Source organism: Gorilla gorilla, chromosome 19 (genome assembly GCF_029281585.2).
Source record: "Gorilla gorilla gorilla isolate KB3781 chromosome 19, NHGRI_mGorGor1-v2.1_pri, whole genome shotgun sequence".
NCBI lineage: Eukaryota > Metazoa > Chordata > Mammalia > Primates > Hominidae > Gorilla > Gorilla gorilla.
Window position 1 is genome coordinate 40,523,240 of NC_073243.2, and position 264,687 is coordinate 40,787,926.

General features: G+C 42.1%; 7 protein-coding genes, 1 long non-coding RNA gene, 2 other non-coding genes and 1 pseudogene across 19 annotated transcripts; 6 read left to right on the plus strand and 5 right to left on the minus strand.

Annotated features, from left to right (window-relative positions):
- Positions 1–1,966: 1,966 nt before the first annotated feature.
- Positions 1,967–9,300, plus strand: LOC109023878 (small EDRK-rich factor 1). Its single transcript, XM_031003410.3, is given in 4 exon segments — positions 1,967–2,175; positions 3,132–3,240; positions 9,025–9,041; positions 9,044–9,300. Coding segments are annotated over 4 exon segments (186 nt in total). The 5' UTR covers positions 1,967–2,168; the 3' UTR covers positions 9,097–9,300.
- An 8,394-nt stretch (positions 9,301–17,694) lies between these two features.
- LOC109023796 (mitochondrial import receptor subunit TOM5 homolog) lies at positions 17,695–19,739 on the plus strand. Its single transcript, XM_063700453.1, has 2 exons — positions 17,695–17,727; positions 19,080–19,739. The coding sequence occupies exons 1-2, from the start codon at positions 17,695–17,697 to the stop codon at positions 19,299–19,301; spliced, it is 255 nt and encodes an 84-aa protein (XP_063556523.1). The 3' UTR covers positions 19,302–19,739.
- A 6,286-nt stretch (positions 19,740–26,025) lies between these two features.
- On the plus strand, positions 26,026–53,804 carry SMN2 (survival of motor neuron 2, centromeric). 2 transcript variants are annotated; one of them, XM_031003409.3, is made up of 9 exons: positions 26,026–26,270; positions 39,898–39,969; positions 42,460–42,579; positions 43,418–43,618; positions 43,781–43,933; positions 45,724–45,819; positions 47,132–47,242; positions 52,705–52,758; positions 53,228–53,804. In XM_031003409.3, the coding sequence occupies exons 1-8, from the start codon at positions 26,190–26,192 to the stop codon at positions 52,753–52,755; spliced, it is 885 nt and encodes a 294-aa protein (XP_030859269.1). In that variant the 5' UTR covers positions 26,026–26,189; the 3' UTR covers positions 52,756–52,758; positions 53,228–53,804. The 2 variants fall into 2 exon arrangements, with proteins under 2 accessions (XP_030859269.1, XP_018868864.1); XM_019013319.3 differs by lacking the exon at positions 45,724–45,819.
- Positions 53,805–68,860: 15,056 nt separating this feature from the next.
- On the minus strand, positions 68,861–118,191 carry NAIP (NLR family apoptosis inhibitory protein). Of its 2 annotated transcripts, XM_031003317.3 has the most exons (16): positions 116,915–117,532; positions 114,456–114,546; positions 106,140–106,710; positions 105,067–105,166; positions 97,597–97,678; positions 95,913–95,964; positions 95,521–95,640; positions 92,514–92,613; positions 88,687–88,768; positions 87,628–87,685; positions 84,652–86,763; positions 80,746–80,913; positions 77,817–77,969; positions 77,075–77,161; positions 75,050–75,214; positions 68,861–71,235 (listed from the first exon to the last, which is right to left on the minus strand). In XM_031003317.3, exons 3-16 carry the CDS (start codon positions 106,705–106,707, stop codon positions 70,871–70,873), a joined length of 4,212 nt encoding a protein of 1,403 aa, XP_030859177.3. In that variant the 5' UTR covers positions 106,708–106,710; positions 114,456–114,546; positions 116,915–117,532; the 3' UTR covers positions 68,861–70,870. The 2 variants fall into 2 exon arrangements, with proteins under 2 accessions (XP_030859177.3, XP_055223011.2); XM_055367036.2 differs by lacking the exons at positions 105,067–105,166; positions 106,140–106,710; positions 116,915–117,532 and adding an exon at positions 118,118–118,191 and having other exon boundaries at positions 114,456–114,581.
- LOC129527972 (uncharacterized) lies at positions 117,812–121,711 on the plus strand. The gene is made up of 3 exons (XR_008673084.2): positions 117,812–117,892; positions 118,410–118,467; positions 121,501–121,711. It is a non-coding gene; the product is annotated as an uncharacterized lncRNA (long non-coding RNA).
- A 7,445-nt stretch (positions 121,712–129,156) lies between these two features.
- Positions 129,157–167,853, minus strand: GTF2H2C (GTF2H2 family member C). Of its 5 annotated transcripts, none has more exons than XM_055367040.2 (17): positions 161,349–167,853; positions 158,816–158,913; positions 156,403–156,490; positions 155,384–155,461; positions 154,971–155,007; positions 154,543–154,629; positions 153,819–153,869; positions 153,394–153,448; positions 149,080–149,185; positions 142,846–142,936; positions 142,540–142,627; positions 141,784–141,891; positions 139,226–139,289; positions 135,970–136,073; positions 135,311–135,413; positions 131,321–131,360; positions 129,157–129,606 (listed from the first exon to the last, which is right to left on the minus strand). In XM_055367040.2, exons 3-17 carry the CDS (start codon positions 156,456–156,458, stop codon positions 129,487–129,489), a joined length of 1,188 nt encoding a protein of 395 aa, XP_055223015.1. In that variant the 5' UTR covers positions 156,459–156,490; positions 158,816–158,913; positions 161,349–167,853; the 3' UTR covers positions 129,157–129,486. The 5 variants fall into 5 exon arrangements, with proteins under 5 accessions (XP_055223015.1, XP_030859179.1, XP_055223016.1 ...); XM_031003319.3 differs by having other exon boundaries at positions 161,188–161,398; XM_055367041.2 differs by lacking the exon at positions 158,816–158,913.
- On the minus strand, positions 164,922–229,368 carry OCLN (occludin). Of its 4 annotated transcripts, none has more exons than XM_031003321.3 (9): positions 229,012–229,368; positions 217,647–217,764; positions 212,108–212,786; positions 207,815–207,976; positions 186,758–186,903; positions 176,487–176,702; positions 173,506–173,677; positions 170,012–170,053; positions 164,922–168,032 (listed from the first exon to the last, which is right to left on the minus strand). In XM_031003321.3, exons 2-9 carry the CDS (start codon positions 217,694–217,696, stop codon positions 167,931–167,933), a joined length of 1,569 nt encoding a protein of 522 aa, XP_030859181.1. In that variant the 5' UTR covers positions 217,697–217,764; positions 229,012–229,368; the 3' UTR covers positions 164,922–167,930. The 4 variants fall into 4 exon arrangements, with proteins under 4 accessions (XP_030859181.1, XP_030859180.1, XP_030859182.1 ...); XM_031003320.3 differs by having other exon boundaries at positions 228,771–229,215; XM_031003322.3 differs by lacking the exon at positions 229,012–229,368 and adding an exon at positions 228,831–228,906.
- Positions 182,354–182,457, plus strand: LOC115931351 (small nucleolar RNA U13). The gene has a single exon (XR_004067857.2). It is a non-coding gene; the product is annotated as a small nucleolar RNA U13 (small nucleolar RNA).
- On the plus strand, positions 190,811–190,913 carry LOC115931309 (U6 spliceosomal RNA). Its single transcript, XR_004067818.1, has one exon. It is a non-coding gene; the product is annotated as a U6 spliceosomal RNA (small nuclear RNA).
- On the minus strand, positions 193,891–195,589 carry LOC115931241 (septin-7-like). Its single transcript, XM_055367038.2, is given in 2 exon segments — positions 193,891–195,514; positions 195,516–195,589. Coding segments are annotated over 2 exon segments (1,308 nt in total). The 5' UTR covers positions 195,575–195,589; the 3' UTR covers positions 193,891–194,265.
- A 23,236-nt stretch (positions 229,369–252,604) lies between the features above and the next one.
- Positions 252,605–252,864, minus strand: LOC101128817 (small ribosomal subunit protein eS27-like; annotated as a pseudogene).
- Between the last annotated feature and the right edge of the window lie 11,823 nt (positions 252,865–264,687).

Here is a 264,687-nt window from a genome sequence, read left to right on the forward strand (position 1 = left end):
ATAGATAGATGTTTAGAGGAATGTAGATTTCTCTAAATATCTATGCAATTTTCATGAATATGAGGTGCAGGAACAATAACATTAAGAGTATCTAATATTATCTCAGCTCATACTGGCTGTGGTGTAGAATTCATAAAAGGAAGGCAGATTAAGTTCCCATTTCTTAGCTATTCTTAATATAAAGCAGTTTTAAAAACCCTGGTTGTAGGATCCTATGAGACAAGCCTTAAAGGTATCTGATTGATTTAGATATAAATGACATATGGGTTTTTTTCTTATTATCAAGATGTTTTTGTAAATCTCATATTTTTAAAGTGTCTCTTAATATACTTCTCTTTTTAACATTGGCTTCTAGAAAAAAATAATGAAGTAAGAAAAGAAAAGGGATTCTACATCTTGAGTGAGAAATTGCCTTATAAAAATGAACAAATAGAGGCTGGATGCAGTGGCTCACACCTGTAGTCCCAGCACTTTGGGAGGCCGAGGCAGGCAGATCACTTTAGGTCAGGAGTTCAAACCCAGCCTGGCCCACATGGTGAAAACCCATCTCTACTAAAAATGCAAAAATTAGCCAAGTGTGGTGGCACGCACCTGTAATTTCAGCTATTTGGGCGGCTGAAGAAGAAGAATTGCTTGAACCCAGGAGGCAGATGTTGCAGTGCACTGAGATCACGCCACTGCACTCCATCCAGCCTGGGTGACAGAGCAAGACTCCTCCGTCTCAAAAAGCAACAACAATAACAACAAAAACAAATAGAATAAGTGAAGAGATTTGATCTTATAATTGGTTGGAATATCCCATAACACTGCACTGTTTATGTTTGCACAATAATGAAAGTTCATTGAGTACATGTTCACTGACATATATGGATCCTCAGAAATATATATCTTAAACATATGATATATAAGTATATATAAATGTATACTCATACGCATAACTCAGATGTATGCAAAGACTTCATATATCTAGAATGTATATTGTGTATATTCTATATAATATGTAATGAAGGTTGATAGACATAACCTTTTCTTGATGGTGTAGGTTAGAAATAACTGGTTCATTTAGGGTAGGGCAGATTTCCCTTGCACTGATATGGACAAATCAGTGTTAATGACAGAATGCAATAGAGTCATCCTGCTATGTAAACAGAAGCATAGATAACAAATAATACAAAATATGATAAAAGTTTACCTCATTCATAACATCATTTATCTGACCCTTTCCCGCAATTTATCTGGCCTATCTGCCACCATTTAGTTAAAAAAATTACAGTGATTATATCATGACTGCTTTCAAATCTCACTGTACAACTCTAAAAACATACACTTATTTGATAGCCTTGAATTTCAGCAGAAAAGATAATACTTATAAGAGGTATAGACTTTAAAATATCTCATATTTGTGCAGAATAAGTTATAAATATGTATGCATAAGGCCTAGTTGATGTAACATTAGTATAGATGCTACAAATGCAAGTTCATTAAAGAATATTAAGATATTCTTCCCTGTAAATCTAAGGAAGCAAAACAATGGGAAATTTCTCAAAGATCTAAAGCAGGAGATGAAATAGGGACAAACTGAGTGTTTGCTCAACCATAATTGTGAAGCAATCAGTTTAATTTTCTCACAGTTGATTTTAATTAGGAGATGACATTAGCTAACTTTGCAGTTCTACATCGTTGCAAAAAGGAAAGAGGAGGTTTTGACATATTGTGCCTTTACTATTAAAGAAATATCATTCAGTGAGTTTTTTGTACACATTTCTATTTGTGTGGTTTTTTTCACTGAAAATAATGCTTTTAAATTTCAGAATACAACAGCTTAACTTATCACATAATAGAGATATACATATTGTACCAATCCCTTTTAAAATTAGTGCTAATGTAGCATGAGGGAAATGTAATTCAACAAGCTCGGAGCCCCGGCCGAACTTCGGAGCCCCGGCGCAGCCCCGGCCGCGCACGCGCAGTGACGCGCCGGCCATGCGGGCGGCTGTTGTCGGGCCTCCAGCGGGCGGGGCCGTTGGCGGAGAAGAGTGGAGGCGCAGCCGGGCGGAGGGCCCACGAGGGCTCAGCCTTCCCGGTCAACGGTGGTGACGGTATCCCAGAGTGCCAGAGAGCCGTTGCTTTTCCGAGTTGCTCTCTTCCAGGCTCCGTTGGTGGTCGGCATGGCCCGTGAGTGTGCAGACGGGGGTGGGAAGCGGCGGCGAGCGTCCGGCGTGGGAGCCTAGCGCCGAGGCGCGGCGGGCGGGGGAGGCGGAGTCCGGCTGGAGAATCCCCCTGGGTCTCGCAGTGCGGGGATCCCCGCTTCAGTCGGCAGAGAGAGAGCTCGCGGGTGGTTCCGGTCCGGCTTCTCAGGCCGGACGGGTGCCTACCCCTCAGGTGCGAGTTTGGGCGGTAAAGAACACACCCCGGAGATGTGGACACGGCCGCCCCAGGAGGGTCCTTGTTTGGAGGTACTTTATAGCTGATGCCTCAAGTCTTAAGGCCTAATGAGGACCGGGAACTCCAGTGAGTCGCCTCCCTAGTTCTTTTGTTTGGCGCTCGCAGGTAATAGCCGAATAAACAGGAGGCTTTAGAGCCGGTCCTAAATTTGATGTTCGTTTGTACCAGTCCTAGGTGTTAGGTCAGTCTGTTCTGCAAAATGAAAACAATGAAGCCTACCTTGCAGGGTTGTGGCTAGAATAAGGATGTAAAGGCCCACACTGCCTTTCGCAGACTTACCTTCAATCTGTTCAGTCTCCATCCACCCCTCTCCGCCTCTGCATGGGGATAAAGGTAACTCTCAAGTGATGGGCTGAGCTTGTGATGTCTGTATCTAGCTTTCTCTTCCACCCACTCCCCTCAAAAGCCAGAACTTATTTTGGGATACCGGCCCAAGATTCGAATATCTGTTTTAAAATATCTGGTATTTATAGCTAGTGACCACCTAGATTGGTATGATAATACTCTTAAGTCTTTAAGTGTTTAAGCCACTTCCTTATTGTCAGATCTAGGAGCACCATCAATCTGTTACTCTGCTAGTTTATCTATTAAAACACAAACTAAAGATGCATTTAAATAAGGCCTGTTTATTGGAATTATTAATAATTTTGGAGATGGGAAAAGAGCATGACTGTTTGACTTTGTAGGTGGAAATCAACGAGAACTTGCCTGCCAGAAAAACATGAAGAAAACCCAGGAAATTAGCAAGGGAAAGAGGAAAGAGGATAGCTTGACTGCCTCTCAGAGAAAGCAGAGGTACGTGGTACTAATTTAATTCTAAAGTCACTGACGTTGTGATTGAAGCAACATTTTGGGCTGGGTGTGTTGCCTCATGCCTGTAATCCCGGCAGTTTGGGAGAGTCGGGAGAACTGCTTGAAGCCAAGAGTTTGAGACCAACTTGGGCAACATAGCCAGCCCCTGTATCTACAAAATATTTTTTTAAATTGGCCAGGCATGGTGGCACATGGCTGTGGTCTCGGCTACTCTGGAGGCTGAGGCGGGAGAATCGCTTGAGCCCAGGAGGTTAAGGCCGCAGTAAGCTGCGATTGCACCACTGCACTGCAGCCTGGATGGCAGAGTTAGACCCTGTCTCAAAAAAAAAAAAAAAAAAAGAAGGCCTCATTTTGGGGAACAGAAAGCATTTTGTTAAGCCCTTGGTAGAACAGGGCCTAATGATTTGTGCCAGGCGAACTAAAACCACGTGGGGTAGACATCCCAACATATAGATAAAGAACGTAAAGCTCTGAAGCTATTATTTGTTTCACAGAGACTCATGCAGCTCCTCCACAACCATAAGAACTTTTTATAGGCTGGGCGCGGTGGCTCACGCCTGTAATCTCAGCACTTTGGAAGGCCAAGGTGGGTGGATCACCTGGGGTCAGGAGATCGAGATCAGCCTGACCAACATAGTGAAACCCTATCTCTACTAAAAATACAAAATTAGCTGGGTGTAGTGGCACATGCCTGTAATCCCAGTTACTTGGGAGGCTGAGGCAGGAGAATCGCTTGAAACCTGGAGGGGGAGGTTGCAGCGAGTGAAGATTGTGCCATTGCAATCCAGCCTGGGTACTAAGCGGGAAACTCTGTATCAAAAAAAAAAAAAAAACTTTATTCAGCAAAATAACATCTTCTATATGCAAAACACTGTGAGGTGCTAGAGTTACAACATTTTCAAAGTAGACAGCCTACCCAAACTACTCTGAATGACAAGGGACTCAATTATTAATATATAATGATAATAGTTCTCAAGAAGATACAAAAAAGTATATGCATAATAGCTAGCTGTGCTGATTTCTGAAGATCCATTGCATTGGAGAGAATTCATGTACATAGCCTTAATATATGACTATACGTGCCAATGTAAAACTGCTACAGAAATACTTTAGACTGCAGCTTAAGTAAAAAAAAGTACACTCATGTTTCTAAAAGAGCTAATCAAAGCTTAATTTTATTCTCAAATGATTTTGTCCATATGGAACTTGGAGGTTAAGCGAATAACTGACTGCATGTGCTTCAGTGTGGCTTGTTAGGGGTTCTCAAGCCTGGCTGCACATTAGAATCACCTGGGAAACCTTGACAGCTACTCAAGCCTTGCGTTATGCTCAGTTTTGATTTTTTGTTTTTTTAAAAAATTGAATTACAATAGTTGTACACATTTTGGGGGTACATGTGATATTTTAATACCTGTATGTGGGCTGGGTAGTCCCAACCACTTGGGAGGCTAAGGCAGGAGAATCACTTGAACCTGGGAGGCGGAGGTTGCAGTGAGCCGAGATCCTGCCATTGCATTCCAGCCTGGGTGACAGAGTGAGACCCTGTCTCAAAAAAACAACAACAAAAAGAAACTGGCTTGGCGTGGTGGCTCATACCTGTTATCCCAGCACTTTGGGAGGCTGAAGCGGGTGGATTACCTGAGGTTGGGAGCTCAAGACCATTCTGACCAACATGGAGAAACCCCTTCTCTACTAAAAATACAAAATTAGCCAAGTGTGTGGCCGGGCGCGGTGGTTCACGCCTGTAACCCCAGCACTTTGGGAGGCCCAGGCGGGCGGATCACGAGGTCAGGAGATCGAGACCATCCTGGCTAACACGGTGAAACCCCGTCTCTACTAATAATACAAAACTTAGCCGGGCGAGGTGGCAGGCGCCTGTAGTCCCAGCTACTTGGGAGGCTGAGGCAGGAGAATGGCGTGAACCCGGGAGGCGGAGCTTGCAGTTAGCCGAGATCGTACCACTGCCCTCCAGCCTGGGTGACAGAGCGAGACTCCGTCTCAAAAAAAAAAAAGCCAACTGTGGTGGCGAACACCTGTAATCCTAGCTACTCCGGAGGCTGAGACAGGAGAATCACTTGAACCTGGGAGGCGGAGGTTGCGGTGAGCTGAGATCTCGCCGTTGCACTCCAGCCTGGACAACAAGAGTGAAACTCCGGCCCGGCGCGGTGGCTCATGCCTGTAATCCCAGCACTTTGGGAGGCCAAGGCAGGAAGATCACGAGGTCAGGAGATCGAGACCACGGTGAATCCCTGTCCGTACTAAAAATACAAAAAATTAGTCCGGCGCAGTGGCGGGCGCCTGTAGTCCCAGCTACTCGGGAGGCTGAGGCAGGAGATTGGCGTGAACCCGGGAGGCGGAGCTTGCAGTGAGCTGAGATCGCGCCACCGCACTCCAGCCTGGGCGACAGAGCGAGACTCCGTCAAAAAAAAAAAAAAACCTTTATGTGTACAATGTGTAATGATCAAATCGGGGTAATTGGGATATCTCTATGCTCAAACATTTATCTTTCATCCAGTTCTGATTTAATTGGTCAGAGGTCGAGCATTAAAAAGCACCCTAGGTAAATTTTACTGTACTTAGGTTATGCCTTTTTTTTTTTTTTTAAAGGCAGTGTCTTACTCTGTTGCCCATGCTGGAGTGCAGTGGCGTGATCTCGGCTCACTGCAACCTCCACCTCCTGGGCTTAAGCGATTCTCCTGCGTCAGCAATCCAAGTAGCTGGAATTGCAGGCGCCCGCCACCATGCCCAGCTAATTTTTGTATTTTTAGTAGAGACTGGGTTTCACCGTGTTGGCCAGGCTGGTCTCAAGCTACTGACCTCAAGTGATCTACCCGCCTCGGCCTCCCAAAGTGCTGGGATTACAGGCGTGAGCCACCACGCTGGCCCCGTTATACCTTTTTTTTTTTTTTGAATTTTTTTTTTTATTATTACGCTTTAAGTTCTAGGGTATATATGCACAACGTGCAGGTTTGTTACATAGATATACATGTGCCATGTTGGTTTGCTGCACCCATCAACTCATCATTTACATTAGGTATTTCTCCTGATGCTATCCCTCCCCCAGCCTCCCACCACACCCAGTTATACCTTAAACTGAACTTAAAACAGCTCCCAGGTGATTCTAATGTGCAGCCACTATTAAGAGTCATTGATAAATGAGATTAAAGACCTTAATTTAAGGCAAAGGTCCTGACACCTTTTTTTTTTTTCCCCCGGATATGGCGTCTTACTCTGTGACCCAGACTGGAGTGCAGTGCCACAGTCTCGGTTCACTGCAAGCTCTGCCTCCCAGGCTCAAGTGACCCTCCCACCTCAGCCTTCTGAGTAGCTGGGACTACAAGGGCACACCACCAAGCCCAGATAGTTTTTATATTTTTTGTAGAAACGGGGTTTCATCATGTTGTCCAGGCAGGTCTTGAACTTCTGGGGTCAAGTGATTTGCCCACCTCAGTCCCCCAAAGTGCTGGAATTACAGGTGTGAGGCACTATGCCCGGCCCTAACATTTATTATTAAAGTGATAAGCTTTGTCTTCAATTTCTGTTTACTCACGTTAGAGTAAAAATGAACATGGTATGAATCAGTGACCCTGCAATAGTATTTTTATTGGAGAACCTAGTCTAGCTTGGTTCAGAAATTGTCATTGTTTACCAGATATGCACTCCTTATAAAATTCTATGCTAGACATTCTATATACATTATTCTTTATTCATCATAACCCTGAAAAATGGTATTAGCACTAATCTGTAGAATAGGAAACTGAGGCTCTGAATTTCAGTAACATTACTAAAGTTACACAGCAAGCACAAGAGAGCTTGGTTTCGAATAGAGAAGTAACTGTCATGGTTCTTTTTCCACTATACTTCATTTCTTTATAGCTATGTTTTTGTTTTTGTTTTAGTGAAAGCAAGTTTATTAGGAAAGTAAAGAAATAAATATTGGCTGCTTTATAGGCAGAACAGCCTGTAGCTGTGTTATTTTGCCTTTCTTCTTTATTTTTATTTGATTAATTTATTTTTTTTTTTGAGATGGAGTTTCACTCTTGTTGCCCAGGCGGAGTACAATGGCGCAATCTCAGCTCACCGCAACCTCCACCTCTCAGGTGCAAGTGATTCTCCTGCCTCAGCCTCCCAAGTAGCTGGGATTACAGGCATGCACCACCATGCCTGGCTAATTTTGTATTTTTAGTAGAGATAGGGTTTCTCCATGTTGCTCAGGCTGGTCTCAAACTCTCGACCTCAGGTGGTCCGCCTATCTCAGCCTCCCAAAGTGCTGGGGTTACAGGTGTGAGCCACTGGCCTATTTTGCCTTTCTTCTATTCCCTTGTTTTTGCTATTGGCTTTACAGAAATATCTTACCATCATGGCTGTGGAAATCAGTTTAGCATTTCCTCAAAAAGTTAAAACAGGCCAGGCTCAGTGGCTTACACTTGTAAATCCAGCACTTTGGGAGGCCGAGGCGAGCGGATCAACTTGAGGCCAGGAGTTCGAGACAAGCCTGGCCAACATGGTGAAACCCTGTCTCTACTAAAAATACAAAAATTAGGTGGGCGTGGTTGCACATGCCTGTAATCCCAGCTACTTGGGAAACTGAGGCAGGAGACTCGCTTGAACCAGGGAGGTGGAGGTTGCAGTGAGCAAAGATTGTGCCACTGCACTGCAGCCTGGGCAACAGAGCAAGACTCTGTCTCAAAAAAATAAATAAAAAATTAAAAAATTTGAAACATGAGGTTAATAAGTCAGAGTTGTGGGACTTTAACCAGAGCTGGTAGAGTGCTTGACACACAGTAGATGTTGAATGCATGGCCGTTTAGTCTATTTTTAAAATATGGGTCCCTGGACTCATGAATCACCTAACCCAGGTAGTCTGGTCATAGTTCACAGTTTATATGGCATGTGTCAGTTTGACTGGAGATGAGAAGGGTTAAGGGCCGGGCGCGGTGGCTCACACCTGTAATACCAGCGCTTTGGGAGACTGAGGCAGGCGGATCACAAGGTCAGGAGTTCGAGACCAGCCTGGCCAATATGGTGAAACCTCGTCTCTACTTATAATGCAAAAATTAGTCGGGTGTGGTGGCGCATGCCTGTAGTCCCAGCTACTCAGGAGGCTGAGGCAGAAGAACTGCAAGCAGGAAGTGGAGGTTGCAGTGAGCCAAGATCGTGCCACCGCACTCCAGCCTGGGCGAGAAAGCGAGACTCCGTCTCAAAAAAAAAAAAGGTACCCTGAACATCCAGCTTTTCTTTATTGTAATCCAGTTTTAGTGACTAGCTTTTGGGCTTTTTTGCTTGTAAGAAACTGAAATCCTTCATAATACCTATGTTCTAGTCGTAGATACCAGTTAGGATACCTAGGAGAGTTCTTAAATGCCTCTTCTTTCAAGGAAAAAAATTAGAATGAATTAACTAGTTAACAACCAAGAGTAATAGCTATTATTTCTACATGTAGCTGCCTAATGTCACCCACTTTTATATATTCATAGTGATTCCTTGTAACAACCTTGATACATATTGCCCGGATTTTGAAAGGGCTTTGAGGTTATTTGCCCAAGGTCATGATAACAGAGATGGTATTCAGAATAAGATCTGACTTCAAAGCCTTTCCAGTCTGTCTTTCCATTTTGTCTCCAGCCATGAAAATGGAAAGACAAAAAAGTTTATATCCTCTTTTAAATTGTCTTCTAATACACTGAATGGGTTATGTGTAGAAAACAAGTGAGAATATATAATTGGTTTTTCTGTAACAACTTATAGACTTTTCCCTCATTGTAGGGACACTGAGATCATGCAAGAAAGCAGAAGGCAGCTAATGAGAAGAAGTCTATGCAGACAAGAGAAAAGTGATGACTGGCTATTTGGAAAACCTGGGTGCTACTGCCAACTGGGTGTATCATAAGCTCTAAGATCAAGATTTTGTAGAGTGGACAGTCATTACATATGTTATAACTTATCCTTTAAAAACTATTTTAAACTTTATCCTTTCAGCTTTACTTAGTGCGATGTTTTAGAAGCAATCTTCAAAGAATAAAACACTAACCATGCATGTGACATATTGGTGAACATTATTTTTATTATTGAACATTCATATATAATTTATTAGGTAATATGATCAGATAATAGGATCTCTTATATAATAAAGAATCTTTGTCATCAGCTTTGTTAACATAGTTTTTTTTTCCTCACAGTTTCTAAGGATAAGGATAAAGTAGATCTTTGAAGTAAACTTAAATATATAATAGAAGTTAGGGTCCATTTGTATAATTTTGCTTTGAAATCAAGTTAAAGGGCCAGGTGCGGTGGCTTATGCCCATAATCCCAGCACTTTGGGAGGCCGAGGCGGGCGGATCACTTGAGGTCAGGAGTTTGAGACCAGCCTGACCAACATGATGAAACCTCATCTCTACTAAAAATACAAAAAAAAAAAAAAAACAAAAAAACTAGCCAGGTGTGTGGTGGCACATGCCTGTAATCTCAGCTACTCGGGAGGCTGAGGCAGGAAAATCGCTTGAACCCAAGGCAGAGGTTGCAGTCAGCAGATATTGCACCACTGCACTCCAGCCTGGGCAACAAAGCAAGACTCTGCCTCAAAAAAAAAAAATCAACTTACAAAGCTTGCTTGAACAATTTACAACAGATACTTCAAACCACTGGAATAGAAACTAAGTGGATGTAAACTGAGGTCTCAGTTCTACTTATAGCTTTAACATTTTTTGGAATGAGTACCATATTTTCTGTTCTCAGCCTCTTCTAAAACTTGAGTCTTGATGGTAGTTATAAATTTGGAAATATGTAACCTAGAGAAATTAAGGTTTGAGACCTTGCTGCACTCTGAAGTAAACACAAAACTACGTCAGAGAGAATAAAAATGCCATTGTAGTAGTAAATAGAATAACTTAAAGTATTCTACAAATACTTGATTTTTCACATAATGCAATTTAACAAATTTTTCTGATCACCCAATATGTCAACCACTATCTGAATGGACAGATCTTGAAGTTAGCCTAATATAATATCTTGTGATTTGTCTCTTACCAGTGGTACCACCCATAAATAGGCTAGAATTTTTTGTGTCTAATACTGAATTCGACAACCAGGAAGTTTTTTGGGTTTTTGTGGGGTGTTTTTTTTTTTTTTTGGAGACAGAGTCTTGCTCTGTCGCCCAGGCTAGAGCGCAGTAGTGCCATCTCGGTTCACTGCAACCTCCGCCACCTGAGTTCAAGCGATTCTCCTGCCTCAGCCTCCTGAGGAGCTGGGACTACAGGCGCCCGCCACCACGCCCGGCTAATTTTTGTGTTTTTAGAAGAGACGGGGTTTCACCATGTTGGCCAGGCTGGTCTCAAACTACTAACCTCAGGTGATCCACCCTTCTTGGCCTCCCATAGAGCTGGGATTACAGGCGTGAGCCATCCCACCCGGCTGAAGTTTTTTAGCCTGAGTTTCTATCTTCATATTAGCCTAGATTTTTCATTAAATTAAAACATTGTTCTGGATCTTTGGTTAACTTTAGTCTTCAGAATATTCTATGATGGTAGTCACAAAGGCAAAAATTAAGTAGCTTAAGTTACATTCTAATAAAAGAAATAATAAAGAAATCTGATTGTACCACAAAGATTCTTTGTGGGCCTGGTTTCTGTAATTCTGTCTCCAGAATTTCTACACAGACTAATAAGCCATAAGTACAAAAAAACTTTTCATGCTTTAAGCTCTTTTCTTTGCCTTTTTTTTAAAATGAATAATTTCTTTAGTTTATCCTGTGGAATGGAAGAACTTTAGACCTTTTAATTCTTATAAATCGAGGGAAAGCTACGTTTCCAAAATAAAATGGATATTAGAATAAGGAAGATCTCTAGGATGTAATCAATCATTAGTACTTTTTTTTTTTTTTTGAGGCAGGATCTCGCCTTGTCACCCCGGCTGAGTGCAGTGGCACGAACGTGGCTCACTGCAGCCTCAACCTCCTGGGCTCAAGTGATCCTCCTGCCTCAGTCTCGTCTCCCAAGCAGTTGGGACTACAGGCGCATGCCACCACGTCAGGCTGATTTTTATATTTTTGGTAGAGATAGGGGTTTTGCCATGTTGCCCAGGCTGGTCTCCAACTCCTGAGCTCAAGTGAGCCACCTTCCACCGCTGCCCAAAGTGCTGGGATTACAAGCGTGAGCCACCGTGCCTGGCCATTCTTGATTAATTTTTATGGCATTTAATTAAATAAATTTATTGTTAAGAGGTTTGATTTTTAACTGCAATATGACCAGATGTTTCCTCAAAGCAGGCGGAAAAATTATCGGAGAGGAAGAAAATTAAGTCTTATTGTTGGAGTATATTGACACCTATCATTATATTGTAATATATATATATATGCAATACATTGACACCAATCATGACACCACCATGTGGTATAGTTAAGGTAACTAAAAGTAGCTGAACTTATAAAGAGGGAAACAGGTCAATTATAGGATATTAAGGGAAAATACAGGTGAATAGCTTTTTTTTTTTTTTTTTTTTTTGAGACTGTGTCTTGCTCTGTTGCTGAGATTGTACAGTGGCACAATCTCGGCTCACTGCAACCTCTGCCTCCCGGGTTCAAGCAATTCTCCTGCCTCAGCCTCCCAAGTAGCTGGGATTACAGGCGTGCACTACCACACCCAGCTAGTTTTTTTGTATTTTTAGTAGAGACAGGGTTTCACCATATTAGCCAACCTGGTCTCAAAATCCTGATCTCAAATGATCTGCCTGCTTCGGCCTCCCAAAGTGCTGGGATTACAGATATGAGCAACCATGCCCATCCCTGGAGAATAATTTTAATTATTATTATTATTATTTTTTTTTTTTGAGACGGAGTTTCGCTCTTGTTGCCCAGACTGGAGTGCAGTGGTGTGATACTGGCTCACCGCAACCTCTGCCTCCTGGGTTCTCCCACCTCAGCCTCCCGAGTAGCTAGGATTACAGGCATGAGCCACCACGCCCGACTAATTTTGTGTTTTTAGTAGAGACGGGGTTTCTCCATGTTGGTCAGGCTGGTCTCGAACTTCTGACCTCAGGTGATCCGCCCACCTCGGCCTCCCAAAGTGCTGGGATTACAGGCATGAGCCACCATGCCCAGCCTTAGGAGAATAATTTTAAAAAGTAAATTCATGTAATGATTTTATTTAGTTTGGATATTCTTAGGGCTTGTTGCTAAAGAAAGATAAAATTATTAGGTGAGATAGTACCAGATTTAGAATATAATTTGGAAAATACCAAACTCCATGGAACCCTCCCTTTAAACATCAAAAATCGTATTTTGCATCATTCTTAAGAGGAGGTAGTGCGTTATCATTAGCAATTTTCATTAAGTCCTGCTGAAAATGAGAAGTAGCAGCCATTACTGCCCAAGATACACTGGTCAGTTTTATCAGTTACTTTTTTTTTTTTTAAACAGAGTCTCACTTTGTCATCCAGGCTGGAGTGCAATGGTGCGATCTCCGCTCACTGCAACCTCCACTTCCGTGCCTGGCAAATTTTTTGTAGTTTTAGTAGGGATGGGGTTTCACCATCTTGGCTAGGCTGGTCTCGAACTCCTGATCTCAAGTTATCCACTCGCCGGCCATCAGTCATTTATTTTTGAATGCCTCTTCTATTAGTAGCATGTGTAAGAAATTGCGATCCATTTATCAAACTAGCCAGTTTTTGAAAATAGGGCTAAAAGGAAACGTTGATTTCTGACATTTTCCAAAAACTTAAAAAATTTTTATATAGGCTGGGCACAGTAGCTCACGCCTGTAATCCCAGCATTTTGGGAGGCCGAGGCAGGTGGGTCATTTGAGCTCAGGAGTTTGGGACCAGCCTGGGCAACACAGAAAAACCTCATCTCTACCAAAAAAAAAAAAAAATTAGGTGGGTGTGGTGGTGCACGCCTGTAGTCCCAGCTACTTGGGAGGCTAAAGTGGGAGGATCACCTGAACCCAGAAGGTCAAGGCTGCAGTGAGCCGAGATTGCACCACTGCCCTCCACCCTGGGTGATAGGAGTGGGACCCTGTCTCAAAACATACACACACACACACACTCTCTCTCTCTCTCTCTCTCTCAACTTAAAAACACTTGGTCTGTTATTTTTACGAAATTGTCAGTCATAGTTATCTGTTAGACCAAAGCTGAGTGAGAACATTTATTACATTGCCTCCTACAACTTTATCAGCTAATGTATTTGCTATATAGCAATTACATATTGGAATATATTATCTTTAGAGATGGCCAAGTCATAAAACTGTCACTGAGAAAAGGAGAATGACAATGTGTATGCTCAAATGTACTTCCCTATAAATTTCCAAAAGATATGAAACTTACTACAGGTTTGTTTTTTTCACACCTTCTTAAAAACAAAAAAACTTTTACATAGCAGTAACTAATGCACATTAAAAGTTTATAAATAACCTGCTATTGGATCATTTGCTTGGAAAAGTTGAGATTTTCAAATTTGATTATAACATAACTTTTGTAGAAATACACGGCCAAGTGCAGTAGCTCACATTTGTAATCTCAGCACTTTGGGAGGCTGAGGTGGGAGGATCGCTTGAGGCCAGGAGTTTGAGACCAGCCTGGGCAACATGACAAAGCCCCATCTCCTCAAAAAGCACAAAAATTAGCCAGATGTGGTGGTGCACACCTGTAGTCCCAGCTACTTGGGGGACTGAGGTGGAAGGATGGTTTGAGTCTGGGAAGTTGAGGATGCAGTGAGCCAAGGTCATGCCACTGCACTCCAGCCTGGGTGACAAAGTGACACCCTGTCTCAAAATAATAATTTTAAAAAGGTGCCTGTAATCCTAGCACTTTGGGAGGCCAAGGCGGGCGGATCATGAGGTCGGGAGTTCAAGACCAGCCTGGCCAATGTGGTGAAACCCGTCTCTACTAAAAATACAAAAATTAGCCAGGTATGGTGGTGTGTGCCTGTAATACCAGCTACTTGGGAGGCTGAGGCAGGAGAATCGCTTGAACCCGGGAGGTGGAGATTTCAGTGAGCCGAGATTGCACCACTGCACTCCAGCCTGAGCAACAGAACAAGACTCTGTCTCAAAAAAAAAAACAACATACAAACCGAATTTCCATTCCACATACTACTCTTGCTGTTTTACCACTTGGACAAGACTGCTTGCTGGTACATAAGTTCCGGAACACTTCCTTGCAGCAGTCTGGCTGAGCCTTGGTATTTACAAGAAATTTACCTACCAGCCTGGCTGTAATTGACATAATCCTATTAAATACTTGCCTTTTATGAACATATATCACATGACATAAGTTTTTGTCAAATACTTTTTTTTTTTGGTCAAAGGCTGTAGCCTTATACCACTCAAGGGGGCTGTTAGGGTAGCTTATGAATGGATATTTCATACAGAGTTACGTATTTAACCCATTTCCTGTTTAGAAAAAAAAAAGTGGCCAGGCGCCGTGGCTCACGCCTGTAATCCTAGCACTTTGGGAGGCCGAGGTGGGTGGATCACGAGGTCAGGAGATCGAGACCGTCCTGGCTAACATGGTGAAACCCCGTCTCTACTAAAAATACAAAACATTAGCCGGGCATGGTGGCAGGTGCCTGTAGTCCCAGCTACTCAGGAGGCTGAGGCAGGAGAAAGGCATAGACCCGAGAGGCGGAGCTTGCAGTGAGCCGAGATCATGCCACTGCACTCCATGCACTCCAGCCTGGGCGACAGAGTGAGACTCCGTCTCAAAAAAAAAAAAAAAAAAAAGTGCAGCTGGCTGCCAGCGCTCATTTAATTTTACATAAACACACTCTGAGGTTGACGCAAATTAATTTTCAATGTGAAAATACACAAACTGTTCTTAGAGTTATTTCTAAACAGAACTTGTCTCTAATCCTAATATAATGGAAATGTATATAATGTTACATTAGGATTAGAGGCAAGAGTATTCTTGGGGCAAACGGGAAATGGGTTAGTATACACTTGAAGTAATATAACCACATCTAACCTGATTTCATGATATAGTGGAATTTTTGGTTGCAAGCAACAGGATCAGATTAATGAACTTACTGATAAAAATCTTATTTGAAAGAATGAGAGACTCCAGAGTCATGGAAAAGTTGAGGACTCAAGGCTTTGGAAAGGTCAAGAATTGTAACAGTTTCAGGCATCTTAAGAGTAGGTGTTACGAGGTGTTTGTTTTTTTTTCTTTTTTTCTTACAGTGCTGATATCAGGTTGAACTTCTGACATGTATATTTAGTTTTTATGTCACTTGGAGTGCCTCCAACTGAAGTTACATGGGTTAGGTACCCATCCCTCAGCAAGAGGAGGGCAAGTTGATGGTAAAACCAACTCTAGTAAGGAGTAGGTGGTCCCCTGTATTAGTCCGTTTTCATGCTGATAATAAAGACATACTCGAGACTGGATAATTTATAAAGGAAAGAGGTTTAATTGACTCACAGTTGTGTATGGCTGGGGAGGCCTCAGGAAGCTTACAATCATGGCAGAAGGGGAAGCAAATACATCCTTCTTCACATGATGGCAGGAAGGAGAAGTGCAAAGCAAAAGGGGAAAAGCCCCTTATGAAACCATCAGATCTCCTGAGAACTCACTCACTATCATGAGAACAGCATGAAGGTAACCACCCCCATGATTCAATTACCTCCCACCAGGTCCCTCCCATGACACATGGGAATTATAGGAGCTACAATTCAGGATGAGATTTGGGTTGGGGACACAGCCAAACTATATCATCCCCCAAAAAATTTAGGGTTCTTTGCCAAAAGGAAGGGAGAATGGATGCTGAGCAGACTAAAATAATATATTTTAATCCCTCTTATTGAAAAGCTAAGACTAAATTTTTAAAATTGTATGTTTTTGTTTTTTTGAGACGGAGTGTCGCTCTGTCGCCCGGCTGGAGTGCAGTGGCGCGATCTCAGCTCACTGCAACCTCCACCTCCCGAATTCAAACAATTCTCCCACCTCAGCCTCCCAAGTAGCTGGGACTACAGGAGCATACCACCATGCCCAGCTAATTTTTGTATTTTTAGTAGAGATGAGGTTTCACCATATTGGTCAGGCTGGTCTCGAACTGACTTCAGGCAATCTACCCACCTTGGCCTCCCAAAGTGCTGGGATTACAGACATGAGCCACCACGCCCAGCTAATTCTGTATTTTAAGTAGAGACGGGGTTTCACCATGTTGGTCAGGCTGGTCTCGAACTCCTGACCTCAGGTGACCCGCCAGCCTTGGCCTCCCAAAGTGCTGGGATTACAGGCGTGAGCCACCGAGCCTGGCTGTATTTTTAAATACAAAAATTTGCCAGGTATTGTGATGGGTGCCTGTAATCTCAGCTACTCGGGAGGCAGAGGCCAGAGAGTCACTTGAACCCAGGAGGTTGCAGTGAGCTGAGATCACACCACTGCACTGCAGCCTGGGTGACAGAATGAGACTCCATCTAAAAAAAGAAAAAAATGTATTTTTTAAAATACGTGATATGGCAAATCATAAAGGTGGTAAGCATCTGAAGTGTGAGAAATAATCATGCAGCTTATGCAGTTTTTGTCTCTACCAACCTTTCAAACCCTCAAACTGCAATGCTTGCTCATTATAGAAAATCTGGGAAAATACAGTAAGTTCTAAATTTCCATAAATTCTAAATAGCATCTCTTTGAAAACTAACTCCTTGGGCATTTATCCCAGTGAAATGATAATAAACAGCCAGCATTTGAAATGTATATTTCAATGACTCGTATATGAATACTATGTTCAGATCACAATAAAGGACATTTCCAGCACCCTGTTAGATAATGCCTCCCATCTGATTATCACCATAGATTAGTTTTGCCTGTTTTTGAATTTTTTGTAAATGGGATCACACGGTATGTGCTGTAGTGAGCCTAGCTTGATTTGCTCAACATTATGTCTAAAAGAATTCTCTATTTTGCTGCTATGCATCAGTTCAGCCTTTTTCACTGTTGTGTAGCATTCTGTTATATGAATATACCATAATTTAGTTACTCTACATTTCATGGACCTTTGAATTGCTCCCACTTTGGGGCTGTTATGAATAATGCTACCGTAACATTTTTATATATCTTATGATGGTCTTAAACACGCTATCTACTGAGTATACGCCAGGAATGGAATTGCTGGGTCATAGGGTGTGTGTCTATACACACACATACACACATTTTTTAGTAGGTACCATCAAACAATTGCATTTTTGTTGTTTTTGTTTTCGTTTGTTTTTAATGACCATACCATTTTACCACCAGCAATAAAGGAAGGTTCCATTGCTCCATACCAGCATTAGGTATTATCAGTCCTTTTATCTTTAACCATATTGGTGGGAGGTAGTGGTATCTCATTGTAGTCTTAATTTACTTCCATATACTTAATTTAAATACACTCAATTTATATACACACACGTATACTCTCTCAGCCTTCAGTAAGCCAGTCTCATTCCCCTGAACTGGTATGGAGCAATGGAACCTTCCTTTATTGCTGGTGGTAAAATGGTATGGTCATTAAAAACAAACTGAAACAAAAACAACAAAAATGCAATTGTTTGATGGTACCTACTAAAAAATGTGTATATGTGTGTGTATAGACACACACCCTATGACCCAGCAATTCCATTCCTGGCATATACTCAGTAGATATTAACCAATGTTAATAATGGTATACTTCTCTCAGTGCTCATGCAAACATGCATACACACACATACACATAAATAAGGGGTGTGGGAATGTATTTGATTCTGAGAGCTGCTGTAACAAATTACCACAAACTTAGTGGCTTAAAACAACAGAAATATTTCTGTTCACAGTTCTGGAGGCCAGAAATCTGAGAGCAAGGTGTCAGCTGGGCTACACCTCCCTCTGAAGGCTCCAAGGGAGAATCCTTGCTTTCCTCTTCCAGCTGCTGGTGGCTCCAGGTATTACTTGGCTTATGGCAGCATAACTCCTATCTCTGCCTTTGTCTTTGTGGTCTTCTTTTCTGTCTTCTTCCCTTCTTTTTATGAGGACTTTTGCTGTTGGATTTAGGTTCCATTCTAACCTAGGATGATCTCATTTGGAAATCCTTAATTTCATCTACAAAAACTGTTTTCCCAAATAGGTCACATTCATGCATATCAGATGGACAGATGTATCATTTTGGGGTCCACCATTCAACCCACTACAAGGAGTTTTTTAAACAAAAATAGGAAACTTAGATGTAACTTAGCACTTTTTTTTTTTTTTTTTTTGAGATGGAGTCTCACTCTGTCACCAGACTGGAGTGCAGTGGCGCCATCTCAGCTCCCTGCAACCTCTGCCTCCTGGGTTCAAGCAGTTCTCTTGCCTCAGCCTCCTGGGTAGCTGGGATTACAGGCACGCGCTGCCACACCCAGGTAATTTATTTATTTATTTTTTTTTAGACAGAGTCTCCCACTGTTGCCCAGGCTGGACTGCAGTGGCGTGATCTCTGCTCACTGCAACCTCCGCCTCCTGGGTTCAAGCGATTCTCCAGCCTCAGCTTCCTGAGTAGATGGGATTACAGGCGCCTGCCACCACGCCCAGCTAATTTTTTGTATTCTTAGTAGAGATGGGGTTTCACCATGTTGGCCAGGCTGGTCTCCATCTCCTGACCTCGTGATTCACCTGCCTTGGCCTCCCAAAGTGCTGGGATTACAGGCGTGAGTCACAGCTCCCGGCCATAATTTAGCACTTTAAAAAATAATAGCCATGTTGGGCCAGGCGTGGTGGCTCATGCCTGTAATCTGAGCACTTTGGGAGACCAAGGCGGGTAGATCCCTTGTGCCCAGGAGTTCAAGACCAGCCTGGGCAACATGGCGAAACCCCATTTCTACTAAAAATACAAAAATTAGCTGGGGCGAGGGGATAGGCCGAGTTCCGGGTGTGAGGGGGCCATTAGGGAGAGCAGAGCGAGGCAGCTGATCTTCCGGATTGGGGGCCTTGCCCGGAAGCTGGACCTCACGGAGATGAAACAGAAGATGCACGAGGATATGATCTCCATACAGAACTTTCTCATCTACGTGGCCCTGCTGCGAGTCACTCCATTTATCTTAAAGAAATTGGACAGCATATGAAGATTGGACATCATATGTGAATGCATGATAGGAAGAGCCTGGTTACAGTTTCTACTGTTCTCTGCAAGTAAATAGGCCCAGAAAGGTGTAAGAGACTCTTTGAATGGACATAAAAATTCTGCTTGTTAAGAACAAGTTTAGCTCTGGTAACTGATCTTAATAGCTAAAATATAAAAATATTTGGGAAGTCTGAAATGAGGTCTCCTGGCCCTGGTGTGCCCTTAATGCCTGTGACAGTTGGCCTCTGTGAATATTGGTATAATTGTAAATAATGTCAAACTCCATTTTCTAGCAAGTATTAATAATTAAGGGAAGTATGTCTGAAATGGCACTGTCTTGTCAGTCATTTCTGTTTACCCTTCTGTCTGGAGTGTATTTGTGAAGAGTCCCTTATAAGTTATGTTTTATGGACGTCAGCACATAACCACAATGACATTGAAGCACAGGATCATTAGTCTATATTTTATTTTATTATTTTATTTATTTATTTATTTATTTATTTACTTATTTATTTTTGAGATGGAGTCTTGCTCTGTCGCCCAGGCTGGAGTGCAGTGGCACAATCTCGGCTCACTGCAAGCTCTGCTTCCCAGGTTCACGCCATTCTCCTGCCTCAGCCTCCCGAGTAGCTGGGACTACAGGTGCCCACCACCACACCCGGCTAATTTTTTGTACTTTTAGTAGAGATGGGGTTTCACCATTTTAGCCAGGATGGTCTCGATCTCCTGACCTCATGATCCACCCGCCTTGGCCTCCCAAAGTGCTGGGATTATAGGTGTAAGTCACCATGCCCAGCCCATTAGTCTATATTTTTAAGTAAACATACCAATTAAGAAAGAAGCCAAAAACCAAAATTAGCCAGGTGTGGTGGCATGTGCCTGTAGTCCCAGCTACTTGGGAGGCTGAGGTGCGAGGATCACTTGAACTCAGGAGGCAGAGGTTGCAGTGACCCAAGATGGTGCCACTGCACTCCAGCCTGGGTGACAGAGTGAGACCCTGTTTCCACAAAAAGAAAAAAAAAAATAGCCGTGCCTGTACTTCAGTACTTACAAATTTAACTTTAGTATAGATGTACAGTAATTTATTCAATCATTTCCTTACTCATAGACAATTAGGATGTTGCAACTTTTGCCACTACAAACAATTCTGCGATGTGGATTATCGTACTTATTCCCATTTATTGGTGCTTTCATTTCTATAAGAATGGATTTTTAAAGATAGAATTCCTTGGGAATAGTTATGTCAAAGCCAAATATAATATAGAGACAAATCTCTAAAAACATTTTATTTGGTAAGCAAGAGCTGCAATTCAGGGCATACACACAGACCAGGCTGATCATTGGTATGATCAGGAGAATAAAGGGAAGGTTGCGGCCAGGTGTGATAGCTTATGCCTGTAATCCCAGCACTTTGGGAGGCCGAGGCGGGCAGATCACCTGAGGTCAGGAGTTTGAGACCAGCCTGACCAACATGGAGAAACTCCGTCTCTACTAAAAATACAAAATTAGTTGGGCATAGTGGCGCATGCCTGAATCCCAGCTACTCAGGAGGCTGACACAGGAGAAATGCTTGAACCCGGGAGGTGAAGGTTGCAGTGAGCCGAGATCGCGCCATTGCACTCCAGCCTGGGCAACAAGAGCAAAATTCCATCTCAAAAAAAAAAAGAGAAGGTTCTGGGTTTTATGAGAAAGAACAGTATTACATACTGTTTTGGAAGAAAGCTCATTCACACTAGAGCTTGTGGGAGCTAGCAAGCTCTGACTGGTGAGCGATGGTGGTAGGTAAAACCAGTCTTAGAGTCATGGCAGTTCATTTTAGCAGCTATTAGGTAAAACTGGTCTTAGGGATACAGAAGGCTGGTTCAGCAGTTGGACTTGTGGAAAATTTAATTCTTGAAGCAGATGCTGTGTGCCCCGAATGCTTCTTCCCCCTGGCCCTTCAACTCTGATTTAGTTGAGTATTTCAAGAATGACCCAATTTATGTAATCAACTTTCACAGGTATACATGTCTTAAACTTTAAACAGATGTTTTGGGTTTTGTTGTTGTTGTTTTTGAGACGGAGTCTCACTCTGTTGTCCAAGCTGGAGTGTAGTGGTGTGATCTCGGCTCACTGCAACCTCCGCCTCCAGGGTTCAAGTGATTCTCCAGCCTCAGCCTCCTGAATAGCTGGGATTACAGGCGCCCGCCACCATGCCCAGCTAATTTTTGTATTTTTAGTAGAGATGGGGTGGGGTTTCACCATGTTGGCCAGGCTGGTCTTGAACTCCTGACATCAAGTGTTCTGCTCACCTCAGCCTCTGAAAGTGCTGGGATTACAGGCGTGAGCCACTGCACCCGGCAGTCTTTCCTTCTTTTTTTTTTTTTTTTTGATGACATGGGGTCTTACTTTATTACTCAGACTGGTCTCAAACTTCTGACCTCAAGGGATCTTCCCACCTTGGCCTCCCAAATTGCTGGGATTACAGGCATAAGTCATCATGCCTGGCTACAAACAGATATTTTCAATAAGAGGATAAAAGTTCATTTCCCCATACTTTGCTAACATCAAATGTTATTAATTCCTAATAGTTTTGCCAAACTGAGAGGAAAATGGTATGTTAGTTTTTCTGGGTTTTCTTTCTTTTTAATTTTTTTTCTTTTTTATTCATCGCAACACTATTCACGATTTTTTTATTTTTTATTTTATTTATATATATATTTTTTTGAGACAAGGTCTCCCTATGTTGCCCAGACTGGTCTTGTACCCCTGGGCTCAAAGGATCCTCCTGCCTCAGCCTCCCAAAGTGCTAGGATTACAGGCATGAGTCACCACGCCTGGTTCACAATTTATTTTTGTTTTTACCAAAGGCAGGTATATTCCTGAAATGTTTTGTTTTTTTGTTTTTTTTTTGAGATGAAGTCTCACCCTGTCACTCAGACTGGAGTGCACTGGCACGATCTCAGCTCACTGCAACCTCCGCTTCCTAGGTTCAAGCGATTCTCCTGCCTCAGTCTTCAAAGTAGCTAGGATTATAGGCGCCGCAACCATGCTCAGCTAATTTTTGTATTTTTAGTAGAGACAGGATTTCACCATGTTGGCCAGGATGGTCTCAAATCCTGACCTCAAGTGATCCGCCTGCCTCAGCCTCCCAAAGTGCTGGGATTACTGGCATGAGCCACCGTGCCAGGCCCTGAAATGTTATCTTAGTTATTAATTTGCAATTCCTTGGCTCTAGAGGTCGGGCATCTTCTCAGATCTCTAGTGGACATTTGGATTTTCTTTTTGGTGAACTGTCCAGTTTTTCTCTCTGCTTTACAATCTTTATTATATGCAATCTTCACATGTAGGTACTACCATTTTTTTAGTTTGTTTTTGAAACAGCATATTGCTCTGTTGCCCAGGCTGGAGCACGGTGGCAAAAACATGGCTTACTGCAGCCTTTGACCTCCTTGGCTCAAGTACTCCTCCTGTCTCAGCCTCCTGAGTAGCTGGTACCACAAGCCCATACCACCATGCCCAGCTAATTTATTTTTGTAGAGATGGGGCCTGACCATGTTATTTGGGCTCAAATGATCCTCTCCCACTCAGCCTCCCAAAGTGCTAGGATTACAGGCATGAGCCACCATACTTGGCCCTTTTTTTTTTTTGAGACAGAGTCTTGCTCTGTCTCACAGGCTGGTGTGCAGTGGCACGATCTCAGCTCATTGCAACCTCCACCTCCCAGTTTCAAGTGATTTTTGTGCCTCAGCCTCCCTAGTAGCTGAGATTACAGGCATGCACCACCATGCCTGGCTGACTTTCATATCTTTAGTGTTGCCATGTTGGCTAGGCTGGTGTCAAACTCCTGACCTCATGTGATCCACCTGCCTCAGACTCCCACAGTGCTGGGATTACAGGTGTTAGCCACCACCCTGACATTATTTGAAACTTTTATTTTATCATGAGAGAGTTCCAGGAGTCAACTGAAGAGAGATTTTTGGTATGAAAATTACATATGCAAAAAGACTGATTCCAGTACATAAAATTAAATTCAGCGTTTACATTAAATGCCTTCAAATATGGTAAAATGGTTTCTTTTGGCAGTTTACCTCATTATGTTTTGAATGATTTGTCTATCATATGAAATAACTTTTATAAATATAGTAACTCAGGCCTGGGCACAGCGGCTCAAGTGGGAGGACTGCTTAAGCAACCGAGTTTGAGACCAGCCTGGACAACATGGGGAGACCCCTTCTCTCCCAAAAAATAGCTGAGCATGGCAGCGCACTGCTAAAGGAAACAGAGTTTCTTTGGTGGGTGATTAAAATGTTCTGGAGTTAGATAGTAGTGATGGTTGCACAACCTTGTGAATATATTAAGGTTTCCGCTCAATCTACCATTCAATTGTACTCTCTAAAATGATTAATTCTATAGTATATCAATTATATCTCTAAATAATAAAAACAAAAATGGCTGGGTGCGGTGGATCATGCCTGTAATCGCAGCACTTTGGGAGGCTGAGGCGGGCGGATCACAAGGTCAGGAGTTTGAGACCAACCTGACCAACATGGCAAAACCCCGTCTCTACTAAAAATACAAAAATTAGCTGGGCGTGGTGGCACACGCCTGTAATCCCAGGTACTCGGGAAGCTGAGACAGGAGAATCACTTGAACCCGGGAGGCAGAGGTTGCAGTGAGCCACTGCACTCCAGTCTGGGTGGCAGAGCGAGACTCCGTCTCAAAAAGAAAAAAATTAAAAAAAAGAAACCTGGTTCTATATTTTGTTTAAATTTATTTTTTTAACCATCATGTAATATGTCCACGTAATTTGTTTAAATTTTGACATCAAATGCAATTGTGAGAATTTTTATGATTCAGAAAAATCTAAGCAAGCTTTATAAAAACATACTTTTTTTTACTTTTTTTTTTTTTCTGAGACACAGCCTCACTCTGTCGCCCAGGCTGGAGTACAGGTTTTCATGTTTATCTGTGAGATGTACCTTTGGCACATTACTTTCCTGACATGAGATTTAAAATTTTTTTTTTATCTTGTGACAATTTAACTTTTTTGACACATAAAAATTGTACATATTTATTTGTTTGAGATGGAGTCGCACTCTGTCACTCAGGCTGGAGTGCAGTGGCGTGATCTTGGCTCACTGCAACCTCCGCCTCCCGGGTTCAAGAGATTCTCCTGCCTCAGCCTCCCAAGCAGCTGTCATTACAGGCCTGCACCACCACACCCGGCTAATTTTTGTATTTTTAGGAGAAACAAGGTTTCACCATGTTGGCCAGGCTGGTCTTGAACTCCTGACCTCAAGTGATCCACCCACCTTGGCCTCCCAAAGTGCTGGGATTATAGGCATGAGCCACCGTACCAGACCCCTAAAAATTGTATATATTTAAGGTGTACCATTTGATGTTTAGATCTACATTGTGAAATGATTACATTCCACATATTACCTCTACATAGTTACCATTTTTGTACACTTGGTCAACATCATCCCATTCTCCCCTTCCTCCACAGATATTTTTTGTATACTATATAGAAGCCAAGGGTATTTTGGGGGAAGAGCTCAAAGTTCCTTTCGTGGAGTTAAAAATATATATATATACTATGTACATGTAAGCCATTTCGCAACCCTAGATGCTTAATAAAGAATACTGGAGGCCGGGTGTGGTGGCTCACACCTGTAATCCCAGCACTTTGGGAGGCCGAGGCGGTCAGATTACGAGGTCAGGAGTTCAAGACCAGCCTGGCCAACATGGTGAAACCACATCTTTACTAAAAATACAAAAATTAGCCGGGTGTGGTGGTGGGCGCCTGTAATCCCAGCTACTCAGGGGGCTGAGGCAGGAGAATTGCTTGAACCTGGGAGGCAGAGGTTGCAGTGAGCTGAGATCACGCCACTGCATTCCAGCCTGGGTGACAGAGCAATACTCTGTCACAAAAAAAAAAAAAAAGAATACTGGAGGCTGGGCGAGGTGGCTCACACCTGTAATCCCAGCATTTTGGGATGCCAGAGGCGGGCGGAATATCTTGAGCTCAGGAGTTCGAGACCAGCCTACACAATATGCTCCAAACGCTGCCTCTACAAAACATACAGAAACTAGCCGGGTGTGGTGGCGTGCCCCTGTGGTCCTAGCTACTTGGGAGGTTGAGGCGGGAGGATCGCTTGAGCTTGGGAGGTCGAGGCTGCAATGAGCCGAGATGGTGCCACTGCACTCTGACGACAGAGCGAGACTCCGTCTCAAAACAAACAACAAATAAGGTTGGGGGATCAAATATCTTCTAGTGTTTAAGGATCTGCCTTCCTTCCTGCCCCCATGTTTGTCTTTCCTTGTTTGTCTTTATATAGATCAAGCAGGTTTTAAATTCCTAGTAGGAGCTTACATTTACTTTTCCAAGGGGGAGGGGGAATAAATATCTACACACACACACACAAACACACACACACACACACACACACACACACTGGAGTTCGAGACGAGGCCTAAGCAACATGCCGAAACCCCGTCTCTACTAAATACAAAAAATAGCTGAGCGTGGTGGCGCACGCCTATAGTCCTAGCTACTGGGGAGGCTGAGGTGGGAGGATCGCTTGACCCAAGAAGTCGAGGCTGCAGTGAGCCGAGATCGCGCCGCTGCACTCCAGCCTGAGCGACAGGGCGAGGCTCTGTCTCAAAACAAACAAACAAAAAAAAAAGGAAAGGAAATATAACACAGTGAAATGAAATGATTGAGAGAAATGAAAAATATACACGCCACAAATGTGGGAGGGCGATAACCACTCGTAGAAAGCGTGAGAAGTTACTACGAGCGGTCCTCCAGGCCACCGTACTGTTCCGCTCCCAGAAGCCCCGGGCGGCGGAAGTCGTCGCTCTTAAGAAGGGACGGGGCCCCACGCTGCGCACCCGCAGGTTTGCTATGGCGATGAGCAGCGGCGGCAGTGGTGGCGGCGTCCCGGAGCAGGAGGATTCCGTGCTGTTCCGGCGCGGCACAGGCCAGGTGAGGTCGCAGCCAGTGCAGTCTCCCTATTAGCGCTCTCAGCACCCTTCTTCCGGCCCAACTCTCCTTCCGCAGCCTCGGGACAGCATCAAGTCGATCCGCTTACTGGAGTTGTGGTCCGCGTTTTTCTACGTCTTTTCCCACTCCGTTCCCTGCGAACCACATGCGCAAGCTCCTTCCTCGAGCAGTTTGGGCTCCTTGATAGCGTTGAGTGGAGGCCCTGCCGCGACTTGGCAGTAGCTTATTTTGTTCACTCCTCTCTGGCTGGTGTAGGGGAGGTGAGGGCATTAGGCCAGGGTGAAGCAGGGGAACCACTTAGGAGTCTGTTGAGATGATCTGAACTTCAGAACAAGATGTTATTAACAGAGTGAAAGTATTTGGATTCTGGGTATATTTTGAAATCGGAGGCAACAGGTTTTTCAGATAGATTCGATAACGGAGGTTATCCTGAATAGTTGAAAAGATAAAGTTGCCTTTTGCTGAGGTGGGAAGGAGAAGATTGCCAGTAGAGCAGGTTTGTCAGGAGTTCAGTCTTGGGCATAGCATGGTAGGGGTGAATTTGGCTGGAGTGAGTTGGAGAGTAGGAGAAGAGAAATCCAAGGCAACATTTGACCAGCCTGGGCAACATAGTGTGACTCCGAGTCTGCAAAAATTAGACGGGTGTTGTGGTGCGCGTCTGTGGTCTCAGCTACCTGGAAGGTTCAGGCCTTGGAAGGCTCAGGGAGGTGGAGGCTGCAGTGATCTGTGATTGCGCCTCTGCACTCCAGCCTGGGCGACAGAGCCAGACCCTGTCTTAAAATAAACGGCCGGGCGCGGTGGCTCAAGCCTGTAATCCCAGCACTTTGGGAGGCCGAGGCGGCCGGATCACAAGGTCAGGAGATCGAGACCATCCTGGCTAACACGGTGAAACCCCGTCTCTACTACAAATACAAAAAATTAGCCGGGCGTGGTGACGGGCGCCTGTAGTCTCAGCTACTCGGGAGGCTGAGGCAGGAGAATGTCGTGAAGCCGGGAGGCGGAGCTTGCAGTGAGCCGAGATCGCGCCACTGCACTCCAGCCTGGGCGATAGAGCAAGACTCCGTCTCAAATAAATAAATAAATAAATAAATAATAAAAACATCGGTAGGCATATTTCAAGGAATTCTATTTAAAAAAAATTTTTTTAGAGACAAGTTCGCTCCCTGTGGCCCAGGCTGGAGGACAGTGGCGTGATCCTAGCTCATGGCAGCGTTGATCTCTTGGCCTCAAGCGACCCTCCTTTGGAGTCGCTGGGCCTAAAGGAGTGAGCCACCACGAAATTTTATTATAAATGGAGGGTAGAGAAATTGGGCAATAAATGGAGGGGGAAGTGAGTTAAGAGGAATTTTAATTGTGTGTGTGTGTGTGGTTTTAAGAGAGGGGGGTCTTGCTCTGTTGCCCAGGCTGCTGGGGTGCCAGTGGCGCAATCATGAATCACTACAGCCTTGGACTCCTGGCCTCAAGCTATCCTCCCACCTCTGCCTCCCAAAGTACTGGGATTACTAGTGTGAGCCACTGCACTAAGATAGGAGCAACATGTTTCAGCATGTTTGTGGGTTGATAGGAAAGATGAGAATGGGAAAGTTGATGTCGGAAAGAAGACAATGGCTAGAGCAGTGTCCTAGAGTAGGTAAGAAGGGATGGATTTGGCCTTTGTTGGAAACATTAGCGGTTCTTTTGGTGACAGCTATATAGTTACACATCTATGATACGTGAATGGGCAGATAGGATGGCAGGAGATTTTGAAAGTTCTCTTGATTCTTACTGTTCTCTTAGTGAAAGAAGCAAGGTTATCAGCTAGGAGCTGGGATGGGAGAGGAAAGAGAAGATGGGAAGTAGATAGTTCTTTAGAAGAGTGGGCAAGGGTTGGACTAGGGAAGTTTAGTGGAAATATTGCTAGGCAACATAAAGAGCCTACTTGAGATTCGTGGTCATGAGTTGAAGGAGACCAGACAGCAAGATTGTGTATGAGGGCACCCGCAGAGTAAATGGAGAGTTGAAATTAATGCAGTTGTGATTTTACCATGTGGATATGAAGAAGTGAGGGGGAGAAGTACAAAGGAGTTCTCTTAATGATTGACCATGGAATTTAAGCTGGCTAAGAAAGGAAGTGAGAAGCCGGGTGCGGTGGCTCACGCCTGTAATCCCAGCACTTTGGGAGACTGAGGTGGGTGGATTACCTGAGGTCAGGAGTTTGAGACCAACGTGGCCAATATGGCGAAACCCCATCTCTAATAAAAATACAGAAAAATTAGCCGGGAATGGTGGTAGGTGCCTGTAATCCCAGCTACTCAAGAGGCTGTGGCAGGAGTATCCCTTGGACCCAGGAGGTGGAGGTTGCAGTGAGCCGAGATCACGCCACTGTACTCCAGCCTGGACGATATAGTGAGACTTCACCTCAAAAAAAAAAAAAATAAGAAAGGAAGTGAGGATTTTAAGACCCTGAGAGACAGTTTAAAAAGTGGGAGGATCGGCCGGGCGCTGTGGCTGACACCTGTAATCCCAGCACTTTGGGAGGCCGAGTTGGGCAGATCACAAGGTCAGGAGTTCGAGACCAGCCTGGCCAATATGGTGAAACCTTGTCTCTACTAAAAATACAAAAATTAGCCGGGCATGGTGTCACGTGTCTATAATCCCAGCTACTCGGGAGGCTGAGGCAGAAAAATTGCTTGAACCTGGGAGGCAGAGGTTGCAGACAGCCGAGATCACGCCATTGCACTCCAGCCTGGGCAACAAGAGCAAAACTTTGTCTTTTAAAAAAAAAAAAAAAAGAATACAAAAATTAGCCGGGCGTGGTGGCGCGTGCCTATAATCCCAGCTACTTGGGAGGCTGAGGCAGGAGAATCAGTTGAACACGGGAGGCGAGGTTTGCAGTGAGCCGAGATTGCGCCACTGCACTCCAGCCTGGGCGACAGAGCAGGACTCCTCTTGGAAAAAAAAAATTAGCTGGGCATGGTGGCAGGTGCCTGTAGTCCCAGCTACTAGGGAGGCTGAGGCAGGAAAATCACTTGAACCCGGGATGTGGAGTTTGCCGTGACCCGAGATCGTGCCACTGTACTCCAGCCTGGGCGACAAAATGAGACTCTGTCTCAAAAAAAAAAAAAAGTGGGAGGATCAATGTACTGCCAGTCCTAATGAAGTGGAATGATTGTCCCCATCAAACCACTAGTAGGAGTAAGTTGCAGAGCCTAGAAGGTGATGGTTAAGAGAGTGGGATTCTTGAAACTGCATTTATGGAGAGGTTGTGGTTATTGGTTATAATAAATAAATACAGTTGAAGTGAGTGAGTAGCTGAGATTTGGGCATGTATCAGTTCATTCTTACACTGCTACAAAGACATACCTGAGACCAGGTATTTATAAAGATAAGAGGTTTAATCAGCTCACAGTTCTGCTGCCTGTACAGGCTTCTCTTGTGGAGGCCTAAGGAAACTTACAGTCATGGTGGAAGGTGAAGGGGAAACAAACACAGTCTTCACATGGCCGGCAGGAGAGAGAGAGAAGGGGGAAGTGCTACATACTTTAAAACAACCAGATCTTGTGAGAACGCTTATCAGGAAAGAGCACTTGGGGATGGTGCTAAATCATTAGAAATCACCCCCATGATCCAGTCGCCTCCTACCATGCCCACCTCCAACACTGGGGATCACAATTCAGCATGAGATTTGGGTAGGAACACAGAGCTGCACCACATCAGAAGATGTACAAGATTGTGGTGGAGAGGAGTTTAGAGACCTGCAAATATAGGGTAATTGAAGGGATCATCTACATGGATATTTAAATCAGCAAAAATGATGACAGGAGTAGTGTTGGAGAGAGAACTGCGATGTAAACATTAAGGAATGAGGAAGAGTGACTCGGTAGGCTGTAGGTGACTGCAATAGGAGACGATAATAGACTGTGAGTCTGGTGACAAGATTTTCCTTCTTTCTTCCCCCCCCCCCCCCCCCCCGAGACAGGGCCTCTTTTTGTTGCCCAGGTGGGAGTGCAGTGGCGCGATCACGGCTCACTACAACCTCCTCCCAAGCTCAAGGGATTCTCCCACTTTAGCCTCTCAAGTAGCTGGAACTACAGGTGCTGACCACCATGCCTGGCTACTTGTTGTCAGGATTTTCAAGGCTGGGAATTTTGAGAGGGGAATGGAGGAGAATAATCTGGAAGTGCAAGTAAGGAGCAGGGAAGATTTCTTTTTTCTTTTTTTTTTTTTGAGACGGAGTCTGGCTCAGTCGCCCAGGCTGGAGTGCAGTGGCGAGATCTCCGCTCACTGCAAGCTCCGCCTCCCGTGTTCACGCCATTCTCCTCCTTCAGCCTCCCGAGTAGCTGGGACTACAGGCGCCCGCCACCACGCCCGGCTAATTGTTTTTTGTATTTTTAGTAGAGACGGGGTTTCACCCTGTTAGCCAGGATGGTCTCAATCTCCTGACTTCGTGATCCGCCCACCCCGGCCTCCCAAAGCGCTTGGGATTACAGGCGTGAGCCACCGCGCCAGCCGGAGCAGGGAAGATTTCTTCCCCACATCTCCAGTAGGTACAGTGATATGAAGAGTGTGGAGGAGAAAAGAGGAAACATCTATCATTTGAGATGGTTGCGAAAGGAAAAGGCATCCTCAGGGAGCTAGATTTTACTTAGAGCAAGAAATGAAGGGATGATTCAGAGGTTAAAGAGTGGATTTTATTAATTACTCAAGGGAGCACAGTGGAAGTTTCAGGAAGTGGTAGGAGAAGGTAGAAGATGGCAGGGTGTTGGGAATAATTTGAGAAATCTGAGCTACTGGAAATGACTGAGAATCAGATATAAAGGCAGTCCTGGTGGTCTGTTCTGGCTGCCGTTGCTGTGTAACGAATCTGCCAAAACTTAGTGGCTTGAAACAACAACGAACATTTTATTATCTCTCATTGTTTCTGTGGGTTAGGAATTTGTGAGAGCCTTGCTGGGCAGTTTTCGTGCGGCTGTCTCGTGGTTGCACCTACATAGTTGCTAGAGCTACAGTAGCTGGGGACTGAGCAGCTAGGGATTGGCAGGCTATCTCTTTTTTTCATGTAGTCTCATGAAGATTTCTTTATGTGGTTTCAATGTGTGGGCTGGTTTGGATTTCCTTATAGCATGGTGGCCTCAGTTGGATTGCTGTTTTGTGATCCTTCTCATCCCTCCTTGTCCTGTCCCCAGACAACCACTGATCTACTTTCTGTCACCATAGATTAGCCTGCATTTTTAAGAATTTTTATAAACGTGGAATGATACAGTACCTTTTTTGTCACGTTTCTTTTACTTATCATAGCTATTTTGATTTTCATCCGTTTTATTGCTGAGTAGTATCCCATTGCATGTATATACTATACTGTATTCATTCGCTTGCTTGTGAACATTTGGGCTTTTTCCAGTTTGGGACTGTTAACAAGTAGAGCCACTATGAATATTAGTGTATAAGACTTCATATAGCCAAGGCTGGCAGATCGCTTAAGCCCAGGAGTTTGAGACCAGCCTGGGAAACGTGGTGAAACCTCTATTTTTATTTTAAAATCAAAAATTAAAACTTTTCTATAAAAAATTTTAAAAAAGACTTTGTATAGACATACGCTTTCATTTTTCTTGAGTGAATACTTAGGTCTCAGGGTAGATGTATTTTAAGTCTTTAAGGAGCTGTCAAACTCTTCCTCAAAGTGGTGATTGTACCATGTTACTTTTTAATATAACAGAGATTAATTGAGCAAAGAACAATTCAAAAGTTGGACAGCCCCCACAACTAAATAGGTTCAGAACAGCTCCCCCATTTTGCATTTTGGCCAGCAATGTATGAAAGTTCCATTTGCTCAGTGTCCCTGCAAACACCTGGTATGGTCAGTCTTTTTAATTTTAGGCGTTATAATAGATATAGTGGCTTCTTGTGATTTTAATTAGCATTTCCTAATGACCAGTGCTGCTGTTGATCATTTCATGAGTGTATTTGCCATCCGTATATCTTTTTTGGTGAAGTGTCTATTCAAATCATTTGGGTTTTTTTTTTTTTTTGGAGACAATGTCTCACTCTGTCACCCAGGCTGTTGTGCAGTGGTGCAATCACACAGCCTACTGCAGCCTCCACCTCCTGCGCTCAGTCTTCTTATCTCAGCCTTCTGAGTAGCTGAAATTATGAGCACACGCCACAATGCCTGGCTAATTTTTTAAAATTTTGTAGAAACAAGGTCTCACTATGTTGCCTGGGCTTGTCGTGAACTCCTGGGCTCAAGCAGTCTTCCTGCCTCAGCCTCCCAAAGATTGGGATTGCAAGTATGAGCCACTGCACCCGGCCAACTTACCCATCTTTTAATTGAATTTTTTTGTTGTTGAGGTTTGAGAGTTCTTCATGTTTGCTGGGTACAATATCTTTATCAGATAGGTAACTTGCATGTATTTTCTCCTGGTTTACACTTTGGTTTTTCATTTTGTTAACAACGTCTTTTTAAGAACAGAAAATCTTAATTTTGCTGAAATCTAATTTTTCAGTTTTTTCTTTGATGGTTTTGAGAGAGGAGGTAAAAAAAGACTAGGTAAGCCGATAGTTAGACAGAGTCCTCGGTAGAACTTCCCTTCTAACAAAAAGCAGCCCAAGAAATCACTTCTCTTCTAACAAGGAGCAGCCTGGAAGATCGGGCTGTAAACATGTATAAGGAAGCAGCTCTGGCACAGAGGGGGAGCTTCCTGGGTAATCAGCAAGCTTCACATACATAAGGTGGGTATGTGAAGTAAACACAGTATGTGAAGTAAACACAGTGGACCTTAGTACATACTCAGATAAGGAAGCTGGAAGCTTGCATGTTGTGAGTTGTTGGGGTTGCCTGCAGCTGCACGGAGAGAAAGGGGTACCTGGGGCCAGGCATGTCCACCATGGTGGCTCCACCTCCCCTTATTTAGCACATGCACAATAGGAAAGAGATAAGCAATGTGGAGTAGCTCAGGCCAAGGACCTGCCTGCATAATAAAAGGTTGGGGTGGGGGATGCCAGAGATTGACGCTCTGTGCAGATGGCAACATCCTAACTGGTTTTTTGCTCCCTATGTGTAGATAAGCTACCCCCTTCCCATTAGCTCATTTATAAAAATGCTTGCATTTCACTGTGGAATGGGAACTCTTCAGGACCTCTCTCTGCAGGAGAGAGCTATTCTCTTTCTTTTGCCTATTAAACTTCTGCTCTAGCCTCACACCCTTGGTGTGTCAGCGTCCTTGATTTCCTCGGCGTGAGACCAAGAACTTCGGGTGCCACCCCAGGCAACAAGGCCATTTCAGTTCTTTTGTTATAGGCAATCCATGATCACAGATTTTTCTCTTTTTTTTTTTTTTTTACACAGTTTAGAGTTTTAGTTTTACACTTAGGTCTGTAATCCATTTTGTATTAATTCTTATATGTGGCTCAATGTTGGTGGAAATTTGGTTTGTTTTTGCATAAGGATTTCCAATAGTTTTACCACCATTTCTTGAAATTACTATGCTTTCTCTATTAAACCACATTTGTAACTTTAGTTAAAATCAGTCACGTATATCACAGGGCTATTTCTAACTCTCAATTCTGTTACATTGTCTATTAGTCTATATTGATGTCAGTACTACACTTTTAATTACTATTGCTTCAGGGTATGTCTTGTAAACCAAAAATAAAATTATAGCCCCCCCCCCCCGCCCCTGCACAACCAACTGAATGGACCCATCCTCTCAGCCAAGGGCATTCCAAAATTAACCTGAAAAACTAGTTCAAGCCATGATGGGAAGGGGGAGTTGGACATGTCTCATCACACCCTACTCCCTTTTGGAATTACTGATAGAACAGACTCTTAAAGTCTGAAAAGAAACATTTACAACCTACCCTCTCTGAAGCCTGCTACCTGGGAGCTTCATCTGCATGATAAAACCTTGGTCTCCACAACCCCTTATGGTAACCCAAACATTCCTTTCTGTTGATAATAACTCTTTCAACTAGTTGCCAATTAGAAAATCTTTAAATCTTCCTATGGCCTAGAAGCCTCCCTACCCCCACTTTGAGTTGTCCTGCCTTTCCTGACAGAACTCATGTACATCTTACATATATTGATTGATGCCTCATGTCTCCCTAAAATGTATAAAACAAAGCTGTACCCCACCACCTTGGGGACATGTCATCAGGACCTCCTGTGGCTGTGTCATAGGAGCGTCTTTAACTTTGGCAAAATAAACTTTCTAAATTGATTGAAACCTGTCTTAGCTACTTCTGGTTTACAATCTTAAAGTTAGATAATGTAAATTGTCCAGCTTTGGTTTACTTTTGTCCTTAGTATTTCCATATAAATTTTAGAATCAGCTTTTCAATTTAATACACTACTTTCCTCTTAGATCCACAATTAAATATATTTGATGCTAACAATTCTGTTTTATGCTTTTCGTTTTTTTTTTTGAGACAAGAGTTTCGCTCTTGTTGCCCAGGCTAGAGTGCAGTGGCACGATCTTGGCTCACCACAACCTCCACCTCCCAGGTTCAAGCAATTCTTCTGCCTCAGCCTCCCGAGTAGCTGGGATTACAGGCATGCGCCACCACGCCCGGCTAATTTTGTATTTTTAGTAGAGACGGGGTTTCACCATGTTGATCAGGCTGGTCTCGAACTCCTGACCTCAGGTGATCCACCCACCTCGGCCTCCCAAAGTGTTGGGATTACAGGCGTGAACCACCATGCCTGGCCAGTTCTGTTATTTTTAAAACCCAAGTTTCCCTGGTCATATCTTGGTTGGATGAAGCTTATTTTCAATAGATTACCCTGGAAAGGCTAGTGAGTACGGTATTCTTCTACATTTTAAACTTTTCTTAGTCTTGCTACTTCAAGGACAGCTAGGCTGCATATAAAATTCTTGGCTCATACTTTTTCCCCATAAATTTCTATGAGAAAGTCTAATGATAACTGATTTTCTTTATTTTGTAACTTAGTCTTTTTGCTTAGAGGCTCTGAGGATGGGAGGGGGTTCTTCCTCCCATCCCTAGGAATTTTTCTTTTTTTTAAATTCCTAACCACTAGACCACCAGGAAGATTGTTTGTTTTGTTTTGTTTTTATTCTTCAGGGACCCCATTTATACATACGTTAAATAAATACTGTTTGCCAATGTATCAACCATTTTGCTTTTTATTTATTTTTGTTCCTTTGGTTCTTTTTCATGGCTTTGCTTTGGTGCTCCTTAGATTTTCAGTCAGATGTATTTGTCCTTGGGTACCTTGTAATCAGTATTACCTTTCCTTCTGTCGCTTTGTTTTCTGTTCGTTTTGAAATTACTTGTTTCCTGGTCTGGCAATAACAGTTGAGATATGAGGAATTTGAGCTGCCATCTGTCTATGTATCTTGCTTTAAGACTGCACTCTTCTATTGATATCACTGGCCTTGATTTTGTGATTTCTTTATTTCTTCAGGACCACCCTTCATTTTCTACTGTTTGCTTCCTTTTTTTTTGAGATGGAGTCTCACTCTGTCACTCAGGCTGGAGTGCAGTGGTGTGATCTTGGCTCATTGCAACCTCTGCCTCCCGGGTTCCAGCAATTCTCCTGCCTCAGCCTCCCAAGTATCTGGGACTACAGGTGTGCACCACCATGCCCGGCTAAGTTTTGTATTTTTAATAGAGACAGGGTTTTGCCACATTGGCAGGCTGGTCTCAAACTCCTCATGTCAAGTGATCCACCCACCCCACCCACCTCTGCATCCCAAAGTGCTGGGATTACAGGAATGAGCTGCCGTGCCCAGCCTCCCCCCACCCCCCTTTTTTTCTTTCGAGACAGAGGTTACAGGTGTGAGCCACTGGACCCAGCCTGTTTTTATTCCTTTTACCAAATCTCCAAGGAATATCTTCCCTTCCAAGTGCGAATGTAACCTTAAGTCAGTTAACCTCTTTGTGATTACTTTTCTTATCTGCAAAGTGACTTAATGATCTTAAGTACTTTTTTTTTTTTTTTGAGACAGGGTCTCACTCTGTCACCCTGGCTGGAGTGCAGTGGCACGATCTCTGATCTCCACTCACTGCAATCTCCTCTTCCCTGGTTCAAGCGGCCCTCCCACCTTAGCCTTCTGGGTAGCTGGGACTACAGATGTGAACCACCACGCCCAGCTAATTTTTGTACTTTTTGTAGAGATGAGGTTTTGCCATGTTGCCCAGGCTGGGATTATTAAGTACTTTTTATCATACAGCAAGATTGACATTTTATATTGGAATACATTTGTCTCTGTATAACGGAGATTAACAGGAAAATGACAAGGCTGGGTGCGGTGGCTCATGCCTGTAATCCCAGCACTTTGGGAGGCTGAGGTGGGAGGATCACTTGAGGTCAGGAGTTCGAGACCAGTTTTGCCAAGATGATGAAAGCCCATGTCTACTAAAAATACAAAAATTAGCCCAGCTTGATGGTGGGCGCCTATAATCCCAGCTACTTGAGAGACTGAGGCAGGAGAATCACTTGAACCTGGGCGGCAGAGGTTGCAGTGAGCCGAGATCGTGCCACTGCACTCCAGCCTGGGTGGCATAGCGAGACTCTTGTCTCAAGAGAAAACAAAACAAAAAAAAACAGGAAAATGACAAAAAGTAATATTACAACTCAGTGAATTTTATAACAAACTTTTTTGGAATTCATTGACTAATACTATACCAAATCCAAAATACTGTATAGTATACCAAATCCAACTCTACCCTATAGTATAAATTGGATTCTATTTGGACTTGTCTCACTAATCCTTCATACAGTGTGTTTTATTTTTTATTGAAGTAAAAAAATTTGTCATTTTAGCCATTTTTAAGTATATAGTTCAGTAATATTAAGTATGTTCATGTTGTTGCGCAATAGATCTTCGGAAGTTTTTCATCTTGCAACCTGAAACTCTACCCATTAGCAAATTCCCATTTCTCCTTACACTTAGCCCTTGGTAATCATCATTCTTTTTTTTTTTTTTTTTTTTTTTTTTGAGATGGAGTTTTGCTCTTGTTGCCCAGGCTGGAGTGCAATGGCGCAATCTCGACTCACCACAACCTCCGCCTCCCAGGTTCAAGCAATTCTACCTCAGCCTCCCGAGTAGCTGGGATTACAGTCGTGCACCACCACGCCCGGCTAATTTTGTATTTTTAGTAGAGAAGGGGTTTCTCCATGTTGAGGCTGGTCTCGAACTCCTGACCTCAGGTGATCCGCCCACCTCGGCCTCCCAAAGTGCTAGGATTACAGGCGTGAGCCACTGCGCCCGGCCCATTCTTTCTAATTCTGTAAATTTGACTACTTAGTTACCTTACATAAATACATTCTTATAGTTAGTGTTATTTTTGCTTCCATGCCTTTTTTGTTGTTGTTCATGCTCTTACTTGGAATGCGTTCTATTTTGTCTACCTATGCACATCCTATTGGGGTTTTTTTTTTTTTGGATTTTTGTTTTTTGTTTTTTTTCCCAGACAAGGTCTCAATTTGTTACCCAGGCTGGAGTGCGGCGGCGCCATCTCCACTCACTGCATCCTCAACTTCCTGGGCCCAAGTGATCCTCTCGCCTCAGCCCCTGCAGGTAGCTGGGACTATAGGCATGTGCCACCATGCCCAGCTAAATTTGGTTTTTTTGTTTGTTTGTTTTTGAGACAGAGTCTCACTCTGTCACCCAGGCTGGAGTGCAGTGGCACAATTTCAGCTCACTGCAATCTCTGCCGCCCGGGTTCAAGTGATTCTCCTGCCTCAGCCTCCCAAGCAGCTGGGATTACAGGTGACTGCCACCATGCCAGCTAAGTTTTGTAGTTTTAGTAGAGATGGGGTTTCACCTTGTTGGCCATGCTGGTCTCGAACTCCTGACCTCGTGATCTGCCTGCTTCTGCCTCCCAAAGTGCTGGAATTACAGGCATGAGCCACCACGCGCGGCCAAAATTTTTGTATTTTTAGTAGACACAAGGTTCTTACCCTGTTGCCTAGGCTGGTCTGGAAGTCCTGGACTCAAGCAATTCACCTGCCTTGGCCTCCCAAAATGCTGGGATTACAAGCCACCATGCCCGGCCTAAATCCTGTTGTTTTGTTTTGTTTTATTTTGTTTTGTTTTGTTTTGTTTTGTTTGTTTTTTGAGACAGAGTCTCGCTATGTCTCTCAGGCTGTAGTGCAGTGGCGCGATCTTGGCTCACTGCCACCTCTGCCTCCCAGGTTCAAGTGATTCTCCTGCCTCAGCCTCCCAAGTAGCTGGGATTACAGGCATGTGCTACTATGTCCGGCTAATTTTTGTATTTTTAGTAGAGACAGGGTTTCACCATGTTGGCCAGGCTGGTCTCGAACTCCTGACCTCGTGATCCACCCACCTCGGCCACCCAAAGTGCTGGGATTACAGGCGTGAGTGGTTTTTATTTCTTAGGCCGGTTTCCTCCATATGATCTTGCAGTATACATTAATTTCTTTCCTTTTTAATTAAAATACTGTTTGTATTTCACATTTTGATGTTTGTTAAGATTTGTTTTATATTGTTTTTTGTTTTGTCTTGTGTGATAGTCTTAAATCCCTAGTTAGATAATAACTGGAGAGTACCATGTTTCTATATATCTCTCAGTAACTTGCACAGTGCTAGCAGATAGTGCTAAAAAATTATTTATTATTATTATTATTATTTTGTTATTGTTGTTGTTGTTGTTAGACAGGGTCTTCCTCTGTCACCCAGGCTAGAGGGCAATGGGATGATCATAGCTTACTGCAGCCTCCAACAACTGGGCTCATGTAATTCTCCTGCCTCAGCTTCCCAAGTAGCTGGGATTACAGGCATGAGCCACCATGTCTGGACAAAAATATTTCCAGGTGCAGTGGCTCATGCCTGTAATTCCCACACTTGGGAGGCCGAGCGAGGCTGGAGGATCACTTGAGCCTAGGAGTTCAAGACCAGCTTGGCTAAGATGGCGAGACCCCATCCCTACAAAAAATTTTAAAAACTAGCCAGGCATGGTGGCATGCACCTATATTCCCAACTACTCAGTGGGCTGAGGTGGGATGGTCGTTTGAACACAGGAATTTGAGGGGAGAAAAAAAGAAGAGAGAAAGAGAAGTGAAGGAAGGAAGAAAGGAAGGAGGGAGGGAGAGAAGAAACAAACGAAAGAAAGGAAAAAAAAAAAGGAAGGAAAGAAAATTGGTACCAGGAAAGCAGGAAAGGGAAATGGAAGTAAAAAAATAATAATAATAATAAAATGAAAATTGGTTAGTCACTATTAACAATTTGTATCCTTATAATCTGGAAACATTATAATTTCAAAAGAAAAAATATTCTTTGGATCATAGGTTCTGAGGTCAGAACAGCATTCCCGTAGTCTAGATGAAGTCAAGTTTTATCTGATCTTAATTGAAATAAATATAGCTGGCCTTGAACAAATCTACTCATGGTATGTGGATAGGAATTAAATTGTAGGGGCATTCACTTGATGGCATTCATTCTTAGAACATTTACCTATGTCTAGCTTTTGGAGTAAAGTCACATAACCTCTAAGCAGGTAAGTTTCCTGTGGCTTTATTTAGGATTTTAAATACTCATTTTCAGTGTAATTTTGTTATGTGTGGATTAAGATGACTCTTGGTACTAACATACATTTTCTGATTAAACCTATCTGAACATGAGTTGTTTTTATTTCTTACCCTTTCCAGAGCGATGATTCTGACATTTGGGATGATACAGCATTGATAAAAGCATATGATAAAGCTGTGGCTTCATTTAAGGTATGAAATGCTTTCTTAGTCGTTTTCTTATTTTCTCGTTATTCATTTGGAAAGGAATTGATAACATACGATAAAGTGTTAAAGTACATGTTATTCAGTTTTCATTTTGAATATTAGATGTTAGTATGAGTTAGTTAAATCAGGTGATATCCTCCTTTAGAAGTTGATAGCCTATATATGTCATCCTTTGTGGAGGCAATTTAAATAAAATTTAAAACATTTATTCCTGGCTGGGTATGGTGGCTCACTCCTGTAATCCCAGCACTTTGAGAGGCTGAGGCGGGTGGATCACCTGAGGTCAGGAGTTTGAGACCAGCCTGGCCAACATGGTGAAACCCCGTCTTTACTAAAAATACAAAAATTAGCCAAGCATGGTGGCAAGTGCCTGTAATCCCAGCTGCTTGGGACACTGAGGCAGGAGAATTGCTTGAACCTGGGAGGCAGAGGTTGCAATGAGCCAAGATTGCACCACTGCACTCCAGCCTGGGTGATAGAGTGAGACTCCATCTCAGAAAACGAACAAACAATGTATTCCTTTTAGTATTTTTACATTGTATCAAACTATGGAAGTCCTCTAATTGAGATTAATAAGAAAAAGACAATCTGAATTATAATTTTAAACATTTAACAAGCATGTAGTAAAATAATGATGAAGATAAATAGCATTAGTACAGCAGTTAATATTTGTAGCATGCTGACAGTGCTCTGTGTGCTTTTCATATATTAAATTACTCTAATCATCCCAAATCCTGTAAGTTGGGTATCAATTCAAGTGTTCCTATTGGGTAGGAATATACAGTTCTTTTAGGAAATGTAGTATGGTTCTGTGTCTCAAACAGGACATTTATACAGTTGGCCAACATCATCACCTTCTCCATTCTCTGAGATGTTTAGTCTTACTGAGCACTAAATATGGGTCATCAATAGTCCAGACTACCTTGAGCAAACAATAGTCCAGACTACCTTGAGCAAACAGAGCGTATACTCATACAGTGTATAAAGAGCACCAAGCATACAGATTTCATGTCTTTCTCATAGTTACTCTTGTAACATGAGCTAAGGATCAGACCTCTATGTCACCTTTGTAACTGATTTCTAGATTTTTTTTTTTTTGAGATGGGGTCTTGCCCTGTCACCCAGGCTGGAGTGTAGTGGCGTGATCATGCCTCATTGGAGCCTTCAACTCATGAGCTCAAACAATCCTCCTACCTCTGCTTCCTGAGTAGTTGGGACCACAGGTGTGTGCCACCACACCCAGCTCATTTTTGTATTCTTTGTAGAGATGCAGTCTCACCCTGTTGCCCACGCTGGCCTGGAACTCCTGAGCTCAAAAGATCCCTCCGCCTTGACCTTCCAAAGTGCTGGGATTACAAGCATGAACCACTGCACCCGGCCTAGATTTTTAAATGTGCTTTCCAGTATACACTGAAACTAGAAGTCGACTAAAGAAGAATTACCAAGAGAATTCTATAAAATAGAGATTGAAATGGGGCTCGATGTGGGACGGGTTGGTGATATTGCAGGGAGAAGTAATCTGAGTAAAGGAGGAAAAGAACTGATTTGGGAAAACGATAGTTTTAGTAGTGAGTTTGAGTATGAATTAAGTTGAGATTGAATTTGAATTAAGTTGAGGTTGAATATGAATTAAGTTGAGGTTGAGTTTGAGGTATGAATTAAGATGTGAAATTGATCATTGGAAATGTTAGATTGAGGAAAGTCACAGCTGGATTAATAGCTTCAGAAGTGTGTTTGCAGACAGTTGCAACTAAAGTAATAAGAATAGATGGCCTTGGCCGGGCGCGGTGGCTCACGCCTGTAATCCCAGTACTTTGGGAGGCTGAGGCGAGCAAATCACGAGGTCAGGAGTTCAATACCAGCCTGGTCCACATGGTGAAACCCCGTCTTTATTAAAAATACAAAAATTAGCTGTGCACAGTGGTGCACGCCTGTAATCCCAGCTACTCGGGAGGCTGAGACAGGAGAATTGCTTGAACCTGGGAGGTGGAGGTTGCAGTGAGCTGAGATCAGTGTGACTGCACTCCAGCCCGGTGACAGAGTGAGACTCTGTGTAAAAAAATAAAATAAATAAAATAATAGATGGCTGTAAGCAAGTAAAGAAGGATGGCCAGCTCTTATTGGGAATGCCTAAATCTAAGGCTTGATCAGAAGTAATGAAACCGTTGGGGCCCTACATTGCTATGACATCCAAAGGGCCATGAATATCAGGAAGAAAGATAATTAACAGGGTCTAATGTTACAGAGAGGTTGAGAGCAAGGAGATTTGATTAAAAGGGTCTTTAGAGCTGATGTCAGGTGTATGATGCCTTTAAGAGCAGTTTTTATAGTGTAGGGGGTGGTCAAAAGAGAAAATAGGTGCTTTCTGAGGTGACGGAGCCTTGAGACTAGCTTATAGTAGTAACCGGGTTATGTCATGACTTTTATGCTGTGCACCACCGTGTAACATGTACATTTTTATTCCTGTTTTCGTAGCATGCTCTAAAGAATGGTGACATTTGTGAAACTTCAGGTAAACCAAAAACCACACCTAAAAGAAAACCTGCTAAGAAGAATAAAAGCCAAAAGAAGAATACTGCAGCTTCCTTACAACAGGTTATTTTAAAATGTTGAGATTTAACTTCAAAGGATGTCTCATTAGTCCTTATTTAATAGTGTAAAATGTCTTTAAGTGATTAGTACAGTGTTTCTATTGACATATACAACTTCAAAAACAACTATTAAATTTTCTGTTATTTAGGAACATGCATATTAGTCATGAAAGTGTAAAGAATTAGATGGGAATGATAAATGCTAAAATCAGGACATGTGTTCCATTTGTGAATGGAAGGCAGGGAGAAGGTGCCGTCTGGAAGGAGTACCCAAGAGCCGTAAGCTGAATTGGCAGTGTTTTACATCTTAAGCTGAGAGATAGATTTTTTTTCCCCTTTTTCTTTAAAAACTCTAAAACTATTAATTCCAAGGAACCCAGAAGTCTAGGTAGATTATTTCTGCTAGTTAAAAGCAGTAGTCCTGAAAGCTGAATATTTTGGTGTCTTTTGAGCCAACTTTAGTTTCATCATTACCAAGGGGGAAGAGACCTAACAGTTGATGAGCACTTGCTCTAGGCCAGTCCAGAGTGCTGGGCACCATATGCATTTTATCTCCCTCCCTGCTATTCACAACAAATATGGGAGGTAGTTTATATTATAGCCATCTAATAAGATGGGGAAACTAAGACTCAAAGAGATTCAGAAACTTGTCCATGATTATAAATGTGAGAGAGTTGGAATTCAGATTTATGTATTTAGACCCCAAGCCTTTCTCATTACATCATTTTGCCTTCCAAATCTCTACCCTCTATCCTTCACCTCCCCACTGATCAAAACAAGATGATAGTTTGCCCTCTTCAAAAGAAATGTGTGCATGTATATATCTTTGATTTCTTTTGTAGTGGAAAGTTGGGGACAAATGTTCTGCCATTTGGTCAGAAGACGGTTGCATTTACCCAGCTACCATTGCTTCAATTGATTTTAAGAGAGAAACCTGTGTTGTGGTTTACACTGGATATGGAAATAGAGAGGAGCAAAATCTGTCCGATCTACTTTCCCCAATCTGTGAAGTAGCTAATAATATAGAACAGAATGCTCAAGAGGTAAGGATACAAAAAAAAAAAAAAAATTCAATTTCTGGAAGCAGAGACTAGATGAGAAACTGTTAAACAGTATACACAGTTGTCAGTTTGATCCACCGAGGCATTAATTTTTTCTTAATCACACCCTTACAACAAAAACCTGCATATTTTTTCTTTTTAAAGAATGAAAATGAAAGCCAAGTTTCAACAGATGAAAGTGAGAACTCCAGGTCTCCTGGAAATAAATCAGATAACATCAAGCCCAAATCTGCTCCATGGAACTCTTTTCTCCCTCCACCACCCCCCATGCCAGGGCCAAGACTCGGACCAGGAAAGGTAAACCTTCTATGAAAGTTTTCCAGAAAATAGTTAATGTCGGGACATTTAACCTCTCTGTTAACTAATTTGTAGCTCTCCCATGAAATTTTTGTAGCTTAAATACACAAGAATTTTTTGAAAAGGAAATAAGATAATGATGCAAAATAGTTAATTTTTTAAAAAAATGTTAGACACTGCAGTGGATGCAACAAAATACTTTATATGAAAGATTTATCCAGTTAACTTTTGTGGAGTATTAGGTATTAGACTAATAATTAGCACACTTACTTAAGTTAGAAAGTATAATAATGCGCCGGACGCGGTAGCTCACGCCTGTAATCCCAGCACTTTGGGAGGCCAAGGTGGGCGGATCACAAGGTCAGGAGATCGAGACCATCCTGGCTAACACGATGAAACCCCATCTCTACTAAAAATACAAAAAAATTTGCCGGGCGTGATGGCGGGCACCTGTAGTCCCAGCTACTCGGGAGGCTGAGGCAGGAGGATGGTGTGAACCCGGGAGGCAGAGCGTGCAGTGAGTCAAGATCGTGCCACTGCACTCCAACCTGGGCGACAGAATGAGACTCCGTCTCAAACAAAAAAACAAAACAAAACAAAAAAAAAGTGTAATAATAATTTATCATTAGCTGGATGATCTGCTGTTGTTTCCCATGTCGCTTGTATAAGATATGTAAAATAAGAACACATTATTTACATCTAATATAGATAAAATCCTGAGGTGCTCTCAGATTGTTTTGTAGAGTTCAAATGTAAATATTGTTTTCATTTATGGTCCTTTTGGTTATAAGTAACAGAAATCAACTCTAAAAAGATTTTTATTATAGGTTAGATTATGTCATGGAACCTTAAGGCTTGTCCCTTTCTAGTTCTTTTGTGTAAAGCGGTGATTTCTTCCATGGAGGGAATGGTATTTAGGCAATTTTTTTTTTTTTTCGAGATGGAGTCTTGCTCTGTCGCTCAGGCTGGAGTGCAGTGGCACCATTTCAGCTCACTGCAACTTCCACCTCCTGGGTTCAAGTGATTCTCCTGCTTCAGCCTCCCAAGTAGCTGAGATCACAGGCACCCGCCACCACACCCAGCTTATTTTGTATTTTTAGTAGAGATGGGGTTTCACCATGTTGGCCAGGCTGGTCTTGAACTCCTGACCTCAAGTGATCTCCCCACCTTGGCCTTCCAAAGTGCTAGGATTACAGGCGCCTAGCCTAGGCAGTCATTTTCAAAAAACAAGCATGACTCACCAAAAGTTTTAAGATTTTCTGTGATAATGTTCTTATTGAGGCTTACATTATATTACAGTTTCTTGAATCTAAAATGATGTACCCTCTTAGGATATATACATCATGCTTCATTGGTCTCAGGGGGCTGATTTTTATAAGGTGAGAGATTTGCTAGTTTTCACAATATGTCCTCTAAGTTGGCATGTATAGCTAAACAGGCTTTCATAAAAATATACAATTTAGTTAATGAAATTTGGGATATAGTCTTTTATGATTGAAATAATTTTGCTAAATAGACTGTCTCTGATTTATTAGGTAATCACCACTCTTATTTTGTTTTACTTCCTTAATGTCTACATAGAAAGGAAATGAGAAAAATCCAGAGGTTGTCATTTGACTTATGAGTCTGTTTGACTTCAGGATTTGGTACATGAAATTTCACTTAATCTTTTTGATATGTGTAAAACAAATATTCTGGGTAATTATTTTTATCCTTTTGGTTTTGAGTCCTTTTTATTCCTATCATATTGAAATAGATAAGTTAATTTTCCTTTGAAATATTCCTTATAGCCAGGTCTAAAATTCAATGGCCCACCACCGCCACCGCCACCACCACCACCCCACTTACTATCATGCTGGCTGCCTCCATTTCCTTCTGGACCACCAGTAAGTAAAAAAGAGTATAGGTTAGATTTTGCTTTCACATACAATTTGATAATTAGCTGAATAGAGGATTGGAAAATGTCATTGTAGAACATCCCTTGGGCCAGATTCTAATGGGTAGAAATTTGAACTAAACCTCTGGGTTTTGTTTGTTTTTAATGCCTTTCTGTTACCCAGATGCAGTGCTCTTGTAGTCCCAAGTCTAAGCTCTAGGTTGCCTTCTTTCCTGGCAGAAGTTGGTATCTATGCCATAAGGAGGTAGTTCCTGTTAGAAGGGATTTAATTATACCTTATATAAGAAATTAGTGTTTGCCCTTCTAGGTATAGTTGGATGTTAGCTTCTGATGTAAACTGGATTTCTTTTTCTTTCTCTCTCTTTTTTTTTTTTTGGAGGCAGAGTTTTGCCCTTGTACCCCAGGCTGGAGTGCAGTGGTGTGATCTCAGCTCACAGCAACCTCCGCCTCCTGGGTTCAAGCAATTCTGCCTCGGCCTCCCGAGTAGCTGGGATTACAGGCGACTGCCACCACACCCGGCTGATTTTTGTTTTATTAGTAGAGATCGGGTTTCACCATGTTGGCCAGACTGATCTTGAACTCCTGACCTCAGGTGATCCACCCGCCTTGGCCTCCCAAAGCGCTGGGATTACAGGCGTGAGCTGCCGCACCCAGCTGTAAACTGGATTTCTAATGGTAGATTTTTAGGTATTAATAATAGATAAAAAGATACTTTTTGGCATACTGTGTATTGGGATGGGATTAGAACAGGTGTTCTACCCAAGACATTTACTTAAAATCGCCCTCAAAATGCTATGTGAGCTGTGTGTGTGTGTGTGTGTGTGTGTGTGTGTGTGTATTAAGGAAAAGCATGAAAGTATTTATGCTTGATTTTTTTTTTTACTCATAGCTTCATAGTGGAACAGATACATAGTCTAAATCAAAATGTTTAAACTTTTTATGTCACTTGCTGTCTTTTCGTCCTCGTTAAATTTAATTTTGTTGGTCTTTTGTTGTTATTGGTTGGTTTTCTCCAAATGCTAGCTATGTTAAGAAATTTAAGGCCAGGTACAGTGGCTCATGCCTGTAATCCCGGCATTTTAGAAGGCTGAGGCAGGAGGATCACTTGAGCTCAGGAGTTTGAGACCAGTCTGGGCAACATAGCAAGACCTCGTCTTTGTTTAGGGGAAAAAAAAGAAATTTAAGTAGGAGATGATATAAGCAAAAATACAATTAATTTCCAGCATTCACTATATAAGATAAATCTCCAGACTTTACTTTTTTGTTTACTGGATATAAACAATATCTTTTTCTGTCTCCAGATAATTCCCCCACCACCTCCCATATGTCCAGATTCTCTTGATGATGCTGATGCTTTGGGAAGTATGTTAATTTCATGGTACATGAGTGGCTATCATACTGGCTATTATATGGTAAGTAATCACTCAGCATCTTTTCCTGACAATTTTTTTGTAGTTATGTGACTTTGTTTTGTAAATTTATAAAATACTACTGGCTTCTCTCTTTATATTACTAAAAAATAAAAATAAAAAAATACAACTGTCTGAGGCTTAAATTACTCTTGCGTTGTCCCTAAGTATAATTTTAAAAAGCTTTCATGCTATTGTTAGATTATTTTGATTATACACTTTTGAATTGAAATTATACTTTTTCTAAATAATGTTTTAATCTCTGCTTTGATTTGAAATTGATTGTAGGGAATGGAAAAGATGGGATAATTTTTCATAAATGAAAAATGAAATTCTTTTTTTTTTTTTTTTTTTTTTTTGAGACAGAGTCTTGCTCTGTCGCCCAGGCTGGAGTGCAATGGCGTGATCTTGGCTCACAGCAAGCTCTGCCTCCTGGATTCATGCCATTCTCCTGCCTCAGCCTCAGAGGTAGCTGGGACTACAGGCGCCTGCCACCACGCCTGTCTAATTTTTTGTATTTTTTTGTAAAGACAGGGTTTCACTGTGTTAGCCAGGATGGTCTCAATCTCCTGACCCCGTGATCCACCCGCCTCAGCCTTCCAAGAGAAATGAAATTTTTTTAATGCACAAAGATCTGGGGTAATGTGTACCACATTGAACCTTGGGGAGTATGGCTTCAAACTTGTCACTTTATACGTTAGTCTCCTACGGATATGTTCTATTGTATTTTAGTCAGAACATTTAAAATTATTTTTAAAAGTAAGCTCTTGTGCCCTGCTAAAATTATGATGTGATATTGTAGGCGCTTGTATTTTTAGTAAATTAATATAGAAGAAACAACTGACTTAAAGGTGTATGTTTTTAAATGTATCATCTGTGTGTGCCCCCATTAATATTCTTATTTAAAAGTTAAGGCCAGACATGGTGGCTTACAACTGTAATCCCAACAGTTTGTGAGGCCGAGGCAGGCAGATCACTTGAGGTCAGGAGTTTGAGACCAGCCTGGCCAACATGATGAAACCTTGTCTCTACTAAAAATACCGAAAAAAATTTAGCCAGGCATGGTGGCACATGCCTGTAATCCGAGCTACTTGGGAGGCTGTGGCAGGAAAATTGCTTTAATCTGGGAGGCAGAGGTTGCAGTGAGTTGAGATTGTGCCACTGCACTCCACCCTTGGTGACAGAGTGAGACTCCATCTCAAAAAAAGAAAAAGGCCTGGCACGGTGGCTCACACCTATAATCCCAGTACTTTGGGAGGTAGAGGCAGGTGGATCACTTGAGGTTAGGAGTTCAGGACCAGCCTGGCCAACATGGTGACTACTCCATTTCTACTAAATACACAAAACTTAGCCCAGTGTGGTGGCGGGCAGTTGTAATCCCAGCTATTTGAGAGGTTGAGGCAGGAGAATCACTTGAACCTGGGAGGCAGAGGTTGCAGTGAGCCGAGATCACACCGCTGCACTCTAGCCTGGCCAACAGAGTGAGAATTTGCGGAGGGAAAAAAAAGTCACGCTTCAGTTGTTGTAGTATAACCTTGGTATATTGTATGTATCATGAATTCCTCATTTTAATGACCAAAAAGTAATAAATCAGCAGCTTGTAATTTGTTTTGAGATCAGTTATCTGACTGTAACACTGTAGGCTTTTGTGTTTTTTAAATTATGAAATATTTGAAAAAAATACATAATGTATATATAAAGTATTGGTATAATTTATGTTCTAAATAGCTTTCTTGAGAAATAATTCACATGGTGTGCAGTTTACCTTTGAAAGTATGCAAGTTGGCTGGGCACAATGGCTCACGCCTGTAATCCCAACACTTTGGGAGGCCAAGGCAGGTGGATCACGAGGTCAGGAGATCGAGACCATCCTGGCTAACATGGTGAAACCCTGTCTCTACTAAAAGTACAAAAACAAATTAGCCGGGCATGTTGGCGGGCACCTTTTGTCCCAGCTGCTCGGGAGGCTGAGGCAGGAGAGTGGCGTGAACGCAGGAGGTGGAGCTTGCAGTGAGCCGAGATTGTGCCAGTGCACTCCAGCCTGGGCGACAGAGCGAGACTCTGTCTCAAAAAATAAAATAAAAAAGAAAGTATACAAGTCAGTGGTTTTGGTTTTCAGTTATGCAACCATCACTACAATTTTAGAACATTTTCATCACCCCAAAAAGAAACCCTGTTACCTTCATTTTCCCCAGCCCTAGGCAGTCAGTACACTTTCTGTCTCTATGAATTTGTCTATTTTAGATATTATATATAAACGGAATTATACGATATGTGGTCTTTTGTGTCTGGTTTCTTTCACTTAGCATGCTATTTTCAAGATTCATCCATGCTGTAGAATGCACCAGTACTGCATTCCTTCTTATTGCTGAATATTCTGTTGTTTGATTATATCACATTTTATCCATTCATCAGTTCATGGACATTTAGGTTGTTTTTATTTTTGGGCTATAATGAATAATGTTGCTATGAACATTCGTTTGTGTTCTTTTTGTTTTTTTGGTTTTTTGGGTTTTTTTTGTTTTGTTTTTGTTTTTGAGACAGAGTCTTGCTCTGTCTCCTAAGCTGGAGTGCAGTGGCATGATCTTGGCTTACTGCAAGCTCTGCCTCCCGGGTTCACACCATTCTCCTGCCTCAGCCCGACAAGTAGCTGGGACTACAGGCGTGTGTGCCACCGTGCACGGCTAATTTTTTGTATTTTTAGTAGAGACGGGGTTTCACCGTGTCAGCCAGGATGGTCTCGATCTCCTGACCTCGTGATCTGCCTGCCTCGGCCTCCCAAAGTGCTGGGATTACAGGCGTGAGCCACTGCACCTGGCCTTAAGTGTTTTTAATACGTCATTGCCTTAAGCTAACAATTCTTAACCTTTGTTCTACTGAAGCCACGTGGTTGAGATAGGCTCTGAGTCTAGCTCTTAACCTCTATCTTTTTGTCTTAGAAATCTAAGCAGAATGCAAATGACTAAGAATAATGTTGTTGAAATAACATAAAATAGGTTATAACTTTGATACTCATTAGTAACAAATCTTTCAATACATCTTACGGTCTGTTAGGTGTAGATTAGTAATGAAGTGGGAAGCCACTGCAAGCTAGTATACATGTAGGGAAAGATAGAAAGCATTGAAGCCAGAAGACAGACAGAGGACATTTGGGCTAGATCTGACAAGAAAAACAAATGTTTTAGTATTAATTTTTGACTTAAAAATTTTTTTTTATTTAGTGAATACTGGTGTTTAATGGTCTCAGTTTAATAAGTATGACACAAGTAGTTTAAGGTCATATATTTTATTTGATGAAAATAAGGTATAGGCCGGGCACGGTGGCTCACACCTGTAATCCCAGCACTTTGGGAGGCCGAGGCAGGCGGATCACCTGAGGTCAGGAGTTAGAGACTAGCCTCAACATGGAGAAACCCCGTCTCTACTAAAAAAAATACAAAATTAGGCGGGCGTGGTGGTGCATGCCTATAATCCCAGCTACTCAGGAGGCTGAGGCAGGAGAATTGCTTGAACCTGGGAGGTGGAGGTTGCGGTGAGCCGAGATCACCTCATTGCACTCCAGCCTGGGCAACAAGAGCAAAACTCCATCTCAAAAAAAAAAAAAAAAGGTATAAGCGGGCTCAGGAACATCATTGGACATACTGAAAGAAGAAAAATTGGCTGGGCGCAGTGGCTCACGCCGGTAATCCCAACACTTTGGGAGGCCAAGGCGGGTGAATCACCTGACGTCGGGAGTTCGAGATCAGCCTGACCAACATGGAGAAACCCTGTCTCTACTAAAAATACAAAACTAGCCGGGCATGGTGGCGCATGCCTGTAATCCCAGCTACTTGGGAGGCTGAGGCAGGAGAATTGCTTGAACTGAGAAGGCGGAGGTTGCGGTGAGCCAAAATCGCACCATTGCACTCCAGCCTGGGCAACAAGAGTGAAACTCCGTCTCAAAAAAAAAAAGGAAGAAAAATATTTTTTTTTAATTAATTAGTTTATTTATTTTTTAAGATGGAGTTTTGCACTGTCGCCCAGGCTGGGGTGCAATGGTGCAATCTCGGCTCACTGCAACCTCCGCCTCCTGGGTTCAAGTGATTCTCCTGCCTCAGCCTCCCGAGTAGCTGTGATTACAGCCATATGCCACCACGCCCAGCCAGTTTTGTGTTTTGTTTTGTTTTTTGGTTTTTTTTTTGAGAGGGTGTCTTGCTCTGTCCCCCAAGCTGGAGTGCAGCGGCGCGATCTTGGCTCACTGCAAGCTCTGCCTCGCAGGTTCACACCATTCTCTTGCCTCAGCCTCCCGCGTAGCTGGGACTACAGGTGCCCGCCACCACACCCGGCTAATTTTTTTGTATTTTTAGTAGAGATGGGGTTTCACTGTGTTAGCCAGGATGGTCTCGATCTCCTGACCTTTTGATCCACCCGCCTCAGCCTCCCCAAGTGCTGGGATTACAGGCGTGAGCCACTGTGCCCGGCCTAGTCTTGTATTTTTAGTAGAGTCGGGGTTTCTCCATTGTTGGTCAGGCTGTTCTCCAAATCCGACCTCAGGTGATCCGCCCGCCTTGGCCTCCAAAAGTGCAGGCATTACAGGCATGAGCCACTGTGACCTGCAATGTTTTTAAATATTTTAAATTTAAATTTTATTTTTTAGAGACCAGGTCTCACTCTATTGCTCAGGCTGGAGTGCAAGGGCACATTCACAGCTCACTGCAGCCTTGACCTCCAGGGCTCAAGCAGTCCTCTCACCTCAGTTTCCCGAGTAGCTGGGACTACAGTGATAATGCCACTGCACCTGGCTAATTTTTATTTTTATTTATTTATTTTTTTTTTGAGACAGAGTCTTGCTCTGTCACCCAGGCTGGAGTGCAGTGGTGTAAATCTCAGCTCACTGCAGCCTCCGCCTCCTGGGTTCAAGTGATTCTCCTGCCTCAGCCTCCCAAGTAGCTGGGATTAGAGGTCCCCACCACCATGCCTGGCTAATTTTTTGTACTTTCAGTAGAAACGGGGTTTTGCCATGTTGGCCAGGCTGTTCTCGAACTCCTGAGCTCAGGTGATCCAACTGTCTCGGCCTCCCAAAGTGCTGGGATTACAGGCGTGAGCCACTGTGCCTAGCCTGAGCCACCGCGCCAGCCTAATTTTTAAATTTTTTGTAGAGACAGGGTCTCATTATGTTGCCCAGGGTGGTGTCAAGCTCCAGGTCTCATGTGATCCCCCTACCTCCGCCTCCCAAAGTTGTGGGATTGTAGGCATGAGCCACTGCAAGAAAACCTTAACTGCAGCCTAATAATTGTTTTCTTTGGGATAACTTTTAAAGTACATTAAAAGACTATCAACTTAATTTCTGATCATATTTTGTTGAATAAAATAAGTAAAATGTCTTGTGAAACAAAATGCTTTTTAACATCCATATAAAGCTATCTATATATAGCTATCTATATCTATATAGCTATTTTTTTTAACTTCCTTTATTTTCCTTACAGGGTTTCAGACAAAATCAAAAAGAAGGAAGGTGCTCACATTCCTTAAATTAAGGAGTAAGTCTGCCAGCATTATGAAAGTGAATCTTACTTTTGTAAAACTTTATGGTTTGTGGAAAACAAATGTTTTTGAACATTTAAAAAGTTCAGATGTTAAAAAGTTGAAAGGTTAATGTAAAACAATCAATATTAAAGAATTTTGATGCCAAAACTATTAGATAAAAGGTTAATCTACATCCCTACTAGAATTCTCATGTGTCAAAGTATCATTGCACCAAATACTTAACTGGTTGGTTGTGTGGAAGAAACATACTTTCACAATAAAGAGCTTTAGGATATGATGCCATTTTGTATCACTAGTAGGCAGACCAGCAGACTTTTTTTTATTGTGATATGGGATAACCTAGGCATACTGCACTGTACACTCTGACATATGAAGTGCTCCAGTCAAGTTTAACTGGTGTCCACAGAGGACATGGTTTAACTGGAATTCGTCAAGCCTCTGGTTCTAATTTCTCATTTGCAGGAAATGCTGGCATAGAGCAGCACTAAATGACACCACTAAAGAAACGATCAGACAGATCTGGAATGTGAAGCATTATAGAAGATAACTGGCCTCATTTCTTCAAAATATCAAGTGTTGGGAAAGAAAAAAGGAAGTGGAATGGGTAACTCTTCTTGATTAAAAGTTATGTAATAACCAAATGCAATGTGAAATATTTTATTGGACTCTATTTTGAAAAACCATCTGTAAAAGACTGGGGTGGGGGTGGGAGGCCAGCACGGTGGTGAGGCAGTTGAGAAAATTTGAATGTGGATTAGATTTTGAATGATATTGGATAATTATTGGTAATTTTATGAGCTGTGAGAAGGGTGTTGTAGTTTATAAAAGACTGTCTTAATTTGCATACTTAAGCATTTAGGAATGAAGTGTTAGAGTGTCTTAAAATGTTTCAAATGGTTTAACAATGTATGTGAGGCGTATGTGGCAAAATGTTACAGAATCTAACTGGTGGACATGGCTGTTCATTGTACTGTTTTTTTCTATCTTCTGTATGTTTAAAAGTATATAATAAAAATATTTAATTTTTTTTTTAATTAGCCATATGTCTGTGATTGTATTTCTTTTTTGCATATTATTTTGCCCTTTGGCCCATATTTTGATATGGATGCCACCATAGCATTTTGTGTATATGCATGTGTATTCCCACTTAATGTCACATTTTTCATGTCTTTACATATTCTTATTTTTGTTTGTTTTTGAGAGAGTCTCGCTCTGCTGCCCACGCTGGAGTGCAGTGGTGCAATCTCAGCTCACTGCAACCTCTGCTATCCGGGTTCAAGCGGTTCTCGTGCCTCAGCCACGTGAGTAGTTGGGATTACAGGCATGTGGCACCATGCCCCACTAATTTTTGTATTTTTAGTAGAGATGGAGTTTCCCCATGTTGGCCAGGCTGGTCTCAAACTCCTGCCCTCAAGTGATTCGACCACCCTGGCCTCCCAAAGTGCTGGGATTACAGCCGTGAGCCACTGCACCCGGCCTCTCTATTTATTTCTATACATAGCTTTTCACATTATATTATGTTTATATATTGTTTATATCTGTATTTCCTCTTTCATTAGAGAAAAGGTAGTACATCTTATTCTTCATGGTGTCTACAATATCTGGCAGTTTTTGGAAGTCAAGCGTGAGCTTAGAGCATAGACTGGTGGGATTGTCAAAGAAGAGGGCAACTGGAAGAGAACTGTCAGTTATTTTTGGATCAGTCTTTAATTCATCATGACGGGTTAGGCATTAGTTGTATTTCTTGCTAATTTTGAAGAAGACTTATTAACAAATCCTACATTAGGTAAATGGTTTTGAAAGTTGAGTTAATCATAATGGTGTTTGACCTAGGACTATTTTTAGGCCCTATTTATCTTAATATCGAATAATGAAGCAGCTTCCCCATTAGATATAGACAGAAAACATCAAAGCCACCACACTACCTGGCTGGATTTATCCTAGTAATAAAATCAAAACTGAGCTAGTTCTCTGGCTTTCATTGTAATAATTGTCCTTGTGGTTGTAAGGAATCTATATGAAAATTACGTGGTCTGTTCTACAGCCACAGCTGTACCTACATTCAGAAGACAGACAAAAGTTGCTGTGTTTGAAGAGATCCTTCATTAAGGGATCAGACAGAGATTACTTTGAGACATATTCTAAGTTTAACTTCTCTGCAGGGTTGCCATTAACAGAAATAAACTACAGAGTTAATTTCTTTTTGTTTTTGATACAGTCTAACTCTCACCCAAGCTGGAGTGCAGTGGCGCGATTTCAGCTCACTGCAACCTCTGCCTCCCAGGTTCAAGCAATTCTCCTGCCTCAGCCTCCCGAGCAGCTGGGACTACAGGCATGTGCCACTATGCCTGGCTAATTTTTGTATTTTTAGTAGTAGAGACGTGGTTTCGCCATGTTGGCCAGGCTGGTCTGGAACTCCTGACCCCAGGTAATCCACCCGCCTCAGCCTCCCAAAGTGCTGGGATTACAAGCTTGAGCCACTACGCCTGACCCAGAGTTAACTTTTTAAAAAAGTTTTTATGAACTTAAGTCTTGTGATGTTTGAAATAATGGATTCAATTTAGACATCAAATTCCAGAAGTTACTAAGAGCAGCTGGGCGTGGCAGCTCACACCTGTAATCCCAGCATTTTGGGAGGCCGAGGCGGGTGGATCACCTGAGATCAGGAGTTCCAGACCAGCCTGGCCAACATAGTAAAACCCTGTCTCTACTAAAAATACAAAAATTAGCCCGGCATGGTGGCACGCGCCTGTAGTCCCAGCTACTTGGGAGGCTGAGGCAAGAGAATTGCTTGAACCCGGGAGGTGGAGGTTGTGGTGAGCCGAGATTGCGCCACTGTACTCAAGCCTGGGCTAAAAAGCGAGACTCCGTCTCAAAAAAAAAAAAAACACGTTACTAAGAGCAACTCTGGGCCAGGCACGGTGGCTTACACCTGTAATCCCAGCATTTTGGGAGGCCGAGACGGGCAGATCACTTGAGCCCAGGAGTTCAAGACCAGCATAAGCAACAACGCAAAACCCCTGACTCTACAAAAAATGAAAGAATTAGCAAGGCATGGTGGTGCATGCCTGTAGTCCCAGCTACTGGAGAGGCTGAGGCAAAAGGATCACTTGAGTACAGGAGGATGAGGCTGTGTAATGAGCCGTGTTCACACCATTGCACTTCAGCCTGGGCAACAGACTGAGACCCTGTCTCAAAAAAAAAAAAAACCAAACCAAAGCAACAAACAAAAAACAAGAGCAACTCTGCTTCTGTACACTTTTTTTTTTTTTGGTAGTGACATGATCTATGTTGCCCAAGCTGGTCTCGAGTTCCTGGGTTCAAGCCATTCTCCCACCTCGGGCTCCCAAAGTGCTAGGATTACAGGCATGAATCACCATGCCCAGCCCTTCTGTACACTTTTCACAGTGTACCCTTTTGTGTTTTTTAAAATGTTTGTGTATACATTTATTGTGAATTTTTAAAAAACATGTAATTAAGGCCAGGCATGGTGGCTCATACCTGCAATCCTAGCACTTTGAGAGGCTGAGGTGGGTGGATCACCTGAGGTCGGTAGTTCGAGACCAGCCTGGCCCAACATGGTGAAACCCCACCTCTACTAAAAATACAAAAAAAAAAAGTTAGCTCGGCATGGTGGTGGGCGCCTGTAATCCCAGCTACTGGAGAGGCTGAAGCATGAGAATCACTTGAACCCAGGAGGTGGAGGTTGCAGTGAGCCAAGATCGCGCCACTACACTCCAGCCTGGGTGACTCAGTGACTGTCTCAAAAAAAAAAAAAAGAAAAAAAGTAATTAAATTCTGTCATGATATATCATCATTACCCTTTTTGAACTTTTAAATTTTTTTATCTTTAGAGGTAATTCATATAATGTTCTTCAATAGATAAGTGCTTTTCTGTCAATATATCTTGGAGAACACACCATATCAGTATTTAAAACTCTCATTCTTCCTATTTCTCCACATCCTCTCCAGCACCCGTTGTTTCCTGACTTTTTAATGATTGCCATTCTAACTGGTGTGAGATGGTATCTTATTGTGGTTTTGATTTGCATTTCTCTAATGGCCAGTGATAGCATTTTTTCATGTGTTTTTTGGCTGCATAAATGTCTTCTTTTGAGAAGTGTCTGTTCATGTCCTTCGCCCACTTTTTGATGGGGTTGTTTGTTTTTTTCTTGTAAATTTGTTTGAGTTCATTGTAGATTCTGGATATTAGCCCTTTGTCAGATGAGTAGGTTGCAAAAATTTTCTCCCATTTTGTAGGTTGCCTGTTCACTCTGATGGTAGTTTCTTTTGCTGTGCAGAAGCTCTTTAGTTTAATTAGATCCCATTTGTCAGTTTTGGCTTTTGTTGCTGTTGCTTTTGGTGTTTTAGACATGAAGTCCTTGCCCATGCCTATGTCCTGAATGGTAATGCCTAGGTTTTCTTCTAGGGTTTTTATGGTTTGAGGTCTAACATATAAGTCTTTAATCCATCTTGAATTAATTTTTGTATAAGGTGTAAGGAAGGGATCCAGTTTCAGCTTTCTACATATGGCTAGCCAGTTTCCCAGCACCATTTATTAAATAGGGAATCCTTTCCCCATTGCTTGTTTTTCTCAGGTTTGTCAAAGATCAGATAGTTGTAGATATGCGGCGTTATTTCTGAGGGCTCTGTTCTGTTCCATTGATCTATATCTCTGTTTTGGTACCAGTACCATGCTGTTTTGGTTACTGTAGCCTTGTAGTATAGTTTGAAGTCAGGTAGCGTGATACCTCCAGCTTTGTTCTTTTGGCTTAGGATTGACTTGGCGATGTGGGCTCTTTTTTGGTTCCATATGAACTTTAAAGTAGTTTTTTCCAATTCTGTGAAGAAAGTCATTGGTAGCTTGATGGGGATGGCATTGAATCTGTAAATTACCTTGGGCAGTATGGCCATTTTCACGATATTGATTCTTCCTACCCATGAGCATGGAATGTTCTTCCATTTGTTTGTATCCTCTTTTATTTCATTGAGCAGTGGTTTGTAGTTCTCCTTGAAGAGGTCCTTCACATCCCTTGTAAGTTGGATTCCTAGGTATTTTATTCTCTTTGAAGCAATTGTGAATGGGAGTTCACTCATGATTTGGCTCTCTGTTTGTCTGTTATTGCTGTATAAGAATGCTTGTGATTTTTGTACATTGATTTTGTATCCTGAGACTTTGCTGAAGTTGCTTATCAGCTTAAGGAGATTTTGGGCTGAGACAATGGGGTTTTCTAGATGTACAATCATGTAATCTGCAAACAGGGACAATTTGGCTTCCTCTTTTCCTAATTGAATACCCTTTATTTCCTTCTCCTGCCTAATCGCCCTGGCCAGAACTTCCAACACTATGTTGAATAGGAGTGGTGAGAGAGGGCATCCCTGTCTTGTGCCAGTTTTTAAAGGGAATGCTTCCAGTTTTTGCCCATTCAGTATGATATTGGCTGTGGGTTTGTCATAGATAGCTCTTATTATTTTGAGATACGTCCCATCAATACCTCATTTACTGAGAGTTTTTAGCATGAAGGATTGTTGAATTTTGTCAAAGGCCTTTTCTGCATCTATTGAGATAATCATGTGGTTTTTGTCTTTGGTTCTGTTTATATGCTGGATTACATTTATTGATTTGCGTATATTGAACCAGCCTTGCATCCCAGGGATGAAGCCCACTTGATCATGGTGGATAAGCTTTTTGATGTGCTGCTGGATTCGGTTTGCCCGTATTTTATTGATGATTTTTGCATCAATGTTCATCAAGGATATTAGTCTAAAATTCTCTTTTTTGGTTGTGTCTCTGCCTGGCTTTGGTATCAGGATGATGCTGGCCTCATAAAATGAGTTAGGGAGGATTCCCTCTTTTTCTATTGATTGGAATAATTTCAGAAGGAATGGTACCAGTTCCTCCTTGTACCTCTGGTAGAATTCGGCTGTGAATCCATCTGGTCCTGGACTCTTTTTGGTTGGTAAGCTATTGATTATTGCCACCATTTCAGAGCCTGTTATTGGTCTATTTAGAGATTCAACTTCTTCCTGGTTTAGTCTTGGGAGGGTGTATGTGTCGAGGAATTTATCCATTTCTTCTAGATTTTCTAGTTTATTTGCATAGAAGTGTTTATAGTATTCTCTGATGGTAGTTTGTATTTCTGTGGGATCGGTGGTGATATCCCCTTTATCATTTTTTATTGCGTCTATTTGATTCTTCTCTCTTCTTTATTAGTCTTGCTAGCGGTCTATCAATTTTGTTGATCTTTTCAAAAAACCAGCTCCTGGATTAATTTTTTGAAGGGTTTTTTGTGTCTCTATTTCCTTCAGCTCTGCTCTGATTTTAGTTATTTCTTGCCTTCTGCTAGCTTTTGAATGTGTTTGCTCTTGCTTTTCTAGTTCTTTTAATTGTGATGTTAGGGTGTCAATTTTGGATCTTTCCTGCTTTCTCTTGTGGGCATTTAGTGCTATAAATTTCCCTCTACACACTGCTTTGAATTTGTCCCAGAAATTCTGGTATGTTGTGTCTTTGTTCTCGTTGGTTTCAAAGAACATCTTTATTTCTGCCTTCATTTCGTTATGTACCCAGTAGTCATTCAGGAGCAGGTTGTTCAGTTTCCATGTAGTTGAGCGGTTTTGAGTGAGTTTCTTATTCCTAAGTTCTAGTTTGATTGCACTGTGGTCTGAGAGACAGTTTGTTATAATTTCTGTTCTTTTACGTTTGCTGAGGAGAGCTTTACTTCCAAGTATGTGGTCAATTTTGGAATAGGTGTGGTGTGGTGCTGAAAAAAATGTATATTCTGTTGATGTGGGGTGGAGAGTTGTGTAAACTGGTTCAACCATTGTGGAAGTCAGTGTGGCGATTCCTCAGGGATCTAGAATTAGAAATACCATTTGACCCAGCCATCCCATTACTGGGTATATACCCAAAGGACTATAAATCATGCTGCTGTGAAGACACATGCACACGTATGTTTATTGCGGCACTATTCACAATAGCAAAGACTTGGAACCAACCCAAATGTCCAACAATGATAGACTGGATTAAGAAAATATGGCACATATACACCATGGAATACTATGCAGCCGTAAGAAATGATGAGTTCATGTCCTTTGTAGGGACATGGATGAAATTGGAAATCATCATTCTCAGTAAACCATTGCAAGGACAAAAAACCAAACACCGCATGTTCTCACTCATAGGTGGGAATTGAACAATGAGAACACATGGACACAGGAAGGGGAACATCACACTCTGGGGACTGTTGTGGGGTGGGGGGAGTGGGGAGGGATAGCATTAGGAGATATACCTAATGCTAAATGATGAGTTAATGGGTGCAGCACACCAGCATGGCACATGTATACATATGTAACTAACCTGCACATTGTGCACATGTACCCTAAAACTTAAAGTATAATAATAAAAAAAGAAAAATGCAAAAATTAAAAATTAAAAAAAAAACTCTCATTCTTTTAAGCACTTACAGGATATTCGTATAGATGTGTACCACGCTTAATGAATTGAGCTCTTGTGGATGAGAGTTTAATTTGTTTCTAATCATTTGCTATTTAATAGTACAGTCAGCATCTTTAGGATTAAGTATCTAGAATTAGAACTACTGTGTTGAAGAGGCTATTGCATTTAAATTTTTTTTTTTTTTGATACAGAGTCTTGCTCTGTTGCCCAGGCTGGAGTGCAATGGCGTGATCTCAGCTCACCGCAACCTCCACCTCCCAGGTTCAAGCAGTGCTCCTGCCTCAGCCTCCTGAGTAGCTAGGATTACAGGCGCACGCCACCATGCCCGGCTAATTTTTGTATTTTTTTAGTAGAGACGGGGTTTCACCATGTTGGCCAGGCTGGTCTTGAACTCCTGACCTTGTGATCTGCTCGCCTTGGCCTCCCAAAGTGCTGGGATTACAGGCGTGAGCCACCGTGCCCGACCTACATTTAAATTTTAAATAAAAGTTTGCTAAATTTTTTTCAGTAGAGGTTATATTAATCTATATTTATACCAACATGGAGAGTTTGTTTCCCGCAAAATAGCCGATAATTTATCAAACCTTTGAATCTTTGTCAATTGAATAGTTAAAAATGATTATCTCATATTTGTACATTTTTATCTTATTGTGAAGTTCAGCACCTTTTCATGTGTTTAAGAACTTTTAATTTTCTGTTGTTTATATGGTCTTCCCATTACCATTTTAACTATTTGTTTTTATTTTCAGAGTTTTTGCTTATAAAATTTTATTTACAGTCAATTCTCTTTATTTGTAGAATCTGTATTTGTAAAGGCACCTACTTGGTAAAATTTATTTGTAACCTAACATCAATACTCATGGCAGTTTCATGGTTTTTCATGGACATACGCAGAGGTGAAAAATTTGAGAACCTTACCCAGATATTCCCAGCTGGGGTTGAACAGTGCTCAGTTTTTTGTGTAGCTTTCTTACTATAAACAAGTGTCCTTTTCGAAAGCAGTTTATATAGTTCTACATTTTTCACATTTTTGTGCCTTTTGTTTGTGATTTTACTGTTTAAAGTGATTCCCAAGCATTGTGCTGAAGTGCTATATAGTGGTATTCCAAGGTGCATGCGGGCTGTGAGGTGCCTTAGAGAATACATGTGTTAGATAACCTTTGTTTAGTCATGAGTTATAGTGCTGTTGAGTGGGAGTTAGATGATGATGAGTCATCACTATTTATTATTATATTTTTTGAGATGGAGTCTCACTCTGTCACCCAGGCTGGAGTGCAGTGGCATAATCTTGGCTCACTGCAACCTCCTCCTCCCGGGTTCAAACGATTCTCCTGCCTCAGTCTTCCCAGTAGCTGGGATTATAGGCACCCGCCACTGCACCCAGCGTAATTTTTGTATTTTTAGTAGAGGTGGGGTTTTACCATGTTGGGTAGGCCAGTCTTGAACTCCTGACCTCAAGTGATCCACCCACCTTGGCATCCCAGAGTGCTGGGATTACAGGTATGAGCCACCATGCCAGGTCTATATTTATTAAATAATGTGTCTTTAAACAGAAACAGATATAAAACAAGCTTATGTATTTATAAGTTGGTGAAAATGTGACCAAAGGCTTACAAGAACCTAACCCTGTATTTCTGTTAGGAGCAATGGCTCAGTATTCACTAATTTGCGTGTTTGTGGCAACTTCATAGAACATAACTACCTCAAGTAATGAGAATTGACTGCATTCTTTTTCAAGTCATTTTATAAACAATTTACAGAAGAATAAAGGGATGGTGAAAATTAACTTTGTTAGCAATTTTAATGAGAATCCAAATATAGGAGACCCACATTTTTTCCCATATTTTCCCAGTTTTGAATGTTTATGTGTACCTAAAAGGCATTATTACATCCTTTGAAAGCAGCTGTCATTATGCATGAATCTGGAACATACCTACCTTTAAATACGGATTTTGGATTTCAAATGCATCTCTACTATGTTCTACCTTATTATTTGTATTCTTCATGAACTCACTTTGTCAAAATGCAATACTTTTTGTTTTTTAATTTATTTTTATTTTTTGTAGAAATAGGGTCTCACTGTGTTGCCCAGGCTGGCCTTGAACACCTGGCCTCAAGTGATCTTCCTGCCTTCCAAAGTGCTGGGGACGGTAGGCATGAGCCACCACACCTGTCCAAACTGCAATACTTTTGAAAACTTTAGGGCTCATAGTTTTGTTGAAGTGATAGATGATGGCTATATTCTTTGTTACATAACAGCAAAACATTTTTGTTTTTACATTTATAAATACCAATTTCAATGACTTTCAGTGGATTGGTTTTCATTTTTCACATCATCTTTACCTTCCTGTTGCTTTGTGTACATATCTGTCTTTCATACTTGTCCACTTACAAACTTTTTCAAGTAAATTCTGGTGTTGCATAAAAGATGAAAGAACGTTGTCACATGGTCACTTGTCCTTTTAGCAATTATGCGATGATTCAACTGTTCTAGGTACAACTAGAGGGAGAGTATCCCAGGCAAGGGAGATAACAAATAGAAAGGCCCTAAGACACAAGTGTATTTAACATGTTTGGGGAACAACAAGGAGTTAATCGTGGCTGGAGTGGAAGTAAGGAGGAGAGATTAAGGAGATGGAGCTAAGAGAGGTAGTCAAGGGCCAGGCCATATGTCAGCGATAGTAAGGTCTTCAGCATTTACTTTTTTAAGCTGGGAGTCCATGGAAAGGTTTTGAACCCAAGGTATAGCATGATCTGACTTATAGAAAGAGACTTCTGATTGCTGTGTTGAAAATACACCATAGGTTTGAAGGGAGGAAACAGGCTGACTAGTTAGAGACAGTGTGGGTAGTGGTGGTTGGATCTGAGTATATTTTCCAAGTGGAGCCACCAGGATTTTTCAGTAGATTGATTACATGTGGTGTATGAAAGAGGAGTGTCAAGTATAACTCCAAGATTTTTGGCTTATGCAACTGGAAAAATAAAGTCAGAATTTAATGAGATGGCGGTCTGCATAAGGAGTACTTTTGTGGCAGGAAAGAAATTGGGTTTTGAACATGTGAAAATTGAGATGCCCATTAGTAGAAGTTGGATGTGAATAAAGAGTCCAGGCCAGGTGCAATGCCTCATACCTGTAATCTCAGCACTTTGGGAGGCCAAGGCAGGAGAATCATGTGAGCCCAGGAGTTCAAGACCAGACTGGGCAACAAAGCGAGACCCCGTCTATATTATAAAATAAAAAAATAGTTCAGAGGAGAAGTCTGGGCTAGAGATGGAAATGTAGAAGTTAGTAAATTTAAAGCTGTTGAACTAGAGGAGATAGCTGAGGAAGTGCATTCAAATAGAGAAGATGTCAGAGGAGAACTTTGGGGTTCTCTCAGTGGTTAGAGATAGGATATGAGGAAAAACAGTGCAGGAGACTAAGAAGGAGCTCTCATTGAGTTAGGAAAATCAAGAGGGATGCCCTGGAAGCCAAATGAAGGCAGTGTTTTGAGGAAGAGGGGTGATGGGCCATGTGAAAGCCAATAGGTCAAATGCTGCTAATGGGTCAACTAAAGTGAGGACTGAGAAGTATTCACCAATTTAGCAATGTGGAGCTCATTGGTGACCCTCATAAGAGCTGTTCTGGTGGAATGGAGGAGGTAAAATCCTGGAGGGAGAGAACATAAGAATGAGAGAACAGTTGACAGTGCATGTAAACAACTCTTTCACGGAACTTTGTATTTCTGAATTTTTGTTTATTTGGATATTAAAATCATATCTGATATAGCTTTATTTTAGTAAGGTTTGTTTTTGTGGGACTTCAGTTGTGTATACACATGTAATGTGTGTGTGTATGTATGTGCGTATGGTGTTTTGATGTAAAATTTATTATTGTGGGTCATGGTTAAAAAAAAAGCTTGAGAATGAGGAGTTAGATCAAGAAATAGAAGGAATGTTGACATAAGAAGTTGTGGATGTAGGAGATTCTACCATGTAGACACAGTGGAAGGATTTAGGGAGTTGGAGCAGGTTGGGATATGTGATCAGAAAGCGGGAGTTTAGCTCTCTCACTTGCCCCTGCTTTTACCATGTGATGTGTCTGCTACCCCTTCACCTTCCACCATGACTGTAAGCTTCCTGAGGTCTCCCTAGAAGCCAAGCAGATGCCAGCACCATGCTTCCTGTAAAGCCTGCAGAACCATGAGCCAATTAAACCTCTTTGTAAATTACCCAGTTTGAGGTATTTCTTTATAGCAGTGCAAGAATGCCCCAATACAGAAAATTGGTACCGAGAAGTTGGGCATTGCTATAAAGATACCTGAAAATGTGGAAACAGCTTTGGAACTGGGTAATGAGTAGTGGTTGGAAGAGTTTACAGGGCTCAGAAGAAGACAGGAAAATGAGGGTAAGTTTCGAACTTTTTTTTTTTTTTTTTGAGACGGTGTCTTGCTCTGTCGCCCAGGCTGGAGTGCAGTGGCGTGATCTTGGCTCACTGCAACCTCCGCCTCCCGGGTTCAAGTGATTCTTCTGCCTCAGCTTCCCAAGCAGCTGGGGTTACAGGCATGCACCACCATGCCTGGCTAATATTTTTGTATTTTTAGTAGGGATGGGGTTTCACCATGTTGGCCAGGCTGGTCTCGAACTCCTGACCTCAAGTGATTCACCCACCTCGACCTCCCAAAGTGCTAGGTTTACAGGCGTGAGCCACCGCTCCCGGCAAGTTTGGAACTTCTTAGAGACTAGATAAGTGGTTGTGACCAAAATGCTGATGGTGATAGGGACAGTGAAGTCCAGGTTGACAGGGTCTCAAAAGGAAATGAATTTATTGGGAACTGGAGCAAAAGTCACACGTTATGCCTTAGCAAATAACTTGGCTGCATTCTGCTTGTGTCCTAGGGATCTGTGGAAGTTTGAACTTAAAAACTATGACCTAGGGTATGTGGCAGAAGAAATTTCTAAGCAGCAAAGCATTCAAGATGTGGCCTTCTGCTACTAACAGCCTGTGCTCAGATGTGGGGGCAAATGAATGACTTAAATTTGGAACTTACATTTAAACAGGAAGCAGAGCCTAAAAGTTGGGAAGTTTTGCAGCCTAGCCAGGTGGTAAAAAAAAAAAAAAAAACAAAAAACAAAAAACATTTTCTCCAAGGAATTCAAGCAGGCTGTGGAGCAACCACTTGCTGATATTTGCATAACTGAAAGGGATCCAAGTGGTAATATCCAAGACAATGGGGAAAAGGCCTCAAAGGCATTTCAGAGACCTATGGGGCAGCCCCTCCTGTCATAGGCCCTGAAGCCAAGGAGGACTGAATATTTTCCTGGGCTGAGCCCAGGGCCCTGTTGCCCTGTGCAGCCTCAGAACAGTGCTCCCTGCATCCAGATGGCTCCAACTCCAGCAGGGGCTCAAAGGGGCCTAGGTACAGCTTGGGCTGTTACTTTGGAGGGCATAAGCCGTAGCCTTCACAGCTTCCATTAGGTGGTAAGCCTGCAGGCACACAGAATGCAAAAATGGTGAATTCTTGGTAGCCTCTGCCTGGATTTCAGAGGATGTATGGAAAAGCCTGGGTGTCCAAGCAGAACCCTGCTGCAGGGGCAGAGCCCTCACAGAGAGCCTCTACTAGGGCAGCGTGGAGGGGAAATGTGGGGTTAAAGGCCCCACGCAGAGTCCCTACTGGGGCACTGCCTAGTGGAGCTGTGAGAAGAGGGCTACTGTTCTCCAGAATGGTAGAGCCACTGGCAGCTTGTACCCTGCACTTGGAAAAGCCACAGGCACTCAACCCAGCCTGTGACAGCAGGCTGAACTCTGCAAAGCTATAGGAGCAGAGCTGCCCAAGGCCTTGGGAGCCCAACCCTCATATCAGTGTGCCACATGGAAACCAAGGAGATCATTGTGGAGTTTCATGATTTAATGACTGCCATGCTGGGTTTTGAACTTGCGTGGGGCCTATAGCCCCCTTTTTTGGCAGATTTTTCCCTAATGGGAATATTTCCCCAACCCCTGAACCCTGATTGTATGTTGGAAGTAAATAATTTGTTTTTTATTTTATAGGCTCATAGGTGGAAGGGATTTGCCTTGTCTCAGATGAGACTTTGGACTTCTGAGTTAATGCTGGAATGAGTTAAGACTTTGGGGCACTGTTGGGAAGGCATGGTTGTATTTTGCATTGTGAAAAGGACATAAGATTTGGGAGGGGCCAGAGGTGGAATGATGTGGTTTGGATATTTATCTCTACTCATGTTGAATTTTATCCCCAGTGTTGGAGATGGGGCATGGTGGGAGGTGTTTGGATCATGGGGGCAGATCCCTCATGGCTTGGTGTTACCTTTGTGTTGTTACTGAGTTCTCATGAGATCTGGTCATTTAAAAGTGTGTGAAACCTGCCCCCTGCCCACCCCACTGTCTCTCACTTGTTTCTGCTTTCATCATGTGACATGTGTGCTCACCTTCTGCCATGATTTTAGTTTCCTGAGGCCTCCCTAAAAGCCGAGCAGATGCCAGCACCATGCTTCCTGTAAAGCCTGCAGAACCGTGAGTCAACTAAACCTCTTTTCTTTATGAAAGAAAAGGAAGGAAGGGAGAGAGGGAAGGAGAAAAAGAGAGAGGGAGAGATGGATGGAGGAAGGGAGGGAGGGCTTACAACCATGAGGACAGTTTTTAGGTCAATGAGGGATGACTTGGGAGTCCTATGAAGACTGATGTAAACTAGAATAAAGGGCATGATGAGCTTATGATTCAAAAGTATTTTGTCATAGAAATAGTTTATTTTCTGTAAAAGAACAGAGTAAATGTTTTAGCTTTGTAGGCCACTGATAGTCTCTGTTGCTTTAAAAAATGTGAAAACCATTCTTAGCTTGAGGGCTGGACAGTCCAGGGCCATACTTTACTGACCGCTGCTTGAACTAAATGCCGTTAGAAGAAGCTCTGGAAAAATAATTTGCATGGAATCTTATGATTTTTTTTTTTTTTTTTTTTTTTTGAGGCAGAATTTTGCTCTTGTTGCCCAGGCTAGAGTGCAATAGCATGTTCTTGGCTCACCGCAACCTCCGCCTCCTGGGTTCAAGCAATTCTCCTGCCTCAGCCTCCCGAGTAGCTGGGATTACAGGAATGCACCACCATGCGTGGCTAATTTTGTATTTTTAGTAGAGACAAGGTTTCTCCATGTTGGTCAGGCTGGTCTCGAACTCCCAACCTCAGGTGATCCACCCACCTTGGCCTCCCAAAGTGCTGGGATTACCAGCGTGAGCCACCGCACCTGGTCAAGTATTATGGTTTTTTAATAGTATGCACACATGGGACAAAACTCAACTGGTATAAAAGGGTATGCAGGAGAAAAAAAGCAAACTTCCCTCTCTCCCTTTTCTGTCCACCAACCATCCTGTTCTCCTCCCTAAACTCAGTTATGGTTGCCTGTTTTTTATATAAGTTTTCCATGAATTTATAAATATATCACGTGCATATATCCTGTCAGTCAATATTAAAAAATTACTAGGTTATTTTGTGTTTATGTGTGCACTATTAGATTTAATGAGTTATGCTAGTTGTTGCCTCTCATATCCACATTCAGTCTTCATTGTCTGTTCTGTAATAATAGATCTGGGCCCTGTAAATACCTCTCCCATGACAGTAAGCACAGAGTAAAACTTTGTCAATCGAGGGTGCTGCTGACACACTGAAGGGGCAAGGGCTGCTTTGCCTGGTTCCATTGTGCTCCTCTAGGCAGACACCTGCAACACCTGTGCCATCTGCAATACCAGCTCCTGTAGCACATACACTCTGCTTCTGCAGCACCTCGTTCTGGCTGCACACTTCTTGGGTAGTGCCTAACTTCAGCAGCACCCAATGGTCAGCAGCGCACAGTACCCCCATATGAATGGCTTCCCTTGACATGCACAAGGTCCCTTCTCTGCAAAGTTCCCCAAGCCCAGCACCTTCTCCAGCTGCAACTCCACAGCCTCAGCAAACCTCTGTCTTTCACAGCTGTGTCCTCTCACACGAAGTCTGGATCTCAGCCCGGATCTCAGCCCTGAGCTTTCTTCTTTGAGTTGTTCTGTCTCAGCCTGGAGTGAAAAGCCCATATCGGCTGTTCCCTGCATCTGCCCAGGCTTCTCTTTATTCCTTACTACCCAATCCCCATTCCAATCCTCTGTTAATAACTCTTACGGACAGTCCCCAACTCATGATGACTTGACTTAGGATTTTTCTACTTTGCAATGGTGCAAAAGTGATCCGCATTCAGTAGAAACTGTTCCTCAAGTACCCATACGACCTCTATTTTTCACTTTCTGTACAGTATTCAATAAATTGCGTGAGATTTTCAATACTTTATTATAAAATAGGCTTTGTGTTTATGATTTTGCCCAACTGTAAGCTAATATAAGTGTTCTCAGCGTGTTTAAGGTAGGTCAGGTTAAGCGATGATGTTTGGTAGTTTAGGTATATTAAATGCATTTCTGACATACAATATTTTCTACTTACAATGGGTTTTTCAGGATATAACCCTGTTGTAAGTTGAGGAGCATCTTATTTTATTTATTTATTTATTTATTTGAAATGGAGTCTTGCTCTGTCACCCAGGCTGGAATGCAGTGGCGTGATCTTGGCTCACTGCAACCTCTGCCTCCTGGGTTCAAGCAATTCTCCTGCCTCAGCCTCCCAAGTAGCTGAGACTACAGGTGCACACCACCATGCCTGGCTTTTTTTTTTTTTTTTTTAATTTTTTTTTGTATTTTTAGTAGAGACAGGAGTTCACCATGTTGGCCAGGCTGGTCTCGAACTCCTGACCTCAAGTGATCTGCCCACCTCAGCCTCCCAAAGTGCTGGAATTACAGGCGTGAGCCACTGCGGCCAGCCGAGCATCTGTATATTAAACTTTCCCCATTCAAATTTCTGTGTGCTTTCTGTCTCCTGACTGGATTCTGATATAATGCTTAACAACCTTTCTAATTACAAAGGTATTACATATAAAATCAGACAAGCAGGAAGACAATCCATCCCACCTTCTAGTACTCTTGCCCTCCAGAGGTAGCTCCAGTTAATGTTTTAGTACTAAACTAGATTTATTTTTGTTTTAAATAGAAAAATAATGCAGGCACAAGTAAAACAAAAAACAGTACAGAATGGGAGAGACTGAAAAGTAAGAATGGCTTCCAGGCCCACTTCCTAGAGGTACGCACTATTAACATTTTTAGATATAAACTTCCAGAAATTTTTTTCCAGTTTTATTTAGGTATAATTGACAAAATTATTTATATTTCAGTTGTACAACATGGATGTTCAACATGTTTTGGTGTACATATACTTTCTGATATTATAAACGGTTACCACAAGCAAGCTCAGTAACATATTCAGAAATTCTTAATGTAGCTAGCAATATAAATGGTTTTGTTTTTTGTTTTTTGTTTTGAGACAGGGTCTCGCTCTGTTGCCCAGGCTGGAATGCAGTGGCGCCATCTTGGCTCACTGCAACCTCTGCCTCCCGGGTTCAAGCAAGTCTTGCGTCTCAGCCGCCCTGGTGGCTGGGACTACAGGCATGTGCCACCACACCTGGCTAATTTTTGTATTTTTGGTAGAGATGGGGTTTCACCATGCTGGCCAGGCTGGTCTCGAATTCCTCACCTCAAATGATTCACCCGCCTCAGCCTCCCAAAGTGCTGGGATTACAGGTGTGAGCCCCCGCACCCAGTCGTAAGTGGTTTTCTAAACAAATGAGACCACACCATACATACTGTCCCTATATTTCATACTTGGGCAAGGGGAGGGGAGTTGGCTTTTTTCTTAGTGAGAATAAAAATGAGGATAAAAGTATGGTTGTTTACCAACTTATAGTAGTATCATGAATTTAGAATGGTCTTCTGGCCGTTCAGAAAACTACTTAACTGGTAGGAATGAAATTCTGGACACTGACATTGATATAGACACTCATATCAAATATAATACTATGAAATACTATGATATGGAAATAATATGCAATCACTAGAGATAAAATATTTTCTACCGAAGTAGAGTGGATTCATAAGAAAATTCTAAATTATAGCATATGTTGAACTCTGAGAAGCCTCTGGAATGAAGTCATTTTTCCCTAACCCCTGTTTCCTCTTTATATTGGCAGTGGATAAACGGAAAGTAAGTTAACTCTACTGTACCAAAGCTAGTTCAATATAGAAAACAGGTTCAACAAGGATTAAGGATTATCTCTCGGCCCACAGAAGATTCATGTGGATCCTGTGTTAAACCCGTTTCCTCCATGTATGAAACTGATTCAACCGTTAAGTTAGCCATTTATTATATAATTTGAATACTTCTTCCATATTGTGGCTTTTAGATAGATAGATTGGCAGACCTGTCCCCAACCCCTTCCCTGTTGACCATGGACAATGGAGGGTTAGCTGTATAAACTTGACTGAAGGGTTTGCCTTTAGCTGGGGTGGATTACTCAGGGACCTCAAAGGTATTGGTGATGATTTATTTCTTGAGCTTGGTGGTGAGTATGCAAGACTGTTTTGTTTTGTTTTGTTTTGTTTTTTAGCAAGCCTTACACATTTTTCTTTTGTATGCAATATTTAATAATTTTGGATAATTTGGTTTTTAGCATTAATCAACAACTTTTTTTACATCCTCAATATGCCCCAAGACAAATTATTGATTCAGCAGTTTTTAGCTGAATCTTTTATTTCTGAATGATTGGAGAGAACGGCAGTGTCCATTTCTGGAGAATAGTTAAGTACTTAGATTGAGGATGTCTTTCTTTCATGACATTAAGCAATGCAATATCATCTGCATCCAAGAGCCAACTTAACATGTTCAGTCTAATGAGCCTTGGTAGTCGTAACACACATTGACTCAAAGACTTGACTGTTGTGGCCTGAACTTTGATACACTCTGCGAAATGCCTGGAGATGTCCAACTTCTGCAAGTTTGGCATGTTGTCCAGTGCTTGAAAGAAATTTCTGTATCCTTCCTCTGTAATCTTGTGATTGATTGAAAGCTTTAGGTTCTCAAGTTTCTGGAAACCTCCACTGATTGCTACTTTGGCTACAAGAACAAAACATTCATGAAAATAGAATCATAAGGACTTCCATTTCAATAATGGTAGACAAGGTTATTTGAACCAGCCTCCTCTCCCACCACTACTGCTAGTAGGAAGTACTCAATATAATTTTGTTTTTTGAAATGGGGTCTTGCTATGTTAACACAGGCTGGTCTCTTTTTCTTTCTTTCTTTTTTTTTTTTTTTTTTTGAGATGGAGTCTCGCTCTGTTGCCCAGGCTTCAGTGCAGTGGCATGATCTCAGCTCACTGCAACCTCCGCCTCCCAGGTTCATGCCATTCTCCTGCCTCAGCCTCCCGAGTAGCTGGGACTACAGGTGCCCGCCACCATGCCCAGCTAATTTTTTTTTTTTTTTTTTTGAGCCGGAGTCTCGCTCAGGCTGGAGTGCGGTGGCGCAATCTCGGCTCACTGCCAGCTCCGCCTCCCGGGTTCACGCCATTCTCCTGCCTCAGCCTCCCAAGTAGCTGGGACTACAGGCGCCCACCACCGCGCCCGGCTAATTTTTTGTATTTTTAGTAGAGACGGGGTTTCATCGTGTTAGCCAGGATGGTCTCGATCTCCTGACCTCGTGATCCACCCGCCTTGGCCTCCCAAAGTGCTGGGATTACAGGCATGAGCCACCGCGCCTGGCCATCACAGGCTGGTCTCAAACTCCTGGACTCAAGTGATCCTCCTGCCTCAGCTTCCCAAGTAGCTGGGATTACAAGCAGGTGTCACTGTGCCCAGCTTAATATAATATTTTGAAAATATCTCCTTAAAAACCCCAAAGAGCTGATGGGTTAATAAAGAACCACCTGGCAAAAATCTAAGGGAGAAGCAGAAACCAAAGAAGTACAGCCAAGCCTAAAGCACTGACGCCATTGTGCTGAGAGTTTCGCCATCCTGGACAAATATGAGCTTCTCTTTTGGTCTCACAGGAGGTCACATGCCAAGGCACATCGTGCCTACAAACCAGACTAAATTGGCCAGTCACAGTGGCTCACGCTTGTAATCCCAGCATTTTGGGAGGCCGAGGTGGGTAGATCACTTGAAGTCAGAAGTTCGAGACCAGGCTGGCCAACATGGTGAAACCCCGTCTCTACTAAAAATACAAGAATCAGCCGGATATGGTGGTACATGCCTGTAATCCCAGCTACTCGGGAGGCTGAGGCAGGAGAATCGGCTTGAACCTGGGAGGTAGAGGTTGCAGTGAGCCAAAATCCCACCATTGCACTCCAGCCTGGGTGACAGAGCAAGACTCCGTCTAAAAAACAAAAAACAAAAAGAAAAAACAAAAAAAATCCAGACTAAATTACAAGGGACTTCAAAGATTGTAGCAATTATGTCTTCCCCTTTTATAGAGAAGGGGGTGTGACATTCCTAAAGCCATGTCATCCAACTGTCCACTGCTATGCCCTATTTCTGTTGCCTAGAAGGGACCCTCCTGTTTTTGAGACTAAGGGCTCTGAAGGAAATGGAAGCCAGGCACACCCTGTGTTCTCAATGAACACAGGTTGACTAGACTTTGGAATGGGTACCAAGCAGAGTTCTTGTTGTTTGGTTTAGGGGTTTTTAAAAAAAAAAATTTTTTTTTTTTTTTGAGACAGGGTGTCACTTGGTTGCCTAGGCTGGAGTGCAATGGTTCAGTTATAACTCACTGCAGCCTAGAATTTCTGGGCTCAAGCAATCCTCCCGCTTCAGCTTCCTGAGTCCTAGCTACTCAGGACTAGCCACCGTGCTTGGCTAATTTTTCAATTTTTTATGGAGACAAGGTCTTGCTATGTTGCCCAATCTTGTCTCAAACTCCTGGCCTCAAGCAGTCCTTCTATCTTGGCCTCCCAACGTGTTGGGATTACAGGCATGAGCCACCATGCCCAGCCTTGTTTTTAATTGCTAAACCTCTTTTTTTTTTCTAACTTGGGCAAAGGTTAAGTTTGGTTTCAATCTAGAATCCATGGCTGTAGCTTGACTGAGATTAAAGAACAGAGGTACTGAGAAAATGTCTTCAGCTATGTCCTGAATAGGTATCTTCAGTAACATTCAAGAGCTATTTCTCATTCCCCCATATGAAAGACACGTCTGGAGAGACTTGAAGAAAGACTCAGGTCTTCCACATCCATTCCCTTCTTTCCCCTGTTTCAGCATAACTCCCACTTCATATTGTGTGATTAGCCGGTTCTGTGATGTGTCTGAATGCTGTCTCCTACAGGTAAAGTTTAAGCATTACTGACTGTAGGCAAACAATGGCCTCTCAGCTGTCCATCAGAAGAAGCTACAGAAAAGTAAGTTTTCTTTATTCAGTCAACAAATATTTACTGAGTTCCCACTATGGGCCAGGCATACTCTGCTGGGCGCCGGGAAGAGAAAACACCTGCTCTCAGGAGGGAGAGCGACAGGGGTTACTGGCTCAAATCTGTGTGTGAGATTCAAGTTCCAAGGAAGGCTTTGACCTAATGTAGTGAGAAGAATAAAACACAAATAATTTATAGTAAATGAGGATGAGAGAGACCACAAAATTTAATGTTATTAAATTCTTCCTCATAAGGAGGAAGAAACAAGGCCTTTAAGAAAAAGGTTGTAAGTTGTCATTGTTTTTTGTTTTTTGTTTTGAGACGGAGTCTCGTTCTGTTGCCCAGGCTGGAGTGCAGTGGCATGATCTTGGCTCACTGCAAGCTCCGCCTCCCGGGTTCACACCATTCTCCTGCCTCAGCCTCCCGAATAGCTGGGACTACAGGTGCCCGCCACCACGCCCGGCTAATTTTTTGTATTTTTAGTAGAGACGGGGTTTCACCATGTTAGCCAGGATGGTCTCAATCTCCTGACCTCATGATCCACCCGCCTCGGCCTCCCAAAGTGCTGGGATTACAGGCGTGAGCCACCACGCCCAGCTGTTTTAAATAACATAAAATAACAGTGCTGAGCAGTAAGAAAATGAGATCCAGCCCTTGTAACACACCCGACAAAGCCTCTCCAATCGGGCTTTTACTTTGCTCTCCAGTCTTCTTCTCACAACTCACTCTTGCCTCTTGCTCCAGACATTCCTTTTTTTCCCCCAAGTCCTTCAAATATATCTGGTTCTCTTTAACTCCAGGCTATGACATAAGTGATTACCTCTGTTTGAAATGATGTCTCAATTCCTCCTCTACCAACTATTCCTGGGTCATTCTTCCTTCAGGTCTCGACAGAAATCTCAGTTCCTCAGGCCAGGCACTGTGGCTCACTTGAGGTCAGGAGTTCGAGACTAGCCTGGCCAACATGGTGAAACCCTGTGTTTACTAAAAATACAAAATTAGCCAGGCGTGGTGGCGTTCACCTGTAATCCTAGCTACTTGGGAGGCTGAGGCAGGAGAATCGCTTGAACCCAGGAGGCAGAGTCTGCAGTGACCCGAGATCGTGCCATTGTACTCCAGCCTGGGCAACACGAGCGAAACTCTGTCTCAAAAAAAATAAATAAATAAGAAAATAAGAAAATAAAATTCAGTGAGCAGTACACATAATTTTTATACTTTTCTGTGTGTATATTCATCTTCAGTTTTAAAAAGGAGTACTTAGGAGAGTATGTGGCCAGGTGTCTGAAACACCAGGTGGCAAGAACACAGATTTGAGGGCTTGTATATCCACAAATGGGAGACCTTTTTGTACTTCCACATCTGACCAGAATGCACCTAAATCCACAGAAGGACACTAGAAGGAACAGTATGATAGTGAAAATGAGGAAGCGGGTTGAAAATTTCTAGAGGGGCAAATGTTTACATAGACATGTTGCAGCAGAAAGCTTGGCTATACCACTGGCTTCCATGCAAGCTGAAACACTAGCTCACCAATTTCCACCACGCTGTCATCATTCAAAGTCTTGAAAAATGAGAGGACTCGGAGACAATGAAGCTGCTGACACTGCTGGATGATCAGTTTGGCCACTCGATAAATTCCATCCCCAGTAGGAAGGATCAATTCTTCCAGGTTACTAAGAGAACCTAAAATGTAGGCTGTCAGAAAAGACCAAAAAGCTATTCTCTTTGTACTTTTTGTTCTTATGCAACAGTAATCTGAAAATCATGCATGGTCTAAACATCATGCACAGTCCAGGAAGCAAGAGAAGGGCCAGCACATGCTTCCGTCTTCCTCGCTCCTCCAGACAATTCCTCCACCACACCCTACCAACCAATCTCTCCTGCACTAAAGTCCAGGCTGCCAATTAAATCTCCATTCCTCGTTTAGAATGAAGCTTTTCCTGACCTGCAGTTTCCTTTCCCAGCTCTGCAATGCCTTCAGCCACCTCCTTTCCCATTCCACCTCCCGCTGTCATGCTCAGTGATTCTGCACCGGCCTCCTGGCCCTAAAGCCTCACAGTCCACCACTCTTAGAACCTTCCTTTTCACTTCGACTCCTTCCTAGCATGGCACATGATAGATCATTTGATCATTAGAAAGGTAACTTCTGAGGCCTCATGCATGGAAATATATTGAATAATTTCTAGCATAAAACAATGTCCCAGGCTTATCATTTTCTTTCCCTGTCTCAGTTCTTGAATCAGCCAATTTTGCAAGGACCCTGGTTCCTTTACGGAAGGACAGGATTTAGAATTCAGTATCTAGGCACTTGGTGTGTTCATTATTACTGCAGTGCCTTCTAGTCTCTCCACTGAGCTGAGAAATATGTATGTGTGTATCTATAGACATGTGGAGATCAATGTATATATATGGAGATCTCTATGTATGTTCATAGGTTAAAAAAACCATGAGGCCAGACCAATATTTCCAATTCTAATCCAACACCTCAAAGCTCTTTCTAGCCTCACCTTTCAATATTTGTAAATTCCTTTTCCAACTGTGAGGAAACGTGGCTCTCATTATACTCACTGTTTTGTTTGTTTGTTTTTGAGATAGAGTCTTGCTCTGCCACCCAGGCTGGAGTACAGTGACCTGATCTTGGCTCACTGCAATCTCTGCCTCCCAGGTTCGAGAGATTCTCCTGCCTCAGCCTCCCAAGTAGCTGGGACTACAGGCATGTGCCACCACGCCCAGCAAATTTTTGTATTTTTTAGTAGAGATGGGGTTTCACCATGTTGGCCAGGCTGGTCTTGAACTCCTGACCTCAGGTGATCCATCCACCTCGGCCTCCCAAAGTGCTGGGATTACAGATGTGAGCCACTGCACCTGGCTATACTCACTGTATTATTTGCTTGATCAACCTATGATGTATGCCAGCCATCCCCTTGGCCCTGATCCTACCTCTGCCACCTCAGCCCCCACCCACCTAGCTGCCTCCAAAGGAAGGGAAGAGGAGGATCCTGGCAATCTTTATGTACACTTATGTTTGAGAAGCACTTTGAATAGCACAGCTCTACAGTCCCTATCTCCACTGCCTCCCTTTATTTTTTTTTTCCTGTTAGAATGTTTTCCATGAGCATACATTACTTTCATAATCATTTTTTAAAAATCAAAAAGTATTTAAATTCTATAGCTGTCATTTTATGAAATACAGGTTTTCACATATTGAGTTTTCCTAACCTTAAAAGATAGATTTTTACCTATATTCTAGTAACCTTTGAAACTATGAGGTCTTATATTTGGAACAGATACCTGACAATGAAATTGCATAGTGCTATAATGACCAAATATGTACTCTAAGAAGTCATTCTGCTTTGAATGAGATCAAGTCTGCAGGTAAAACTGTAGTGAAGGCATTTGGTGGGTAGAAGTTGAGCATGACTATCACTTCGTTCTGGTAAGCAAGGGTAGCTAATGCATATCTTGCTTCCTTGTGGCTAATTCAGAATAGGAGAAAAAGGATTCTAGGCAGAAAGAGAATAAGAATACGTAAAAAGCACTATTTTGTAAACATACCAAATTTTTCTGATGTTTCCTCATCAGGAAATTGCTGTCCTTCAAGATTTAATATCTTCAGAGAAATAAAATTTGGCAAACTGGCAACTATGAAAGGGAAAATAAAAATTTAGTTATGTCAGCTACATCTCTCACAGCAAAGTGTAACATCTTTAAAATGAAGAAATTAGAAATTAATGTAATAATTCAGATTGAATTCATATGACTAAGTAGATAAAACAAATTTTTGCTCAGAAAATAATTCTGATAACTAGAAATGTCGTTAAAATTCTAGAAATTTCAAATCCAACTGAGCGTAAAGGTAAAAAAATTCTAGAAACACATATACTTTATTATTTGAGAAACAATTTTTCTTTTCTTTCTTTCTTTTTTTAAAGAGACAAGGTCTGTGTCACCCAGGCTGGAGTGCAGTGATACCATCACAGCTCGCTGCAGCTTCAACCTTCTGGGCTCAAGTAATCTTCCTGCCTTAGCTTCCCTAGTAGCTGGGACTATAGTTACCACTGTGCCCGACTGATTTTTTTAAAGCTTTTTAGAGGTGGAGGGCTTGTTATGTTGCCCAGACTGGTCTCAAACCCCTGACCTCAAGCAAGCCTCCTGCCTCAGCTTCCCAAAGTGCTGGGATTACAGGCATGAGCCACCACACCCAGCCTCAGAATATGGCCCTTTTTAAAGAGTGCTTAATATGACTCTGTGTCCATAGAAACATTTTAAACCACAATTGTAATATTATAACTCTTACCAAATGGGACGGCTTGAAAAAATGAATCCAAAAACTTAATTTCTGTGAGTTTCTTACAGGAAACAAGTATAGTCATGAGAGACTCAAAATCCGAAAAGAAGTTACACTTCAGATGGAAAACATGAAGGTTTGGAGAATTTTGAATTAATTTTACTGTAAAAGATCAAGGATTTTCAGAAATTAGAAAATACTGCAAATTTCTATCAAAATTAGCCAAGTAGTTTATTATTTTGTTTCAATAATACTTAATTAAAACCAGGTACCACGATGTCATGATCTAAGAATCAGGTCACTGGGCTTGGGTTCAGGTTCTGCAACTAGCAAGTAATGTGAATTTTGACACATTACTGACCCTCTCTGGGTAACAGTTTTCTCTTCTATAAAATACAGGCATTGACTCAGTATCATCACCTTCAGCTTTAACATCTAATAACTCCAAGTTTGTACATGACATTTACACAATAAGAATACAAAGAGGCCAGGTGCTGTGGCTCATGCCTGTAATCCCAGCACTTTGGGAGGCCGAGGCGGGTGGATCATCTGAGCTCAGGAGCTCGAGACCAGCCTGGCCAACATGGTGAAACCCTGTCTCTACTAAAAATACAAACATTTGCCAGGCGTGGGTGGCAGGCAGCTGTAATCCCAGCTACTCAGGAGGCCGAGGCAGGAGAATCGCTTGAACCCAGGAGGCAGAGGTTGCAGTGAGTGGATATTGCGCCACCAAACTCCAGCCTGGGCAACAGAGCAAGACTGCATCTCAAAAAAAAAAAAAAAAAAAAATACTATACAAAGAAACAGCTGGGCATAGTGGCTCACGCCTGTAATCCTAGTACTTTGGGAGGCTGAGGTGGGCGGATCACCTGAGGTCAGGAGTTTGAGACTGGCCTGGCCAACATGGTGAAACCCCGTCTCTACTAAAAATATTAAAAAATTAGCCGGGCGTGGTGGTGGGTGCCTGTAATCCCAGCTACTTGGGAGTGTGAGGCAGGAGAATTGCTTGAACCCAGGAGACGGAGGTTGCAGTGAGCCGACACGGTGCCACTGCACTCCAGCCTGGGTGACAGATTGAGACTCTGTCTCAAAAAAAAAAAAAGAAACATAAAAGGAATGACAACTCTGAAGCAAAACCTAAATTTGTTGCAAAATTTGCTGACAAATATAACTACCACCTCCAGCTTCGGTGTATATATGTATACACACACACACACACACACACACACACACACACACACATATATATATTTTTTTTTTGAGACAGGGTCTTGCTCTATCACCTAGGCTGGAGTGCAGTGGCATGATCATAGCTTATTGCAAGCTTGAACTTCTGGACTCAAGTGATCCTACCAGCCTCCTGAGTAGCTAGGGACTATAGGTGCACACCATCATACTTGGCTAATTTTTTATTTTTTTAGTAGAGATGATGTCTTGCTATATTGCCCAGCCTGGTGCTGAACTCCTGCTCTCAGGCGATCCTCCCGCCTCGGCCACCCAAAGTGCTAAGATTACAGGTGTGAGTCACTGTGCCTGGCCAACAATGAAGCTTTTGCATGCAACTCTTTATGTCAATTCCATAGAGTTGTATATTTCTTCAATCTTTAGCGTTCAGTGTTTACTAAGTTAAGGAATGATGGTGCCTAAGTCATTTAGCTAAATGATGTATTTAAGAAAGATGGCTGCACCATTTTCCATGAACTATTAGGATAGGCTGGTGAGAAACAGGGAAATACTTCCAATGACTACGGATTAGCAGATTTCCTTCCTGCTGAGCTGCCAGATCTGTAAGTTGCAATGTAAGACCAGCCTAACCAAAAACAAAATAAAATAACCCTACAAATTATTTTGGAGTGGCAACATTATATTAGGGATTTCTTTTTTTTTTTTTTTTTTTTTCTGAGATGGAGTTTTGCTCTTGTTCCCCATGGAGTTTCACTCTTGTTCCCCAGGCTGGAGTACGATGGCGTGATCTCGGCTCACATTGCAATCTCTGCCTCCCGGGTTCAGGTAATTCTCCTGCTTCAGCCTCTCAAGTAGCTGGGATTACAGGCATATGCCACCATGCCAGCTAATTTTTGCATTTTTAGTAGAGACGGGGTTTCACCATGTTGGTCAGGCTGGTCTCGAACTCCTGACCTCAGGTGATCTGCCCTTCTCGGCCTCCCAAAGTGCTGGGATTACAGGCGTGAGCCACCAGGCCCGGCCTATATTAGGGATTAAGAACTCAGATTTTGGAGTCAAAATTCCTGTATTTGAGTCACAGATATACATTTCCTTAGCTGGATATTACGAATTACTTTATCTCTTTATGTCTCAGTTTTCCCAGCTACAAAATAGCATTAATAATAGTACTTTATTTCGGCCAGGCACGGTGGCTCATGCCTGTAATCCCAGCACTTTGGGAGGCCGAGGCGGGAAGATCATGAAGTCAGGAGATCGAGACCATCCTGGCTAACATGGTGAAACGCCGTCTCTACTAAAAATACAAAAAATTAGCTGGGCATGGTGGCAGGCGCCTGTAGTCCCAGCTACTTGGGAGGCTGAGGCAGGAGAATGGTGAACCTGGGAGGAGGAGCTTGCAGTGAGCCGAGATCGTGCCACTGCACTCCAGCCTGGGTGACAGAGCGAGACTCTGTCTCAAAAAAAAAAAAAAATAATAATAATAATAATAATAGTACTTTACTTCATAGAGTGGGTATGAAGACTGAGTTCATATTTGTGAAGTGCTTAGGATACTTCCTAGTGTGTGGTAAAGGCTCAGTAATTACAAACAGCACTCTGCTTTCTTAATGAGAAAGAGTGCTATTCCTCACAATTTACCATGGATACAGGCTACACCCTTAGAACCACAGGCACTTTAACTCTTAAATAAATTATTGGCCAAGTAGCTTTTCCAACTTATGTAAAAACAAGTATATTAAAGTGCCATCCTTACCTAGTTTGGAAGGATCATACTCAGCTGAAATTTGGATCAATAATTTCTCCATATGGTGGAAGTTCGGAAATTCTTCAGGAATGACTGAAAAAACATTTATATTGCCCTCCAGATCCACAGACAGTTCTTTCAGGCACAGGAACTTATCCAGATTAGGAAAGATTTGGTCTGGAAAGCAGCACAGTTTCTCATTATTAATCTAAAGAGTTCTGAATGGACATTTTAAAACTGTCATTTTGATTCATCCAGCTATTTTCACATGCAAACCTTCCACATACCATAAAACATTCTTTTTTAAAAAAAAAAAAGAATACATATATGAAGATATTGCTGTTTGCAGCTTATGCACTGTATGGGAAGCCCTGTGCTACTCTTCAGACTCACAAAAAGAAATATAGCATCTCGGCCAGGCGCGGTGGCTCACGCCTGTAATCCCAGCACTTTGGGAGGCTGAGGCGGGCGGATCACGAGGTCAGGAGTTTGAGACCAGTCTGGCCAAGATAGTGAAACCCCGTCTCTACTAAAAATACAAAAAAAATCAGCTGGGTGTGGTGGTGTGCATCTGTAATCCCAGCTACTCAGGAGGCTGAGGCAGGAGAATCACATAAACCTGGGAGACGGAGGTTGCAGTGAGCCAAGATCGCGCCATTGCACTCCAGCCCAGGCTACAGTGTGAGACTCCGTCTCAAAAAAAAGAAAAGAAAAAGAAATATAGCATCTCTTCAACAAACGGTTGGGGACAACTGGATTTGCACATGCGAAAGAATGAAGTTGGATTCCTATCCCTCACCATGTAAAAAAAAATCAACTCAAAATGGATCAACAACCTAAATATAAAAGCTGAAATCACACAACTCTTAGAAAAAAACATAGGAGTTAATCTTCATGACCTTGGATTTGGCAATGGATTCTTAGATAGGACACCAAAAGGACCAGCAATAAAAGAAAAAACAGATAAATTGGACTTCGTCAAAATTTAAAACTTTCGTGCACAAAGGACATTATAAATAAAGTAAAATGACAACCTATGGAATGGGAAAAACATTTTCAAACTGTGTATCTGATAACAGGTTGAAATCCAGAATATACAAATAACTCTTACAATGCAACAAAAACAACAACAATTTTTAAGTGAGCAAACAGATATTTTTTCAAAAAGTGAAAAGATACTTAACATCATTTTCATGATTTGCATTAGAGAAATGCAAATCAAAACCACAATGAGATACCACTTCACAACTACTAGAATGGCTTTATGATAATCATCACAAAACAAAATGGGCTGGGTGAGGTGGCTCATGCCTGTAATCCCAGCACTTTGGAAGGCCAAGGTGGGTGGATCATTTGAGCCCAGGAGTTCAAGACCAGACTAGGGGCCAGGCATGGTGGCTCATGCCTGTAATCCCAGCACTTTGGGAGGCCGAGGCGGGTGGATCACCTGAGGTCGGGAGTTCAAGACCAGCCTGGCCAACATGGTGAAACCCCATCTCTACTAAAAATACAAAAATTAGCTGGGCGTGGTGGCGGGAGCTTGTAATCCCAGCTACTTGGGAGGCTGAGGCAGGAGAATGGCGTGAACCCAGGAGGCAGAGCTTGCAGTGAGCCGAGATTGCGCCACTGCACTCCAGCCTGGGGGACAGAGCGAGGCTCCATCTCAAAAAAAAAAGAAAGAAAAAGAAAAAAGACCAGACTAGGCAACAAAGCAAGAATCTGTCTCTACAAAAAAATAAAAAGTTATCCAGGCACGGTGGTGCATGCTGGTAGTCTCAGCTACTCAGGAGGCTGAGGCAGGAGGATCACCTGAGCTCAAGAGGTTGAGGCTGCAGTGAGCCATGATTGCACCACAGCATTCCAGCTTGGGCAATAGAGCGAGACACTGTCTGAAAAACAACAATGAAAACAAAAACAGGTCGGGCACTGTGGCTCATGCCTGTAATCCTAGCACTTCGGGAGGCCAAGGTGGCTGGACTGCCTGAGCTCAGGAGTTCGAGACCGGCTTGGGCAACATGGCAAAACCCCATCTCTACTAAAAATACAAAAGTTAGCCAGGTATGGTGGTGCACACCTGTAGTCCCAGCTACTCAGGAGGCTGAGACAGGAGAATTGCTTGAACCTGAGAGGTGGAGGTTGCAGTGAGCCAAGATCTCGCCACTGCACTCCAGCCTGGGTGACAGAATTAGACTCTGTCTCCACAAAAACAAAAACAAAAATTAACAAGTGCTGAAGAGGATGTGGAGTAATTGGAACCTTTGTACATGGATAGTGGGAATGTAAGATGGTGCAGCTACTGTGCAAGTTCCTCAAAAAGTTAAACATAGAACTACCATATGAATCAGCAATTCTGCTTCTAGGTATATACCCAAAATGATTAAAAGCAAGAACTTAAACCGATACTTATAATGCCAGTGTTCATTGCAGCATTATTTATGATAGCCAGAAGGTAGAAACAACCCAAGTGTCTCTCAGCAGCAGAATGGATAAACAAAATGTACTATATACATACCATGGAATATTAGCTATAAAAAGGATGAAGTTCCTTTTCAAAGTTGATACATAATAATTGTACATATTTATGGAGTACATGTGAAGGAATGAAATTCCAATATAGGCTACAACATGATGTACCTTGAACAGTATGCAAAGTGAAATAAGCCAGACAAGTGATGATGCTTATAAACAATATCTAGAAGAGGCAAATTCATAGAGACAGAAAATAGAAGAGAAGTTATCAGGGGCTGGTGGGAGGGAAGATTTTTTTTTTTTTTTTTTTTTTTTTTGTTTGAGATGGAGTCTCACTCGGTAGCCCAAGCTGGAGTGCAGTGGCATGATCTGGGCTCACTGCAACCTCTGCCTCCCAGGCTTAAGTGATTCTCATGCCTCAGCCTCCCGAATAGCTGGGACTACAGATGCATGCCACCACACCCAGCTAATTTTTTGTATTTTAGTAGAGACGTGGTTTCACCATGTTGCCCAGGGTGGTCTCAAACTCCTGAGCTCTGGCGATCCACCCTTTTCAGCCTCCCAAAGTGCTGGGATTACAGGCGTGAGCCACCGCGCCCGGCCCAATTTATTGTTTAATTGGGATGATGAAAAGGTTCTGTAGATGGATAGTGGTGATGGTTGTACAACATAGTGAATGCTTAATGCCACTGAGTTGTACACTTAAAATGATTAAAATGTAAGTTTTGTTACATGTATTTTACCATAATAAAAAAGTACTTGAAAAAAGATGAAAAATTTTCTAAATTTGGTAAATGTCAACCCACACATCCCAAAAAAGTTCAGTGCACCTCAAGCAAGATACATACAAAGCAAAGCACACCTAGGCATATAACAGTCAAACTGCTTAAGACCAAAGCAATACTAGCAACAGTTAGAAAATGAAAAAATATTTTTAATGACATTTACAATACTTTCAAAAGATGAGTATCTAGGAATAAATTTAATGAAAGATGGGTTAAGTCTACACTGAAAACTCAAATAGTGCTTACAGGAGTTAAGACACAAATAGATGAAGATATTATTTCCCATTAATTTATTTATTTCCCAGGGACTACAGGCCTTTCTTCCTTTAGGCAGCTAGGGTGAAGGTAATTTCTAAGCATCATCTTACATATAGCTAATTCTTTTACTAATAACAGATAATTCATGTCTTTATTAAGAACCTTCAATAATTTAATATAAATATTTTATTCATTTTATCTGAGTTATTTGAAAACCATTCTATTATTCAAGGACTTTTCACTAATTCATGCTACTGTCAAAAAAATATTAGTGAAGGTTTATTTTATATCTGTTCTATCAATGAGCATGCCTGCTTTCATGGCCTCAGAAGTTTTCAACCACTTAAAGTAAGAAAAAGAAATTATACATCAGAATAGTCATCCAAAATATATACAGGTATACCTTGTGACTGGATTGTCCCTGAGACTTCAAGAGATTCCAGGGAAGGCAGGGTGAGAAGCAGTTCCTGTTCGGCTGCGCTGAGTTCCAACTTGCTTATGGAGCACTTGGTGACAGAGGCCTTAGACAGCTCAAGAGCTGGGCGGATGCTTTCTATAAAGCCTCTGCTGTGGTTTAAATGGAGTTCGATGCGCTGTGAAGCTGAGAAAACTGTCATTAGAATCTCAAGCATATCCTGGCCTACAACATCAATATCATTCACATTGACTTCTAGACAGGGAATCTTGTACTGCTTTGGAGAAAGTTTCCAATAGCCAGTACTAAGGTCTGGTGATGCCCTGCGCTGCATATCCATATAGCTCTTTACATTATCCTCTTTTTCAGCTAAATTTCGCTCCCATTCATTCATAGGTTCAAAGGCAGAAGCATAGTCCTGATCTATAGTTGGCACCTGTGATTTGTCAAAACATGTTTCCAGAATTGAAACATGTGCTCTGGGTGATGTCTTATTTCCTCGTATTGAGAAATGGATGCTCCTCAACAATGACAAGCTTTCTGGGTGGTCGAAAAAGTACTGTAAGTTAAGTGCACCCAAAGTCAGTGTTCTCCCTTGAAGGAACTGCAAAACAAATGGAGAACACGCAGCAACAATGTTGCTTTGATAAGCAATTTTCAGGGCAAGAACCAGTAAATGTTCTGAAACCATTGAAAAGTAAGCTTGTGGACAAATTTGCCGCAATCCCCTAAGTAACTGCATCTGCAGTGAAATTTCTGGCTGGTGCTTTAAGTAGTCATCATTTTCAGATATATTCTCCAATGACTCTTTGTTATCCACTAAATGGAGCAAATGAGACACAATTTTGGGCCCTGCTTTTGTTGAAGGGAGGCTGGAGACATAGTTCAAAAAATTGTTGTAGGCGCTTACAGTCATCATGGGTGAGTTGATTTGTTTCAAATGATACAGTCCCAAATCTTGATGTTCCTGCCTATCTGAATCCAGGAGTTCAATCAGCCTCATCCCCGCAAGAAATTCTTGGAAGGCAGGACTTAAAAACCGGTAGAATGGTCTTAGTCTCTGGGCTGTAAATTTGCTCATCAAGCACATGGTTAGATCTTCATCTTCATCAACCCCTGCTTCTGCGAGATCATCATCATTAAACTTAAAGCAACATGAAAAAAACCCTTTCAAGGCCAGCTCACCACAGGAGGACACAGTTGCTTTGAGAATTTCAGCTGTCGCTTTGTTCCTTAAGGAAAGGCGTTCCATATAGGACTTGAAAACAGCCACATCATCAAAGGATGGGTCAAAAGGATACTGAAACCAATGAGCACAGATCGCCGCCACAAAGAGAGGAGTTTTCTGTATCTTCTGCAAACTTTGGTTCTTTCCAAAGTAAACCATAAACTTTTGCAGACGAGTCATATTATGTGAAAAGAGCTTCCGTAATATACAGACAGTATTATAAAAGGGAAATGCTTTGATCTCTAGAATCGTCTCTAGGTATCGGCGGATGTCCCTGGCCCTGTCTGTACGGACAGCAATCAATAGGCAGGTCCGGGACAAGTGGTTTTTTTGAATCAGTTTTCCTATGACTTGAGGGATTGAACATATTTCTTTGTAGTCATCTAAAAGGAATAAGACCTGATTCTTTAACTGCTGGATGATGTTCCTCATGCACATTTCAGTAACAGATCCTTCTTTCTCTAGGAGCTGGTCACAGATGATACTGGCCAGCCCCTCGTCTGGTCTGGTGGAACTAAGGGAGAGGTAGAAAACCAGCTGGAACCTGTTTAACAGGGGACAGCATCCAGATGCCCACAGAAAAGCTATTTTCTTCAGGAGGACCGTCTTTCCACTTCCAGCTTCACCCTCCACACACATGACAGAGTTCAAGTTGGCAAAGACCTCAGGCAGCACCAGAGGTTCTTGCACAGGTTTGCTGATGTGTTTTGAAGCAATAGACAGATCACAGCCCAGCAAGTGGTCCGTGGCCAGATCGGAAGAGATATCAAGCAAAGACATGTGGCGGAAACTGGTGCTGGTATAAGCTGCTCTCAGCTGCTCATTCAGATTCTTTGCCTCTTGAAACCACCGGGCTTCACCCTGTGCCATTTCTGTGGAGAGAAAGAAAGGGGGGCACAACAGGGATTCATAGTCACATCTCCCTCAGTCTGAACACCATGCCCTTTTCATTCCATGATTCTGCCTGTCTACTACGAATGTGTTAGGATTTTCCACAGCCATCCATGATTCCCACATTGCGATCATCTCATAGGTTTTGGCACAAAATCAGAATGTGGGAAGCATGTGTCCAAAGTGCCACACTTGAAGCAGGGACCTAGACATAATGTGTGCTTATCATAAGCACCATGCATCTCAGGAAAGAGGCCAGGCAAAGTGACTCATGCCTGTAATCCCAGCACTGTGGGAGACCGAGGCAGGCGAATTGCTTGAGCCTAGGAGTTCAAGACCAGCCTGGCCAACATGGCAAAACCCTGTCTCTACAAAAAATACAAAAATTAGCCAGATGTGGTGGCACATGCTTGTGGTCCCAGCTACTGGGGAGGCTGAGATGGGAGGATCACTTGAGCCTGGGAGGTCGACACTGCAGTGAGCCATGATCTTGTCATTGCATTCCAGCCTGGGTGACAAAGTAAGACCCGGTCTCAAATAAAATAAAATAAAATAAAATAAAATGAATAAAAATAAAAATCTCAGGAAAGAAGTTTACTGATTGGTGCTTCTAAGGACTGGTTTGTTTGTACCTGAGACACGTTGCCTACTATCAGTTTGGTCCTGCCTGCACTCTGGAGAAGCCACAAGAATCTTGACTTTTGCTCATACATGACACTGTTGCAATGCTGCTCCTCTTTGGAAGCTCTTTGGACAATTATAAATACTCTTTTTTTTGCAACTGCCCTGTATACAAATATATTTACAAATACATATAATCCCACGTGCTACTTCAAAGTTCTTACCTGGCACTATATGATCAACTGCTATTGAATCTTCAAGATTGCTTTCACTTGTGGTTTCCTTTGAAAAATAAAATCTTTTCTTAAATCAAAATTTGTATAGGAGGGTGGTGCATCATGTTGTAATCATTGGAGACTAAACATCTTCTAAACACAGCCCACCCTCAAATATTTATGCTGATTGAAGGGAGGGGTGCTCCAAATATAAAGCAATTAATAATCTGCAAACATCTGCAGGAATGTGTGTTCCTCAGTGGTTCATATATGATACAATCCATAGGTGAATACTATCCAGGTAATGAGAATCATAGTGTCTTGAGCAAGAAGGATCCTCCAAAAGTCATTAGGTGCAGCCTCTGTCCTTGGTTAACTACATTTTTAATATTACACATCCGGTACTTAGAAAGGTTATGTTTCTTCCTTAAAAAATAAGCTATTTCTATATCCCCAAACTTTTTTCTTTAGTGCCATTTTTCAATTCACATAGAAAATGAATCAAGTGAATAGCAAGTTGGTTTTTGTGTGTGTTGGGCGGGGGGGGGGGGGGGGGGATGACAAACATAACATACCTAACACACAGCCTCAAAATAAGGTGGTATGTGTGTGCATTAAATTAGTAGTGGCTTATATCCCAGAGAACTATGTAGGATTTCTCAGCTTAAAGTGGTCAGCCTATTACCTGGGTTTATGATTTTGTTGGGCACTTGCTTTTGTTAAAGTAACATCTTCTCAACCCCTAAAAAGGCCAAGTAGCAAATCCAGCCTTATTGCCCTCCAAATGAAGATCCAGAGAGGATCCATTTAGCCTGGATGCTAATCAACAAAGTCTAAGAGAGTCTGGGCCTTGAAGTAGAAGAGATTGACTATACATTTCATGAAGCTAGGTATTGTGCCTGACTGGTTTATTGTGATTTCCCCAATCTGTACCTAGAACATAATAGATGTTTAGTAGATTTTTGTAGAATTTATTAACTTATTTATGATGAGACATTCCTGTTCAAAACAGTTTTCAATTACATGACCATGTGCTGCTAAAACAGACAAGATGATGGTGTTCATTACCAGTAATTCACAAAGTTCACCACGGCTCTGAAGGTCTGGAATCACTTCCGCAGAGGACTTCATATTTTGGAGAAATGGACAACTAAGTGTAAAAGTTAAAAGTTATAAAAATAGTTGTATGCATTTAAGTATTTGTGTTAGGTATTTTTGTTGTTGTTGTTGTTTGTTTTGTTTTGTTTTTTCAGAGACAGGGTCTCACTATGTTGCGCAGGCTGTTCTGGTTTCAAACTTCTGGCCTTGAGCAATTCTCCTCCCTAGGCATCCCAAAGTGCTGGGATGATAGGTGTGAGCTGCCAGGCCTGGCCTTGTATTAGGTTTTTAAAAACACTATTAGAGTTTTAGTGACAAGAATTAAGTATAAAACTATCATTTCCAGTGATTCTCTCTGTCAGTGTCATCAGGTAAGGCACTTAGGTTGTGGCTCTCTGCAAGAGAAACGTAAATGGTTTATAAAGTAATGGTAAAGGATATCAAGGGAATTTGGTGGAATGAGTGCGTATTTGGCACTCCATGCAACCAACAAAAATGAACTTAAAGAATCAAAAATAGGAAAAAAAAAACCCTCTATTTATGAATTCTGGAACAAAAAACAACATAGTGGAAAAACTGGTGAAATCCAAATAAACTCTGGATTTTAGTAAATAGTAATGTACAGTATATGAATTGGTACACTGATGATTTTGACAAATATATCATGCTAGTGTAAGATGTTAGCATTAGGGTAAATTGGGTATGGCAATATATAGGAACTCTTTGTATTACTTTGCACTTTTTCTGCAAATCTAAATAATTTCAGATAAAAATTTATTAAAAAAAGAAAAAAAACAGTGAGTGCGGTGGTTCACACCCAAAATCCGAGCACTTTGGGAGGCCGAGGCGGGCAGATCACTTGAGGCCAGAAGTTTGAGACCAGGATGACATTAGATCCAGGAGATACAACAGAGGAGATAATCTCCAGGATGCCTATGAAGAAAGATCCCTGGATCCCAGGATGATTATAGGACAAGTTGTTCATAATCCAGCAGGCCAGAAGACTTCCAGGGAAACTCATTCAAGAAGGTGAAAATGATGGATGACTCCTCCAAGATGAAAATGGACCAGCCGCAGTGGCTCACGCCTGTAATACCAGCACTTTGGGAGGCTGAGGCAGGCGGATCACCTGAGGTCAGGAGTTTGAAACTAGCCTGGCCAACGTGGCAAAACTCCATCTCTATTAAAAATACAAAAATTAGCCAGGCATAGTTGTGCATGCCTGTAGTCCCAGCTACTTGGGATGCTGAGGCAGGAAGAATTGCTTGAACTTGGGAGGCAGAGTCTGCAGTGAGCCGAGATCATGCCACTGCACTCCAGCCTGGGTGACAGAGCCAGACTCCGTCTCAAAAAAAAAAAGAAAAAGAAAAAAAAAAAATGATGACTCTTTCAAGAAATGAAAATGATGAGATACCTGGTAGGTCTGAATGACTTCAGTGGAGATTTCAACATTTGGGATAATTTGAAGATGAGCTGGTGTTCGTCTTCATTTATTTCATTTAAATAAATAAATAAAATTATTAATACATGAATTTTATCTCAAGAAACAAAAATAAGCAATGTACATAAAAATTAAGCAGATGGCTGGCCGGGCGCGGTGGCTCACGCCTGTAATCAGAGCACTTTGGGAGGCCGAGGTGGGTGGATCACGAGGTCAGGAGATGGAGACCATCCTGGCTAACACGGTGAAACCCCGTCTCTACTAAAAAAATAAATAAATAATAAATTAGCCGGGCGTGATGGCGGGTGCCTGTAGTCCCAGCTACTCGGGAGGCTGAGGCAGGAGAATGGTGTGAACCCAGGAGGCGGAGGTTGCAGTGAGTGAGATCATGCCATTGCACTCCAGCCTGGGCAACAAAGTGAGACTCCATCTCAAAAAAAAAAAAAAAAAAAAAAATTAAGCAGATGGCTATAATTTTTTTAAAAACAGAAAAGTGTTGATGAGAAATGGGAAACCTCATACATTGTTGGTCAAACTGTATGCTTCCATTTAGAGGAAATAGTCAGAACAAATAAATCCATAGACACCAATTAGGTTGGTGTATCCCAGGGGCTGGGCATGGAGTGGGGTGGAGAGAGAAGGAGGGCCTGCTTAATGGATACAGAGTTTCCTTTGGGGGCGATGAAAGTGTTTTGGAACTAGATAGAGGGGGTGGTTGCACAACGTTGTTGGTGGGAATTTAAAATGGTGCAAGCACTGTGGAAAAAACAGTTTAGCATTTCCTCAAAAAGTTAAAACAGGCCAGGCACTGTGGCTCACGCTTGTAATTCCAGCACTTTGGGAGGCCAGGCCAGGTGGATCACTTGAGGTCAGGAGTTTGAGACCAGCCTAGCCAACATGGTGAAACCCTAAAAATACAAAAAATTAGCCGGGCGTGGTGGCAGACACCTGTAATCCCAGCTACTCAGGAGACTGAGGCAGGAAAATCGCTTGAACCTGGGAGGCGGAGGTTGCAGTGAGCTGAGATCGCACCGCTGCACTCCAGCCTGAGTGACAGAGTGAGACTCTGTGTGAAAAAAAAAAAAAAGTAAAAACATAGAATTACTATATAGCTAGCAATATCGTTGTTAGGTATATGCCCCAGAGACTTGAATACAGTTACATGCTTCATCAGGTACCTGTACCCAAATGTTCCTATCGGTATTACTCATGGTAGCCGAAAGGTAGAAACAACCCAAATATCTACAAATAGATGAATGGATAAATAAAATGCAGTGTATCCATATGGAATATTACTTGGTCTCAAAAGGAAGGAAGTACTTATGCAAGCTACAACATGGATAAACTTCAAAACAATATGCCAAGTGAAAGAATCCAAATGCAAAAGGTCAAACTGTATGCTTCCATTTAGAGGAAATAGTCAGAACAAATAAATCCATAGACACCAATTAGGTTGGTGTATCCCAGGGGCTGGGCATGGAGTGGGGTGGAGAGAGGAGGGGGGCCTGCTTGATGGATACAGAGTTTTCTTTGGGGGCGATGAAAGTGTTTTGGAACTAGATAGAGGGGGTGGTTGCACAACATTGTGAATGTACTATAATAAATGCCACAGAATTGTGTACTCTAAAATGGTTTAATTGCTGTGCATGGTGGCTCACGCCTATAATCCCAGCACTTTGGGAAGCCAGGATGGGAAGACTGCTTGAGCCTAGAAGTCTGAGACCAGCCTGGGCAACATAGAGAGACCCTGTCTCTTGAAAAAAAAAAAAAATTAGCTGGGTGTGGAGACATGTGCCTGTAGTCCCAGCTACTTGGGAGGCTGAGCAAGGAAGATTGCTTGAGCCAGAGAGGTCAAGGCTGCAGTGAGCCATGATTGCACCACTGCACTCCAACCTGGGCAAGAGAGAGAACCTGTCACAAAAAATAATAAATAAATAAATAAAATGGTTACTACGCCAATTTTACCCCAGGAAAAAAAAAATAAGCTAACATACCAACAGGACAGTTATCACTTCCTAAAAAAATAAAAGGATATACAGGAAGGGAAAATAAATAAAAATTTACCACAAGCTTCAGCTCCACATAGCATTTGTATAGTCATGATAATGTAAACATGTAATGTGAATATATGAATCTAGCCAAAACTATGCCATAACTATAAAGAGGCGAAGGCTAGTACAGGAAGGGGGTCATGGAGCAAAGAGATGAAGGACATGAAGACTCATCTTTCATAGCCTGAATCAGAGGAGTGGATAAAGACTCAATCTAAAGATAAAATAAGGCAGGAAATGAGGAAAAAGAAAAAACTGTTGAAGTGCATCCAAAGTTGTAGATGGTTAACATTCATTCCACTCACTTGGGAAAACATCTGGTGTGATCGTCTAATGGGTCATCACCTTCCTGCCATTTCTCTAAACACCCTCCACAGGAAAAGCACTGGACGATGTCCTTTATACCTAAAAGTAAGGAAACTTGATCAGTGCCACTGGTGTGGGCATCTGTCCATTAACATGCAGATAATAACCACCAGACCTGTAATAGTGAAAGCCTATTCAGTCTCCAATTGGGTTTTGTGACAGTCAGAAGTTGGTTACCAGTGAGGCGATTTTCTATATAAGACTCTGTCCACCAATGGGGTAACTGGCAAGTAGTCATTGAATGCTCCTACACACCATGCACTTCGATGCGCACCATCCCTCTGCCCCATTCTCCTTTGATCAACAAACAGATTGGCAACCAGAATCTGGAATTGAAGCTCCATGAGGGGGCTGGGCGCAGTGGCTCATGCCTGTAATCCCAGCACTTTGGGAGGCCAAGGCCAGCGGATCTCCTGAGGTCAGGAGTCTGAGACCAGCCTGGCCAACACGGTGAAACCCTGTCTCTACTAAAAATACAAAAATTAGCTGGGCGTGGTGGCACATGCCTGTAATGCCAGCTACTCGGGAGGCTGAGGCACAAGAATCGCTTGAACCCAGGAGACGGAAGTTGCAGTGAACCAAGATAGCGCCATTGCACTCCAGCCTGGGCGACAAGAGTGAAACTCTGTCTCAAAAAATAAAAATAAAAATAAAAATAAGCTCTATGAGAGTAGAGGTTTTTGCTCACTAATGAATGACATGAACCTAGAAAAGTGCTCAATTAGAATTGGTCTCAAAAGGTCTCAATTAGAAAACCTAATTGAGTGACACTCATGTGGCACTCAATTAGTATTCGTTTAATGAATGAATCAGAAAGAATATATTTAGAGCTCAAGGAAAAAAAAATACCAGCAAATCTAGCAGCCCTTATGTAAGTGAATGCATGAAGAATTAATTGCCTCTTACCACATTATTGCCAGGTTTATTACACCAGAAATAGGATTAAGTCTCTTTGTGAAATTATATTTCTTTGGAAAGAAATTGGTATTTAGCTCTGCAAAAGGATCAAACTAGAAACAGAGCATTTCTCACCTTCCTTCCACTCTGGGAAAGCTGGGGCAGAGGAAAGCTTCCCAGAAATATGAGATCCTAGAGCTTGCAAGATCTGAAAAGAGTCAGAGATGATTAAGATTTGTGTGGAGTGGTGGAAGATTGGAAAGGAAGAGGGGGAGCACACCGGTCAGAGGGGTCTTGCGGAAGGCTGACAAGAGGAAGACACAGTAGAGTAGGGAGAAATGGCAAACACTCTTTCCAAAGGCTTAAGATTGTGAGGCAGTCAGATTTTTTTTTTCCAATGGCACATGTCTGTTAGGTAGAGTGACAACTATATTCTGCTACTCTGTGTTGCTCTATGGTATTTGTGACAGCTACTTGATCTCTCAGTTAAAGATCTGCATTAACCTCCACTGTAACTTATGCATGTGTTCGGTTTGAGCAAGACCAGCAAGGTACCTAGGAACCTTTCCCTGATCATCTTGTATTTCAGGCAGAGATTTAGCTGACAGGAACCAGCCCATCATTTATAGATTGCAGAGGTGCTTCCTAATGACCAGCAGCTAAAGAGAAAATGCCACAATCTGGTGGAAGGCTCTACATGTTTAGGAATCATGAAAATTAATTTCCTGATTTTCTCCTGCAGGCAGAATGTGGCAAAGATTGCTATCCATGTTCCTATTATCTCAAATCCTTCCATACTAATAGAAATCCCAATATTTAGCTGGGCATATTGTCACCCAGGAAAAAGATTAGGTTTCCCAGCTCCTCTTACAGCTAGGTATGGTCATCTGACTAAATTATTATTATTATTATTATTTTTTTTTTTTGAGACAGAGTTTCACTCTTGTTGCCCAGGCTGGAGTGCAATAGCATGATCTTGACTCCCCGCAACCTCCACATCCCAGGTTCAAGCGATTCTCCTGCCTCAGCCTCCCAAGTAGCTGGGATTACAGGCACCCGCCACCATGCCTGGCTAATTCTTTGTATTTTTAGTAGAGACAGAGTTTCACCATATTGGCCAGGCTGGTCTCAAACTCCTGACCTCAGGTGATTCACCCACCTCGGCCTCCCAAAGTGCTGGGATTACAGGCGTGAGCCACCATGCCCGGCCCATCCAACTAAGTTCTGATTAAAGAAATATAAACAGAAGTGTCCTGTGACAGTTTCTAGGAGCACTTTGTCAGGGGACAAGAGGTGAGGAGAGTAATGTGTAGAAAGAAAAGACATGATAATTATCACAAAGAGAATACTTGTATTCATTGTTAGTCCAGACCTTAAGGTTTCAAATTTGAAGGTTTACCACCTAAGGGAGGAATAAAAAACTGGGAGAGGATTTATGATGCAGGAAAGAAAAGAGATCTATGCCAGGTGCAGTGGCTCACACCTGTAATCCCAGCATTTTGGGAGGCCAAGGCAGGAGGATTACTTGAGCCCAGGAGGTTGAGGCTGCAGTGAGCCATGATCTCGCCACTGCCCTCCAGCCTGGATGACCATGCCTCAAAAAAAATAGAAAGAAAAGAAAACGAATCTATAAGAAATGCTGAAGAGAGGCCTGGCGTGATGGCTCACACCTGTAATCCCAGCATTTGGGAGGCCAAGGCGGGCAGATCACGAGATCAGGAGATCAAGAGCATTCTGACTAGCACGGTGAAACCCTGTCTCTACTAAAACTACAAAAAAGTAGCTGGGCGTGGTGGCAGGCGCCTGTGGTTCCAGCTACTCCAGAGGCTGAGGAAGGAGAATCTCTTGAACCCGGGAGGTGGAGGTTGCGGTGAGCCAAGATCTGCATTCCAGCCTGGGCAACTCTGTCTCCAAGGGGGAAAAAAAAAGAAAAAGAAACTATGAAGCTAGTGGACATTGCTGAGTGTAGCTAAACGTAAGCCCAGGAGCATAAAGTCTATGTGGGAATTAAAGGTCAAGCAAGCAAGTGGGCACAACCTACTGACTCACCTGTGTAGAAAAGACCTGCTTTGGCCAGTGCTGCAACTCCCGCAGCTGATTCCCGGGGCCAGTCCTTAAAAGAGTTCAGCCGTAGTTCTTCGTAAGCAAAGATGCTGTCATTGCAATAAGCTTGAATAAAAAGCACAAGGTGAGACCAGCAGGCTTTAGTCTTTTTTTTTTTTCTATATCTTTATTGCTGCTGCACAAATTAAAGAGACCAGTAGACTTTGATATTGCAAGTATCAGTGTTCAAGTTGTCCCTTCACAGTTACAGATGGAATGATGTCTAGAGTTTGCTTCAAAATAAACGGGGGGAAAAAAAAGACAAAAAGAGATAGGGACAAAAAAATCAAAAGAAGAAATAAACAAGCAAAGCCTTTGGAAAATGTTTGAGTTTTTACCTGATGCCATAGGTAATTCTCTCTGGACCCAGGAATTCACAAAATGTTCTCCCTGAGGGAAATTAAAACTCAAGTTGTTGATTGTCTGACTTTTTTCTTTTTCTTTTTTTTTTTTTTTTTTTGAGGCAGAGTCTCACTCTGTTGCCCAGGCTGAAGTGCAGTGGCAGGTTCTCGTCTTACTGCAACCTCCGCCTCCTGGATTCAAGTGATTCTCCTGCCTCAGCCTCCCGAGTAGTACAGGCATGTGCCACCACACCCGGCTAATTTTTTTTTTTTTTTGTATTTTTAGTAGAGATAGACACGATGTTGGAGGTCTTTTTTTTTTTTTTTTTTTTTTTTTTTTTTTGAGACAGAGTCTCGCTCTGTCGTCCAGGCTGGAGCGCAGTGGCGCGACCTTGGCTCACTACAAGCTCCGCCTCCCGGGTTCACGCCATTTTCCTGCCTCAGCCTCCCGAGTAGCTGGGACCACAGGCGCCTGCCACCATGCCCGGCTAATTTTTTTTTTTTTTTTTTTGTATTTTTAGTAGAGATGGGGTTTCACCATGTTAGCCAGGATGGTCTCTATCTCCTGACCTCATGATCCGTCCGTCTCGGCCTCCCAAAGTGCTGGGATTACAGACGTGAGCTACTGCACCCGGCCCATGTTGGAGGTCTTGAGGCTGGTCTCGAACACCTGATCTCAAGTGATCTGCCCAGCTCGGCCTCCCAAAGGGCTGGGATTACAGGCGTGAGCTACTGCGCCCAGCCTGATTGTTTGACTTATGAAGTGTATACCTATCTATGAACAAGAACTGAAGGAACTTTACCCCAGAATGAAGAGTTTCACTGGACGGAACGGCAGAGTCAGAGGAGAATTATTCCTTTAATTTTTATTTCTGTTGATGTTGCAATTGTTTTTATGCAGTGCAAGCAAACATACACACACACACACACACACACACACGCATGCAAGCTGTGAATGTTTATGCATACTCAGGAGGAAGCCTTCTCAGGGTCACTGTTTCCGGAAACTGACCTTGAAAAGAGACCTGCATTTAAATATCACAGATGTACTTTGACGAATGAGGAAGTAAGAGACATAGAATGGTAACTAAATTCATCAGGGTATTATATATTGAGCAACTGATTCTTCTGGGAAAGCTGCACCCAATTTCTTTTTGAGGAAACACCTCTTTTCCCCCACTGTCAGGCCATGTTCTCTATAGAGTTCTGGTCTCCTGAGTCATGTTAATCAATAAATTCTCATTTTTGTTTAAGCCAGTTTGGATTCGATTTCCCATCACTCTCCACTAGGAAATTTTTACTGATTCAGGAGAGTTAGCCAGCTAGGAAGAGCCAGCTCTGCGGCCCACTGTGGGTGACAGCGCCTAGATCAGGAGATCTTAGCAAGCCTGCAGATAGGGGCAGCAGAGGGAAGCTGGGGCAAGTGGCTTCATTCATAAAGGGGAAGACTATCAGGAAGGCAAGCAGAGCCCGTCAGAAGCCAGCCCTGGAAAAAGAAAAAGGCTCTAGGTCAGCAAGTGAATGTGATATTTTTCACTTTGAAGATGGGAGCCAGGGGAATGAAAGGAGAAAGGAAGAAAGAAATCAAGCCCATGACATAAAAAGAATGCCTATGCCCTTCTGAGTCAGACACTTACAGGTAACCCAAAAACTTGAGAAAAAAATTGCTGTTATACATTACCGTTATGTCAACAAATCCCTTGTAGCTTTGAATATACTGGGTAATTTCCTCTGAGGATTTCTTACTCTGAAGAAATTCACATCTGTAATTAATAAATATAATTAAAATTTACCCCAGTACTGTGATAGAGCTGTCCTATATCACAATGAACATTTATAAAAACGTATTGAATTGCTGAATTTTATTATACTTCAATAAAATTGCCCAAAAATTTACCACAAAACTTAGGAGAATTACCATTATTCTCATATAATTATTTGTTATTTCTATTAGTGACAACATGTGTCGTTATTTAAAATTAAATCTTCAGGTTAACTTTTTTCTTGAAATAAAACATACAATACAATCAAAGAGACTGATTTACAGTAAATATAGGATGGAGCTTTTGTTTTTTGGAATTAAGCAGTGGTGACTAAATCTAGTCCCTAGGATTATATGAAAGCTACTGGCAGTAAAGAGAACTATATTTAAAATAATAGGCCAGACGCAGTGGCTCACATCCAGGAGTTCAAGACTAGCCTGGGCAACATGGCAAAACCCCATCTCCACAAAAAATACAAAAATTAGCCGGGCATGGTGCCACACCTCTGTAGTCCCAGCTACTCAGGAGGCTGAAGGGGGAGGATCACCTGAGCCCGGGGAGGTAGAAGCTGCACTGAGCCATGATCAGGCTGCTACACTCCAGCCTGGGCAACAGACTGAGACCCAGTCTCAAAAGTAAATACAAAAAATCTTTTTAAGATAACAATATATTTATCTACTGAACAAAAAATTACCATGCATTAAAAAGTAATGGCTATTAGGCCAGGCGTGATGGCTCACACCTGGAATCCCAGCACTTTGGGAGGCCGAGGCAGGTGGATCACGAGGTCAGGAGTTCGAGACCAGCCTGGCCAAGATGGTGAAACCCTGTCTCTACTAAAAGTACAAAAATTAGCTGGGTGTGGTGGCAGGCGCCTGTAATCCCAGCTACTTGGGAGGCTGAGGCAGGAGAATCGCTTGAACCTGGGAGGTGGAGGTTGCAGTGAGCTGAAATCATGCCACTGCACTCTAGCCTGGGCAACAGAGCAAGACTCAATCTCAAAAAAACCAAAAACAAAAAAAGTAACGGATGTTAATGTATAATTTTTGATTTTTTAAAAAAAGAGCACATTGAATACCATTTAAAAACATATTCATTTCCCATAAAAAAGAAGCAGTTTTAAAATTAACTTTAAAAAATTCCTCCAATTCAGCTGGGCATGGGGGATCATGCCTGTAATCCCAGCACTTTTGGAGGCTGAGGCAGGTGGATCACTTGAGGCCTGGAGTTTGAGACCAGCCTGGTCAACATGGTGAAACCCCATCTCTACTGAAAATACAAAAATTAGCCAGGCATGGTGGCGGGCGCCTGTAATCCCAGCTGCTTGGGAGGCTGAGGCGGGAGGATCACTTGAACCTGGGAAGCAGAGTTTGCAGTGAGTCATGATTGTACCACTACACTCCAGCGTGGGCAACAGAGAGAGACTCTGTCTCAAAAAAAATAAAAATAAAAATAAAAATCTCTCCAATTCAAATTTAAGTAGCAAAGAATGGGCTGGGAACCCAAAGGCTGGAGCATTAGTACCCGCTCTTCCACCAGTGGGGATGTGACCAACCTTGCCATGTTCTCTTATAATCACAGGAGAACATGGATGCCATCAGATGATCTGCATATTTCCCCAGGGCCATGATTCTATGTGATAGGCAGCCAGGGTCCCCAGTTTTCAGGTGTATAAATGTTTCCAAGGATTGCCATAAGTCTGCACATAACCTACATGGCACACAATGCACGGGGTGGTTCCCTGTCCTCATGATTTATGTGGATTGAGGAGGAACTCAGTACCTTAAAAAATTACCATAAAATCATCTCATATTTATGGAGTGCCACATTTTAAAAAGTGTAAGGGTATACTCATTTTGTTGACAGTTTATAAAAAGAAGCAACAAATTGAAGTCCAAAAAGCTAAAGACAGAGTAACCCAACAAGAAACTTGGGGATTCTTGCTCTAATTCCAGCTCTTAGATTTTATTGACTGACCATGTGCTTATGACGACAAACAAATGAAAGGCAAAACAGTTGGTCATCTGTCATCCTCACATTATACATGGTAATTTTTACAAAGCATTTGATCCATATACTTTGTTTCTCATCCTTACAACCACCAGACAAGCTGTACATTATTATCTGCTGTGGAAGTCGCAGACACCAAGATGAAATCACTTTTATCAGACCCACACAAAATAGGGCTGGGAAGGCACGAAGGAGTGGGGTTCAGGCTTTCATGTCCAAGATAGGAACGGTTCCAAAGACTTTCTAAGAATCCCATAAGAAATCCCTTCACGCCTGTCACGCATCTCCTGCTTTGCATTGCTTGCATGTACGCACATATTTCTATGGCAAGGTTTATCACTGCACATTCTTTTGGACTGCAGCAATTCAGATAAGATAACATGAGATGAGATGCTGTCAAAAGAACACCTGCCCAGGAACAGCATCTCCACCAATGAACACACAAGAACTCTGGCTTTGAGCCTTCAGAACCAAGGAATTCTCTTCTGCCCTCTCTCCTCTCCCCTCTCCCCCGTCCCCTGTCTTCTCTCTCCTCTCCCCTTTCCCCTCTCTCCTCTCTCTCTAAAGAAACTGGAGCCTCGTTACATTGCCCAGGCTGGTCTCAAACTCCTGGCCTCCAAAGACCCTCCCGCCTCAGCCTCCCACATAGCTGTGATTACACGTATGAGCTACCATGCCCAGCTATGAACTCTGTTTCTAAGCAGCTTATGTGAACTTCTCCCTTTTGCCAAGAAAAATTCCCTTTACTCTTCCCTCACTGCACGTGCCTGTGGTTTACCGTAGTGCATTCCAAATCATAACCCTCTTTTCTTATTCCTGAATAAATTTGACATATTTGGGGATATCTTTCTCTAATTTTTTTGTTGTTGTTGACACTGCATTTTACCTATGAGATTCAGACAAGGTCAGTCACTTGTCTAGGGTCTGGTAGTCAGGTAGCAGCAGATTCAAGCCTGGCTCTATCTCCTAAGCCTCTGCACTACCCCCTGCCCTTGTTTGCTGGCCTGAACTCCTTCCTGCTCTAGGAGTGGTTGCTGGACTGCTGTCTCTCCTCCCTGTGCTTATTACCTTACCCTCTGACTATGTTAGAGAAGGCATTTGAAGGCCCCTCCAGACAGGATGTGCGGCTCTAGTAGGTGCTAGTCACATGATAATGTGATCATGTGTGAGTGGTGCCACTGGTATTGTCCAGTGTATAACCCAGCGACACTAAACACAGTGACCCTGAGGCTAAGTGAAGCCTGAGCTGAGGCCAGAGCTGAGACAGGTGCCCACGAGCAGCGGCTTGTGCTCCAGCCGGGGCTGCTGTTCCCTGTTACATATGCATATATGGTGCACTGTCAGCATGGACAAGGACTGCCTGGGTGGCTGTTTTGATTCGTCAGGGAGCCAGAGTGACTGTCAAATGATTTCACAATTCTAGCTTCATTCGTCCCTATAACCATCTCATCTGCTTGTCTTTCTCTCTCTCTTCTTCCTGCCTTTCTCCTCTCCTCCCTTGTTTACTTCCTCCCTCCTAATCTCCTCACTTTCTTTTCAACTATGAAAGTAATATATACTTGTTTCCAAAAATTTAAACAAGACAGCAATGAACAAAATAAATGTGAAAATCCATCACTACTTCACCCCCTGACAAATCCAGATCCAGAAGTATCTACAGTTTGGTTTACATATTTTCATAAGTTTTTCTATATATTTTCAAGCAACTCCATATATAGTTTGAGTGGTTTTAAACATTTTCAAAGTCTCACACTGCACTTATTGTGCATATTGCTTTCCCACACAACGTATCAAAACATACCAAAGATATCCATTCACTTTTTTTTTCTTTTGAGATGGAGTCTCACTCTGTTGCCCAGGCTGCTGTGCAGTGGAGTGATCTTGGCTCACTGCAACCTCCGCCTCCCAGGTTCAAGCAATTTCTTGCCTCAGCCTCCCGAGTAGCTGGGACCATAGGCACACACCACCACACTTGGCTCATTTTTGTATTTTTAGTAGAGATGGGGTTTCACCATGTTGGCCAGGGGAGAGTGGAGATAGGAGAGGAGAGAGGAGAGAGGGAAGAGGGGAGAGGAGAGTTCATCACTTAAATGAACTCCTGGCCTCGAGTGATTTGCCTGCCTTGGCCTCCCAAAGTGCTGGGATCACAGGTGTGAGCCACTGTGCCCAGCTTTTTTTTTTTTTTGAGATGGAGTCTCGCTCTGTTGACCAGGCTGGAGTGCAGTGGTGCGATCTCAGCTCACTGCAACCTCTGCCTCCCAGGCTCAAGCAATTCTCCTGCCTCAGCCTCCCAAGTAGCTGGGATTACAGGCACCTGCCACCACACCTGGCCAATTTTTGTATTTTTAATAGAGACAGGGTTTTACCATGTTAGCCAGGCTGGTCTTGAACTACTGACATCAAATGATCCGCCTACCTTAGCCTCCCAAAGTGCTGGGATTACAGGCATGAGCCACCATGCCGGGCCTCCATTCACTTTTGTGGGCATGGCTGTCCATGTGCAAGATGACTTATAAATGTAAATAACTGTGTCCAGTTTTGTAGTTAATTTAGTATCCAACCAACAACTTTGCATGTAGTAGGTGTGTGACAAATATTTGTTAAAGAAAATAGAATCTGAGGCTGGGCACGGTGGCTCATGCCTATAATCCCAGCACTTTGGGAGGCCGAGGCAGGTGGACTACCTGAGGTCAGGAGTTCGAGACCAGCCTCGCAAATATGGAGAAACCCCGTCTCTACTAAAAATACAAAAACTAGTCGGGTGTGGCGGTGCGCACCTATAATCCCAGACCTGGGTGGGTGAGGCAGGAGAATCGCTTCAACCCAGGAGGCAGAGGTTGCAGTGAGCCAAGATTGCACCACTGCACTCAAGCCTGGGCAACAGAGTGAGACTGTCACAAAAAAAAAAAAAAAAGAAAGAAAGAAAGAAAATAGAATCTGAGCCTGACCAAACTGCTAGATCCAAGTGTCAGGTTCCTGGAAATGCAGAAGGTAGAGGAACATGTTAGACTATGCCAGAGGAACACATTCTGCCAAATCTAGAGTAGAGGGAATTTTACAGGACAGATTACATGGCTTCTTTAACAAATAAGTGACAAGAAAAAAGAGATGGATAAAGAGGAAATCTACGAATTAAAAATCTTAAGGGGCTGAGCACAGTGGCTCATGCCTGTAATCCCAGCACTTTGGGAGGCTGAGGTGGGAGGATCACTTGAGCCCAGGAGTTTGTAGAACCAGGAGTTCCAGACCAGCCTGGGCAACAAAGTGAAACCTTGTCGCTATAAAAGATATGAAAATTAGCTGGGCATGGTGGTAGGCACCTGTGGTCCCAGCTACTCAGGACGCTGAGGTGGGAGGATTGCTTGAGTCTGAGAGGTGGAGGTTGCAGTGAGCTGAGATTGCACCACTAAACTCCAGTCTGGGCTCCAGTCTCGGCAACAGAGCAAAACTCACTCTCAAAAAAAAAAAAAAAAAAAGAAAGAAAACAACAAATCTTGGTCAGGCACAGGTGGCTCATGCTTGTAATCCTAGCACTTTGGGAATCCAAGGTGGGTGGATCACTTGAGGCCAGGAATTTCAGACCAGCCTGGGCAACATGATGAAACCGCATCTCTACTAAAATTACAAAAATTAGCCAGGTGTGGTGGTGCATGCCTGTAATCTCAGTTACTCGGGAGGCTGAGGCACAAGAATCACTTGAACCTGAGAGGTGGAGGCTGCAGTGAGCCAAGATCGTACCACTGGGCAACAGGGCGAGACTCTGTCTCAAATAAAATAAAACAAAATAAAATAAAAATATAGTTATTTTTATTATTTCCAGGAAAAAAGGTGGGTAGGAGATGGATGAAATATGATTTGGCTATGTGTTGACAAGTATTTATTATACTATTCTATCTTTGTATGAAATTTTACACAGTGAAAGTTTAAAAACTTGTTAAAGGAATGAATCTGTACTTGGTAGAAACAAAGAAAGTCATGTAGAAAATACTAGTAAATATAGCATTAAAAATAATTAAAATGTACTTCCTTTTCTAAGCCAGGAACTAAAGACCACTGCAGTAATAAAAACTCTTTCTGAGGTTTAAAAATACAGTGTTTTCATTTGGTATATATTTAGCAGTACATGAAACCATTTCTAATAATGTTTAAATATTTTTTACCTTCCAGCATACACCATTTTACACCAACCCTATGGAAATTATTATTACTTATTTATTTAATTATTTTTAGAGACAGGGTCTCACTCTGTCACCCAGGCTGGAGCACAGTGGCTTGATCACGGCTCAATCCAGCCTTGACTACCTGGGCTCTAGCAATCTTCCTGCCTCAGCCTCCCAAGTAGCTAGGACTGCAGGTACACACCACCATGCCTGGCTAATTTTTTTTTTTGAGACGGCGTCTCACTCTGTCGCCCAGGCTGGAGTGCAGTGGCGCTATCTCGGCTCACTGCAAGCTCCGCCTCCCGGGTTCACACCATTCTCCTGCCTCAGCCTCCCAAGTAGCTGGGACTACAGGCGCCTGCCACCGTTCCCGGCTAATTTTTTGTATTTTTAGTAGAGACATGGTTTCACCGTGTTAGCCAGGATGGTCTTGATTTCCTGACCTCAGATCCGCCTGCCTCAGCCTCCCAAAGTGCTGGGATTACAGGTGTGAGTCACCGCGCCTGGCCAATTTTTTTTATTTTTGTAGAAACCGGGTCTCTACATGCCAGGCTGGTCTCAAACTCCTGATTTCAAGCAATCCTCCTGCCTTGGCCTGCCAAAGTGCTGGGGTTACAGGTGTGAGCCACTGCTTCCAGCCTTACTTATTAATTAATGCAGATCATGAAACTTCTACTGGGCAAAACCTATCTTAGTATTTGGGATAATGAAATACTTAAAAACTGTTTAAAATTCTATAATTCAAACTTTTCACAATGTAATTAGGCCTTTCCTGCTTGAATAAATCCTGGAGTGGTCCAATTTTGAATAGGGAAAGATCAAAACTGAAGGTGCTACTCCAGAAAGGTGGCTCTTTTGTGTTTTATTTTGTCTTTTAAAGAACTGAAAAATTTAGCCAGTCACAGTGGCTCACGCCTGTAATCCTAGCACTTTGGGAGGCCTAGGTGGGTGGACTGCCTGATCTCAGGAGCTCAAGACCAGCATGGGCAACATGGCAAAACCCCATCTCTACTAAAAATACAAACATTAGCCCATCTTGTTGGTGCACACCTATAATCCCAGCTACTCAGAAAGCTGAGGCAGGAGAATCACCTGAACCTGGGAGGCAGAATTTGCACCGAGCTGAAGTCATGCCACTATACTCCAGCCTGGGTGGCAGAGCAAGACTGTCTCAAAAAAAAAAAGAAAGAAACATTTAAGCAAAAATTATCTACTTACTTGGGGAACCATTTGGCATGTTCCTTCCAAGGATCATCTCCTTCTTCCCAATTTCCTAAACATCCACCACAGGAAAAACACTGTACCGTGTCCTGTTTACCTATATATGAAGGAAAATATTTACATTGCCTGGCAGTGGCACCAGGGGGTATGTACACAGAGTTGATTGTTTTGTTCAGGAGCAAGACAAGCTCCAGCGTGCCTGTGCACTCCCGATCTCATTGGCCTGAGTCTCCATCCTCAATCCCACCACCCAAAATGGGCCCCTCCACTACAGCTGTGCTCCAGGTACAGAACCCTAAGCTGTGTAACTCAATATCCTGCCCCAGCTGCCCCCCAGAGCTGGTATGTTGCTCTTTGAGCTCTCAGGGTCAAAGCGATAGGGAAGCCGACTAACACCAGGACCAGCTGAAGTAACGTGCAATTAGAAAACCTACATTTTAGCCTTGCCATGACATTTCGGTAGAAACATAGGCATGTTTCTTAAAGTCTCTGAGCCTCCATGAACTCAGCTGTGAAATGGGAGAGAAAGGGGTAAATTCATTGGATAAGAATTAGTACTCACTCTATGCCTAGCATAAAGTAGGTACAGTACTCAGTAAATGATCGTTGTTATTGTTAGAACTCTCATTTATATATCATAACCCCTATGGCGGGGCTAGGACAAACAAACAAAACCTTCCAATACTGCAGCAATGAGAAGAATCAAAGAAAGATCATGTAAGAGCAGTAGAAGGAGGGTGGGTGAGGAGACTGGGATCAGGATGACCGCATGAGTTATTTAATCTTTTCAGGGCCTTAAGAATACAGCCAGTATTTTCTAAGGTCCAAGTTTAAGGAGACGTAACTTTCTTATTTTATATATATTTGACAAATTAACACAGGCTGTACTAAATATAAAATGAAGCAAAAATAAAAATATTGATGTTGAATTTTAATAAACTAGACCTTATACCTAATATAACACATTTAACCAGTGAAGAAAGTTTAGCAAAATATTACAAAAGCAATTGAAAAATGAAACCTAAACTTAAAACGCCAGAGAAACACTTCAGAGAATAATTTCAAGGTACCTGTAAAGACAAAGCCGGCCTCTGAGAGCACACAAGGGGATATCCCTTGGACATAAAATGGCCAGTTCCTGAAGGATGCAAGTCTAGCCTCCTCTTCTTGGTACCTCATTTTACCTCCTCTCAGCCTGCTCTTCAGATTCTTCACCCTTATGTCATACTTGGCAATGTTACCAACATCCTTGTTCAAAAGGAACCCACAATCTGGATGAAACCTCTTGTGGTCTTCTATGGGGAGTCTCTTGAGGCTGGCACCAAAGAGGATTAGGCTACAGCAGAAGCACTGAATCCCAGATTTTACCCCAGTGAAGTAAAACCCAGCGGCCGCCATCTCCTGCGGTATCCATGAGCTGTACGGCTCATAAGTCACAAAAGTCTTTAACCTTTTTGCTTCACTGCGCATTTGAGAGTTGTAGCCTTTCTGCATTTTTGCTCGCTCCTTCTGCTCCTTTTCTTCTAGTTCCTTTGCCAACTGAACTGCATCTAGACCCAGAAGAGCAGACAGCTCTGGCAGCAAATTGTGATCAAACTGGGAGATCCTCTCGTCAGAGGCTTTCTGCTGGGTGGCCATTTTCTGAAAAGGAAAATAAAGCAGGTTGATCCCTTATAGTAATATTTTTCTTAGAAGAGCATTTCCCACTGTTTCTGAAGAAACCAGGAATTAAAGGAATGCCTGGAATTTCAACACAAAAGATAAATTGTTGGAAAATTATGAAACATCAGTATTCATCTACTTAATCAACAAATATTTACTAAGCACCTACTATATATCAGGTACAGTGCTAGACATTGGGGATCTAGCAACTAACAAGACAGACACCAATCTGCCTCCATTCATGAAGCTTTCCAGATATCAGTTATGGACACAATGTGGTAACATGAGCATATACTGAACATTTATATTAAAGAAAAACATAGACAAAATTGTACAGCCTGGCAGCAACAATTTGATCGAATTACTCAGTTTTAAAAAATCATTATTTTGTGTTCATGTTTTAAGTCTCGGTGCTCTGGCCGGGCGCGGTGGCTCACGCCTGTAATCCCAGCACTTTGGGAGGCCGAGGCAGCTGGATCACGAGGTCAGGAGATCGAGAACATCCTGGCTAACAAGGTGAAACCCCATCTCTACTAAAACTACAAAAAAAATTAGCCGGGCGTGGTGGCGGGCGCCTGCAGTCCCAGCTACTCGGGAGGCTGAGGCAGGAGAATGGCGTGAACCCAGGAGGTGGAGCTTGCAGTGAGCCGAGATCGCGCCACTGTACTCCAGCCTGGGCGACAGAGCAAGACTCCGTCTCAAAAAAAAAAAAAAAAAAAAAAAAAAAGCTCAGTAACAGGCCAATGACTGTTTTTCAAAGGACATATACCTGCCAGAAGCCTCGGGTAACTTTCTAGTGTCAAATCCCCATGACCATCCCTGAGGGGCAGTCACGGGCTTTGGTAAGAAGCTGCATCAGCGTGAGTCGGTTGCTGACATTGCTAACATCATTTGAACACTGAGGTGCTATGGCCCCAAAGTAATCTCTTCGAAGTTCCCAAAAAGTCTCCCATTTGTTCATTTTTCAAAGCCCCATATAAATTAGTTCCCCATTCCCTCTTAACTTCGAGAATAAGGGTTGATAAAATTCCCAAACATGGTATGTGATTTCTCCAGGAACCAAGAAATTGAACCAATTTTTGTGCCTTTTTCCTCTGTCTTGTAGCTAGCAACTTAATTTTGGTTGTTTGGGAATGTTTCTAGTGGCTCTAGCCCAAGTAATTCCTCTTTTTTTTTTTTTTTTTTTTTAAGACAGTCTCACTCTGTCACCCAGGCTGGAGTGCAGCGGCGTGGCCTCGGCTCACTGCAACCTCCGCCTCCTGGGTTCAAGCAATTCTCCTGCCTCAGCCTCCTGAGTAGCTGGGCTTACAGGCACGTGCCACCAATCGCGGCTAATTTCTGTATTTTTAGTAGACACAAGGTTTTGCCATGTTGGCCAGGTTGGTCTCCAACTCCTGACCTCAAGTGATCCGCCTGCCTTGGCCTCCCACTCTTGTCCTTGTCGCCCAGGCTGAAGTGCAGTGGTGCAATCTCAGCTCCCACACCGGGATTACAGACGTGAGCCACCACACCCAGCCTAGCCCAAGTAATTGCTAAGAATTTTACCATTTATGCTAAGCCTTGCATTTTAGCCAGTTAATCATCCCCTCCCTGGTGGTTATATGATTGTCAAGCACTTCCAATTCAGTCTTATCTGGATATTTGGATTTAGAGATTAACATTATTATCATCAATATAATAAGACATAGTATTAGCTGGGCGCAGTGGCTCATGCCTGTAATCCCAGCACTTTGGGAGGCTGAGGTGGGCAGATCACCTGAGGTCAGGAGTTCAAGACCAGCCTGGCCCACATGGTGAAACCCCATCTCTACAAAAATAAAAAAAATTAGCCGGGCATGATGGTGGGTGCCTGTAATCCCAGCTACTCAGGAGGCTGAGGCGGGAGAATCAGTTGAACCTGGGAGGCAGAAGTTGCAGTGAGCCAAGATCTCGCCATTGCACTCCAGCCTGGGTGACAGAGTGAGACTCCATCTCAAACAAACAAAAAAAAGATATAGTATTTTCCAGTGCAATCAAATCTAAGTTGTTCCTCATTAGGTTGTAGCAATAAGCAAGATAATTTAAATGTCCTGTAGGAGCACCTTAAATGTGCATTGGTGGCCTTTCCACACAAATGCAAATTGATTATGATTTTCTCCTGAAATAGGAATCAAAAAGAAAGTAAGTGGCCAAGTGTGGAGGCTCACACCTGTAATCCCAGCATTTTGGGAGGCCAAGGTGGGAGGATTGTTTGTGGCTAGGAGTTTGAGGCCAGTTTAGGCAACTTAGTGAGATCCTTGTCTCTACAAAAAATTTTAAAAATTAGCCAGTTGTGGTGGCACATGCCTGTAGTCCCAGCTACTCGGGGAGCAGAGGCAGAAGGATCACTTGAGCCCAAGAATTCAAGGTTACAGTGAGCCACAATTATGCCACTCACTGTACATTTCATGAAATCTCTTTCCTCAACAGCATCCCCATTCAGATGTCACATCCATTCCAATAATATATCAGGGAGAGATGATAACAATTATGCAATTATATTGCATAATTGAATTATATTGAAATATAATCCATCGGGAGCAGTGGCTCATGCCTGTAATCTCAGCACTTTAGGAGGCCGAGGTGGGTGGATCACCTGAGGTCAGGAGTTTGAGACCAGCCTGGCCAACATGGCAAAACCCCGTCTCTACTAAAAATACAAAAAAAAAAAAAAAGAAATTAGTCAGGCATGGTGGCACGTGCTTGTAGTCCCAGCTACTTGGGGCTGGCTGTGGTGGCTCACACCTATAATCCCAGCACTTTGGGAGGCTGAGGCCAGGAGTTCGAGACTAGCCTGGCCAACATGGTGAAACCCCATCTCTACTAACAATACAAAAAAAAATAGCTGGGCATGGTGGTGCATGCCTATAATCTCAGCTACTCGGGAGGCTGAGGCAGGAGAATTGCTTGAACCCACGAGGCAGAGGTTGCAGTGAGCCGAGATTGCACCACTGCACTCCAGCCTAGGCGACAAGAGTGAAACTCCATCTCAAAAAAAGAGAAAGAAATATAATTCACACATCATAAAATTCACCCATTTAAAATGAACAACTCAGGGTGTGGTGACTCATACCTATAACCCCAGTGCTTTTGAGGCCAAGGCGGGAGGATTGCTTGAGACCAGGAGTTGAGATCAGCCTGGGCAACATAGCTAGACCCTGTCTCTAAAAAACTTTTTTTTAAAGAAAACGAAAACTTAGCGGGGCATGGTGGCATGTGCCTGTAGTCCTAACTACTTGGGAGGCTGAGGTGGAAGGATCTCTTGAGCCCAGGAATATGAAGATGCGGGGAGCTATGATTGCAGTACTATACTCCAGCCTGGACAACAGAGTGAGGCTCTGTCTCTAAAAAAAGTAAATAAAATGTACAGTTCGATAAATTTCAGCATATTCATAAACATGCACAACCACCACCACAATCAATTTTAGAACATTTTCATCCCCCCAGAAAGAAACGCTGTGCCCATTAGCAGTTGCTTTCCATGTCCCCCATTACCCTCCTAGCCCTAGGCAACTACTATGTTACTTTCTGTCTCTATAGATTTGCCTACTGGGGACATTTCATATAAATTGAATCATACAATACGTGGTCCTTTGTGTCTGGTTGCTTTCACTTTGCAAAATGTTCATGTTGGTAGAGGTGCTTAAAAAATAAAATAAAAAGAACAACAAAAAAAGGAAGCGAAATTCATCCATGTTGTATTGTTTTAGTACTTCATATTCCTTTTCATTGTCAAATAATATTTCATTATGTGGATATACCACACTTTATTATCATATATACCATATTTTATTCCTCAACCCAGTTGATGGATATGTGGATTGTTTATGCTTTTTGGCTATTATAAATAATACCACTGTGCACATTAGTGTGCAAGTTTTTATATGGACATTTTTCACTTTTTTTTTTTCTTGAGACAGGGTCTTGCTCTGTCACCTAGGCTGGAGTGCAGTGGCTTGATCACCATCCATTGCAGCCTCAACCTCAAGGGCTGAAGCGATCCTCCCACCTCAGCTTCCCAAGCAGCTGGTACTACAGGAGCACACCATTTTTTATAGAGACAAGCGTGTTGGGGGTGTTGGTGGGGGGGGGGGGTCTCACTATGTTGCCAAGTTGGTCTCAAACCCCTGGGCTCAAGTGATCCTCCCACCTCAGCCTCCTAAAGTGCTGGGATTACAGGCCTGAGCCACCACACCTGGCCCATTTTTCACTCTTAAACTTACAGTTGTATTGTCATACTAAACTAAGTTAATTGCCGTTTAATTTTTTATTAGCAGGTATAACAATACATTATGCACCATGGTCCAACAATGACAATAAAGTTTTTCACCACTCCGGGCATTTTATCCACACCAATGTAAATGTCCTTGGGTCCCATAGCACCAAGAGACTCTGCCACCCTTTTCTTTACATCACACTGCTTTAAAGTGACTGTAGATTCTGCTTTTGCATCATCCTAAAGGTTTATTTGTTTAATTCATCAAGACTAGGATACATTAGAAATCTTGACTGGGCACAGTGGCTCACACCTGTAATCCCAGCACTTTGGGAGGCTAAGGTGGGAGGATTGCTTGAGCCCAGGAATTTGAAACCAGCCTAGGCAACAAAGTGAGATGGAGTCTTGCTCTGTTCACCCAGGCTGGAGTGCAGTGGCACAATTTTGACTCACCGCAACCTCTGCTTCCCAGGTTCAAGCAATTCTCCTGCCTCAGCCTCCTGAGTAGCTGGGATTACAGGCATGTGCCACCATGCCCGGCTAATTTTTTTTAGTAGAGACAGGGTTTCACCATGTTGGCCAGGCTGGTCTCGAACTCCTGACCTCAGGTGATCCACCCGCCTCAGCCTCCCAATGTGCTAGGATTACAGGTGTGAGCCACCATGCCCAGCTCTTTCCTTTTTTTTTTTTTTTTTTTTTTTATAAGAGACAAGGGCTCACTCTGTTGCCAAGGCTGTAGTACAAGTGCAGTGGCATGATTCTAGCTCACTGCAGCCTCAGATTCCTGGGCTTAAGCAATCCTCTTGCCTCAGCCTCTCAAAGTGCTGGGATTACAGGTGTAAGCCACGACACCCGGCCTCCTTTCTTTTGAATGATATTAATCTGTTCATCATTCAGCACAATTTGGAGCAAAGGAACTAGTAAGTCTTCAACAGGCTTTCACTTCATCCTGCTCCCCCAGTAGTAGGGTCACACAAAAAGTCTACGAAGGTAGAGGCCCTCTTATCACAGCAACAATCATCACTTAAGTCAAAGACATAAAATTAAGGGATACCTTAGTTTCATCACAGAACCAGTCCAAATGTGTTTGTTTGCATTCTCAACATTTCAGTAACCTCTAGGGAGTATTTCATCTAACAATTATGGGTGGAATTGGGCAGTTCCCCTTTACAAGATATGTTTTATGTACTGCCACCTTTGTGCAGCTCAACCGATTTGGAATTTGCCCAGCTAACCACATTCCGGCAAAAGCTGCAGCTAATTGAAGATCTTCAACGAATTCAGCTAATTAAGACCAAACACACCCTTTCATTTGAAGGTACATTTGACAGTACCTAATACAAGGAAAAGAGCTCCTTTGTCATTCGTGTATATCCAACCCAGCAGTGGTTCTGCAGGAAGCTCTGTCAGTCCACAGGCAACTTCACTCTTGTGTAGTTCCCTGTTTCAGTTGTCTCTTGATGCCCTCCCACTGTAGTTTCATTGGTGATTATCTACCAGATGAGGGTCACATTCCCATCAGAAGAAATATCTGCCCAACTCCTCTTTGGCATCATGTTCCTTCCCTTTACAGAAGGAACTTGGTGGACTTGGCAACACAGGCTCTTTTTTAGTTACTTTCGTTTTTGCCAAAGCAGCCTAACCAGCCAGGGAACTGTATTCTTGGCTGACTTCCTCTGTGTCTGGATTTCTTTTTAAATCTATTTAGCGATTTCCTCCTGCTCTGCATCAACCACCTTCAAGTTCCATTGTCATCCCTTTCTTCCCATTGAGAGTTGTAGCACTTCAGCAAATTCAAACAGGGATTCCCCAGCAACTAGCCTGGCACCAGTGGCTCTAAATCTTTCCCCACTTTTCATCTTTCTCCCAAACAAAGCCTTAGCTATCATTTAAATTATAAAGTAAAAAACTGGGGGGCCAGGCGCAGTGGCTCACACCTGTAATCCCAGAACTTTGGGAGGCTGGGACGGGCGGATCACTTGAGTTCAGGAGTTCAAGACCAGCCTGGCCAACATGGCGAAACCCCATCTCTACTAAAAATACAAACAAATTAGCCGGGTGTGGTGGTGTATGCCTGTAATCCCAGCTACTCAGGTGGCTGAGGCACAAGAACTGTTTGAACCCAGGAGGCAGAGGTTTCAGGCTTCAGTGCCACTGCACTACAGCCTGGGCAACAGTGTGAGACCCTGTCTCGAAAAAAAAAAGAAAAAAAAAAAACCTGGGGCCAGGCGCAGTTGCTCACACCTGTAATCCCACCACTTTGGGAGGCCAAGGCAGGCAAATCACTTGAGCCCAGGAGTTCGAGACCAGCCTGGGCAACATGGTAAGACTCCAGCTCTACAAAATAATTTTTTTAAAAGTTAGGCAGCCGTGATGGTGTGCGCCTATAGACCCAGCTACTCGGGAGGCTGAGGTGGGAGGATCTCTTGAGCCCAGGAGGTTGAGGCTATAGTGAGCCGTGATCAAGATACTGCACTCAACTTGGGTGACAGAGTGAGACCCTGTCTCAAAAACAAAAAAAAAGTAATGATCCTATTCACAGTACCCGCTTCATCAATTACACAGGTTTGGATCATTGAAAAGACTTAGAAGACTCCGCATAGTATCCTCACATAAGGCTTTAATAAAGGTAAAGGATAGATACAAAAAAAAAAAAAAACCCAACAAACCAAAAGGCAAGTGAAACACCACGCCCAGTTCCTAGGGTCCTTTTGCAGCCACAGAGGATGTGGAAGATGTGCTTCATCTTTAAGCAATGAACCAGCTAGATGATACATGCAAGACACCTTGGTCTCAAGAGAACTGTAACCTCATCTGAGGCTCTTTTATACTCCTCTGATCAGGTAGCCAACACTAGCTTGCATACCAGGGCTCAAAACCAGAAACAAGCTGGTATAGTCAAGCTGGGGCAGTGGCATGCACCTGTAATCCCAGCTACTTGGGAGGCTGAAGTGGGAGGATCACTTGAGCCCAGAAGTTCAAAGCCAATGAGATTTCATCTCCAAAAAGAAAGAAAGAAGCAAGAAACAGGCTGCTCCCTGGTCTGTCTCCCACCCCAGCACAGGGCTCTATTAATCACTGGCTAGTACATTTCATTTAGGTTTGGCCAAGGAACAGCACCAAGGCTTCAGTCCTCCCCAGAGATAAATGAGTACAGAGTTGCAGCAGACCAGCAGACATTGATCCTGTCTGACACAACGAAGTTTGGTGGTCAATCATGCCAGTCTAGAGGCTGTTTCTGGGGGAGGAGAAGTAATTTCCAAGGCCCTTTCCAGGTCTAATATTCTTTGACTACAGTGCTAAGAGTGCCATTGAGGCAACTGTGCCATGGAGCTAGGATTTAAACCCAAGTCTGTGTGACTCCAGTGTCTGTCCTCTTTCCTCCATACCATCCTGCCTCCAAAGAGAGAAACAATAGCAAGACAAAGAAGGGACCATAGGTTTAGGTGTGGAAGAAAAGCACCTTTGCCAGGGATAGTAATTTACTTACCTGAGGTTTATCCACAGTTCTAGTCTAATAGAGGAGAATGCTGGCCAGTGGAAGGAAAGTATGTGGCTGAAGAACAAATGCTCTGTCCGTCCTTTAGTAAGAAGCAGTGAGAAAATATTTAAGGAACTAAAATGCAAAACAAATTGCGCAGTCAGAGACTTTACCAGTAAATGCTCTAAGGTCTTGAGTCAACAGGATTTAATCAGGACCCAAAAGGAGTAATGAAACCTACAGAGTCTCACACCAGAAGTATTTTATTCTAGTTTTTTTGTTTCTGTTGTTTTTGAGACAGTGTCTCACTCTGTTGCCCAGGCTGGAGTACAGTGGCACGATCCTAGCTCACTGCAGCCTCAAGCTCCCAGGCTGAAGCGATCCTCCCATCTCGACCTCCCAAAGTGCTAGGATTATAGGCATGAACCACCACACCCGGCCTTTATTCTAGTTTGTTAAGATTGGTTAATAGTTAACGTGCTAGTGTCTTATTTCTGTTATAGTAACAGTTTCTATCTTTCTGGTAGCTTTTAGGATCTTTTCTCCTAAGTGTAGACCTCTCTACATTCATTGGGCTGGGTATTCAATGGGCATTTTCAATCTGAGCTCTTGGGTCTCCCATCAAGCCTGGGAAATTACCATCTATTATTTATTTGATAACTTCCTACTGTCTGTTACTCTCTTTTTACTCTTTTGGTATTCCCACTATTCAGGTGAGTAATTAATTGATCACTTACTTTTTTTTCATATATTCTTTTCCTACTTTCTAAGGGTCTCAATCTGTCATCCAGGCTGGAGTGCAATGGCACAATCACAGCTCACTGCAGCCACCACCTCCTGGACTCAAGTGATCCTCCCACCTAGCCTCCCAAGTTTTGGGACTACAGACGTGTGCTACCATGCACAGCTGATTTTATATTTTATTTTGTGTAGAGATGGGGGTCTCACCATGTTGCCCAGGCTGGTCTCAAACTCCCGGGCTCAAGTGATCTGCCGGCCTCAGCCTCCCAAAATGCTGGGATGACAGGTGTGAGCCACCGCACCCAGCTGTCCTCTCCTTTATATTCCGGCTCTCCAATCTAGTTTAAAATTTCAGCAATTATAATTTCCCACAGCTCTTTCTTTTCTCTGTGCCTTATTTTCATGGTGTCAATTTTTTTAACCAGTGCCATCTTCCTGAATCTGCTGTACGATACTAATGTTTAAGTTCCTGTTTCCTGAATTATGTTTCCTCAAAGGTTTTTACCACTTACCTTGGTGTTTACTTTCATATTATCAACTTTCCTCAAATGTGTAGTGATCCTGGGTTTTCAACTCATGTTTAAAAATTAGGTCATTTAAAAACACATTGGTCAAACTAATCATTAAAAAATCAGGAGCCACAGGAGTGGGACTTGAACCTGGGCCTTTCACTCTATGGAGAACAAGAATTACCCTAATGTCAGAATGTCAGAGAAAGATTTCAGAAAATGATTTCAAGTTACTTGGGTTTTTTTTGTTTTGTTTTGTTTTGTTTTTGGAGATGCGGTCTCACTTTGTCACCCAGACTGGAGTGCAGTGGCACAATCTCGGTTCACTGCAGCCTCTACCTCCCAGGCTCAAGTGATCCTCTCATCTCAGCCCCACAATAGCTGGGACTACAGGCATGCACCACCACACCTGGCTAATTTTTGTATTTCTAGTAGAGACAGGGTTTCGCATTGTTGCCCAAGCTGGTCTTGAACTCTTGACCTCAAGCCATTTGCCCACCTCAGTCCCCCAAAATGCTGGGATTACAGTCATGAGCCACTGGGTCTGGCCCGTTACTTGTAAAGACAAAGCTAGCAGCTGAAAACTTACTTGGAACGTTCCTTGGACATAAAATCACCATTTCTTAAAGGGATTCTTAGTTTTGGGGTGCCAGTGCCCACACTGGTTCTCTAGGTCAGCTAAGAGAAAGCAATGTGTTCAATTTTGGGGGGAGCAGGGAAGACTCCTGTAATTTTTTGCCCCAGGGTAAACACTTGTGTGTCAAATATTCTGATCATGGGGTAGAGAGAGCTGACTGTCCCGTGCACGGGCTTCCAACTAGTCCCTCAATTTTCAGCCCTTCATGTCACTCCAGCCCTCCTTCCTATCTGGCATCCTGTGTCCGCAGTTACTCCAAGCTTCTCCATAGGGCAGATAGTCTCTCACAGGAGACTCCATATTCAGGAAGCGGTTTCCTTGAGCTGCTTCCTTCCTGACTACTAGTCCATATAGTTTCTACTTTCCAAGAATGTGTTAAAATATTCTATGTGCTACTGGTCCCATTTCTGTTTTATTTTATTTTTTTTTTACCTTTAAACTCTGTTGGACTTGACATTCTTGTTTTCTTAATTTTCCTGGGTTTATACTTTTAAGAATCAGTAATATTGTGTATTTATTACCAAAAACATGAACTAAAATTTACATAGAGCCTATCAAGGAAAAACCATTTCTCTACTCACATTTCTGACATCAAATATATGGGTTTTCCACCAACCAATTCTCCAATTCTCCACAGACAGCAGCTGAGTGTCTTACAATTTTACTCAATTCTGATGCTAACTAACCAGAGTCAGTGCAGACCCCACGGGTTAGGGGCTCAGCCCCCAAGACTGCCCCCTACTTCAGATGCCAGCCACAACTATTAGGACCTCAGGGTACCCACACTTCTGTCCGAGTTCACTACAAATCATGGGTATCTGCAACCCCCTCAGGTTCGATAATTTCTTTCTTGGGGGTTGGGGGAGTTTAGGAGCAGAGGTTTAATAGGCAAAAGAAAGAAAAACGAGAACAGATCTCTCCCTTGTGAGGGGCTTCCGAAAGGAAAATCCGGCCTGCGGTGGACTGCACCAGATTTTATAGGCAGGCCTGAGGAGGCGGCGTCTGATTTGCGCAGAGCCCACAGGTTGGTTTGAACAGGTGTGACGTTTACATAGCACGCGGGGAAGGTTGGGCGCCCCACCCTAATCTTACTATGACAAAGGGCAGAGTGACCTTGACATGCCATGTGCTTTCCAGAGCAAGGGCAGAGAGTGACGCTCACTGTGGTGGGAGAGGTAGACCCTCTGTTCCTAGAAAATCACAACAGCATGCCCCTGTGCTATATCCCTGGTTACTACAGCATTCTTTGTTCTTGCCTAACAAGATTACTTCCCTGAACTGTAAAACTCCCTCAGTACTGCATACAGAGAGAGGATAGGAGACATGGTGGTCGTGGATAGGAAATGAGGGAATTATGATAGGAAAGTTGGAGGTCCTGTTGCCGACACCCCTTAGGGTGGTCGGAGGCTGGGGTCAGTCCAGAAGCCTTTGGATGGCACCAGGAAGTAGCCCCAGCCGGAAATCCTCAGTTGCTCCAGGACCTCTTCCAGCCCCACACGACAGCTTGGTCCTCCGTGAAACGAAACTGGTTCAAACATGGCCAATATGCCCAGCAGCCCGTGGGTATTGGGGGGTTCTCCATGTTCTCCCCAGCAAGGCTGTCCCCCAAGACTTGTAAGGCTGGCAGCCACGCTCATAATTTTTAAATGGCTAATTGGTGAAGGCAGAGTTTTCTCATTCACAGAAGCAGAAGGGGGCCCAGTATTTGGTTTGGTTTGATTCTAAAATGGAGGCCAAGAGCCTCAAAATCAAAGGACAGAGTTGAGGTCCGCCCCTCTACTCACCTTTCCAATGAATGCACCTTGGAATCCCAGACGAAGTCCCCAATATGAAGTGGCATTGTTGTCCGAGGTCAATACCCGGGGTTCGTCGTCTCGCACCAACAAGGTTAAGGACACGATACACACGAAGAGTGGGTTTAGGAGCGGAGGTTTAACAGGCAAAAGAAAAAGGAGAACAGCTCTCTCCCTTGTGAGAGAGAGGGGCTTCCGAAAGGAAAATCCCAGGTTCGATCGTTTCTTATAATGGCTCACAGAACTCAGAAACTTTACTTATGTTTACTGCTTTATTATAAAGGATACAGATGAACAGGCAGTCGAAGAGGTACACAGGGCAACGTCCAGAAGGGTCCCAGGTGAGCACAGGACCTTTTGTCTTCATGCAGTTTGAGGTGCATCACCTTCTTGGTATGTGGTTGGGGTTAACCAAACCGAAAGCTCTCCAAACCTGTGGTTTATTTTTTAATGGAGGTGCCATCACTTAGGCATGATTGGTTAAATCACTGGCAATTGGTGGTTAATCAATCTCCAGCCCTTTTACCCTCTCTGGAGGTCAAGGCGTGGGGCTGCAAATCCCAGACCTCTAATCATGCCTTAGTCTTTCAGGGGATAGCCCCCATCCTGAAGTTGTCTAAAGGATCCCAGCCACCAGTTAGCTCACTGTCATACACTCTTATCACCTGGAGATTCCAAAGGTCTTAGAAGCTCTTGTGTCAGGAACCAAGACCAAGTATTCTAATAAAAGATGTTTCTATCACCCCTGTCACTCAGGAAATTACAAGGGTTTCTGGAGATCTGTGCCAGGAACTGGATGAAGATCAAATACATATATTTATTATATCACAATATTGCAGCCTACTACTTGCCAGGCACAATTCTAAGCACTTTACATGTGTCCACTTAATTCCTTTAACAGTCCAAATCAGCTATTGCTATATCTCCATATTACAGATAAGGAAACTCAAGCACATAGGGGTTAAGGTTAACCAGTGATCTGGCTAGTCTGTACTTTTACCTGATGTTGTGCTGCCATACAGACTAGATTTTTTTTTTTTTTTTTAGACTGAGTCTTGCTCTGTTGCCAGGCTGGAGTGCAATGGCGTGATCTCAGCTCACTGCAACCCCCGCCTCCCGGGTTCAAGTGATTCTCCTTCCTCAGCCTCTCCAGCAACTGGGACTACAGGCACATGCCACCTCGCCCAGCTAATTTTTGTATTTTCAGTAGAGACGGGGTTTCACCATGTTGACCAGGATGGTCTCGATCTCCTGACCTCGTGATCCGCCCACTTCGGCCTCACCAAATGCTGGGATTACAGGCGTGAACCACAGCACCCAGCCAAGACTAGATTTTTAAGAAAAGGCAATCCAGATGGCCTAGAAGGTTCATTTCCTCTTTTTGGTGGTTTAGCAAATTTCTGAGTTAGTAAGGCTTCTAGCTGTTATAGCAGCACTAGTATGTGAACCATAGTTAAGCTCTAGTCCAACAAGGCCATTTCTTCAGCAGAGAAGCAATTGTTAAATAATCGACCAAGTATTCACTGGCTCCCTCTTTTTGTATCAACATGCACAATTGTTACAGTGCCAGTGTTTATTGGAACCACTTTCCATGGTGCATCCAGCTGTGCCTAGATCAGCAGGTCTTTTTCCAGAAGTCCAGATGGCAGGGGAACCTCTTCACGTTGTTGACCCTTCTCCCTGTAATTTTTTCCCCAATAAACCTTTTCATTATGTTGCTGTATTTATACCCAAATACACATTACATTTATTTTAGTATCTTGTACATTTTATTGCCCTTATAAATTGGAGGGGTTTTAAAAACTATTTTTTATTCTCAGTATTCATTGATGATGTATAGGACTCCTTCTGGACTGTTTAATATATGACTGTAAATCCCCCTGAATTTTCTTAGATGTTTGTATTATCTGATTATGACAGTTTTGCCTTTTATTTATTGCCTTGTTGCATTGATTAGGTCCTCTAATACAATGTTGCTTAATAATGAAGATAGATATCCTATCTTATTCTTGACTTTTGGTATAAATTCTTCTAAAGTTTGAGCATTAAACATGATGTTTGTTGTAGATTCTTAGTGGATACTCTTTAGCAGTTAAAGTAACTTCTCTTTTACTTCCAGTGACACTACTACCTAATTTGAAGAGAGGATTTGGAATTTTGAGTTTTAAAATAATACTGTTTTCAAACACTTTTTTAGCTAAAAAGTACACACACATAGGGCAGTGTTTTAAAGTTTAGCTACTTCAGGGCATATGTGTATACTCACTGAAGTTTTAATTTAATGGCTTATTGGTCATTCATGTATCTTCTTTGGTAAGGTAATTAAATTTTTTTCTTTTTTTTTAAAAGACAGAGTCTCGCTCTGTCGCCCAGGCTGGAGTGCAGTGGCACAATCTCAGCTCACTGCAACCTCCGCCTCCTGGGTTCAAGCGATTCCCCTGTCTCAGCCTCCTGAGTAGCTGGGATTACAGGCGCCCACCACCACGCCCAGCTAATTTTTGTATTTTTAGTAGAGACAGGGTTTCACCATGTTAGCCAGGCTGGTCTTGAACCCCTGACCTCATGATCCACCCACCTCGGCCTCCCAAAGTGCTGAGATTACAGGTGTGAGCCACTGCACCTGGCCGTAATTAAATTCTTGGCCCATTTAAAAATTGCGTGTTTTCCTTTTTATTACTAAATTATAAGGATTCTTTATTTTGCATACTAGTCCTTTGTTAGATATTTACATTGCACATATATTCTCTCAGTCTGTTAACCATCTTTTCATTTTCTTAATGGTGTCTTTCAAAAAGAAGTTTTTAATTTTGATGAAGTCCAATTTTAATTTTTGTTATGATTGATAGTTTTTGTGTCCTAAGAAATCACTATCTACTCTAAAGTTGTGAAGATATTCTAAAAGTTAACATTTGTTTTGTACAATATCAACTGTTAGTTGAGGATATGGAGCAACTGGAAGCGCATACATTAGTTGTGGGAATGTAAAATGGTATTAATACAATGTCTTTGGAAAAACAGTTCACTGGTGTCATGGAAAGCTAAGTATACTCTTGCCATGCAATCTAGCAATTCCATTCCTACATATTTACCCAAGAAAAATGAAAACACATGAACACACAAAGATTTATACAATAATGTTCATAGCAACTTTATTCATAATAATAACCAAAAAATCAGAAACAACCCAATGTCCATTGGGGATAAACACATGGATAAACAACGTATCCATAAATGAAGTACAGGTGGTAAAAAGAAGCAAAGTATTGATATATGCAACAAATCAATAAGCTCAAAAACATTATGCTAAGCAAAAGAAGCCATACATATCATCTAATTTTTAAAAATTGTATATAACAGACAAATCTCATCTACAGTGACAGAAAACAGATCAATGTCACCGGCCGCTGGAACTCCTAGGGAGTACTGACTGCAAAGGAGCCCTTCTGGAGTGATGAAGATGTTCTCTCTCGATTGTGGTGGTTGTGGCATGGGTACAGAACACTTGTCAAAAGGCATGGAATTACTCAAGATGGAAGCATTTTTACTGTATGTTAATTATAACTCAATAAAATTGATTTTTTAAAATTCTAAGTACATATATAAATAAACTAATGTTTACAGAGCATTAAGAGAAGTGAAAAAGTTCGGGCGCGGTGGCTCACGCCTGTAATCCCAGCACTTTGGGAGGCCGAGGCGGGCGGATCACGAGGTCAGGAGATCGAGACCATCCTGGCTAACACGGTGAAACCCCGTCTCTACTAAAAATACAAAAAAAAAAATTAGCTGGGCGTGGTGGCAGGCGCCTGTAGTCCCAGCTACTTGGGAGGCTGAGGCAGGAGAATGGCGTGAACCCGGGAGGCAGAAATTGCAGTGAGCCGAGATCGCGCCACTGCACTCCAGCCTGGGTGACAGAGCGAGATTCTGTCTCAAAAAAAAAAAAAAAAAAAAAAAGAGAGAGAAGTGAAAAAATAATTCCATGTTTGAGATTTGTTTTTGTTTGTTTGTTTGTTTGTTTGTTTTGAGACGGAATCTTGCTCTGTCGCCCAGGCTGGAGTGCAGTGGCGCGATCTCGGCTCACTGCAATTTCTGCCTCCTGGGTTCACGCTATTCTCCTGCCTCAGCCTCCCGAGTAGCTGGGACTACAGGCGCCCGCCACCACGCCCAGCTAATTTTTTGTATTTTTAGTAGAGGCGGGGTTTCACCGTGTTAGCCAGGATGGTCTCGATCTCCTGACCTCGTGATCCGCCCGCCTTGGCCTCCCAAAGTGCTGGGATTACAGGCGTGAGCCACCGCGCCTGGCCGAGATTTGTTTGTTTATAAAGTTACCTGAATTTGTTTTTTAAGTTTAGTAGAATTCTTTTATCAGGACCTGTTTTTAAGTTACCTATGTACCTCTCTAAATGGGATTACAGGCAGTAGCTCTCACACTTCAACATTTATTGTAACCACCTGGAGGATTTGTTAAAGCGGACTGCTAGACCCATCCTCAGAGTTTCTGATTCAACAGGCCCGTGATGGGGCTCAAGAATTTGCTTTTTTTTTTTTTTTTTTTTTGAGATGGAGTCTCACTCCGTTGCCCAGGCTGCAGTGCAGTGGTGCGATCTTGGCTCACAGCAACCTCCGCCTCCTGGATTCAAGTGATTCTCCTGCCTCATCCTCCTGAGTAGCTGGGATTACAGATGCCCTTCACCACACCCGGCTAATTTTTGTATTTTTAGTAGAGACAGGGTTTCACCATGTTGGTCAAGCTGGTCTCGAACTCCTGACCTTGTGATCTACCCACCTCAGCCTCCCAAAGTGCTGGGATTACAGGCATGAGGCACTGCGCCCGGCCAAGAATTTGCATTTCTAATGACTTCTTGGGTGATGCTAATGCTACTTACTGGTCCAAACACTACATTTAGAGTCACTGACTGTAGGGATCCTTAAAAGATCCCTATTCCTCCAAAGAGTCAATTCTTAATGCTTAAAACTTGAACTAGGCTGGGCACAGTGGCTAACGTCTGTAATCCCAGCACTTTGGGAGGCCTAGGAGAGAGGATCATTTGAGGCCAGGAGTTGAGACGAGCCTGGACAGCACAGCAAGAGTCCATCTCTTAAAAAAAAAAATTCAGCCAGGCATGGTGGTGCACACCTGTAGTCCTAGCTACTTGAGAAGCTGAATTGGGAGGATCACTTGTGCCCAGGAATTCAAGGCTGCAGTGAGTTGATTGTGCCATTGCACTCCAGCCTGAGAGACAGAGTGATACTGCCTCAAAAAAATAAAAATTTAAATTTAAAACAGAAACACAAAAAACCTAAATTATCCCCTAAGGCTGGCCACAGTGGCTCACACCTGTAATCCCAGCACTTTGGAAGGCCAAGGTGGGTGGATCACTTGAGGTCAGGAGTTCCAAGACCAGCCTGGTCAACATGGTGAAACCCCGTCACTACTAAAAATACAAAAATCAGCCAGGCATGGTGGCACATGACTGTAGTCCCAGCTACTCGGGAGGCTGAGGCAGGAGAATCACTTGAACCCGGGAAGCGGATGTTGCAGTGATCCAAGATCATGCCACTGCACTCTAGCCTGGTTGACAGAGCAAGACTCTGTCACAAAAACAAAAACAAAAAATAAATAAATTATCCCCTAAGAGGAGTATATCCCAGGAAAGTCTAACACCTGAAACTTAAAAGATTATCTGCCCTGATGATAAATGATAGAAAAGAGACAGGCCAGGCCAAAGTTTGTCAACTGGTGGACTGAAGATAAGTTTTATTTAGCCTCTGTGTTTTTCTAAATTAGAGGCTAACATCTCAAACTTGGGAGAATTCACTTTAAAAATCCAGTTTTTACGGCTGGGCATGGTGGCTCACGCTTGTGATCCCAATACTTTGGAAGACTGAGGTGTGCAGATTACTTGAGCTCAGGAGTTCAAGACCAGCCTAGGCAACATAGGAAGACACTGTCTCTACAAAAAAAAACTTTTTAAAAATTAGCCAGGCACAATGGCACACACCTGTGGTCCCAGCTACTAGGGAGTCTGAAGTGGGACCATCACTTGAGTCTGGAAGGTCGAGACTGCAGTGAGCCATGATTGCACCAATGCACTCCAGCCTGGGGAACAGAGCAAGGCCTTGTCTCAAAAAAAAAAAAATCCAGATTTAGTTTCTCTTTAAGTATCATTCCCAGAAGAAAAAAATAGGCTGGGCCAAATAATGGTTACCTCACTTTATTTTTACATTTTTTTGAATTAAGTAACAAAATTTAAAAAATACAAAAGGATGTACAGTGAAAAGTACATCTCCCTTCTATCCCTGATCCCCAGCCTCTCAGAGGCTGCCTCCTTTAGATGGGGCGGGTGCTTTCCAGATGTCCCCACTCTGCATCAACTGGCCCTCTTTCACTTATCTGCATTGTCTGCCTGACCCCTTTAGACATCTGAGCTGCCTCCCAGCCCATTTTACCGCGCCTCTCCTGCATCCCCTTAACACTTGGCATGTCGTTAGCACTTTCACACAAGCTTCTTTACAAGGCTGTGTCTTTTTAGATGGGGAGATTCACAGATGCATGAGGTTAGGTTTACATCTTCTTTTGACTATCTACATCCCTGATAACTAGGATCGTGTCAGACTTATGGCAGATGTACAAGTTTGTTGAGTGAATTAATAAATTAATGAATGGGCAAATTGTGTATTGTTTCCAGGGTCCTGAGGTGTGACGCAAATAGCAATTCAGTCAGGTGAAATCAATAATTTAGATCCCATCAGGATCCCAGCTGAGTCCCCAGTCCATCTTGTAATACTTCTCCCCAGAACATACTTAAATTACCTGGAAATAATGAATCCTCTGCCCTTACAGAACTGGATCCAAAGCGGGCACTAGGGCACTCTAAGACTACTTCTCACAAGTGTGACAACCTCCTGTACCCTTTTTCTCCTTACTACAGGGCCCAAGGACTGAAATTTCTTACCTTTTCTCCTAAACTCTGCCACCCACTAATGGCCTCAGGACTGGGATTCCACTAACCCACTCCCCAAGGGCTGATTGCACCCTTTCTTTGTCACCACTCATGAAATCATTTCATGCTATGAATTGGTCAACCGTTCTAGAGATACAGCTGAACACAGACATGACCACAAACATGAGGAAGTTATAAAGTATTGAGAAATCCTTCTAGAAGTAGATGCAATGCTACACCACTGAGCACGAGATCTGGCTTCCTGAGCAGTTACCAAAGGACGAGATGACACAGCCCTGTGGGCAAACTAGGATCAACGGGAAATGGAAGAACTTAGGAAGCTAAGTTACTTCTCCTTCCTCCCTTCAATGGACTGCTCAGAGGGGCAGTTTCTCCTTATAAACCTTCTAGAGAAGCCCCACACTCTAAGTGAACACACTTGCTGGGAGGCTCCTGTATCTCGTCACAGCTTGTCATGAAGCCCGGCCACTGCAGTAACACAATGCATCACGTTTTTCCTTGCTTTGCTTTCCCTTTTCTTCCACACTCTCACCCACCTTGATCTGCCCCTCCCTAATAAAGTAACAATACTTTCATCTTTGCCTCAGGTTCTACTTCCTAGGGGACCTAAGTTAAGAAATTCTTGTTGTTGGCTAGGCATGGTGGCTCACGCCTGTAATCCCAGCACTTTGGGAGGCCAAGGCAGATGGATCATGAGGTCAGGAGATCGAGACCATCCTGGCTAACACAGTGAAACCCCGTCTCCAGTAAAAATACAAAAAATTAGCCAGGCGTGGTGGCGGGCGCCTGCAGTCCCAGCTACTCGGGAGGCTGAGGCAGGAGAATGGCATGAACCCGGGAGGCGGAGCTTGCAGTGAGCCGAGATCACGCCACTGCACTCCAGCCTGGGTGACAAAGCGAGACTCTGTCTCAAAAAAAAAAAAGATTCTTCTTGTTGTAATTTATTGTTGTTGCAATTTTTGTTTGTTGTAATTTCTAGGGTAACCACTGAAAGAATAAAAACAAAGTATACAATTTTCAAACTAGTGAGGAAAAACACAGAATGGTAGAAAGTAAGTAATCAAAAAGAAGGCAAGAAGGAAAAGATAGTATCAAATATGTAGTTAAAAAAATTTAAAAAAACAAAAGATGGAATTGTTGGAACCAATAACACAAAGATAATAGACTTAAACCCAAATATATCAGTGGTAATCTTTTAATAAATATTTGTAATATATTTATTATATATTTATATATTTTAATATATAATATATTAAAAATATATTTTATTATATATTATATAATTATATTATTATATAATATATATTATATCTTATATATAAATATATATAACTATATAGATATAAATATAAATAATATATTTATAAATATAATAATAAATAAAATATATCAGTGGTAATCTTTTAATAAATATATTTATTAAATATAAAAGGTACATAGTAAATATAAATGAACTAAATGCTTTAGTTAAAAGACAATAAAAATTATGAAATAAAAATGTATACACTTGAAAGTATTTAAAATAAATCTAATTTTCATAATGAATTTTAAGCATTAAGGAGTTTTGTAACTGAATAGTGGAACTCAGAAAGCCATCCTATTCAGAAGGATCTCTCATGTTAATAGTTTCCTTCACTATTGTAGTATACTGTAGAGTTTCAAGAAAAAAATTAAAGGCCAAAACTGTCTTACATTACCATTGCTATTTCTGCAATCTTCAACAAACCAAAATTTTCTCTGTAATTGTGAAAAAAGAACTCCTCCTTAAGCATGACTAAAATTTTGCCTTAACCTTATCAAATACCCAAAACTGTAGAAAGAGATAAAGCTGTTAACAGAGACATGGGTATCCCTTTTTATCAGGTCAGGAGGGTAAGTCTCTAATAGAGAGTTCTAGTAACTTTTCAATAGGTAACTAATGAAGGCCTTCCTTCTAAACCAGATAGGGGGAGATAGAATGCTCTGAGTATTAAAGGCATCTCCCGCAAGCCACTGATAGCTTTGTTGACAGAGCACACAGAAGAAAATAGCAGTTACCAGGTTACCTATAGCTGAAATTTGTTTCCACATAAAGAACCACTGGGTCCAGGCTCATGGAGTATGACTCCTGAGAGAAACTCCTGTTACTCTGATCAGTGTGTGTGTGTGTGTGTGTGTGTGTGTGTGTATTAAAAATGAATATTCCTGGGCTCCCAATAAACTCTCCAGGGTGGGATTACATTGTCTTTACTGATAATGTTCTTAACTAAAAATTCTTAGTTATAAAATCACAAATTTCGGCCGGGCACGATGGCCGAGGTGGGTGGATGACCTGAGGTCAGGAGTTGGAGATCAGCCTGATCAACAAGGTGAAACCCCGTCTCTACCAAAAATGCAAAAATTAGCCAGGCGTGGTGGCAGGCGCCTGTAGTCCCAGCTACTCAGGAGGCTGAGACAGGAGAATTGCTTGAGCCTGGGAGGCGGAGGTTGCAGTGAGCCAACAGCAGGCCACTGCACTCCAGCCTGGGCGATGGAGCAAGACTCCATCTCAAAAAAAAAAAAAAAATCACAAATTTCATAGTGAAACTCAAGCTAGAGTACCTGAAGTTTATATCCATAAAATAGACATACCTTTGCTATGAAAGCCTGATTTACTCTTTTTTTTCTTTTTTTTTTTTTGAGACAGAGTCTAGCTCTGTCGCCCAGGCTGGAGTGCAGTGGAGCGATCTCGGCTCACTGCAAGCTCCGCCTCCCGGGTTCACACCATTCTCTTGCCCCAGCCTTCCGAATAGCTGGGACTACAGGCGCCCGCCACCAGGCCCAGCTAATTTTTTGTATTTTTAGTAGAGACGGGGTTTCACCGTGTTAGCCAGGATGGTCTCGATCTCCTGACCTCGTGATCCGCCCACCTTGGCCTCCCAAAGTGCCAGGATTACAGGCGTGAGCCACCGCGCCCAGCCGAAAGCCTGATTTACTCTTAACTGGATATAACCAGAAAGAGTTCTGCCCACAATGATATATCTGCATTGAATCTAAAACACAGACTTCATCATACATTCTCACCTAAATTTCTCTGATGACCCAGAGTAAGGCAAAAGGTTTAGCATATGAGAGTGAAAGGATTTGAATCTCACTTTCTGTCAAACTTTTAGAGCTCTGTTAACCATGGTTAGTATCAACTATGATTTTAGGCAACTTTGCTTATAGTAAAAATAACTCGTAATTGTTACGTATCTGGATTGGGATGCACTATAAATAAATGGAGTCTTCAAGCTTTAGGCTTTCCTGAGTGTAGTGACTCTTGAAATTGACACATCCCTTGTGGATACCCTGGAAGCTGTGTTTATGGAGTTGTTAAGACATATTGGTTCCTTGATGCCTGTGGAGGATCTTATCTCCTTGCACCCAGATTGTACTAGTGGACTGCTACAAGGACTTCCACTGCTAATGAGGACTGCTTGATGCTGTGCTGGCAGGCTGTTGTTTCTGTTTAATATCCTTCTGAGTAAGCGGGTACCAAGTATGGCCATGGCAGTCTTGTGAGTTTGAATGTTTAATGTAAAGTGACTTCTGTTGGTCATAGCCACAAATAATTTCAGATGTACTAACTTGATAAACATATTCCAAATGTTTGGTTAAACCTAAAAAGACCTCTCTGGTGGATGTAGCAGTACATCATTTCATATGTATTAATTTCATAACTTTTTTTTTTTTTTTGAGATGGAGTCTCACTCTAGGGTGGAGTGCAGTGGCACAATCTCCGCTCACTGCAACCTCCGCCTCCTGGGTTCAAGTGATTCTGTTGCCTCAGCCTCCCAAGTAGCTGGGACTCCAGGCGTGAACCACCATGCCCGACTAATTATTTTTTGTATTTTTACTAGTGACGGGGTTTCATCATGTTGGCCAGGCTGGTCTCGAACTCCTGACCTCAGGTGATCTGCCCACCTCAGCCTCCCAAAGTGTTGGGATTACAGGTGTGAGCCACAGCGCCCAGCCTAATTTCATAAGTATTGATAAATTTTCATCTTACACTGAATTTACATTCAGACTTAACTTTCTTCTTACACTAAATTAATGAATTAACATAAATCATAAAGATTCTGTATTTAATTATAACAACATAAAATTATCACATCAATTTAATTATTATAAGTTTATACATACTGCATAATGACTGTGAAAACAGTATAACTCAAAATAATAGAAAACAAAATTAATTGAATGAAGTACTACTGAATTTCAGGTATTTCTGTGACAATACAAATTTAAAATTTAATAAAATATTACCTTTTCTTAGCAAAAAGTTTCTTAAGTCAGATTATCCTTTCATGTTTTAAATGAAGCTTCTTCTAAAGAAGTCCTTTTATTCACAGTTGCAAATTTCTTTTTAACACATACAATGTATACTACAGGCTGGAATCAAACACCTGAAGGAGCTGGAATCTTATGAATACAGCCAGGGCAACAGTGTAGAGAATCATGAACAAAAACATCACAGTCTACACAGAAAACATTTTGGCACACAGCACAAACATAAACCTGTAGTGAAAAGAAGAAAAGTGATAAACTAGTTTCCAAAAGTTAATTACAGCACAGCTAGATGACATTCAAGGTGTGCTTTGCTCTTTTATATCTCTACCAATTTTTTCCCACTACCTACTTTATTACTTCCAATGTACTCTATATTCTCAAATCTAAGGCAATTAATTTTTTCCCCAAAACTATCCCTTAGAAATGAGGGAATGGTTTTGTTTTTGAGTCTTTAAAGTCTATTCTATTACAGTTCGCTCTCAATTATTTCATTCTAAGGTTTAGGAAAGACATATGAGCTTCAAACCAGCGCTACTTTTGAATGCTTAGCAAGACCACCTGATTGATTCAATTAAAAAGAGAAGCATAAAAATTTAACATAGATTTAATTATTCTTAGGGAATGACCTGACAATTGCAAACATTATATTTCCCTTTCAAGTAAACCTTTAAAAAAATATGTCAAATGACACAGATAAGACAAGCAGAAAGGAAAAAACTACATTTGTTCTTTCAGCATTACATATATGAGTACTTGCGCCTTGGGATAAAATTTCCAGGGCAGCTTCATACACAGATTCAAAAATCACTAAATCTCAGAAGTGTTTGGCTTTGAATAATAATAAAAAAAAAGAATGAATAAATAAATCTCAAACAACACAGACAATGACCTATTCTTAAAAACTCAAATGAGGCCGGGTGTAGTGGCTCACGCCTGTAATCCCAGCACTTTGGGAGGCCAAGACGGGTGGATTGCTTGAGCCCAGGAGTTCAAGACCAGCTGGTCAACATGGTGAAACCCAGTCTCTACTAAAAATACAAAAATTGGCTGGGCATGGTGGTGCACGCCTATAATCCCAGCTGCTTGGGAGGCTAGGCACGAGAATCACTTGAACTTGGGAGGCAGAGGTTGCAGTGAGCCAAGATTGCATCACTGCACTACAACCTGGGTGACAGAGCAAGAGTCTGTCTCAGAAAATAAAACCAAAAAACTGTCAAATGATTCAAAAAGTGGTTCCAGTTAAGAGGAAACTACTGTTGTCAAAGAGGTATACAAAATTTAATAAAATTACTTTATAAATTGTGACAGTGGAAGAGCAATACTTCTAATTATTATTTTATATAATATATATAGTTTTCAATATGAACATGTAACTAAACTAAAAATTAAAGCTAGACAGTGATCCATATTATTTACATCTATACAAATTTATTTATTAAAGTTGGCCCTCTTCAAAATTTAAAAAAGTATTTTCTCATTGGCATAATGGAAGAATCACCTATTATCTGTGGCCACCTTAAACAATTTCAATGTGTTATCACACAGCTTAAAGTATAATATGAAGAAAATATTTTAAATACTTTCAGACTAAATGCAGTTTAGCTTGAAAGCTAAAGACAAATTACATGTTTTACAAGGGTGTACCAAAGTAGACAAAACAATCAAAGAATTTAAAAAAAGAGGAAAAAAATTAAAAAATTTTTAATAAAAAGTTTTAAAAAGATGAATTACAAAATACTTTATAGCAAAAGTTAGAATGCAGAATAACAAAACTACTATTTAAACTATTTTGTTCCTATTTTACCTTCACCTATTGTCATTATCTTTACAAGAAATAAACTGATATGAGCCTGGTCTTTAACAACCTGTTGAAAACTTATAGTACCATTGATTTCAATATTTCTTGTACATTACTTAATATTTAGAAAGCCAAAGAACTTACATGTTGGTCTTTCAATTCCCCCTGACATCCATAACAAAATCTGAAAAAAAAGTTTAACAATCAGTTTTTTCTTAGAATTTACTCATTAAAATAGTTCAACAAAATCTCACTAACTAGAATCCTTTAATTAATACGTACTTGTCTTTACACATGACTTTCAGGAAAAAGAGTTAAGAATACCAATAGGCCAGGCACGGTGGCTCACGCCTATAATCCCAGCACTTTGGGAGGCCGAGGCGGGTGGATCACCTGAGGTCAGGAGTTCGTGACCAGCCTGGCCAACATGGCGAAACCCTGTCTCTACTAAAAATACAAAAATTAGCTGGGCGTGATGGCAGGCGCCTGTAATCCCAGCTACTCAGGAGGCTGATGCAGGAGAATCGCTTGAACCCAAGACACGGAGGTTGCAGTGAGCCAAGATGATGTCATTGCACTCCACACTGAGCAACGGGAGCAAAACTCTGACTCAAAAAAAAAAAAAAAAAAAAAGAATACCAATAATTTTAAAAAATTCCACAGTATATACAAGGTCATCTGACAGCCCAAAATTTAGTTTTTATTTTCGTTAAGGTTAAATGTGAGCATGCTTTATTTTTCTTTGTTTTCGAGTCAGGGTCTTGCTTTGTCTCAAAGGCTGGAGTGCTGAGGTGCTATCACAGCTCACTGCAGCCTCAACCTCCTGGGCTCAAGTGATCCTCCTGCCTCAGCCTCCTGAGTAGCTGGGACTACAGGCATCATCTCCATGCCTGGCTAATTTTTTATTGAGGCAGGGTCTCGCTATATTGCCCAGGCTGGTCTCGAATGCCTGGGCTCAAGCAATCCTCCCATCTTGGCTTCCCAAAGTGTTAGGATTACAGGCATGAGCCACCATGCCCAGCCAGAAGCACTTTCTAACGTTTGTTTGATAGTCACATATTCTAATAAGTGCTACTTTGTGGTTCTTCACAGTTATTGGCTATGAATCTCCAACTATGAAAGAAGAGAATTATCTTTCAATCATCTTGAACCCAGTAATGCATAAATATTTAACTAGTGTCATTCTCAATTCTTTCTACATAGTTAAGTCTTCCTTTTGGATAGAACAATAATCAATGTTTAGTTTACTATGCCTATAAAAATATTCTCAGCTAAGCCATAAGTTTTCCCCTATTTAAAACATTTTTTCCTGGAAATACTGTGTTGCTATTCCCAAGGTTAGTTTCCTATATAATTGACACTAATTCAGGCCCAGTCTTCTCCAGAATAGTCTAACTGTCCTCTCAATATGTTCAAATACATCAGGAGTTCTGCAGTTTTGATCCCCTTGGTGATCTCTCTCCTGGAGCATTCTGACTGTCTCCAAACTGGACGGTTTCCCATATGTGACACACAGGTATCATTCTGGAATTTCTCCTTACCATCATCCTAGGCCGTTCTTCAGCCTGTTTTGAATTAGATACATATTACCAGATCCCATGTCATTCTCTTTCTCAGTTCCTTTGAATTACCTACCTCTTCCAGACCTTCCCCAGAAAAATCTCTTTTTGAGACCTTACAAGTCTGAAAATGGCTTTATTCTACCTACACTTAACTGATAGCTTGGCTGGGTATCTAAGTTGGTAACAATTTTCACTACAAACTTTGAAGGTGACTGCTACCTCTCTGCATCCGGTATTGCCAATGAGAAGCCAAACAATTTTAATTCCAGATCCTTTGTGTGTGACCTAGTTTTTCCTCTCTGGAAATGTTTAGGGTTAATGGTTTATTGTGTATTCTGAAATTTCACGATTATGGGGTCTGCCTTCCTTCAATACGTTAGGCACTTGGCAGTCCCTTTCTTTTATCTTCGTTGTGGAGGTGAGGTCTTGCTGTGTGACCCAGGCTGGCCTGGAACTCCTGGCCTCAAGTGATCCCCCAGTCTCAGCCTCCCAAAGTGCAAGGATTAGAGCTATGAGCCACCCTTCCCAGCCAACAGGCCCTTTCAATCTAGAAAGTTCTGTCCTTCAATAGAAAATTTCTTTGAACTATGTCTTTGATGATTTTCTATCCTACTTTTTTTCTTTTTTTCTCGTATCATTCTCATATTGGACCTTCTGGATAATTCCACCAGTATTCTTATCTTTACTCTCCTATTTGAACCTCTTTATTTTACTCCTTTTATTGTACTTTCTGGAATATTTCTTCAACTCTATCTTCTATAGTACTGGGTTTTTCATTTTTACTATATTTAACCTCAACCATAAGCAAATAAATACCAAGCTAAAACAATGAGACTTTTTTCTTTTTCTTTTGCCTGTGAGTTTTGGCCAATATAAAAAAGTTTCATACTACCTAATGTTGGCTAAATGTGGGAAAACAATAAATGAAACTTCTTTGAAGAACAACTTTACAATATCTATCAAAATTCACAAAACATGTAAAACTCTTGACTCAGTAATTTTACCTCTAGGAATTTACCATGCATTTATACTTGTACAAATGTTCAAAAATATAGATATAAGCATTATTTGTTAATAGCAAAAAAAAAAAAATCTTAAATATCCAACAGGAAGCAATTGATTATATAAACCATAATTATACCTGAAATATGCAACAATTTCAAAAACAACATTGATCTAGATATGGTGATATTGAATGACTTGTAAATGATTCAAGTGTGAAAAGCAAGATGGATACATAATTGTTTTCGGCTAGCCAGTAAGTGTTTAATGTGATTCCTAAATCCTGGATGTTCTTTTTTTTTTTTTTTGATGGAGTTTCGCTCTTGTCGCCCAGCTGGAGTGCAATGGTGTGATCTTGGCTCACTGCAACCTCCACCTCCCAGGTTCAAGCGATTCTCCTGCCTCAGCCTCCTGAGTAGCTGGGGATTACAGGCACCTCCCACCACACCCAGCTAATTTTTATATTGTTAGTAGAGACGGTGTTTCACCATGTTGACCAGGCTGGTCTCGAACCGCTGACCTCAGGTGACCCACCTGCCTCGGTCTCCCAAAGTGCTGGGATTACAGGAGTAAGCCACCGTGCCCAGCCAATCCTAGATGTTCTTAAAAGTAGTAAATCTTTATTTTCTGAAAACTATTCTATAAGGTCTATTTCAGACCTTATTTGTTGTATTTCGCACAAATAGCATTCGTAAAAATACTTAAAAGATTTTAGATAAATTATGTTATGCCAGATTTTTTTTTTTTTGGGACGAAGTTTCGCTCGTTACCCAGGCTGGAGTGCAGTGGTGCGATCTTGGCTCACCGCAACCTCTGCCTCTCGAGTTCAAGCGATTCTCCTGCCTCAGCCTCCCGAGTAGCTGGGATTACAGGTATGCACCACCACACTAGGCTAATTTTGTATTTTTAGTAGAGATGGGGTTTCTCCATGTCATTCAGGCTGGTGTTGAACTCCTGACCTCAGGTGATCCGCCTGCCTTGGCCTCCAAAAGTGCTGGGATTACAGGTATGAGCCACCATGTCCAGCTTTTTTTTTCTTTTTTAAGAGACAGTGTCTCACTATGTTGCCCCGGCTAGTCTTCAACTCCTGGCCTCAAGTGATCCTCCCACCTCAGCCTCCCAAAGTGCTGAATGAGCCTCTTATTTTCAGTAGTGTGCTAGGACTGGATTGTACTGGCTCAAAAGGATATATTGTTAAATATGTATTCAAGAGAGCTGGTTGTTAATTGTAGCTAAAAATTGGCCATGGTGGGAGTATTCAAACCATGGAAATCAGCAAATACTACCAATCAGGGCTTTTTTTCTTTTACTTCTGGAAAACTGATTTAGTAGTACAATCATCACCCCTATTTATACATAGGTGGGTTTAGTGAAATTATTTGGTTTCTGGAGATTCAGATCTATTTAGCAATGAGTCATTTCAATCATAACCATGGCATTCTTTATCTCATCTTCCATATTAGAAGTACTCTTGTCCAAGTTAATCAGATTATTTTTTAAGGTAGTAACAATCTATTCAAACATTAGCTTACCACTTATAACAGATATAAATTAGTCCAAACTGAAATACCTTTCTCCATTATATTCTTCTAGGGGAATTTCTTGAAAAGCATCCAAAGGAAACAAATGATGGTAAGACCGTGCCAAATGGGGAGCAGACACCAAAGTAAGACCTAACACATTAAGCAGAGAGACATGTTGAGTAGTCCAAACCTCATGAAGACAACGGCTGAAAAGCCAAAAGATGTAACTTCAGCAGAATATGTTCAGTTTCTTTTAGGATGGCAGTTATTAATTTTACCTGTGGCTATAACAGAAGATTGTAGGATGGAGTCTTAGTTCTGTCACTAAGTGTGTAACCAACCTGTCTCGGTCTATTTGCTTACTTATATTATAAATGAAATAAAATTCGACAATTCTATTAGTTTAATTCTTCATTCTTATATACATTTACTTTATAAAGGTAAGAGATGGAAAAATGTCTACTACATCTACTGCACTGCCTTTAAAGAATATACTTTTTTCAGAAAGAGGATCAGGAAACTAGAATGCTACATTTATACCTGGAAGTGGAGTACTGGGCACTCAATTTAAAAAGTAATCTATTTTTCTTTGCACAGATTAAATCCAGAAACATAGGAATAATTTAACATTTACATTAATTTTAGCAGCAATACAGATTAAGAAGTCATTCAAGATTTACTGAATGATGAATAGTTGTTTTCTTACCACAGATTTTACATTCAACAGGTAGCTCACAGTACTTTGCCCGACACTGTGGGCAGAAATAGCCTCCTAATGTAAGCCCTGGCTCAGTATTGCCATCCAAATGCCTGTAGGGGGAAAAAAGGTAATATATAATGATCTGAAAAGTTAGAGCAGGAAAGCATGCTATCTTGACCTTAAAATCTTGACACTAGTTAAAAATCTATTTAAAAGTCTGTATTTTTGGCCGGGCGCAGAGGCTCACACCTGTAATCCCAGCACTTTGGGAGGCCAAGGCGGGTGGATCACCTGAGGTCAGGAGTTCAAGACCAGCCTGGCCAACATGGTGAAGCCCCATCTCTACTAAAAAATACAAAAATTAGCCAGGCGCCTGTAATCCCAGCTACTTGGGAGGCTGAAGTAGAATTGTTTGAACCCAGGAGGCAGAGGTTGCAGTGAGCTGAGATTGCACCACTGCACTCCAGCCCCGGTGCCAAGAGTGAAACTCCATCTCAAAAAAAACCAAAAGTCTATATTTAAAAAAAAATTTATAACTTTTTGTAGAGATGGGGGTCTCTCACTATGTTGCTGGTCTTGAATTCCTAGCCTCAAGTGATCCACCTGCCTCAGCTTCCCAAAGTGCTGGGATTATAGGTGTGAGCCACCATGCCTGGTCTAAAAGTCTATTTTAAAATCTGTGAGTATGTCTTATAACTCAATTATGCTACATTCATTATTTTCCCCCTCTTCATTTTTTTTTTTTTTTTTTTTTTAGACAGATTCTCACTCTGTTGCCCAAGCTGGAGTGCAGTGGCACAATCTCAACTCACTACAATCTCCGCCTCCCAGGTTCAAGCAATTCTCGTGCCTTGGCTTCCTGAGTAGCTGGGATTACAGGCACGTGCTACCACACCCAGCTAATTTTTGTATTTTTAGTAGAGATGGGGTTTCATCATGTTGGCCAGGCTGGTCTCAAACTCCTGGTCTCAAGTGATCTGCCTGCCTCGGCCTCCCAAAGTGCTGGGATTACAGATGTGAGCCACTACACCCGGCCCTTCTCTTCATTTTTAAAGTCTCTATTACTATCTTTGAATTCACTAACTTTTTCTTCTGCAGTGTCTAATCTGCTGTTAATCCCAGCCAACATATTTTTCATCTAAAACACTGTATTCTTCATCACTAGAAGTTTGATTTGGGTCTTTTTTATACCTTCCATACCTCTTCTTACCATTCTCATGTTCTCTAACATCCTGAACATACAGAGTACATTTATAATTGTTGTCCTAACATCTTTGTCTACTAATTCTTTTTTTTCTTTTTTGATAAGAGTCTCACTCTGTCACCCAGGCTGTAGTGAAATGGCATGATCTCAGCTCACTGCAACCTTTACCTCCTGGGTTCAAGTCATTCTTTCTTGTACCTCAGCCTCCCGAGTAGCTGGGATTACAGGCTTGCACCAACAGGCCTGGCTAATTTTTGTGTTTTTAGTAGAGATGGGTTTCGCCATGTTGGCTGTGCTGATCTCGAACTCCTGGGCTCAAGTGATCCACCCACCTGAGCCTCCCAAACTGCTAGCATTACAGGCATGGGCTACCGCACCCAACCCTTTGTCTATTAATTCTACCAACTGGGTTATTTCTGGGTATGTTTCCATTCTGTGATTTTTCTCCATTTTATGGGTCATATTTTCCTTTGCATCCCTGGTAATTTCTGCCAGGGACTATGAATTTTGCTTTGCCAGACATTGTGAATTTTGCTTTGTTTTGGGTGCTGGATTTTTTCTTTTCCTTTTTTTTTTATTCCCTCAAATATTTAAGGGTTTGTTCATTAACTTGGAAATAGTTTAATCTCTTCAAAATTTGCTTTTAAACTTTGTTAGGCTGGTCTAGAACAGCTGTTAGTCTAGATTTTTCTTTTCTTTTCTTTTCTTTTTTGCCTCTGGTTCCAGTTCTTGTGATAGAATTAATTTGATCCCATTACTGTGGACTCTATTCAATGCCTGTCATGTTAAGAGGTATTTCCATACAGACTGGTGAGAACATGAATGTTCTCTGTGTGAGCTCTGGAAACTGTTCTGTCTGCTGCTTTCCAGTGATTTTTTCCCTGACTTCCAGTAGTCTCCTCACACAAAAGGGCTGATCAACGCTCAGCTGCTGACTCATGAGCAAGTCTATGCAGCTCCCCAGAGAGTTCTCTCTGTGCAGATCTTTCCTCTTCAGTACTCTGACCTGCAAAATTATCGCCATCTCAGCCTCCTTGAAAGATGAACTTTGTTTCTTCAACTCAACAACATCTCCAGCCTCTGTCTGCAGCCTGGAAATTCCATCCAGGCAGTAAGCTGGAGTGCTCTTAGGGCCCATCTCATTTGTTTCCTTTCTTTCAGGGATCATTATCAGCAAGGCTTGCTGTCCAACGTCTGAAAACCACTGTTTTATATATTTTGTCTGCTTTTTTTGACAGGAGGGTAAATCTAGTCCCTGTTACACCTTTTTGGCTGGAGGCAGAAATCTTGTTTGTGATTTTTAAGAATTACTCTCTTAAATTTAATTTTGTTTTATAATTATGTAAAATACAAAGCTCTGAAGTTAAAATAAGGTACAGTAATATTCTATATAACATTTTGGTCAGTGATGAACCACATATATGACAGTGGTCCCATAAAATAATACATTTTAGTTGTACCTTTTCTGTGTTTAGTTAAACAAACACTAGGTGTTACATTACAACTGCCTACATTATTCAGTACACAATATGCTGTACAGGTGTACAGCCTACGAGCAAAAGGCTATACTATATAACTGCTATGTTAGTAGGCTACACTATCTAGGTTTGTGTAAGTGCACTCTGTGATGTTTGCACAATGATGGTATCACCTGATGACGCATTTCTCAGAATGTATCCCTATCATTAAGTGATGCATTCAGAAAAGTCTAGGGTCTAACCCTTTGCTTTTCCCTACACACTCACTGAGATAAACGTTAAAAAAAAAAAATTCCCCCTCCACCCCTTTTAAGTTTTTATTATTTCCATACTATTGTTTTTATTATTAACATAAACAAGTATATACATCCACTTACATCTCTACTTTCTTCTTAGGTGATTAGCAGCATACTACAAAATTCTCTCAAACTACTATTTTACTTAGTAATTTATCCTGAAGATCACTCCATACAAGTATATAGAGATAGTCTTCATTGCCTATCTTTTGAATTTATAACTTAAAAGAAGGAATTAAAAATGTAAAAACATTATCACTGATATTTTCAAGGTCTTTACTTACGCCATGCTGAAAGAGGGTTTTGCATCCTGGTCAGATAAAGAAGCAATGGTGTGCTGAGGAAATCCTTCATAGAAGAAAATGTATTACTTTCTTTTTCCAAGCAAACAGCAGAATTCTAGGACTAAGAACCTAAAAATGTTCTTCTCAAAAAGCCAATGAAGTTGTACAAAATATCACTTTACTGCCTTTCAGATAAGCTTATTATAGCATGATGAAACTGACTAATTCCAAGCTACAAGAAAAAGTAGAGGAAACGGGGGAAAGACCTGTTTATATATGACCTCAGATTCTGAAGTTCATATATATATTTTTCTTTTTTTTTTTTCTTGAGATGGAATCTTGTTCTGTCACCCAGGCTGGGGTGCAGTGGCATGATCTTGGCTCACTGCATCCTCCACTGCCTGGGTTCAAGCGATTCTCCCACCTCACCTTCCCATGTAGCTGGGATTACAGGCATCTGCCACCATGCCCAGCTATACATTTTCTAACTTAATGATTAACACTACTTTTGAAAGAGGTTGTAATTTTTACATCATTTCTGATAAAACTGAAGATATCATAGTACACCTTCATTTTATCTACGTTTATGCTTTTATGTTTAAAATTTTGAAGTGCTCAAATCTTTCATGTAGTTTGTTTTCCATATATAATTTTAAATTCTGAAAACATGTTCAGGAAAAGCAGAAACCATTTTTAAAAAGATATATTACATTAAAAATGTAAATGTATCTACATATCAAAACAAATAAATAAAAGTAAAGGCAAATAACCAACAAGAAAAATATTTGCATCAGGTGACTAAGAAGGGTTAACATTCCTAAAGGACTCTAATAAATAAATCATAAATTTAAACTTTAAAATGAAATAAGAAAATATATCAGTAAATCAAAAAGATTAGCCAAACATAAGATCTAAAATGTATTGAATGTTTACGTCAAGCATTATTCTAAATGCATCATCTGTATTAACTCAATCCCTGAAACACACAATAAGGTTGATAGTTACTGACATCATTAAACACATGAGAAGACCGTGGAAAAGAGAGGTCGACTGGTAATATAAAAGGCCAAAAGTAGAAAAGCATTTTATTTCATTAACATTTAAAAATATACATATTAAATGAGATTATTTTTCTATTAAAAGTTATACTTTTTTCAATATAAATGTAATAAATTTTCATTGTAACATTTTTGTAAAATAGAAGAAAATAACATTTTAAAAAAGTGATCCAAGGCCGGGCACAGTGGCTCAAGCCTGTAATCCCAGCACTCTGGGAGGCCGAGGCAGGCGGATCATGAGGTCAGAAGTTCAAGACAAGCCTGGCCAACATGGTGAAACCCCATCTCTACTAAAAATACAAAAATTAGCTGGGCATGGTGGTGCCCGCCTGTAATCCCAGCTACTCGGGAGGCTGAGGCAGGAGAATTGCTTGAACCTGGGAAGCGGAGGTTGCAGTGAGCTGAGATCGCGCCATTGCACTTCCAGCCTAGGAAATAGAATGAGACTCCATCTCAAAAAAAAAAAGAAAAAAAAAAAGTGATCCAAAACCAATAATTTCCCCTCCTTTGAGCAATTTGGTGTACTTCCCTGCAAGCATTGTCTTTGCACAGTTTGTATTACACAGCTTTGATCATCCAGTACAGAGAATTTTGTAGCTTATTTTATTTTTATTTTATTTTATTTTTTTGAGACAGAGTCTTGCTCTGTCACCCAGACTGGAGTGCAGTGGCGCAATCTCAGCTCATGGCAACCTCCGCTTGCCGAGTTCAGGCAATTCTCCTGCCTCAACCTCCTGAGTAGTTGGGATTACAGACGTCTGCCACCATGCCCAGCCATTTTTTGGTAATTTTTAGTAGAGACAGGGTTTCGCCATGTTGGCTAGGGTGGTCTCAAACTCCTGAACTCAGGTGATCCGCTAGCCTCAGCCTCCCAAAGTGCTGGGATTACAGGCATGAGCCACCACGTCCGGCCTTTGTAGCTTATTTTAAAAAATTTTTAATATAAGTATTTTTCTTTTGTTTTCTTTTTTGAGACAGAGTCTCGCTCTGTCGCCCAGGCTAGAGTGCAGTGGTGTGATCTCGGCTCATTGCCAGCTCTGCCGCCCGGGTTCATGCCATTCTCCTGCCTCAGCCTCCCGAGGAGCTGGGATTACAGGCGCCCGACACCACGCCTGGCTAATTTTTTGTATTTTTAGTAGAGATGGAGTTTCACCGTGTTAGCCAGGATGGTCTCGATCTCCTGACCTCAAGATCCGCCCATCTCGGCCTCCCAAAGTGCTGGGATTACAGGCCTGAGCCACCGAGCCCGGCTTAATATAAGTATTTTTCTATAAACACAGTTTATACCTTTCTAGCCTTAAAAATAAAGAAAGCCAACAGTATTTTCTGGGTGACAGGACTACTGGTAGTTTTAATTTTTTTTTCCCACTTCTCTGTACTTTCCAAAATTGCTTCAACAGGCATATTTTTTCTTTAAAAATTCTTAAATATTAAAATAACTTGTGCAAATGAAAATAGAGAGCCTAGATATGTATTTTTTAAAAACATAAAAACACTTACCCATACGAATAAGTGAGCATTCAGAACTTGAGCTAGCAGGAGGAGGACTAACATGATGTGTGAGCAACTCTTTGTAATGGCTTTCATCTAAAATAACATGGTATATGCCTAACAAGATGAAAAGGGAAAAAAAAACACCTTCATAGACATAACGAACTATACGTTCTATGTAATTCTGTAAAAGTTTTATCATCTGAAAATGTACATTTTTAAAATAATAATTTTAGCTAAATTATCACTTTTAAAACCTTATTTAAATACTATATCTAAATCAACTTCTCTAGGAATAACTATAATTACAATTGATTATTATTACTATTATTATTATTTTAACATATAAATAGAGACAGGTCTCACTATGTTAACCAGACTGATCTCAAACTTCTGGCCTCAAGTGATTCTCCTGCCTTGGCCTACCAAAATGTTGAGATTACAGGCATGAGCTATCATGCCTGGCCTGTAATTACAATTTAATTAAAGACAAGTTATAAAATCTTTATAAAGAATTACATACAGTAAAATTTCCAGCTTTCCAAGAGTTATAATACTTCCTCTAAATACTGACATAAGTACTGAAAACTCTTTGCATTTTGAGATGATTTTTTATGGAATCAATGATATATTTAAGATGACTGCCCATATTTTAGACTACTTTAAGTTTAGTAGCTCGGAACAGATTAAAACATCCTAATTTAATTAATAAATTATTTCCTACACAGTAATTATGAGCAAATATTAAATAAATTATATATATACCACCAGTTTCACGAGCAAGTACAGTGCAAACGCGAACTTCTGCAGACAATCCAATAACAGATACTCTAATTTTAGCTGCCTTTAGGGTCTTCATAAAATCCAAGTAGATAGATAGTTTTAGGAAAGAAGAAAAACATTTAAGATTTAATGTATTTGAAAAATAAAGAATGCTCTGAAAACTAGTAATAAATTCACTACATCTACCACAAAGATGAATCACACATACAAAAATACATATATATATAAATCAATTTGCTACAGAATTCTCTTTACAGTTGTAACTTTGGTTTTGATTTTTTGGTCTACCTTGATTAGATCATAAATATTAGATGGATCGCAAGTTGTAAGGCTGCTAAAGATGATTAGTACTTCTCGACTTGTATGTCCGGGCATGTGTCTTAAAAGAAAGATAAAATACACTCCAATTAGGTGCAACAAATTATACTACCAAAAAATTTACCCAGAAAGAACAGTAAACATACGATTACACATTTAGACTATAGAATATCTCATTTGTTTCAACAATGCAAAGAAAGGTTGTGAGTATATTTTAAACACTTAAATGCAAATTTTTCTAAAATGAGCTATGCACTTCAAAAAATTGTTAATTGATTCATTTAATATTTACCAAGTACTCTCAAGTTCTGGGGATAGAGTGATAAACAAGACTGACAATGTTCCCGACATCATTAAGCTTACATTCTAGTAGGTTTGTTTCATACAAAGTCTATAGTATACAATAAAAAATACAACAATATATGGATAAACTTTAAACTAAAATGTGGCAATATCATATGGATCAGCTTTAAAGTGCAGAGATGTGGCTTCAAAACAGTAACACACACTTGTTTCTCAAAGACTATAGTAGTCCCCTCTTATCTGCAGAGGATACATTCCAAGACCCCCAGTGGATACCTGAAATCAAGGATAGTACTGAACCCTATATATACAGCCGTTCTTCGGTATCCTTGGGGGATTGATTTCAGGCCCTCCTATGGATACCAAAATCTGCAGATGTTCAAGTCCCAGATACAAAAGGGCGTAGTATTTGCATATAACCTATGCATATCCTCCCATATATTTTAAGTCATCTCTAGATTATTGATAATACCTAATACAATGTATACTATGTAAATAATTGTTATCCTCTATTATTTAGGGGATAATGGCAAGAAAAAATGTCTATTTGTTCAGTACAGGTACAATTTTTTTCCAAATATTTTTGATGTGTGGTTGATCGAATTCACAGAAGCAGAACCCAGGATTCGGAGGGCTGATTATACCATGTTTTTCCCTATACAGGCATACCTTGGAGATACTGCAGGGTTGGGTTCCAGACCGCAGCAATAAGGCAAATATCACAATAAATATTTGCAATAAAGCAAGTCACAGGAACTTTCAGGTTTCCTAGTGTATATAAAAGTTCTGTTTACGGCCAGGGGTGGTGGCTCACGCCTGTATTCCCAGCACTTTGGGAGGCTGAAGCGGGCACATCACAAGGTCAGGAGATCGAGACCATCCTGGCTAACACGGTGAAACCCCGTCTCTACTAAAAATACAAAAAAATGAGCTGGACGTGGTGGCAGGCGCCTGTAGTCCCAGCTGCTCAGGAAGCTGAGGCAGGAGAATGGTGTGAACTCAGGAAGCAGAGCTTACAGTGAGCCAAGATTGCGCCACTGCACTCCAGCCTGGGCGACAGAGCAAGACTCCGTCTCAAAAAAAAAAGAAAAAAGAAAAAGAAAAGTTCTGTTTACACTATACTGTAGTCTAATAAGTGTGCAACAGCATTATATCTAAAAAAAAAGTACACACCTTTATGAAAAATACTTTATTGCTAAAAATCGACTGAACTGTCAGTGAATAATATCTTTTTGTTGATGGAGAGTCTTGCCTTGATATTGATGGCTGCTGACTGATCAGAGTGGTGCTTTCTGAAGGGTGAGGTGGCTATGGCAATTTCTTAAAATAAGACAAAGTAGTTTGCTACATGGGTCAACTCTTCCTTTCATGAAAGGAATGCAAATGCTGTTTGGTAGCATTTTATTCATAGTAGTACCTCTTTCAAAATGGCAGCCATTCCTTTGAAACCCCACTGATGCTTTACCAAGTAAGTTTATGGGCTATTCTTTTTTTGTTTTGAGACTGATTCTTGCTCTGACACCCAGGCTGGAGTGCAGTGGCGTGACCTCGGCTCACTGCAACCTCTGCCTCCTGGGTTCAAGCAATTCTCCTGCCTTAGCCTCCCCAGTAGCTGGGATTACAGGCATGCACCACCATGCCCAGATAATTTTTGTATTTTTAGTGAGGACGGGATTTCACCATGTTGGCCAGACTAGTCTTGAACTCCTGACCTCAAGTGATCCACCCGCCTCGGCCTCCCAATGTGCTGGGATTACAGGCATGAGCCACCATGCCCAACCAGTGTAGATATTTTGACCTCTTTCTATGAATGGCATTTAGAATGGTGAATTCTTTCCAGAAGGTTTTCAATGTACTTTGCTCAGATCCATCTATGGCAGTCACAGCCTTATGATATGTATTTCTTAAATAATCAAGATGTGAAAGTTCAAAGTATTCCTTTATCCAAGGGTTGCAGAATGAGTGCTATGTTAGTAGACATGAAAATAACATTAATCTTCTTGTACATCTCAATTAGAGCTCTTGGGTGACTGGGTGCATTGTCAATGAGCAATAATATTTTGAAATAAATCTTTTTTCTGAGATATATCTCAACAATGGCCTTAAAATATTCAGTAAGCCCATGCTGTAAACAGATGTGCTGTTATCCAGGCTTTGTTATTCCATTTGCAGAGCACAGACTAAATAGATTTAGAATAATTCTTAAGGACTCTAGGATTTTCAGAATGGTAACAAACATTGGTGCCAACATCAAGTCACCAGCTGTATTAGCCCCTAACAAGAGAAGAAGCCTATCCCATGAAGCTCTGAAACCAGGCATTCACTTCTTCTAGCTATGAAAATCCTAGATGGCATCTTCTTCCAACAGAAGGCTGTTTCATTTACACTGAAAACATGAGGCCAGGTACAGTGGCTCATGCTTGTAATCCCAGCACCTTGGGAGGCAGAGGCGGAGGACTGCTTGAGCCCAGGAGTTCAAGACCAGCTGGGCAATGTGGCGAAACCCTACCTCTACAACAACAACAACAACAAAAATTAGCTGGGTGTGGTGGCACATGCCTGTAGTCCCTGCTACTTGTGGGGCTGGGAGAATAGCTTGAGCCTGGGAGTTTGAGGCTGCAGTGATCCATGATTGCACCACTGCACTCTAACCTGTGTGACAGAGCGAGACCCTCTCTCAAAAACAAAAAAGAAAAAGAAAATTTGATACTTAGTGTAGTCACCTTCATCGATTATTTTAGCTAGATCTTCTGGATAACTTGCTGCAGCTTCTACATCAGCACTTGCTGCTTCCTCTTGCACTTTTTTTATTTTTATTTTGAGACGGAGTCTCACAGTGTCGTCTGGGCTAAAGTGCAATGGCGCAATCTCAGCTCACTGCAACCTCTGCCTCCTGGGTTCATGCGATTCTCCTGCCTCAGCCTCCCGAGTAGCTGGGATTATAGGCACACACCACCACGCCTGGCTAATTTTTTGTATTTTTAGTAGAGACAGGGTTTCACTATGTTGGCCAGACTGGTCTTGAACTCCTGACCTCATGATCCGCCCACCTTGGCCTCCCAAAGTGCTGGGATGACAGGTGTGAGCCACCGCGCCCAGCCCCTCTTACACTTTTATGTTTTGGAGATGGCTTCTTTCATTAACCTCATGAGCTCAGCTCTGTTAGCTTCAAACTTTTCTTCTGCAGCTTCCTCACTGCTCTCAGCCTTCATAGAATTGAAGAGAATTAGAGCCTTGCTTTGGATTAGGATTTGACTTAATGGACTGTTGTGGCTACTTTAATCTTCTATCTAGACCATTAAAACTTTCTCTGTATCAGCAATAAAGCTGTTTCACTTTCTTATCATTCATGTGTCCACTGAAGCAGCACTTTGAATTTCCATTATTTTTTTCTTATTTTGAGACAGGATCTTGCTTTATCATACAAGCTGGAGTACAGTAGCACAATCGTAGCTCACTGCAGCCTCAAACTACTGGGCTCAATCCTCCTGGCTAATTTTTTTTTTTTTTTGGTAGAGATGGGGGTCTTGCTATGTTACCAGGACTGGTCTCAAACTCATGGCCTCAGGTGATCCTCCCATCTTAGCCTCCCAAAGTGTTGCAGTTACAGGTAAGAGCCACCACGCACAGCCCAGCACTTTCAATTTCCTTCAAGAACTTTACCTTTGCATTCACAACTTGACTAAGTGTTTAGCACAAGAGACCTAGCCTTCAGCCAGTCTTGCATTTTGACATGCCTTCCTCACTAAGCTCAATCATTTCTAGCTTTTGATTTAAAGTGAGACATGCGACTCCTCCTTACTCTTGAACACTCAGAGGCCGCTGGAGGGTTATTATTGGTGTAATTCGAATATTTTTGTGTCTTAGGAGATGGGGGGGCCGAACAGAGGGAGAGAGACTGGAAAACAGCCAGTTGGTGGAGCAGCCAGAACACACGTAACACTTATCAATTAAGTCTGTTGTCTTATATGGACGCAGTTTGTGGTGCCCTAAAATAATTACAATAGTAACATCAAAGATCACTGATCACAGATCACCATAACAGATATAACAATAATTTACAAAGCTTGAAATATTGCAAGAACTACCGAAGTGTGATATAGAGGCAAGAAGTGAGCACATGCTGTTAAAAAAAATGGCACCAACAGACTTGCTCAACAGAGTTGCCATAAACTGTCAGTTTGTAAAAAAAAAAGTTATCTGAAAAGTGCAATAAAAGTGCAACAAAATGAGGTGTGCCTTACATACACACCTATGATCAATAATGTATAAATTAGGCACAATAAGAGATTAACAACAATAACTAATAATAGAACATTTATAACAATGTGCCGGCATCACTACCTGCACTTTGAGGTCATTATTAAGTAAAATAACACAAACACTGCAATAGTTTTGACAGTCAATAACAACAGTTAATCTGATGACTTAGGCCATTACATGGGTGGGCAGCATATACTGTGAGGATCTACAGGACCAAGGGATGATTCACGTCCTGGGCAGGACAGAGAGGGAAGGTGTAGGATCTCATCACGCTACCCAGAATGGCACACAACTTAAATCTTATGAATTATTTATTACTGAAGTTTTCAATTTAATATTTTCAGACCAAGAGTAACTAAAACTGGAAAGTGAAACTGCAGATAAGGGGGGATTACTATAATTTAACCTCACAGTAATTCAGAGTCATAATAATCATGAACATTAATATTGCATACCATTTAATTAAAATGATCGCTTGTAGAGTTTTAAATTGTGGTGACCATTTTTCACCTACACTAAATAGATGTTTTTATGCTTTCTGCAGCAATTTTATCAGTTAGTTATAGCTTTCCTGCTTATATTTTCATTGTTATCTTCTCAGCTCTCACTGGTAGACCCTGCTACTGTACTTACCTCTATTACATGTGTTGCCTCCTTCTCATCCACTTCAAAACTAGAAAAATATCTATTATATAAAGGTATAAGTCTGAGCCAGGGCAGACTATCCAGAGATAAAATATATAAGCTTTAGGGAGGCTGAGGTGGGCGGATCGCTTGAGGCCAGGAGTTCAAGACCAGCCTGGCTAACATGGTGAAACCCCATCTGTACTAAAAATACAAAAATTGGCTGGGCATGGTGGCACACACCTGTAATCCCAGCACTAGGGAGGCTGAGGCACAAGAATCGCTTGAACCCAGAAGGTGGAGGTTGTAGTGAGCTGAGATCACGCCACTGCATGCCAGCCTGGGTGACAGAGCAAGACTCTGTCTCGAAAAAAAAATATATATATATGTGTGTGTGTGTGTGTGTGTGTATATATATATATATATAATAGATATATAAGCTTTAACTTATATATATATAAGTTTAACTTTATATATATAATATATTATATATATAATATGTATATAAAGCTTATATATATATATTATATATATATATAAGCTTTAACTATACCAAGTATTTCCTTTGGGGTCTTAGCTCTATTCCATATAGCTGAACTTGCCATATCTATTAATTTACAGATATATGACGTTGGTGCAAAAGGAATTGTGGTTTTGGCCATTACTTTCAAAATAAATTAATAAATGTTAATAAAGGTACAACCAACTTACAATTATTATACTATATTAAATCTCATTTTAATAAAATATTTTTTCATCAACATATTTTTGTACTATTGATACTGCCGACAGTTTTAAATTATATTTTTATAAAACCTTTAACAATATCTTACTAAAATGTAAAATAAAAATTACTAACCAACACCACACTAAACATCATAAATAACACTACATAATTTTTGTACTTAATAATTTTGTTATAGCTGGGTTTATGGGCCCCATATTAACACATCACTTCAACTTAACTCATTTAAAAAACTTCTAATTCAATTATACATAATATATAATACTAACTTTAGAGTCTGCATAGCCATGCTTAGGGAATTATAAAGAGATGGCTCTCCATGGCAGGTCATATCCACAGCTTTCTTCAAAGACGTTATATGTTTTCTTGGGTTTCCTAAAATAGAAATAAGATCTTTAAATAAAATCCTATATATTAAAAAAGTTTATGTTTCTCTCAAAATTTACATATCTATGATGTTAAAGAACAGAATCCTTTCAATGTATATTTCTATTGGAATTTTATCTGCAATATTTTGTAAACACTCACTTCATACTGAAAAACAGAATACAAATAATCTCCTTATAGACTAGCATACATATTTTAAAATAATGCTAACCTAGAGTGCATTTTTTTACTCTTAATATTTCCATATTTCATCATTTTTAAGACCAATACATTTTCACATTTAACATCTCTGAAATCAGCATGTGTTTAATAATCACTGGTAGCCAGCAGCACTTGTAACATAGTCTTTGCCTGTTCACATGTGAACCTACAAATAGGTCTTCATATGTTGTTGCTTCAGTTGCATTATGTACATTGTCCTCTTCATGGTGAGTTTAACTGCCATTTAAAATGTTTTTAAGGCCAGGCGCGGTGGCTCACGCCTGTAATCCCAGCACTCTGGGAGGCCACGGCAGGCACATAACCTGAGGTCAGGAGTTCAAGACACACCTGGTCAACATGGTGTAAATCCCATCTGTAGTAAAAATGCAAAAATTAGCTGGGTATGGTGGCATACACCTGTAATCCCAGCCACTAGGGAGGCTGAGGCACAAGAATCACTTGAACCCGGAAGGTGGAGGTTGCAGTGAGCTGAGATTGCACCACTGCACTCCAGCCTGGGCAACAACAGCGAAACTCCATCTCAAAAAACAAACAATAAAATGTTTTTAGAAATGTTGTTAATACAAAAGGCTATATTTTTATGTAGAAAGGTGTGGAACACAGCAGTGAGGCATAAATTTATTATAATGAATCAAATATTGATGGAAGAATGCATGCAATTCCGTATTTTTCTTGAGGGAAGAAATCAAGAACTTTACAAGACCTAAGAAACGAATATTCCCACAAACAGATGAAGCTGTGTTATCTTACCAAATAGCATCTGAAAAGATTGTCTATCTTATGCTAAGCAATTCAAATGAAGGGGGGAGAAGCTGCCAAATCCTTTTTTTTCTTTTTAATATAATATTTTTTTGTATTATTTATATTTAGATTATATATATATCTGTTGCCAGGCTGGAGTGCAATGGGGCAATTTTAGCTCAATGCAACTTCCACCTCCCAGGCTCAAACCATCCTCCCACCTCAACCTCCCAAGTAGCTGGGACTACAAGTGCCCAGCACCACACTTGGCTAAATTTTTTTGTATATTTTGGTAGAGACAGGGTTTCACCATGTTGTCCAGGCTAGTCCTGAACTCCTGGATTCAAGCAATCCTCCCATCTCAGCCTCTCAAAGTGCTGGGAGTACAGATGTAAGTCACCACGCCCGGCCCCCAAAGTGACAGACATGTCAAATTACCAAGAAGCTAGTATAGCCAATTCATATATCATTTGATACTGTGTCAAAGTTTAACTACTAGGACTTTTCCTTCTTAATGGCTTATAAAAGTATCTTGTAATTGATGGAATCTGAGTTTCAATGAAATATAGTATTCCGTAAACATTTTCCATTTCAGCACTGTCTTCGTATCAATCAATAACCTAAGTATCATTAAATTGATTTTGTCATAAAATATAATCCATCAAAGTATACTATTAAACATTTAATTTTTAATCTGTCACTATTATACATAATGTTACAAAGAGTATCTTTGTAGAGCGATCATTCTCCTTCCATAACATTCCCTAAATATAATTTCAGGAACAATTTTTATGCTTTTCTAAAAAATATTGAACTAATTTGTAAGACTATCAGCACTATAAATAACAGTTTCTCTGTGGTTCCACAAGCAACATATTGCTTTGGAAACTTAATTTTGCTCATTTAAAGTATATTAAAAAATAAAATGTTATGGAATTGGGTGGAGTTTTTTTGGATTACTAGTTTCCCTTATTTAATTTCTGGGTTTTTTTTTTCTGTGTGAATCATGTCTTCTTTGTCTATTCATCAACTTGGAGCTCCCTTGAGTTTTTACTCATCTGAGTAAGTTTTAAAATATTAACCATTTGTAATATTTAATATTTACTGCAAGTATTTTAGATTCATAAATTTTAGAGATGAAAAGTACCTCGCTAAGTAGTCCAAATCCCTCACTTCATAAGTGAGAAAATTAATCTAAACAAGTGAAATGACTTGCCCAAAGACATATGCCTACTTAACTGCAGGACCAGCAGCACCCAAACCTAGATCTCCTGGCTCTCTATCCACTTCTCTTCCTACCCTACAAAATTATTTTTAATCTCCCACTGTGTTATGGGTATAGGAAAAAAGCATACTATAATAGTGTCAGTGTGGTTTACAGCAGTGGTCTGATTAGAGGGAAAAAAAGGTGGCTTCAAGAGGCCTGTCAGAATCTCCAGAATATTTTTCATCTTTATACATGACTTCACTAACATCCATAGAAAACTGCTGGGGCCGGGCATGGTGGCTGATGCCTGTAATCCCAACACTTTGGGAGGCTGAGGTGGGTGGATCACCTGAGGTCAGGAGTTCGAGATCAGCCTGGCCAGCATGGTGAAATCCTGTCTCTACTAAAAATAAAATTAGCCAGGCGTGGCAGCGCACACCTGTAATCCCAGCTACTCGGGAGGAGGAGGCAGGAGAATCACTTGAACCCGGGAGGTGGAGGTTGCAGTGAGCCAAGACAGCACCGCCTGGGCGACAGAGTGAAAGACTCCTTCTCAAAAAAAAAAAAGAAGTAATAGAAAACTGCTGGTAATTCGGGGTGGGTAAAGTGAGAGGAAAATATTGACCTTATATCCCTACCTTGGAGGAACCATCCTTCTTCCACTATATAATAATCCTGCTTAGTTCATGTGGTGCTGACCCTACTTCTATCCTGCTCTGGGCATCAGCAGGCAATCGAAGCATACAAACAAAATACTTCATTTCCTGGCCACTTTGTTCATGGATGGGCAGATCGTAACTCAGGCCAATCAGAGTTCTCCCTAGACGTGTGCTGAAGCTATAGGCTACGGGTACAATGTAGACTGGGACAATTAAGAGACATCTTTTCAACTTCCAGAAAATCTATCAGAGAATGAAGCCAGACAAAGCCAGGACCCCAACATATGCAGCAACTATATATGGAATTGGCCCACCTTTGAACATAGCCCAAAATTTTCCTTCTGCACTTAAGCTAGTGTGACATTCTTTTGGTTACTCACAACTGAGTTTCTTGAATCACTCCAGGCCAATGTACATTTCACTCCTCACTGCATTTAATGAAAAACTACTAATGAAGAAAGTATGTCATTTCCCTTATGTGTGCTGGCAAGGATAAAAGGTTGAAAACCAGATTTAAGGGAGAGTGTATTTCACAGAAAATAAAATAGAATCAGTGATGCAAATTTGTAACAGCATATATACCAAAGCAAATAAAAAATGCCATTACTACGTTTTGAAACTAAAATTCAGTTAGGTATGTCATGGAAGCAGAAAAATTGATTCATTAGCAATAGCTACAGTTTAATTTTTATACTTTTTCCCTTTTAAATTAGATGCTTAACTTTTTAAGAATTTAATTTTAAGATTAACTGGATTTTATAAATGATTACAATAACTGTATTTTAATATTTTCAGGATAAGGCTGGATGCGGTGGCTCAAGCCTGTAATCCCAGCACTTTGAGAGGCTGAGGCGGGCTGATCACAAGGTCAAGAGATTGAGACCATACTGGCCAACATGGTGAAACCCCATATCTACTAAAATACAAAAAATTAGCAGGACGTGGTGGTGGGCGTCTGTACTTCCAGCTACTCAGGAGGCTGAGGCAGGGAATCGCTTGAACCTGTGAGGCGGACTTTGCAGTGATCCGAAATCGTGCCACTGCACTCTAGCCTGGCGACAGAGCAAGACTCCGTCTCCAAAAAAAAGGAAAGAAAAAAAAAATTTCAGGATAAGCACATATAGATTTTAAATAAAAACATTTATATTCAATGTAGTTATTTACCACTATGCAGAACTCAATTTACAATAGTTAACCTTGTATCCTAAGAATATAATGGTGGGGGAGATGTTATTAAATTGTTTCACCTAGAGAAGACAGAGGAACCACCCTTCACGTTACTTATTAAGCAGCCATATAAACAGGGCTACGAGGTTGGGTAAATAAAGCAAAGTCCTTGAGTCATGTAAAGGTAATTTTATGCATACCTGAGAGTTCAGTCAATTTTTCAGCTCTTTTACTCTTAGTTACAATTATTCCAATCTTGAAATAAAAACAAAAATTATTATTAATATAACAAGTTATTTCCTCCCATTAGGAATATATATAACTATTCCTGTAGATGATATTGGGGCAGAAAAAAATAATTTATATAGCTAAAATAAACTAGTAATTAGAAAAGAAAGAAGCAACAGGTGAGAAACTTTTTCTCATGCTGTTTTTGGCAGATAAATTTAGCTATGAGTTCACATTACGTTTAACTTTTAGAGTTATTACACTTTTCATTAAGTATACCGGAAACTGGTTAAACAATTTGGGTAATTCACAAAATACATGTCCAATTTTTAAAAATAAATTACATTTGGAAGCAAAATAGGAATCTAATTCTGAATTCTATCACTTAGATACGTACCTGACTAATAGGATTTTGATCAAAATATTCCTCTACAAAGTATTCCAACAACTGTTTAAACAAAAAAAGACATACTAGATAAAGGCAAAATAACAATCATAAAGAACATGTCCAACTGATGTTTGTGAAACCTGTTAATCAAGCGTCACTTCTCATGACTTTTAAACTTACAGATTTTCAAAAAATGTTAAGTAATAAAAATATTAAACAGTAAAAACGTTAATTTGAAATGGTGGGTGATGAGATAGGTTTGAGCTAGGTTTTAAAAGATGGAACCATTTGGATGTGTCAGAAAAAATTTCAATGAGGAAAAGATCCAATGAAGAGAGATGGGAGAACGAGCAGAATTGAGAATAGGTTTTGATAAATTAGGAATATGAACATATTTGTAATCTGAGGAGACAGATTTAAGTAAGGCAAAGGAGAACGAAGATTCAAGAAAGAAAAGGGATAACTGATAAATCAAGATCCTGATGTGGGGTGGGAGGACAGAAATTAAAAACACAAATAATTAGCTATGTTGGTTTAAAATTTCCCTAAATGACCTGGCAGTACTTCTACTTAGCTATCATTAGCATTAACTAAAAATACAAGGCAAAAAATAAAAAATATTGCATTCTTTAAAAATATCCTTTAGAATCCAGTGTTCTTCCCCACTTTTTTAGTAAAAGTTTAAGTGATTTTGGTACAAATTTAAATGATTTAGTATAAACTTAAATTTTACCTTTAAAGTACACGTCAGTCTATTAGGCTTTAAATCTTGGTCTTCCATTGTTCTTGATCCATCTACTACCACATAAAGGTGGCGCATCTATCAGAAAAAAGAAATGGCCAATTTCAAGTACTTGTTTTGTTTTGTAGAAACTAGGTCTCGTTCTGTTGCCCAGGTTGGTCTCAAACTCCTGGGCTCAAGCAATCCTCCTGCCTTGGCCTCCCAAAGTGCTGGGATTACAGGCATGAGCCACTGTGCCCAGCCTCAAGTGCCATTTTGACTAGTAAAAATGGCATTTAATAATTACATATGCTATGCACGTATTTTTAACGTATTCTTTTAAAAAGTTTGTTGTTTTGCTATTGTTTTTTCTAGCAAGACAGAATGTTTCTCTAACCTAAACTAGTTCTGTACTAGTAAAAGAAAAAATAATGACATACCATTCCAAGTCGAACTTGTCCATGGTGCTCAAATACTCTGTTAAAATTATACAAACATTTTAATGGAATTCCATATACTAACCCCCCACAAAAAAAAATACAACTTTCCAATTGACCTCCTTTGTTTTTCTTTTTTTCTGATTCTGATTAAGAATGTCATAACGTGCATTTTTAGTGGAGTAAATAATTAACTTATGGAATACAATACACATAATTATAGGTATTGTAGATAGTCTCTAAAGACCATTTCCTGCTGGGGCAAGGGTACGTGGCTAGTTCTTTCCCCAGTCAGAAGGCAATAGGTCAGTTTCCCTGAAACACAGCTAAAATGAAGTACTGAGGAGTATTTATAGATAGAAAGGCTTAAAATGAATATATTTTACCTTTTTAAGATACATAGGAAGGTTACATACCTTTTTCTCTTTGCCTTGAATAGAATGTCTTCTATTGTAGCTTTAAGTGATCCAGATTCATCTTCTTTAAGAATCTCCCTATAAGTCATAATTATTTGTTTGAAAAGACAAGCTAAAATGATTACTAGCCCAAATGAAATGAAAATATATGTCCACACAAAGATTTGCATGTAAGTGTTCATGGCTGCATTTTCGTAACAGTCAAAAACTGTAAAGAACCTAAATATCCACAGACTAGTGAATGGATAAACAATAATGTGGCATAACCATAGATGGGAATACTATTCAGCAATAAAAAAGGAATGAAGTATTAATACACACTGCAACATGGATGAGTCTTAAAAATAAGTGAAAGCCAGCCATAACAGACCAACTATTATAGTCATGCATCACTTACTGACAGGGATACATTCTGAGAAATGCATTGTTAGGCAATTTCATTATTGTGTGAATATCACAGGGTATACTTACACAAACCTAGATGGTATAGCCTACCCCACGCCTAGGTTACAAACCTGTACAGCACGTTACTATACTGAATATCTTAGACAACTGTAACACAATGGTCAGTATTTGTATATCTAAACATACACAGAAAAGGTACAGTAAAAATACAGTATTATAATATTATGGGACCATTGTCATATATGCAGTCTGTCTTTGACCAAAACATCATTATGTGGCACATTATTGTATATGATCACATTTTTGTGAAATGTCCAGAAAAGGTTAAAATTTGGAGACAAAAAGTAGACTAATGATTGCCCACAGGTGGAATTAAATTAAGATTTAAATTAATTATAAATCAATGTGAAGGATCTTACTGGAGTGGTTACAATATTCTAAAACTGGTTTATGATAATGGCTGCACAGCTCAGTAAATTATTAATAAAACATCACTGAATTGTACATTGGAAATGGGTGAATTTTAACATATGTAAAATATACTTCAATAAGGTTGTAAAGAAAAAAAAAGACATTGTCTAAAAGAAAAGACAGGGCAATAAAGCTCTCCTTACCATGTTCTTTCATAGCCTCCTTCCCATCGCTTAGTTCTTTCAGGTTCTTCATCCATTTTTTCAAAACTGTATTTTATTATTCAATAATCTATAAAAACCATTAGAATGTCAGTTATCTAAAGATGTTTGTTACAAAATTCATCCAATTAAATTTGAAAATTAGACACATATATAAAGTAAAAAAATGGAATGCCAGGTTATCTTATTCTTTGTTATTTTACTCAATAATCGTCTTAAAAATCTTCATAGAACTCCATTTCTCATTTCCAAGAAATAATATGAACATTTATACACAAACTTGGTACCAGTAAAAATAAGTGTCTTTTTACAATTTGTAAAAGAACAAAAATGCTTTATAGATGTGTCACATGACAAACTGTAGACTTGTGAGGAGTCAGTATGGGTGTAGTTGAACTATTATAGCTGAGTGACATGTGATTCATTGTACTATCTCTCTGTGTATGTCTCAATTTTCTCATAATCAAAAGCTTTTAAATCACATTTATTATTTATAAATGGGTAAATGCTATAGCTCATAATTCAAAAAAAAGGACACAAATTAAACATAGTTCTTTGAGACATCTCCAAACTGCTTTCCATAGTGGCTGAACTAATTTACATTCCTACCAACAGTGGATAAGCATTCCCTTTTCTTCACAACCTTGCCAACATCTGTTATTTTTTGACTTTTTAATAATATCCATTCTAACTGGTGGTGAGATGGGTTTGTGGTTTTGATTTACATTGTGGTTTTGGTTTGCATTTCTCTAATCATCAGTGATGCTGAACATTTTTTCATTTATTTATTGGACACATGTATGTCGATCCAACAATCCCAATACTGGGTATAAACCCAAAGGAAAATAAAACCATTCTACCAAAAGTACAAGAGCACTCATGTTAATCACAGCACTATCCAAAATAGCAAAGACATCAAATCAACTCAGATGCTCATAAATGGTGGACTGGATAAAGAAAATGTGGTACATAATATATTATGGAATACTAGCAGCCAAAAAAACAACGAAAAAAAAACCACAATGAAATCCTGTCTTTTGCAGCAACATGGATACAGCTGGAGGCCATTATCCTCATCGAATTAACACGAACAGAGGCCCAACGCAATGGCTCACGCCTGTAATCCTAGCACTTGGGAGGCCAAGGCAAGTGGATCACCTGAGGTTAGGAGTTTGAAACCAGCCTGGCCAACATGGTGAAACACCGTCTCTACTAAAAATAGAAAAAAATTAGCCAGATGTGGTGGCGAGCACCTGTAATCCCATCTACTCAGGAGGCTGAGGCAGGAGAATCGCTTGAACCCGGAAGGCAGAGAGGTTGCAGTGAGCCGAGATCGTGCCACTGCACTCCGGCCTAAAAAAAAACAGCAACAGAAAACCAAATATGGCATGTTCTCCTTTACGACTGGAAACTAAACACTGAGTACACGTGGACATAACGATGAGAACAACAGACATTGGAGACTATTAGACGGGGAAGGATGGGAGAGAGTGAGGGTTGAAAAACTGCCTATCAGATACTATGTTTACTACCAGGGTGACGGGATCATTTGTATACCAAACCTCAACAACAAGCAATTTATCCATGTAACCAACATGCATACGTACTCCGTGAAAATAAAAGTTGAAAACAAAACAAAACAAACAAACACAGGCCAGGGCCAGGTGCGGTGGCTCCATCCCTGTAATCCCCGCACTTTGAGAGGACAAGGTGTGGATCACCTGAGGTCAGGAGTTCGAGACCAATCAAGCCAACATGGCAACACCCATCTCTACTAAAAATACATAAATTAGTTGGGCATGGTGGCAGGTGCCTGTAATCCCAGCTACTAGGGAGGCTGAGGCAGGAGAATTCCTTGAACCTGGAGGGCAGAAGTTGCAATGAGCCAAGGTCACGCCACTTCACTCCAGCCTGGGTGACAGAGCAAGACTCCATCTCAAAAAAAAAAAAAAAAAAACCAGGCCGGGTATGATGGCTCACATCTGTAATTCTAGCACTTTGGGAGACTAAGGCAGGTGATCACTTGAGGTCAGGAGTTTGAAAATTAGCTAGGAGGCTGGTGGGAGGGGGCCCCTGTAATCCCAGCTACTGGGGAGGCTGAGACAGGAGGATTGCTTGAACCCAGGAGGCACGGAGGCTGCAGTGAGCCAAGATCAGGTCACTGCACTCCAGCCTGGGCAACAGAATGAGACCCTGCCTCAAAAAAGAAAGAAAAGAAAGGAAAGAAAGAGAGAGAGAGAAACGGGCACGGTGGCTCATCCTGTAATCCCAGCACTTTGGGAGGCCGAGGCCAGCAGATCATTTCAGGTCAGGAGTTCAAGACCAGGCTGGCCAACATAGTGAAATGCCGTCTCCACTAGAAATACAAAAATTAGCAGGGCCTGGTGGTGCACACCTGTAATCCCAGCTACTCGGGAGGCTGAGGCAGGAGAATTGCTTGAACCTGGGAGGTAGACACTGCAGCGATCCAAGGTCGTGCCACTGCACTCCAGCCTGGATGAGAGAGCGAGACTCTGTCATTCATTCATTCATTCATTCATAAATAAATGTCCTCATCACACCTCCAACCTCCCCAGTGCAATCTCCCTCCCAACTCCACCACCTCGTGGCTCACTGCAACCTCCACCTCCCGGGTTCAAGTGACTCTCCTGTCTCGGCCTCCCAAGGAGCTGGGATTGCAGGCGCGTGCCACCATGCCCAGCTAATTTTTGTATTTTTAGTACAGTCAGGGTTTTGCCATGTTTTGTATTTTTGTAGAGCCAGGGTTTCGCCTGACTTGCCAGGCTGATCTCAAACTCCTGACCTCAAGTGATCTGCCTGTAAACAGAATATTTTTGTTTCTTTTTTTGTTTTAAGACGGAGTTTCACTCACCACCCAGGCTGGAGTGCAATGGCGCGATCTCGGCTCACTGCAACCTCCGCCTCCGAGTTCAAGTGATCCTCCTGCCTCAGCCTCCCGAGTAGCTGGGATTACAAGAGCCCGCCACCACACCTGGCTAATTTTTGTGTTTTCAGTAGAAATGGGGTTTCGCCATGGTGGCCAGGCTGGTCTCGAACTCCTGACCTCAGGTGACCCACTCACCTCGGCCTCCCAAAGTGCTGGGATTACATGCGTGAGTCACTGCACCCAGCCTCAACTGAACATTTTGCTCCTCCCTGTTTTCTGTTACGTATTGTGAACTTCAAAAATGAAAAACTCGCATAACATTCTCAACGTTTTTAAACTCAAATTCTTGGCAGGGCACAGTGGCTCAAACCTGTAATCCCAGCACTTTGGGAGGCCAAGGCAGAAGGATCGCTTGAGTTCAGGCGCTCAGATCAGCCTGGGCAATAACCTTGTCTCTACAAAACATCAAAAAATTAGCTGGGCGAGGTGGCGAGTACTTGAGTCCCAGCTACTTGGGAAGCAAAAGTGGGAGGATGGCTTGAGCCCAGGAGAGTCGAGGCTACAGTGAGTCATGTTCACTACTGCACTCCAGACTGGGTGACAGAGTGAGACCCTATCTTAAAATAAATAAAATAATTATAAATATATAATAAATATTATAAATATAAAAATAAATAGCAACTGAGAGACTTTTGGCTGACCATATCAAAGGAATTCTTTTTTTTCTTTTTTTTTTGAGACAAGAGTCTTGCTCTGTCGCCCAAGCTTGGAGTGCAGTGACGCAATCTCAGCTCACTGCAACCTCCGCCTCCAGGGTTCGAGCGATTCTACTGTCGGTCTCCCGAATAGCTGAGATTAAGGCACACGCCACCACAGCTAACTTTATTTTTAGTAGAGACGGGGTTTCACCAGCCTGTTGGCCAGGCCTGGTCTCGAATTCCTGACCACAACTGGTCCGCCCACCTCAGTCCTCCAAAGTGTTGGGATTACAGGCATGAGTCACCACGCCCGGCTAAAAGGACTTCTTAATTAGAGCTGCCTGCAATGGGAAATCCGACTGGACAGGAGGTATTAAGGTCCCTAAAACTGCAGACGTTCAATGGGAAGTCTGATTGTAAACATGCATGCTGTTTAAAGGATTCATGCATCCTGAAGATGGACTTTGTAAAGATCTCCAACGGCCTGTCACTTCCCAACAGTCCATTTTCTTCTTAAAAATATCAGCGAGGCCAGGTGGGTGGCTCACACCTGTAATCCCAGCACTGTGGGAGGCCGAGGCGGGAGGATCACGAGGTCAAGAAATCAAGACCATCCTGGCCAACATGGTGAAACCCCGTCTCTACTGAAAATACAAAAATTAGCTGGGCGTGGTGGCGCGCGCCTGTAGTTCCAGCTACTCGGGAGGCTGAGGAAGGAGAATCGCTTGAACCCGGAAGGTGGAGGTTGCAGTGAGCCGAGATCGCGCCGCTGCACTCCAGCCTGGCGACAGGGCGAGACTCCGTCTCGAAGAAAAAAAAAAAAAATTTTAAGTGATCTGTTTCCTGGAATCCAACCCCAAACAATCCACGTTCCTCAGCATAAGCCTACTGGTGTGATTCCCGTTACATGAGCTCGGAATGCTATCTGCCAACAAATGAGAGCACCAAACATCCCAATTTAAGAAGCTTTTCTTCACACCTTACCAAGCTATGTGAAACTGGCAAGGGTGATTACTGTCCTTGTTTTTCAGGTATGGGATTCAGGCTCAGAGGTTGGTCACTTTCTCAAGCGGGTCACAAACTCGAACCCTGAACCACCATTTCTAAAAGTCGCGCTTTTACTTAGGGAGAGACGGCCTGCAGCTTCCCTCCCTACTCTGCGGCTCCCCAGACGAAAGTTACCTTCCTCTGCCTTCACAAGCTCCTTCACATCCTCCTTCCCTATGATCCCAGGCAGGGCAATTCAACCTCCGTTCCCCGCCACGAAAATGCTCCCAGCCGCCTAGCTAGCCAGACGGCCTGCCCCACCTCTGCGCCTCACAGACTTCCACACGCAGACTCACCGGCCCCGCTAGGACTCTCAGCCGGAAACTCCGCCCAACACTCCTCTCCGCCGCTTTAGGGGCGCCCCGGAAGTCATTCCGCCGCGCCCTGCGGCCACGCCGAAACGTTCCGGATGCTGCAGAGTGCAGTTGCCGGAGCGGGGCGCTCGGGTGCAGGGCATGCCCTCCGCTGAGTTGGGGCGCGGAAAGGGACGGTGTTCCAGCTGGAATTCGCAGACAACCGGAAAGAGTGATCGCCATTCGCTCTCGGAAGGTCGAAGGCTCTGCAGCCATCGACCTGCGTTCTGAGGAGCCCGATCTTGTTTTTCTACTTCTAAAAGGTTGGGATGAAGGACCCTGGCCACAGAAGTAAAGCCAGAGTTATCCTTGCTTCTTGCTGTGTATTTCAGGACTCCTCCGTTGCTCTTGCTGTTCATTCAGCAAACATTGAGCATCTGCTTTGAGCCTGATGCATGTCTAAGCACTGAAGAAATAGCAATGAAAAACTGACAAAAATCCTTGCTCTCGTGGAGTTTTCCTTCTCCAAGGGGAGTCAGTATGAAGAAAAACATATACAATATGAAATGGTGATAATGCTGTGGAGAAAAACTAAGCATTGAAGGGGAAAAGTTTGCAGTTTAAAATAGGGTGGCCAGGCCGGGTGCGATGGTTCACGCCTGTAATCCCAGGCATGGTGATTTGGGAGGCCGAGCGGGGGTGGATCATCGGAGGACAGGAGTTCGAGACCAGCCTGGCCAACACAGTGAATTCCGTCTCTACTAAAAATACAAAAACATTAGCCGGGCGTGCTGGCAGGCGCCTGTAATCCCAGCTACTCGGGAGGCTGAGGCAGGAGAATCGCTTGAATCCAGGAGGCACAGGTTGCAGTGAGCCAACCTTGCACTCCAGCCTGGGTGACAGAGACTCCATCTCAAAAAATAAAATAGGGTGGCCAGAGGAGTCCTCGCTGGGAAGACAGTTAAGCCATGACCTGAATGAGGAAGGGTGTTAACCCTGCTGATACCTAGGGGAAAAGCTCTTCAGACAAAGAGAGCTGCAAGTGCAAAGGCCCTGAGGTAGAAGTGCATTGGGGTCTTTGACGACTGCAGGAGTGAGCAGGGGATAAGTGGTGGCAGCTGCAATCAGAAGGGTAAGGTGGGGAGGAGAGGCTGTGAGCACTGTTAAGAACTTTGGGGAAATTGTGATGGCTTGGACCAGCAGCTGGTGAGAAGTGACTGAATTCTAAGTCTTACCAATACACTGGATGTGTGTTATGAGAAAAGAATCAAGGATACCTCCATAGTCTTTAGCTGAGCAACTGAAAGGTTGGGGTTGCAATTATTGAAATGTTGGCGGGGTGGGTAAGATCAATTCAGTTTTGGACAAGTTGTCTGACTGCCAATTAACACAAGTGGAATTATTGGCATTTCCCGTACTTGAGAAAAGGAGAGGCAGTGCACCCCCAGATGAGAAAAGGATTAGGAATAACACAAAGGAACTGCAGAAGCTGGGGCCTCTTTCCTTCCCCATCAGCATACTCATCCCCTCCATTGCCTTTATTTTATTGTTAAAAATTTTTCCCATCTCTGTTGTCTCCCTCAAAAATATAAACAGAAGGTATCTTGCATAGCAGTGGAAAGAACAGCCCTGGATTTAAAATCAGGCTCTGACACACTGGCTGGGTGACCTCAAGCAAGTCACAACCCAAATCTATGAACTAATGTGTAAAATGGGTTTGTCTCCACCAACCCTGCAGGGCTTAGTGGGAACTCCATAATCAGTCTCATTTCCTCCCAGAAGACAGGATTTTAAAAGGGAGAGGAGGGGAAATTAGTATCGCAGTGCCAGGAAGCTTCCATGCTTGCCTCCCTCCCACCTTTGACCTCATTAGAGGATTCACACACAAATTCCACACTTTTCCTTTTGTGCCCTTCCTTCCTATCCACACTTTTGCTTCCTTCCATCTTAATTGACCATCCTATTTGCAAGATGGGATGCATTCCTCTAGGACAAACAGCCTAGAGGAATCCCAAGCCCCAAGTTTCTTGCATATGTTTGTTATCCATCAGCCTGGGAAGGCTTTAAGGAAAACCAGGAAAAAGATAGAGGACTCCCCAATAAATATAAAGCATATTGGCGAAGAGAGGAGACTGAAACAGTTTTCCCAACTGTAATATTTGCTCTGGATAGATTTTAGACATGGATGTTAAGATTCAACTAGGAATGGTACTACAGCAAAACAAAATATGCATAAATCCATAATCTCTTGGCATGATTATGACTGACATATTCTAATCATGTACAAAGTGGTAGAATAAATTATCTAACCTACTCAGATGTTTTTTCAACTTGTAAAACTAAAAGACAACTATAAAGAATGGAATAATCTGTTCTTTGCCCATGAGTGGCCAGACACAATCAACAGGGTTAGGACATTCACAATCAGCTCAGCCAGTGGAATCAGATATAAAAAGCATGCAACTTGAAAGACTGGGAGAAGTGAACCTGTCTATTCGAATAGACAGGCTCCCTTACAGGGAAACTAAATCATTCCAGAAAGCCTCATCTAAAACCTCTGTAATTGACAACAGTATCTAACAATCGTGATCTTGATAAGTAAACTATTTGCTCTAACCTAAAGAAGCATTTGTTTATCATGTACAAATATTTAGAATGCCAATCCTGCATTCTCTGCCTAGAATTCAAAAGAATTTACATTCTAAGGCTGCACCCAGCACAGATCAATCATATGGGATTGGATGACACATGCACTTTTAAAAAACACAATTTTAGAAAACTTGTTAAAGTTTCACCTTCTGGCTTTGGAAGATGGGGGTAGCTAGGCATATTTACTTTTAGACAAGGACGGAGTCACACATTAACTACCTTCTTAACTATGAGATTATTACAAATATATTTTACAAATACAAAAAAACTGAAGTACAGAGAGGCTAAGTTAATTTCTCCAAGGTCCCACAGCAAGTAACTGCAGAAGGGCAAAGCAAAAATAGGACAACACATGTAGGCAATACCAAGCAGGTCTTGTGGCAGCAACTGGAAACCTTTTGGAGACACCATTCTGCATTTCGTTGTAGTCATACACAAAACCCTAGTTATGTATCCATGCTTCTTTCTCATAATGCCAAAGTGGCACTATTCTAATTTACTAACACAAGGTTTTCTAAAAACTACCCAAATTATTGAGGTGTTTTTGCTCACTTCTTCCCATTAGAATAAATGTAGACAATAAGAAACGCATGAGGGATGACATAGTCCTCCATCAAATCTGTCCTTTCACACAAGAGATGGCATGGTGTAGTGTAGCAGAATCATGAGCTGCCAGGAAATTATGAATTCTGATTCCTCCAGCTGAGTCTTTGAAAAAGTCCAGATGAGAAACACTTCCATCCTGATGCTGAAGCAAGGAGAATGTCCTTGTGTGAGGAATTCTCATAACACCAACTGAAGCTAAGGTCCCCGGAGCCATGATAAAAGCACTTTTCTGCCCTGATTCTTCTTTACACACATGTACCCATTCAGGTCTTTACAGATATTTCACAGGAAACATTTATGTTACAAGTACTTAAAATGCACTTGAAGTTAATATAGGATACTTTATTTACATCAGAGTGATCTCACATTATCCAATCCATTAACAAAGTCAACACAGGATGGAAGTATAGAATCTAACAGTTGAAGAGACCAAGATCCTAATCCCTTGTTTTGCCACTTGCTAGTGTGACAACAGCCAGTTAATCTATCATATCATTAGTTCCTTGTCTATAAAAGAAGAATAAGAAATGGTCACATGTCAAAAGATCGTTGTGAGGATTAAATATCATATATGTACTTATGTGTATGTAACTTATTTACTATAAATACTAGTTGACTTCACTTTATTTCAAAAAATATAAAGCACATATGACAAAACATTAACACATGTTATTTCTGGGCGGATGGTACTTATATTTTATACTTTTCTGTATTTAAATTTTTCAAAATAAAATAATGATCCTATATACTTTTAATACAAAATCACATATGTAGGGCATCACTTTATACGCAGGGAATCTTTACAAAATGAACTATGTGCTATCACAACAAACTCCTTAGAACAATAGTTTATAACAAAGCAGAATTCCAGACAAGAACTACAGGTCAGAAATGGAAGGGATGTCGGAAATCTAATCTAAACCTCTGACTTTCTAGACTAGGAAACTGCTTGAGTGGCTTTTCAAATTTACATCCAGCTAGTTAATGCCAACGCCAACAGAAACACCCTGATCCTAGTTTCCTAAAATGGTATTTAGTATAAATACACATGAAAATTTTTCTTATTTTTGAAATTTCAAAGTCCAATTTTATAACACAATTTTACAATGCAAATTCTTGCTGTTTCACTTTCTGGATTCAGCCGAATAGTTTGGTGAAAATACTGACAAACTTGCCTTCATGAACTGACTTCCAAGAACAAATTGTTAAAAATTTAACACAGAAAAATCAGTTAAAGGTGCTCATCAAGAGAGTCCTTTTCATTTGGTATAAATCCAAAAGCTATGAAAATACCTTTTGTATTACGTGCATGCAGAAAATTAAGAATTTATTCAATTTGCAGAAATAAATCAGTGATATAATGGAAACATTTAAAATTTTATCTCCGGAAAATAATTCAAAATCATCTATCAAAAATTATAGGCCGGGCGCAGTGGCTCACGCCTCTAATCCCAGCACTTTGGGAGGCCGAGGTGGATGGATCACCTGAGGTCAGGAGTTCGAGACCAGCCTGACCAACATGGAGAAACCCCATCTCTACTAAAAATACAAAAAAAAATTAGCCAGGCGTGGTGGCGCATGCCTGTAATCCCAGCTACTCAGGAGGCCAAGGCAGGAGAATTGTTTGAACCTGGGAGGCGGAAGTTGTGGTGAGCTGAGATCGCGACATTGCACTCCAGCCTGTTCAACAAGAGCAAAACTCCATCTCAAAAAAAAAAAAAAAAAATACACACACACACACACACACACACACACACACACACGCACTTAGGCCAGGCATGGTGGCTCACGCCTGTAATCTCAGCACTTTGGGAGGTCGAGGCAGGCAGACCACAAGGTCAGGAGTTCAAGACCAACCTGGCCAATATGGTAAAACCCCGTCTCTATTAAAAATACAAAAATTAGCCGGGCATGGTGATGGGCACCTGTAGTCCCAGCTACCCGAGAGGCTGAGGCAGGAGAATCGCTTGAACCCGGGAGGTGGAGGTTGCAGTGAGCCAAGATAGCGCCACTGCATTCCAGCCTGGGTGAGAGTGAGACTCTGTCTCAAAAAAAAAAAAAATTATATACCTAAATACCTGAAATGCATAATAAAGTTCAGTTTATAGATTATTCTAAAAAAAAGTTTTTAGAAAAGTCTAAGCTGGGATGATCACAATCAACTTGGTCAGCACAGTGCTATCAACTAATTTTACTAATAAGAATCTGAATTTTTAAAAAAGTGATACAATTTAAGGGCACCATTTGAAATTATTTGGTATTTCGTGGTATAGCATTCTATTCCCAGACATATCAGCATTCTTATAGCCAAAGGAATGGGAAACGACTAACCAGCACAGCACCCAAAAGAGTATAAACAACAACAGATACAACTCCTGAGTGTGGTTTTCCATTGCTGTATGTTAACAGCACTAATGACATCAAACAGGTTATTATTGAAAGAAAACACCAGGTTTAATACCTTATAAAATATGTATAGAAATTGAACATTCCTGTAAGATACAGTTCAAGTCACAATTGAATTATAAATGTAATCAGATATTCTGATATAATGAAAAGGTCTAGTTGGTTTTTAAAAAAAAGGCATGTAAAAAGATAAAAAGTATTTAGAAACACAAAATTCTAACCACCGGGTTTAAACTTTGATCTTAAAAAAGTAAATATATATTTACAATCTTTAAATTTCACACATTTGTTACTTTTACATGATCTTTATTATTTAAGAAAAACCTCTTTTAACCATTTATATAATAGAAAAAAAATAGGGAGGCTGGTAGATCATCACATATATAGTAGCTAAAATATGAAAGGCCAGGGAATTTATTATTAATGAAGTCATAAAACAGACTTAACCAAAAGTGTGTGCTAGGAAACAAGCAGTTTCACTTCAGAGACTTCATTGCAGGAACCCAGTTTCCTTATGTGGAAAAAAGTGATTATAAATAACAGTTATCTGAAAGGTGGTTGAGAGGATTAAATGAGATCACCTATGCAAACAAATACATGTAGGTATTAAGACATCGTCTGGAGTGTGAAAGTTTAGTTCACACCAGAACCTTCCTTTAAGGCTTAAAAACCTCAAACAGTATTTCATTCTTAATACAAGAACCAATGTTTAAAGCATAAAATCCTTAATTGGAGTGTTCAGCCCAGTTGATTATCAAAAGCTATTTATAAAATGCTTCAATACTGATGATACTAAAGCAACCAAAACTTTGTGATGCTCACAGAGGTTTGGCTTCCTGGGTTATGGTCCAAAGTCATTTGCCTTCTGAGAAGATTGCAGAGATGTCAGATACTTAATTTCTTAAACAACTTGGCATCAGCCTTCTATGTTTTCTGTCTATCATAGTCTCCAACCATCTTCTTGATGTGTGACAATTTGCTCTTTAACTGCTTGCAATGATTCTTCTTACTTTTGTAATCTGCAGACTACAAAGGGAGAAAATGAATAACATAAATTCAACAAAATGAAAACAGGTCTGCTGGGAAGGCAGAACTGAACACAAAAATGGAATATTTAGTCAAGAGAATTGCTGGGAGTGTTAACTGAAGTAAAATACTCAAGGTGCCTGGCAGTATCACTAACCACACAGGCAGCTGATTCTATTTGCTCAGTTCTGTCTTCTAACCTGGGTTTTTCCAAAGGATACCCTCATTTCTAAAAATCTGTAAAATGACCAAGAAAACTTACCAGCCTTTTTGCTAACACGTCATCTAAAACTGTAAGTAAAACAAGAGACTGGTGATCTCATTTGACTGGGGAAAGGGAAGCTGAATAGGGGATAAGAGAGATGGGAAATTTTACTGTATACCCTTTAAACTCTTATTTCAAATCATGATGCCTGTAATTTATAATTTTTTTTTCTTATTTTAGAAAGGGTCTCATCCTATTGCCCAGGCTGGAGTGAAGTGGTACAATTATAGCTCCCTGCAGCTTTGAACTGCTGGGTTCAAGGGATTCTTTTGCCTCAGTCTCCCTAGTAGCTAGGACTACAGGCACGTAACCACAGCACTTGGATAAGTAATTTACAAAAATTTTAATGTAATTTTTTTTAAATGTTTTAAGTCAATAATGACTGTCATGCCAAGTGTTAGCAAGGATATAGGGCAACAGGAGTCTGTAGTGGTTGGTGGGAATGTAAACTGGTACAAGTACTTTGGAAGGCCATTTGACAGTATCTACTAAGGCTGGATAGACAAATGCCCATCACTTCTACGTTCAAACATTTACAAATATGTATGAAGCTGCAATATTTTTAAATGCCAAAAATTGGGAACAACCCAAACGTTCATTGACAATAGAATGGATGAATAAAGTTGCATTTTATATACAACACTACAAAGCAATAAAAATTAATCAACCGGCCAGGCGTGGTGGCTCACGCCTGTAATCCCAGCACTTTCGGAGGCCGAGGCAGGTGGATCACTTGAGGCCAGGAATTTGAGACCTGCCTGGCCAACATGGTAAAACCCCATCTCTACTAAAAATAGGAAAATTAGCCAGGTGTGGTGGTGCTTGCCTGTAATCCCAGCGGCTCAGGAGGCTGAGGCAGGAGAATTGCTTGAACCCAGGAGGCAGAGGTTGCAGTGAGCCGAGATTGTGCCACTGCACTCCAGCCTGGGCGACAGAGCGAGACACTGTCTCAGGAAAAAAAAAAAAATTAATGAACCAAGGCCGGGCATGGTGGCTCATGCATGTAATCCCAGCACTTTGTGAGGCCAGGCAGGGGATCACCTCAGGTTGGGAGTTCAGGACCAGCCTGGCCAATGTGGTGAAACCATGTCTTTACTAAAAATACAAAAATTAGCCAGGCATGGTGGTGCGTGCTTGCAGTCCCAGCTAGGCTGAGGCAGGAGAACTGCTTGAACCTGGGAGGCGGAAGTTGCAGTGAGCCGAGACTGTGCCACTGCACTCCATCCTGGGCAACAGAGCAAGACTCCGTCTAAAAAAAATAATAGTAATGAACCACAAATGGGCCCTTACAAACACTATACTGAGCAAAAGAAATCACACACAAAATACATACTGTGTGGTTCCATTTATGTAATGTGCAAGATAGACAAAACTCTATGATGTTAGAAGTGAGCATGATGGACCCCTCTAGAGAGAGTGTAAACACTGGAAAGGAGTACAAGTGAGGGTGGGGGTGCTGGGGGTGGGGAGGTACTGGGAAATATATTTCTTGATCTGCATACGCAGGTATGTGGTCACATTGTGAAAATTCACCATGTTATGCACTTTGATTTATACACTTTTCTGTATGTATACTTCAACTTTTAAAAAATATATAAAATAAAAAATGAAAAACATGTAATAGAAAAGCTCTTCCTCCAGATGAGTAGGTATGGGAATTAAAAGAAAAAAGAAGAAGAAAGTTCTTCCTAAAAGAACAATCTCAGATACTTACTCCCTTCACTTGCTTCAGTCTATTGTATTCATCAGCAGCAGCCTATTAATGACAGACACAAAGGAATATGTTTACTGGGGCATTTTCTCTTTTAAAAGTAACATTCCTGATGTTATACTTTGGAGCTAAAAATGACAGCTTATGACAAAAATATAAGCAATTAAAAGAACGAAGTCGTAAAGCTCTTAAAACTCATGATCAGCAGGAAGGTCTGAAGGAATTCAGTGAAGAGACATTTATGATACTGCATCTTTCACATTTCACTCACATAGGCAGGTAACTATCTGTTCTGCTACTTCTCATCTCTCCTCATGCCAGTCCCCATGCTACAGATCTTTTATAACACAGAGCGCTCACTGATCAGGTAATATCCCACTACACAACTGGTCTGAGCTTCCCATTAACTTCTCCCCTCATCCAGTTTCCTACCTTTCCAGTCTCAGTACCCATCATCAGCAACTCCTTTAAAAACTGAGACATGTTAAATGCTTCAGGATTTCAATCATGTTTTCCTTATGGCTGTAATCATGCACCTCCCCGCACCCTTCTGTGTGGAAAACTCTTAACGATTCCCTCACTGTGAAGCCTCCAAAGACTTTATTTCTTCTATAGTTAACCTATAACTATGTAGGTTAGTTATAGTGCTTTCTACACATGATGCAAATACAGCATTAATCATATTGTCTAAATTGTTTAGATGTCATTTTTTTTTCTTAAAATATAAGCTCTTTTAGGGTGGGGACAAGATTTTATGTCTCTAGCCCCAGCATTTCCACATCATCAAAGAAAAATAAGTGATCAATAAATGTTCACTAAATTAAGAAAGATCTATAACACCCTATAGAAACCATAAAAGAAATACATAAATCTAACTATATAAAGATGTGAATACATCAAAACTAAAAAGTAGATCACCTCAACTGAAAAATGGCAGAATATTTAATGAGATGTGCATCAAATGAGTCCTGTATTGTATCAAGAGGGAGACACAGTTGGTGCAGTCTCTCTGGAGGGCAATTTTGCAACTTTGCAAAGGTACGTACCCTCTGACTCTCAGCAATTTCACATTCTGGAATTAGTTTTAGTTAGATAAGCAGGCTGGGCGCCGTGGCTCACACCCGTAATTCCAGCACTTGGGAGGCCGAGGCAGGCAGATCACCTGAGGTCAGGAGTTCGAGGCTAGCCTGACCAACATGGCAAAACCCCGTCTCTACTAAAAACACAAAAATTAGTCAGGTGTGGTGCCACATGCCTATAATCCCAGCTACTCGGGAGGCTGAGGCTGGAGAATCACTTGAACCTAGGAGGCGAAGGTTGCAGTGAGCCAAGATAGCGCCACTGCACTCCAGCCTGGGCGACAGAGCAAGACTCCGTCTCAAAAAAAAAAAAAAAAAAATTAGATAAGCAGACAAGAGTGCAAAAACAGAGAGCTTCACCAGTATATACTGGTACTACTGGAGTAGGGGGAGACATACTTAAATGTCTATCCATAGAAAATGACTCTTAAATTATGATACAACCATAAATTTGAAAGTTGTTTACCTAATTTTACACATAAAAAACTTAAAACTAAGTAGGTCTTTATTATTGATATAAAAAAAAACTTGCTGTTAAGAAAAGCCAGAAATAAGCAGTGCAAGGAAGTTTTTTTGTTTGTTTTTTTTTTAAAGATAAAACCCCACAATAAGAGTATGTCAAAGGGACACGGGAAGCAACTGAAAGTTCCCAACGGTCAAAGCGAGAACAATTAGAGCTACAAAATAAAGCAGCCTTGGATTATAATTCACAGTATAAAACAGGTATCTGTAAAGTCCATACTTACGTAAGTGATTGACTGATCAATAAAGGAACAAATAAACAAGAAGAGATTAATCTCCCTCTAAAAGGTGGTGTAACTACGTTAATTTCAGTATGTATACAAAATACAGTATGAAAAGGATGGATTGAAAAAAAAATCCAGTAACTTTCCATGGACAAATTCTATCTCAGCCAGGTGATCAAGGGAGGGAAAAAAAAAAAAAACCATAAACTGTTGATTTAAAAGACAGGAAGAAAATAAGTGAAACATGGAAGATGATGTTTCCTTAAAGAAAGGTGTATGTGCCTTGGTGACTCCTGCTTGGGGAGATTGTTTTAACTAATATTTTGGTGATAAGGATTTCTTGATGGTAGGATTTAAGATGATTTCTTTTTCTATATACAGTTCTGTGTTACTTAAGTTCTTTTTTTTTTTTTTTTTTTTGAGACGGAGTCTCACTCTGTCACTCAGGCTGGAGTGCAGTGGCACGATCTTGGCTCACTGCAAGCTCCGCCTCCTGGGTTCACACCATTCTCCTGCCTCAGCCTCCCGAGTAGCTGGGAGTACAAGTACCCGCCACCATGCCTGGCTAATTTTTTGTATTTTTTTTTTTTAGTAGAGATGGGGTTTCACTGTGTTAGCCAGGATGGTCTCGATCTCCTGACCTCATGATCCGCCCACCTCGGCCTCCCAAACTGCTGGGATTACAGGCGTGAGCCACCGTGCCCGGCCGCTTAAGTTCTTTTCTACAGAAAGAATGAATGGCTTTATAAATAGGAAAGATAATAAGGCTATTTTATTATTATTATTATTAATTTTTGAGATGGAGTCTCACTCTGCCGCCCAGGCTGGAGTGCAATGGCGCAATCTTGGCTCACTGCAACCTCCCCCATCCCGGGTTCAAGCAATTCTCCTGTCTCAGCCTCCCCGAGTAGCTGGGATTACAGGTGTCTGCCACCATGCCCTGCTATTTTTTGTATTTTTAGTAGAGACGGGGTTTCACCATGTTAGGCACGCTATTCTCTAACTCCTGACCTCAGGTGATCCACTTGCCTTGGCCTCCCAAAGTGTGGGGATTATAGCCATGAGCCACCATGCCTAGCCTGGCTATTTTATTTTAAATAGGAAAGGATAGATGTACATAGAATAGTGCTTTGTAGGGGCTGGGAGCGGTGGCTCACGCCTGTAATCCCAGCACTTTGGGAGGCTGAGACGGGCAGATCACGAGGTCAGGAGATCGAGACCATCCTGGCTAACATGGTGAAACCCCGTCTCTACTAAAAAAAAAAAATACAAAAAATTAGCTGGGCGTGGTGGTGGGCACCTGTAATCCCAGCTACTTGGGTGGCTGAGTCAGGAGAATGGCGTGAACCCGGGAGGCAGAGCTTGCAGTGAGCTGTGATCACGCCACTGCACTCCAGCCTGGGCAACAGAACGAGACTTCACCTCAAAAAAAAAAAAACAAAAAAAACAAAAAACAAACAGAATAGTGCTTTGTAATTATTAACTATTATACATTAGTACAATCTTCTATTAGAAAAGAATTTCATCCAAAACCCAATCTCAACTATTCTTCAATGAAACTGCAGTTTGATAACTACTAGCACATTTTTATCAACATTAATATAAAGGATGCTGTACCTCCACAGATTAGATTCAAATTCTGTTTAATATATAAATATCAGGTTGAATTTACCATGTACTCTTCACTTTCTTCTCTATAGTCATCCAATTCTTTATCCAAACGGGAGAGTTCTTTATTGATCTCATCAAGTTCTGATTGTAAGCTCTTGTATTCCTGTAGGCCAGTGTCAAAATTTCTCTTGTACAGTTGTCTTTGTTGATCTGAAGTGATAGGTGGATATTCCCTAAAAGGTGAGAGAGAAAATGACTACATATGTATCCTTAGCAGACATAAAATTCAATGCTCCTTCCTCAAAGATAATAAAGCTGGTTGGGTATGGAGAATGACATTTTCTTGTTTCCTTTTTGTTTCTTATGGGGAAAGAGAGAGAGAATACAAATAAGTTCTATTAAGAGTGACTATATATTACTGCTCATTTTTTAAAAAATAAAAACTATGCCTACGTAATTTGCAGAAATAATTTTGAAAATCATTTACAAAATTGAAGGTAGAAGTCACAGGAACTCACTTATTTTCCATACACAATATCAATAATGGACTACTTATGTTTATAAAGTTTTTCTTTTCTTTTTTTTTTTTTTTGAGACAAAGCCTGCTCTGTCACCCAGGATGGAGTGCAGTGGCACAATCTCGGCTCACTGCAACCTCCACCTCCCGGGTTCAAGCGATTTTCGTGCCTCAGTCTCCACAGTAGCTGGGATTACAGGTGCCTGCCACCACGCCCGGCTAATTTTTGTATTTTAGTAGAGACAGGGTTTCACCATGTTGGCCAGGCTAGTCTCAAACTCCTGACCTCAGGTGATCCACCTGCCTCGGCCTCCCAAAGTGCTGGGATTACAGGAGTGAGCCACCATGCCTGGCCTGTTTAAAGTCTTAAAACTGGAATTCTGGAACACAAAGTCCGCTTTGATCACCACAGTGGCAGCACAGCTGACTGGAAGTGGCTGTTTCCTGCTACCACCCATAGTTTTCAGACTGGTTTATTTATTTTTTGCTCTTGTTTTTCCGAAGTGGAAATAGCTTATCTACTTCTTTCACAATAAAAATAGACATTAAAAATGTACATGTATAAAAACATGTGCTCACTTTTAAAATAATCTGGCAATTCATTAAAGTATAAAGAAGAAAAACTGAAATTTTGTATCACATCTATTTCTCAATATACCAGCTACTCCTTACATAGGAAGACGATGCCATTAACCCATAATCCATAGAGAAAATACTCTGAATCCTTTCACAGGACTGGAGTTTCACAATGACGTGGAATTTCAAATTTTAGATCTAACAATCTAACATCTTCATTTTACAGAGGGGAGAAATTTAAATGATTTGATCAAAAGGGAAACAAGAATTTCAGATTTTGAAAATTTTCAGGCTGGGCATGGTAGCTCACCCCTGTAATCCCAGCACTTTGGGAGGCCGAGGTGGGTGGATCACCTGAGGTCAGGAGTTTGAGACCAGCCCAGTCAACATGGTGAAACCCTGTCTCTATTAAAACTACAAAAATTAGCCGGGTGTGGTGGTGCATGCCTGTAATCCCAGCTCTTCGGGAGGCTGAGGCAGGAGGATTGCTTGAACCTGGGAGGCGGAGGTTGCAGTGAGCCAAGATCGTGCCACTGCACTCCAGCCTGGGCAACAGAGTAAGACTCTATCTCAAAAAAAAATATAAAGTTTTCAGTTAAATCTTCCATGATACAAGTTAGGTGAATATTTTACAGATAGATGGCTAAGCCAGGCCAAAAACTCTTGAGGGGAGATGGGAAGATAAAGTATCAGAATCATCAGTGAATAGGGGATCTCAAGCTACCCATGCCCCGCCTATCCTTCCTCACTCTCTGAGAAGCAATGTTTTGATTACCATTCACATTGCAAATGTTTCTGATGTGCGTCTTAGTCCTCAGAATACTTGGGCATAGGAAGGCTACACATCATACACAAATACATTTGGTGATGGTGGATGGATTGTAACAAAATCACCAAAACACAAAGAAACTTAACCACAACTGTGGCTGAACACTAAATTGTTACCTCAATTGTTTACGGAACTCTCTGGATTAAACTTTAAAAGAAACTCTGGTCTTACCATTTTAAGCTTAATTTAAAAAATAATTGCCGGCCAGGTGCGGTGGCTCACTCCTGTAATCCCAGCACTTTGGGAGGCCGAGGCAGGGAGATCATCTGAGGTCAGGATTTTCAAGATCAGCCTGGCCAACATGGTGAAACCCGTCTCTACTAAAAATACAATAATTAGCTGGGCATGGTGGTGGGTGCCTGTAATTCCAGCTACTTGGTAGGCTGAGGCAGGAATTGCTTGAACCCGGAAGGCAGAGGTTGCACCGAGCCGAGATCGTGCCATTGCACTCCAGCCTGGGCGACAGAGCAAGACTCCGTCTCAAAAAAAAAAAGTAATGCCAAAGGAAAACCATAGCACTGGTTTGGGAATTTTATAATTAGTAAAACAAAGTTCTTCTATACCTGGATTTTATTTATTTGAAAGGCCTTTGGTTGTTTTTTGAGATAGGGTCTAGCTCTATCATCCAGCCTGGGGTGCAATGATGCAATTATAGCTCACTGCAGCCTTGAACTCCTGGGCTTAAGCAATCCTCCTGCCTCAGCCTCAGCCTCCCGAGTAGCTGGAACTACAGGCCCACACCACTATGCCTGGCTGGTCTTGAACTCTTAGCCTTAGCCTCCCAAAGTGCTAGGACATCTTTCTCCTGTGACTATTGGTATAAGAAAGAGCACTGGTGAAGTTCACCAGCCACACTGTGGAAAGTTCAAAGTGGTTACTGCCAAAGTTCAAAGACATGGTTACTGCCAAACATTCTCTCCACTTCAAACTTTGTCACAAAAGGGTGCTAAGGAAAAAACCAGCCAACACCACACAAAAAACTGTCTCCAGTCCTGGTTGGCAAAGAATGAAATTACACCAGTGACCTCAATTTGGGAGGCAATAACTCCAACACCTGGTTGGTCTCCTTTAATTATCAGAAGGAGCACGTGGCCCAGGAAAAGGAGAGCTGAGTTGGTACCTGATCCAGTCCTCCTCCAGCTCATCACAGGACTCGCCGCCAGTTGTGTAGTCTGTCTCATAGTGATCTTGCTCTGTTCTCTTTGACCTTCCTGCTCTTCCCTTTGCAGGTGCTCTTTTTGAAGGTGTCTCAAAGTTACCACTGCTGCTGTAACGAGGCTGCCTGAAGTCATCCACAGGCGAAGTCAATGGAAGCTCCTGAACCACTTCAGGAACCCTAATAAAAACAGGCATCATTGTTCAGTACACTACAGCCCTTTGCCAGTGCACTGTAATCACAGAGCACAGCCATAATAAACACCAGGAGACATCTGCACGCAGGTGCACTCACGCGAGGACTTCAGATGTTCAACACTGAGCAGATGCCTTGTTTTCTGCATTCAATTTGACAGCAGTTCAGAGTACTCTAATACACACAAGTAGTAGGTTCCAATTTAAAGGGGAGTAGCCATTTTTATACCTTCTAAGTACAACGGATCTCAGATTTCATTTTAAAAAGTTCAGGCTGATCTATAAGAGATGTTTACTTGACCTGTGCCAGGGACTTACTCTACAAAGGCTGTCAGGAAAATAGTGATCATTCTTTTCTACAGGCTCTTCTAGTTCCCTGGAATGCTGCATGGGGAAGAATGCACACATGCTCTTTGTAATATTGATCTTATACTACCATATATCAATTATCATATTAAGATAAAATCTTGCAAAATAAACTAAATATCTAAACTAAAAAATTAAAAAGCTTTACATTGCAATAAATTAAAGAGTTCCTTTAGGATTCTTTTTAAAATTGCTGTTAATCCTGAAGCCATGTAGAATGAATAGAAGGGTTACCATTACACACTTAACTATTTTCTTCTAATACAATTATTTAAAGTTGCATCACAATTGCATGTTTCGGACACAAACATGAAAATAACCCTAACTGAGGAATAAAATACCAAAGTTGAAAGTGGGAACTACTTCTGAGTAAAAGAAATACGAAGTTTCATTTTCTTGTAGAAAAGGGCAAGAACAGAAATGAAAACACCAAAGAATGGGCCTAAGACTTTCCAAGCATCAGCCTTGCCATTCCAATCAACTATTTAAAACGTCTGAAGCGTTTCTTTTTGCTGCCAGTTTACATAAACTATCATACTGAGCTTTATCTTCCAGGTTTAGTCCCTTTTCTAGGTGATCCACATGTGCTTTGCTGTAACTGTTGTCAGTCTTAGATTTCTAAGCACACAATTTCTTGCAGACTCTAAACTTTGGGGTATGTGTGTGTAGATGCAGGTGGGGGTAGTATTTATTTCTTCTTTCAAGATTTATGGCCGGAGGCGGTGGCTCACACCTGTAATCTCAGCACTTTGGGAGGCCGAGGTGGGCGAATCACTTGAGGCCAGGAGTTCAAGATCGGCCTGGCCAACATGGTGAAACCCCATCTCTACAAAAAATACAAAAATTAGTGCACTGTGGCAGGCATCTGTAATCCCAGCTACTCGGGAGGCTGACGCAGAAGAATTGCTTGAACCCAGGAGGCAGAGAATGCAGTGAGCTGAGATCACACCACTGCACTCCACCCTGGGTAACAGAATGAGATTCTGTCTAAAAAAAAAAAAAAAAAATTTATTCAGGTAATATGGCTTTGTGTGCTATGCTAATGTTACTTCTAATGGAGAGAAAATGTGACTTTCTCCATGAGTCAATGATTAACAAGTTCCTAGACACTCTGCCAAAACTGCCAGGTACTATGCTTCTTCTTTGAGGTAGAAAAACAAAACCTTTAGAACGCAGTGGATTTATTTTAGGGGTGGGGCCAAAGAGGGAGGAAACTAAAGGGCAAAAGAAATCAGAAAAAAACATAAAAACAAAAAGTAAAACATCAAAGTAGGCCTCCTGCCAGAATTTTTATGATATTAGATATTGATATATCTTTACCTTCGAAGTTTTCCTCCCCTCCTCCTACACCCCTTTAAAATATTAACATACTTGATCTAGCATGAAAGCTAAAAGCAAAACGTTTCACAAGAAAAGTATTGACTACAGGTGTGAGCAACACCACACTGGGCTAATTTTTAATTTTTTTGTAGAGACAGGGTCTCACTCTGTTGCCCAGGCTGAGCCTTCCACATTTCCCAAGCTGCGTTGATCTTTCCAGCCCAGCATGAAGTTTTCTTTCCCAAAGCTTACATAGCAAAAAGATTCTGATTGGCCCTTTTTGGGTCACTGTCATCCTTGAAGCCAGGAGAATGTTCTCTGATTAGCAAGACTTAGATATGCCTCCCAATAATGGTAGCAGCTCTAAAATACAGTGTGTACAACAAACGTCATTCTAATAGTCATGGCATTGTTGATCATGGGTTGTTTCTCTGCCTTCACTGATTCTGTGTGTAATCAGAAAAGAAGGATTCTTATGCATGTGTTTTCAATTCAGTAATTGTCCTGAACACCTGACATGCATAGAGTACTGAGCCAGGTGACCCTGGGAAGACCAGGTCCATGTTCTCACGGAGGCTGCAAAACAGGGGTGGAGGAAAGTGCACAACAATTTCGCTGAGAGTCAGGGCAAGGTAGGAGCAATAAAGGCAGCATGAAGGAGTGTGAGAGAGAATAAAACAAATGACTGAAGAATAAAAAGAACAAGCTGGCCAGGTGCGGTAGCTCACACTTGTATAATCCCAGCACTTTGGGAGGCCGAGGCAGGGGGATCACTTGAGGTTAGGAGTTTGAGACCGGTCTGGCCAACATGGTGAAATCCCTGTCTCTACTAAAAATACAAAAATTAGCTGAGCATGGTGGTGCAAGCCTGTGATCCCAGCTACTCAGGAGGCTGAGGTGGGAGGATCGCTTGAACCTGGGAGGTAGAGGTTGCAATGAGCCAAGATTGTACCAACACATTCCAGCCTGGGTGACAGAGCAAGACTCCATTTCAAAAAAACCAAAAACAACAAAAAAACCCAGGCATGGTTGCATGCACCTGTAGTACTAGCTACTCAGGAGGCTGAGGCAGAAGGATCACTTGAGTGCAGGAATTTGAGGATTCAGTGAGCTATGATCACACCACTTGACTCCAGCCTGTGTGAAACAGTGAGACCCTATCTCTAAAAAGTAAAAATAAATAAATAAATAAATGTAGACGACTATCCTGTCACAACAGAAGCTGAACTGACAAGAAAGCCAACATACCGACAGATGAAAGAGAGCACATAAGAGCCCTGCTATCTTCTGAATCCTTCAATTATGCCATGACTGAAGCTAGAGACATCCTTGGGCCTCATGTGACTCAGATAATTCCTCCTTTCACTTAAGCTATTTTTTTTTCATGATTTTTTTTTTTTTTTAATTGAGACAGGGTCTCCCTATGTTGCCCAGGCTGGTCTCAAACTCCTGGCCTCAAGCAATCTTCCCACCTCATTGGCCTCCCAAAGTGCTGGGATTATCAGCCTGAACCACCATGCCCCATCTTAAACTAGTTTAAATTGGGCTTCTATAATTCCTCTAACTTGCATAAAAGTCCTAACATCATCCTACCAGCCTATTGCTACCAAGCAATGGTCTCATTTAGCAATGCAAGGAGTCAGCCTTCTTTGAAAGCTTTGCATTGCAGCAACATTCAACTTCCTTGATTTATGAAGGGTAATTCAACCTGGGTGTGGACAGGATAGTGGAGAGTGTACCTAACAGGGCTCTCCGAAGTTCGTTTAGTAGGTTTGGAGAGGCAACCATCTTCAGCTAAATTCTGGTGTCCCCTGATGCAGGATTAATTCTCACAGCTGACTGCCTTAAAATTCTAAGGTATAGGACATTATAAGCAAAAGGAACCAGATATGAGAGTAAACTGCATGATTCCATTTTATTTAAAGTCCAATAATAACACGTTCACTAACAGATGGCGACAGACATCAAAATAGCGGTTACCTTGGGGTGGGTGTGGGTGGGTATTGATGGAGATAGGGCACATGGGGACCTTATGTAGGGCTCAAAATGTATCTTGGTGGTGGGAGTTAAGTGGTCATATATGGGAAAACTCATCAAGCTGTATACTCAAGATTAGTGCTCTTTTTATGGAATGTACATTACGCATTGGGAGAAAAAAACATCTTAATACTGAGTTACCTCATCCTTGGCATGGATGGGTGGATAGACACAATGTTCACCATCTAATTCCTTCTCTATCCACTAGCGTGGTGAGGAAGAGAGGTGCTCATGAGTTACTAAGCACTTGCAAGAATGCCTTAGGAAAGACAGGCTATGACTTATGTGTTCTTATTCCCATTCAAGTGGATGTCCTCTGAATCCTCTATAGCACTCAGTACTCTACTATGAACAACACTTTACAATTTCTATTGCCCCCCAGAGGCTGTAAAATCCTTCCATCATTACCATGCTCTAGGGGAGATATTGTGCATTCGTATCTCTTAGTACCACTCCCATTCACCCATTCATCTGGGTTCTAAAATGAAGCATCATGTTTGCATTTTCCAGACCTTCAAAAAAAATTCTGGGGCATAAGTTTGGAGTAGAAACTAGTACAACCCTTAAGAAATAAAACTTTTACTACATCTATCAAAATGAAAAAATGCACATTTATTTTAGCTCAGCAATTCTGCCTCCAGATACATTCACATATGTATAAAGTGATAAATGTATAAGGTTATTCCTTATACATTTGTGGTCTGTAATAACAAAACATTGGGGGAAAGCGTGCATCATATAGGATTAATACATTAAGTATACCAGCCGGGTGCGGTGGCTCATGCCTGTAATCCCAACACTTTGGGAGGCTGAAGCAGGCAGATCAGTTGAGGTCAGGAGTTCAAGACCAGCCTGGCAAACATGACAAAACCCCATCTCTACTAAAAATCAGCCAGGCGTGGTGGTGGGTGCCTATAATCCCAGCTACTCGGGAGGCTAAGGCAGGCTACTCGGGAGGCACTTGAACCTGGGAGGCAGAGGTTGCAGTGAGCCGAGATTGCGCCACTGTACTCCAGCCTGAGCAACAGAGCGAGACTCTGCCTCAAAAAAAAATAATAAAATAAATAAAGTATACCTATTTGGTAGAATATTATACAGCTATAAAACAGAATAGTGCTTCTTCTTGGTTATAATTAAAAAAATAAAACAGAATCAGGCAACTCATTGCATAGTGATATGGACAATATCCAAGATAAAATATATTGCTAATGATACATTTGGTATGCTAATATTTTCTTTTTCTTTTTTTTGAAACAGGGTCTCACTCTGTCACCCAGACTGAAGTGGAGTGGCACGGTCTTGGCTCACTGCAGGCTTGACCTCCTGGGCTCAATCAATCCTCCCACCTCAGCCTCCCAAGTAGCTAGGACTAGAGGCATGTGCCACCATACCTGGCAAATCTTTATATTTTTTGTAGAGAGGGGGTTTAGCAATAATGCCCAGGGTGTTCTCGAACTCCTAGGCTCAAGCAATCCACCCACCTCAGCCTCCCGAAGTGCTGGAATTACAGGCATGAGCCACTGTGCCCAGCTCTGGTATGCTAGTATTTTAAGGGGGGGTGGGGGAATCAATGTACTTTGGCCAGTATCTTTATGTTTTAAAATCTCTGGAGAAAAATAAAAGAAAGTGATGACATTAGTTGCCTCTGGGGAGAGGAACTAGGTAGCTAGTACCTTTTGTCCCTTTTAAATTTTCCACTACATAAAGTATTCAAGAATAAGAAAGAGTAATACTTAAGGAATAAGACTTTCAAATTAATTTCAAATGAATTTGTGAAACTATCCTGGTTTTTGTGAAAAGGGACACCACCAGGGAATGCTGTGTAACCACACAGGCCTTACAATTTAGAGGCACGGCTGGTGCCAAGATGCAGTATAGATACACATTTTGTATGTATGAAAGTTCTGCACATCGGTCCTTTTATAGTTGATGAGCATGATGATTGGGTGTTCACACGCATGTGTGAAATGTCCCACCCTCAAATCTTGTTACAATATTGGCATATTACCCATCTGACATGAAAAAGGAGAAAAAAAAAAGTTCTGCAAATCATAGCTTAAAAATTTTAGAGGCTGAGACAGGAGGATCACTTAAGGCCAGGAGTTCAAGACTATCCTGGGCAACAAAGCAAGACCCCTTCTCTACAAAAACAAAAATAAAAAATTAGCCAGCCATAGTGGCACATACCTGTGGTCCTGGCTAAAGTGAGCTATGAAGCAAGAGGACTGCTTGAGCCCAGGAGTTCAAGGTCACAGTGAGCTATGATCACACCACTGCACTATAGGTCTGGGCAACAGAGTGAAACAGCATCTCAAACAAATGATGAAAAAAAAAACTTAGAAGGATTGCATCTCTCTTGTGTACCCTTGTCCCTAACAGTCTCAAGTGCTTTAGTTTTTGTCAAAATCCAAAGAGAAGAACAGAGAAAATGTGCTTTCTCCAAATCATTCACAATTGAAATCAACAGCAAGATCAAGTCTGAATACCAAAACAACTACGCACTCAGAGTAAATCTCATATATCATGGCCCGCTAATCAGGAGTCGGGCATTGGGGATAAAACTTCAAAGTAGGCCAGGCGCGGTGGCTCACGCCTGTAATGCCCGCACTTTGGGAGGCCAAGACAGGTAGATCACCTGAGGTCAGGAGTTCGAGACCAACCTGGCCAACATCGTGAAACCCCGTCTCTACTAAAAATACAAAAATTAGCCAGGCATGGTGGCGCGCACCTGTAATCCCAGCTACTAGGAGGAGGCTGAGGCAGGAGAATCACTTGAACCCAGGAGACGGAGGTTGCAGTGAACTGAGATCGCACTACTGCACTCCAGCCTGGGTAACGGAGTGAGACTCCGTCTCAAAAACAAAACAAACAAAAAAACACTTCGAAGTAACAAAAAAGTTATTTCCAGTAGATACACCTTTAACGTAGACATTCAAACTAGCTGAAAGGAAATTTTTTGGGCTTTTTCAGTCTCCAAAGGAACTTGGAGTTCTAGAATTAGTCACAAAGTCATAAAGACATTTCAGTCAATAAGGGACTAATAAAAGTATACGGCAAATGCAATTACGTACAGTATATAATACTTGACAATAAACGACTATGCTACTGGTTTATATATTTACACTATATTTTTTATTAGATTCCTTCAACTTATTAAAAAAAAAAAAGAGTTGAAAGAGAAAAAAAAAGTTAAAAGAGCCTCAGGCAAGTGCTTCAGGAGGTATTCCAGAAGAAGGTACTGTCACCATGGAAGATGACAGCTCTGGGTGTGTTATTGGCCCTGATGACCTTCCAGTGCAACAAGATGTGGAAATGGAAGACAGTGATATTGATGTAGGCCTAGGCAAATGTGTATGTTTGTATCTTAGTTTTGGGTTTTTGTGTGTGTGTGTGTGTATTTTTTTTTTTTTTTTGAGATAGGGTCTCTGTTGCCCAGGCTGGAGGGCAGTGGTGCAATCGCAGCTCACTGCAGCCTCCCAAAGTGGTGGGATTACAGGCATAAGCCACTGCACCCAGTCTGTATCTTAGTTTTTAACAATAAAGTGTATAAACTAAAATAAAATTTACATGGTAAAAATAGAAAACAGCACTTTGGGAGGCCAAAGTGGGAGGATCACTTCAGGTCAGGAGTCTAAGAACAGCCTGGTGGCAGGGCATGGTGGCTCATGCCTGTAATCCCAGTACTTTGGGAAGCCGAGGCAGGCAGATCGCTTGAGCCCAGGAGTTTGAGACCAGCCTAGGCAACATAGCAAGACCCTGTCTCTACAAAAAAAAAAAATAGAAAAAGATAGCTGGGCATGGTGGAGCACATGTGTAGTCCCAGCTACTGAGGTGACTAAGTAGTCTCAGCTACTTAGGTGACTAAAGTGGGAGGATCGCTTGAGCCTGGGAGGTCAAGGCTACAGTGAGCTGTGATCACACCACTGCACCCCAGGCTGGGTGACAGATTGAGACCATGTCTCTACCAAAAAAAGAAAAAAAAGTTTATAGAATAAGGAAAATACTTCTCTATATCTATACAATGTAGGTATGGGATTTTTGGCTTTTCTTTTATTTTTGGTTGGATTTGAGCTCCCGGGCTCAAGTATGATCCCTCCCACCTCAGCCTCCCAATTAGCTGGGACTGCTGGTGTGCACCACTGTGCCAGGCTTTGTGATTGTGTTTTCTGTTGTTGTTCTTTTGTTCGTTTGTTTTTGAGACGGAGTCTCGCTTTGTCGCCCAGGCTAGAGTGCAGTGGCGCAATCTCGGCTCACTACAAGCTCTGCCTCCCGGGTTCATGCCATTCTCCTGCCTCAGCCTCCCGAGTAGCTGGGACTACAGGCGCCCGCCACCACGCCCGGCTAATTTTTCGTACTTTTAGTAGACATGGGGTTTCACCGTGTTAGCCAGGATGGTCTCGATTTCCTGACCTCGTGATCCACCCGCCTCAGCCTCCCAAAGTGCTCGGATTACAGGGGTGAGCCACCGCGTCCGGCCTTTTGTTTTTTTCTGAGACAGAGTTTCACTTTGTCACCCAAGCTGGAGTGCACTGGTGTGATCTCAGCTCACTGCAACCTCTGCCTCCCAGGTTCAAGTGATTCTCCTGCCTCAGCCTTCCGAGTAGCTGAGATTACAGGTGTGAGCCACCATGCCTGGCTAATTTTTGTATTTTTAGTAGAGACGGGGTTTTGCCATTTTGGCCAGGCTGGTCTCGAACTCCTGACCTCAGGTGATCCGTCAGCCTGGGCCTCCCAAAGTGTGGGGATTACAGGCGTGAGCCACTGCACCCAGCCATGTGATTGTGTTTTAAGTGTTATTACAAAAGAGTCAAAAAAATTAAAGTTATAGAAAGCTAAGATTTATTATAGAAGAAAGAAAAATGTTTAGTAAATTTAGTGTAGCCTAAGTATAGTGTTTATGAAGTGTACAGTAATGTCCTAGGCCTTCACATTCACTCACCACTTACTCCCTGACTCACCCAGAGCACCTTCCAGTCCTGCAAGCTCCATTCATGGTAAGTGCCTTACAAGATGTACCATTTATTTATTTATTTATTTAGATGGAGCTTCGCTCTTGTTGCCCAGGCTGGAGTGCAATGGCACAATCTCCGCTTACAACAACCTCCGCCTCCCAGGTTAAACCAGTTCTCCTGCCTCAGCCTTCTCAAGTAGCTGGGATTACAGGCATGTGCCACCACGCCTGGCTATTTTTAGTAGAGATGGGGTTTCTCCATGTTGGTCAGGCCGGTCTTGAACTCCTGACCTCTGGTGATCCACCTGCCTTGGCCTCCCAAAGTGCTGGGATTATAGGCGTGAGCCACCGCCCCGGCCAAGATGTACCATTTTTTATCTTTTATATTTACTGTACCTTTTTTGTGTTTAGATATACAAATACCACTGTATTACCGCTGCCTAGAGTATTTGGTATATTAACATGCTATCTGCATTTGTAGCATAAAAGCAAGAAGCTATACCACATAGCCTAGGCTCGTAGCAGGCTATCCATCTAGGTTTGTGTTAAGTACACTGTGATGTTCACTCAAGGATGAAATTGCCTAAAGACACACTTCTCAGTATTCCCATCGTTAAACAAGGCATGACTATATATGTAAAAATACCGACTTTATCATCCTTAGGCAAAAATTACATCCCCGTCCATACCAATTATCTCCAATAGTCTTCTCTCACTAGTCATTAGGTGGAATTAGAATTGAGCTTTAGGGTAAGTGTTTCCACCACAGAGATACCATTTCAATAATCATAAGACACCTACCCTAGGCCAGACATTCACTGAGGTTTCACATCTCCCAGCAATACTGAGGACCTAGCACAGCACAGCAAATGAAATACCACAATTCCTGGATTCAAATGAAGTCTTCTAGTTTAACAGAAATGTATGTGGGCAGGGTTGATTAATGTGAAATGTCCTCCCTTCTGTTTATGAGATCCAACAATTATAGGCAAAAGGAGAGGCTGAGCACAGCACTGACCTCTGCTCAGTAACTTCCTCTCACCCTCACCTAAACTTCAAAACCAGAAATAGCAGAACCACATTCCTAGAGTGAAAGAACCCAACCCAACCTTTCAATTAAACAAGTAAGTGAAAAGAAGCATTTTCAACTTAGAAGGGAAATAGAACCCCACCCTCCTCATCCTGGTCTTCCAAGTAGCCGTAGGCCTCTGTACCAACAAAGCAAAGATTGTTGTAATACCAAGATCCAGATCCAGCTTTTGTGTGCACTGCTGGATATTTTTTTAAGCAGAAAGGCACAAAAACCAATTATATGCAAATACTCATTTTTACACTCAGTCTATCAAACTAAGAGAGATGCTACTTACGGCGTGGATTTATAGGAAGACTCTGGATAAAACCGCTTGTCATTCACTTTGCCATTGGAAGAGTATGCCATGGGACTGTCAACTCTTTCCACATAGTCAGATGGGGGTGAAGGCACGTCCTGTGTGCCTGCAGACACATTTTTAACCTTAAAAAACCCCAAGAGATAGTTATTATTTATCTCGTAATGAAAAGGGGGAAGACACTGAAGAAAATTATCTTATATACATTATCTAATATTTATGTGGCCCATTAAATACTATTAACACTAATAATAAAAAGGCAATCATTACAGGTTAATAGTTAAATCCATGTTGTAATAGACATATAAACAGTGCTACTGCTAGTTTAAACAAGTATATTACCAAGAAGAAAAATCTGATCACCTAGTTCTCATCCTAATGTAATTAGGTTTCATAATTATCTATGGCAATTTTCCACCTCCATATTAGGAAGACTGGTCTCATTATCTCACGCCCACATTAGAAAGACCATTCTCATTTAACCTAAGCTAGGTCTCGGTTAGGAGAATTTTCATTTCTAACAAGCTCTCAGGTAATGCTATGTTGCTGTCTGTGCACCACACTTGGAAAAGCACTAATCTAGAACAAAGCACACTGGTAGTTCTTAATCCATTCACCTCTCGACATGGAATGTTAAAACCACAGAAGAAATTAAGAAGTTCAAGCTGATTTCTACTCTTTTAATAAGAGATTTTATTCTCCCTTAATGTACGTTCTCTATGGCTCTATTACTAATAACCTACACAATATATCACACATCAGTGCCTTCCCTTTTCACTTTCCTTATTTCATTCTGATGTGTAAGTGAATTCATCCTACAAAAGTAACATGCATTAGAAATTATGCCTTAATAGGCCGGGCGCGGTGGCTCACGCCTGTAATCCCAGCACTTTGGGAGGCTGAGGCGGGTGGATCACAAGGTCAGGAGATCGAGACCATCCTGGCTAACATAGCGAAACCCCGTTTCTACTAAAAATACACACACACAAAAAATTAGCTGGGCGTGGTGGCATGCACCTGTAGTCCCAGCTACTCGGGAGGCTGAGGGCAGGAGAATCGCTTGAACCAGAGAGGCGGAAGTTGCAGTGAGCAGAGATAGTGCCACTGCACTCTAGCCTGGCCAACAGCGAGACTGTGTCAAAAAAAAAGAAATTATGCCTTAATGTGAAATACGTATACAGGTTCTTATCTGAGGAATGTAAGCCCTTTCTTAAAACGTATCAGGCCCGGAGAGGCATTAAAATGAAACAGCAATCAAGTCCTACTTCCCCCTTGAGCTATGTGGTTATCTGCAGAAACTGCGTAACCTAACAATGCTACACACTGGGCACCATAACCCTGCTATAGCTCGACGATGTAACAACGTTATTTCTGTAAACCAGTGAGAATTCCTGATGAACAACTTTGTTTCTGTCCACTCCTTGTGCCCCGTTTTTGCCTTTAAAAACTTGCTTATAAAAAAGGTTGAATGGCGCACTCCCCAAGGCAGCTTGGAAGTATGTCCCAGGCAGCTGTTCTCAACCTTGGCCCAAATAAATTTCCTATATTAATTTTGTCTCAGCTTCTTCCCTTAGGTCAATATTAACATGGAAGGCTTACCACAAAACCTTTGGGATAAAAAATTTAAACATAAAAAGCACAGCCAACTAGACTCCCAACACTGTATGTGTGTGTGTGTGTGTGTGTGTATATATATATATATATACACACACACACACACACATACATGCATACATATACATATATATATATATATATATATATTTTTTTTTTTTTTTTTTGAGACAGAGTCTCACCCTGTCACCCAGGCTGGAGTGCAGTGGTGCAATCTCGGCTCACTGTAACCTCCGCCTCCTGGGTTCAAGCGATTCTCCTGCCTCAGCCTCCCGAGTAGCTGGGATTACGGGCACCCACCAACATGCCCGGCTAATTTTTGTATTTTTAGTAGAGATGGGGTCTAACCATGTTGGCCAGGCTGGTCTCAAACTCCTGACCTTAAATGATCCACCCACCTCAGCCTCCCAAAGTGCTGGGATTACAGGCGTGAGCCACCACGCCCGGCCACTGTTAGATTTTATGTTTTATGTAACAGCTCCAACACTCTTGACATTTCACCTAATAGCCTTTAAATTATTACATATCACTCTGTAATTGAGGAAAAAAAATTGGAAAAAAACCAAAGACCTCAAACAAGTGCTAACCCTAGATGAATCATTTAGTTGTTTTAAGGCAAAGGAATAGAAATAAAGTGTGGGGAAAAAAATCAAAATAAATCTACAGATATTTCTGTGAAAAAGAGCTGCTATTCAAAAGGGTAGAACCGCTCTAGCTTTGTGATAGGATCAATGGCATTTTAGGGTTTGGTACGTGTGCTTGTAGTGCCAGCTACTCGGGAGGCTGAGATGGGAAGACCTCTTGAGACTGAGAGGTGGAGGCTGCAGTGAGCTCTGATTGTGCCACTGCACTCCAGCCTGGGTGACAGAATGAGACCCTGTCTCAAATACGTACAAACGCAACCAATAGCATCAGATTATCTGGGCTCACCCCAGGTCTGCCAACCACAAATTCTATAAAGCCTTAGTTTTCATCTGAAAAAGAAAAGAAGAAAAAAAAAAAAGGAGAAAACTACCTAGTACATAAAGTTATTTTGATGATTAAATGAGGTGACAAGGTATCACATTTACCACAGTGCCTTTAAACACAGTAAAAATTCAAAAGATGCTGGATTTTGGAATTAAGGCCACTGGATCTGATCAAATAATTTTTACAAGAATTTGGAGGTGGCAGAAGACCTTTATTTGGATTATTTTGCTATTATAAAGCCTTACAATTAGGTTCAGCTTCAATGCAGTGTATCTTCTGCAATACATATTCCTTACATCTTAAGTTTCCCATTCTTAGTAGCATTAAAACATGAGATGCACTCTCCTGACGTATCCAGGCAGTATCACATACAGAAAGATATTTACCTACCCCTCAAAATACATAGGGGTATTCTTGACTGTTTAACATTCAGAGTCAGAAAGGAATAGAATCATTTCCCTCTGAAAGTGGAATTTGGCAGCAACTGCGAAACCAGTGGGTGGGTTGCCACGTAGTGTGCTCAGACCCCACCACAGGAGGGAAGGGAGGGAAGCACTCTTGGTTCCCACAGAATTCCTTACAACAAAAGTTTACAACAGAAGTTGCCAAGCTTCACAGGCAAATGCTTCACCAAACCAAAGCCTATTCTTAATCCAATACCTTATCAGAATTTAAAAATCCTTCCTTTGCTTAAAAACCCATTTTATACTTCTCTAGGTCCCACCTCCTCCTCACAGCGTGAGCTTTAGCAGAGTCTATGTATCTTTTCAGAGATTTCTTACTGGCTAGAATGCCCTTCCCCTTTTGCCAGCTATTCCTTAATTGGGTTTCAATTCTTGGCTCATGTGCCACCACCTCCTCCTCATACAAGCCCCTCCTGGATGAGGCACCAACCTGTGCTATCTCCCTACACCTGTGCATACAAACCTCCCACCAAATCGCTTATGCACTGCCGAACAGTGGCTTGCTCACCTATCTCACTTCAGTAGGCAGCGGACTGGGCTTAAGCCACCACTATCTGACTGCTTACAATTAGCCAAATACTGAAGTGACAGATCATTTTGTAGGCATGGCTTTACAGGCAAATATCGTTCCTTTTCCAGAAATGAGGAAGCTGTGGCTCAGGCAGTTAGACAACTTTCCCAAGAACCTAGATGTAGAAAATGCAAGGGCGGGCAGTTTCCTGCTTTCCTCTTCGAGTCTCCAAAGGACCACACAGTGTCTGGCACAAATCGGGAGCCCCAAGTTTGCTGCATAAAGTTTACCTCATTGATAACTGTTCTATTTCTACACTGTATACCCAGGTATCTTATCAATGAGGCACACTGAGCTGACCTTTCTCTCTTAGCATCAGCAGAACTGGACTAGCTTGACCACTGACTCCACCCTTCAGCAAAGATCTCTGATTAAACCTTTTCTATACACATGCATAATAAATTCCAAGGCAGTGCTCCCTTCAGCAGCACATATATAAAGTTGAACAATACAGGAAAGATTAGCATGGCCTTTGGGCAAGAACAGCACCCAAATTCATGAAACATTCCATTTTTTTTTAAAATCCTGAGCCAGCTGATGCCAGACTCCAACAGTCTAGAGGCAAAGGCAAAATATATTTGAAAAACAAGGAGTACGATCATTTTTCTTCCTCTTTACACTGCAATTTTCCTGAAAAAAGGCTAAAATATTTTTTCCTCTAACCCACTTAATGGTACCAATGCCAAGTAAGTATAAACCCAGTATCTGCGGCTTTTGAAGGACAGTAGGAAAGTAGAAGGGGCTTGGAGGGGGCAATACAAAGTGAACAGTTGCTCATTTCTACAAGGAGTCCCCAACCTGTATTTCCTATTATGAGAGAAATGACTTCTGAATTTCACTGTTATTACTGACAGAATGCCCCAGTCAGCTCATAAAACTCAATGATGTAGTTAAAGTTCTCTTAAAAAGGAAAAGAAAAAGATTTTAATTTTCACAGTAAGTTTTTTTTTCTTAAGAGATGAGGCCTTGCTATGTTGCCCAAGCTGGACTTGAACTCCTGGACTCATGCAATCCTCCTACCCTAGCCTCCCGAGTAGCTGGGACTACAGGCTCACACCACTACATCTCACTTTTAAAGAATAAGAACTTGAGAAAACCAGCTAGGCATAATTCTAAACAGCAAAGTGTCTTTGTAACAATTTTCCCTTAAGTAATTTGAGGATATCTCTAAGAAATTAGGGGCAGAAGAAAGCAGGATGAAAACACAAATCAAAGATTTCTCTAGGCCAGGCGCGGTAGCTCATGCCTGTAATCCCAGCACTTTGGGAGGCTGAGGCAGGAGGGATCACCTGAAGTCGGGAGTTCGAGACCAGCCTGGCAAACAAGGTGAAACCCCATCTCTACTAAAGATACAAAAATTAGCCAGGCATGGTGACGCACGCCCGTAATCCCAGCTACTTGGTGGCTGAGGCAGAAGAATCACTTGAACCCGGGAGATGGAGGTTGCAGTGTGCCGAGATTGCACCACTGTACTCCAGCCTGGGTGACAGATTCCATCTCAAAAAAAAAAAAAAAAAAAAAGTAACTCAGACTTACTCTTGAAATTACATTCAAAAAGGACAAGCACTCACACTGAACATGCTTAAGGAGTATGAATTATTAATTTAGGGGATATGCAGGGAAATTTTATTAAGATTCTTATTCCAATCAAGAAAGAATTTATTTCCGAAATAGCAAAATGAAATATCATTTTAAAAGATCTTCACAAGAGGTAAATATGAGGATAAATTTTTATTCAAAGTTTAATTGTACTCATTAGAAGTGTTCTGATTATGTCACTTGTGAAAAAATTCTTTGTGACAAACAACATCTAACACTCCTTGGAGAGTTAATGAAAACATCCTAAACCCCTGTGGGATGCCAACAGGAAAACAAACAGGGCAGCTCTCCTTTAGAGCAGCTCAGGTGCTCTTCTCCAAATACCTACCGTGATTCTTCCTCACCTGAGAGTAAGATGGGTCTACACCATCATGTTGGTCCCACCTTCCCCACCCTGACTCCCTGAAGTCAGAGAAGGAATAAAAAGGTCAAGAAGGAATGTTCTAGGTCACTTTGAAAGAAAATCTTCTCTCCTCCAAAACAAAGACTGGGGAAAACACTTATCCCCACTTAAATCAATTTCATATTTCATTTGGAGTTAGTAAAAGCAAAATATATGCAAATTATATGCAATTATAGCTAATCCTCATTTTTCTCCTCACCCTAATTTCATCCCTAGTTCACACATGGGAGAGAGTCAGGCTAGACCTGCATCCATGTGGTCTAGCAATGTGCAAAAGCCATCTACCTCTAAGAAGGAAAGGGAGGTTCACCTGTTGAGTATCCAGCATGTGCCAGGCAAACCCGACTTCGTTTATTCTCACCGCCACCCAAGGAGATAAAATTATCTCTATTTTCAGATGAGGAAATTGAGTTTCTACAGTTAAATTAACTTGCTCAAAGTCACAGAGAAGGTAAAGTAGCAGAGGGGAGATTTGAACCCTGGTCCATCTAGCTCCAAAGCTCAGCTCTTTCTGGCATAACAAACTGCCACTTCAAGAATTCAAACATGGCTTGAAGTACCCATCTTGGCTGGGTATTTTGACTGGTCTTTGTAACAAAGGAGACCATTCTCATTGTCTTAAACTCCTCCCCATTTTGAAGAGCTTTATTTGCCTATTAGTTTAACTTTGTAAGAGCAGCTATTGATGCAAAATTATTATGAGTATGTTCCAGTCACCATGTGCCTTCGTTTAGGTCAGCATTTAGGAATACCTCTCTCAAAAAGGAAAGAGTAGGATTTTCCAAGCTTGGTGATTAAAGTGGAGATATACCTCAGGCATCAGACGGAGGAGCATCTTTTTTTTTTTTTTTTTTTTTACATCACAACATCGTTTATTATGTGAATTTTTTACAATACAAACAAAAAATACAGAAATGCAATATATGAATACAGCTAAATGCAGAATGGTGACTTTTTTCTCTTCAAGAGGCCATGATTCCCATTTCTAGTAAAATAAACAGACTGCATATAGGTAGAAACAGGTTGGTCATTAGCTTCACAATTTTGCCTAGAAATGATCTATAAATGCATTTTCCCCCCTGCTACTTACCATAAAGTGTAAAAAGGGAGTTAAAGGAAAGTTTCCTTGTTGGTTCCTACCATATGAAAGATGCTATATTCTATTTTAGCAGTGCCAATATATGGAAAATATCTAAATTAAATGTTATTACAAAAATGAAGCAGTAATGAGATTCTGGCTAAAGAGGGCACTAAATGAGAATAATATATATTTAAAGAATCCAAAACAAACAAACAAAAAGACGTTGTTATAAAAAAGCTCTAGGTGCACTGTAAGCATATAGGGTTTTTTTTTTTCCATGTGTATTTTTAAACAATGGAAGTGTCAAAAAATAGGGTCAACTGTGTTAGACTAAATTACATTATTGTATACGCTGCATTGAATGGAACCTTTGTATTATAATTATCATAGAGAAGCATAGTTTGCATCATATTATGGCAATTTATCCTCAATGAAAATCTTCCAGAGTCCTTTTATTTTGGAATATCCTGTAAACAATCAAACCACCAGAACATGATTGTACAACAGTAAAATGTTCTCTTGCATTAAACTGAAGATGTCTGTTTAATAAAAAAAGAAAATGTAGGAAAGGTACTTAGAGCTCTTACTTTCTAAGTACAGAACACCCTAGACAATTCAAGGCATCTTAATCTCCATCAAGAACAAAAAAAAAATAATTTTTGTCATGCTGTTAAATCCATCATTATGGATAAAACTGGTGCAAATTGGTCAAACGGATCCAACAAACACTGATGTCCAAGCTGGCATATTGGCAACTAATACGTTAACTGGTGGTCAATAGAGAGTTTAAAAGATCTTCCCTTTCTTCTTGTTCTTTTCCAAGGTTCTTGAAGAGTTCTGTTGTTCTAAAATACGTTGTTGAGCTTCCCAGTTTGCTTTCTCATCCTCAAACTGACGACGTTTTTCCTCCAATTCTTTGTGCTGTGCTTCCAAACTCTTTTTCATTTGCTCATGGCGCCGCTGGAGCTCAGCTTCAGAGTCCTTCAGTTTTTGAACTTTTTCTTTGACCTTCATCTCAAACACCTGCTCCGTCTCCATCTCCATCTTCTTCATTTTAGCTACATGCTCCCTTCTTTCTTCTTCCATTTGTGCCAGAGGGCTCTTAATCAGCTGCCCTTTATTCTTGTTGTTATCAACTCCATTGTAAGTCACAGCTGCAAGTTTTCTGCTTCTGTAGTTCTTATAGTGGACATTATTAGTAACATCTTTCAAGTCCTGCATGTGTGTTCTTATCAACATATTTCTTAGGATTGTAAAATCACAATGTTCACCATTTTCAACTTCAGCAACACCCCAAGGATACTGCCTTCCTCTGACCCTTTTGCCATTAACTTCAATGATAGTATTACTACCTACCACAGCAAGAGGTAAACGGTCCTTTATCTTTTTAACAAGTTTATTTTCTTTTTCATCATCTGTTTCTGGAAATTCGTATATTTTAATTTTATGTTCTTGGATTTCTTTCATTATCTGTTTTTTAAACTGTTGGCATTCCTCTGGTGTGAGTGTGTCTGCTTTGGCAATAAGTGGGATGATATTCACTTTTTCATGCAAACGCTTCATAAACTCAATATCCAATGGTTTAAGTCCATGTCCTGAAGGAGCAATGAAGTATAAACAACACTGCACCCTGTTATCAGGCATCTGACGTCTGTTCACTCGTGATTCTGCATTTAGGTAGTCCTCAAATTTACTACCAATGTAGTCGATAACAGGCTGCCAGCAATTACTATTATCCACTGCATCTCCAAATCCTGGGGTATCAACTATTGTGAGCAGCAACTGAACACCACCTTCTTTGATTAAAACTTTGGATTGTTCCACCTGTACAGTCTTTTTAATTCTATGAGAAGGACCTGGATACTCTGGAGAATACAAATCTGTGAGGAATAATGAGTTGATTAATGTCGACTTTCCCAATCCAGATTCACCCACTACCATAAGCGTGAATTCAAAACCTCTCTTCACCGATTTTCTGTATACTTGATTTGGGAGATTGGCAAATCCCACATAGCCTTCAAGGTTCTTCTGTTGCCATGGTGCTGCTGTTGACGCTCCTCTCCTCAGCAGCAGCGGATCTCGCACTGACCGACATCCCCTCCCCCTCTCCGCGACCAGCCGAGGGAGGAGCATCTTAATCTTAAGGATCATCTCCAGGTTTACAACCTGCCCATTCCACCCTCCTCAGCCCTATGCCCTTGTACTACAGGTTCTCAACAGTAAGTGGTCTAACTCGTTTTTCCTGTTTTTTGATATTTTACACCCTCAGATACTCCCCCAAATAAAAGCTTCAAAATCGACTGGAAAGTTCTCTTAGACTTTTCTCCACCTTTGGTCACTTGAAGGCAGACGGTCCCACATCTACTAATCCCACAAATAATGAGATCGTGGACCAGGTTTGAACATGTCTGGTTATTTTACCTTGCTCAGATGGCATTCAGGATTTAGAAAACAAATTGCCCCTACCCAACTGCACGCTGTCCAGAGAAACAGTAATAATATAGACCAATGAGAACTACAAATAAAATCCTAAGCCCCCAACCGAGAAGACCCCCTTTTGGCCAAGAGTGCCCCAGAGAAATCTTAACTGAGTTCCTGGCCATGACAGAATGGGAGGTCAGACACAACTCATTTACTCCCTCCCTTCTGCGGTTCAGACACAGCTGACCAGCATTCATGTTAACATAGAGATCATCAAGACTGATAGAAATAGACTCTCTGTGGCAATAAAACACCAGATTATAAATAAGACCTAAGGCCATGCCAGACAAGGGTTAAATCCCACACCCCTACATTTGTCCTAACCATACACTATGTTCTAACCGCCATAAGGTTGCTCTTTTTCTCCAGCAGCCAAACAAGCACTGGCCTCAAGATAAGCAAGATTAAAGCAATTGCATAAGCCTACTATGTACCCACAAAAATTAAAAATAAAAACTTACAAAAAAATACAAAAAGAAAACAACTGCAGCTCATCCACCAACAGATACTGACTGACCCCTGTTCCACAAGCCATACAGCTTTGACTGGACAAGAAACTGATTTCAGTAACTTTCTCCTGATCAGAGACTAGCAGCCAAGGAATGATTCTGGCCAGCTTGCAGAGGCTGCACGTGAGTGCCTTGTGTTCCTGCTTCACCTTTTTTTTTTTTTGAGACGAAGTCTCACTCTGTTACCCAGGCTGGAGTGCAGTGGCACTGTGTCGGCTCACTGCAACCGCCGTCTCCTGGGTTCAAGCAATTCCCCTGCCTCAGCCTCCTGAGTAGCTGGGATTGCAGGCACCCACCACCACACCCAGCTAATTTTTATATTTTTAGAAGAGAAGGAGTTTCACCATGTTGGCCAGCTTGTCTCGAACTCCTGACCTCAGGTGATCCGCCCGCCTCGGCCTCCCAAAGTGCTAGGATTACAGGTGTGAGCCACCGCGCCTGGCCCCTGCTTCACCTTTTGATGTACAGGGCCTAATTTTAATACATTTAAATGTTAAGTCTCCACCCCAAAGTGAACATGGGATGTATGTAACACGAATGTTTGTTCATTACACATGCATCAGGACCCCATTCACGGATATTCATAGCTCCTCCTATAACCTGTTGAATAGGAACGTATGGCCAACCTGTTCAGCATTAAGCTCTTGTCCCAACTCCATCTCCTTCTAAGTGCCTTTCAGTGTCTGCCAGAAGCTACGCTTCCAAGACTGTCAAGGATGGCCACCTTACAGGTTGTAACCCTTTATAATAAATAGTCTCCTTTCTACTTTTTTCTTTCACAGCTGGAGATCCTTTCTAAATTTATAATTGTGTCAATCTTTAGGTTGACACCAGCAAAGGTAAATTCTGAAATTCCCTGAGAGTCAATGAGTTATTAGAGCTCTGGAAGGGGATGAGGTAGAAAAACCTTGTACTCAGTGAGGCTTATCAATGATCTCATTCAAGGCCCCTTACTTAAACGAAAATCCCTGTGAAGACTGTTAAATATACCTGTACCTCATGCCAGAGTTTTTCAACAGGTGTGCCAGGATGTCTTTGGTCGCCCAGCCTGTGAGCCAATCATCTGCAGTTCCAGATCCCCCTCAGTTTACTCCAGTATTTTGTACTAAGTCACCATTTTCCAAGTATGCCATGATGTAATGATAACTTGCTTACAGTTTAATGGTTGCAGCTTGAATCTATAAAATAGTGGTTCTCGAAATATGGTCCCCAGACCAGCTACATTAATATTACCGACCTAGGCCCCACCCAGGCCTAGCGCACACATCATAAACTCCAGGGTGGGAGTGAGTGGGCTGTTTCAATGAGCCCTCCAGGTGATTCTGTTGCCTGCAAAAGTTTGAGAACTACTGACGTAGACACAATTCTCTTCTATGTTGCAGACCACTGTACCTCGTAAAGACCTACAAGTTAAGGGTCTCTTTGGCCTACAGTGATGCACAAACCTGACAGTGCCTGGTTTTCTGGTCCAGGTGTCATAAAATAACCTAGAGCAACAGTGAGAAGGTTCACTCGGCATGAGAACAGCTGAGGGTACCTACTTTTATCACAATGGAAACATTAGTTGATTCTCAGCCCTGAGAAGGACCTCTATCATACCATCAACACAATGGAAAAGGGAAGGAACACATCTTTCCCTAAAGGAGAGAAGGCACTTTGGCTTGTCATATCTATAAAGGGTTAGTCATTTGTGAAAAGGACACTAATGATCACGCAATAGACTATACTTCCTCAGGACTATGCCTCATAAAAAGTTGACCTTTACCCCATAAAAACTCTTATAAAAATCAAGAGTATCAGAGAAACTGGTTGAGTTTTGCCACCTCAGCAATTGCCAAAAGGTAAAAAGTAGAAGAGAAAACACATTAGGCCAATAAACATGACATGTTCAGAAGAAATATAAACCAAGACAACACTGATACACTTTTACACGTTTGACTGGAAAATATTATAAAGTCTAACACCACCAAGAGTTGCTGGTTTAGATTATATATGAAAAATAATTTGACATTGTCTTATAGAAATGTACACTCACAGGCCAGGCACGGTGGCTCACGCCTGTAATCCCAGCACTTTGGGAGGCTGAGGCGGGCAGATCATGAGGTCAGGAGATCAAGACCATCCTGGCTAACACAGTGAAACCCTGTCTAGACTAAAAATACAAAAAACTAGCTGGGTGTGGTGGCGGGCACCTGTAGTCCCAGCTACTCAGGAGGCTGAGGCAGGAGAATGGCGTCAACCCAGGAGGTGGAGCTCGCAGTGAGCCGAGATCGCACCACTGCACTCCAGCCTGGGTGACAGAGCGAGACCCTGTCTCAAAAAAAAAAAAGAAAAGAAAAGAAAGAAATGTACACTCACAAATGCTGCATCCCAGAAGTTCCACTCTTAGGTACATAGCCAAGAGAAATGTTCACAAGTATAGGTGATTTAAAAATGTCCATGGGGCCAGGCGGGATTCACGGGATTACACTCACGCCTGTAATCCCAGCACTTTGGGAGGCCAAGGCAGGTGGATCACTTGAGGTCAGGAGTTTGAGGCCAGCCTGGCCAACATGGCAAAACCCTGTCTCTACTAAAAATACAAAAATTAGCCAGGTGTGGTGGCATACGCCTATAATCCCAGCTACTTGGGAGCTTGAAGTGGGAAAATTGCTTGAACCCGGGAGGCGGAGGTTACAGTGAGCCAAGATCATGCCACTACATTCCAGCCCAGGCAACAGAGCAAGACACTATTTTAAAAATAAATAAATAAAAAATAAAAATGTTCATGGCATTTGTAATGGTCTTAATAATCCAAAACCCCATTAAAAGGAAACTGGATAAACTGCTATGAAATGTGATAAAATAGAGGACCAGACAATGGCGACATCAGATGGACTTCAACTCCATCAACATGTATTAATCTATAACCTAACTCTGAGTAAAAAGGCAAATGCCAAGACACTACATGCAGGTACACCTTCTACAAAGTTAAAAAACACCCAAAACAAAATCATGTTGCTAAGTTATACATGTATGCAGGTAAAAACTTAAAAAGCAAATTATAATAAACTCAAAATTCTAGATAGGCTACCTCTGGGGGCAGGTAGAAGCAAGTAGATGAGAGAGTAAAAAATGTATAATGTAACTTAGTAATGTATTGTAATTATTAGGTGGGATGGTAGATCTGCAGGTGTTCATTACGAAACAATAAATGTACCAGGAATGCTATGCATGGACTAAAGGTGATAATGTCATAAACTAAGAATTGAATTAATCTATTTCTGTGCACCTGAAGTCCAGTTTTTGTTTTTAGAGACAGAGTCTCACTTTGTCACCCAGCCTGAAGTGCAGTGGCACATCTCGGCTCACTGCAACCTCTACCTCCCAGGTTCAGGTGATTTCCCACCTCAGCCTCCAGAGTAGCTGGGACTACAGGCATGCGCCACCAGGCCCAGCTAATTTTTGTATTTTCAGTAGAGACGGGGTTTCACCATGTTGGCCAGGATGGTCTGAAACTCCTGACCTCAACTGATCCACGCACCTTGGTCTCCCAACGTGCTGGGATTACAAGTGTCAGCCACTGTGCTCAGCCTTAAAGTCCAGTTTTTAAAAAGGTAATCATTGGCCGGGCACGGTGGCTTACACCTGTAACCCCAGCACTTTGGGAGGCTGAGGTGGGTGGATCACCTGAGGTCAGGAGTTTGAGACCAGCCTGGCCAACGTGGCAAAACCCCATGTCTACTAAAAATACAAAAATTAGCTGGGTGTGGTGGCACATGCCTGTAATCCCAGCTACTTGGGAGGCTGAGGCAGGAGAATCGCTTGAACCCGGGAGGTGGAGGTTGCAGTGAGCCGAGATCATGCCACTGCACTCTAGCCTGTGTGACAGAGCAAGACTTCATCTCAAAAAATAATTAAAAAAAAAAAAAAGGTAATCATTAAGGTTTTTCCTAAGAATCTACTGGCATGGAAATGCTCAGTTAGGGTTCTAATCCTGGCTTTGTCACCCATATGTGACCCCAGGCATGTGGATGAAAATGCTTCCTGTTAATATAAAACCAAATTTAACGTAAACATCAATTTTGTCTATTCTCTAAAAATATTATCATATACTGTTAGAAAATGGCTTAATAGCCCCCTTTTACACAATTATGCTGGCCAAAATGTGTTCAAAAAAGGAAGAATAATCAAAAGACTCAACTTTCACCAAAAATTGTAAAATTTCAGAAAACACAATTTCAGTATTATTCAAGTTGACCATTTGAGAACAAAATTAAGTTAGTGTTTATCTCATACTATAATAAAAAACAAGCATCTCAATATGAATAAAGATATGACATTTGGTAAACAGTAAATATCAATATTGGTCCATTAGTGGTGACAAATGCACCACACTAATGTAGGATGTTAACAATAGGGACAACTAGCTGCACTGTGGGTAGTGGCTCACACCTGTAATCCCAGCAGTTTGGGAGGCCAAGGCAGGAGAACTGCATGAGTTCGGGAGTTCGAGACTAGCCTGGGCGACATAGCGAACTCTGTCTCTACTTTAAAAAAAAAAAAAAGTCAGCCAGGCATAGCGGCACATGTCTGTAGTCTGTAGTCCCAGCTATCTGGGAGGCTGAGATGGGAGGACTGCTTGAGCCCAGCAAGTCAAGGCTGTAGTGAGCTATGATTGCGCCATTGCACTCCCGCCTGAGCAAGAGAGTGAGACCGTGCCTCAAGAAAAAAAAAAAAGGGAAAACTGAGTGCCGTGGTATACAGAAATCCATCATACTATAATTGCAACTTTTCTGTAAATCTATTAATAAAACTATTCTAAAATGAAATATTTATCTTAAAAAACAAGGGAGGTGGTCCAGTGTATATCCTGGATGTTAAAAACAAAAACAAAAACACAAAAACTGGATTGGGTGCATGACACTTCTAAGTTTGCTAAAAATTACTGTAAATTTTTAATGGGTGATGACAATGTATGGTATATAAATTGTACCTCAATAAAGCTGTTTAAAAAAACATGTTTCTGGTGGTCTAAAGCTTCTGGTGATCTTAAAGGTCTAGGTTGGGCAAAAATAAAAACAAGAAATATGAGAGAGGAACATTACACCAATCAAGGATGTTAAAATGTACCAAGGACTGACATACGTTTAACTCAACCCTCTGCACACATTTAGTACACATGGGGTAAAAAAAATAAAACTTTAAAATACCAACGAAACTATAGGAGGGTATTATTTAAACCTTGAAGGGGGTGTAAAACTCTCTAGGAACAAAGATATGTAGAAGCCATAAAGAGACAGGAAATATAAGTACATAAAAAAATAAGTCTGGGCATGGTGGCAAATGCCTGCAATCCCAACACTTTGGGAGGCCAAGGCACAAGGATCACTTGAGGCCAGGAGTTCAAAACGAGCCTGGGTAACATAGTGAGACCCTCTCTCTTAAAACAAACAAAAAAACACTGTAGACAAAGATGAAAGACCACAATAATGTGGGAGAAGTTATCATCAATAAGACAAAATATTAATATCCATAATATAAAAAACTCTAGTCAGGAAAGAACGAACAATCACGGAAAACTAAGCCATGCTATGAAGATGTCAAGTGATGAAGAATAGGAAATAAGCATATGCTTAATCACCAAATTTTGAAAATGAAACTTTATTTTTACTTACTGGATTAACAAAAATTAATGACAGATAATAACCAGAACAGAAACAAATGTTGGGAACTGAGCAATTTCATATACCATCAGGGTTAGTAGAATCTCCAGAGCTTTCAAAAACAATGCAACTTGGTAATCCCTCGTAAAATGCTTTTTTTCAAGAGATAGGGTCTTGCTCTATTGCCTAAGCTGGAGTACAGTGACACAACCATAGCTCACTGCAGCCTCAACTCTTGAGCTCAAGAGATCCTCCTGTCTCATCCTCCCGAGTAGCTGGGACTAGAGTCGAGCCACCATGCCCAGCTAACCTAGTAAAACTTTAAGTGTGCACACTCAATGACTAGTTCTAGAAATTTATCTTACACAAACACTAGCAAGAGTGCATAAAGACATGTGAGAGAATGTTCACTGCAGCGTTATCTGTAATAGTAAACAACTGAACACAATTAAAATGTCCATAAGTAGGAGAATGAATCATCGTATACTCATACTATGAAATACCACCCAGCTGCCAAGAGCAATTAGGTCTGTGTGCTGACAGACTTGGAAAGATGTTCACAAAACAAAGTTTTTAAAAAAGCAAACTGCATACAATGTGTACATTATGATCCTATTTTTGGTTTTAAAATAACACCAATTTTTGGGTTTAAAATAAATTGGCTAGGCACGGTGGCTCATGCCTGTAATCCCAGCACTTTGGGAGGCCGACGCGGGTGGATCGCCTGAGGTCAGGAGTTCGACCAACGTGGTGAAACCCCGTCTCTACTAAAAGTACAAAAATTAGCTAGACGTGGTGGCGTGTGCCTGTAATCCCAGCTACTCAGGAGGCTGAGGCAGGAGAATCACTTGAATCCAGGAAATGGAGATTGTAGTGAGCTGAGATTGCGCCATTGCACTCCAGCCTGGGTGACAGAGCAAGACTCCATCTCATAACAAAAATCCCACCAAATTATTAAAAGTAACAACATTACATTATTTACCATGTGCAAGGTATTATACTAAGTATTTTACAAATATTAACCAGTTTGAGGCTGCAGTGAGCTATGACTGTACCTCTGCACTCCAACACGGGTGACAGAGCTACACCCTGTCTCTAAATAAATAATAACAAAAGTAAAAAAACATTTAAGGGAGTATGAGCATACTTCCAATTTAGAATAAGAAATAGGAAAGGAAAAAGATGATTAAAGAAAGTACCCCAGGCCAGGCATGGTGGCTCACGCCTGTAATCCCAGCACTTTGGGAGGGAGAGGATCACACAGTCAGAAGTTTGAGGCCAGCCTGGCCAAGATGGTGAAACCCCATCTCTACTAAAAATACAAAAATTAGCCGGGCACAGTGGCAGGCGCCTGTAATCCCAGCTACTTGGGAGGCTGAGGCAGAAGAATCGCTTGAACCCAGGAGATGGAGGTTGCAGTGAGCCGAGATAGTGCCACTGCACTCCAGCCTGGGCAACAGAGCAAGACTCCATCTCAAAAAAAAAAAAAGAAGTACCCCATAGTGGTAACTTAAGTTGACATAATTTTCTTTATACAGGCCAGGCATGGTGGCTGACGCCTATAATCCTAGCACTTTGGGAGGCCGAGGCAGGCAGATCACCTGAGGTCAGAAGTTTGAGACCAGCCTGGCCAACATGACAAAACCCCATCTCTACTAAACATACAAAAAGTAGCTGCACATGGTGGCAGGCACCTGTAATCCCAGATACTTGGAAGGCTAAGGCAGGAGAATCACTTGAACCTGGGAGCGGGAGGCTGCAATGAGCTGAGATCGTGCCATCGCACTCCAGCCTGGCAACAGAGTGAGACTGTCTCAAAAACAAACAAACAAAAATTACTTTATACAGTTGGCCCTTGAACAACCAGGTTTGAACTGCATGGGTCCACATATATGTGGATTTTTTTCAACTAAACATAGATGGAAAACAGTATTGGCGGGATGCAAAACCCAGGTATCCAGAGGGCCAATTTTTCATACACATGGGTTCCACCAACTACAGGACTTGAATATGCATGGATTTGGGTATACATGGGGGTCCCGGAACCAACCACCTGAGTATACCAAGGAATGACTGCACTTCACTGTATTTTCCAAATCATCCATACTTAACCAAATAAAATATTTAATTAAAAAAATCAGATCTGAAATTTGAGGGCAGAACAAAACAAAGACCTGCAAAGTTTAATTAAACAAATCTTAAAACATTTAAAATACAAACTGGTTTCCATCTGAGTGACTATAAAAGACCAGGTTAAAAACCAAGCAGCGTGCAAACACGAGCTGTTTATTTTACAAGGAACAAGATATCCAGAAAAAGGAAGGGGGAAAAAAAAGCCCTAAGAAGGGCAGAGAAACCACTGTGTTGAGCCAACAGGGACAGGGAATTATAAAACTCTTAAGTTTTCTCACAGATTATACAAAAGGGATAAAACTTGTTTTAAACACTGAAGGCACAGCTTTTGACTATCCTCTGCTCTGAGAGGTAGGAGGGCAGGAGGCGTGTTATAATCCTGAAGATGCTAAAAATCCAAGAAGGAAGTCAGCAAGATTTAGTAACATAATAAAATTCTAGACCGACCCCAATCTGTAGGGAGGGATTAAACTAATATTGAGTAGCTAATTGTTACTGTAGTAATTTTTTGTTTTGCTTTTTTGAGACAGGGTCTCACTCTGTCACCCAGGCTGGAGTGCAGTGTCGAGATCATGCCTCACTGCAGCCTTGACCTCCCAGGCTCCAGCAATCCTCCCACTTCAGCTTCCCAAGTAGCTGGGACTACAGGCACCTGTGCCCACGTCCGGCTAATTTTTTAAATTTTTTGTAGAGATAGGGTCTTGCCTTGTTGCCCCAGATGGTCTTAAACTCCTGGGCTCAAGTGATCCTCCTTGGCCTCGCAAGTACTGGGATTACAGACATGAGTTTTTCTTTTCCCCCCCAATCAGCCATTATTAGCTATATGGGGAGTAACCTGTCTCAGCTCTTTGCAATCAATCAAACCCAAATTTTAATTCTCCTTTAGTGCAAGTAGTTAATTCTAGATTCCCGTCCATTATTTTAAGTAGAGATTGTTTTGATATTAATTTCTCACGACCAAAAGGAAGAAAACTCCCTAATCTACTCCACTGTGAACAGTTTAGATGCAGGATGACACAATTCCACAGCGATAGCCACATTATCAGGGTGAAACTAATCAGGCAGAAATGAGAGTAACAGGCTACATCTGCCTGTTGCCATCAATTAAGGAAGAATGAGAACGTGGTATTGAATTCCGCGACATGAACTTGGGCAGGTGAGGGGAGAATAGAAAGAAAGGCAAAATACCTGTGGTTAAACCACCTCCAAATAATTTATTTTAAATAGGTTTTCTGAGGCATTTCAGTTCAAAAAACTGAAGGGGAGAGGAAAAGAAATGAGGAATTTGCCTCTGGTTAAGAATCACATAAAACATTAGTTTGGGCAAAATCATATATCTGCTATTCAACAGACAATTCTTTTACATACAATGAAAATACTTGTTACTAGAAAGAAACAATGAAGTCCACATGCAACAACCCACAGGCTATCAAATTTCCAGAGGTTCAAGGAGGAATTTTATTAAAATAATACCTTCTTAAAAGCTAAGTAGTTCTTTCACCTTAATCATCATCACCTCCATAAGTTACAATAGCTATCTTTTGCCAAATTATCAAAAGCAACTAGAACTGATTAAACCTTCATGACAGTAAAATCAGATGAGAGGCCAAAGTTCACTGGGACTCTAATATTACTGGCATTGGTCTCCCTTGAGTCGGGTTTGTTGTTTTTAAGCCTCTTGAAACCTTAAGTAAACAAATCTAACTGCCAATGAAAACTAACACACCCAGAAACTCTCAGCGAAACATTTACTTCATAGCTCATAATATAGACCTGTCCTATTCCAGCTACAAGTGGCCTTGCCTGGAGGTAAATGTCGAAAGAAAACACTTCCTAACACCTTCACACTTTAAAGTGAGGGAAAAAAAAACAGGGCTTCGAGTCAAGGGCAGGGACATAAGAACTATCGTCTCAGTGGTGAATACATACCACAGCCTTCCTGGCTTTCCTAAGACTGCTTCATTTTTGCTCGTTAATTAACCAGAAAAAAATTTCATCTATCTTCCTAGATTTCCTTAAAAATCAGACTTACAGAATGTTAGAGCTAAGCCTTCAAGATATTGTCTTGCCTATAATCCCAGCACTTTGGGAGGCCAAGGCAGGCAGATCACTTGAGGTCAGGAGTTCGAGACCAGCCTGGCCAACGTGGTGAAACCCCATCTCTCCTAAAAATACAAAAAAATTAGTCAGGCATGGTGGTATGCACCTATAGTCCTAGCTACTCGGGAGGCCAAGGCAGGAGAATCGCTTGAACCCGGGAGGCGGAGGTTGCAGTGAGCCAATATTGCACCACTGTACTCCAGCCCGAGTGACAGAGCCAGAAGCCGTCTCAAAAAAAAAAAAAAAAAAAAAATATATATATATATATATATATATATATATAAATGTCTTTACCCCAGACCTGACTAGCAGCAGCCAGCATCCATCTTTAGCCAGCCCACTCCCCACCCCACTCCCAGTGGCCAAAATAAACCTTCCTGGGAACCAGTGGCCATACCTTCATGACAATAAATCAATCTGCTCAAAGAACCCTGTGATGTCAGTTTCTGAGGTGGCTTCTAACAGGACCCTAACAGGATTTCTTAGAAAAAGTTTCACTCCAAACATCTTTTCATTTTTATTTTTTTCCGAGACAGGGTCTCACTCTGCCATCCAGGCAAGAGTGCCAGTGGCAGAATAACAGCTCACTGCAGCTTCAACCTCCCATGTTCCAGTGATTCTCCCACCTCAGCCTCCTGAGTAGCTGGGACTACAGGCGTACATCATCATGCCCAGCTAATTTTTTTTTTTTTTTTTTTTGTAGAGACAGGGTCCCATTATGTTGCCTAGGTTGTTCTCAAACTCCTGGACTCAAGTGATCCTTCCACCTTGGCCTCCCTAAGTGCTGGGATTCCAAGTGTTAGCCACCACACCTGGCCTCTAAAAAGCTCTAAAAACAGTTTACTAACACTCATTTGGGAGGCATCTTTAAAGAGAGGAACTTTCCAGGCTTTCAGCAAATCACATCCTATAGGAAGCTTGGTAAGATTAATACTATATATTTTTAAAAGGAAATTTTTCTAATCTGTCTTTGCCTCACTGAAGTATTTCATAATGTTAACTCAGAATTAGTCACTGTGGTTTGTCATGCTGTTATCTATGTCAAAAGTTTAAAAGGCCTGCCACCTGCTATTCCAAAAACACTCTTGCCAATCTTGACCCACGAGAGCACCTTTGGCAATGGTTTCTGTTTATCTCCAAAATGATAAGCAGAAAAATAAAAGGGAGTAGAGCGAAGAAGTAGTTTCTGTTTTGCAAAGGCCAAGTTCTTTCTGCATGATTTTTTTAGAAGCCATTTCTTTTCAAAACCTAGATCCACTCCTTGAAAATGGAAATCTGATTTTCACCTTTTAGTAAAACCATTTCCACTTAGCCCACCCTCTTAAAATTCTGAGTAAAAACCAATGCAACAACTTTTGCAACATATACAAACATTAATTCTAAGAATAAAGTTTAACAAAGCACTAAAAATTCAGACACAAATTTGGGGCTTTAATAAAAGATGTAAAGTTATTTTTTAACACTTACCCACTCCTCGACATTGGGGGGCTGCTCATCATAAATGTGTTCCTTGTCCCACAAAATATTGGACTTGTCATACCTGTCCATCTTTCTTCGAGTTTTCACAGCAAAGAAAATTATTAAAGCAAAAGCCACAATAATCATGAACCCCAGTACAATGGCAATGGCCTAAAAAGGAGTGAAAAATATTGGCATAATTAGATTTTAATTGCTTAATCACAATTCACCCTCTACATATTATTAAAACCCTTATCTACCTAAGGCCCTACTAAATCCATGTGGTTTAATTGATAGAAAACTGAAGCAAATAGTTACATTTCAGACATATCACAAAACCTAACCCACACTAACTGGGCTAAGGCCAGCAAATGTACACACACGTATATACTGCTTGACTCAATCCTCAGAAAATGCCTAATGTTAGGAACTATCAATCATCACCCTCATTTCAGAGCTGTAAAAAACTAGTTCCAAAGCTTGTACACCTACGGGCCAAGCTTTGTGCACCTACAAGAATGGCCAGTAAAGTAACTCAATCATTGTTATACTTCTAAAGGGCCTGAAAAATGCTACTCTCAAAAGTATTAACAGCTTTGAAATAGCCAATCATGCTTGTAATCTTGTTCAAAACATATGCTTGGCAAGCCTTTTTACATTGAATGTAAATTTCAGTCCATAGATCTCTATCTTACCAAAAATGATGAAGACATAGATCTAATCAAGCTATAAATAGCAAATTGACTAATGATTGATTTGGTCTGGCAGGTTTCTCTGTTTTAGGAGTCTTGCATACTACTAGAAAGGGCCCTGTAACAAAGAAACTTCCTACTCTTAACAGTTCTCCCAGTGGTGATAGGATATTAAATGGTATATTGGCCTGGGAGGCACTTGAAGTTGAGGGAAATATCAGGCCTCTACCCTGGATGTCTGCTAATGGGAACAAGAGGCTCTCCTTCCAGCTGTCTTGACAGTGACATCATTTTTCAAAGAGTAAGTAGTAAGAGAACTAAGAGGGATAGGGGTGTGGTAGGATAGGAGTACCAACCCTCAGTCCCTATCTACCATGGACATGTCTAAATGGCAACAACGAGCATTGTGAAAACCTACATCTGCAGGGAAAACCTTCAGTCTTCTAAATAATGGTAGACAGATACTAGAGGACTAACTCCAAAGGAGTGACTCATTCAGGAATGGGAACTCCTGAGTTAGTGTAAGAAAAAAGGAAAAACAAGGGAAAAAAGATTAGTAACTCAGAAACATTTCAGATATTAATATAATCAGTATGACTTATGGTTACTAAAGTAGGTTTCTCAACTCCAACCTGCACATTTGAATCACTTGCTTAGCTTTTAAACATACTAACTTACACTCTGAAAACTATAAACCACTATTAAAAGAAGTTTAACAAGACCTACATAAATTGAAAGAATCTTACATTCACGAATCAGAAGACTTGTAATTGTAAAGATGACAATACATCCAAAATTAACCTACAGATTCAATATAACCCTTCAAAATCCTAGCTGGCATTTTTTTCCAAAATTGACATGCTGATCTTAAAATCCATATGGAAATGCAAGGAATCCAGAATCTAGCCAAAACAGTCTTGAAGAACAAAGTTGGAGAACTCCCACTCCACAATTTCAAAACTTACTACAAAGTTACAGTAATCAAGACAGTATGGTACTGGCATTAGGACATATGATTAATGCAACTGAACTGAGAGCCCAGAAATAAATGTCTACATTTATGATCAATTCATTTTTGACAAAGGCATGAAGAAAACTTAGTGGAGGAATAGTCCTTTCAACAAGTAACACTAAGACAACTGCATATAAACATGTGAAAGCTTTCAGAACCCTTGCTTCCATCATGCCCAAAATTAACACAAGATGAATCACAGACCTAACTGTAAAAGCTAAAATTATGAAACTATAGAAAAATTAAATAATAGAAAACATAGGAGTAAATCCTTGTGACCCTGAATTAGGCAAAGCATTAGATATGACACCAAAAATACAAGCAACAGAAGAAAAATTAAATAAACTGGACATCATCAAAACTAAAAACTTTTTTTTCTTTTTTTTTTTTTGAGACAGAGTTTTGCTCTTGTTGTCTAGGCTGGAGTGCAGTGGCACAATTTCAGCTCACTGCAACCTCCACCTCCTGGGTTCAAGTGATTCTCCTGCCTCAGCCTACTGAGTAGCTGGGATTACAGGCGCGCCACCATGTCCAGCTAATTTTTCTATTTTTAGTAGAGATGGAGTTTCACCATGTTGGCCAGGCTGGTCTCGAACTCCTGACCTCAGGTGATCCGCCTACCTTGGCCTTCCAAAGTGCTGGGATTACAGGCGTGAGCTACCATGCCCGGCCCAAAACTAAAAAGCTTTTATGCAAAGGACACCATCAAGAAAGTGAAAAGATGCCTATAATCCCAGCGGTTTGGAAGGCCAAGGCAGGATCACTTGAGCCCAGGAGTTCCAGCCCAGACCGGGCAACAAAGTGAGACCCTGTCTCTACAAAAAAATTTTTAAAAAATTATCCGGGTGTGGTGGCATGCCCCTGTGGTCCTAGCTACTCAGGAGACTGAGGTACGAGGGTCACTTGAGCCCAGGAGGTCAAGGCTGCAGTGAGCCGTGACTGCACCACTGCACCCCAGCCTGGGTGACAGTGAGACTCTGTCTCAAAAACAAAACAACAAAAATAGCCCAATTAAAACATGGGCAAGTCTAGGCCGGGCGCAGTGGCTCACACCTGTAATCCCAGCACTTTGGAGGCCGAGGCGGGTGGATCACGAGGTCAGAAGATAGAGACCATCGTGGCTAACACAGTGAAACCCCATCTCTACTAAAAATACAAAAAAAAAAAATTAGCTGGGCGTGGTGGCCGGTGCCTATAGTCCCAGCTACTCAGGAGGCTGAGGCAGGAGAACGGTGTGAACCCAGGAGGCGTAGCTCACAGTGAGCAAAGATCACACCACTGCACTCCAGCCTGGGCGATAGAGCAAGACTCCGTCTCAAAAAGAAAAAAAAAAAAATGGACAAGTCTAAATAGCCATTTCTCCAAAGATAAGAGAGAAATGGCCAATAAGTACATGACTATACAGCTAATAACATTAGCTATAAAGAAAATATGAATCAAAATCACAATAAAGCACCACTTCACTTCTCACCCATCAGCATGGCTAGAATCAGACAATAACAAGTGTTGGTGAGGATGTGGAGAAATTGGAACTTTCATACATTTCTGGTGTGAATGTAAAATGATGCAAACTCTTTGGAAAAACTCTGGTAGCTCCCCAAAAGATTAAAGAGTCACCATATGACCCAGCAATTCCACCCCTAGGTATAACCCAACTCAAGAAATCATTAAAACATAGGTTCACACAAAAACGTACACAAGAATGTCTATAGCATGATTCTTTTTTTTTGAGATGGAGTCTTGCTCTGTCGCTCAGGCTGGAGTGCAGTGGCGCAATCTCAGCTCACTGCAAGCTCCGACTCCCGGGTTCACGCCATTTCTTCTGCCTGAGCCTCCCGAGTAGCTGGGACTACAGGTGCCTGCCACCATGCCCGGCTAATTTTTTTTGTATTTTTAGTAGAGACGGGGTTTCACCTTATTAGCGAGGATGGTCGCAATCTCCTGACCTCATGATCCGCCCACCTCGGCCTCCCAAAGTGCTGGGATCACAAGCGTGAGCCACCGTGCCCAGTCTAGCATGATTCTTAATAGCCAATGTAGACACAGCCCAAATGTCTATCAACTGATAAATAAAATGTGGTTTATCCACACACTGGAATATTAGCAATAAAAAGGATTGAGGGAATGGCACAAGCTATGACATGGGTAAACCTTAAAAACATTATGCTACGTAAAAGAAGCCCATCACAAAGACCACATTGTGTGATTCCATTTATATGAAATACCTAGAGAATAGACAAATTTATAGATGTAGGGTTAGTGGTTGCCTAGGGCTAAGAATGGTTAGGGAAACGAGGAGTGACCACTAACGGGTACAAGTTTCTTTTTAGGATAGTGAAAATGTTCTAAAATTGATTGTGGTGATGGTGGCACAATTCTGTGAATATATTAAAAACCACTGAATTGTTATTTAAGTAATCAAATTACATGGTATGTTAATTATATCTTAATGAGACTCAGCCCCTCCCCTAGATTTAATTAGAAGTGGAGCCTTGTCATCAATATTTTTTAAGAGTTTCCAGAGTGATTCTATTACATATCTCAAGTTGAAGGCCTCTGCTAAGGAGACGGAGAAAAAACCCAAAACACCACTCATACCTCCTGGGGATCCACAACACAGTAGTGATACAAATACTGATCCACGTAGAGTCCAGTAGCTGCAGGTGTATAAAATTGGTTGCAGAGGGCATATATTTGTGAACCATAAAGAGATCCAGAAGACTGAGCAGTTGGGTTCACTCCCATTATATAGACAATTGTGGCAATAAACACCATGATGCCAAGGATAGCACTCACTATTATCACACTTAAGTAGTATCTTCTTGTTCTGGACATTTCAGATCTTATAACACTGGTAACAAAGATCACCAACGCGGCAATGAAACAAAAGGCAGCCATGGCCAGCATGAAGCCCTTTGCTGCTCTTGGGTCTGTATAGCCTCCATAGCCATAGCCATAACCATAGCCATAGCCATAGCCACTTCCGTAGCTACCAAAGCCACTTCCTCCATAAGGGTAGCCTACACTACCTCCTAAAAGGGAAGTTCCATAGCCTCTGTCCCAGGCAAGCGTGGAGGCCACACAGGCAAAGATGGCAATGCACATCACAATAATGAGCATAGACAGAATCCGAATCACTCCTGGAGGAGAGGTCCATTTGTAGAAGTGAAGAATTTCATCTTCTGGGTAAAAAGAGTATGCTGGCTGAGAGAGCATTGGTCGAACATGCATCTCTCCACCATATATGTCATTGCTTGGTGCATAATGATTCGGTTTGCTGAAATGAACATGAAAATAATTTCAAGTTAGCATTTTTTGGTAGTAAGCAGAAAGAACACAACTTATTTGGAATAATTTAAACCATTGGGTAAATGAAACTAAAGCTTATCTGTGCACAGGAATCACCTGGAGGGCTTGTTAAAACAAAAGATTATTGGCCTCTAGCCACAACCCATTCTGCTCAGACATTTGGGTTATCTCTGTTTGGGGGTACTGTAAACAGTTTAACTATAAACATCCTTGAATGTGTATTCTGGTACAGAACAGTACTTATTTTTCTAGGGTATATACCCAGGAGAATTTCTGGATCACATATTTTTATATCTTCAACTTCACTAGACAGTATCAAACTGTTTTCCAAAGTGATTGTACCAATTACCTACGGTGGAATGGGTAACTGTAATATATCCATACAATGGAATACTCCATAGCTATACTGTCCAATGTGGCAGCCACTAGCCACTTGGGTCTATCATACACTTGAAATGTATCTAGTCCAGCTGGGCACGGTGGCTCATGTCTGTAATCCCAGCACTTTGGGAGGCCGAGGCGGGTGGATCACTTGAGGTCAGGGGTTCAAGACCAGCCTGGCCAACATGGTGAAACCCCATCTCTACTAAAAATACAAAAATTAGCCAGACATGGTGGCATGCGCCTGTAATCCCAGCTACTCAGGAGGCTGAGGCACGAGAACTGCTTGAACCCGGGAGGTGGAGGTTGCAGTGAGCCGAGATCATGCCATTGCACTCTACCCTGAGTGACAGAGCAAGACTCCGTCTCAAAAAAAAAGAAATGTGGCTAGTCCAAACTGAGATACGCTGTTAAAATGCACAGTGGAGAGTCTGAGGTGGGCGGATCACTTGAGGCCAGGAGTTTGAGACCAGCCTGGAGAACATGGTAAAACCCTATCTCTACTAAAAATACAAAAATTAGCCAGGCATGGTGACACATGCCTGTAATCCCACTTACTTGGGAGGCTGAGGCACGAAAATCAAGAATCACTTGAACCCAGGAGGCAGAGGTTGCAGTGAGCTGCGATCACACCCACTGCACTCCAGCCTGGGTGACAGGGCAAAAAAATTTTAAAATGCACAATGGATTTCAAAGATATAATATGAAGAAAGAATGTAAAATATTTCCTGAATCATTCATTTTTTACATCAATCACATGATGAAGTCATGTTTTAGATATACAAGATTAAGTGAAATATATTAAAATTAATTTCTTCTTTTGGCCGGGCACGGTGGCTCACGCCTGTAATCCCAGCACTCTGGGAGGCCGAGGCGGGTGGATCACCTGAGGTCAGGAGTTCGAGACTGGCCTGGCTATCCTGGTGAAACCCCATCTCTACTGAAAATACAAAAACTAGTTGGGCGTGGTGGTGTGTGCTTGTAATCCCAGCTATTTGGGAGGCTGAGGCAGGAGAATCACTTGAACCCAGGAGGTGGAGGTTGCAGTAAGCCGAGACCATGCCATTGCACTCCAGCCTGAGCAAAAAGAGCAAAACTCTGTCTTAAAAAAAAAAAAATTATCTTTTTATTTTTAATGAAAGTAAAAAAATTACATATATGGCTCATGTTATATTTCTACAGTGCTATGAAGCCAAAACTGATGAACTATGAATACATGCAGTTACAGGTAATGCTGAAAAAAATGAAAAAATACATATAGCATTATTATATTTACATAAAGTTTTAAAACAGGTAAAACTGGCCAGATGTGGTGGCTCACACCTATAATCCGAGCACTTTAGGAGGTGGGTGGGTCACCTGAGGTCAGGAATTTGAGACCAGCCTGGCCAACATGGCGAAACCCCGTCTCTACTAAAAGCATAAAAATTGGTTGTGCATTGTGGTGGTTACCTGTAATCCCAGCTACTTGGGAGGCTGAGGCAGGAGAATTGCTTGAATCCAGGAAGCGGAGGTTGCAGTGAGCCAAGATTGCGCCACTGCACTCCAGCCTGGGCAACAAAGTGAGACTCTGTCTCAAAAATAAATAAATAAAACAGGTAAAACTAAACTGAAATGTTTAGGATATACAAGGTGATAAAATGATAAAAGCAGGTAATGATCATACGTCAGGACAGTGGTCTCCAGAGAAAAGCAGAGGACACAGGGAAGGACTTTGAAGTGTTCTGTTTCTTGACCTGGGTGATGAGTATGTATGTTTGCTCGGTCTTTCCTCATGATCTCCTACATATGTTCTGTGTCCTTTTCTTTATGTATGTTGTAGTTCACCATTATTTACAAAAGCAACACAAAATAAGTGTCAGATTAGTGGTGCACTACTCAATTACTATATTCTCTAGTATGTTTTAAAAACTGTATTGTCATAAACAACTTGTGTCCCCACCATGTTTTAGGCACTAGTAAGGAGGTTAAAGAACTGGAACACAACCTTCACGTGATATTGTAAAATATGTATTTAGTCTTCATCTCCATTTTCTGGCATACAACTCCTAAAATCTTTGGACTCTCCAAAGTGATAAGTATCCCTTATATGCTAATGAGATGATAGGTTCCTGGCAGCCCTAGGAAGCTTCAGGATGGGAGCTAGGATTAGAGGGTTGGAACTTTTCAGCCCCAACCCCCTCTGGACAGGAAAGAGGGGCTGAAGCTTAAACTGCTCACCAATGGCCAATGATTTAGTCAATCATGCCTATGTCATAAAGCTGCCATAAAAACCCAAAAGGACCGAATTCACAGAACTTCTGGACAGCTGAACATGTGCAAGTTCCTGGAGGGTGGCACAACCAGGGAGGGCTGCTTCCCACATACCTCGCCCTGTCCACCTCTTCATCTGGTGTTTGTTGGCATCCATTGTAATATCATTTGTTTGTTCATTCATTCATTCATTCTTAAAAGACAAGGTTTCCCTATGTTGCCCAGGCTGGCCTCAAACTCCTGGGCTCAAGCAATCCTCCTGCCTCAGCCTTCTGAGTAGCTGGGATAACAGGCATGCACCACCACACCTGGCTTTTGTAATACCCTTTATAATAAACCAGTAATGGTAAGTACTGTTTCCCTGAGTTCTGCAAGCCACTTTAGCAAATTAATTGCACCCAAGGAGACAACTGTGGGAATCCTGATTTACTGTAGGTGGGTCAGAAACACAGGCCACAACCTGAGCTTGTGGCTGCTACGTGAAGTGGAGGCAGTCTGAACCTGTGATCTGATGCTATCTGACAGTGTCAGAATTGAACTGATAATTAGAGGACACACAGCTATTGTCCACTGTAGAACTGATTACTTGGTTGCTGGTGGGGAAATATCCCCACAAATTCTGGTGATCAGAGGTCACAGATGTGTTGTGACAGAACAGCAGGAGAAACTGTTTTTGCCTATATCACACTCCACTACACTTATCAGGGTTAAAGCTGCAAACTACTTAGGGGAGGAAATCCCTATCAATGTTTGATAGCAAATTTGGAATTCAAAAATTCACTGATAAGTCTTCACATGACCAAGGAGCCCAAAACTCCTCAACATTGCTTGTTTTAGATTATGGCAGGAATCACTCTTAAAACTGACAGTATGGAAAGTATTATGCTAAGTGAAAGAAGCCAGTTACAAAAGGCCACATATTACGTGATTTCTCCATTTATACAAAATATGCAGAATAGACAAATCTATAGAGACAGAAAGTAGACCAATAGTTGCTTAGGGCTGATGGAACTGGGAGGTGACTGCCAATGGGTAGGTTTCTTTGGAGAGTAATGAAATGTTCTAAAATTAATTGTGGTGATGGTTCTACAACTCTGTGAATATACTAAAAACCATTAAACTATCCATTCTAAATCGGTAAATTGTAAAGTATATTAATTATATCTCAATAAAGCTGTTATTTTTATTTATTTATTTATTTATTGAGACAGAGTTTTGCTCTTGTCGCCCAGGCTGGAGTGCAATGGTGCCATCTCAGCTCACCTCAACCACTGCCTCCTGGGTTCAAGCGATTCTCCTGTCTCAGCCTCCCAGATAGCTGCAATTATAGGCACGCACCACCATGCCCGGCTAATTTTGTATTTTCACTAGAGACGGGGGTTTTTCCACGTTGGTCAGGATGGTCTTAAACTCCCCACCTCAAGTGATCCACCCGCCTCGGCCTCCCAAAGTGCTGGGATTACAGGCATGAGCCACCAGGCCTGGCCTTTTTTCTTTTTTTCAGACGGAGTCTCGCTCTGTCTCTAGGCTGGAGTGCAGTGGCGTGATCTCGGCTCACTGCAACCTCCACCTCCTGGGTTCAAGTGAATCTCCTGCCTCAGCCTCCCAAGTAGCTGGGATTACAGGCAAGTAGCTGGGATTAGAGGTGCACGCCACCACAGCCAGCTAATTTTTGTATTTTTAGTAGAGACGGGATTTCACCATGTTGGCCAGGATGGTCTCGATCTCTTGACCTTGTGATCCGCCAGCCTCGGCCTCCCAAGGTGCTGGGATTACAGGCGTGAGCCACCGCACCCGGCCTAAAGCTGTTATTTTCAAAAACTGACAATATGTTCCCAATGGCCACCTAAATGAGGCATTTAAATGGAAGCTTCATTATCATTTGTACAAAACAAAAAGGAACATACAAATATAAACCTTGGCAATCTCTTGAAACAAACATTAGCAATAGGTGACAGCAGTTGTCCTAGCAGAGACAAACTGTCACTCTGAAAGTTGAGAGAAATTCAGTTTTCAGTGCAGACCCTTTGATACAATTTAAATTTACAAGTACACGTATCGTTTTATTTTTAAAAGCAAACACTTAAAAGTTTATTTTTAAAAGCAAACACTTAAAATTAAAGTTTCAACCATACTTATTGTTTACATGTGATAGACTTTTTCAAAGAGAATAACTAAAGAATTATTTACTTACAATTCATCGGGCCTGTAAGGAGGTGGACTTTCAAGAGGCCTGGATGACATGGCTGATTGTCAATGGTCAGCTGATCTTCAGGATGAGCAATGCCCTTTAGCTTCCAAGATAAACCAATCTAAGCAACAAAAGTAGAGTTATGGCATTACTACTAAGCTCACAGTTTCTTTCTTTTCTTCATCCCACCCCCCACCCCAAGACAGGGTCTCACCCTGTCACCCAGGCTGGAGTGCAGTGGTCCAATCACAGCTCACTGCAGCCTTGATCTCCCAGGCTCAAGTACTCCTCCTACCTCAGCCTCCCAAGTAGCTAGGACCACAGACGTACACCACCATGCCTGGCTAATTCCTGTATTTTTTGTACAAAAATTTGAAATATATATAATTTCATATTACTTTTGAAAGTTCATATTAAATGAGAATGTATATGAAAGTGCACATATAGCCGCACTAGCACATACTAGCTCCTCAATGCAAAGTAACCATCTAATGGGTTAAATGCCTTTATCATTAAAAATGATAATAAAATGTATCTATAAATGGTGGAATTGTAGATATTTTTCCCTTATCTCCTTTTCCAAGTCTTCAAAACTGAGCACAACTTTTATACAAGGGGAGAAAAAACAATATGCATAGTATTAATTGGTCATTTTCTGAAATTTTGTCCTAAAATTCTTCAGCACAAGTTCCTAAACATTTGAGAAGCAATTTCACTCAACAAGCATTTATTAAGTGCCTACACTAGACCAGGAGAGCCTGTAGGAGTGACGTATGAGAGCCAGCGCTGGGGTCCTGGCTCTTCCAGGCTGGTGTGGTGCTGATACACAGGTGGCTAGCTTATGGAACAGTGAAGTGGGAGCATGGTGGAATGGTGTCATCTTTTAAAATAAGGTTACAGTAAGAATATAGTGGATGGAGGATAAGTAAGAAAAGGGAGGGCTTTGAAAGTCTAGTGGGAGTGTCTCACTTCCTTCAGGTAGGAAACAGGGAGCCAGTTCGTGATTCTCGGAAAGGGAGGTGTAAGTTTGATTTGAACCAGATTTGAAAGACAAAGTCAACAGTAAAAAGGAGCACCTAGAGTCAGCAGCAGCAAACCTAGGTGTGAGGCGACAATGAAGGACTAGCTTAGGAGACAGAAGATAGGAAGGAAACTAACATTCATCAGACACCTACCGACGTGCTGGGTGCTTTACATAAAATCCTCCTTTCATCCTCAAAACGACCCTCCATGGTTGATTAGTCACTTTACAGATGCATAGAGGGTCAGGAAGAGATGTAAAGTAATATGCTCAAGTTTATATGGATGTCAGTGAGTCACTCAGATGTAACTTGAAACCAGATGATTTCATGTGCTTTTCACTATGCTAGTTTGAAACAATGAGTTCCATTTGGGAAACACCAGTTTTTGTGGGGAGTGCACATCTGGTGTTAGCATCCATGAGGAAGTGAAGATGGAGATCGTCTGCCTACGTCCGTAGGTGGATCCATGGGCACTGAGAGCTCTCCAGGAAAAAGACAAGTCTCAGCAAGATGTGGTAAACACACAACCCCCAAACCTATAAAGCTTGAGAATTATTCTAGAAAACCTGGTGCTGGAGACACTGGCAAGGTACTTCCCACATCAGCTACAGAACTTCATGCCACTCCTTAGCTATGTTGAACCAACAATAAATTCTTTCCAGGTTATACCAGTGATTAGTAGAGTAGGGAACTTTGAGATCTACTAGAAGGTAAATTCCATGTGAGCAGGAATTTTTGCATGTTTTGTTCACTGATTAAATCAATGCCTGGCACATAGTAGACGTCCAGATAATTTGTTGAATGTTTACAGGAACCAGACTGGACCATGGATATCTCTGCCTGCAAAACCTCTTGTGCTTTCAAGTTGAAGGTAACGGAAAAGTATCAGAGTAACTTTAAAAGGTATGATCCCTGAATGACACTTGAGTAACATCTATAATGAGTATATTAAAGCATCTGATATTTTTTCCTTTTCTAATACGGTCTGTACAATCATACATTAATATATTAACAACAGTACATCAATTCAAACTCTTAAAACTTTTTTTTAAATTAATGGCAACTCTTTTTTTTTTTTTTTTTTTTTTTGAGCCGAGTCTCGCTCTGTCACCAGGATGGAATGCAATGGCACAATCTCAGCTCATTGCAATCTCCGCCTCCCAGCTTCAAGCGATTCTCCTGCCTCAGCCTCCCGAGTAGCTGGGACTACAGGCGCACGCTGCCACGCCCGGCTAATTGTTTGTATTTTTAGTAAAGATGGGGTTTCACCGTATTGCACAGTCTGGTGTCAAACTCCTGAGCTCAGGCAGTCTGCCCTCCTTGGCCTCCCAAAGTGCTGGGATTACAGGCATGAGCCACCACGCCCCACCTGGCAACTCTCTTCTATACCCTTTAGGACAGTGTATTTCAAATCTCTCAGAATTAAACCCTGCCCAACTATGTATTAGATAAATCCTCAAAGATGGAAATATATAGAATGTTAACACCACCAACACAATTAGCATAATTTTCCAAAGACATGAAGGAAGATGACTTTTCTACATTTTTAAAAGCCACTTTTAAAGTATACCATAGAGAAAAGTGCACAAATCATAAGTGTACACAGCCCTGTAACTAGCACTCAAGTCAATTTCTCTATACTTTTTTTTTTTTTTTTGAGACAAGGTCTCATTCTGTTGCCCAGGATGAAATGCAGTGCCATCATCTCAGCTCACTGCAATCTGCCTCCCAGGCTCAAGCAATCCTCCTGCCTCAGCCTCGCAAGTAGCTGGACTACAGGCACATGCCACCACGCATGGCTAATTTTTGTATTTTTAGTAGAGATAAGGTTTCACCATGTTGCCCAGGCTGGTTTCAAACCCCTGAGCTCAAGCTATCCACCTGCCTTGGCCTCCCAAAGTACTGGGATTACAGGCATGAGCCAACACACCTGGCCAATTTCTCTATATTCTAATAACGGTGAAACACATATACAAATGAGCAATTTAGGCGAAAATGTTATGGTACTATAAAAAGGCAAAAGTCCAGATTGTCTTCAGAAAAAGAACATTAAGGAAAACTGAATTTAGGCCAGGTGAGGTGGCTCACACCTGTAATCCCAGCACTTGGGAGGCGGAGGCAGGTGGATCACTTGAGGTCAGGAGTTCGAGACCAGCCTGGCCATCATGGCAAAACCCCGTCTCTACTAAAAATACAAAAATTAGCTGGGCATGGTGGCACGTGCCTGTAATCCCAGCTACTTGAGAAACTGAGGCATGAGAATCACGTGAGCCTGAGGTGGAGGTTGCAGTGAGCCAAGATTGTGCCACTGCACTCCAGCGTGGGTGACAGAGCGAGACTTCGTCTCAAAAAAAAAAAAAAAAAAAAAAGAAAATCTGAAGTTAAGCACTATTAAATGTGGGATCCTAGTTCTGAAGCTGAATGTCAAATATTCCCAAATTCTAGGTTCAGTGGTAGTTTTTGAAAACTCTAAATTAATCCAGACTCAGTCTTAAGTTGTCAAAAATTCAAACAAGATCCCTTTTCAAACTGCTATTTCCTGGATTCAGAGTTGTCACGTCTCCCCAAAAGCACGGATTTTAAATTGTGAACCAAATCATGTGGCTCATGCCTGTAATCCCAGCACTTTGGGAGGCCGAGGCAGGTGGATCACATGAGGTCTGGAGTTCAAGACCAGCTGACCAACATGGTGAAACCCCATCTCTACTAAAAATACAAAAAATTAGCGGGGCGTGGTGGTGCATGCCTGTAAACCCAGCTAGTTGGGAGGCTGAGGTAGGAGAATTGCTTGAACCTGGGAGGCGGAGTTCGCAGTGAGCCAATATTGCGCCATTGCACTCCAGCCTGGGCAAAAAGAGCAAAACTCGGTCTCAAAAAAAAAAAAAAGAAAAAGAAAGCTCGTTAAGAACAAGTCATGCCACATCAACTTCATTTCCTTTTCTGGGAAGGTTACCAGACTGGTGGATTTTATTTTTTCCTTTATTATTTCCTCTTCAGGGAATGCAGAGAGAAAGAATCCTGAAAATCTTGAGCACATCCTTGTGTGGGTGGGCAGATTCCCAAGGGGCTGGATTATGGCACCCAATTAGCACAAAAGAATGAACCATTTATGTCCACCTGGTGGGAGGTCTCCAGTGGTAAACACAGACAAAGTGGAGGAGACACGCTTATCCAGATTTGCAGCTGACCAAACACACTGGAAAGGATAACTAACCCATTGGCTAGGCCATCAACACTAAGCAAGATCTCTGTAAAGTCAGAATGATGAGTTTAAAACAACCTAGTGGTTTTAACAGCCCCCATTTACTGGCTCGCAATCTGAGACAAATTCCTTATCTCCTCTAAGTGCACTCAAATGCGGGAATAATCCTGACCTCTGCACTGGGATAAGAAAAAGTCTTAAAGAGCTGGGTGCAGTGGTTCACGCCTGTGATCCCAGCACTTCGGGAGGCCGAGGCGGGTGGATCACGAGGTCAAGAGATCAAGACCATCCTGGTCAACATAGTGAAACCCTGTCTCTACTAAAAAAATACAAAAATTACCTGGGCTTGGTGGCGCGCGCCTGTAGCCCCAGCTAACTCAGGAGGCTGAGGCAGGAGAATCGCTTGAATCCAGGAGGAGGAGGTTACAGTGAGCTGATGTCACGCCACTGCACTCCAGCCTGGCGACGAAGCGAGACTCCGGCTCAAAAAAAAAAAAGAAAGAAAAAAACCACAAGAAAAAGTCTTCAAGAAAATGGGCAACTGCATTCATCATAAGGTGGTTATCCTGAAAGTAAGAAATTTCAGTGCTTAGGCACTTAGGTATATTGTATCCATTTTCAAATACAGCTGACCCTCCACATCCATGGGTTTTAAATCCTGATTCAACCAACCTCAGACAGAAAATATTCAGGGGAAAAAAAATTAAAAATTACAGGGCAGGTACAGTGGTTCACACCTGTAATCCCAACACTCTAGGAAGCTGAAGCAGGAAGATCACTCGAACCCAGGAATCCAAGACTGACCACAGCAACATAGTAAGACCCCATCTCTACAAAAAATTTTTCTTAAAATTAGCCAGGCATGGTGGCACATCCCTGTAAGTTCCAGCTACTCAAGAGACTGAGATGGGAGGATCTCTTGAGCAGAGGAAGTTGAGGCTGGAGTGATCATGCCACCATACTCCAGCCTGAGTAACAGTAATACCCTGTCTAAAAAAATAATAAACAATAAAACAAAAAATAGATTTTTAAAACTACAATATCACAATTCTACATAGTATTTACATTGTATACGGTATTATAACTAGAGATTATTTAAAGCCTACAAGAGGTCTGGGTGCGGTGGCTCACACCTGTAATTCCAGCTCTTTGGGAGCCCAAGACGGGCGGATCACTTGAGGTCAGGAGTTCGAGACCAGCCTGGCCAACATGGTGAAACCCTGTCTCTACTAAAAATACAAAAATTAACTGGGATTGTGCCGGGTGCCTGTAATCCCAGCTACTCAGGAGGCTGAGGCAGGAGAATCACTTGAGCCCAGGAAGCAGAGTTTGCAGTGGGCCAAAACTGCATCACTGCACTCCAGCCTAGATGATGGAGTGAGATTCTGTCTCAAAAAAACAATTAAAAAAAAAAAAGTATACAAGAGCATTTAGGCCATATGCAAATACAAAGCTATTTTATAACAAGGACTTCAGCATCCTCAGATTTTAGTATCATGGGGGTCCTGGAAGCAACCTCTCACAGATACTGAAGGGTGACTATATTGGTGGCATAAATGAGTCATTTTTAAAATGTAAACTGATTTTTTTTTTTTTTTTTGAGACAAGAGTCTTGCTCTGTCATCCAGCCTGGAATGCAATGGCATGATCTCGGCTCAATGGAACCTCCACCTCCCAGGTTCAAGCAATTCTCCCACCTCAGCCTCCTGAGTAGCTGAGATTACTGGCACATGCCACCAGGCCAGGCTAATTTTTGCATTTTTAGTAGAAACGGGGTTTCACCATGTTAACCAAGCTGGTGTCAAACTCCTGACCTCAGGTGATCCACCCACCTCAGCCTCCAAAAGTGCTGGGATTACAGGCATGAGCCACCATGCCCAGCCATAAACTGAATTTTTAAAAAGTCAATTCCATAGTACAGTATAGAGGAGAACTAACTTAATAATCGTTCATTTTTAAAGGTGCATTTCTTTGGTAAGAATTTCAACAAAAGCTAACAACCTATTCCAAACTTTATTCACAGAAATAGTGCTCATATCTAGGAATAATATGCTATTAAAAAGAACAAACAAAACCTGATTTGTACATCACATTCTAAATTATGTGCCTCTCCAGGAGGGTGACTAAGATCATTAAAGATCTAGGAAAGCTGGCCAGGCACCGTGGCTCACGCCTGTAATCCCAGCACTTTGGGAGGCCGAGGTGGGTGGATCACAAGGAGATCGAGACCATCTTGGCCAACATGGTGAAACCTCGTCTCTACTAAAAATACAAAAATTAGTTGGGCATGGTGGTGTGTGCTTGTAATCCCAGCTACTTGGGAGGCTGAGGCAGGAGAATTGCTTGAACCCAGGAGGCAGAGGTTGCAGTGAGCCAAGATTGTGCCACCGCACTCCAGCCTGGCGACACAGTGAGACTCTGGCTCAAAAAAAAAAAAAAAAAATCTAGAAAAACCATGTCTTAAGACAAATGATTGGAAAAACAGGAAATGTTTGGCCTGGAGAACTGAACATCAGAAGAATCACTTTAGCAGCCCTGAAATATCTGAAGAGCTGTCTTTGTTATCCTAGAAATGGTTAAAAAAAAAAAAATTCCAAAAACCACAGGCTGATTTCATCTCAATGTTAGGAAGCCTCTCCCTCACCCTGACCCCACACCCTCTCCAAAAATAACTAACAACAATTTGAGCTCATGCAATTTATGCAAAGCTTAAGTTATTTGATATTTTTTTGGAGACCAGACTGGAGAACTTCTAAGGTCTCTTTCAAAGTGAATCTGTGACTGTGCTTTAAGGCCAGCAGCCAAAGGTGAAAGAGGACCAATGCCCAGCACAGCAACATTAACAATCTGTACATGTGTTGAGTGAAGGAAAAAATAAAATGAGAATGAAGAGGCCACTTATCACCTACAGGAACTTAAGAGAGTGACAAGGACAGAAGTCAGACAGCTAAATTAGAGTCAGGGGCAAAAGGGAAGCAGCAGATAGATCCTTGTCAAATATGTTAATCTGAAAACCAGCATCTTGGGCTAATGATAAAATATAAAGTGTTCTCCCCTTGACAATGTTTACTAACCAAAAGCTGTCTTAATGGAAAACTAAGCTAAGATGAAGAAAACAGGCTGAGGCTGGGCAAGGTGGCTCACACTTGTAATCCCAGTACTTTGGGAAGCCAAGGCAGAGGGATTGTTTGAGCCCAGAACTTCAAGATCAGGCTGGGCGACAGAGTAAGACTCCGTCTCTATCTTAAAAAAAAAAAGTATAAAAAAAGAAAAATTAGTCTGAAAATGCTTTGGCCTCAAATTATTCTTTAAAGAAAACTGTCAATAACTCAAAAATAAACTTTATTGTATTTAAGAGAAGTCTGTTCCTTTTAGAGCACATGCAGTAACTGTCAATTTGCCTTTAAAAAGTTTAAGTTGTGGCCGGGCGCGGTGGCTCACGCCTGTAATCCCAGCACTTTGGGAGGCCGAGGCGGGCGGATCACGAGGTCAGGAGATAGAGACCACCCTCGCTAACACAGTGAAACCCCGCCTCTACTAAAAATACAAAAAATTAGCTGGGCATGGTGGCAGGCGCCTGTAGTCCCAACTACTCGGGAGGCCGAGGCAGGAGAATGGTGTGAACCTGGGAGGCGGAGCTTGCAGTAAGCCAAGATCGCGCCACTGCACTCCAGCCTAGGAGACAGCGAGACTCTGTCTCAAAAAAAAAAAAAGTTTAAGTTGTGCCTTATATTAAATGATTTAGATTATAGGCACATCATTAGCAAATTGTCTAAAAATTTGAAGTTAGGCAGATTTTGTAATAGACTGTGTCAGAAATTGTATTTTTAATAAATCTTCCAGGTGATTTTTAAACACATCACATATTTTGAGAATTGCTGTCTACAATAAAGGTGTCAATCCAAAAAGGACATTGATCTTGCAATTTCCTGTCTAGAAAGCCCAGATCTTTTACACAACAGACACCTGCTGTTCAGGTCTCAGCTCAGACATCACCTTCTGGGAGATGCCCTCCCTGTCCCTCACTCCATCACACAAAACTTGTTTTTTTTTCAGAGCAAACTCCCCTCCGCCCTCATACCTAAAATATAGGTATCATCTCCACCGCATCTGGAATGCCCATATCCCAGGCATCAAATGTCTATTTTGACCATCATTTATATCCCTGGTCGCTGGAACTAGCCCCTGGCACAAAGTGACTGTCAATGAGTACTCAATTAATAAAACCAACAGTCAATTATTAGAGTTGCGATTTCAATCCAGCAGTGAATGCCTTGAAGTTCTTCACACAACACCCAATAAACGTATTTTTTCCAACTTCAGTTTGTCAAATGTAATTAAGTGCGTAGAGTCTAAGAGAAAGGGAGAAAAAGAGGACAGAACAGTCTGAGAATCACCTGTGAGCCTGTTAGAAAGGCAGAATCCCAGGCCCCACTCCTGACCTCCCAATCAGAATCTGTGTTTTAATAGGATCCCTAAGTGATTCATACCACAGCCAAGACTGGAATCACTGGGTTACGGAAAAGCGGCAAGCCTAGGGGTTAAAACAAAAAGCCTAACAGAAATCTGCATGGTCTGTTTACTCTCTTATTTCCATAAATAGTAATCTGATGAAAAAGATCCATTAATATTCCAATCAAATAAGCCTTAAAATGCAACTGAAGAAAACTTCCTTCTGAGAGGTTCCTAGGAAGATGAAAGATATTACATCAGATCATTTATGTGGTTAAAAGTAATATACTATTTTGAAAAGGTAGTAATTCCAACACTACCTTTAGAAGAAAACAAGAATTTTACCTTGACATCAAGCAAAATGCGGGAAATCTTATATCAGGCTACAGATACTAGTCAATGGTAGAAAAGTCCAGAAAAATCCCCCAAGTCTGGTTCTGGAATATCAAGGACCGCTGCTTCTGATATTCCTTCCCAGATTAGCTGAAGCAGTTTGCAAGCAAGCCCACCTGCAACGTTTCCCCCACGGCATTTGCCCACTTTTAAAATGGAGTTCTACTAAGGCCTACCTTTTAGAGTTGCTGGGATAATTAAATTAGAAAATACAGAATGCTTTTAGCACAGTGCCTCACGTGCAGGAGGCACTGCTGCCCTCTATTTCCCGAAATGGCCTGGAAGCTGCCAAAAGGTGGAGAACCATGTCTTACCGATCTCCCTATCCTCCGCTCCGTCACCTAACAAAGGAGGCCCCTAATAACTAAATAAATTGCAAAACGACCAAAAAAAATGTGTTGCTTTGTTTGAGGAAATATCTCTGCCTCCCACACACACTTAAGATGTCTATTTTAAAGCACCACTAAGAAAGTATTCATAAAGGCTGGGTGTGGTGGCTTATGCCTGTAATCCCAGCACTTTGGGAGGCCAAGGCGGGCGGATCACCTGAGGTCCGGAGTTCGAGACCAGCCTGACCAACATGGCAAAACCCTGTCTCTACTAAAAATACAAAAATTAGCTGTGCATACTAGTGGGTGCCTGTAATCCCAGCTATTCGGGAGGCTGAGCAGGAGAATCGCTTGAACCCGGGAGGCAGAGGTTGCAGTGAGCCCAGATGATGCCACTGCACTGGGGGACAGAGCCAGACTCCGTCTCGGAAACACACACACACACACACACACACACACAAGCACCTCATATGTACAGTGCAAAAGAACTACTGTTACTATTGTTACACTTGGGAACGCCTAGTTTTCTATCACACCAAGAATCACCAAAAAACACCATAAGTGCCTTCATGGGAAATGTTTCTCTTTTCCAGGTATCCCAATAATACACCTGTTGCCTAAGGGCCACACACTGACTGGCCTGGAAAGCCGCCGCCTCCTCCTCGCGCAGGGTAATTCCCCAAGCGGGCAGTGTGGTCAGCGAGCCCCGGGTCCGGCCTAAGGATGCCGCGGCTTTTCCCTCGGGCCCGGTGGCTTCCCGAGGAGCGCGAGGGGCTCGGCGCCGCTCCCAACCCCTAGGCCCAGAAGCCATCTTGGCCCTCGACCCCTGCTCCCCGCACGCTTCCTCCGACGCAGGCAACATGGCTGGCGCGCGGGGCCGGCCCAGTCCCGGAGGTCCCCAAACTCCGTGGCCCGGCTGGGCGCGGGTCCCGGCTTCCATGCGCACCGAGGCGCTCCCAGGCAGCGCGCGCCCACGTTCGCCGGGCAGGCACCGCCCGGAGGCAGTTCCGCCCCCCTGGGGGCAGCCCTTTTGATCACGGGTGAGAATCCGAAGCGTGAGCAGCTTCCCTCGAAGTCCAGCCTCACTCGAAATTAACTCCCCGCCCCCCAGCTTAAATCGACGCGGGTTCACACAACTCGCAACAAGTGGATTCGAAGTAGCCAGTGTGGCCCACACCGTGACTCCTGGAATATTTCACGGATTGAATCCAGCCCCCGTCTCCCCGGGATATCCAAAGGGGTGCGGTGGGAGCGGAAGGAAGGAAATTCCCCCCGGGATCTAAGCCGCCTGGGCCGGCGAACAGCCGCCTCGCTGCAGCCTCAGGCTTAGGACCCCCAAGGAGCTGGGCGCAGGATCCCTCTCCATGAAGGCCGCCCCCCAAAACTGCAGCCCCAGAGCGGATGCAGGATCGTCGCTGTTCAGGAATGTCGTGCCCCATAAAAGTGAAAAGTTGCCCGCGCCGCTTTCAGCGTTTCCGCGGAATAAAGCTTGATCGGCGGCTCCAAGCCACCCCTCGCCCCAGGAGGCAGCCTCCCAAGTTGACCGGTGCTGCTCTCTCCGCAGACCCGCGCCTCTCTGGTTCCCACGAGTCCCAGCTCGGGGACGAAACTGCCACCGAAACCAGCGCGGAGCGTCCTCCCCCCGGCACTCCCCTAACATAGTCGCCGCGGTCCCCCCACGGGGACCCTCGGGCTCCCGTGCGCCCCTGACGCCGCGCCCAACACTCACCCACTCGCCGCAACTGGGCCCGACCCTCTGGGGGCCAACGGAGCCAGGGAGCGCGCTCACCTGGCGGGCGCACCTGACGCCGCACCGACCGCCAGCGCTGAGCCGGGGACTGGGCGGGGGACGTCTCCTCCCCCTTCTCCCTCTCCTTTCCCTCCTCCCTACAACCGGCCCTGCCCCCGGGCATGCGCACCAACGTGGAAGGGGGTGCGGGAAGCCTGTAGGCCAGCGCCGCGAGTCCCACCTGCTGCGTCCCAGACCGGCTCCTCGGCGCTCTGGACCTGGCTCTCGGTTCCTGCCGCCTCCGCCAGAGGAAGCAGGGAGGGAGAGGTGGACGCGGGAGTGTAGGTGTGGTGTGTCGGCCTCCTCCCTCGGTGACCAATTCACCTGAAACTCGGATGGGAGGGGGCGGGAGGACGCGGTCCTGCTTCCCACACCCTGCCAGCGCGCTGTTAAAGGAACCGTGCGACGTTGCGGCCCGAGAGGCGGGGCGCAGAGGAGAGGCGCGGGCTCCTAGGGGGCAGCACGGATGGGGGTCCCTGACCACCGCGGGGTGCGTTCGGTGCTCCGCCTGCTTCGGATGGAACCTTGGGGTGTCTGACGGAGAGAGGCCGAACGAGGTCCAGAGGGGACTGTTTCCTCCGGAAAGAGGGTCCAGGCACTCAGCACTTTGATAGGAAAGGCACGTCCTCACAGGACACTTTTCTGCTTCGAAAATTTGATTGAACTGTTGCTGGAAAAAGGCATCTAGATGTATTGCTCCAACAAAAGACTCCTGGGAAAATTTCAAAAGTCGTGTGTAAACATTGGCGCTGTTTCTGAATCTCTAGATTCAGAATAAGACAATTACTTAGAGGGGTTAAAATGAGGGTGAACTACTGTAGGTGTGAGTCAGTTGCCATCCAGCAGGCTAAAGTGCATAATACAGTTTACACATCACCACCCCAGGGTCCTCTCCTGCCCACCCGGTCCGCTCTTGGGGACAGGGAAATTTAAACTATTATGGCTCTTTGGCCTGAGAAAAAGCACCTTATACGTTGTTTACCAACCTGTAGTGCTTTAAGAACAACACTACTTAAAAAGCAAAATAAACTTGGTTTACTTTTTTTTTTTTTTTTTTTAAGAAAACGAAAAAGCACCTTAGTTCCGGGTGCTGTATTCTATTTCTTGATCCGGATTCTGTTTCCAAGGGAAATTTCATAGTCTGCACTTAACACTGTGTATATTTTTATGTATGTTGGTTGTTTTTCAACATATTTTTTAATTGTACTCCAGGATGTGGCAATTATAGTTCTTGGCATTTAACTATCTGCATTGAAAGCGAACTTTTAGGTTTCTTACATCCTGCTTGTCTTTGTGTTCCAATCTGGAATGTCAGCATTGCTAATAAATTTCTATCCAATCCTACCCACTTCTCTACCTTTAATTAAATGGTTAGAGATGTGACTCTCCCATACATTAGATCTTAAGGCACAATTCATACTTGAGGAAGTAAAAGCACTATATAAATATGAGGTATTTCAGATGATGGCAGCTTTAATGGGTAATTAATTTAATTGGTATTTTTTTCGTGGAAGTCATTGCTACAAATGCTTTAATATGACTATGTAGTTTTTGAATGATGCAGTTTAAATTGGTATTGTTAACACTGGGGAAGTCAGGTTAATCCTCTTAATGTTCCCTGTCAGATTACTGAAATCTCCAAACATTCCATTTGGTTTATAATTAAACAAGGGAACATTTCCTAATACTCTCAGATTTGTAAACACGTCTATTATTTTATAATGTATTTTGACATGTTCTGAAGAGGAGATCTTAGGAGTTTTTTTCGACTTTATAAAAGAGAGTTCACATACTATAAAATTCACCCTTTTAAAGGGCACGTACAATTCAATGGGTTTTAGTATACTCACCAGATTGTACAACCAACACGACCATCTAATTCCATTTTAATCGCCCCCAAAAGAAACCCCATGCCCATTAATAGTCACTCCCCATTTCCCCTCTGCCCTCATCCCTCGGCAACCACTAATGTACTTTCTGTCTCCATTAATTTGCCTATTCTGGACATTTTATATGAATGGATAATACAATATGTGCCCTTTGTGTCTGTCTTCTTTCACTTAGCATAATATTTTAAAGGTTCATCCATGTTGTAGTATGTATCAGTACTTCATTCCTTTTTATAACTGAATAATATTCCATTGTATCGATATATCACATTTCGTTTAATCATTCATCTGTTGATGAACATTTGGGTTGTTTCTCCTGTGGGGATGTTATGAATAATGTTACTATGAACATTTGTGTACAAGTTTTTGTGTGGACGTATGTTTTCGGTTCTCTTGGTAAATTAGGTTTTTAAATTAAACTTTTTATCATTTTAAGATAACTTATGCATATCATGTTATTTTTCTTATTCCCACCCTAAACCTAAACTCAAAGACATGTTGTGTTGGGTAGAAGGCTTTCATATTTTATTTGCTTTCCCAATTCATTCCTTCAGCTATTTTCTGAGTGCCTAATCTGTACACACACGAGTGAACAAAACTCAAAAATCTCTGTGAAACTTACTTTCTAGTTAGTTCTGAGTTCATCCATATGGAATAATAGGATTCATTAATTGTATGAATTCTATTTTATTTGCTTGAGATTAATTTTCTAAACCACAACATCAAAAGAACGGTTAACTATTGTCCAATATTGTGTATATTTCATAGTTGAAAGTGTCTAGAAAGAAAATCCAGCCTTAAAACTTAAATACATCATTCTTCAATACCAAAACAAAATTTGTTGGATGTTAAATGATATCATGCTCAATTTAATCATGGTACATAATCATAAATTATAGCAAAATTTAATTACTATATTTTTACCAAATATTCCTTCTTGGCAACTCACAGTAGTATTGAGTAGTATCCACTATTGAATATTATTTGATGAAAATCCCTGTGACTCAGAGCAATGTAAATATTTTTTTCAGAACCCCATGATTAGAAACTTGTTGACTTTACCTGCAGTCAAATGGATAAGATGAAAAGACAATTTGTTTCTCCTTTTCTGTGTGTAAAAGAGAAACTTAAGAGCTCAGATTATGGTGTCAGAAATCTCAGTTCAAATTCCAGTGTTGCTACTTGGTAGCTGGGTAGGACTAAAGGAAATTAAACTACATAAGGTTCATTTTTTTCCACCGTAAATTTGAGATGATAATAAACAATACTATCTTTATAAGTCTGTTGGTAGGAACATGGAACATTCACCAAGACAGACTATATGCTGAGCCACGAAACAAGTCTCAATAAATTAAACAAGCCATTGCTGTATCCTATATGCCTGAAATAGTTCCTGTCACATAGGAATTCCATAACTATGTGTTGGATGAATGAATGAATGACTATAGCCCTGCTTCCCAAATCCAACATGCCTGTGGAGTCTTGTCCTCCTCTCAGATGGCCTCCTGCTATTGTGAAACCCGCACATTCCTTAGTAGCATTTCAAGGCTTACATCTCTAGTACTAGGGTTTAGAGGAGAAAAGACGGGAGATTAACATAGTTCCACTGTTTCCACTCTGCCTTGCCTGCTTAGTAAATGAATTCAAAGACTGGTATGTGTCCAAGGCAACTCAATTTGGAGTTGCTGAGGGCCTGGCCTGAAAGGCCTCTAGTTTCTCTGCCCAATCATGAGGAGGGGGAGGCTCCTGGTCCACACAGGACAGTTTCCTTGGACAGGTGTATGGAAGAATTTATGGGGAAGCCACTAGGAAGACAATTTCTAAAAGGATGATTACACTAGATGAGTAAACCTTTATCTTCTCTATTCCTACGTGTTAAGCAAGATCCTCCTGGGAGGAATCCATATTTAAACAAAGAGACTCAGCACCTGAACAGGAACTTCAACAGGTGGAAGAATAATAATAGCACCATTTACTCAGGGAAAAACATGTTCTAAGTACTATGCTAAGTGTTTTTTTGGTTTTCTGTTTGTTTGTTTTGAAACAGAGTCTCCTCCGTAGCCCAGGCTGGAGTGCAATGGTGTGATCGGCTCTCTGCAACCTCCGCCTCCTGGATTCAAATGATTCTCCTATGTCAGCCTCCTGAATAGTTGGGACTACAGGCACCTGCCACCACGCCTGGCTAATTTTTGTATTTTCAGTAGAGATGGGGTTTCACCTTGTTGGTCAGGCTGGTCTCGAACCCTGACCTCAGGTGATACTAACGCCTTGGCCTCTCAAAGCGCTAGGATTACAGAGGTGAGCCACCGTGCCCGGCAGTTTTATGTTTTTTTGATTTTTTTCTGGTTTTTGGGTTTTTTTTTTTTTTGAGACGGAGTCTCGCTCCGTTGCCCAAGCTGGAGTGCAATGGCGCAATCTCAGCTCACTGCAACCTCTGCCTCCCGGGTTCAAGCGATTCTCCTGCCTCAGCCTCCTGAGTAGCCAGGATTACACGTGCCCTCCACCACGCCCAGTTAATTTTTGCATTTTTAGTAGACACAGGGTTTCACTGTGTTGGTCAGGCTGGTCTCGAACTCCTGACCTCAAGCAGTTCACCCGCCTCAGCCTCCAAAATGCTGGGATTACAGGTGTGAGCCACCGTGCCCGGCTGGGTTGTTTGTTTGTTTGTTTGTTTGTTTGTTTTTGAGATGGAGTTTCACTCTTGTTGCCCAGGCTGGAGTGCAATGGCGCGATCTTGGCTCACTGCAACCCCCACCTCCCAGGTTCGAGCGATTCTCCTGCCTCAGCTTCCCGAGTAACTGGGATTACAAGCATGAGCCACCATGCCCAGCTAATTTTGTATTTTCAGTAGAGACGGGCTTTCTCCATGTTGGTCAGGCTGGTCTCAAACTCCTGACCTCAGGTGATCTGCCTGCCTCAGACTCCCAAAGTGCTGGGATTACAGGCGTGAGCCACCACGCCCGGCCCCGGCTGGGTTTTTATTTTTATTTTTTTGGTCTTTACAAGAACTTTATGATGTACTATTATTTTCCCCATTTTACACATAGGAAAACTAAAGCTCAGAAAGTATTGATCATTTACTCAAGTTGTCTACTAAGTTGTAGAGTCAGGATTCAAATACGGGTCATCTGATTCCTGAACCAATGTTCTGAAAAGTTTTACTATATTTTAGGACTACTTTTTGTCTATAGGCAATATAGGCAATATTCTGTTTCTTCCCGAGTCCAAGTTACACGGCTGTTAGCCTTACAACAATTTATCAAGCTGTATATATGTTTTATATACGTTTTTGTAGGAATTTTGTATTTCATAATTTAAAAAAATTATTTTGAGTCACCTCTGTCACCCAGGCTGGAGTGTAGTAGCATGATCATGGCTCACTGCAGCCTCTATCTCCTGGGCTCAAGCGATCTTCCCACCTCAGCGTCCTGGGTAGCTGAGACTACAGGCACACACCCACAACTGGCTGATTTTTGTTTTGTTTTGTTTTTAAATAAAGATGAGATCAGACCGGGCGCAGCGGCTCACGCCTGTAATCCCAGCACTTTGGGAGGCCGAGGCGGGTGGATCATTTGAGGTCAGGAGTTCCAGACCAGCTTGGCCAACATGGTGAAACCCCGTCTCTACTAAAAATACAACAAACATTAGCCCAGCGTGGTGGAAGCACCTGTAATCCCAGTTACTTCGGAGGCTAGGGCAGGAGAATCGCTTGAAACCAGGAGGCGGAAACTGCAGTGAGTCGAGATAGCGCCACTGCACTCCAGCCTGGGTGACAGAGCGAGACTCTGTCTTAAAAAATATATAAATATAAATACAAATAAATAAACAGAAATGAGGTCTCTCAATGTTGCCCAGGCTGGTCTCAAATTCTTGGGCTCAAGCAGTCCTCCCATCTCGGCCTCCCAAAGTGCTGGGATTATGGGTGTTAGCCACCACACCCGGCCAAAATTTGCTAAGAATAGGGTTTAGAGACAGTCTTAGAAAATAGTTGGAGATCCACATCTAGGATTTTTGTTTTGTGAATAACATTTTTCAAATACCAGCAGAAAATACATTCATAGGATCAGAGTAAGTTGAGCTCAGCATCTAAAGAGAGAGTAAATGGGTTTGGTGTGGGACAGAATATTGGCACAATTATAAGGATAATACAGAGAAAGAGATTTGGGACTGATTTTTTTTTAATTGTATCAGTCATCTATTGCAGTGGAAAACTGGCCTTGCAGGCTTTTTCAGGAACTAGCCTTCCTGAATCTTTTAAGCTCAAAAAAGGAAAGAGGAAAAAGTAAACATTAACCAAATATTGTCTTTGCTTACCTACTTTTAACTTCATGGGGCTCTTTACCTCCTGTGTCCCCAAACTGAAAAAGGTAATAATAATTATCTCGTAATTTAGCATAAGGAATCCTAACCCCAGAAAAATCTCTTGAACTGGGTCAGTGTGAAACCAATACACTTTAAGCAGATCACAAATTTCTCTTGTTATTCTTTGGTTTTGAGGTACGGGACTCCTTTTATTCGATACAGGGGTTTCCAAATAGCAGCTTTTCTTGTTTTTTTGTTTTTGTTTTGTTTTTGTTTGAGACAGAGTGTCGGAGTCTCACTCTGTCGCCCAGGCTGGAGTGCAGTGGCACAGTCTCGGCTCACTGCAACCTCCACCTGCTGGGTTCAAGCGATTCTCCCACCTCAGCCTCCCAAGTAGCTGGGATTACAGGCGCACACCACCACGCCTGGCTAATTGTTGTATTTTTAGTAGAGATGGGGTTTCACCATGTTACCCAGGTTGGTCTTGAACTCCTGACCTCAAGTGATCTGCCCGCCTCGGCCTCCCAAAGTGCTGGGATTACAGGCGTGAGCCACTGCACCTGGCCTCATATGGCAGCTTTTCTGATTTTACTTGGAGTTTCTTTAGGATAAACTCAAGGAGCCTACAAGCAAAAACTCACTACAGTTCCTGAAATGTTGTTGTTGGCTGACACGGGGTACAGCGTAAGTGGGACATAGAATTGTATGTGAAAAGGAATATTTATTCAGTCAAGAAATATTTACCTCAGTACCTGCTGTATACCAGACCCTGTTCTAAGCCCTGGAAATAACAGTGGACTCAAGACAGACAAGGTCCTTTATGGAAGTTTAGGGAGGAAATAGTTAGGAGAGGAAATACAACAAAGATGATGAAAGTGAAAATAAACAAGATAATGATAAATGACTTGGAGAAACTAAACCAGCTAAGGGGACAGAGAAGGCTAGGAGAGGCAGGTGGAGGAACGGCTGCCTTGTAGAGTGGTCACAGGTGGCTGCTCTGAAGAGGTGACATTTGAGCCAAGACTTTTAGTGAGAAGGAACCAGCCATGCAAAGATCTGTGACAAGAACATTCTAGGGCTAGAATCTAGGACCACTTTGGACATTCAAAGCAAAGGAAGGAAGAGGAAGCGGAGCATGGGGGAGATGAAACGCAAGGAAGGCAGAGGTCACATCTTGGATGCTGTGCCATAAAGTGTCTGGGTTTCTTTTTCTTTCTCTTTGTTTTGAGGCAGGGTCTCACTTTCCCCTGGGCTGCGGTACAGTGGCGCAGTCATGGCTCACTACAGCCTCAATCTCCTGGGCTCAAGTGATCCCCTCTGCTCAGCCTCCTGAGTAGCTGGGACTACAGGTGCACGCCACCGCATCCGGCAAACTTTTTATTTTATTTATTTATTTATTTTGTAGAGACAGGGGTCTCACTTTGTTGCCCAAGCTGGTCTTGAACTCTTGGGCTCGAGCAATTCTCCCACCTCCGCATCCCAAAGTGCTGGGATTACAGGCATGAGCCACCGCACCCAGCCAAGTGTCTGTTTTCTTCTAACTGCAACAGGAAGGCTTTGAAGGGTGATGAATTATGTTTGGAATGTTGTGAAATTCTGAATGTTAACCTAAGTATTTTCCTGTTTTTAGAATAATGTTTTGTAACGCTTGAGCATTTTATCTTTAAAGTTTGTGGCTTCTGAATAGAAAGGACTAAACTTGAGAAAGAGAGTCTGGGTGATCTGAAACCCAGTTGATAGGATCTGGAGAAATGCAGACGACTCCTATTCATCTTCCTACACGTATCTTAATTAGAAAGATTGGCCTTTGTGCCTGAGAGGTCTGGTGACAGTGCCAGGGGTGGAATGAGACATGGTAGGAGAAGCTCTACCATAATCGCATGATGTTTTAAAACGCTTTTTCTGTATTTTCTAAAATTTCTCAATGAATAGGCATGTATTATTTCCAACAATTAGGAAAAAAACATTTTATTTTATTTTATTTTATTTATTTATTTATTTTTGAGACAGGGTCTCACTCTGTTGCCCAGACTGGAGTGCAGTGGCACAATCTCGGCTCACTGCAACCTCCACCTCCCAGGTTCAAGCGATTCTCCTGCCTCAGCCTCCCTAGTAGCTGGGATTACAAACGCCAGCCACCACACCTGGCTAATTTTTTGTATTTTTAGTAGAGATGGGGTTTCACCATGTTGGCCAGGCTGGTCTCAAACTCCTGACTTCAAATGACCTACCTGCCTCAGCCTCCCAAAGTGCTGGGATTACAGGCATGAGCCATCATGCCTGGCCATATTTTAATTTTTTCCCTAACTTATACTGTGTTGAAAATTTCAAACCCATAGAAATGTTGACTGGGCATGGTGGCTCACACCTGTAATCCCAACACTTTGGGAGGCCGAGACGGGAAGATTGCTTGAGCCAAGAAATTTGAGATCAGCCTGGGCAACATAGGGTGACCCCATCTCTACAAGAAGTTTTTAAAAATTAGCTGGGTATGGTGTCACACCCCTATAGTCCCAGCTACTCAAAAACTGAGGTGGGAGGATTGCTTGATCCCCCGAGACAGAGGCAGCAGTGAGCTGCAATTGTGCCACTGCACTCCTGCCTGGGCAACAGAGCAAGACAACGTCTCAAAAAGAAATAAACAAACAAACAAAAGTTGAGAAATAGTACAATGAATTATATCCTTCACCTAAATTCACCAATTGTTAACACTGCCCACATTTGTTTTTTCTCTCACACATATACATAAAAAGTATACATAGTATAACATTTTATTTTTTACACTTTTATTATTTATTTTGAGACCGGGTTATGATATTGGCTAATTTTTGTATTTTTGGTAGAGACAGGGTTTTGCCATGTTGCCCAAGCTGGTCTCGAACTCCTGGGCTCAAGCAATCTACCCACCTCGGCCTCGCAAAGTGCTGGGATTACAGGTGTGAGCCACCGCTCCTGGCCCATGGTATACTTTTTTTGCCCAACCATTTATACTCTAACATTTATACTTTTTTTGTTCAGCTTTCTAAAATTAACTTTTAGATATAATAATACCTTACCCTAAATACTTCAGCATGTATCTCATAAGAATCAAGACATACTTTTGTATAACTACCATATCATGAACACATCTCCAAGCAAACATTAATATAGATTATATTTACATTGTTCTAATTGTTCCAAAAATATCTTCTATATCTTCTTTTTTTTTTTTTTTTTTTTTTTGAGGCGAAGTCTCGCTCTGTTGCCCAGGCGGGAGTGCAGTGGTGCAATCTCGGCTCACTGCAAGCTCCGCCTCCCAGGTTCACGCCATTCTCCTGCCTCAGCCTCCCGAGTAGCTGGGACTACAGGCGCCCGCCATCACGCCCGGCTAATTTTTTTGTATTTTTAGTAGAGACGGGGTTTCACCGTGTTAGCCAGGATGGTCTCGATCTCCTGACCTCGTGATCCGCCCGCCTCGGCCTCCCAAAGTGCTGGGATTACAAGCGTGAGCCACCGCGCCCGGCCAAAATATCTTCTATATCTTCTATACATATATATATGTGTTCTTTTTTAAAATCCAGGAACCAATCAAGGATCATCCTCACATCTCACCATCATGCCTTTTTTTTTTTTTTTCTTTTTTTGAGACTGGGTCTTGCTCTGTCACCCAGGCTGGGATGCAGTGGCACAATCTCAGCTCACTGCAACCTCTGTCTCCCAGGTTCAAGCAATTCTTGCACCTCAGCCCCCTGAGGAGCTGGGACTACAGGCACCTGCCACCAGGTCCGGCTAATTTTTGTATTTTTAGTAGAGACAGGGTTTTACCATGTTGGCCTGACCTCATGGCTAGTCCCAAACTCCTGACGTCAAGTGATCTGCCCACCTCAACCTCCCAAAATGTTAAGTCTCCTTAAATCTTGAGCAGTTCCATTGCCATTTTTGTGTTTCATGACACTGCCATTTTTAAAGAATCTGGTCCAGTTGTCCTGTTGCATGTCTCACAACCAGGATTTGTATTTTCCTTCCTCATTATTAGATTTAAAGGAAACATTTTGGCAAAAATACTACACAGGTGATGTTGTGGACCTCATAGAGCATTACATCAGGAGGCTATCACTATCAAATTGTCCCAGGATGGGTGATGTAAGTTTGAATGCTTGGTTCAGGGGGTACTCTCCAGATCTCTCTTTTCTCTTTGTAATTTGTAAGTATTCCATGGAGCCGTGCTTTGATTCTGTGTGACTCTCTTAGTCCCCAACAACCTTTCATCCAATGAAAGCTTTCAGTGTCCATTGCTGATCCATCATTGCATTGGTTGTTGCATTATGGTTATTTTCTAATACTATCAACTATTAGCATCAATACTATTTAATACTACCAGGGGAATTTTTAAAAATTTTTAAGTGTAGGCCGGGCATGGTGGCTTACGCCTGTAATCCCAGCACTTTGGGAGGCCGAGGCAGGCGGATCACGAGGTCAGGAGATTGAGACCATCCTGGCTAACATGGTGAAACCCCGTCTCTACTAAAAATACAAAAATTAGCCAGGCGTGGTGGCGCGTGCCTGTAGTCCCAGCTACTCAGGAGGCTGAGGCAGGAGAATCGCTTGAGCCCAGGAGACGGAGGCTGCAGTGAGCTGAGATCGCGCCCCTGCACTCCAGCCTGGGCAACAGAGTGAGACTGTCTCAAAAAAAAAATTGTAAGTGTGAGTAAAAGAAGTTGGAACAGACTCTAAATCATTAAAATATTGACTTTTCATGACATAATTTTCCTTCTTGTGATATGTGTTCTTTCTATTTTGCCTTTAATGAGTCAACCAATTCCCTCCCCTCCATAATAGATGTGTTACTTTTTTATTTACTAAGGACAGTAAATGATACAGGAAGAAATCAAAGCACACTTTTTGTTTTTTTGTTTTTTAAGACAGAGTCTTGCTCAGTTGCCCAGGCTGGAGTGCAGTGCCACAATCATAGCTCACTGCAACCTTGAAATCCTAAGCTCAAGCAATCCTCCCATCTCACCATGTCCAGCTAAGTTTTAAAATATTTTGTAGGCCGGGCGCGGTGGCTCACGCCTGTAATCCCAGCACTTTGGGAGGCCGAGGCGGGTGGATCACGAGGTCAGGAGATCGAGACCATCCTGGCTAACACGGTGAAACCCCGTCTCTACTAAAAATACTAAAAAAAAAAATTAGCCGGGCGTGGTGGCGGGCGCCTGTAGTCCCAGCTACTCGGGAGGCTGAGGCAGGAGAATGGCGAGAACCCAGGAGGCGGAGCTTGCAGTGAGCCGAGATCGCGCCACTGCACTCCAGCCTGGGCGACAGAGCGAGACTCCATCTCAAAAAAAAAAAAAAATATTTTGTAGAGATGAAGTCTCCCTAAGTTGCCCAGGCTGGTCTCAAACTCCTGGGCTCAAGCAGTCCTCTCTCCTCAGTCTCCCAAAGCACTGGGATTACAGGTGTGAGCCATCACAACTGGCTTAAAGCATATTTTTTTGTACAGCACTCTTCCTTCACATAGTCTAGGACAGGGGTCCCCAACTCCCAGGCCACGGACCATGGCCTCTTAGGAATCGAGCCTCTCACCTCCTGCCATGGACTGGCACAATGGAAATAGCTAATTCAGGAACGGGCTGTACAGCAGGATGTAAGTGGCTGGCGAGTGTGTTAGGCTTCATCTGTATTTACAGTCTCTCCCCATCCCTCTGAGCTTACCATCTGAGCTCCGCCTCCTGTCAGATCAGCAGCAGCATTAGATTCTCATAGAATCATGAACCCTATGGTGAACTGGGGATGCAAAGGATCTAGGTTGCAGCTTCTTCTGATAATCTAATGCCTGATGATATGTCACTTTCTCCCATCACCCCCATTTGGGACCATCTAGTTGTAGGAAAATAAGCTCAGGGCTCTCACTGATTCTATATTATCGTGAATTAAATAATTATTTCACTAAATATAACAATGTAATAATAATACGAATAAAGTGCACAATAAATGTAATGCACTGGAATCATCCTGAAACCATCCCCCTCTGCCCTGATCCATGGAAGAATTATCTTCCACGAAACCGATTCCTAGGCCAAAATGGTTGGGGACCACTCATCTAGAAGATGAGGCATACACTCATAAAAATTAAAAATAAAATGAAAAGGCCGGGTGTGGTGGCTCACGCCTGGTAATCCCAGCACTTTGGGAGGCCAAGGCAGAGAGATCCCGAGGTCATGAGATCAAGACCATCCCGGCTAACATGGTGAAACCTCGTCTCTACTAAAAATACAAAAAAATTAGCCGGGCACGGTGGCAAGCGCCTGTAGTCCCAGCTCCTTGGGACGCTGAGGCAGGAGAATGGCGTGAACCTGGGAGGTGGAGCTTGCAGTGAGCCGAGATCGCGCCACTGCCCTCCAGCCTGGGTGACAGAGCGAAACTCCATCTCAAAAAAATAAATAAATAAAATAAAAGGACAGATAAGTGGCAGACGAGTGGCAGAGATAAGGCCACTCTCTCTTCTCTTTTTTTTTTTTTTTTTGAGATGGAGTCTCACTCTGTCACCCTGGCGTGATCTCGGCTCACTGCAACCTCCGCCTCCCGGGTTCAAACAATTCTCCTGCCTCAGCCTTTGGAGTAACTGGAATTACAGGCGCCCACCACCACGCCCAGCTAATTTTTGTATTTTTAGTAGAGACGGGATTTCACCATGTTGGCCAGGCTGGTCTCGAACTCCTGACCTCAGGTGCTCCGCCCGCCTCGGCCTCCCAAAGTGCTGGGATTACAGGCGTGAGCCACTGCGCCCGGCACACTCTCTGTTCTAAGTGGAACTGCTCACCTGGCTGCCCATCTGTCCCTCCCACTCTAGTCTCTGTGACTTGCCTTTTGCCCACACTAATTCCTCTACCTGGAACATTCTCTTCCCAACTTTGCATCTGGAAGTTCATATTCTAAAATATTGCCAGTGCTTCAAGACTGAGCTGAGATACTATCTCTTTCATTTATTATTATTTTTTAAAAGCTCCTTTAGGCCGGGCGCGGTGGTTCACACCTGTAATCCCAGCATTTTGGGAGGCCGAGGCGGGCAGATCACCTGAGGTCAGGAGTTTGAGACCAGCCTGGCCAACACAGTAAAACCCCGTCTCTACTAAAAATACAAAAACTAGCCTGGTGTGGTGGCACACGTCTGTTATCCCAGCTACTCAGGAGGCTGAGGCAGGAGAATGGCTCTGACCCAGGAGGCGGATGTTGCAGCGAACCCGGTATCACGCCATTGCACTCCAGCCTGGGCAACAGAGCAAGACTCCATCTCAAAAACAAACAAACAAACAAAAAAACTGGGCCAGGCGTGGTGGCTCATGCCTGTAATCCCAGCACTTTGGGAGACCGAGGTGGGTGGATCACGAGGTCAGGAGATCGAGACCATGCTGGCTAACATGGTGAAACCCCATCTCTACTAAAAATACAAAAAATTAGCTGGGCATGGTGGCATGTGCCTGTAGTCCCAGCTACTAGGGAGGCTGAGGCAGGAGAATCACTTGAACCCAGGAGGCAGAGGTCACAGTGAGCCGAGATCACGCCACTGCACTCCAGCCTGGGTGACAGAGCAAGACTCCTTCTCAAAACAACAACAACAACAACAACAACAAAACACACAAAAAAAACAAAAAAAACCTCCTTTAATTTCTCTTTGGGAGGCCAAAGTGGGCAGACTGCTTGAGTCCAGGAGTTGGAGACCAACCCGGGCAACGTGGCAAAACCCGGTCTCTACAAAAAAATTAGCCAGGCATGGTGGTGGGTGCCTGTGGTCCCAGCTACTCAAGAGGGCTGCTGAGGTGGGAGGATAACCTGAGCCTGGGGAGGTCAAGGCTGTGGTAAGCCATGATGGTGCCACTGCACTCCAGAGCCTGGGCAACAGAGTGAGACCCTGCCTCAAAAAAAAAAAAACAAAAAAAAGCATCACAGCACAGAATGAGCACCTTCACCTTCTTCCCTTCATCATTATAGCGGGTAAGGGAGCCAGGGTATCAAAAGATTCTACTTAGATTCCCAAATTCAGTATTTACCAGCTCTATGACACTCTAAACAAGTAACTTAAACTTCTGAGGCTTAATTTCCTTATTTATAAAGTGGAGGTGATGCCAGGCCCAGTGGTGCCTATGTGGGGGTACCGGTAGTCCCATCTACTAGGAAGGCTGAGTGAGGCAGGAGGATCGCTTGAGCCTAGGCTGATTGGGTGTCCTCACTAAGTTCTGCATCAATATGGTGATGTTCTGGGAGTGGGGACCACTAGGTTGCCTAAGGAGGGGTGAACTGGCCCAGGTTGGAAACGGACCAGCTGAAAACTCCCGTGCTAATCAGTAGTGGTATATCCTGTGCCAGTCATCAGTAGTGGTATATCCTGTGCTAATCAGTAGTGGTATGTCCTGTGCCAATCATCAGTAGTGGTATAGTGCCTGTGAATAGCCACTGCACTCCAGCCTGAGCAATATAATGAGACCCCCAATAAAAAAGTTTTTAAATGAAAATTAAATGGAAGTGATGGTAATACCCACCTTGCAAGGGTTGTATGTAAAATGGCCTTATTCCTGGCACAAAATAAATATTATTCGATGGATATTTAGTAGCTGCCTATGCTTCCTATATCAGGATGATTTCAGCTCAATGCTACAAAAAACAAGTTTAAAGTAGTTTAAATAATAAGGCAATGTATTGTCTCACATAAATGGAAGTACAGAGTGAATACAAACATAAAATTTGGTGAGGTAAGATTTAGTGAGGTGGCTGGGCAAGGTGGCTTACGTCTGTAATCCCAGCACTTTGGGAGGCCAAGGCGGGTGGATCACGAGGTCAGGAGTTCAAGACCAGCCTGGCCAAGATGGTGAAGCCTCATCTCTACTAAAACTACAAAATTAGCCAGGCGTGGTGGCAGGCGCCTGTAATCTCAGTTATTTGGAAGGCTGAGGCAGAAGAACTGCTTGAACCCAGGCAGCAGAGGTTGTAGTGAGCCAAGATTGCACCACTGCACTTCAGCCTGGGCGCTAAGAGTGACACTCTGTCTCAAAAAAAAAAAAAAAAAAAAAAAGGATTTAGTGAGGTAAGATGAAAGGGGTAAGGGAAGCTGGAAGGTATTTCAATAGTATTCGATACTCATGCACCAAGAACTGGGGTAAGTGATGTGGACATAAGGACCTCACAGTTCGGCGTAGGAGGCAGGTACCTAAATAAATAAGTCTATGATGGCATGGGTGTGGGGGTCAGAAAGACATGGGTTTTTGAATCCTGATTTTTTGCTAGCTGTATACTTTGGGGCACTTTTTTTTTTTTTTTTCCAGTTTGAGATGGAGTCTTGCTCTGTCGCCCAGGCTGGAGTGCACTGGCGCAGTCTCGGCTCACTGCAACCGCTGCCTCCCAGGTTCAAGTGATTGTCCTGCCTCAGCCTCCTGAGTAGCTGGCATTACAGGCATGTGCCCCTACGCCTGTCTAATTTTTGTATTTTTAGTGGAGACAGGGTTTCACCATGTTGGCCAGGCTGGTCTCGAAATCCTGACCTCATGATCTGCCTGCCTCGGCCTCCCAAAGTGCTGGAATTAAGATATGAGCCACTGCACCCGGCCTGGGGCACGTTTTAAACATCTATGAAACTTAGTTTCCCTGTCTATAAAATGAAGATAATATTTAAGATATTGCAGTGACAACTGTATAAAACATCTGTGTTTGTGACACAGACGGTACTTAATAAGTAGCATCTTCTATTTATTTTCTTACAGTGTACAATGTCTATGTAAGCACAACAAGAAAGCAACTTAACTGCCTGCAGCATCAGACCAAGTTCCTGGATCATAAGTTTGAAAGCAGCTTCTAGATGACGCTTGTGGATATTTGGAATAATATCTACTAATTTCTGTTAAGCAGCTATGTTTCAACTCCACTTCAATAAAAACAGCCAAATTTCTCTCCTGGAAATTCTTAAAACTCAAAGAAACTCTGATTCTTTCAAGTGTTAGTATGATGACCTAATTTTGTGCCTAACTCCTCTTATATAGAAAGGAACAAATATTTGATATTCATCTTCATTGTTTTCTGTGGGTTGGTTTCCTGTTATTTTTTCCCTCTGTCTAGGGGAAAGGAGTAAAGAAAACTTCCTTGTTAAACTGCTACTATAAGGAACACGTTTGAAGAAATAAACACGGAAAGCAAGTGAGTTTCTCATTAATATCATTAGCAGCATAATTCAACTCTTAAGTACTTAGGGATAGTACTGAAGCATTGAATACTGTTCATTTACTTAGCTAAAGTAACAGAAGTGCAAAGTCCCAGAAGGAGGGGCAGAGGAATCAGATGGAGGGGCACCCTCAGAGAGAATAAAACCTAGGTGGAGGGACCCACACACGATTGAAGTAATACAAGTTAGAAAGTGATTTAACTTCAGGGGGTCAAAATATTTAAATTGTTATTATTATTATTTTTATTTTTAAAGACAGAAGTCCCGCTCTGTGGCCCAGGCTGGAGTAGAGTGGCGCAATCTTGGCTCATTGCAACCTCTGCCTCCCGGGTTCAAGCAATTCTCCTGCCTCAGCCTCCCGAGTAGCTGGGATTACAGGCCATGCCCGGCTAATTTTTTTGTACTTTTAGTAGAGATGGGGTTTTGCCATGTTGGCCAGGCTGGTCTTGAATTCCTGACCTCAGGTGAACTGCCAGCCTCAGCCTCCTAAAGTGCTGGGACTACAGGCATGAGCCACCACACCTGGCTGATTTAAATTGTTTTTGAAGTATATACAGCATAGGGGGAAGCCACTTCTTAGAGAAGAAGAGAAATTAAAGGAGTTTTTGTTTTGGTTTTTTTTGAGATGGAGTCTTGCTCTGTCACCCAGGCTGGAGTGCAGTGGCGTGATCTCGGCTCACTGTGACCTCTGCCTCCTGGGTTCAAGTGATTCTCCTGCCTCAGCCTCCCTAGTAGCTGGGACTACAGGCACATGCCACCACGCCCAGCTAATTTTTTGTATTTTTAGTAGAGATGGGGTTTCACCATGTTAGCCAGCATGGTCTCGATCTCCTGACCTCGTGATCCACCCACCTCGGTCTCCCAAAGTGCTGGGATTACAGGCATGAGCCACCACGCCTGGCCCAGTTTTTTTGTTTGTTTGTTTGTTTTTGAGATGGAGTCTTGCTCTGTTGCCCAGGCTGGAGTGCAATGGCGTGATACCGGGTTCGCTGCAACATCCGCCTCCTGGGTCAGAGCCATTCTCCTGCCTCAGCCTCCTGAGTAGCTGGGATAACAGACGTGTGCCACCACACCAGGCTAGTTTTTGTATTTTTAGTAGAGATGGGTTTTTACTGTGTTGGCCAGGCTGGTCTCAAACTCCTGACCTCAGGTGATCTGCCTGCCTTGGCCTCCCAAAATGCTGGGATTACAGGTGTGAGCCACCGCGCCCGGCCTAAAGGAGCTTTTAAAAAATAATAATAAATGAAAGAGATAGTATCTCAGCTCAGTCTTGAAGCACTGGCAATATTTTAGAATATGAACTTCCAGATGCAAAGTTGGGAAGAGAATGTTCCAGGTAGAGGAATTAGTGTGGGCAAAAGGCAAGTCACAGAGGCTAGAGTGGGAGGGACAGATGGGCAGCCAGGTGAGCAGTTCCACTTAGAACAGAGAGTGTGCCGGGCGCAGTGGCTCACGCCTGTAATCCCAGCACTTTGGGAGGCCGAGGCGGGCGGAGCACCTGAGGTCAGGAGTTCGAGACCAGCCTGGCCAACATGGTGAAATCCCGTCTCTACTAAAAATACAAAAATTAGGCCGGGCGCGGTGGCTCACGCCTGTAATCCCAGCACTTTGGGAGGCCGAGGCGGGTGGATCACGAGGTCAGGAGATCAAGACCATCCTGGCTAACACGGTGAAACCCTGTCTCTACTAAAAACACAAAAAATTAGCTGGGCGTGGTGGCGGGCGCCTGTAATCCCAGCTACTGGGAGGCTGAGGCAGGAGAATGGCGTGAACCCAGGAGGCGGAGCTTGCAGTGAGCCGAGATCGCGCCACTGCACTCCAGCCTGGGCGACAGAGCAAGACTCCGTCTCAAAAAAAAAAAAAAAAAGAATACAAAAATTAGCTGGGCGTGGTGGTGGGCGCCTGTAATTCCAGTTACTCCAGAGGCTGAGGCAGGAGAATTGTTTGAACCCGGGAGGCGGAGGTTGCAGTGAGCCGATATCACGCCTGGGTGACAGAGCGAGACTCCATCTCAAAAAAAAAAGAAGAGAGAGTGGCCTTATCTCTGCCACTTATGTGTCCTTTTATTTTATTTTATTTTTGAGACGGAGTCTCTCTCTGTCGCCCAGGCTGGAGGGCAGTGGCATGATCTCGGCTCACTGCAAGCTCCACCTCCCGGGTTCCCAAAGTGCTGGGATTACAGGCGTAAGCTACTACACCTGACCTGTGACATTCTTTTGCTTAAGGAAAAACACGCAGGAAGTCATAAGACTATTACTTGCCAAGATTATCTTCTTATGTCTCTTTTACTAAACAGACATTTCCATATACCTTCACTGACATAGACCAAAACATCCATGTCCAAAATGGCCAAGCTAATCACAGTGGTTTCATTAGGATAGACTAGGTTATGCTGAGGGAACAAATCTTGATGTCTTAGAACAACAAATCTTGATGTCTTAGAACAACAAAACTTTCTTTCTTTCTCATGGCCATGTCCAGAGAGAGTTGGCTAGGGTATCTGCTTCATAATTTTGTCACTCTTGGACTCAGGTTGTTAGAGAAAACATTTCAAATATTACCAGGCATATATATATATATATATATATATATATATATATATATATACACACACACACACATCTAATATACATATATACATAAACATATATACACATATATACATATACATATATACACATATATACACACACACTTATATATATATATACACACACACACATATATCTATATCTGAAAGGAGAAGAAAGCTCTGGAGGGTCTCACACTGGAAACTCAGTGCTTTGACTCAGAAGTGATGCAAATCACTTCCATTCACAAAAAATTGCCAGAACTAGACAGATGGCCCACCCAGCCACAGTCTTCCATATGAAGGGAAGGGGAGGAAAACCAGCTATCTCATCTGTGAACAGCAGTAAAAACCACATAATTGGTCATACATAGTAGAATATGCCTGAATTAATACTCACTCTTGAAATAAATCATAGTGACTGAGCATGATAGCTCACGCCTGTAATGCCAGAATTTTGAGAGGCATAGGCCAGAGGATCTCTTGAGCCCAAAAGTTTGAGACCAGCCTAGGCAACATAGCAAGAACCAGTCTCTATGAAAAATAAAAATAAAAAATTTAGCCAAGTGTGGTGGTGCATGCCTGTAATCCTAGCTACTCAAAAGGCTGAGGTAGGAGGATCCCGAGCCCAGGAGTTTGGGGTTACAGGTAGCTATGATCATGACACTGCACTCCAGCCTGGGTGACAGAGCGAGACCATGTCTTAAAATGAAAAAAAAAAATCTCATAGTTATTTAAAACTTACAGTTTGCAAATTTCATGGAGCCCTTCAAAACACTTTACAAACGTATTTTTACAAACATTATGAAGGAAACCAAGATGTTTCACCCCAAAACATATTTATTTCCTTGACACAGTTCAACATGTCTATTCAAAAGGGCTAGAAATAGAATAGCTGAAAGGCTGTTTGTTGTGGAGGAGATTTACATCTATAAAAATAAAGTCTACATCAGTACAGTTAGGTTTTCTCTGAGGGCCTTCCCTTCTCTGACCTAAAACAAGTTAACTGAGAGTCCGACAGTTTTAAAGATCTGAAAAAAACCTTCACCATCTATTCTCCGTGAAGGCTGCTACCTGTGAGGTTTCTCCAGGCCTCCTCTTCTCCCTCTCCCATAACCTGTTTTGCCACTATCCAAACCCCATTCTCTACGGAACCTCAAGATGATACACAAACTTCCACACCCTATTGGGAGCTTGGAAGTAATCACTCTATGTGCACATTAATACATGTACATGCCTTTTCTCCAATTAATCTCCCTTTACGAGTTTTCTTTTTTTCCTTTTCTTTCTGTAACCTAGGCAGAGGCGCCATCTCAGTTCACTGCAACCTCCACCTCCTGGGTTCAATAAATCCTCCCGCTTCAGCCTCCCAAGTGGCTGAGACTACAAGTGTGTGCCACCACACTTGGCTAATTTTTGTAGGAGTTTAACTATGTTGGCCAGGCTGGTCTCAAACTCCTGACCTCAGGTGATCCTCCCGCCTTGGCCTCCCAAAGTGCTGGGATTACAAGTGTGAGCCACCATGCCTGGCTATGAGTTATTGTTCAACAAATCTTCAGAGGGCCAATGGAAAGCTTTCCCTACAATTACCTCATTTTATATTCACCACAATCCTGTGAAGTACGTATAGTAGATAGATGGTGATATCACCCTTTTTTTAATAGGACACAGAGGCTCATGGAGCTTACCTGACTTACCCAAGGATACAAGTAATTGACCTGAGATTCAAACACAGTTTGACTGTGTATCTTACGTTATGTCCAATATCCCACACTGCCTTTAAGAAACTATCTTCAGGCCGGGCACGGTGGCTCACACCTGTAATCTCAGCACTTTGGGAGGCTGAGGTGGGCAGATCACCTGAGGTCGGGAGTTCAAGATCAGCCTGACCAACATGGAGAAACCCCGTCTCTACTAAAAATACAAAATTAGCCGGGCGTGGTGGCTCATGTCTGTAATTTCACCTACTCGGGAGGCTGAAGCAGGAGAATGGCTTGGACCCGGGAGGCGGAGGTTGCAGTGAGCCGAGATCGCACCATTGCACTCCAGCCTGGGCAACAAAAGCAAAACTCCGTCTCAAAAAAAAATAAAAAATAAACTATCTTCACTGCAGAGTCTTAGCACATCAATGTATTGTCAAACATAAGGGAAAATATTAGCCTTAGAAACAAAAACATAGGTGCGGTTTCCTTTAGCAAACTCCACAACTCAATAAATCAATCGGACAAATAGACTGGGTGCAATGGCTCATGCCTGTAATCTCCACACTTGGGGAGGCCGAGGTGGGAGGATCACTGGAACCCAGGAATCCAGGATCAGCCTGGGCAGCACAACAAGACCTTATCTCCACGAAAAAAGTTTTAAAATTAGCCAGGTGTGGTGGCAAGCACCTGTAGTCCCAACTACTTGGTAGGCTGAGGTGGGAGGATTGCTTGAGCTCAAGAGGTTAAGGCTGCAGTGAGCCATGATCACACCACAGCATCCCAGCCTGGGTGACAGAGTGAGAACCTATTAAAAAAAAAAAAGTTTGGGTGTGGTGGCTCACACCTGTAATCCCAGCACTTTGGGAAGCCAAGGCGGGAGGATCACTTGAGCCGTGGAGTTCAAGACCAGCCTGGGCAACATAGTGAGAACCTGTCTCTATTTTTTAAAATAGTCCAAATAACCACCCATTATCTGTACCTATAATTAGCCTGAAAGTTAGAGACAACATATCATTATTATGGCCTTCTAGGGACAACATATCAAACTATCAAAGAAGTAGTGAAATTGAATATTTCTCTTGTATTCCTTCCCTTTGATATCAGTTCTGGCAACACAAGAGAAGAAAAGAGGGAAACATCCGAAGGAAACCCAGTTATGAACTCAGCTCTGTCAGAAATCAGCTGCGTAGTTCTTTTAAAATTATACTTTAAGTTCTGGGATACATGTGCAGAGCAGGCAGGTTTGTTACATAGGTATACATGTGCCATGGTGGTTTGCTGCACCCATCAACCCGTCATCTAGGTTTTAAGACCCGCATGCATTAGGTATTTGTCCTAATGCTCTCCCTCCCCTTCTCCCCCACCTCCCTACAGGCCCCGGTATGTGACGTTCCCCTCTCTGTGTCCATGTGTTCTCATTGTTCAACTCCCACTTATGAGTGAGAATATGCAGTGTTTGGTTTTCTGTTCCCGTGTTAGTTTGCTGAGAACGTTGGTTTCCAGCTTCATCCATGTCCCTGCAAACAACGTGAATCATTCTTTTTTATGGCTGCATAGTATTCCATGGTGTATATGTGCCACATTTTCTTTATCCAGTCTATCACTGATGGGCATTCGGGTTGGTTCTAAGTCTTTGCTATAGTGAATAGTGCTGCAATAAACATGCATGTGCATGTGTCTTTATAGAATGATTTATAATCCTTTGGGTGTATATGCAGTAACAGGATTGCTGGGTCAAATGGTATTTCTGGTTCTAGATCCTTAAGGAATCGCCACACTATCTTCCATAATGGTTGAACTAGTTTGCACTCATACCAACAGGGTGAAAGCGTTCCTATTTCTCTCCACATCCTCTCCAGCATCTGTTGTTTCCTGACTTTTTAACGATTACCATTCTAAAGGGTATACATGTGCCATGAGATGGTATCTTATTGTGGTTTTGATTTGCATTTCTCTAATGACCAGTGATGATGAGCTTTTTTTCATATGTTTGTTGACTGCATAAATGTCTTCTTTTGAGAGGTGTCTGTGCATTTCCTTTGCCCACTTTTTGATGGGGTTCTTTGTTTTTTTCTTGTAAATTTGTTTACAAGAAATCCTTGTAGATTCTGGATATTAGACCTTGTCAGATGGATAGATTGCAAACATTTTCTCCCATTCTGTAGGTTGCCTGTTCACTCTGATGATAGTTGCTTTTGCTGTGCAGAAGCGCTTTAGTTTGATTAGATCCCATTTCTCAATTTTGGCTTTTGTTGCAATTGTTTTTGGTGTTTTAGTCATGAACTCTTTGTCCATGCCTATGTCCTGAATGGTACTGCCTAGGTTTTCTTCTAGGGTTTTTATGGTTTTAGGTTTTATGTTTAAGTCTTTAATCCATCTTGACTTAGTTTTTGTATAAGCTATAAGGAAAGGGTATAGTTTCAGTTTTCTCCATATGGCTAGCCAGTTTTCCCAGCACCATTTATTAAATAGGGAATCCTTTTCTCATTGCTTGTTTTTGTCAGGTTTGTCGAAGATCAGATGGTTGTAGATGTGTGGTGTTATTTCTGAGACCTCTGTTCTGTTCCATTGGTCTATATATCTGTTTTGGTACCAGTACCATGCTGTTTTGGTTACTGTAGTCTCATAGTATAATTTGAAGTCAAGTAGCAGCTGTGTAATTCTAAGCAAGACATTTAATCTGCCTTTACCACTCACAATAAAATAATGCCTCTATGTTAGTCCATTTGCATTGCTATAAAGAAATACCAGAGACTGGGTAATTTATTTTTTATCCAAAATGTGTTTATTGAGGCCAGGCACAGTGGCTCACACCTGTAATCTCAGCACTTTAGGACGTCGAGGTGAGCAGATCACCTGAGGTCAGGAGTTCAAGATCAGCATGGCCAACATGATGAAACCCCAAAATTAGCCAGGCATAGAGGCGTATGCCTGTAATCCCAGATACTCAGGAGGCTGAGGCAGGAGAATTGCTTGAACCTGGTAGGCGGAAGTTGCAGTGAGCCAAGCTCACACCACTGCACTCCAGCCTGGGCGACAAGAGTGAAACTCAGTCTCAAAAAAAAAAAAAAAAAAAAAAGTGTTTATTGAGATGATTTTCCACTCATCTTGATTCGGAGTGCTTTTTAATGCTGCTTCCTCCTGAAGGAATATCCTTCTGTAAGCCTTGCTTTTCTTTCTGTAGGCTGGCAGAGGACAGTGGAGCAGCCAACACACAAAATTTCTGTTAGTGCATGGCTAAAGACTGTGGTGATTTTGTACCATCCTGGGCATTTACACCCATGAAGTAGGAATTGGGGCTCTGCATCAGGCACTGCTTCTTGTGTTCCCTCTTCCCCTGTTCTGGAAAGGGATGAAGGAGATCCTTTGTGAGAGGCATGTTCTCCTGGGTAGGTCGTCACCGCTGGAAAAAGACTGGGTAATTTGCAAAGAAAAGAGGGGGCCGGCCACAGTGGCTCACGCCTGTAATCCCAGCACTTTGGGAGGCCAAGGTGGGCGGATCACCTGAGGTCAGGAGTTCAAGACCAGCCTGGCCAAAATGGTGAAACCCCATTTCTACTACAAATACAAAAATTAGCTGGGCGTGACGGCGGGCACCTGTAATCCCAGCTACTTGGGAGGCTGAGGCGGGTGAATCGCTTGAACCCGGGAGGCGGAGGTTGCAGTGAGCTGAGATTGCACCATTGCACTCCAGCCTGGGCGACAAGAGTGAAACTCCGTCTCAAAAAAAAAGGAGAGAGGAAAAAGAAGAGGTTTAATTGGCTCACCGTTCTGCAGGCTGTACAGGAAACATGGCACCAGCATCTGCTTGGCTTCTAGTGAGGCCTTAGGGAGCTTTTACTCATAGCAGAAGGCAAAACAGGAGCAGACATGTCACATGGTGAGAGTGAGTGGTGGAGGTGGAGGAGGTGCCACACTTTTTTAAACAACCAGAGCTCTCAAGAGCTCTCAGAGCGAGAACTCCCTCATTATTGTGAGGGCAGCACTAACCCATTCATGAGGAATCTTCCCCCATGACCCAAACACCTCCCACTAGCCCACCTCCAACAGTGGGGATCACATTTCATCATAAGATTTGGAAGAGACAAAACATCCAAACCTTATCAGTCTGTGAAAATGTTGGGAAGAATAAAGTGCTACTAGCAGTTGAGCCATTCAATATTTAAGGGCAAGCTGCTTCCATGCGCTTGGTCTTAGGAGGGAATTAAAGAATAGCTAAGGTGAAACCAACTCAATAGTCCCATAGACAGTTCTGGTCTTAAGCTTGAACCTTACATTTGTATTATCTGAGTTCCTTCCTCAGGAAAGGACCCTCAAAAGCCTCTCAAAAAGTACGTGAAGAAAAAGAACTGAAACTCACCAGATCGTTGCATCCAGACAATGAGACACCAGGCCCTTCATTCACCATGATTGCTTCCTTACCCCTCTCAAGTTGAGTTCCTGTTTTCCCATGCATAGTTACATTTCTTCCCTGCTAGATCAACCCCTAATTATAGTCAGTCAGGAGATGAATTTGAGACTAGTTCCCATGTCTTTAGCTGCAGCACCCAATTAAAGCCTTCTTCCTTGGCAATACTCATTGTCTCAGTGATTGGTTTTCTGTGCTATGAGGAGCAGGACTTAGACTGAATACCTGCTATTATGGTAACTGAGGCATGGTCTATGCTGGAGGCATCTGTGGTTTTTGCATGTCTAGCTTCTATTAGAGCACACGTGCAGCTTTCCATTTATAACTCACCCTTCTTCAGCCCAGCGCAGTGGCTCACGCCTGTCATCCCAGCACTTTGGGAGGTCAAGTTGGTGCATCACGAGGTCAGGAGATCAAGACCATCCTGGCTAACACGGTGAAACCTCGTCTCTACTAAAAATACAAAAAAATTAGCCAGGCGTGGTGCCAGGCGCCTGTAGTCCCAGCTACTTGGGGGGCTGAGGCAGGAGAATGGCGTGAACCGTGGAGGCAGAGATTGCAGTGAGCCAAGATCGCACCACTGCACTCCAGCCCAGGCAACAGAGTGAGACTCCATCTCAAAAAAAAAAAAAAAAAGAAAAAGAAAAAGAAAAAAAACCTTATCTTTCTTCCACTCCATGAGGTCCTGACGGGACTGTGTTCTGCCCACACATTAGCGGATATGAGATCCAGGCTGCCTCATCTGATGTGGTGATAGGTTCAAAGATGGACACATAACCCAAACCAAGGCCTATCAGAGGCTTCCAGAGACATGATAGAAAGCTGCTGGAAGAGAGCCACTTCCCTGTAACCCACTATGTGCTTATATACTGGAGCTGACACCAGACATCTTCCGCAGTTACACAGAGAAAGTCTAAACATGAGAGCATGAGACTAAATATGCTGTGAGAAGCAGTGAAGATGAGAGAAACAGACTGAGAGGGAACCCTGAAGCCAAGTCAGCTCCTAAACTTCTCAGTTCTCTAATTCAAAAGAGTCCCTTGTATGCATAAGCTGATTTGAGTTTCTGTTATTAGAAACCAAAGCCGTTCTGACTAATACAGTTTCAGTCCTCAAATTAATTCATCTTACGAAATTTGATAGTTATTTACTTAAGAGACCATTTAAAAAATATCAGCTAATTCTGAAACATACAAGCTCAGTTTAAGCATCTTGTGATGCCCTCAGCACCCTAGAAGGCCTGTTTCTAGAGAACACTACTTCTGCTCTCAATAGTGGAGACGGGTGGTTAGCAATAGTTGTGTTGTGCCTAAACCTGTTATTCCCACTTGTACTTGCTACTACATGTGTGTATGTGTGTGTATGATTTAATTAAATATTACTTAAATGATAAAATATGATGTGGGACAGCTGCTGTGGCTCAGGCCTATAATCCCAGTACTTGGATAGGCCAAAGCGGGTGGATCACCTGAGGTCAGCAGTTCAAAACCAGCCTGGCCAACATGGTGAAACCCCGTCTCTACCAAAAACACAAAAATTAGTCAGGCATGATCGTATGCACCTGTAAACCCAGCTACTCAGGAGGCTGAGGCAGGAGAATCACTTGAACTTGGGAAGTGGAGGTTGCAGTGAGCTGAGATCATGCTGTGTCCGGAATTGGTTCCTTAGGGTGGATTCTTGGTCTCGCTAACTTCAAGAATGAAGCTGCAGACCCTCGTGGTGAGTGTTACAGTTCTTAAACGTGGTGTATCCGGAGTTTGTTCCTTCAGATGTTCAGATATGTCCGGAGTTTCTTCCTTCCGGTGGGCTCGTGGTCTAGCTTGACTTCAGGAGTGAAGCTGCAGACCTTCGCAGTGAGTGTTACAGCTCTTAAAGGTGGCGCATCCAGCGTTGTTTGTTCCTCCCGGTGGGTTCGTGGTCTCACTGACTTCAGGAGCGAAACCACAGACCTTTGCAGTGTTACAACTCATGAAGGTAGTGCGGACCCAGAGGGAGCAGCCGCAAGGTTTATTGTGAAGAGCAAAAAAACAAACCTTCCACAGCCTGGAAGGGGACCCGAACCGGTTGCTGCTGCTGGCTCGGGTGGCCAGCTTTTATTCCCTTATTTGGCCCTGCCAACGTCCTGCTGATTGGTCCATTTTACAGAGTGCTAATTGGTCCATTTTACAGAGTGCTGATTGGTCCATTTTTACAGAGTGCTGATTGGTGTGTTTACAAACCTTTAGCTAGTCACAGAGTGCTGATTGGTGCATTTTTACAGAGTGTTGATTTGTGCATTTACAAACCTTTAGCTAGATACAGAGCGCTGATTGGTGCATATTTAGAGTACTGATTGGTGCGTTTACAAACCTTTAGCTAGACACAGAGTGCTGATTGGTGTGTTTACAAGCCTCTAGCTAGACAGAAAATTTCTCCAAGTTCCCACCCAACCCAGAAGCCCAGCTGGCTTCACTTCTCAATGCCACTGCATTCCAGCCTGGGCTACAGAGTGAGACCCTGCCATAAAAACAAACAAACAAAAACCACACAAATAAAATAAAATAAAATATGATGACCCCTAAAAGAAAGGTGTTTCTAGGCTGGGCACGGTGGCTCATGCCTGTAATCCCAGCACTTTGGGAGGTGGAGGTGGGTGCATCACGAGGTCAGGAGTTTGAGACCAGCCTGGCCAACATGATGAAATCCTGTCTCTACTAAAAATACAAAAATTAGTCAGGTGTGGTGGCACGCACCTGTAATTCCAGCTACTCAGGAAGCTGAAGCAGGAGAATCGTTTGAACCTGGGAGGCAGAGGTTACAGTGAGCTATGATCGCACCATTGCGCTCCAGCCTGGGCAACGTAGTGAGACTCTGTCCCAAACAAACAAACAAACAAACAAAAAGGTATTTCTATAAAAATCAGGTTAATTGTTAAAAGACTCATAATGATGTTGCTTCAGAAAAAAAAATGTTGGCTAGGTAGGGTGGCTCATGCCTGTAATCCCAACACTTTCAGAGGCTGAGGCTGGAGGATCCTGTGAGCCCAGGAGTTTGAGACCAGCCTGGGCAGCATGGCAAGACCCCCTCTCTATGAAAAAATTAAAAATTAGCGAGGCGTGGTGGCACACACCTGTGGTCCCAGCTACTCAGGAGCCTGAGGTGGGAGGATCACTTAATCCCACAAGGTCAAGGCTGCAGTGAGCCGTGTTCACACCACTGCACTCCAACCTGGGTAACAGAGCGAGACTCTGTCTCTAAAAAAAATTAATTAATTAAAAATGAAAAATGAAAAAAAATTAAGACAAACTATGGCACCCGTATGTCACTTTTTGACCTTTAGCTTTAATCTACTTTTTTGAATTGACATTCTAATTACTGATCCCAGCTGTCTCAGGTAAGAGAGCAACCATCTGTTGACTTCAAAATTATCTTACCTGAACAATAGGAGGTATGAACTTACTTAGGGGTTGGAAGATTTATTTTAATTATGACCCCACAGAAAAGATTCAAGACAACAAAACTTTAAGATAAGACTTTCTAATATATTAGGTAACAGAGTAAACTTAAATGAGATATTTGTTTACCTTTATTATTATTTATTTTTTTTTTGATGGGGTCTTGCTCTGTCACCCAGGCTGGAGTGCAGCGGCAAGATCTCGGCTCACTGCAGCCTCCACCTCCTGGGTTCAAGCAATTCTCCCACCTAAGCTACCTGAGTAGCTGGGATTACAGAGGCACGCCACCACACCTGGCTAATTTTTGTATTTTTAGTAGAGACAGGGTTTCACCATGTTGGGAAGGCTGGTCTTGAACTCTTGACCTCAGGTGATCCACCCATCTTGGCCTCCCAAAGTGCTGAGATTACAGGCGTGAGCCACCGCACCCCGGCCTATTTATATTTTTTAATATTTATTTATTTTTGAGACAGAGTTATGCTCTTGTTGCCCAAGCTGGAGTGCAATGGCGTGATCTCGGCTCACCGCAACCTCTGCCTCCCGGGTTCAAGCAATTATCCTGCCTCAGCCTCCTGAGTAGCTGGGATTACAGGCATGCGTCACCACACCCAGCTAATTTTGTATTTTTAGTAGAGACAGGGTTTCTCCATGTTGGTCAGGCTGGTCTCGAACTCCTGACCTCAGATGATCCGCCCGCCTTGGCCTTATTTTTATTTTTTTAGAGACAGAGTCTGACTCTGTCACCCAGGCTAGAGGGCCGTGGTGTGATCATAGCTCACCACAGCCTTGAACTCCTGGATTATAGTGATCCTCCCGCCTTGTTCTCCCAAAATGCTGGTATTACAGGCATGAACCACCATGCCTGGTTGCAGTCTTACCTGTTTTTTTTCAAAAATGTTCTGACCATTCCATCCTATTGTAGCCTCTTCAGAATTCTCTCTCTCCAGGATTTAAGGCGCTATCAAGGTCTGTCAATCCTGAGATGAGTTATGTGAAAGTATGTAAGAAAGGATAGGGTCGGGAGCGGTGGCTCACGCCTGTAATCCCAGCACTTTGGGAGGCCAAGCCGGGTGGACCACGAGGTCAAGAGATCGAGACCATCCTGACCAACATGGTGAAACCTCGTCTCTACTAAAAATACAAAAAATTAGCCAGGCGTGGTAGTGGGCAACTGTAGTCCCAGCTACTCGGGAGGCTGAGGCAGGAGAATCACTTGAAACTGGGAGGCGGAGGTTGCAGTGAGCCGAGATTGTGCCACTGCACTCCAGCCTGGGTGACAGAGCAAGACTCCATCTTAAAAAAAAAAAAAATGATATGGACTAAGGACTATATACATGTAAAAGTATAGTACTTCCTTCTCTTTCTCATTCTGTCTCTCTCTCTCTTTCTTTCACAGGATCTTGCTCTGTTGCCCAGGCTGGAGTGCAGTGGTGAGATCATGGCTCACTGCAACCTGGAACTCCTGGGCTCAAGTGATCCTTCTGCCTCCTGCCTCAGCCTCCAGAGTAGCTGGGACTACAGGCTTGCTCCACCACATCTGGCTAATATATATATATATATAATATATATAATATTATATATATAATATTATATATAATATTTTTATATATAATATTTTATATATATAATATTATATATATATAAAAATATATTATATATATATATATTTGAGATGGCGTCTTGCTTTGTTGCCCAGGCTGGAGTGCAGTGGTGCCATCTCAGCTCACTGCAACCTCCGCCTCCCGGGTTCAAGCGATTCTTCTGTCTCAGCCTCCCAAGTAGCTGGGATTACAGGTGCACGCCACCACGCCCAGCTAATTTTTGTATTTTTAGTAGAGATGGGGTTCCACCATGTTGGTCAGGCTGGTCTTGAACTCCTGACCTCGTGATCTACCCGCCTCAGCCTCCCAAAGTGCTGGGATTACAGGCGTGAGCCACCGCGCCCGGCCTCTGGCTAATACTTTTAAAACATTTTTTGTAGAGCCAGGTCTTGCTCTGTTGTCCACACTGGTCTCAAGCTCTTGGCTTAAGTGAAACTCCTGCCTTGGCCTCCCATAAATGCAGGAATTACGGATGTGAGCCACTGTGCCCTGCCTTAGTATTTCTTCAGTTGTTATTTAAATGTAAATATTCCCTTCTCTTTAATGCAGCAGAAAATTCCTCAAGAGCCAAAAATACTTTTTAAATTTTTAAAATTTAAAAATTTTTAAATTGTTTAATTTTAAATTTTAATAAATAAATAAATAATAAAAATTTTAAAAATTTAAAAGTTTTAAAGGGCACTTCATAAATCTCAAACTGCCCTGGTCCTCACAGTCTTTCTAACTTGGCTGAAGATAGCTCTGCTTTTGCTGAGAAAATGTAGATCACTTTCCTCTCTCTCAAAGGATCTGTGGAGTCATCCCTCTCCTCTTACATCCTCTGCTCCCTCTCCTCACATTGTACACTCAGATTTCAAAATCTTGGAGGACACACCTCCCTCATCCTTCTCAGGGTTAGCTTTCTGTTCTCCGAGTGCAACTCCCAAGGGTCAGCCCACTGATTCCAAATTGGAAGTGCTTTCCTTGGTTCTTATGAACAAATGCAGGAGTTTTTTCTTTCCTGTAAGTAAATTTTTATATTGCACTAAGGACTTCTAGTAAATTTCTTCAGGAGTTATTAAGGATAACATGTCTTTGCTATCCAACACCTAGGGTATTAGGCCGGGTGTGGTGGCTCATGCCTGCAATCCCAGCACTTTGGGAGGCCAAGCTGGGAAGATCACTTGAGCCCAGGAGTTCAAGACCAGCCTGGACAACATAGTAAGACCCCGTTTCTAAGACAAAAACAAAAACTAAAACCCTGGGGTATTAGCACTTAAGTTGACAGAGGAATTGATTTGGCATTGTACTGAAAAGTTGAGCTGGCCGGGTGTGGTGGCTCACGCCTGAAATCCTAGCACTTTGGGAGGCCAAGGTGGGTGGATCACTTGAGGTCAGAAGTTCAAGACCAGCCTGACCAACATGGTGAAACCCTGTCTCTACTAAAAATACAAAAATTAGCCGGGTGTGGTGGCAGGCGCCTGGAATCCCAGCTACTCGGGAGGCTGAGGCAGGAGAATTGCTTGAACCTAGGAAGTGGAGGTTACAGTGAGCTGAGATCATGCCACTGCACTCCAGTCTGGGAAACAGAGCGAGACACCATCTCAAAAAAAGGAAAGAAAAGTTGAAAAGTTGAATTGCTGGTAACTATGTGAAGCTCCCACTATGCAAATACCTACATCCTTGGGATTCCTCAATTTTCTAGTCAGATAGGTATGTTATCAGCACTGTATGTGTTGACTCAGACAGCTCGTTAGGTATTAGGTTGGCTTAGTCTTTCCTTTAAAATGTCAATTATTAGTTTAGCTTCATTATTATCAATTTGGTGTTTCCTTTAGCCAACTGTATAATTTTTGTGATGCTCATTTGCATGAGCATTTTTTTTTTTGACACGGAGTCTCGCTCTGTTGCCCAGTCTGGAGTACAATAGCATGATCTCGGCTCACTGCAACCTCCGCCTCCCAGGTTCAAGTGATTCTCCCGCCTCAGCCTCCTGAGTAGCTGGGATTACAGGTGCGTGCCACCACGCCCAGTTAATTTTTGTATTTTTATAGAGATGGGGTTTCTCCATGTTGGTCAGGCTGGTCTCAAACTCCTGACCTCAGGTGATCCACCTGCCTCGGCTTCCAAAGTGCTGGGATTATAGGCGTGAGCATCAGGCCCAGCCAAGTAGGCTTTCTAGGCCATAATTTTCAAGGAATTCGACTTCAAGATGTGTTAGTTTGTTATTCTTTTTTTTTTTTTTTTTTGAGATGGACTCTTGCTCTGTCTCCCAGACTGGAGTTCAGTGATGTGATCTCAGCTCACTGCAACCTCTGCCTCCCGGGTTCAAGAGATTCTCCTTCCTCAGCCTCCTGAGTAGCTGGAATGACAGGCGCCCACCACCAGGCTGGTCTCGAACTCCTGACCTCAGGTGGTCGGCCCGCCTCGGCCTCCCAAAATGTTGTGATTACAGATGTAAGCCACCACGCCCAGCCGGTTTGATATTCTAATAGGATTCTTCTATATCCATATTGCTAAATCAGAGTTTTGTATAATTCCTAAAAATATGCTTGCACTATGACACTTCATTGGTTATGTGTTTCTCATGAATTTGTGCTATTTATATAACATGGAAGCCAGGTAGGTGTAATGAAATGACTGCGTTCTTTTTTATTTATTTATTTATTTTTTGAGAGGGAGTCTCGCTCTGTCACCCAGGCTGGAGTGCAGTGGCGCAATCTTGGTTCACTGCAGCCTCTGCCTCCTGGGTTCAAGTGATTCTCCTGCCTCAGCCTCCCAAGTAGCTGGCATTACAGGCATGTGCCACCATGCCTGTCTAATTTTTGTATTTTTAGTGGAGACGGAGTTTCACCATGTTGGCCAGGCTGGTCTTGAACTCCTGACCTCAAGTGATCCATCTGCCTTAGCCGCCCAAAGTGCTGGGATTACAGGCGTGAGCCACTGCACCCGGCTGATGACTGGGTTATTTTTAAATGTATAAGGCACTTTGTACAATATAAAACCATGTGGACAAGCTCATATTCTTTTTATCAAGTAAATACCAAGTGATTGTATATTTTGTATCCAGCAACATATCCACCCCAATTTGTTTATGGGTAAAAGCGTATCAATTGTATCCCTAGTGTACATCGTGGTATCATATTGTGATATGACATTGAGAACATGTTTATTGTTTTGCTAGAAATATATAGCTATTTTCAACAAGGGTACCATTCAATGGAGAAAGGACAGTTTTTTTCAACAAATGATGTTGGGAATATTGGATATCCACATGCAAGAAAATAAAATTGGACCCTTACCTTACTTACACCATATGGTGGTTAATTTTATGTGTTAAACTTGACTGGACATAGGGATGCCCAGATAGCTGGCATCATGTCTGGATGCATCTGTGAGGGTGTTTCTAGAAGAGATTAGCATTTGAATCAAACTGAGTAGAGATCACCCTCACCTGTGTGAATGAGCATCTTCCCATCGTTGAGGACCTGGATAGAACACAAAGGCAGAGGAAGGGCAAACTTGCTCTCTTTTCTCGAACTGGAATATCCATCTTCTCCTGCCTTTGGACATTAAAGCTCCAGGTTCTCAGGCCTTCAGACTCAGATTGAATTATACCACTGGCTTTCCTGGTTCTCCAGCTCCAGCCCACAGACACCACACTCCGGGACTTCATGACCTCTATATTTGCATGAGCCAACTGCCATAATAGATCCCCTCTTATTTGTCTATGAATATCCTATTGCTTCTGTTTCTCTGGAGAACCCTAACACACGCCATATACAAAAATTAACTCAAAATGGATCAAACACCTAAATGTAAGAGCTAGAAGTATACAATTCTTAGAAGGAAACATAGAGAAAGCCTTCGTGACATTGAGTTTGGCAATGATTTCATGGATATGACACCAAAGGACAGCCAACAAAAGGAAAAATAGGTAATTCAGACCATATCAAAATTAAAAATTTTGTGCATCACAGGGCACTATCAACAGTGAAAAAGCAACCCACAGAATGGGAGAAAATATTTGTGAATTGTATATCTAATAAGCGGTGCTTATCCACAATACATAAAGAACTCCTGCAACTCAACAAAAAAGCAAACAACCCAATTCAAAAATAGACAAAGGACTAGAGTAGACATTTCTCCAAAGAAGATATACAATGGCCAGTAAGTGGATGAAAAGAGGCTCAACATTATTAATCACTGGAGAATGCAGATCAAAACCACAATGAGCTACAATTTCACACCCATTAGGATAGCTGCTATTAAATAAACAAATAAACAAAAACAGAAAATAAGTATTGGTGAGGATGTGGAAAAATTGGAACCCTCCTGCATTGCCGATAGGAATATACAATGATGTAGCCACGGTGGAAAAAAGTATATTGACTCCTCAAAAAATTAAACATAGAATTACCATATATCAGCAATCCCACTTCTGGGTTTGTACCCAAAAGAAGTGAAAGCAGGCTCTGGGCGCAGTGGCTCACACCTGTAATCCCAGCACTTTGGGAGTGTGAGGCGGGCAGATCACCTGAGGTCAGGAGTTCGAGACCAGCCTGACCAACATGGTGAAACCCCGTCTCTACTAAAAATACAAAATTAGTTGGGTATGGTGGCAGGCGCCTGTAATCCAAGCTACTTGGGAGGCTGAAGCAGGAGAATTGCTTGAACTCAGGACATGGAGGTTGCAGTGAGCCAAGATGGTGTCATTGCACTCCACACTGAGCGACAGGAGCGAAACTCCGTCTCAAAAAAAAAAATAAAAGAATACCAATAATTTTAAAAAATTCCACAGTATATACAACTTCATCATTAGTTTTTATTTTCATTAAGGTTAAATGTGAGCATGCTTTATTTTTCTTTTTTTTCACGTCAGGGTCTTGCTTTGTCTCAAAGCCTGGAGTGCAGAGGTGCTATCACAGCTCACTACAGCCTTAAACTCCTGGGCTCAAGTGATCCTCCTGCCTCAGCCTCCTAAGTAGCTGGGACTACAGACATGCATCCCCATGCCTGGCTAATTTTTTATTGAGGCAGGGTCTCACTATATTGCCCAGGCTGGTCTCAAACGCCTGGGCTCAAGCAATCCTCCCACCTTGGCTTCCCAAATTGTTAGGATTACAGGCATGAGCCACCATGCCCAGCCAGAAGCACTTTCAAAACTTTTGTTTGATAGTCACATATTCTAATAAGTGCTACTTCGTGGTTCTTCACAGTTATTGGCTATGAACCTCCAACTATGAAAGAAGAGAATTTAATTATCTTTCAATCATCTTGAACCCAGTAATGCATAAATATGTAACTAATGTCATTCTCAATTCTTTCTACAGGTTAAGTCTTCCTTTTGAATAGAACAATAATCAATGTTTAGTTTACTATGCCTATAAAAATATTCTCAGCTAAGCCATAAGTTTTCCCCTATTTAAAACATTTTTTCCTGGAAATACTGTGTTGCTATTCCCAAGGTTAGTTTCCTATATAATTGACACTAATTCAGGCCCAGTCTTCTCCAGAATAGTCTAACTGTCCTCTCAATATGTTCAAATACATCAGGAGTTCTGCAGTTTTGATCCCCTTGGTGATCTCTCTCCTGGAGCATTCTGACTGTCTCCAAACTGGACGGTTCCCCATATGTGACACACAGGTGTCATTCTGGAATTTCTCCTTACCATCATCCTAGGCCATTCTTCAGCCCGTTTTGAATTAGATACATATTACCAGATCCCATGTCATTCTCTTTCTCAGTTCCTTTGAATTACCTACCTCTTCCAGACCTTCCCCAG

Coding starts and splice junctions, on each gene's coding strand:
- GTF2H2C (XM_055367041.2), bottom strand. CDS start 156,458: ATGGATGAAGAACCTGAAAGAACTAAGCGATGGGAAGGAGGCTATGAA. Junction 155,462..156,402: donor GGAGGCTATGAAAGAACATG/GTAAGGAGAGCT, acceptor TATGACTTATAG/GGAGATTCTTAAAGAAGATG. Junction 135,414..135,969: donor TGTTGAATGTAAAATCTGTG/GTAAGAAAACAA, acceptor TTAATGTGTTAG/GTCTTACTTTGGTGTCTGCT.
- NAIP (XM_031003317.3), bottom strand. CDS start 106,707: ATGGCCACCCAGCAGAAAGCCTCTGACGAGAGGATCTCCCAGTTTGAT. Junction 77,970..80,745: donor GTATGATCCTTCCAAACTAG/GTAAGGATGGCA, acceptor GATCTTTTACAG/TAAAATTAATTCAAAATTCT. Junction 77,162..77,816: donor TTTTCAAGCCGTCCCATTTG/GTAAGAGTTATA, acceptor TCCCTTTCATAG/TTGCCAGTTTGCCAAATTTT.
- OCLN (XM_031003321.3), bottom strand. CDS start 217,696: ATGTCATCCAGGCCTCTTGAAAGTCCACCTCCTTACAGGCCCGATGAA. Junction 207,977..212,107: donor GTGTTGTGGATCCCCAGGAG/GTATGAGTGGTG, acceptor ACTCCTTTTTAG/GCCATTGCCATTGTACTGGG. Junction 168,033..170,011: donor GACTGAAGCAAGTGAAGGGA/GTAAGTATCTGA, acceptor CTCCCTTTGTAG/TCTGCAGATTACAAAAGTAA.
- SMN2 (XM_031003409.3), top strand. CDS start 26,190: ATGGCGATGAGCAGCGGCGGCAGTGGTGGCGGCGTCCCGGAGCAGGAG. Junction 26,271..39,897: donor TCCGGCGCGGCACAGGCCAG/GTGAGGTCGCAG, acceptor TACCCTTTCCAG/AGCGATGATTCTGACATTTG. Junction 47,243..52,704: donor ATCATACTGGCTATTATATG/GTAAGTAATCAC, acceptor TTTTCCTTACAG/GGTTTCAGACAAAATCAAAA.
- LOC109023796 (XM_063700453.1), top strand. CDS start 17,695: ATGGAACCTTCCTTTATTGCTGGTGGTAAAATG. Junction 17,728..19,079: donor TTATTGCTGGTGGTAAAATG/GTATGGTCATTA, acceptor TACAAAAATTAG/CTGGGGCGAGGGGATAGGCC.